This window comes from Notolepis coatsorum (genome assembly GCF_963971535.1).
Source record: "Notolepis coatsorum genome assembly, chromosome: 5".
NCBI lineage: Eukaryota > Metazoa > Chordata > Actinopteri > Aulopiformes > Paralepididae > Notolepis > Notolepis coatsorum.
The window spans coordinates 10683717-10972074 of NC_140169.1; the positions used below are offsets into that span (position 1 = coordinate 10683717).

At 46.2% G+C, this 288358-nt stretch overlaps 1 protein-coding gene across 1 annotated transcript; it reads right to left on the minus strand.

Moving 5' to 3' along the window:
- Positions 1 to 44058: 44058 nt before the first annotated feature.
- LOC311229264 (receptor activity-modifying protein 1-like) lies at positions 44059 to 214461 on the minus strand (the record flags this gene model as incomplete). The annotated part of the gene is made up of 3 exons (XM_084315329.1): positions 44059 to 44314; positions 211393 to 211510; positions 214371 to 214461. 3 exons carry the CDS (start codon positions 214459 to 214461, stop codon positions 44059 to 44061), a joined length of 465 nt encoding a protein of 154 aa, XP_084171455.1.
- Between the last annotated feature and the right edge of the window lie 73897 nt (positions 214462 to 288358).

Below are 288358 nucleotides of genomic sequence, written 5' to 3' on the forward strand. Positions count from 1 at the left end.
ACCCTGCCTGTTGATATACGCCGCTGCCGTCATACTGTCCGTTCTGACCAGAACGTGCTCGCCTACCACCAGGTGGTTGAACCGTTTGAGGACCAGGAGGACCGCCCTCAATTCCAACACATTGATGTGCAGGGTAGACGGAGCAGCATGGACCGTCCAGCTGCCCCCCACTGCGTTGGTCCGACACGTCCCTCCCCAACCCGTGACGTGTGAGCGCCTGCTGCCCATGGGGACCCCAATGGTGAGGATACCCAGCCTCCTCCAATGGGCGAGATCTCCCCATATCGATAAAGGAACCGTCAACCGTTTCCATTTTTTCCCTCACCGGATCTATTCCCATACTGAAGAACCACCTCTGTATCCTCCTCATGAAGAGGAGGCCAAGAGGAACCACCGTGTGAGCAGATGCCATCATACCGAGCAGGCACATCACTTGCAGCGCCGTGACCGTCCCTCCCAGATGGAAACCCACGAGCGCGTGTAGGATAGACACCCTCCGTTGCTCCAAGAGGGTTACAATCATGGGCCTTGACCTCAACGTCAAGCCCAAGTACTCCACCTGTTGACTGGGAAGAGGCGTACTCTTCTTCCAGTTTACAGCAAAACCCAGCCTGGTGAGGAATTCCACCACCAGCCTGGTATGAGACCTGGCAACCTCCTCCGACCGGCTTTTTTCGTGTGCCCTTAATTGAAATCGGCTCTATGGATTGGGATTGTCTTATATACTGTGCCAAAGGTTCTAGAGATAGAGCAAACAGTCCGGGACTAAGAGGACAACCCTGTCTGGACGAACGCGACACAGGGAAGTTTGGGGAGGTGAATTTCCCTGTTATAATCATGGCCGACGGATCTGTGTATAGTACTTTGATCATATTAATGAATCCGTCTCCTAACCCCATCCTTCCAAGTACTGCCCATAAATAAGACCATTCCAACCTATCAAAGGCCTTCATCGCATCCAAGGATAATACAGCTACAGGAGGTACAGCCTCCTTGCTGGCGTCTATCACATGCAGTAACCGTCTAATATTATCCGTGATCAGGCGGCCTCTTATGAAGCCTGTCTGATCAGGATGAACTAAAGATGTCATATGCTTTTGGAGTCTGATGGCTAGTACCTTAGTGTACAGCTTAATATCGGTTCCGAGGAGGCTTAAGGGTCTATAACTACCACATTCGGTGGGGTCTTTGTCTTTTTTACAGTTCTGGTGGGATACCATCCCATCCAGGGGCCTTACCACTTTGCAATTCAGATATAGCCTCCCTAAGTTCCTCTAGTGTAATAAGTGCATCTAACTGTTTAGCGTCTTCCTCTGAAAGTTTAGGTAGGTTAATTTGATCAAGAAATGTATCCAGTTTATTATGATCGAATACCACTTCTGACTTGTACAGGTTAGAGTAAAACGCACTAAAAGTCTTGTTGATTTTCTTGGAGTCTGTAACAAGTCCCTGTTGGTCCTTAATAGCGGGTATATCAGCAAATTGTGCATTGGATCGTATCTTCATAGCTAGTAGGTGACTCGGTTTAGAGCCATGAAAGTAATAATGTTGTCTTGTACTGCGTATTTGAAATTCAGATTGTTGTCTTAAAATGGAGTTAATCTCTTTTTTTAACACTTTAATTTGAGACTCCAATCGACATGAGTAGTTGCGTTATAAAGAGGAGAACAACGACGAGTGAAGCGTTTCCAGTTCTACCAATTTGGATTGACGTTTCTTGCGTAGGTTGGAGGCAAAGACAGTAGTGTTTTCCTTAATAAAACCCTTTACCGATCTCCATAACATTCTGGGGTCTTGTACCGAACCCGCATTAATCTGCAGTGTTGGAGCCAAATGTATGATTTTGTTTACTTTGTAAATAATTGTATAGGTCTATAGTCTATATTTCATACATAGCCTATAGAAGCACTTAAAATGCCATAATCTATATAATCACTGTTAGTGCCAAATGTATGGTTTTGAAATTATTATTATTATTATTATTATTATTATTATTATTATTGTTATCGGTATGAATGAAGTCATGACTTATATAAATAATGGGTTTTGTGATCATGTATTGTTGTAATTATTATATTTTTGATAAGCTAATTATGAGATGCCAATGAGATGCATGTGGCTAATTTGGGGAAACAGGCATCAGGTGTTTAAAATGTGTTCCAAGAATGTTTGGTATGTGGCGACATGTTTTTTATACCGCTGCAGAGCAGCCTATGTTTTGATTGTTTTGATTCTACAATATGATTTCGCCGTCAAACGGTAAGATAAACATTTCCTATGGTTCATTGTGGGGATTATTGGAATCCGAAGATCTACATGGAAAATATGAAAGGAAAATAAATGTCATACAAAATCCGATCTCCCGAGTGCTGCTATCTGAGCGCGTCAACCAAGCGCATACCAGTAGAACCAGAAGGTGCATTTACGTTGTATAAGGATTGCATCTTTATGCAGGAAATCATTTCGTTTAATGTTGAATTGTAAATTTAATTCAGTGTTTTTCAACAGTGTCAAGTTAAAACGCCATCTTGGGGCTCGGGATGTCATTACTAAATGAGCCCTTTAGGAGTAAATAGCTGTGATCTGATAGTGCACTGGCTCCCAATTCCACGTCAAAGCTATCAAATAGTCTAGGGGAAGCAAAAACATAATCTATTCTAGAAAATGTCTTGTGTCTTGCTGAGAAAAAAAGAGTACTCTCGGGCCGTTGGGTTGAGTAATCGCCACAGATCATTTACACCTGTATCCTTGGCCCAAGCCTGTAATGCATTAGAGGCCTGTTTCTGATCATTGGAAGTGGTGAGATTAGATTTATCAATCAAGGGATCCCAGATGGCATTAAAATCCGCACCAGTTATAAATTAATACTCAGGGAGATCCAACATTGCTCTAGTGAGTGTAGCGTAGAAGTTAGCGTCGTAAAGATTAGGGGCATAAGCCGCTACCAAAGCGATTTTCCTGTTACTGTCTTAGCAATGGTTACTCGGCCGTCTGCATCAGACCATACGTCCAATAATTTAATATTCAACTTTCGTTTCACGACTATAGCTACACCACGAGATCTAGTTCCAAAAGATGAGTAGCTTATGTTTTGATATATTTTATCCGCCAGCTTTACATTGTCAGCCAATAAAAGGTGCGTTTCGCTTAAAAGAGCCACATCAACCTGTTTGCTTTTCATCAATGTAAGCACGCTTTTGCGTTTATGTTGCATGTTTAGACCCCCAGTATTCCAAATCATAAATCAATATATTCAAACTAGCCATAATCTAAACATGTTGCAGTATTCCTGTGTGTAATTCGTCTGGAGTAGCGATTCATAATAGATATATATCCAACTATTGAGGTCCTGTTGAGAGCCGCGCTTGAGCATGATAACAAACATATAGAAAACACATACATATAATCCCCTATTCCCATTTCCCTCCCTCCCTTTAAAGTACACGACCAGTCAGCCCAAAACGAGCAATTCACTTATACCTTATACGAACTTGTGTAAGTTAAAACACACCGAAGAATAAAAGAGAGGTATTGGACTAAATTAGAGAAACCTCAAGTAGAGAACATTTACTTAAATCTTAAAAGAACTTTGCTAAGTTTAAACACCTAGATGAAATAAAATGGAAAAGTAGTGGAGCTATTGCAAAATAATAAAAAGAAGGTTTTAAATACGTATATGCAGTTCGTCCCCCAAGCCGGGGGTGGGCGATGTTCCGCTGTGAAGACTGTTGTTCTTCCGGAGGTGATCTAATCCGTGTGTATAGCCACAGAGTGTTGTTAAAGTTCCAGAACATTCAATATGTCACAGAACGTTATTAAAGTTCCAGAATATTCCAATATGTCACAGAATGTTGTTAGAGTTCCAGAATATTCCAATATGTCAACAACAGGAAAGTGTACCCACACGGGGAAAACCTCAGGCCCCACACAATGACTTGCATAAAACTCATAGATCTAGCCGGCCCAGATATAGCGAACCATTAAAATAATACGATATCCAGCGTCACATATTAACCAGGGGCGGAGCTAGGGGGTGGCTACCTGGGCTCAAGCCCCGGATGTATTCTGAAAAGCCCCGAATCTATTAAAAAAAAAAAAAAAAAAAAAAAAAAAAATTTATACAATTCATCATTGTTACATGAAAATATGTTTGCACCAGATTTAGCAGAAGCTAATTTCCATCTGTGGTCTATCCAGCTGCTAACTGTATTTGAGTGAGTTAAGTCTTGGTGTTATGGTAGACTCAGACCTAAGCTTTAAATCACAATCAACAAGTTGACAAAAACGTAATTCTTCCACCTTAGAAACATAGCTAAAGTACGGCCATTTATAAATCAAAAGGACGCTGAAAACCAGATCCATGCCTTTATCTCAAGCCAACTCGACTACTGTAATGCACTCCTTACTGGCCTCCCGATTAAATACGATGATAACTATTTTATTGCAATGCACTATTGCATTATTTTATTCTATTTTACTAAATATTTTATTGCACTGCACTATTTTACTTTGTATCAGTGAATCATAGACGCCTGGCCATAAGAGCATTCGGAGCATCTCTGCTCTCCCACTATTGAACTTGGGGGAGCAAAGGTATAATCTTGCTCCACCACTTTTTGATTATATGGAAAATATGATATATCCCCCCCCAATATATAAATCTAACCATAACTACGTTATGGTTAACTGAGTTTTATAGTGAAAAGAGCAGCTTTATTGGTCAAGATTGAAGGCTCTATATTGCAGGAAATTGCACGTACAGGTTCATTAAATTCAAAAAAAATCTGTCGTGGAGGGGGTCGTGCCTGAGCCCCTCCAAACCACCCATTGCCTGCCAAATTTTTTTTTAAAGAAAATTAAAAAAAAAAAAAAAAAAAAAAAAAAAAAGGGGGGGGCCCATCTGGGCTAAGCCCCGGATCTCCTACAATCCTAAATCCGCCCCTGATATTAACCTATTTATAAATCAAGGTTACAAAATTAATTTGACGCCGTTTGGTGTTTAAGCCATAACGAAGTGATCAGAAAAAAAGAAAGACTGTATATAGCCTATCCTCCACGTAGTGGGTTCTCCATGTAGTCCTCGGCGTCTTCAGGCGAGGAGAGATGGACCCTATGTCCTTTTTTATCAGTGATGGAAAGCTTTGCAGGATACCACAGTGTGGGCTTGAGACCTTTCCCATAAAGTAGAGCCATCACTGACTTGTAACGGGCTCGTAGAATCACAACTTCACGGCTGTAATCCTCGTAAAAATAAACTGGTTCCCCATTGTATTTCAGAATACCCTTCTTCTTCCGTGCCTCCCGAATAATCATATCTTTTATTCCAATTTGACGTAGGCTAGCAATCACCACCCTAGGTTTGTTGTTGCTGTTATTTCGGGATCCAATTCTGTAGCACTGGTCCACTTCAGGTAACATAGAGAGGATACCCGGTCCCAGAATTTGAAGTAACACTGCCGCAAACGAGACATTGGGTTGTACACAGCTCACTGACTCATCCAGACCCACTATACGAATATTCAATCTGCAGGATTGGTACTCGAGTTTGAGTATCTTAGCCGTTAGCTTATCGTTGTTTTCCTCTATCTTAGCCGTTAGCTTCTCGTTGAATTCCTCTATGGCTCTTTCGATCACCTCGAATCTCTGCTTGTGTTCGTCCAAGCAGGCTTCCACTGCTTCAGTACGTTCGATATGTTCACCCGCCGCTGCCCTTAACTCTTCGATTTTGGATTCGATAGATTCTTTGATAGCGTCAATCTTATCGGATAAGGCGTCAACTTTATCGGTTAAGGTCTTCTCCACCCCTTTTATTAGCTTAGCGAGATATTCTGTATCGTCGGAGGCGGCGGTGGCGGTGGAGGTGGCAGTCTCATCTTTTTTTGTCTCGATATCTCCTGCTCTGCTACGCACGAAACCCGGATCCAGATGCAGGTCTGCAAGTGATTTAGCACCCGGTTCTTTTTTCTTTGGTGGCATCTTGATTCTTTCAGTCAATATAGTTAGTTGAAAATCTCAGTTGATATAACGTTGGTGGTGTAAAAAGAGGCTTTTAAAAGCAAAATAAAAATAACAGGAGGAGCTGATTACCACAGCGACCTACTCCATTCTCGAGCTAAACCGGAAGTCAAAAGCATTTTTTGTTGAAATAAAATTATACGTAATTATTTTACGATTAATTGCATGTTGCAAGCCATTCTGAAGAAGGTGTGTTCACCGAAACGTCATGATTACAGGCTGCCAATAAATTTGGAAAAACCTGGAGTGCGTGCCTGGACATTGTTTCCCTATTTTTATATAATTAAGGGCACACAGCATCATATCAGTTTATATGCGGACGATGTAATAATGTTCATGCAAAACCCTACCACCTCACTACCTCATCTTCTCAAGGTAATAGATGATTTTAGCAATCTATCAGGATTTAAGATAAACTGGCCAAAATCGGCCTTCCTTCCACTTAATGTGACTGCGAAGGCTAGCTCACTCCCAGTCAGGCCACGTGAGCGGATCGGCGCGGCAGAGAAATCCGCTCTTCGCTCTTTAAAGCTTGGTCCGCTCCGCTAATCGCTCATGTTGACCCCGCCCCCAAGTCGCTCTCCGCTCGCTCCCCGCTCACCTTGAATCGAGCGCTCCCCGCTCCCCGCGCCAGATCGCTCGGCAGATTTTATTTTCTTTTTTTTTGGAGCATGGTGTAAATTAGCTCAAACTACAACAGTCTACACCCCCTGGGCCCCTTAACAATTGTTTGTATTGAGCCGCATTGTAATTGTACCCATTCTGCAATGTTAAATAACGTTGTTTATCCATTCACTAGCTCTATTAAGCGATGATAGGCTAGCCGAGCCACAATGCTATGGTCGCTGCCATTAACGTTAGCATGTAAGCTAACGACAACAACAATGGCGTCGATACTTTTTCTAACAGGAGTGAGTGACAAAGCCTGAACAGGATATCACATGTTCACCCTTCTCATTGGTTGAAAATGGCCTTCATGTTTGTACATCGCCATCTGTTGCTTTGGCATTGTACTGCATGTATATATTACATCAACAGTGTTAAACCACTGTGAGCGGCCTGGAGTGGATTGGAGCGGAGGAGAACTCTCGCTCCGGACGTCGCGCCGACTCATTTTAAAACCCACTCCTCGCTCACGTCAAAACCGCCCGCTCCGCGCCGCTCACGCGCCGCTCACGCGCCGCTCACGCGCCGCGCCGCTCACATGGCCTGCTCCCAGTAAATATACCAATGGTAGAACACTTTAGATGTCTTGGAGTTGAAATATTCCATTATGCCAAACGGTGAAGTATAATTATACCGGATTCCTAGATAGGATCACAAACGACTTCGGCAGGTGGTCAAAACAAAAAAACTCAGTGCAGGCCCGAGCATCAATAGTTAAGATGGATGTTTTACCTAGAATCAACTTTTTCAGCTCAATGTTGCCGTTACCCCCCCCCCCCCCTGTTGGTTACTGGCAAAAATTACACTCCGCCGCATATACATTTATTTGGAACAACAAACTTCCATGAATAAAAAGATCCAATGCACAGAGAAATAAAGCCGACGGGGGTTTAGCATTTCCAGACTTCAGCTACTATTTTAAAGCGTTTTCTTTAAGACCACTGATCACCTGGTTTGATTCTCAAGGATCTGTATCATGGAGACCATTAGAGGAGAACATAGTGGCACCACATAGACTGCAGGATATAGTATACACCAACTTATCAATTAAGCAATGCAACTTGAAATTTGGCCCTCTTATTACACATGTGATCCGGACATGGCGTGACAAACAGAAACAATTTACTAACTCATTCTCCCCTATTTAATAACAATTCACTTCTTATTGCACAACAACCTATTAGATTTACCAAATGGGAAAAGAAGGGCATACATACATTGGGGGATGTCTTCAACGACCGGGGTTTTTGCAGCTATAAAGATATATCTAACAAATTTAACCTCACCAACTCCACTTATTATTTCTATCTACAATTAAGAGCAGCTTTAAGGGCTCATGGAGTCCCATTAAAGGTGCCACTTGAGCACCACAGATATCACAAATTATTTTATGAAAAGGAGACATTGAGAGGCTTCGTCTATGACTTTTATCGTCACTTACTTACGTCCTCATATGATGTCCTTCCTCTAGACTTAATCTGGAGGAAGGATATACCAAACTTGGAAGTAGATTTTGATTGGGATGAAGTTTGGGAAAACGTACGGCTGTCATCACGCAACCCGGATCATCAACAGATTAATCTTAATTTTATTCATAGGATTTACCTGACTCCTAGACGTTTGCACCTAATGGGGCTCAGACAAGACCCTTGATGCTCCTTATGTTTAAACGGTGATCTTGGTACATTTATGCATATGTATTGGGATTGCCCTCCTGTTAAGATATTCTGGGAAGAAGTAACCACGTAATTATCAGAATTTTTATTTCGGACCATACCTGTACTGCCTTCTGTATTGTTGTTGAATGATGTTTCTCAGTTAGCAGCCTCTATACAGGTAAAGAGACTAATTTTGTCCGGTCTTACGGCTGCCAAAAAGCTGATAGCATCACGCTGGATTCAACCGGATAAAATGTGCCGGAAGGTATGGGTTCTTACCTATCTCGATGTGATTTATCTAGAGATATCTACCGCACACATTTTTGGTGTTAATGAAGCCAGCATAGCAACCTGGTTAGATGTGGTGGAGAGGATAAAGGATAGCATATGAATTTGTAATTCCTGGTGTTAAACGGAATAATGGATGGATTGTCCAAAAGGGGGTCCTGAGGGGGGAGGGGGGAAGAGCAAGCAAGAGCATATGTATTGTATTGTATTTATTATGTGTATATCTTTTAATCTACATTTATTTTGATTTAAGTAGGCCTACTGGACTGTCATTATTGTTATTATTATGTCGGTCATAGTCCTGTGATTTATTGTGGATTTCTACTGTTAATGTATTGTGTGTCTAGTTTTATGTTAAAAAAGGGTAAATAAAAAACATTTGTTAAAAAAAATTAAATAAAGAATGCTTAAACTATAATGTTAGTGATAGAAGGGAACTAATTTTGTGCAAAATGGAAAGCTTGCGAATGTTCATGAGGCAGAATTGTTACAATAGCCAATAATACATTTTCCCAATGAAAAATATTCGTATAAAGTTTATTATTATCAGACCAGAGCAACATCCGTCGGACGTGATGTTTAACCTGTGTGTTCGCGTTTGTGTTACTCACCCAGTGTCCACGGGTGTGGTGGACCCACAACACTGTTGGGATTTTAAAACAATAGAGCCATAAGAATTCATGTAAAAAATACTTAACATTATGATAACTTTATCTCAATTACAAGCAATCTAGACAACATACTATATGGTTAATGTTTCCCATTTACATTCATCAATAAAAGTGCTATTAATTTTTTGTGATAAAATGTGATATTTGTAAAAAAAGAAAATCTTTCATCAAATCAAATCAAATGTGTGGGTTGTTTTGGGGGGACTGACTGTTCCGGGGGGGTTCACATGCCTTCGAGCGACATTGTACTATTGTACTTATTTTATGCCATTATTAAGTCTGCACGTTTACATTGCACTACTTTTATTGTCTTTTATACCTATTCTTATGTCTGCAATTTAGGCATTGTTTTTTTTTATTCTGTCAATCTGTGTGCTGATTTATGCCTATGTTCATTTTATACTATATAGATAGTTATTCATTTATTGTTATATTGTAGAAATCTATGCATTGAAATGTCGGTAAAGTCTTGACGACATTGAAAATGAGGGTGACCTCTGTTGTCTTTTCGAGAATAAATAAAGGTTGATGATGATTCCCGCAGCGCCTGACCGAGCTCATTTGACATGAAACATTTTACATTATGCCCCTTGAGTCCAGCACGCATGCCCTGGATTTTCCATGCCTTCCATGAATAGGTTTCACCATAAATAAATAAATAATTTACTATTTAAATTAGGCCTCACACAACCACAAGAAAAAGACACTCAACTCAGGAAAATACAACTGGATCTTAAATCATTTCATCAAGGATCATAATATAAATTGTATATTTAAAAGAAAAATTCTCCCACACTGGTTATAGGATGGTTATAGGATGCTGGTTGAGCCGCCAAGCTGAGGCAGTGCCAGACACACAGGCACATGAAGCTTTTGTTGTAAACCTATTCACTGCACCTTATTGTTATTGTTGTGGGCCAATGCAGTCAGACCCTTTTCCGAGTCTGCTGGGAATAAAATATTGTCAATTAATGTTTTGTTGCAGTGAGTGACCTTTTGTACTTTTTTGTAATTCTGCTTAATTGATCTGCTCTGATTTTGACGACCTTGAGTGCATGGAGACAGTTGGCTCAGCATGTAGTGTTTTGAGAGAGAGAGAGAGAGAGAGAGAGAGAGAGAGAGAGAGAGAGAGAGAGAGAGAGAGAGAGAGAGAGAGAGAGAGAGAGAGAGCTGTGTTCTGTCTGTGTCTCTCCATAGATCCTGTCACACAGCCACTTAACCACTGTGTTGTGTTCAAGTCAGTGGGCCCCGTTTTCAATGTTTACTAAAAGTGAAATGATAACAATGAATTACTTACACATTTATTTTACATACGTGGCGTTCTGGTCAGTGTGAGAATTGTAGGTAAAAACAAGTACATATTGTAAAATGTGATATTTGTAAAAAAAGAAAATCCATTATAATCAAGACATGAATGGAATAAATCAAGTTTATCTTAAAACATACAAATTAAACAAAGTGGAGGCAGACAGGGAAGGTACATATATTTACAATATGTACTTGTTTTTACCTACAATTCTCACACTGACCAGAACGCCACGTATGTAAAATAAATGTGTAAGTAATTCATTGTTATCATTTCACTTTTAGTAAACATTGAAAACGGGGCCCACTGACTTGAACACAACACAGTGGTTAAGTGGCTGTGTGACAGGATCTATGGAGAGACACAGACAGAACACAGCTCTCTCTCTCTCTCTCTCTCTCTCTCTCTCTCTCTCTCTCTCTCTCTCTCTCTCTCTCTCTCTCTCTCTCTCTCAAAACACTACATGCTGAGCCAACTGTCTCCATGCACTCAAGGTCGTCAAAATCAGAGCAGATCAATTAAGCAGAATTACAAAAAAGTACAAAAGGTCACTCACTGCAACAAAACATTAATTGACAATATTTTATTCCCAGCAGACTCGGAAAAGGGTCTGACTGCATTGGCCCACAACAATAACAATAAGGTGCAGTGAATAGGTTTACAACAAAAGCTTCATGTGCCTGTGTGTCTGGCACTGCCTCAGCTTGGCGGCTCAACCAGCATCCTATAACCATCCTATAACCAGTGTGGGAGAATTTTTCTTTTAAATATACAATTTATATTATGATCCTTGATGAAATGATTTAAGATCCAGTTGTATTTTCCTGAGTTGAGTGTCTTTTTCTTGTGGTTGTGTGAGGCCTAATTTAAATAGTAAATTATTTATTTATTTATGGTGAAACCTATTCATGGAAGGCATGGAAAATCCAGGGCATGCGTGCTGGACTCAAGGGGCATAATGTAAAATGTTTCATGTCAAATGAGCTCGGTCAGGCGCTGCGGGAATCATCATCAACCTTTATTTATTCTCGAAAAGACAACAGAGGTCACCCTCATTTTCAATGTCGTCAAGACTTTACCGACATTTCAATGCATAGATTTCTACAATATAACAATAAATGAATAACTATCTATATAGTATAAAATGAACATAGGCATAAATCAGCACACAGATTGACAGAATAAAAAAAAACAATGCCTAAATTGCAGACATAAGAATAGGTATAAAAGACAATAAAAGTAGTGCAATGTAAACGTGCAGACTTAATAATGGCATAAAATAAGTACAATAGTACAATGTCGCTCGAAGGCATGTGAACCCCCCCGGAACAGTCAGTCCCCCCAAAACAACCCACACATTTGATTTGATTTGATGAAAGCTCACCATGGTGGTGGAGACAGTGGGAGAGAACGAGCCTGAACTTCCCCCTGCACTGGTGTCGGCCAGAGGGAGAGAGGCACTTGTGTCATAATGTTCCCAGGAAGAATACTAATAGAAATGTCATCCTGATGGAACACGCTGCACAAAGACGCCGCTGTCAGCATCAGGCCAGGAAGGAGGTAGGGCTGAGCCCAAACATTCGAACGTTCGCACCTTCGTTCGTTACGTTGGCATTCGAATTCTAAATCAACATTTGAATTTTAAATCGACATTTTTTTATTATTTTTTTTTACCAATGGGGTTTTTCTTCACAGTTGCAGATAAAGATTAGGCTACACTAATATTACTAACAGAAGCCCCATATCATCCAGAACTACAACAGCAACAAAGGAGGCGTTGACTGCCTTGATAAGATCATGTGTAACTATAAGATCATGTGTAACACGCACGCACGCACACACACACACACACACACACACACACACACACACACACACACACACACACACACACACACACACACACACACACACACACACACACACACACACACACACACACACACACACACTCTGCGTACGATTGTCCGAATGCAACCGTGGGTAAGAGTTAGTGGTGTCTCAGCCAGTAAGCCAGAATTCCACCAAACGATTGCCTCTGTGAATTAAATCAACACAAAGCAGACACTGAGAGGCGATGAAGGCTGATAACGATCAACGATGAAGGCTAAAACACTATAATCTAACAAACTTGACAACAATGTTTTTGCCAATCTAGAAGAATACCATTCTTTGTCAGAATAGTTTCCTGAATTTCCCCAAGGGGATGAATAAAGGAACATCGTATCTTATCTTGTCTTAATACATAGCAAAAGAATATTAATAAATAAAAGACCAGGAGGCTGGTGCTGCATACCGTTCTTGTGCCGTAGCTATTGTCTACTCTTCGGTTCACTGCTCATCTGACTCATGGAAGTAATGTAATTTCCAATGCCCAAAGTGAACTATAGCTTTAAATTAGATCAGTGGCCGCTCTGTGTTTTCCCATTCTTCCTATACAGAGGGAGTCCCAGTGAGCCTGCACTCTAGCCAGCAAAACAGACTCCATAATGTCATCTACAGATGTCTACCACTCTGACATTAATGCATTTTATGTGTAGTTCTGTGCAACACAATCCAATGTCTCCCCTGTTGGTTCCCATGTGGCTCTAGTATATTTCCGTTAATCTTCAGAATCTCCCAAGAGAACCTCTGTTGTAGCTTCCCTTTGCAAACACTAGTTAACTTGGCCTGGGAGATACGTGAGGAAAGTAATGTCAAACAAATGAGTGGCCAGAACATACTGTAGTCAGAGAAGGCGTGGGGGTCTCAGGCCTAGCAGGGTTAGGGTGAGGCATGATGAGTTCACTGGCCTTCCCCTTACTGCAGGCCTCATGCTTACCCCTAACCCATGTGACACACACACACACACACACACACACACACACACACACACACACACACACACACACACACACACACACACACACACACACACACACACACACACACACACACACACACACACACACACACACACACAGTGTTTGATTGATTTATTGATTGATTGTGTACAGTATGTTGTTCTATGTGATATCTTCCTTGAGGTATGTTGTTCTATGTGTTCCTTTGTGGCGTCATACCTCCGTGTTCCTGTTCCTGTCTTATCACTGCTGTCGTCTTCCTTGCCCTGCTGTTTGTTGAGTCTAGTAGTATTCCGTTTTTGTGCATCTTTGTTTTTTCGTGTAACAGTTCGTGTTTTTCCTCTAGTGCCAGCTCGGCTGTGCCTTTGCTTTTGTTTTGTTCTTGTTAAATATACTTGCATTGCTCCTGTGTTCTTACCATTAAAAGACACACGTTTGAGAAGAGCAACCACCGTCTCCGTTCCTCCTGTCATTCTGCAGTTTGGGGTCTCCTCCGTCAGTCCGCATATTGGGTTCTACTTTCCCCCCAATCCTAACAGAATGGAGGAACGGAGACGGTGGTTGCTCTTCTCAAACATGTGTCTTTTAAAAAACAAAAAACGAAAAAACAAAAATGCACAAAAACGGAATACTAATATAACTTACTAGACTCAACAAACAGCAGGGCAGAAACTTCCGGTTTAGCTGCAATATGTAGCACACGCATTTGGTTATAGCTCCGCTCCCGTTAACGTTAATTTTGTTTAAAAACCTTATTTGGACAATACCAAAAGAGATTAAACCACATCGTATGTATTGATAAGACCTTCTACTAACTATATCAAAAGACAACATGGATAAGGATAAGAAAAAGGGTGGAAAGAAACAAGAAACAGCAATTCCAACGGCGCCGATTGAAACACGTTCAAGAAAAATAACAGGCGACGCTGCGGCAGATCCGTCGGTGACAAGCCCCGACGTGGGGAATATAGAGGAGAATACACCGGGACCAAGGACTACTGGCCCCGAGAGGGAGACAATAGATGACAACATAACAAGAACGACAGGAAAAAGTACCGTGAAGGATAAAGCAGGTGATTTTGAGAAGATAATAGCAAACATATCCATCGGATCCCTCACTGCACCCATAACATCAACTGACACAAGCAGTGCAATTACACAACCCGACTTCAACTCTCTGACTATCCTGATGAAAGAACAGATGGTCGCTTTCAAATTACACGTTGCACACATCGATACTAAATTCGAAGAGGTTATGAGAGCGGTCGCTGTACAGTCCAATGCGAATCACGACAGTGGAGAATACGGTGACAGAAATTACACGGGCAGTCAAGGCGAACGAAGGTGGCATGACAGAGATGGAAAAAGAGATAGAAAGTGTGAAAGAAGAATACCGGAGGGAAATACAAGTGGTTAAAAACGAAGCGACGGAGAGGCTACTAGAATCCCAACGCTACCACAGGCGGAATAACATCCGCATTGTAGGGCTTGATGAAGCAGTAAACTGCGAAGATGCCAACTTTCCAACAGTGCTATCAACGATTTTGGGTAACAACGATCCAAACACAGTGCCAGAAGTGGACCATGTTTACAGAATCGGTTCTCGGGGGCAAAGAAACATCGGGCCAAGAGTCATCATTGTTACTCTGCGGAAGACTACAACAAGGGATGACATCATCAAATTTGCTCGCATCCAACGTGGGAATCTGAATTATGGTGATAAATCAATATTTATCTACGAAGATTTGAGCAAAGAAGCCATCATTCGACGTCTACCATACAAGGAGGTGATGCAAAAGCTGTTCAAATCTGGTCACAAGCCAAGGTTATCATACCCGGCGCTGTTATCATTCGTGGGCAGTGACGGCCACAGGTCTGGTGTATACACACCTAAAGAAGCTGAGGATTTTCTGAAGCGAAATGGAGCAAATAACCCAAGGCAGGACGACAATGCCGGAAACAGATAAGCCTCTTTCTCAATGTATACCAGTGTTAGAATGACTTTATTGTGTTCATCAAGGTAGCAGACGATATGCAAGCCGTCTATAACAATGTGTACTGTGTATAATACGATTCGTAATACATTATAATTTCAGACTCTGGTCTCTGGGGAGACAAATACATATCATTGCAAAAAGATCTATCTGGAATATTCTGGGTTTATCGCTCAAATGCCCTGGGTCTCTTAGATCATTCTGGAACATAAAAATAGTCTATTGCACTAGTATACTCTACAACCTTCTAGAATATAAGGCACCATGACAACGAAGGCCTACAACTCTAACAATAAACATCCGGTGTGTATACACATAGCAGATAATCAATTGAATGAAGTTCAATCAGTCCTTAATAATACTTTAAAAATTAACCACACCTAAACGTATGAACACTACAAGGTTATTCTAACAATTTAAGTAATCACTCCATTGATGGTGACTGGCACATTGAAGCTCTAAAAGGCTCTGCTTTTCTATCTTATCTAATCTGTTAATTCGGTTCTAGTGGCTTCTCCACGTTGATAATTATTCTATCTCTCATTCCTTATCTATATCTTTCCTTTAATTTTTATTTTATTTAATTTTTTCTTCTCATTACTCTATTTTTTATATATATTTTAACTTACATTGTTCTTTTCCACTGTTCTTCACATTAAGGTGTCAATATTGCTCTACAATCTTTTCCTTTTTTCCTTTTTTCCCACACGTTAGTAGAGGGTTCAAATGAATATGTCGATGAAAGTTTGTTCTCTTTTTTTATTTTTTATTTTTTTGTCATTTATCACAATACTTCATTACAGTAAGGGAAGGTGCAAGACCAAAAGCGACATTCTATTGCAATAGAATGGAAATGTTAGATCCTATGGCAATTAGCATAGGAAGATTAAGATTACAATGCTCAGTTTGGGCAATCCGGTGGACTATGGGAGAAAGTCAATCGCGGAGGATGTGTTTTTGGAACACAGGCCTGTACGACTTTCTGGGTGAGGGGAAAATAGGGGATTTTTATTTGTATATATATATGTTTTTAAGCTCAGCTCTCAACGGGACCTCATTAATTGGATGTACATCTATTGTAGCTTCGCACTCCAGAAGCATTACCAAAAACTACACAAAAACATGCATAGATTATGGCTAGTTTGAATATAATGGTATGGAACACCGGTGGGATAAACAAACAACACAAACGCAAAAGCGTGCTCACACTGATGAAAAAAGAACATGTGGACGTGGCTCTATTAAGCGAAACGCACATTTTAGAGGAAGACATAAATACGTTAGCGGATAACATATACCATAATATTAGTCACTCTTCTTTTGTTACGAGAACTAGAGGGGTAGCCATAGTCGTCAGACGCAAATTAAATATCGAATTGAAAGGGGTATGGTCGGATGCTGAGGGGCGCATAACTATAGCTAGGATTATACACAATAACAGGAAAATTGCGTTGGCAGCGGTATATGCCCCAAATTTGTACGAAGTGGGTTTCTTCACTTCACTAACCGGAGAAATGTTAAACCATCCCGAGTACTCATATATAATAGGTGCGGATTTTAATGCCATTTGGAACCCAAGGATGGACAAAACTTACCTTACCTTTTCCAGCGAACAAAAAAATTCATCTAAAGCATTAAAAGATTGGTCAAAATCAACAGGGGTAATTGATTTATGGCGTTCACTAAATCCCATGACCCGCAAGTACTCCTGTCGTTCGGCGAGACACAACACACTATCCAGAATTGATTACGTCTTTGCATCCCCGAGAATATTTGATAAATATGAAGTGGAAATGACACCCAATGCGCTATCAGGTCACTGCTACTTAATCCTGAAAGCAACATTTGGTACACTATCTTCCCGGGCCCCAAGATGGCGTTTTAATTCTATGCTGCTTAACAACAAGGAATTCATTACACAAATTAAAGAAGCTCTCACAGTATTCCTACGGGATAATGCAAACTCGGTGCAAGATCCCAGAATATTATGGATGTCGGTAAAGAGTATGATCAAGGATTTCACGGATAGATTTTCCTCCATATTGCGCAAAAATCAAAGCACAAAACTGTCTGAAATGGAAACGCTTTACTCAACGCTTTTTAATTCTTTAAAATACAACAACTCTACTAGACTAGAAAACCAAGTTAACATTCTAAAGACAGAGATCAAAGCAATATACAGACAAAAATCGGAATTGCTAATACGCAGCACAAGACAACAGCAGTACTTCCAAGGATCTAAACCTAGTCACCTATTAGCCATGCGACTAAGAATTAATGCAAAATTTGCAGATATAACTGCCATTAGGAAACAACAAGCTCTAGTAACAGAACCCAAAATAATAAACGATACATTCAAAGAATTCTACTCCGATTTGTATAATTCAGAAACGACCTTTGATCAAGACAAATTAGACACATATCTTAATCAAATTACTCTCCCTAAACTTTCGGAGGACGACGCTAAACAGTTAGAAGCACCGATCACATTAGAAGAACTCAAGAAGGCCATATCCGGAATGAAAAACGGCAAGGCTCCGGGAATTGACGGTATCCCATCAGAAATGTACATTTCTTGCTGGGACATATTTGGACCCTTATTACTAAATATGATCTTATACTCAGTCAAAGAGGGAAGCTTCCATAAACACCAAAATATCGCACTCATTTCAGTTCTTCACAAAAAAGACAAAGACCCCACTGAGTGCGGTAGTTACCGACCTTTAAGCCTCCTTGGAACCGATGTCAAACTGTACTCTAAGATATTAGCCATCAGATTGCAAAAGCATATGACGTCTTTAGTTCATCCGGACCAAACAGGCTTCATAAAAGGTCGCCTGATCAATGATAACATAAGGTGAATACTGCACGTACTAGATGCAGACAAAGAGGACACCACACCTAAGGCGATGCTATCCCTGGATGCTATGAAAGCATTTGACAGGTTGGAATGGTCGTTTCTATGGGCAGTATTAGAAAGGATGGGGTTAGGAAAAGGATTCATTGATATGATTAAAGTACTATACAAGGACCCATCGGCCAGGATTACAACAGGCACATTCATCTCCGATATCTTTCCGGTATCACGCTCAGCCAGACAGGGTTGCCCTATTAGTCCCGGACTATTCGATCTATCATTAGAACCTTTAGCACAATTTATAAGACAATCCCAACACATAGAACCAATAGTAATCAAGGGCACACAACATAAAATTAGTTTATATGCGGACGACATAATATTGTTCATGCAAAACCCCAACAACACATTGCCGCATATACTCAAGTTGATAGAGAACTTTGGTGATTTATCGGGATTTAAAATAAATTGGCCTAAGTCGGCTTTTCTTCCTCTTAACATCAGTGCAAAAAAAGACACAACCCTCCCAGGTGCGATACCCATGGTCAAACATTTTAGATGCTTGGGTGTGGAAATATTTCCCACCATAAGACAAACGGTGAAGCACAATTACACAAAAATACAGAACAAAATCAAAGACGACCTGGACAGGTGGGCAAAACTTAAAAACTCAGTACAGGCAAGGGTATCAATAGTTAAGATGGATGTATTACCAAGAATCAATTTCTTCAGCTCAATGCTTCCGTTACCTCCTCCAGAGGGCTACTGGAAACGATTACAAACCTCCACATACAAATTTATTTGGAATAACAAACCACCTCGCATAAAAAGATCCACCGCACAGAGAAATAAAGCAGACGGTGGCATGGCAGTTCCAGATTTTTTACAATATTTTAAGGCCTTCACATTAAGACCATTGAAGATATGGTTTGACCCCCAGGCTTTGGTATCTTGGAGAGAATTAGAAGAAAACATAGTAGCCCCACAGAGACTGAAAGACATAGCACACACTAAACTTTCAATCAAGCATTGTGAGCGAGAATTTGGCCCAATAATTACCCATGCAATCAGAACATGGCGGGAAACACAAAAGAAATATCCTAACCCTCAAGAATGGCATAATCACACTCCCATATTCAATAACAATGCACTCTTAATGGGAAAACGCCCTATAAGATTCCCTATATGGGAAGAGCAAGGCATACACTCATTAGGGGATATTTTTAATAACCAGGGCCTCTGTAGTTATGTCGAAATATGCACAAAGTTTAACCTCACCGAGTCCACATGGCTTTTTTACATACAGTTACGACTTTGTCTGAGGTCTCACGGTGTTCCATTACTCATACCAATTGAACACCACAGATACCACAAATTTTTCTATGAAAGAGAAACATTGGGAGGTTTTGTATCAGGTTTTTATTATCAATTACTAACGTCCTCGTATGAAACCCTTCAACTAGACACTGTCTGGAGGAGGGATATACCAGACCTGGAAAATGACTTTGATTGGCAAGGAGCCTGGGCAAATGTCCGACTTACATCAAGGAACCCGGATCATCAACAAATCAATCTGAACTATATTCACAGGACATACTTGACTCCTATAAGGCTGTGCAAAATGGGGCTTAAACAAGACTCCAAATGCTCCCAATGTACAAATGGGGACGAAGGAACATTTATGCACATGTATTGGGACTGCCCACCAGTTAAGGCATTCTGGAAAGATGTGTCCCAACAATTATCAATACTCGTATCTTGGAATATACCTGTACACCCCTCGGTATTACTATTGAATGATGTTTTTGAGTTTGCAGTGAATCCACAACTAAAGAGATTGGTTTTATCGGGTATCACAGTAGCTAAAAAACTGATCGCATCACGTTGGTTTCAACCGGAAAAAATGTGCCGAAAAGTGTGGTTTCTTACATATCTCGATGTGATATATCAAGAAATATCTACAGCAAGAATTCTGGGTCTCAATGAATCCAAAATGTCAATGTGGTTAGAAGTGGTGGAGAGAATAAAAGCTAGCTTATAATGGTAGTGTCTGGTTAGGAGTGAGGGATAATGGAGGTCCGGGAGGGGGGGGTTCGAGCTGGAGCATATGTGTGTAGGGTTTTAGAAAATAGGTATTAGGGGTATATTATATACTAACATTTATATAATTGTAATTTCGCTGGATATACACTGTATACGGTTAAAATGTTATTATAGACTATTTTTGTTTTATCTTGTTTCTGTACTTGCATATATTTTAACCACCTTTACTGAAAGTTTCATTATGCATTGTGTGTTGAGTACTGACTTTTAATAATTTTTGTTTTGCAATAATAAAAAAAACATAAAAAAAAACAGCAGGGCAAGGAAGACGACAGCAGTGATAAGACAGGAACGGGAACACGGAGGTATGACGCCACAAAGGAAGTGAGGACAGAACACACTAATATACACAGACTAATTACAATTGGCCAGGCCAGTCCAAAACACAGAACAATCAAACACCAAACTAGACACAAAAGCAATATCACAACAACAACAACAACCAAGGCAATATCACAAACAACAACCAGACAGGAGGACGACATTTAAACAAGGGAAGGAAAAGCCCAGGACAACATACATGAGGAAATCAACTCAATTACTTGTATCTATGGATGTCCCGATCCGATCACGTGATCGGGATCGGGGCCGATCACGTGATTTTCCGAAGATCGGGATCGACCAAAAAAAAAATATCTGGAATTTTTTTTATTTTTTTATTTTTTTATTCAATACACATGACCATGTGCACGTCTTAAACTCATACTGAGGCCTTAGTTTTGGTTTTAAATTGCATATCATCATTAATTTATTTATTGTCACACAGAGCAGAAGAATTTTGCCAAAACAAACCAATAGTATCCAGCTGCAGAACGGCAGACCAGCCACACTCCCAGACCCAAATAATTATATATTTTTTTTAATCCCAATTTCTCACATTACATTCACCCTGAATGTTGACGTTATCCAGGTGAAAAGTTAACTTCATTCAAGCGAGGCATTGCAATCCTTGACATGATGTATAATTAAATCAAAGGAAATGCGTTTGGGTCTGAGAGTGTGGCTGGTCTGCTGTTCTGCAGCTGGATACTATTGGTTTGTTTTGGCAAAATTCTTCTGCTCTGTGTAAATAAATGAATGATGATATGCAATTTAAAACTAAGGCCTCAGTATGAGTTTAAGACGTGAACATGGTCATGTTTGTTGAATAAAAAAATAAAAATAAAAAATTTTTTTTACTTTTTTTCTGATCGGATCGGGAAAGATCGGTATCGGTAGATACTCAAAATCACATGATCGGGATTGGATCGGGAGCAAAAAAACATGATCGGGACATCCCTACGTTGTATCCAACACAAAATGGTGGCCTGCACCATCTGGCGGTGCCCGCTAGATGGCGCCATGAGACCACTAGAGGGAGGTAGGAGACCAATGTTCACATTGTCCTGTCTGGAACCGTTACAATGTGATATCCTCCTTGAGGTATGTTGTTTTCTGGGCCCACTGGGAGTTGGGATTGTGTACCAATGATTTAAAGTCACAAAGAATTATATAAATTATTTTCTATATTTAGTTTCATTCATTCATTCATAACTTTTGAACAATAGATTATATTTCTAATCTGTCAACTGTTCTATATTGCCCACAATATTGGCTAAATATCATACATCTAATTTCAAAATGTTCTTATCCCAAGTAAGGAAAGTGCTTGAAAATTCATTTTTATCTTCAAGTTAAATTTCAACAAGTTCAAGTTCCACTACATATGAAGAATAATAACAATAATAATGATGATAATCATACACATATTGTATATCATTGGAAAGCCCTAGTTGTTAGCTTCAAAATGGTATGAGGTACTTTGAAATACCCACTAACAAATAATCCATCACAAACCCATGAAGGTCAAGTTCAGGAAGGTTCAGATTTGGGACAATAGGTTTAAAAGAGTTAAGAGGTTTGCACTTTACTGTTAGATTTGCACTCTGGTTAGATGCCAACTTATTTTCTTTGTATTGTACTGTATGTGTGCTCTACAATAACAATACATTTAATCTATCTAATTAAATTGTAAGATGACAATACATTTGAATCTATTCCAAAATGCAGCATCTCTAAGCCTTGACCCTCACTGAGAACACAAGGATCGATGAATATGCAAATCGGCAACAAGCACCCATTGATAATTACCAGGAATTCTAAGTCAGCAGCTTATCTTCTTTCAAGACATGTCAATACCTACTCCGATGTCTGTGTAGCTGAAGCTGAAGGTGTCAAGTTACCACATATTGAACCACGAGAGGCTCCGTTCACACTGCAAGCTGTAGTGCTCAATTCTGATTTGTTGCTTTTTTGTTTGGCTGTTCACATAATCTTTCAAATGTGGCCAATATCAGATTCCAGTGTGAACTGGTCACAGTTTATGGTTTAATTTACATTGATTGCTTGATTTTTTTTTATTGATATCTTTTATTTTTGTGTCTTACAGATGTACCATAGGGCTTACAAGACACATAAACAATAAGTATATAGACCAAGATGGCCACAAAAAAAGAAAACAAAAGAAAACATAACAAGCTGTAAACAATGTACTTCAAAGAAACAAGAGGAATTCATATACAATTATATAGGATATAATGTGTTTTGTCTCAAGTGCCATGCTTTCTCCCAAAAATCCTGCAAAGGTGAAAATCTCCTCCACAAAAAAACACTCTTAGACTGCCAAAACAAATCAAACAAATTGAACTTTCTCAAATAAAACCCTCATTAAATCAGTGTACAAGGGGCAGTGAAAAACAAACTTAAATTCATCCTCCACCACTCCCAGATCACAGAGAACACAGAACCGCTCCTCCTCAGGTGTACACACAGAGACCCCCGTCTTCTCTTTAAATGTAACATTACATAAGGTTCAGTAAAAAAAATCACCTTAATTTCAAGTTTATGTTTTACAAGTTGAATGCAGTGGAGTCCAGCTAATTAAAACAAATCAGACCTGTATCTGATTTAGGACCACATTATGATGATTTGGGACACTTTTGCCTGCAATCTGAAGGTAGCATTAGGGACATCACACACACACACACCTCAGATTTCAGGGAAGTAGACAGAGCAGCTCTCCCTCTCCACGGGAAGAATAGGGGGGGGGGGGGGGGTAATAAGTTAACCATAACAAAAGAAAAAGGAAAAAAAAATTGAGCGGAGATGATCTTTAATCACACGTTCACATATCAGTTGAAATGTACATGCTTTTCAAAGTGTTCAGTTTATCCTATGCTGTATTGAAACATTATATAAGTCAATGTCATGTTTCATCATTTTGAAAATAGTTAAGTGAAATAAGTATCAATCAAAAGTCAATCCAAAAGCAAATTATATTTTTCACATCAAACCATGACTTAAAATTTAGCTTTTCACATCAGGCAAAAGTTAGGTCATTGTGAGCTGTGTTTGTGTGTGTGTCCATGTGTGTCCGTGTGTGTCTGTGTGTGTGTGTAGAAGGTGGTGTATATCAGGCAGAAACCTTGTACTGTATATTCATTCAGGAATGTTTGTGTCTTTGCTCTAATTAAAAGTTTACATTGTTCTCTATGTGAGCAGGTTTCATGAGCCTATAACCCTGCATGGAGATCACTGAAAACACAATGTATTAACACACACACACACACACACACACACACACACACACACACACACACACACACACACACACACACACACACACACACACACACACACACACACACACACACACACACACACACACACACACACACACACACACACACACACACACACACACACAAACCCACACACACACAATATAGGCTACTTACAGGCTATTTTTTTTTATCCACTTTTTCTCCCCATTTTCTATTTTTTCTCCCATCCCAATTTCGTATTTCCAATTCTTCCCTCCCCTGTCTTGAACGTTGCTAGACTATGCCTCCCACTGGTCGGCTGTAGTGAGGATAGAAGCCTTGCATCACGTGTCCCCTCCGGTACACAAGGAGGCAGCCTGTCGCATCTTTTCACCGCAGCAGCTCGAACTCTCAGTGGCGAGGAGTAACACGTGGGAGGCTCACGTTGCCCCCGATACTTCCTGTTTCTGCTGTACAGGCGCACCAACCGACCTGTAGGAGTCGCTGTCCACAACATCCAATCCCCACCCACCGGCTTTCCCACCCTCTAACACTGCCAATTGTGTTAGTATGAACGACCAGCCAAGCCGGTAGCAACGGCGAGAGCTGGGCTCGATACCAGCATATCCTGCGTTAGTGGCGAGCGCCTTGCCCACTGCGCCACTTAGCCGCCCTATTTTTCATGAATTCCTGAAAATCGAATGCTAAAACTCTCTTGGAATTGAGGTTTTCGCTCGACAGCAGTGAAATAACCATGGTGATTTTTGTCAGCCCAATTACACTGGCTCAAAACATTTACATTGGCTCAAAACATTTACACTCGCTCAAAACATTTACATTGGCTCAAAACATTTACATTGGCTCAAAACATTTACACTCGCTCAAAACATTTACATTGGCTCAAAACATTTACAGCGGCTTAAAACGATGCTGCAAGTGTATTGTGGCCTCAACAGCCTTTTGGTCACATACACAAGTGGAACCGGTGGATTCTCTGGACAGTTGCTCGTATCGTTACCTTGGCGACGGCAAGAGGGAAGAAGATACAAGCTAAACGCTGTATCATTACACATCAATGAGGAAATGTTTCCCAGTCACACAGAATCCAGGCGTGTGACCCTCAGGGATCGTTCTCACGGGACAGAGATGGTCTTCAGCTGAGAGATGGATCAGCAGTCAGAAAGTAATCAATATGTGGATAACAACGCGTTTTAAAGGACCAGTCTATTTAATAATAACTGGACTTTGAAGAAGTCTTGAGTCGGCATGCAGGCAGACACACATGCGATGGGCGGCACACACACACATGCAATTAGTTGGGTCGCCGATGCGATTGAGTCTCTGCACTTGACCCATCCCGTCGTCCTTCCCCCCAAGGGCAGCCGGGAGCAGATAGGGGCGTCGGCGTGGGGCCGTCTTCGTCAGGGACACGACAGCGTTAGCGATCTGTTGTTGTGCATGTTTTTCCATTGGGTTTCTCTTATCGGGGGGGAACCCTTGCGAGCACGGGGAGAACATGCAGAAAGGCCTGGGAGATACCCCACCTGGGTACCGGCAATGCAGAAACCTGGTCCCCAAGCGCGAATCGAACCCTGGACCTTCTAGCTGTGAGGCGACAGTGTTAACCACTACACCACCGTGCCGCCTAATTTGATATGTGGGTTCCATGTCATTCTTTTTTTTTTATCCACTTTTTCTCCTCCCATTTTTCTTGTATTTTCCTCCCATCCCAATTTAGTCGTTATGCCAATTCCCCCCTCCCCTTCCTGGTCGTTGCGCGCATTTGCCCCCTACTTGCCGGTCTAGGGAGCCCTGAAGTCTATCACATGCTTCCTCCGATACATATGAGACAGCCAGCAGCCTCTTTTCACCTGGCAGCGAGGACTCTCATTGGGTGAGTGTAACGTGTGGGAGGGCACACTACCTCACCCAGATCCCTTCCTCGCTGTGCGCCCTGACCGACCTGTAGGAGTCACTGTTTACAACGACCAGATTACCACCCACCGGCTTCCCTCCCGCTGACTCTGCCAATTGTGTCAGTATGACGACCGGCCAAGCCGGAGGCACCGCTGACAGCTGGATTCGATACCAGTGTCTCTGCGGTGGTAGACAGACGCTTAGTCCGCTGCGCTACCCGGCCGCCCGGTTCCATGTCATTCTTGACTTGATACAAAAATCAAGGCGCTCTTCCTTTTTTCACGATCTTTCACCGTTACTGAAACATTTGGTAGTTCTTTTCTGCCTTTTCAGGAAAATAAATGCACCTCAGATGGTATTTTAATCAGATGTTAGCATGGTGTTTTAGTCCGATCTGGTGACTTGGGCCACTTTTAGGTTTATGTGGTGTTAAAGACACCTATGACATTCAACTCTCGCTAGTTGAATGATCTTCAAGTCTTTAAAAATCTATACAAAAAAATCAACCCATGGACAGTTTAGAAACATGATTACAAATCTTTCTATTTCAGTTTGTGACTGTTTTTAATTTAGTTTTTCATTGCATCTGTGTTTCTATTTATTCAACATCCAATGTATCTAAGCTGTTTACTGTTTTCTTATGTTTATTTTGTGTTTTTATGTGTTTAAAATATGCCTGTAGAAATTATCTACATCGAGGCGGTCGGGTGGCGTAGCGGAGATTGCGCTCGTCACTGGGGCGACAGTGGCCCAGGAGGTAGAGCAGTCGTCTGGCAATCCGGAGGTTCCCAGTTCGATTCCCGCTCCTCCCGGGCAGCGTGTCGATGTGTCCTTGAGCAAGACACTTAACCCCTAATTGCTCCCGATGAGCAGGTTGGCACCTTGCATGGTTGCCTCCGCCGTCGGTGTGTGAATGTGTGAGTGAATGTGTGAGTGAATGGGTAAAAATGTGAGTAACAAATTGTAAAGCGCTTTGCATAAAAGCGCTATTTAAAAAAGCAGCCATTTACCATTTACCAATGCAAGAGGCTGCGGTCTCGACTCCCGGAGTCACATTGCCCTGCAGCTTGGTCCGGTCGTCATACTAACTCGTTTGGCTGAGTTAGCGGGAGGGAAGTCGTGGGTGGTAATCTGGCGTTGTGGACAGCGACGCCTACAGGTCAGGTTTGGGCACCTGCTCAGCGAAAGGCAGGAAATGGTGAAGGCAGCGTGACCTCCCACACGTTACGCTTCACCAATGAGAGTCCTCGCTGCCAGGTGAGAAGAGAGCCACTGGCTGTCTCCACATGTGTCAAAGGAAGCATGTGGTGGACTTCAGGGTTCCCTTGTACCGACCAGTAGGAGGAACATGTGCACAACAACCAGGTAGGGGAGGAGGGGAATTGGCATAACGACTAAATTGGGATGGGGAGAAAAATAGAAAATCAGGCGGAGAAAAAGAGGATAAAAAAAAAAAATTATCTTCTACAGTACATCATTGTAAATAAGAGCTTGCTCTCAATGATCTGTTCAGTGATTAAATAAAGATAAAAATGAATGAATTAACACTAGAACAGCTGGTCTAGCATCCTTCCTTGGAATACTGCAATGTCAAACAACCTGGCAGAATTAAGCCGTTTGCTAAAAATAATGCAAACCTTTTGTCCAAGGGCCACAGAGTGGGCAATCAAGAAACACTGGCTCAGTTGATTTGACACTAACAGCACATCAGTCCTCCTCTGAGTTCTCAGTGAATGAGGGAGAGGAGAGGGCCGGGGGAGAGTTTGTTTAACCGAAAACTAAATATTTGGTGGCAGGTTTTTTAGGAAACACATTTTTAGGAAACATCCAGGAGCGAGCGTGTTGTACTGTATCTGTGTTTAGTTCCACATTATTGGAATTCTAAAATAAAAAAACATGTGACTGACCCAGCTGTTCTAGTGTTAATGACTTATCTAGGAGCAATTATTTTGTATCATGACATTATTTGAACTATGAGTTTAAATTGAGTTTATGAATTATGAAATATGAAAATGAAAACAGATTTTATTGATGATTTGATTGACAAGTCATGGTATGATTTACACTGATTATGGTTATTGTAACTATTCCAATGATTTGAAACAATATGTGTACTTCCCCTTTAACACATTGGGCGCCATGCATTGTGCCAATCATTATGCCCTCTCTGCCACCGCTGTAAGCCTATGGAGATGTTTACCTTCTTTGCAGGGCTATAACTTTTTAAATATTATAGCTATATCTGCATTACTATGGCCCATTCAACATCGGGTATCTATCGTTCCGGATGTGGGAACGTTATATTTTTTCATTCATACATTGTTGTGTTAATACCGTCAAGAATATAAGTATGTTTTTAAGGTTTTCTGCTGTAATTCCAAAAACGCTAGTTATAGGCCCTGAAGCATATGATAGATTATTGATTGGCTTTTCTTTTCTATACACGCTATATTAAAAAATTCAAATGTGGGGTGGCTAGGTGGCGCAGTGGGCAAGGCGCTCGCCACCAACGCAGGAGATGCTGGGTTCGAGCCCAGCTCTCGGCGTTGCTACCAGCTTGGCTGGTCGTTCATACTAATACAATTGGCAGTATTAGGGGGTGGGAAGCTGGTGGGTGGGGATCGGACGTTGTGAACAGCGACTCCTACAGGTCGGTTGGTGCGCCTGCGCAGTAGAATCAGGAAGCGACAAGGGCGGCGTGTCCCTCCCACGCAGACCCTCGCCGCTGAGAGATCGCGCTGTGCAGGTGAAAAGATGCGACGGCTGCCTCCTCGAGTACCGGAAGGGACACGTGATGCAAGGCTTCGTCCACATTACAGCCGGCTTGTGGGAGGCATGGCCTAACAACGTTCGAGACAGGGGAGGGTAGAATTGGACAATACGAAATTGGAGAAGGGAGAAAAATATTCAAATGGGGAGAAAAAGTAGATAAAAAAAATATTCAAATGTATATGATCGGTATACATTATGCTTCATCATGCGTGAAGGAAAGGGGGGGGGGTCGTTTATAATTCCTTGATCGTCAGTAATGGCTTTATTTAGTATGGGTTGATATATTGATCAGACTGATTGCAAACAAAGAAATTAACAATCAAGCTTAAAGTAACGTTAGTGTCCTCTTACCGTTCGCCGATGAGACTGGAGGAAAAAGATCCCAATTATTTGACGTCGATCTGCTAGATCCATTTCCGGTTTGTATGATGCAATAAACGCCGAAATCATATCGATTATTGCGTTTAGAAAGCGATCCAAATGCACTCTAGTGTGTATATTGATCCACGCCACAATATATCTCTGGCGGAGGAATTTCCTCGATGCACCGATCGCCACTTCCGGTTTGGCGTGAGTGTAACTCGCCCGACCATCCACCAGGCGGCGGTATTGAGGCGTTGCAATATCAGAACAGGGTCCGGCTGCGATCCGGAGGGAGGCTGGATGAATTATGAATGCCATGGCGAAAAGAAATTATATTGATCCCAAACACGTGATACGCCGTTGTTGGCGTTCAACGCATGGCGGGCAATAACAATTTACGCCGTTTATGGCGCACAATGTGTTAAGAGACTTACCTGAGCTATTCACCTGTATGGTTTCCCTTGATAAGGGGTTGTGGCTTGGGTGGGACAGGAGGACCGGGAAAGCAAACAGTTTTTCAAACGCACGCACCGATCCAATCCAATCCACTTTTCCACCGCACACAGGTATATGATTTTTTTTTTATCCACTTTTTCTCCCATTTTTCAATTTTTCTCCCATCCCAATTTTTCATATCGTCCAATTCAACGCTCCCCTGTCTAACGAACGTTGTTTCTTGCCTCCCACAAGCCGGCTGCAATGTGGACTAAGTCATACATAGCACGAGTCCCCTCCGGTACTTGAGGTAACAGCCGTCGCATCTTTTCACCTGCGTGGCTCGATCTTTCAGCGTCGAGGGTCTGGGCTTTGGAGGGGCCACGCCCCCGTCGCTTCTTGATTCTACTGCGCAGGCGCACCAACCGACCTGTAGGAGTCGCTGTCCACAACGCCCGATCCCCACCCTTCAGTTTCCCTCCCCGTAATACGGCCAATGTGTATTACTGTGGACGACCAGCTAAACTGAAGGCAATGTGGAGAGCGGGGCTCGAACAGGAGGCATCCTGTTCGAGCCTAGTCTCCAGCATTCGTTGCGAGCGCCTTGCCCACTGCGCCACGTAGCCGCCCTCACAGGTATATGATTATGAGAGTTTTGTTTGTTATGCAGATCGGAAATAAATGATTCATTCATTGTATACAGCCAAACTGATGGATCAAACTCTTTATTATGTGCGCATAGACTAGGCCAGTGGTTCTCAAACTTTTTATACCAAGTACCACCTGAGAACGTAGCTGGCTCTCCAAGTACCACCATATGGCCGACGTTAAAATTAAGTCTATTCAGTTATGCACAGTTCACACAGGAGGCAAATGTATTCCTAATACCATTATTCATTGTTAACTTTTGTCAGACACAGCCACAATGTACAAAGGGGTAGCACTAGAACTAGCAAACTCTTCCACACAACTCATACAATGCAAGGGGCATTGAGAACATAATAACTAACATTCTCACATAGCAAGTGAGAAAATTAAGAACAACTGTATTTCAGCAAATGTACTTCATTCTCTCTCTCTCTCTCTCTCTCTCTCTCTCTCTCTCTCTCTCTCTCTCTCTCTCTCTCTCTCTCACACAGCAAGCAATTGTCCTTCATTCTCTCTCTGTCTCTCTCACACACACACACACACACACACACACACACACACACACACACACACACACACACACACACACACACACACACACACACACACACACACACACACACACACACACACACACGCACACACACGCACACAGCATGTTGTTGTCCATTGACAACAACAATAAGCAGGACTGGGGAAATAATTCAGGCTGGGAAATATAGTGTGAAATATAGCCCCAGTCAGGCCACTTGTGGGGGTCCCCCACCAGGAATTATCCTGTTACAAAGACTTAATTTCCTGCATTCTGGTGCAGGATCTTTTTTATTTTTACCCTTTAAATTCCAGTGTTTGTGATGGACATCACAAATCATTGTAAAAAAAATAAATAAAAAAAAACACATATTCAATAAATTTTCGAATTGTAACACTTTAAATGCCAGTTTGTGTGATGGCATCACAAATTATTGTAAAAGAAAAACAACACAAAAAGTAAAATATTTTCAATATATCAAATGCAAAGTACATTTTTCTGTGGGGGATTATTACAGGCTAGGCATGTGTCAATGATTAGCAACAACACAGATTTTGATGGATTCTTTGTAATGTCAGATTTAACAACAACTTTTCAGAAAAGTGGGAGTATTTCATTTTTTATCTGACATTACAAAAATCTAAAAATAAAAATGGTTATGATCAGGGCTGAAGTTGAATAAAAGATTTATGACTGTTTAGACTGCATTACTCTCTGTCACATTGATCTCCTGGTTGTTCCCCACTTAGGTTATCTAACTATCGCGCTGCCGCAACTAGAAACACTGGCCTGGCCTGCTTCTAAATTCAGTGGCCTGACTGCACAAAAATAAAATAAAAAAATTATAATACTTTTTTTCTTTTTTTTATTAAATGTGTTCAAGTACCACCAGCAGTACCACCAAGTACCACTAGTGGTACGCGTACCACATTTTGAGAACCACTGGACTAGGCTATTCCCGGAGTGGAAGTGGCAAGTAAGAAATCCTAAATAGTTTGTAAATTGCCACTATAACTTATATACAATAGAAGCCTATGGCAGAGGTGAATCAGAAGAAAATCACTTGAAAATTCTTCAGTAATCGTAAAAGATTACGATAAAAGAACAGCGCCTTGATTTTTGTATCATGGCAAGGACTTAGGAACCCACACTTAAAATGTTTAAATGTAAAAGAAGTTAATAAATCCTCTTAACACATCATGTGCCAAAAACGTCGTACAACGTGATTCAAGTTCATGCTAATTCTGCCATTCCACGGCGTACAACGTTATTGAGATCATATTTCATTTTTTCGCCATGTTATTCATAATTCCCTCACAGAGCCTGGTCTGATGCAGTGGGACTCGGCACAACTCTGCAATGCTTCAATACTGCCCCCTGGTGGATGATCGGCGAGTTGCCAAACCGGAAATGGACGAGTCGACCTCGGTGCATCTCCGAAATGCGTCCGGCACTCGCATATTGTTGCGGGACTCTAGCCACACACCGTGTATATGGATCGCTGCCATAACTCAATAATCGACATGATTTGGGCGTGTATTATTATTATACAAACTGGAAATGGATCGACTCGATCAGCATCAAATAAGTGGGATCTTTTTGCTCCAGTCTTACCGGCCAACGGTAAGAGGACGCTGACGTAATTTTCAGCGCGTTTGTTTATTATTATCCATGCAAACTGCTCAGATCAATATATCACACATACTACATAAAGCATTTACCGACGATCACGGAATTATAAACGACCCCCCTCCCCGTTCACCTGCGCATGATCAGTCATAACGTTTAGGATCATGTACAGTTGAAATTTGGCGTGTAACGCCAACAAACGGCATTTGATCATCTATATATGCGTTTATGCCTATATCTCACGTTCTAGGAATTACTGCAGAAAACGATAAAAACATATTTATATTCTAGACGGTATTTTCGTATGAACCTGTGAATGAAAAAGTAAAACGTTCCTACATCCTGAACGATAGATAATCGATGTTGAATGGGCCATAGTAATGTCAATTTAGCAATACAATTTAAAAAGTTATAGCCCTGCAAAGAAGGTAAACATCTCCATAGGCTTAGACTGGTGGCAGTGATCAAACATTGATGGATATAAGCGTGGCAGGGAATGTGTTAACCTGTGCCCCCAAAAGTGGCCATTTTAGTTTTCATTTTATAGGACTGCATACTTTTTCTGCAAACCAAAACAACATACTTTAGACTTATAGCACATGCATGAGCCTGGTCTCTTTTGAAAGATGACATTCTGAAGTTTCTGATTCCAGAGAGAAAATTCACTTTTAGTGCTAATTAAATAGAGTAACATAGGTCTGAACTTGAGTTGTAGAAAAACTTGTTACTCAAGTTTTTCTGTAGTAGTTAGTAGTCCAGAGGTAGTATTTCCAGAGGTCCAGAGGTAGAGATCCATAGCCTGAAGCCTTATGTAGTACATGTCCAGATTTCATAAAGATCCATTCAGAAATGAGTGATTAGGAGTGATTTTGGTAAACTGTGTACAAAAGAAAAACTCAGTTTTCTCATAGACTTCAATTCATTCTGCTGTTTTTCTCTTCCTGTTTTCGCTCGTTAGTTTTTCACCTAGATCCCTGATTCATACATCCCCAGGTGCGGTATCTTTGGAAAGCCACACTCATTGGCTACAACTCTCCACAATCATTTTCGAAATCGCCAAATGATCGACGGAACTAGAGCCCCAAGAGTCGGGAGTGGTATTTTGCGCAATACTGTGTACTTTGCACAAGCCTCGCAGGGGTGTAAAAAGTACCCATAAATTATACTTAAGTGAAAGTATGGGTACTGTCTCAAAATATGACTCAAGTAAAAGTCAAAGTATCTGGCTAAAAACACACTTGAGTAAAAGTCAAAAAGTCTTACTTTTAAATGTACGATATCGCCGGCGCGATAGAATGACGTCGTTGTTTGACGTGATCTGCCTGGGAAATGTAGTCTATTTCCGGGTTTTTTTCGACGTAGCATTATGACGTGGCCTTGAAACTACACGCTACTTTTTATTTGGTGTTGATAAAACAATAAATAACTGAACCAGGATCATTTCAATTCGATGCTTCAATTCGATGCTAAATAAACCTTTACGCATGCGTAAAATGTGCCAGATTTAATTTGACAGGCGTTACATTTTTATCAATATCTTGGCCATTTGTTGTGCTAGAATCAAGCCGAAAAAAGTGAGAGGAAGTGCTGAAGGAGGCGGAAGTTGACTGCCAGAAAAGAACAGTAGAAGAAGAATGTAAGTGAGCGATCCGTTGTTTACAAGATCATTTCTGCAGAACACACGTTTTTCCAGCCAGCAAAACTTTAGCTTTAGTAGTTCGACTTATAACAGTAGTAGTAGCAGTAGTAGTAGTAGTAGTAGTAGTAGTAGTAGTAGTAGTAGTAGTAGTAGTAGTAGTAGTAGTAGTAGTAGTAGTAGCAGTAGTAGTAGTAGTAGTAGTAGTAGTAGTAGTAGTAGTAGTAGTAGTAGTAGTAGTAGTAGTAGTAGTAGTAGTAGTAGTAGTAGTAGTAGTAGTAGTAGCAGTAGAAGTAGAAGAATCTTCATCTTTTGTAGATGACAACAACACAAGGTAAAGGCACTTATTTTGGAGATTTATTGCTTATGTTTAGTCAGTCACACTCTTACTGTACTTGTTGGGTTTGCAAAGAACACTCTTTGGATTGTAAATATGTGTATATGTGCTGTGCTGTGCTGTATAAGATAAGAGATTCCTTGTTGAATGTTGAAAATAATGTGCTTTTTATTTTCTACAGTGAGGAGCAAGGAGCAGATGACCTGCCTTCAACCAGTTCAGTGCAGGCGAGACATGGAAGGAGGGCTAACCAAGACAGGTGAGAGACTTATTATTATTATTATTATTATTATTATTATTATTATTATTATTATTATTATTATTATTATTATTATTATTATTATTATTATTATTATTATTATTATTATTAGTGCTTTTGTTTAGTTATAACTCTGTTCATAGACAGAAACAGTTTTACTGTGTGGCACAATTGAGCAGTGTCTCTCACACACACACACACACACACACACACACACACACACACACACACACACACACACACACACACACACACACACACACACACACACACACACACACACGTACGTACGTACACATGAGTGTAGTGTATATATTTCTTTTGGATACACCTCAGGCATCCTGCACTCTATATGACTGCACTCTAGTCATATGTGTACTGTATATAATTATTTATATTGAATATCCCACTTTACTTATTTTGTACTTTTTTACTGTAAAACTTTTTTTTTAACTTTTTTTTGTAAAAAAAACGTACTTTTATTGACTTTTTGTAAAAAAAATAGCATGCTGGTGATTGAGAATAAAATTTTCGTCTGTGTTTATTACCTGTGTATGGAGAAAATAATGATTTGTAAATTGAATTCTGTTCTGTTCTCTTTTGTTTATGTAAATATGCTACCTAGTGTGCATTTCCACAGTTGTATATGCTTGATTGAATATGTTTGCATTGGTTCATAGTAAAAATAACACATTTTCTCAATCCGATTTTGTGTTTTGTGTTGTACATTATGCAGTATACAGTATATACAGTATTATACAATATGAAAACTAACTGTCAGGTCATATATGTGAGGCTGTGCTGAAAAAAAGGATACCAAACATACCATGGTAAAACATTTTAAAATGGGAATTATACAATTTGAATCAAAATTAGCTAAAACATTGAAAATATCCACCAACTCCGAAGAGTACTAAAAAGTAAAAGTATTTTTTTTAAAGGGATAGACCAGGGGTCTCAAACTCATTCCATCTTGGGCCAAGTTTTCATTTTAACTATACATTTATACGATTTTTTTTAAGGCAGAGATTTCATGGGATCGGGGGAGGCAAAGGAGACACTTTTATAAGAATCAGTGTTGACTGCGGCCAAAGAGAACAGTTTATGTAGATAGGGCCATGGATGCTCGTCTTGTCCGTCCACGCCATCGCCGACCGTTTCGTCCTCTTCATCACTCATTGTGGCCATCTTATATCGCTTGTCACTCTGACTGTCTATTCTTATGATAGCAAGTGTTTAATCAAAGATCCCAGCTTTCTAGTCTTGCACAAGGACCAATCAGCATGGGTATGGGCGGGTTAATTTTCCATTGATGGGGATTTGATTGGCTGTCTTCAAATAAAGTTTGGATGCAGGATTAATAACGTTAACGTTAGTTCGGCCAGAGAAACAAATATACTAATTAAAATAGTTGGACCTGTGAGATTTGTACTTTGTACTCTGTATGTCTGCATTTTAAATGTAAGGAGTAAAAAGTATGTTTTTTTTCTCTGAAATGTAATGGAGTAAAAGTACAAAGTATACAAACCTAATAATACTCTAGTAAAGTACAAATCCCCCAAAACAGTACTTAAGTATTGTAACGAAGTACAATTACTCAAGTACTTTACACCCCAATACCGGCATGTAACTCGAGAACCGCTGAACGGATTTTGTCACACTATCGACAGGCAACAAACAAGCCTTCAATTCGATATATATATTGTATTACAAAATATGCACACCCGAGCCACTGGTGGTCGCCAAAGTGCCGGTGGGCAAATCGTCCTAAAAAGGGCCCACATGTAGGTCCTTGCATGTTAAGGAACATCAGGTAAAAACCTTGTACTGTAATTTTCATTTCAGGGTAATGTTCATGCCTATGCTCTGATTGAAAGTTGACATGCTTCTCTATGTACATTGTGAGCAGGTTTCATGATATATAGCTCTGCATGAAACATGAATCTCTATTAATGAAAACATGAATGCTTAAATGTATGTACAAAAGAAAAAAAAATATATATATATATAGTTTCCTTGGCAATGTCACGAGGGAGGAAGATACAATCTAAACAATCTAAAGACTACAATCTAAAGACTACAGGCCAGTCGCTCTGACGTCACACGTCATGAAGACGTTTGAGAGACTGGTCATGCAACACCTCAAGCCCCTGGTGCGTGACTCCCTCGACCCCCTGCAGTTTGCATACCAGGCAAACATCGGGGTGGAGGACGCCATCATCTACATGCTCCACAGAGCGTACACGCACCTGGAGAAGCCGCGCAGCTCAGTGAGGATTATGTTCTTTGATTTCTCCAGCGCCTTCAACACCATCCAGCCGTCACTGCTAGCGGAGAAGCTCTCTGCGATGCAGCTGGAGCACGGCTTGGTGGCCTGGATCAAGGACTATCTCACTGAGAGGCCACAGTACGTCAGACTAAAGGACAGTCAGTCTGACGTACTGGTGAGCAACACTGGCGCCCCCCAGGGAACTGTGCTGTCACCCTTCCTCTTCACCCTCTACACCTCAGACTTCTGCCGCAACTCCAGCGGGTGCCACCTGCAGAAGTTCTCAGACGACTCCTCCATCGTAAGCTACATCACCGACGATGATGAGGAGGAGTACAGAGCCCTGGTGGAGAGCTTCGTGGGGTGGAGCGACAGCAACCACCTCCAACTCAACACCAGTAAGACCAAGGAGCTGGTGGTGGACTTCCGGAGGGGCAAGAAGAGGCCCCCCCGATTCCCATCTCCATCCGAGGGGTGGATGTGGAGATGGTGGACTCATACAAGTTCCTTGGGGTACACCTGAACAATAAACTGGACTGGTCGGACAACACAGAGGCCCTCTACAGGAAGGGACAGAGCAGGCTGTTCTTCCTGAGGAGACTCAGGTCCTTCAATGTGTGCAACAAACTGCTGCAGTCTTTTTACCAGTCTGTTGTGGCCAGCATCCTCTTCTATGCTGTGGCATGCTGGGGAGGCTACATCAACTCAAGGGACACCAACAAGCTCAACAAGCTGGTGAGGAAGGCTAGCTCCGTGGTGGGAGTCGAGCTACCTAGACTTGAGGTGATGGTAGAGAGGGGGATGATAAGGAAGCTGGATGCCATCATGGAGAACCCCTACCACCCCCTTTACGACGAGCTAGTCAAGATGAGAAGCTCGTTCAGCCACAGACTCATTCCCCCCCGACACTCAACTAACCGCCTCGGACAGTCCTTCATACCAGCGGCCATCAGGCTCCACAACAGTGGGCAGCGACTAGCAGCCTCCAGGCTCCACAACAGGGGGCAGCGACAGCGACTGCTACCAGACATTGACCTGGGACTTATAGGAACCCAAGGAGGACAACCTACACTACCTTAGGCTTACTGCACCCTATGTGGATACTGTGATACTGTGAATAATGTATATTTCAGTGGATACCGTGATACTGTGAATAATGTATACTCAGTAGATAGTAAATTATAACACTACCTCATGCATACTGCACCTTATGTGACACTGTGAATAATGTGAATATTCCTCAGCTAGTCAGATAGTAAATTATATTGACCATATTGATCAAATTGTTTACACTGCCTGTGTTGTTTTTTACTACCTGTATACTGTGTTGTTTTACTACCTGTACCCCTCCCCCCTCCCCCCATGCTGCTATGATGCCTGAATTTCCCCAAGGGGATCAATAAAGGAATATCTTATCTTATCTTAAACGCTTTCACAGCCAGTCCGAATGGAAAACCCTCACATTGGATGTGACAATGGCCCTGCTGTGATCTGAAAGCCATCATTTCCACTCCTTTACACAGCCCCTGCCCTTTGCACACAGCATGCTGTGTGGAAATGATACAATGAAATTTGTTTCCAACCTGAGACTCAATTGTCTGTGGATGAGAACATAAAAGAACATATTTTCATTGAGTGCACACTGTGTCATTATTTTTGGATACTGAAATTTGAATACATCACTCATCTCGACAGTGGTTCGGGAGGTAGAGCAGTCATCTGGTAATCCAGAGGCTCCCGGTTCGATTCCCGCTCCTCCCGGGCAGCATGTCGAAGTGTCGTTGAGCAAGACACTTAACCCTTAACTGCTCCCGGTGAGCAAGTTGGCACCTTGCATGGTTGCCTCAGCCATCGGTGTGTGAATGTGAGTGAATGGGTAAAATGTGAGGAACAAATTTTGAAGTGCTTTGGATAAGTGCCATTTTACCCATGAACAACGAGATTCTTCTGACTTGAGGGCAGTTTGAAGACAAGATGTTTGTAAATTTGCACTGCTCATACCCTGCCTCCAATTCTAACAGGCTGTGACAATACTGTCATCTCCTACCTGTTCATTGTAGACTGACCATTGATTAAGGATAGACACAGTAAGTCGAAACGTTTTGGACCTTATTATTTTTACTTTTTTACTGTATGAAGCACATTCTCAGGGAGCTCATACAGAACCAAGTACTTTATATATGACAAATAAAACAAAACTTGAATTTGAACTTGGAAGTCACATCCATTTCTGATGTGTATTGTCCAGTCAGTAAGCTGCAGGTTTTGGGCACGTTTATATACTGACTTACACAACCTATATATAGGCTACTTACATGTCAATCTGATCATTCGCTTATTTTAGATTAATTCCTGAAAATAGAATGCTAAAACTCTCTTGGAATAATATAACTTGTACACACATAACTTGAGCCAAGGAAATCCGTTTTAGAACATCAGAGATACATTTTGAAAACTGAAACCAAACACTTTCTCTCTCGTTTAGCATGATACTTTTTTTTCTTTCCAGAAACTCTTCGAATATAATCCAGAGATAGGAATGAATATGATATTAAAGCAGCCACTAGGAACTTTCATTTAGTGTTGATTTTGGTGCCCCCTCTGGACAAAAGCAGTAGTTTCCCCCCGGAATTAAGACTGCCTTTTCCATGAGCACCCCCGCATCCCTCTGCCTTGTGTCATAAAGGTCTTGATCTGGCTAGCGCGTACATTTGTTTTGGAAATGAGTGACTTATTTTGAACACTTATTTTTTAAACACAGCTGTTTGCATGATGCGTAACGATGAGGTAATGTATCTATTCGTGATTATGTAGCAATAATAACTAACACGACGATCGTGAAACATGTGACTAAACATGGTTTTAGTACCGTTCATACACCTAGGTTACGTCTGAGTCTAGTACAAGTAACATTAACAGCTTCGGCCGCTCAGTTAATAGTGACAACATTCCCTAGTAATGTTAAGATATGACGTTATCTCGGTAGCAAGACTAACGTAACATGTTATTTTATTAGCCAGTAAAGTCCACATATTAAGGAGAAAGACGGCCAACTCAGGATCAGTTTTTGAATCTTTTTAATTCCTTAAGTATCTTCATCTGTTGGATGACCGACCAAGGTGTTCTCACCAGAACTACAGTATATAAACATATCACTGTCTCTTTTAGCTTTTCTACGTTCATCTGTCAATTCTTCTCTTTTTTCTCTCTGCTGATCCTGCCCCAGTATCGGCCATAACAACAAAATATAACTAGGGATGTCCGATATTATCGGCCTACCGATATTGGCATTAAAATGTAATATCGGAAATTATCGGTATCGGTTAAAAATGTTTAAATAAAAAATCTTATTTTTTTTCTACATTTCTATAACCTTTATTTACCCAGGCAAGCAAGTAAGAACAAATTCTTATTTTATTTATTGTCAAAAGTATGCATAATGTTGTGTTAATTCCAGGACAAAAGATATGTAATGTTAATTACCTGAAATTATTAAGTCTTTTTGGGGGGGAAACCCCGCATATATCGGTAATTAAGAGTAGGACAATATCGGTATATCAGATATCGGTAAAAAAGCCAATATCGAACATCCCTAAATATAACATAACAAATTTAATCCTAACGTTAGTTACTCACTCAGCAACACTTGGAAAATGTAAACATAGGCTCTCCTGGTCCGCTCGCCGAGAATCATTTCATCCGCTTCGTCGAACCCCGAACACCGGCGTTTAGAATCGCTACGTAGAAATAGCGAATCTTCGCGACATCTGGTCTCATTATTAACATAATACTCTATAGGTCATATAGAGGCATCAGTATTAAATAGAGACGGCTACATAATCGGTTATAAACTCCTTGTAGCTGCTTTAAAATCCAATCTATTGTAGATTAGTTAGTTGTATCTGTACATTAAAAGTCCATTTCCTTTCACGTCTTGCGGTTCATTGTCCTCGTACTGCTCCAAACAGGGATGTTGGACGAGTCACCCCTCTCCCCTGTCTCCGAGAGAAGTGTCACCAAAGACACAACAATTTGGCACGAGAGACTGATGCACGGGCGCCAGGGTTCCCACCCCACCTGTGCCTCGAGTTATTGGTATTTAGACATTGTTCTGTGTTCCAAGTCCTTTCTCCAACTGTATCGAAGTGCTCCTTGGTGGCAACAGACCACCCTGCTGTACTTTAAGCAGCTGTGATCTGCGTGGGAGCTGGAAGGATGGTCGGAGGCCTTACTGTTGGTACGGGACGACAGTGGCTCAGGAGGTAGAGTGCTCGTTTGGGATTCAGCCCAGAACACTCTAGAAGAAACCTGTTTGTCACTGGGAACCTACCTTTTTAGATATCCAGGTGTCACTCACAGGTCCTCTCAGCAAGACTCACCTCTTCCATTCAGCCACTACAGCGCAGATCAGCGGTTCAGGTGTTACAGGAGGGGGAATCAGTAACGTGTTCCATACATAGAGATGTATAGAGTGATGTCATAGAGATGTGATGTCATAGAGATGTATATAGTGATGTCATAGAGATGTATAGAGTGAAGTATAGAGTGATGTCATAGAGATGTATAGGGTGATGTCATATATATGTATAGAGTGATGTCATAGAGATGTGATGTCATAGAGATATGATGTCATAGAGATGTATAGAGTGATGTCATAGATATGTGATGTCATAGAGATGGAGTGATGTCATAGAGATGTATAGAGTGATGTCACAGAGATGTATATAGAGTGATGTCATAGAGATGTGATGTCATATAGATGGAGTGATGTCATAGAGATGTATAGAGTGATGTCATAGAGATGTGATGTCATAGAGATGTATAATTATGTCACAGAGATGTATAGAGTGATGTCATAAAGATGTGATGTCATATAGATGTATAATTATGTCACAGAGATGTATAGTGATGTCATAGAGATGTATAGAGTGATGTCATAGAGATGTATAGAGTGATGTCATAGAGATGTATAGAGTGATGTCATAGAGATGTATATATTGATGTCATAGCGATGTATAGAGTGATGTCATAGAGATGTATAGAGTGAAGTATAGAGTGATGTATGGAGTGATGTCATGGAGATGTATAGAGTGATGTATAGAGTGATCACTCCTGCGTAAGTCATATGATCTTCTACAATGTGTGTCGGGGGAAAGATGTACTTTTCTCGTGTGTATACTGCCACCTAGAGGCTTTGATGTATTTCTGTATAGTGGTTACTGATCCCAATCCCTCTTTCCATTAAGTAGGGGGGACGGGGCAGTGTTCCAAAAACCACTGAATCTCAAATGGCGAGGAGGCAGTGGTGTCTTCGGGGGAGAAAACAGATGGGTTTTTGGAAGTTGCCTCCAATGTTGTGGTAGCAGTGGGAACACTTTGGAAGAGCGACAGCTTTAATCTCTTGGGGTCCATGAATTAATCCATGACTGAATCCACAACTGAATCCTCGACTGAATCCATGACAGGAAATACTCCTGTTTTGTCTTTTGAACCAATCCTTTGGCTTGCAAATGGTCCAAGTTCCAACATTTTCAAACTGTTTGTCAAGGTCAATGGACAGAGGACTGTATTGTGTACAGGAGTAATGATAACCACTCATCTGGAATCTGTTTTGTTTAGGGATGTCCTCTATAGTCTCTTGGGAGATGTTGAGTAATGCTGGACCCAGATCAGTGTGGATGTGAGGACCAACCAACCCCCAGAGGTCTCTCACAGCGACCCCCTCAAAAACTACAAGGTACAGTGTTGTATTGCTCTGACTCTGGTACTTTCTTCTTGTCTGACTGTGGAGAAGACGGTAAGTGCATTTCTCATAATGTTGCTATGTTCCTTTAATATATTATGTAATGTAATGTGTTTCAATGGTGTTTGTATGTGAATCAGTGACATTGTGTGTGTGTGTGTGTGTGTGTGTGTGTGTGTGTGTGTGTGTGTGTGTGTGTGTGTGTGTGTGTGTGTGTGTGTGTGTGTGTGTGTGTGTGTGTTTGTGTGCATGTGTGTTTTCATAGATGATTTTCCTCTTCCTCTCCACTCCTAATAATAATAATAATAATAATAATAATAATAATAATAATAATAATAATAATAATAATAATAATAATAATAAATCAAATTTCTAAAACACCTTTCAGGAAACCCAAGGTCGCTTCACAACCAAGAGGGCTAGGGAAAGGGGGCAATAGGGGGGAAAAGGGGGGGGGGTGAGGGCAGGTAAGGGATAATGAACCTAATCTAATCTAAACTAACTAATGGGGAAAAGCCTTGGTGAAGAGGTGTGTTTTGAGAGCACTTTTGAAGGTGTCCAGGGTTGGGGCGTTGCGGATCTCAGGGGGGAGAGAGTTCCGGAGGGTAGGGGACGCCACGCTGAAGGCTCTGTCACCGAAGGTCCCTCCTCTACTCATACTCTTCTCCTCCTTTCTCTTCTCATCTCCATCCTCCTCTTCTCGTCTCTTCTCCTCTTCTCTATTATTCCTTCTCTTCTCCCCTACTCCCTCTTATCTTCTCCTCTACTCTCTGTCCTCCTCTACTCTCCCTTCTCGTTCTTCTCTTCTCTACTCTCCCTCCTCCTCTTCCCTCCTCCTCTTCTCTTCTCCTCTTCTCTCCTCCTCTACTCTCCATCCTCCTCTTCTCTTCTCCTCTACTCTCCCTTCTCCTCTATTCTCCCTCCCCCTCTTCTCTTCTCCTCTACTCTCCCTCCTCCTCTTCTCTTCTCCTCTACTCCCCCTTCTCCTCTATTCTCCCTCCCCCTCTTCTCTTCTCCTCTACTCTCCCTCCTCCTCTTCTCTTCTCCTCTACTCCCCCTCCTCCTCTTCTCTTCTCCCTCCCCCTCTTCTCTTCTCCTCTTCTCTCCTCATCTACTCTCCTTCTCTTCTCTTCTCCTCTACTCTCCCTTCGTCTCTATTCTCCCTCCCCCTCTTCTCTTTTCCTCCTCTATTCTCCCTCCTCCTCTTCACTTCTCCTCTTCTCTCCTCATCTACTCTCCATCCTCCTCTTCTCTTCTCCTCTCCCTTCTCCTCTATTCTCCCTCCCCCTCTTCTCTTTTCCTCCTCTATTCTCCCTCCTCCTCTTGACTTCTCATCTACTCTCCCCCCTCCTCTTCACCTCTACTCCCCCTCCTCCTCTTCTCTTCTCCTCTCCTCTACTCCCCCTCCTCCTCTTCTCTTCTCCCTCCTCCTCTTCTCTTCTCATCTCCTCCCCCTCCTCCCCCCCACACAGTTTTGACTGCAGGATTCTCTCGTTCTCCTTCTCCTCTCCCACCCCGCCTCGTCCTCCACCGGGGTTAGACGATCCCCTCACTGCGCTTACTCCTCCAGACCACCAGGGCAGTCATGAGCAAGGTGACCAGGACGGGCACCACGATGAAGGGCCCCAGGATGTGGTTGGGTGGGTCCCGGAGCAGGCGTCCCGACAGGGAGCAGCTGTGGAAGTAGTGCCGGTGGATGCGGACGAAGAACTCGTCCACCAGCCGGTTGGGCCAGAAGCAGTCCATCTTCAGTGCCACCAGGAAGGTGCAGTTGGTCAGCTCCCCGTACGGCCTACACACACACACACACACACACACACACACACACACACACACACACACACACACACACACACACACACACACACACACACACACACACACACACACACACACACACACACACACACACACACACACACACACACACACACACACACACACACACACACACACACACGCACACACGCACACACAGAGACAATTGGTTAGATGGATGGATGGATTGAATAAACCAGTGGATGATGATATATAGATAGAGATAGATAGATAGATAGATAGATAGATAGATAGATAGATAGATAGATAGATAGATAGATAGATAGGTAGGTAGGTAGGTAGGTAGGTAGGTAGGTAGGTAGGTAGGTAGGTAGGTAGGTAGGTAGGTAGGTATGTTAGTTGGTAGGTAGGTAGATTGGTAGGTTAGTTGGTAGGTTGGTTGGTAGGTAGGTAGGTTGGTAGGTAAGTAAGTAGGTAAGTAGGTAGGTAGGTTTCATAGATGATTTTCCTCTTCCTCTCCACTCCTAAAAATAATAATAATAAATCAAATTTCTATAACTAGGTTAGTTGGTAGGTTGGTTGGTAGGTAGATAGGTTGGTTGCTAGGTAGGTAGGTAGGTAGGTAGGTAGGTAGGTAGGTAGGTTGGTAGGTAAGTAGGTAGGTAGGTAGGTAGGTAGGTAGGTAGGTAGGTAGGTAGGTAGGTAGGTTGGTAGGTAAGTAGGTAGGTAGGTAGGTAGGTTGGTAGGTAAGTAGGTAGGTAGGTTGGTAGGTAAGTAGGTAGGTAGGTAGGTAGGTAGGTAGGTAGGTAGGTAGGTAGGTTGGTAGGTAGGTAGGTAGGTAGGTAGGTAGGTTGGTAGGTAAGTAGGTAGGTAGGTTGGTAGGTAAGTAGGTAGGTAGGTAGGTTAGTTGGTAGGTTGGTATGTAGGTAGATATATTAGGTAGGTAGGTAGGTAGGTTGGTTGTTGAGAGTAAATTAATTTGAATATGGCCACCAGTGATGTCATTGGGGACATTGGATCCTTGTGTTAATTATAACTCAATGAAATGATAAGGTATCAGTCCCTATAAGACAAGGTATTTCTATTTGGTCATCTACATTATTTCATGGTGTTGTAAGTAACACAATGCAAAGGTTCAATGTCCCAGATGAGGGCTCTACAGTGCGACCATATTGCTTGCATATGCCCCTAGAAATATGTGTGTGCGAACCGGAAAAATCAATTACTTGCACGGTGTGCGAGTGAAGATTACAGCCTAAGGGCTTGTGTCCACAGCGGATGTTTTATGAGTTGTCAGCTCCTTTCTGTCATTCATTTCTATGCTACAGACGCGACAGGCGCGCTCCTTTTCCCAGCGCCGCGCCTCACGTTTTACCGCTCTCTGCGGCAGCGTTTTTGGGCGGAGCGCTCCCAGCGCATAAAGTTGAAACTAGTTCAACTTTTGGAGAGGAGCGCGCTCATCAAGGTAACTTTTTTCGACCGACCAATCAACATCGAGGAAGTGGCTGAGCCGCGGCAGTCGCAAGACTCAGGAAAACGCTCTGAGCTTTTTTTTTTTTTGCTTTTCAAAGCGGTCCGTCTTGAAAAAAACATCCGCTGTGGACACAAGCCCTCAGTCGTGCTTTTTCTTTCTCCGCTAATAAATCGTTAAAAAACTACAAGTCCCACATTGCACTCAAGCCTACGGTCCAATCACAGTAGAGTGACGCGACTGGTTTCAAGGGAAATAAAGGAAATTACCAATCGGAAGCTCTCATTGGCTTTTTTACTTCCTGAAAGTCCGCCATTGCGATATGCGAGACTTTCCCGAGACACAAGTAACATTAAGTTAATGTAACTTATTCTAGTCTTACCAATAGCAATAGATTTTAGAACACCTAGATTTATCGATAGCAATAGTAATATAACGTTAATGCAACCAAACGAATGCCTTGCTTTGTTAATCATAACGTTGATGCAGTAGCGTATGTCGTTGTGTTGGCTGTAACGGACATGACAATAACATAACACTGTAGTGTGTACACATTAAAATTGCGATAATTCACTGGCCCACTGTGTATGTGTGCTAACTTGGCTAGCGTTATCAACAGCAGAGGTGGGTGAAAGCGGTGTGACGTAATTGGCAGAATCAACTGTCAATCAATGGTCTACCTGACAGGCAAACTCATAAACAATGTTTCTGTACTGGAGGTGTACAGTATTTCAATAGGCAACCCTGAAAGGATTATTTTTCTAGAAGAGCAACACTAGCCAAAACATAGGCATTGTATGCATAAAAGGGGCAAAAGCTAAAGTTAAGTGACTGTTACTTTTGTAGCATTGGTTTATTTGATAGGGACAGCACATGTTAATGAACATCCAGTACAAAAATACAAAATGTAAACATGCAGGGTTGTAGCAAGGGCTAATTTACACCAGGAGACAGCAAAACTCTTTCAATAAATAAATAACCTGCTTAGGGTAAAAGCATTGTGACAATCAATGATAAAAACAACAATAAAAACAAGAAACACGTTACATAAACTAAATCAGATAAAAAATTATCACAGTTCTGGTTTGCCTTAAGATGCAGTTTAAGATGGGTCTTGGACATGGAGTATGTGGGGCACTCTCTAATCACAACTGGTAGGCTATTCCAGTAGTTACCACCTTTAACAGAGAACACAGTTTTAGCAAAGGTAGTATACCGAAAAGGTACCTTACAGTCCCCTCTACTGATGGCCCTGGTGGTAATGCCAGTGTCTCCTTTTTGTTTAATGTCACTGCCTTTTTTTATTAGGCCTAGTTGTTGGTTACAACTTTGCCACAGTAGGCATTAATCACTTAATAGTTCAAATGTCTGTGTCCCATTCCCGTTTGCACACGCAGATACACACACACAGTGGGCCAGTGACTTTGGTGGTATGTGCTATTGCACAGATGTGTGTCCCGTTCCCGTTTGCACATGCACGCACAGTACAAATATACATATATATTATACAAATATACATATTTATTTATTTATTTATGTGCTCCTTGGGAAAAAGGTTAGCGTAGAGCCTGATCACTGGTGGCCATATTCAAACACTGTCAAACTAAATCAATATGTGTATTGCTATCGATAAATCAGCATTTGGTGAAGTGCCCCTTTAATAGATTATGTAATGTGCATGTGTTTCAATGGTGTCCATGTTATGTGTTGTATTTGTGAAACTATACAGTATGTGTGTGATTCATAATGTGGATGTGTGTGAGAGGGGGTATGTGAAGTGACTGAGTCTAGTATTACATAGGGGATTAGACTAGTATTACATGGGGATTAGACTAGTATTACAGATGGCTGCTCCATGTGTTTAAACTGTGAGTTTGTGAGATTTTATGTATTTTAAATGTGTTTTTTTTTATGGCTTTTTTATGGCTTTTTTACTACACCTGCTTGATATTGCCTTCAATCAGTTACTGGCTGGACATAGTCTGGCCATCTGGGATTAGACTAGTATTACATGGGGATTAGACTAGTATTACATGGGGATTAGTCTAGTATTACATGGGGATTAGACTAGTATTACATGGGGATTAGTCTAGTATTACATGGGGATTAGACTAGTATTACATGGGGATTAGACTAGTATTACATGGGGATTAGTCTAGTATTACATGGGGATTAGACTAGTATTACATGGGGATTAGACTAGTATTACATGGGGATTAGACTAGTATTACATGGGGTTTAGTCTAGTATTACATGGGGATTAGACTAGTATTACATGGGGATTAGACTAGTATTACATGGGGATTAGTCTAGTATTACATGGGGATTAGACTAGTATTACATGGGGATTAGACTAGTATTACATGGGGATTAGACTAGTATTACATGGGGATTAGTATAGTATTACATGGGGATTAGACTAGTATTACATGGGGATTAGACTAGTATTACATGAGGATTAGTCTAGTATTACATGGGGATTAGACTAGTATTACATGGGGATTAGACTAGTATTACATGGGGATTAGACTAGTATTACGTTTAGTATTACATGGGGATTAGTCTAGTATTACATGGGGATTAGTCTAGTATTACATGGGGATTAGACTAGTATTACATGGGGATTAGACTAGTATTACATGGGGATTAGTCTAGTATTACATGGGGATTAGACTAGTATTACATGGGGATTCGACTAGTATTACATGGGGATTAGTCTAGTATTACATGGGGATTAGACTAGTATTACATGGGGATTAGACTAGTATTACATGGGGATTAGTCTAGTATTACATGGGGATTAGTCTAATATTACATGGGGATTCGACTAGTATTACATGGGGATTAGACTAGTATTACATGGGGATTAGACTAGTATTACATGGGGATTAGTCTAGTATTACATGGGGATTCGTCTAGTATTACATGGGGATTCGACTAGTATTACATGGGGATTCGACTAGTATTACATGGGGATTAGACTAGTATTACATGGGGATTAGACTAGTATTACATGGGGATTAGTCTAGTATTACATGGGGATTAGACTAGTATTACATGGGGATTAGACTAGTATTACATGGGGATTAGACTAGTATTACATGGGGATTCGTCTAGTATTACATGGGGATTAGACTAGTATTACATGGGGATTCGTCTAGTATTACATGGGGATTAGACTAGTGTTACATGGGGATTAGTCTAGTATTACATGGGGATTAGACTAGTATTACATGGGGATTAGACTAGTATTACATGGGGATTAGACTAGTATTCTGATGACAGCAGCAGAGAGGGTAGGATCTTTTAACTGAATAATACTGTGTACATCATTTTGAAGTGTGTGACTAAATTGTGTTGTGGAAATAGTTTGTAATTAGTTTCACCCAGCTGACAGAAACTGGAGGTGTGGCCTTTGTGCATGTGGCTTTTGTAGTTAAGTGGGCACTTGTGACAGTTTTTTTTGGTTAAATACCAGCTTTTTCTCTGTTTGAATCATTCTGATGACAGCAGCAGAGAGGGTAGGATCTTTTAACTGAATAATACTGTGTACATCATTTTGAAGTGTGTGACTAAATTGTGTTGTGGAAATAGTTTGTAATTAGTTTCACCCAGCTGACAGAAACTGGAGGTGTGGCCTTTTGCTGCAGGTGTCACTCATCAGTAATTAGTGATAGTGATTTAAGGACTTGCTGGCGTAGCGTCAGCGAAGCGTCGAGAAACGAAGAGGGACAAAGAGGAGTTTTCCTGGAGTTATTCGCAGAGGGATCCGCCGATCCACCCAGTGCTAAGTACACCATAATCCTATATTTCCCTCCCACTCTGCTATTTCCCTACTATCTCGCTCCCTCCCTACAACCTTCTCCCTGCCACTCTTGACACCACAATGTGCCTCATACCTATATCCACAATCTGCTCCTCCAGAACTGACTCTACCCATCCACGCCAGTTTGCTAGCAACCCGGCAAATCTCTCCTACCCTCCTACAGCCACTAATACACCTGTCACAGTACGGGGAGGCTTATGGAATTGTCAATCAGCAGTCAAGAAAGCTGACTTCATTACTGCCTACGCCCATAGTCTAAATCTGCAGCTCCTGGCTCTAACTGAGACCTGGATAACTCCCAATAACTCATCAACACCTGCAGCATTATCTACAAACTATAACTTCACTCACACACCTCGACCCTCCAGACGGGGTGGAGGCACTGGCCTCATGACATCTCCTTCATGGGCTACAATCTCACCATTGTTACACTCTATCGCCCTCCAGGTCCCCTCGATCACTTCATAGATGAGCTGGACATGCTTCTAAGCTCCTTACCGGAAGATGGTACCCCGCTCCTTCTATTGGGCGACTTCAACCTGCCTGACTCATCTCAGTCGGTCCCAGTGGTCTCCCTCCTACAACAATTTGACCTGACTCCCACTGCCATGCCTCCCACCCACAGAGCAGGCAACTCCTTGGATCTCATATTTTCCCGTAACTCCAGCATCATTAACACCACGGTAACTCCCCTACATGTATCTGACCATTCCTTCATATCCTTCTCACTAACTCTCATGCTTAACCGAAAGGTCTTCACCCCAACTCAAACCGTCTCACTCAGACGTAACCTGGCCTCCCTATCCCCCTCCACCCTCTCCTCTGACATAATATCCGCTCTACCTTTGAGTGACACCTTCTCTGCTCTCCCCACAGAGATGGCAACCTCCACCCTCCTCTCAGCCCTTGCAACCTCCTTTGACAAGCTCTGTCCCCTCGTTGAGAAACCTGCCCGCCGTTCCCCACCCAGTCCATGGCTGACGGATGCAGTGAGAGAACAAAGACAGGTCCTGAGAGCGGCTGAGAGGAAGTATAGAAAGTCACGCCTCACTGCTGACATCGACACATATCACAACCTCTTGTTAACATTCTCCAAAACCATTACTAATGCCAAAGCTTCTTTCTTTCACCATAGGATCGAGGCCTCTGCCAAGAATCTTCGCAAACTGCATGCTACCATGTCCTCCCTCCTCACTCCCCCCCCACCCCCTCCTCCCTCATCTTTTTCTGCCGAAGACTTTGCGATCTTCTTTGAGGAAAAAGTGTAGAACATCCGCAGCTCCTTCTCCCAACCCCCACCCATTCCAAACGCTGAATCGAGAACCTCATCCTTCACTCTGTCATCTTTCTCTCCCATTACAGAAGCCGAGACCCTGACACTGGTAACGTCGAACCGTCCGACTACATGCCAGCTGGACCAGCTACCCTCCCCACTCCTCCAGACCATAGCACCGGACATCCTCCCATTCCTAACTGCAACCATCAACTCCTCACTCAACTCGGGGGTGGTCCCCACCTCCCTAAAACAAGCCAGAGTCACGCCCCTCATAAAAAAAACAATCCTGAACCCCACCGTCATAGCCAACTATCGTCCTGTCTCTCTTCTCTCCTTTCTTTCTAAAACACTTGACGTGCTGTATCCAACCAACTTACTGCTTATCTCTTACAGAATGACCTCCTAGACCCCAATCAGTCTGGCTTCCAGACTGGCCACTCCACAGAAACGGCCCTCATTGCGGTCACAGAGGCACTTCACTTAGCAAAAGCGAAAGGCCTCTCCTCTGTCCTGATTCTCCTAGATCTATCTGCAGCCTTCGACACAGTCAACCATCAGATCCTCCTCGCGGCCCTCGCAGGAATGGGAGTGGCTGGATCTGCGCTGACATGGCTGACATCATACCTCAACGACCGCTCCTACCAAGTGTCATGGAGAGGGACTCTGTCGGCCACCCGCCCCCTCCGGACGGGTGTCCCCCAGGGCTCGGTCCTAGGACCCCTTCTCTTCTCCCTCTACACTAAATCACTGGGTAACATTATCACGTCTCATGGCTTCTCATATCATTGTTATGCCGATGATACTCAACTCTTCCTCTCCTTCCCTCCCTCAGATATCCACGTCTCTGAGCGGATCTCGGCCTGTCTGTCCGACATCTCCGCCTGGATGACGACCAACCACCTCAAACTGAACCTAAGCAAAACAGAATTGCTCCACCTGCCGGCTAAATCCTCCCCCCTGACCGACCTCTCCATCACAGTCGAGAATGCAGCTGTGACCGCGTCCCCGACCGCCAAGAACCTTGGTGTTGTCCTCGACGACCAGTTGAACTTCTCTGCTCACATCGCAGCGACAACCAGAACCTGCAGATTCCTCCTGAGCAACGTCATAAGGATACGCCCCTTCCTGACAAAAGAAGCCACCAGTCATCTCCCGCCTCGACTACTGCAACGCACTGCTAGCTGGCCTCCCGGCCACTGCCACCAAGCCTCTTCAACTCATTCAAAACGCAGCGGCCCGCCTGATCTCAAACCTACCGAAGTCGGCCCATGTCACCCCACTTCTTAGGGACCTGCACTGGCTCCCCATTGCTGCACGTATCCGCTTCAAGGCCCTCGACCTAGCATACCGTGCGGCAAAGGGAACCGCTCCCGCCTACCTCCGGTCAATGGTCTCTAACTACACACCCTCAAGACCCCTACGCTCTGCATCTTCTGGCCGCCTCAGACCTACTCCTATCCAAGCTCCCGGAGGGTCATCAAAGAGAAGCCGCCTATTCTCAGTCCTTGCCCCACAATGGTGGAATGAACTACCCATCCCAGTTAGGACAGCCGAATCCCGTCCAATCTTTCGCCGTCGACTAAAGACTCACTTCTTCAACCATTATCTGAAATGATTTATAAAAAATAAAAAAAATAAAAATAAAATCTAACCCTGACTAACCTTACTGTCATGCACTTGTCCTAATAAACTAACCTACACTGTAACACGCAACACTTGATGAACATTGTTACTCAGCTGATAGAGTTGTACCCTTCTTGCTGTCTTGTCGTACAGAACTTGTAAATCGCTTTGGATAAAAGCGTCAGCTAAATGACTAAATGTAAATGTAAATGTAGTATTACATGGGGATTAGACTAGTATTACATGGGGATTCGTCTAGTATTACATGGGGATTAGACTAGTATTACATGGGGATTAGTCTAGTATTACATGGGGATTCGTCTAGTATTACATGGGGATTAGTCTAGTATTACATGGGGATTAGTCTAGTATTACATGGGGATTAGTCTAGTATTACATGGGGATTATACTAGTATTACATGGGGATTAGTCTAGTATTGCATGGGGATTAGACTAGTATTACATGGGGATTAGTCTAGTATTACATGGGGATTAGACTAGTATTACATGGGGATTAGACTAGTATTACATGGGATCTAGCAGCCATTCAATCTGCATACAAACAGGCTCTGAAGGTTCTGGACCAGAAGCCTATCCGTCACCACCACTGCAATATCCTCGACAAGCATGCCCTCTTGAGCTGGGGGACAACATCATTAAATTAACCGATGCCAGTCTGGTCTTTAAAATCCTCCATGGTCCAGCCCCACCTCCATGGTCCAGCCCCACCTCCATGGTCCAGCCCCACCTCCATGGTCCAGCCCCACCTCCATGGTCTAGCCCCACCTCCATGGTCCTGGTCGAGCCCCACCTCCATGGTCCAGCCCCACCTCCATGGTCCAGCCCCACCTCCATGGTCTAGCCCCACCTCCATGGTCCTGGTCGAGCCCCACCTCCATGGTCCAGCCCCACCTCCATGGTCTAGCCCCACCTCCATGGTCCTGGTCCAGCCCCACCTCCATGGTCCAGCCCCACCTCCATGGTCCAGCCCCACCTCCATGGTCCAGCCCCACCTCCATGGTCTAGCCCCACCTCCATGGTCCAGCCCCACCTCCATGGTCCAGCCCCACCTCCATGGTCTAGCCCCACCCCCATGGTCCAGCCCCACCCCCACTTTCAGATGTCTTCACTATGGGCAGCAGGTTCACCGGAACTGTTGTACCGGGTGATCTGGCTGTTCCACTAAGGAAAAGTACATTTAGCCAATCAGCCCTCTCCGTGAGAGCTGCGAAGACCTGGAACTCCATACCAATTTACATCCGCAATATTAACACACTGATCATTCAAACATGAATGATCGTATTTACCTAATATGTAGTATTATTTTTTGTACATTGTCTGTACATGTCTGCTGTATATATTTAGCATGATGTGTATTTAACCTGTTCTTAATTACCTGTATGCCATATATGTTATGCTTTCTTTTTTTAGCAGCTTTTTAACACCAGGCCCAGGGACAACAGTTAGCTACCGCTAACACTGTCTCACATTTACATTTATGTTCATTAATGTGTGCTGTCCCTGTTCAAATAAAACTGAAACTGAAACTGATTGGAGTAGTATTACACGGGGACTCGTGGTAATAGAAAACTACCCCCAGACCTCTGTGATCTCTAGATGCTCAGTCACACAGGACGCAGGACTTTACCGGGGTTACCGGGGTGATCGTATAATTGAACATTATTGTTTCAAATGGCACTTCAAACTATTTTATAACAACGGCGACATGCACCACCTGATACAAAGATGGAATCATGCAGAGGACTTAAATATTCTTTACCATGATGAATCAAATCTATGACAATCCAGAAGGGGGGGAAATAATGAACTGCACGCAGTTACATTGTGTTCGCCTGCTGTGGATGGAAATATATTTTTCAAGAAGGAACTTGAAGGAACTTGAAGGAAATACTGATCCCCACGCTGAGCTGAAGCCGATTGATTTGACATTTGCACTGAAAATGCATTTTAAACCCTCTTCCTGTATTGATTTCTCTAAAGCCAAAACCAAATGACCTGAAATAATGGAAGGTTATTTGATGGCAGACGACTTCCCCAGAAGTCCCCAGGTAATATCAGTCCAGTGCCAATAGGGTACACTAGAGGAGGGGTTCCCAACCTTTTTTCCCCCAGGGACCCCCAAACATCTCTGATGAAATTCCTGGACCCCCCTCCTAATAAAATACCTAAAATACTTTTTTTTTGTCATTTTAATACTTTTTTTGGCATTTTAATAACAAACTGCTTATACACAGGCATATGCATCATAATTAGACCCACTATGCTTCTTTGACTTGTGCCTTCAATCAACAAATCTCATCTTGCACCATATGTATTTCAGAATGTTGGCCAATATTCAAATCCTGTATTCATCCTCTCAAATCAGGCCCTAATGGTGAACGGTTTGCATTTATGTTGAATGAAGTAAGAATCCACTGCAGTAAAAATATCCTCACATCGAGTGGTGGTAGTAAGGTTGACTGACATGAGAATGTCCTGCTTCAGATCCTCATTTTCGATATACTGCACATAAACAATGAGCACAGCCTCGTCTGCGACAGTTGTAGTTTCATCAAGTTGTATGGCAAATGGACCCTTTCTAAGCTTTTCTGACAGCTGCTGCTCGCAATCACTTGACATCTTATCAATTCGGTCTTTCACTACATTGTTCGAGAGTGGTACTGATTTTAGTTTATCCGCCACCTGTGGGCCGCACAGTTTCTAAACCATTTTGATGCAGGCTGGTTTGATGAGCTGCTCGCCAATATTGTGCGGTTTCTTTGCTTTTGCAATTAAAAGCGAACACTCAAAGGAGACTTCGGTAGCCTTCTGTAAATCACTGCCACCCCTGCTCCACGCTACTCTAACATCAACGGGCTTGTTCGCCTTGAGAGACTGTTCTTTCCTCCGAAAAAAGTCTGGATCCTTCCCAACGGTTTCTGGGTGCTTAGACGCCTGATGTCTTTTCAGCTTGCTGGGCTTCAGGCTCGAGTTTGCCAACTTTTCTCCACAAATCACACACTCAGGTCGTTTGTCTGGTCCCTCAGTGAAGCCCATGGTGATGTAATTTTCGCGATTGCTGTAGGTCCTAACTTTTTTTGCAGATGAGCTGCCGTCATCTCCTTTTCGTTTGTCACACATTTTCGCCTTTGGCGGCTGACTGCAGACGAGCCGAGAAAGTTAACTAGCGTGCTAGGCTAGCTACGGAAAGTGATACAGTCAACTGATTCGCGTTTTAGCGGCTACCCGGTAGCCTACTGTTAACGTTCAAAAATCATGTCTAGATGTTTATTTATTTATCTTTATTTTTTATTGTAGTGGAGAGACTATTCATTCTTCTGATGATAAAAATATGCTAATTAAATATTTATCTAAAAAAAAAAAAAAAAAAAAAAAAAAAAAAACTCAAATCATCTGTGGTCTGGCGGACCCCCTGCGCCCCCTGGCGGACCCCAGGTTGGGAATCACTGCACTAGAGTGTGTGTTTTCAAATGTTTACATCGGCGTGTGTGTGTGTGTGTGTGTGTGTGTGTGTGTGTGTGTGTGTGTGTGTGTGTGTGTGTGTGTGTGTGTGTGTGTGTGTGTGTGTGTGTGTGTGTGTGTGTGTGTGTGTGTGTGTGTGTGTGTGTGTGTGCGTGCGTGCGTGTGTGTGTGTGGATGTGTTCTGCCTGTCAAGTTAAGCAGTGTGTGTGTGTGTGTGTGTGTGTGTGTGTGTGTGTGTGTGTGTGTGTGTGTGTGTGTGTGTGTGTGTGTGTTACATGTTAACAAGTCATGCATCCTAAAATTATCAAGGATAGCACAAAAAAGTCACAGACTTATTTCCATTGTGGTCCTTGGTCTCAGCAGCACATGGTATTTACATAAACATGTATTACACATTATTATCAGCCAACAGTATATTGCTCAAAATATAATTAAAAAGTAAAATACAACATTTATTAATAAAATATGTACAAAATGTACAGACACAATAAAACTACACTACATTTCCTAACCTTCACCTTGAAACTATACAGGTTCAAGATCTGTTTGATGGTCAAAGGCAACTCATTCCACTCCTGTGCTCCTGTGTGAGCAAATGAGCACTGCCCCATCTTTGTTCTACACCTTGGAGGATGCAGGTTTGCTAAGCTAGATCTCGTTCTGTGGCTGTGTGATTCACTAACACTAGGAAAATAGTTGATACAATATTTGGGGGCCCTATTACTTATTATTTTGTGTACCATGTTGAGCCTAAGTTTCAAGTTTCAAGTTTCTTTATAAGTTGTCATACAAAAATACAGAATACTTTTATATGAAATGCTTTTTCCCGTTTGCTCCTGATAGTGTGCTAGATAAAATAGAGTAAAATAAAATAGTATAAAATAGAAAGTCAAAAGTACGTAAACAAGTGTAAACAAAGGTGTTCAATATACATATATACAATATACAATACAGAGTAGAAAAAATTTGTAACTGAGTTGCAATACATGGGATGAGGTACAACTTACGGTAAGGTGCAATGAGGTATGAGTTATGAGTTATGAGGTATGAGTTAGTGCAAATCTCTTTACCAATAAATATAAAGTGTGTTAAAGTGTCTGAAGTGGGTAAAGTGGGTGCTACAGTGAGTTGTTTATTTAAAGTGAGTGTGTACGTGTGGATGTGTGTGCTGTGAGTGTATTTGATGGTTTGTTACATAGTGTTATTGTCGTTGAGCATCCTGATGGCCTGGGGATAGAAGCTCCTTCTGAGTCTCTCTGTGCTTGCCATGAGACTCCGGTATCGCTTGCCTGACCGCAGCAGTTCAAAGAGGCAGTTGTTTGGGTGGCTAGAGTCTTTGATTATTCTCTTAGCCTTACCCCTGCAACGCTTGTTGTAAATGTCTTGGCGAGTGGGAAGCCCACCTCCTACATTGGTCGTCTGATTAGTTGATTTTGGACGTCTGTCCGTTTCTTACCCGGACTGCTATTCTGATACGCTGCTATTTGGAACACAGACTTTTATTTGTTTGATTTCTACTGGTGTACTTGCTAGAGTGGTCTAGTTAGCTTGTTAGCCTGCTGTGGAGGTATCATGTGTTACCAAAGTCTGTCTCTTACGTGGAATTTAACATGATAGCATTAATCTGGGACACTGGAAAGCAGATTGTGAGATGAATCCTTTGGTCTTTCTGAAAGAGGCTACAGAGAGCTTAGGTACAGACAGCAGGGCAGGTTGAGGACTGAAGCAGTTTGTGTGTGTCGGTATCAACCAAGTCAAAGTAATACTGAAATATAATATTGAAATAAGCCTTTTAGAAATAATGAAAATGAATTAAAATGAAATAAATTATAATTGTACTTTATAAAGACATTATTTTCTATTTATTTTTGCCAAGACAGTGGACACAATGGCGTTCTATGGAAATATAACTACCCCCGGCTTATCCTTTATTAATGTGATGTGATTTTACATTGAGTAACATCATTTACTGCATTTTGAGCAGGGCCCTAGTCTATTCAGCATCTTAATTCAGGACTTTAAGACTGCAAGTACAATGGTTGCACATGCAACCTTTCTTTTGCAAAACTGTGTTCATATTTTACTTGGTGGCATTGATGCGCATGGGCAAGGCCAGATTAAGAATTCAGAGGCCTCTGGGCCAGACTCTTGTGGAGGCCCCCACACACACATACACGTGCACGCACGCACAGTGGTGTTTTTATATGTAAAACATTGGTGGGGCAGCCACTAACCAAGGCTACATACCAGGCAAACTACAGTAATCAAAATGACAGTAATCGTTGTTTGCAAATTTCGCACCACATATCAGGCATAGGCTACAGGTAAGCCTGCATTGTTAGTCGTGAAAGCAAATTAATCTGTCCACGCTGAATTAAACCCTCTATTTTCCTCAGACTTTCCTTTTTTTTGGATTGATCCATCGTTAGCTTACTGGGGGGTCAGAAACTCAAGATTAGCCACTTGCAGACGGCAGGGAGAGGCACGGGGTGTGACGTACTGTATATTTTTGTTGATGAAATATTTTTTCATTTCAGTGTCACAGTATGACATCGATCTCCAAAAAAAATAAAAAAAATTTGAGGCCCCTCGTCACTAGAGGCCCACAGGCCGCGGCCCAAACGGCCCGATCGTTAATCCGGCCCTGCGCATGGGGGATAAATTGGCCGGTGACGTCACATCAGGTCTAATTTTTCCAGCACTCTTTTAGTGCCGCAGGCCGCTGTGCTATACTTGGACATCCAGTATACCGAGGAGTGATTCACACAGTTCAAGCGTACTTCAGGAAGGAGGCACTTCATTATGCTGAAAGACAGCAGCTCATTACAGAATGGCTACAGAACGTACTGTCACAATTCATTTGACATTGAGCTTGGGAGGCTGACGTCACGCCACCTTCCATTTGCCATCTGTGGGGCGTCATTCTGGTTGACTGTGTGTGTTAAACAGATGTTGAGTAATCAACCATCATGGGAGAAAATGCTGCCCTGCTGTATCTCCCTCCCTTTCTCCATTTTTGTATGTTTTTAGCAATTTCTTCTATGCTAATTGCTAGAAGATGATGACCTTCGTATGTTCGCCTTATTCACTTGGCTGCCATATTGGTCATGTTTTATGCAGTGTGTGTTACAATGTGGGGTGGAGCGTGTGGGAGTGTTGGACCCAAGCGCAGGACATAAAGTGAGTAGAGAGACGAGGCAGAAGGCGGCGGTGACAATAAACAAGCTTTACTTCAAGTTTCTTTAATAGTTGTCATACAGAAGTACAGAATACTTTTATACAAAATGCTTCTTACTGTTACGCTCCAGAGACTGTGCTAGACAAGATAAGTATGAAATAAAATAGTATAGCATGTAATAGAAGTAAAAAAAAAGTCACAGTGTTCAGTACAGACATATGTACAATGTTCGATGCAGAATAGAAGTAACTGAGTTACCATACAATATACAATATACTATGCAATGTACTAATATACAATACTATATAGTGCAAAGCAGAAATGGGATGAGGTACAATTTAGGTACAATTTACAGTAAGGTGTACGAGTTGTAGTGCAAATCCTTTACCAATAAATATAAAGTGTGTTTAGGTGATCTAAAGTGTGGAGAGTGGGTGCTGCAGTGTGTTGTTTGTTTAAAGTGAGTGTGCGCGTGTGGATGTGTGTGCTGTGTGCATTTGATGGTTGTTGCATAGTGTTTATTGTTCGTTGAGCAGCCTGATGGCCTGGGGATAGAAGCTTCTTCTGAGTCTTTCTGTGCTCGCCATGAGACTCCGGTATCGCTTGCCTGACCGCAGCAGTTCAAAGAGGCAGTTGTTTGGGTGGCTGGAGTCCTTGATGATTCTCTTAGCCTTACCCCTGCACCGCTTGTTGTAAATGTTCTGGAGGGTGGGAAGCCCCCCTCCAATTGTGCATTCGGCTGAACGTGCCACTCTCTGTAGTCTGCTACGGTCTTGTGCGGTGCTATTCCCAAACCAGGAGGTGATATTGCCAGTCAGGATGCTCTCTATTGTACATGAGTAGAAGTTCTTAAGGATCTTCTGACTGACTTGGAACTTCCTTAGGCGCCTGAGGAAATGATCTCTAAATGATCTCAACTCCTTCTATGCAAGGTTTGAGGCTGTGAATAACAACACCAGCCTACAAACCACGGCAATGGGGAAGGGGGGGTCTGCTGATGGAGACTCAGTGTTCAGGGTAACAGAGCATGAGGTGAGACGGATCTTTAAAAAAGTGGATATCAGGAAGGCAGCAGGACCGGACGGCATCCCCGGCCGCGTCCTAAAAGTCTGTGCCGACCAACTGGCCCCGGTATTCACTGACATCTTCAACCTGTCCTTGGAACAGGCCGTCATCCCCACCTGTCTGAAGAAGTCCACCATCATCCCTGTACCCAAAAAATCTACGCCCGCTTGCCTCAACGACTACCGCCCTGTAGCCCTCACCTCCATAGCCATGAAGTGCTTTGAGAAGCTAGTGAAGGGCTACATCTGTTCCTCCCTCCCCATCAACCTGGACCCTCTGCAATTTGCATATCGCCCCAACAGGTCCACGGAGGACGCCATAGCCCATGTGCTGCACACAGCAGCATCACATCTGGACAAGAGGCAGGGGAACTATGTGAGAATGCTGTTCATCGACTACAGCTCAGCATTCAATACCATAGTCCCCTCCAAACTCATAGCCAAGCTCAGGGACCTGGGCTTGAACTATGACCTGTGCCAGTGGGTCCTGGACTTCCTGACGGGCAGACCCCAGGTGGTAAGAGCCGGCAACTGCACCTCCTCATCCATCACGCTCAACATAGGGGCCCCCCAGGGCTGTGTTCTGAGCCCCCTCCTCTATTCCCTGTACACACATGACTGCGTAGCACAGCGGAACAACAACACCATCATCAAATTTGCTGATGACACAGTAGTGGTGGGCCTGATCTCTGCCAACGACGAAAGGGCCTACCTGGAAGAGGTAGAGAACCTGTCACAGTGGTGTCAGGAGAACTGCCTCTCCCTGAACGTCAGCAAAACAAAAGAGATGATTGTGGACTTCAGGAGGTCGGGGGTCAAGGACTACAGCCCCCTCAGCATCGACGGGGCACCAGTTGAGAGAGTGAACAGTTTCAAGTACCTCGGAGCCCACATATCCGAGGACTTGACATGGACCACACACATTGACAGTGTTGTGAAGAAGGCACGACAACGCCTCTACTTCCTCAGGCGCCTAAGGAAGTTCCAAGTCAGTCAGAAGATCCTTAGGAACTTCTACTCATGTACAATAGAGAGCATCCTGACCGGCAACATCACCTCCTGGTTTGGGAATAGCACTGCACAAGACCGTAGCAGACTACAAAGAGTGACACGTTCAGCCGAACGCACAATTAGAGGGGGGCTTCCCACCCTCCAGAACATTTACAACAAGCGGTGCAAGGGGAAGGCTAAGAGAATTATTAAGGACTCGAGCCACCCGAACAACTGCCTCTTTGAACTGCTGCCGTCAGGCAAGCGATACCGGAGTCTTATGGCGAGCACAGAAAGACTCAGAAGGAGCTTCTATCCCCAGGCCATCAGGCTGCTAAACGAAAATAATCGCTAAACGAACAATAATCACTATGCAACAACCATCAAATGCACACAGCACACACACCCACACGCACACACTCACTCAAACAAACAACACACTGCAGCACCCACTCTCCACACTTTAGATCACACAAACACACTTACACTTTATATTTATTGATAAAGGATTTGCACTACAACTCGTACACCTACTGTGAATTGTACCTAAACTGCACCTCGTCCATTTATGCCTTGCACTATATAGTATTGTATATTAGTACACTGCACAGTATTGTATATTGTATGGTAACTACGTCTACGAACATTGTACATATGTCTAAACTGAACACTGTGACCTCTTTTTTACTTCTAATTTTTACTATGTTTTTATTTCATACTTATCTTGTCATGCACAGTCTCTGGAGCGCAACAGTAAGAAGCATTTTGTACAAAAGTATTCTGTACTTCTGTATGACAACTATTAAAGAAACTTGAAACTTGAAACTTGAGGAAGTAGAGGCGTTGTCGTGCCTTCTTCACAACACTGTCAATGTGTGTGGTCCATGTCAAGTCCTCGGAAATGTGGACTCCGAGGTACTTAAAACTGTTCACTCTCTCAACCGGTGCCCCGTCGATGCTGAGGGGGCTGTAGTCCCTGACCCCCGACCTCCTAAAGTCCACAATCATCTCTTTTGTTTTGCTGACGTTCAGGGAGAGTCTGTTCTGGAACCATCCCGCCAGGACCTTGACCTCTTCCAGGTAGGCCCTCTCGTCGTTTGCAGAGATCAGGCCCACCACTACTGTGTCGTCAGCAAATTTGATGATTGTGTTGTTGTTCCACTGAGCCACACAGTCATGTGTGTACAGGGAGTAGAGGAGGGGACTCAGAACACAGCCCTGCGGGGCCCCTATGTTGAGGGTGATGGATGAGGAGGTGCAGTTGCCTGCTCTCACCACCTGGGGTCTGCCCGTCAGGAAGTCCAAGACCCACTGGCAGAGGTCATAGTTCAATCCCAGGTCCCTGAGCTTGGCTATGAGTTTGGAGGGGACTATGGTATTGAATGCTGAGCTGTAGTCGATGAATAGCATTCTCACATAGTTCCCCTGCCTCTTGTCCAGGTGTGATGCTGCTGTGTGCAGCACATGGGCTATGGCGTCCTCCGTGGACCTGTTGGGGCAGTATGCAAATTGCAGGGGGTCCAGGTTGATGGGGAGGGAGGAACAGATGTAGCCCTTCACTAGCTTCTCAAATCACTTCATGGCTATGGAGGTGAGAGCTACAGGGCGGTAGTCGTTGAGGCAAGTGGGCGTAGATTTTTTGGGTACAGGAATGATGGTGGACTTCTTCAAACAGGTGGGGATGACAGCCTGTTCTAAGGACAGGTTAAATATGTCAGTGAATACCGGGGCCAGTTGGTCGGCACAGACTTTTAGGACGCGGCCGGCCGCCGGAGATGCCGTCCGGTCCTGCTGCCTTCCTGATATTCACTTTCTTAAAGGTCCTCCTCACCTCATGTTCTGTTATTCTGAACACTGAATCTCCATCAGCAGCGCCCCCCCCTCCATTGCAGTGGTTTGTAGGCTGGTGTTGTTATTCACCGCCTCAAACCTCGCATAGAAGGTATTGAGATCATTTGCTAAGGAGGCGCTGCTCCGACCGGCCGCCGTTCTGTTAGCTCCGTCGAGACTGTGCTTACTTTTGTTAATTTTTATAGTTTTAAGAGTTTTATTTGCACCAACTGTTGGTGCATTAAATGTGTATGACCGTCAGTCACTCATTGACATTGGATTAAGAAAAACGTACCGACTGGATTGCTCTCTGGATCGGATTGCTGAACAACAACAGTGGCCAGCGGAGATCCTTTGTTGCGGCCGACGCAAGGAAAAGGCGCGACGACGAGAAAGAAGAAGAGCTGGCGACACAGAACCACATTGCCCAGCATATTGTTGACCAATGTGCAATCGATAGGAAGCAAACTGGACGACATCAGAGCACGGATCCAATTCAGTCCAGAGGGATATTCGGGACTGCAACGTCCTTTGTTTCACCGAGACTTGGTTGACTCCGGACGTCCCAAACCATGCAATAGAACCGGCAGATCACTTCTTCGTTCTCCGTAAGGACCGAACGGCAGAAGAATCACTAAAGACAAGAGGAGGCGGCATAGCTTTCATGGTAAACAAGGAGTGGTGTGATATAGGCAACGCAAAGGAATTGTCTAACCACTGCTCCCCAGACCTGGAGTTTATCACCATCAAATGCCAACCCTTATTTCTCCCGAGGGAGTTAACGTCCATCATCATGATCAGAGTGTACATCCCACCACAAGCAAGCACTGGGGCCGCACTCTCGAAGCTACATGACGAGGTAAACAAACAACAGACAGCTAACGTTGACGCTGCTATTTTGGTTCTGCGCGATTTCAACAGCGCGCGTCTTAAAAAGGTGTTGCCGAATTTCTATCAGCATGTGACCTGTCCCACCAGAGGCGAGAACATATTAGACCATTGTTGAATGCCCACGCTCGCTCTTAGGTCAGATCGATAACTTCATAACTCATTGGTCTGCCTATCTACACCTCAAACAGCGTCCTGTGAAGTGGTTGACACGCAGAACCAACCGAGTCTACAAAATGTTGTTGTTACCACTGACCGACAAGAGACAGCGAATGCACCGTTCCGACCCCCGTCAGTCATCGACCTTAGGTCGAGTGATTGAAGTTGCGGAATATTTTATTTTATTTGCACTGGGACGGGCTCTCTTTAATTAGATGAGGTCCATTTCCCTAATCCGTTACACGTATTTATCACTGTATGGATTTACTTGATAATCCCATTATACAGAATTCACCTTTAGTCCTTAATGCATAATCATAAGTCTCCTTTTACTCCGTAGGGATAAAGCCTATAGTTATAGTTATATCCCCATTATAGCTAGGGATAAAGCCACTTACACATATTATCACTATATGGCATTACTTGATAAAACCAGGTTTATCAGAATCCACCTTTAGTCCTTAATGCATAATCATAAGTCTCCTTTTACTCCGTAGGGATAAAGCCTATTATTATAGTTATATCCCCATTATAGCTAGGGATAAAGCCACTTACACATATTATCACTATATGGCATTACTTGATAAAACCAGGTTTATCAGAATCCACCTTTAGTCCTTAATGCATAATCATAAGTCTCCTTTTACTCCGTAGGGATAAAGCCTATTATTATAGTTATATCCCCATTATAGCTAGGGATAAAGCCACTTACACATATTATCACTATATGGCATTACTTGATAAAACCAGGTTTATCAGAATCCACCTTTAGTCTTTAATGCATAATCATAAGTCTCCTTTTACTCCGTAGGGATAAAGCCTATTATTATATTTTACCTCATTAATCAAAAATGCATGGGGTGAAGTTACAATGCAAAACACATTTCATGCTTACCCGGTCGTCCGGTCGTCTGGTCAGAAGAAAGGATACAAATCATATTTATAAAGAGGTAATTTTAATTAGAAAAAGCTAGTTACAAAAAGATACTGAAGTGGAAAGCACCCAATTCAGTTTAAAATAAGCACAGAACAAAACATCTCATCATGCACGGCTTGTGCCCAGTGTCGAGCACCATTCTTCTCATCTCTCAAAAAAGTCTGATCTGGCACGGCTTGTGCCCAGTGTCGAGCACCATTCTTCTCATCTCTCAAAAAAGTCTGATCTGGCACGGCTTGTGCCTCTTCCTATCTCTCCAGCTCAGTGTAAAAATCTGGCTCTTGAAAGGGCAACCGTCCCTTTTATATCCATCTTACAATATTTCCGATTGGTCTAAACACAGTGAAGTCACAGGCTGTCATTTTTGTTTAGCAAACCAGAGTACAATACGTAATTCGTATGAGCTCCTCCTTCTTGGTACTAACGTTACTTCTCGTTACCTAGTGTTTTTTTAAGTAACCGAAAGTCCCTTATTCCTTCAGAACAGACAACGGCTTTGTCTATGGTGACCACGTGATATCGTACCATGTACGAGGCCTCTCCAGTATCTCTTAAGGATCCCTCCAGACAAACAGTTTTTACACATTATTCTGTTAGTATTATTCTCTACTGACACTCAATTTATAAGCATGCGATTTTGAAAACTTTTACTGTACACATCAAACATTTAATTGTTATATAGTTTCTTTTTTAAGATCTCCCTCTATAGATTCAAGACTTCAACCAGCAACCCTTAATCCCCTGTTCGTCTGAAAGGGTTAAGCTCTTACAGCTCTCTCTCCCCTCTGCAGAGGCCCACATTCCCCAGGGTTCCTCCCTTTTCACAGACACCAGGCACCTTGTCTGCAGATATTAAAGGCTCATTTCCATTTTTTATAAGTAGAGCCAGCTATCCTCCAGAGTTCAGTTTAAAGATTATACTGGTCACATAAGAACGACTCAGGATGTCATTGTCCAAAAGTGTCGCTTGTTTTGTGACACTTCACACCCACTCTGCCATCCTGTGAGGTCTTTGTCCATCGTTAATTGAATAATTGAAAAATAAAGCATATGATTACATGTGAAAAATAGGTATATAGGGCTGTATTGGAACGACTCAGGATGTCATTGTCCAAAAGTGTCGCTTGTTTTGTGACACTTTACAACCATGTATACTCGCAATTTAAGAATGGGTACAAGTCACAGGCTCTTAGTCCATTCGGCAAATCGGACCACGCCGCCATATTTCTTTTGCCAAAGTATAAACAGAGTCTTAAGCGCGCGCCGGTAGTATCGCGAGAGGTTAAGCGTTGGACTGTGACGTCAGAGACACTACAGGCTGCGCTGGAATGCACAGACTGGAATGTGTTTTGTGATAACACAGCCAACCTTAACGAATACACTGAAACAGTGCTTGACTTTGTCTGTACTTTGGTAGAAGAAACAATCCCCTCTACCACAATTAGAATTTACCCAAATCAAAAGCCTTGGGTTGATAAATCCGTCCGTGAGGCTCTGAAAGTGCGCACCTCAGCATACAACGCCGGGCTTGTGACACGCAACATGGATGAACACAAGACTGCAAGATACAACGTCAGGAGAGCAGTAATAGAGGCAAAACGGCATTATAGGGACAAAGTTGAACTTCAGTTTGAACAGGCTGACTCTAGAGGCATGTGGCAGGGCCTCAGAACGATGACAGATTACAAAGGCACCTCCCTCAAGCTGAACAGTGAACAGTGAACAGTGACATCTCCACTTGCGGCAGCAACAAATGTACATTACAAAAGGCACAACGTAAAAGGCGCAGCCGAGCTGGTACGGGGAAGGGGCACAAACTGACTACAAATTAAACCTGACCACAAACGAACTGAGACACGAAAACAAGGAGAGCAACAAAACAGGGAACACTAGAATACACTTACTATCAGACTGCGAACAAAGGGCGTTAAGTGGTAGGAAGGCCGACTTTGGCCAATTTATCCTAAATCCCGATAGATTGCCAAAGTCATCAATCAACTTGAGAAGATGAGGCATTGAGGTGGTAGGGTTTCCCATGAACAATATTACGTCGTCCGCATATAAACTAATATGATGTTGTGTGCCCTTGATTGAGATTGGTTCTATGGATTGGGATTGTCTTATATACTGTGCTAAAGGCTCTAATGATAAAGCGAATAGTCCGGGACTAAGAGGGCAACCCTGTCTGGCAGAGCGCGATACCGGAAAAATTCCGGAGGTAATTATACCTGTTGTGATCATGGCCGATGGGTCTTTGTATACTACTTTTATCATATCAATGAATCTGTTTCCTAACCCCATCCTTTCTAGTACTGCCCATAAGTAAGACCATTCCAACCTATCAAAGGCTTTCATCGCATCCAGGGACAGCATTGCTATAGGTGGGTTGGCATCCTTGCTGGCATCTAGCACATCGCTGCTGTCGGGACAAAACCTCATAACTCCATTTTTTGAATTTTTTTTTATTATATAAATCAACTCCGTAGATCATCCTCCATATGTGTGTGTGGGTTTTACAAAGTTTAAACAATGGGAAAGCATTAAACCGATCATCTGTCTAAAACTCCTAACTCTATTCACCCTCAAATCTGTGTTCGTTTTTTTCATCTGCTGAAAAGTTGGGTTTTTGGAGTTATGAGGTTTTGTCCCGACAGCAGCGACATGTAGTAACCGTCTTATATTATCCGTGATCAAGCGGCCTCTTATGAAGCCAGTCTGATCCGGATGAACTAAAGTTGTCATATGCTTTTGAAGTCTGATGGCTAATACCTTGGAATAAAGCTTGATATCGGTTCCGAGGAGACTCAAGGGTCTATAACTACCGCAATCGGTGGAGTCTTTGTCTTTTTTTAGGAGGACAGTTATAAGTGCAATATTGTCATTCTTATTGAAATTCCTCTCCTTGAATGAGTATAAAATCATATTAAGTAATGGGGGTCCAATTACATCCCAGCATGAGAGGTACAATTCTGGTGGGATACCGTCCCTTCCAGGAGCCTTACCAATTTTCATTTCTGATATAGCCTCCCTAAGTTCCTCTAGTGTGATGGGTGTTTCTAATTGTTTAGCGTCTTCCTCTGATAGTTTAGGTAGGTTAATTTTATTAAGATATATATCCATTTTGTTTTGATTGAAGGTCATTTCTGATTTGTATAAGTTGGAGTAAAACTTTTTGAATGTCTCGTTGATTTTATTGGGGTCTGTAACAAGTCCTTTAGAACCATGAAAGTAATACTGTTGTCTAGTTATTTCCATTGTTGTTATTGTTATTGTTGTTACTATGTCCTGTGAAGTCCTATTTATTGTTGTTATTACTGTCTTTGTGTTGTCTTGTTTCATGTAAAAACAAAATTAAATAAAAAATAAAAATAAACGTATCACAAACAAATAAAGATTACCGGTATGTTAGAGATGGCATGGCGTCTGTACTATCGTTGTTTTTCTACTTCGGGCAGTGAGTCCACTGAGATTACACTGAGTTCAAGATGTGGTTTCGTGGAGGTCAGTGTGTGTCCATGCAGGAGGTTGTCATTTGGCTTAGATGGAACAGAGATTGGGGCTTGATTCTGTCCACTTAGAGAGCGTGTGACTGATGTTTGCTGTTAGTAGTCTAGAACCTCTATGATTTGGGTGAAGTCCATCAGCTGCTAAGCCGTCTGCACAATTCCAGAAAATGTTGAAATTGTCAATGAATCTCAGTTTGTGTGAATGACAGACAGATGCCAGACAGGAGTCGACTGAATGCCTCTTTTCCTCTACAATAGCAAGCAATTGGTACATCCTGATGTTCGGTTATTGTATTCAGTAGCTTGATGAAATGTTTTTTAAGTGTCTCAGTGCCAGTTCTTTTGTGCAGGATATCTCGGTGTGGTTTGGTTTTTCTTTGAGGATTTCTGGTATCACTGATGACCAGTGATGCCAGTAACGCGTTACTAAGTAACACGTTATTGTAATCTGATTACTTTTCCCCGAAAATAGTAATCTAACGCGTTAATCTTTAAAAGCCAGTAATCTGATTGCAGTTACTTGTCCAAGTGGCTGTGCGTTACTATTTCGTTACTATCTCATCATAAATTCATAATGCAGGCGGAATGCAGTATTTTATTTCGTTTTCGACAGTCAAAAATACATTTTGAGCTGTTTTTCTTATTTGGGAGTGACGTCGTGTGGCAGTGAAACGGTTAAATACACAATGTGTCCCGCGGCGTGACTGGACCCTCTGTCTGTGAGTGACTCTGCTTTGGTCCAATCACATTCCCCATCCACAGTCTGCGAATCAGAGGCAGAGTAGGGCGGGTCTTCACAGCACGTCATGTGACATATGCGCCAATCGTGTGACAGCAGGGCTCCGTCGTTACAGCATCGTCTGCACGGAGAATTCCACCCCAAAACGCTCGTCAGTCACTACTTCACGTTTGTGTCAGCTAAGCCGGGTGAAAAAAACATTCATATGCGGAGGAAACAAAATACTGTCTACCGCTAAAAACAGCACATCCAATTGCATTGAAAGCATCTGGAATCACAACACTAGCCGACGCTTCGACTAGGTACAGGAGGACTCGGAGGCCAGCCAAACAGCAAAAGAGAGAGATTGTTTCTTTCCCTTTTGATTAATGTATATTTGATGGTGGCAGAGCAAAAGCTCTTATTTGCCAGATTTACAGTTAATTTACATGTTCAGGGCTGTACACTGCGAGCATCTCGTCGCAAATTGCCCCCTAATCTGGCCGGTGCGAGTGGAAAATATCATCTGGGGGCAAGCTTGCGAGTAGTGATTGCAACCCTTCATTCGCATTTCACTCCATACAAATTGGATAAAACATTAGCCTACAACCAGGACATAATGTTGCGGTTGTAATTTCATTAGACAGACCAGCGCGGACCTTTAATAACATGCAATTTGATTGACACGAGCAATGGGCTAACGTTAGCTGCTATCCACGGTATCCATTAGGATTATGCTAAGCTAACTAGCGTTAGCTGCTGCTAACCCTGGACACCAGTCAAAGCGGACTCCACAACACTAGTTCCATTCGGGAGGAAAGGGGGTGTGTTATATTGACAACGCTTGACAACAGAAGTTTAAACATAACTTCATATTTATTGGTTATTCGTTTCTGTTACTGTATATCATCCACTTTCCATCTCCGTCTGTTAAACGCTTCCTGTTTACATTCGAGTGTGACGTCATCACCTACGGCAGCTTAGACGATCAAAACGTGAAGCTAGAACAAAACCCGGGCGGGGGGGGGCTGGCTCTCTCATTCGTTCTCGCCCCCTCTCTCTCTCTCTCTCTCTCTCTCTCTCTCTCTCTCTCTCTCGCTCTGATTGATTGAAAACTTTATTAACAGATTGCAGAATGGGTACAATACAGTACAGCTCTCTCTACATTCAATGATTTAAAGTAGCCAAACGTTACAGACAGTATAAATACTAACTGGATAGTTGATGATATAAACATTTAATTTCATTATCTGAAATATTCTAAAATCATTAAGTCTGCTATAAGCCATTATCCCTTTGTGTGTGTGATTATTATTTTCTCACAGTAGTGTGTGTGTATATATATTAGAGGTGGGCATAGATTCATTTTTTTAATCTAGATTAATCTATCTGCAATCCTGGATTTAATCTAGATTAATCTAGATTAAAATGGCTAAAAAAAAAAAAAAAAACTGCCGAAGGCATTCAAAATATGTGTGTTCTACCCAAATAATGACCAGAAGTAAGTCCTTACTTTTTCTTTCCTCCTTATTGTAGCAGGGTGGATTATCCCTGCTTCGTGGGAACGGTGAGGTGCGGTCAATAGGTAGCGAGACGCAGTAGCACTCTGGCCAGCTGCACCTCCGTCTTTGGGGTCCGGAGTGTCAACTGGAGGCTGGCAGTGGGGATGGATGAGGCCCAGGGTTTACAAACCTGGTCCGGTACTCTGGTCTTCCTCCCTCTCTCTGGAGCAGTCAGCCGTACTCCCCAACACACCCTCACTCTCCACAGTTGCCCCTTTTGCCCTCCCACACCCAATGACCGGATGGTAGCGAACTAACTTGGTTCCCCCCGCAAGCAGTACCCTCCCTTAGTGAACCCAGAACCCTTACAATGGAAATGGAAAAGGTAGAATAGCAAGGGGTTACGATTACATATATTACCCGTAGCCAAGGGTTAGGGTTAGGGTTAGAAATAATGAAATACACACACACCGTGCTCCCGTTCTGGATGACTGTATTGTAACTCAGCCTAGTTACAACAATGCTACGTCTGGTGATTACTGCACCATGGGTATCCATACAATAATTACTGGCATGAATCAATGGCATGAATCAATAGCATAAGTCAATTATAGTATTACACACAGGCACCAAGTGCTCTCAGGTACCCAGACTAAACGCTGCCCACGTCTGGGCGGAACACAGTATTTACCTTCTCTAAGGAATTACACTCTTACTGTCCCCGGTTGAGAATATGGGGAAGGAAGGGGGAAGCATAAGGAAGAGAATAAAGGGATTCACAGAACGGGAATTATTTAGGAAATACACGCCTTATCACGCTCAAAGAAAAGGAATAAAATAAAAGAGTGAGCCCACAAAATACCTTGCAAAAGTCCTATGCTAATACCGGTATATATTGTCTGGGGATCCCCTTATGCACTGTGGTTAACAACGTTAACTTCGCCCACGGGCAGCACCACACTGTATACTGTATATGGAATCGGGAGCATCACTGCTCGTTTGTACTCATCCGAAATGGCCGCCTCGCCACTCCACTGTTGTCCGTGAGGCAAGATGGCGTCGAACGCTCTCGCGAGGATGTCAGCAGGCGGAGCTGTAGCAGAGGGGCAGCGCTGGCTGAGCTGGTGCTGGCGATGACGACCTCTGCTGGTGGTAAAGAACTCCCCGTGTCCTGGAGGCAGCCTGGAGCAGGTGTGCTGCAGCTCTCCGGTGCAAACAGCTGTTGACGCCCGGGCAGACTGCTTGGAGGTCCCGCACGTCTCTGGCACACAGACTATACCGTCACTGTAACTAAGTATAACACGAGCAATACTACTGTGATCCTTAGCCGCACGCTACCTATACCGCTCACTGTAACTAGGTATAACTCGACTGTTAGTGCCTGACTCTGCACTTATTGTTCATATCATACCACTGGTACTGCTAGGATATCGTATCCACTAGCCAGTACTTCCTATCACCCGTTGTCCTCTCCCGGGGCACTCCGGCATAAACGTCAGCAACGGGGCTGTCCAGAGCTCCCGTTAGCTGTGTCCTCTCGTTGTCAAGTTCACGGCCAAAGAGAACGACTTCCGCTGGGCTCCTCCCTTTATCATCTCTCAGCTCTCTCCGCCACTCTCTGCCTGCTACTGCCCCCTGCTGGTCCCGCCTGCCAGTCACAAGGGGAGACGCACTGTAGAATATGAATCAATACTGTCATTTATAATCCGTATTCCAATGCTCTTTGGACGGGGACGTTTGTGTCATTGTTCGTGTGAATCAATGACACTAGTTAGAATGTCTTTGTGTACAAAAAGGGATATAAACACAGTCAGCAGTTCTGAATAATATACCATATTTTCCAGACTGCTACATTTCCCCCCACTTTGAACTTGCTAAGTCCTCTGCAAGTTAACAACAAAACCATGCATGTATGACAACGGTCCTGAGACCAACAGTTTCACACATCGGTTGACAATTACACATTATGCCAACAGTTTTACACATCGGTTGACAATTACACATTATGCCAACAGTTTTACACACTCCCTCAGGAGTTGGACACACTGTTCCGCGAACACACTCTTGAGCACGTAGTCCTGGCGATACCGAGCGGGTAGCCGACCTCTGGTGCTCCTCTGGGGCCGAGCGGCCTCCACTCTGGGGGGTTCCACCTCCCCCGCCTCCGACTCCGTGTCGGATTCCTCAGTGTCCGTCGGCGGGTCATGGACCACGGCCTCACCCTCCGGGGCCATCGATGGACCGCCCGCGGCCTCCTCTTCGACTCCGTCTCCGCCGCCTTCCCCCTCCTCTCCTGAAGGGGTCGACTCCACCTCTGACTCGGCGCTTACGGCCTCCTCAGGGGCGTCCCGCAGGGGACCGGGGTGGTTACACGCCCTAGGATGCGGTTCCCGCCGGTGCCCGAAAGCACCTCCGATGTCTGATTCGGATGAGCTCCGCGGTGCCACCGGGATCTGTCGAGGGGCCCTCCCCCGCACTTCCGGGTCAGAAGCCGGGAAGGGACAGGTCTTGAGCTGGTCTCGATGCACGGTCCTTTCTGGACCCCCTGCTTCAGGCCTGACCGTGAACACGGGCGTCCCTTCGTGGCTCTGCTTAACCACCACATATGACGTAGGCTCCCACTTGTCTTGTATCTTATTACGGCCCCGGATTCGGTGGTCGCGTATCAGGACCCGGTCTCCGGCCCGCAGGAGTGCACCTCTGCTCTTCCTGTCATAAATTCTCTTGCGTCGATGGGACGCCTGCTTCGCCGTGGCCTCAGCGGCCTCCGTGGCGGCCTTTAGTCGCTCATGGTGACTCTGCACCCACTCGTCTAGGTCCGCCGCTCCCTCCTCAATGACGTCTCTGCCCCCCAGGACATCTCGGGGCATCCTAGCGTCCCTCCCGAAGAGCAGGTAGAAGGGAGAGTATCCAGTGGAGGAGTGCTCGTGGCAGTTGTACGTAAGTACCAACTCGGGTAGGTGCTCCTTCCAGTCCCGCTTCTTCTCTGCGGGCAGACTACGCAGCATGTCGTGCATTGTCCGATTGAACCTCTCGCACTGCCCATTCCCCTGGGGATGGTAGGGCGTGGTGCGGCTCTTTGAAATCCCGTACAGTCGGCAGAGCTCCTTGATGACGCTCGACTCGAAATTTCGCCCTTGATCGGCATGGAGTCGGGCAGGGCAACCGTAGTACACGAACCAGTACTTGATGATGGCAGCGGCGGTGGTCTTCGCAGTCTGGTCTTTGGTCGGTACGGCAATAGTGAATCTGGTGAACATATCGGTCAGCACCAGTACGTTCTCGTAGCCACCCACCGACCTCTCCAACACGGTGAAGTCCATGGCCAGGACCTCCATGGGTGCCGTCACGTTAGTGCAGGTCATCTGGGCCTGGGCTTTAGGGAACACGTTGCGGGCTAATGCACATCGCTTGCATTGCTTCACCCATTGCTTCACCTCCTCTGCCATTCCGATCCAGTAGTAACCTCGCCTCATCAGGACCACCGTCCCTTGTCCCCCGTAGTGTCCCGCGTCTTCGTGCTGGGTCTCGTAGATCCTCCTTCGCAGGGCTGTGGGCACCACCAGCTGGAGAACCTCCTCTCCATCCCGGGGATCGCTTACGCGCCGAAACAGCACTTGCTGGTGCAGACGGAATCGTTCCCACTGCCCGTATAACTTGCGGAGTTTCGGGTCTCCTTCCTTCAGCTGTACTTTAGTGGGGGGGACCCCCTGTGTCACCGCCCGCCACACCGGACCCAACTCGGGGTCGTCTGCCTGGAGCTGCCGCATTTCCACCCAGTCATATCCGCTGTTCCCTTTCGGTGCCGCTACCCGTCGTGTGCCGACACTCGAGACCTCCCGCATCTCTGTCGGTCTCCCAGGGCACAGCAAGGCCCGTACTCCCTCCGCTGGGATCCTGACGTAGCCCTCGCGGGCGACTGGGGCGGGGACGGACAATGGAGCGGCCCGTTCCTGGAGACCCTGACGGGTGTGGGTCCGGCCGCGGCTATCATTAGGAAGTCTTTCTCAGTGTCTTCCACTTCGGGTTCTGATCGCATCGGCATGCGAGACAGAGCGTCTGCGTTCTGGTTGAGTCGACCAGGTTTGTAGTGCACCACGAAGTCGTACTCCGCGAGCTGAGCGTTCCACCGCTGCTCCACCGCTCCCAGGTTGGCCGTGCCGAGGTGTCTCAACGGGTTGTGGTCGGTGATCACGGTGAACTGGGCGTACATCAAGAGGTCTCTGAACTTCTCAGTGACCGCCCACTTCAGGGCGAGGAGTTCCAGCTTGAACGCACTATAATTTTGGTCATTCCTTTCGGACCCACGCAGGCCTCGGCTCGCAAAGGCGATGACTCGCTCCACGCCCTCCTGTTCCTGACTTAGTACCGCTCCCAGGCCCAAGTAACTCCCGTCGGTGGTCACTATGAAGGGGAGCTGGAGGTTGGGGTAGGCCAGCACCGGGGGTGTCAAGAGGCACTGCCGCAGATGATCGAAGGCCGTCTGACACTGCGGCGTCCACTTGAAGGCCTCGGGCCGGCCCTTGGCGAACCCCTTTTTTTCTTTCCCCATCAGGGCGTGCAGTGGCTGGGCCACCTGGGCGAAGTGGGGCACGAACCGCCGATAATAGGACAGGAACCCGATCACCTGCCTCACTTCCTTCGCTGAGCGTGGCGCCGGCCAGTCCTCCAACGCCTTCACTTTGTCGGTGTCGACCTGTATGCCGGCCGCGGAGACGACGTGTCCCAGGAACTTGACTTCGGTCTTCAGAAGGAAGCACTTCCGGGGCTTGAGTTTGAGCCCATGCTCCCGAAGCCGTCCAAACACCAGGTCCAGCTTCTGGCAGTGGCTCTCGAAGTCGCTGGCGAACACCAAGACGTCGTCTAGGTAGACGAGTAGGACGTCGAAGGCCAGGTCCCCCAGCACGGCGGTCATCAACCGCTGGAACGTCGCTGGTGCGTTACACAGTCCGAAGGGCATACGAGTCCACTGGTAGAGGCCGAAGGGCGTCGTGACGGCCGTCTTCTCTTGGTCTTCCTCTTTCACCGCCACCTGGAAGTAGCCGGCGGTGAGATCGAGCGAGGAGAAGATCTTGGCCTGTCCCAAGGTGTCTAGGGACTCCTCGATGCGCGGTAGGGGGTACGCGTCCCGGTGGGTCACGTTATTTAGGTGGCGGTAATCGCAGCAGAACCGCACGGAGCCGTCCTTCTTTATGACGATCACGGCTGGTGACGCCCACGGACTGCAGCTCTCCACCAGGACACCCAGGTTCACCAGATCTTGCACGTGTCTCTTTACTTCTTGGAACACGTGGGGCGGTATTCGGCGGTGCCGTTGCTTGACCGGGTGTGCGTCACCAGTGGGAACGTAGTGTGTGACCGTGGTGGTGTAACCATAGTCCCCGTCGTCAACGGAGAACACCGCCTTGTGTTTCTCCAACACTTGATTTAGCCAGCTCACTTGGGCCGGTGGGAGATCCTGCAGGTTGGCCTGCACGTCCACGGCGAGCCCGCGGGTCTTCCCGTCCGGCTCCGCCTCTGGCGGGCTGGCTCGAGTCTCAATCGCCGTCACTCGGACGCCTCCGTCTACTTCCTCTACGGTCACCCTCTCCTGGGGCCGTACCTGACGGGGGCAGTGAATCTCTGCCAGTCTGGACCGGGGTCGGAACACAATCTCGACGTCGGTCGGGTTCAACACCCGCACAGGCACTCTCCCCTGTCGGACGTAGGTCACCACGTTCGCCACCAATAGTCCGGGAGGCAGGTTGGCACTCTGCGTATTCTCTAGCATCACGGGACGCCACATCCCCGCCGTCGTTGCGCAACGGCCCGAGACGACCATTTCGCTGTGCGGGGGAATGACCACAGACTCTCTGCCGGCCACCTTGACGTACCCCATCTTTCCCGGGGCGGTACACTCTCGGCCTTCTTGGGCCAGGACGGCGACCACACAGCGGATGGCGATGCTTCTAGCTTCGACACGTCTTCGGTTCACCGGCCGCATCCCCTTGATCCCTGCGAACAGGCCGTCTACCCCGCCGAGCACGTTCATGCCCAGCAGTCCCTGGACGGCGTCTCCTAGGTCCCCTCGGCCTGGGTCGTCTTTTAGTATGAATATGCATTTCCCCGTGAATGTCATATCTAGGCACTTCACTTCGGCGTAGAGACACCCCACCACTGGGATCTCCAACCCGTTGGCGGCGATGAGAGTGATCCAGTTGGCGGGGGTCAACTTCGACTTCGGGAAGTGTCTTCGAAAGTGGCTCTCGTACATGGTGGTGACTTCGGCGCCGGTGTCGAAGAGGCAGCGGGTCTCGACCCCGTCGATCTGGACGTCTAGTGTGAGGCATTCCCCTTGCGCGTCTTGCGTCTCGGTGCCCTCCGCGGCCGAGCCGGCGACTCCTGTTACGACGGCGTCGACTGTCCTTCGTGCTCCGGGTCGGTACCCTGACGAGCCCGGAGCTTCGGGGTTGGGAGTAGAGGCGGGGCGTGGCTCGCCGGCCGAGCGGGGGCAATCTCTGCTGATGTGGCCCGGCTGATTGCAGGCATAGCAGATCAGCCGGCCGTCTTCGTCTCGGCGGGGTTCTCGCGTCGCGTCGTCTCGGCGTCGCCGTCCGGTGGCGCCTCTCCGGGGCGCGTCCCGCTCCCGTGAGAAGGTCTGAGCCAGTTGTTCCTGGCGCGCGCCTAGTTGCTCCATTCCCGCCTGGATCTGCAGAATAGTCTCCCGCAGTGAGTCAACGCTCGGCGGGGTCTCCCGTCCTTCTCCAGCCGCGGCGTGGACTAAACCCCGGGGGGGACCCTTGTCGGCGGGGTGGACCAGCTCGTCCTCCGTCCAATCGATCGCCGCCTGCAGTACCTGGGGAAATGGCCGCGTCCCGTCCTCCCTCATGTACTTCCGCATTTCTCTCCTCAGGGCATCGTCCCTGAGGCCCACCACAAACCGCTCCTGCAGCAGGGCGGTGGCGTCGGCGACCAGCGCGGGCGCCCGACGTCGTAGGCGACGGATCCTCTCCTGCAGGTCGTAGGCGAACTGGCGTACGGTCTCTCCGGCGGCCTGTCTTCGGTCGAAGAACTCCCCCAGGCGGACGCTGACCGGGACCTTGTCCCCATAGGTTTCTTCGAGTATCTTGAACAAGGCTTCCGTGTCGGGGACGGTTCCCTCCGTCAGGAAGCGTACGGTCTGCTTCGCCTCGCCTTTGAGGTGGAGCTGTACGACCTCCGCTTGTTCCTCCGCGGGCACTCGACTGGCACGGAGATGGGCCCTCATTGCCTGGATCCAGTCCTCTACAGGCAGTTCCCCCCTCTCCTGTTCACCTCCAAATTCGCTGCACTTCCGCTCTCGTTGGACGTACACCACCGGGAGGGGCGCTGGGGGAAGCTGTTGGATCATGGCCTGGGCCAAGGCAAGCGACTCTCGGTGCCTGGCCTGCTCCAGGTGTTCGTGTTGGTGGTCTAGGGCTTCCGCCTGGTCTTGGAGTTGACCCTTTAGGAACTCCACTTCGGCGTCAAGGTCAGCACCGTCTCGGCTTCCCTCCCTTCCTCTTTGAGCGGGGGCGGCGAGTCCCCTCCTTGCTTCACCCGGGACGGCCCGGCTTTGGCCCCCCGCTTCGGGGTGTCGTCGTCTGACATTTCAGGTCTCTGGGTCGTCACTTACAAGGGAGTGGAGTAGGATGTTGATCCTGTTCGTGACGCCAAATGTAGCAGGGTGGATTATCCCTGCTTCGTGGGAACGGTGAGGTGCGGTCAATAGGTAGCGAGACGCAGTAGCACTCTGGCCAGCTGCACCTCCGTCTTTGGGGTCCGGAGTGTCAACTGGAGGCTGGCAGTGGGGATGGATGAGGCCCAGGGTTTACAAACCTGGTCCGGTACTCTGGTCTTCCTCCTTCTCTCTGGAGCAGTCAGCCGTACTCCCCAACACACCCTCACTCTCCACAGTTGCCCCTTTTGCCCTCCCACACCCAATGACCGGATGGTAGCGAACTAACTTGGTTCCCCCCGCAAGCAGTACCCTCCCTTAGTGAACCCAGAACCCTTACAATGGAAATGGAAAAGGTAGAATAGCAAGGGGTTACGATTACATATATTACCCGTAGCCAAGGGTTAGGGTTAGGGTTAGAAATAATGAAATACACACACACCGTGCTCCCGTTCTGGATGACTGTATTGTAACTCAGCCTAGTTACAACAATGCTACGTCTGGTGATTACTGCACCATGGGTATCCATACAATAATTACTGGCATGAATCAATGGCATGAATCAATAGCATAAGTCAATTATAGTATTACACACAGGCACCAAGTGCTCTCAGGTACCCAGACTAAACGCTGCCCACGTCTGGGCGGAACACAGTATTTACCTTCTCTAAGGAATTACACTCTTACTGTCCCCGGTTGAGAATATGGGGAAGGAAGGGGGAAGCATAAGGAAGAGAATAAAGGGATTCACAGAACGGGAATTATTTAGGAAATACACGCCTTATCACGCTCAAAGAAAAGGAATAAAATAAAAGAGTGAGCCCACAAAATACCTTGCAAAAGTCCTATGCTAATACCGGTATATATTGTCTGGGGATCTCCTTATGCACTGTGGTTAACAACGTTAACTTCGCCCGCGGGCAGCACCACACTGTATACTGTATATGGAATCGGGAGCATCACTGCTCGTTTGTACTCATCCGAAATGGCCGCCTCGCCACTCCACTGTTGTCCGTGAGGCAAGATGGCGTTGAACGCTCTCGCGAGGATGTCAGCAGGCGGAGCTGTAGCAGAGGGGCAGCGCTGGCTGAGCTGGTGCTGGCGATGACGACCTCTGCTGGTGGTAAAGAACTCCCCGTGTCCTGGAGGCAGCCTGGAGCAGGTGTGCTGCAGCTCTCCGGTGCAAACAGCTGTTGACGCCCGGGCAGACTGCTTGGAGGTCCCGCACGTCTCTGGCACGCAGACTATACCGTCACTGTAACTAAGTATAACACGAGCAATACTACTGTGATCCTTAGCCGCACGCTACCTATACCGCTCACTGTAACTAGGTATAACTCGACTGTTAGTGCCTGACTCTGCACTTATTGTTCATATCATACCACTGGTACTGCTAGGATATCGTATCCACTAGCCAGTACTTCCTATCACCCGTTGTCCTCTCCCGGGGCACTCCGGCATAAACGTCAGCAACGGGGCTGTCCAGAGCTCCCGTTAGCTGTGTCCTCTCGTTGTCAAGTTCACGGCCGAAGAGAACGACTTCCGCTGGGCTCCTCCCTTTATCATCTCTCAGCTCTCTCCGCCACTCTCTGCCTGCTACTGCCCCCTGCTGGTCCCGCCTGCCAGTCACAAGGGGAGACGCACTGTAGAATATGAATCAATACTGTCATTTATTATCCGTATTCCAATGCTCTTTGGACGGGGACGTTTGTGTCATTGTTCGTGTGAATCAATGACACTAGTTAGAATGTCTTTGTGTACAAAAAGGGATATAAACACAGTCAGCAGTTCTGAATAATATACCATATTTTCCAGACTGCTACATTATGTTTCTCAGGCCAGGTGGCCCATTACACCATGAGCCCATCTCCTGTTTCCAAAATGCAATACAGACTGTTTGAAAAAGCTGGTTTGCTATGATAATTGGTAATGACATATCAAAATAATGTTCAATAAGATGTACTTGTGTTTAATAAGTTGTTTTATTCAGAAGTTAACACAAATAAATAATATTACCAGTACAGTACAGTATCTAGCACACTCTCAGGAGCAAAACAGAAAGAATCATTTCAAACTTGAACTATGTGACATGGCTTGAATCAACTGCTCCAGTGGAGTTGCTCAGTGGCCAATTGTGTCAACTGTGGTTGTACTGGGCAGCTCCCAGGTGTGAATGGAACTGTGTGAATGTGAAGCAGGGCGTTCCTGAAAAAGAGCATCTGTGCTCAGCGAACCTACCCTGGGTATGGGTAAATAAAGGTAAAAAAAAAAAAAATGTAATTTATGTGTGTGTGTGTTTGGCTAAAGTGGATAGAAAACACAGTACTGTGCAAAAAAAAGGCACCCAAACGTTTTTATATAAATGGTCTTAGATGTAAATAATTTTTTTATTAGTGTGTCAGTAGACTACTCTTAGTACATTTTCATTCAATTATTTTTTAAAGCATCTTCATGGTTTAATAATGCAAACATATGTTGCAGGGACTTATTATAATCATCATATTGGCGTGACTGTATGCATCAAAGGGTTAAATCAAGCATTTTTAAGTGCTTTAGAGGAAATGTCAAAATATTGCGATATATATCGTGTATCGTGATATGGCCAAAAAATATTGCGATATCATTTAGAGGCCATATCGCCCAGCCCTACTATAATGGTAAAATAGTTATTTAAAAATGTGCCCCTAAAAAATATTCTTTGCCCCTAAATTTCTCATTTAGGGGCAAGTGTGCCCCTAGTGAAAAAGCTTAGCGTACAGCCCTGATGTTGAGACTGATTGTATGTTTATAGAGAGACATTTATAAAAACAATTTAATAGTTACAGTTGATATAATTGAATAGTTCAGCCTGCATTTGTTAGATGTGATACACTGGTTTTGTAAAACCACTGGCTGGCTGCTCTAATGCTGTGAGCATCATAGACTGTTGCTTTACCATACTTGATGGTACAGAAGCTGAAGCACTAGTTTAACAATTTACGTTATGTGCAGAGAAACAAGTTAAAAACAATTTATGCACTTTCAATAAAGCGTTTAAAGAAAACTGTTGGGGGAACGACGACGACGTCGTAACCTAGTTACTTTCAAAGTAACTAAGTTACTCTGATAATCAAGTAATCAGTAAAGTAACTTAGATTACTTTTTAAAGGAGTAATCAGTAATCAGTAATCAGATTACTTTTACAAGTAATCTGTGGCATCACTGCTGATGACAGGTCCTCGACATATGTGTTGCTCAGACAGATATTCTCTGCTTTTGCAAGTTTCACATGCTTTGTCATGGCATCTCCAATCAAGATAATATCCGTAGTGTTGTCCTTGCATTCCCTTATGTCACTTTTTAGGCCGCCTGCTTTATCAGTGTTGTTTGGGTTAGCAGTTAGCCTTGAGCTTTCATTGCTGGTGTTAGCTTTGTGTGCAATGTCCCGGTTAGCCTCTGAGATAGCGCTAGCCTTATTTCTCTGGTCTCTTCAGGCTAAACTAGGTTAAACTGAAGCTAGGCACAGCTGGGGATGGTGGGCCTTGTTGTCTTTCAGTGGTCGCTTCACAACCGGGGTCTAGGGTACTGTCTCCTTATGAAATATCCTCGCCTTCAGCAGTGCAATCCTCTCTCCAGGTGCCGACAGTCCTTTGTGTTTAGCTGACAATACGGAAACTCCCTTAGGCTCCCTTCGTCTCCCTTCGTCTCCCTTCGTCTCCGACGGAGAGATCCTGCTATGCTAGTCATTTCGACGATGCACTGTGGTCATAAATCGGAGTAATATACCGGTAGATAAAAGGTTCTAGAGAAGTACCATAGAATAGAATAGAATAGAAATACTTTAATCATCCCGAGGGAAATTTGACACTACAAATCGTACAATCATAGGAACTGGAAGTTAACGTACTGAGTATTTAGAATTGAAGGGTTATAAATCATTAATTATAACGTTAAGGTAGCGATAGGGCAGAGCGACAGAAAAAAGCGGCCGACAGCAAGAAATTTGCAAGATTGGGGGCGAAATCCCATTTTATAATTCAACCCTTCAGACGAAAGACATGCATAAATCCATTTTATAAAAATCTGTGAACTGCCAATAATATGCTTACAGTACAGTTAGGTAGGCATCCTCTGACATTCAATTCCAAAGCACACCGCCTCTCCTGTTACACAACACTGCACCTTACAATCTGAATAATGAAAGCATTGCTCATCTGCAAACCAGCAGCTCCTCCTCATTCAGATAACATTCTTCTCCATTATCTCAGAGAGGTTCGGCTGCGACGGCAACGCTTCCACTTAATACGTTCCTGAATTATAATCACTGTCCTTGCTGACCCCTGCTGAGCACCAATTTGTACGATTAATCGCTATCATTTCAACCATTTTCAGCTCTACTTCAGCCCAGGGAGGTGTGCCGAGAACAGTACCTGCTGTACCACAGAGATTATAGCTAGTAATTCAGTCTTCAGAACAGCTATTAAATCGAAATTCGCACATGTGATGGTTAAATGACCATTTCCAGTGGTATTTGAGCCCAGTAGGCAGGCATGCAGAGACCAGGACCTGCAGTAACTGTTAGGATTCTAATGGTCCAACTCCAGTCTATTGAGACATGAGTCAACCTGCCTCAAGTTCAAGTTCAAGTTCTTTAATAGTTGTCATACAGAAGTACAGAATACTTTCATACAAAATGCTTCTTACTGTTACGCTCCAGAGACTGTGCTAGACAAGATAGTATCAAATAACATAATAACATAATATAGCATGAATTTAGAAGAAGAAAATGAGGTCACAGTGTTCGGTATAGACATATGTACAATGTTCTGAGTTACCATATAATATACAATACACAATACTATGCAGTGTACTAATGTACAGTACTATCTAGTGCAAAGCAGAAATGGGATGAGGTACAATTTTAGGTACAATTTACAGTAAGGTGTACGAGTTGTAGTGCAATCCTTCATCCATAAATATAAAGTGTGGGGAGTGGGTGCTACAGTGTGTTTGTTTAAAGTGGGTGTGTGCTATAAGTGTGTGGAGTGGGTGCTACAGTGTGTTTGTTTAAAGTGAGTGTGTGCGTGTGGATGTGTGTGCTATGTGCGTTTGGTGGTTGTTGTTGTGTAGTGTTCATTCATTGTTCGTTTAGCAGCCTGATGGCCTGGGGATAGAAGCTTCTTCTGAGTCTTTCTGTGCTCGCCTTGAGACTCCTGTATCGCTTGCCTGACCGCAGCAGTTCAAAGAGCCAGTTGCCTGGCTAAATAGGAGTTATAACTACATGTAAAATCTGACTAAAACCATTTAAAAGTTATGTAGAGAGTCCAGGACAATCAATGCTGGTGGGATTATAGGAAATTCAGTGCAACTTGCCTGGATAAATACGATTTAAATTTAAACAAGATAATTAAAGGGGCATTTGGTCGACTTTTAACATGAATCTTACTTCTCTGTTGTGAGGAGGACATGTGATAATCAGACATAAAACATATGTTCTTTGTCTCGAGTGTTCAGCCCTCCCTGATAAAATCCTCTGGGTGATGTCAGCACGCTTCTGCTTAACATACCCCTTTAACTATGTCCAGCTCTATTAAGGCGAGGCACTACCATTAAAGATGATGATTTTGGCTGGATAGGAAAACTGGAATATCACATTTAGCCTCTACTGTAGTTTCATAAAATATATAAAGCAATCATCAAAAGCAACTATACTGTAAATGTGTGTTTCTTTATGAGCTGCCCTGTCTCTTATTTTGGACGCCCAGAAATATTAGTAATATTAGTAACAAATGTTCCCATTTTTTATTGTACAATAAACACTTCTGGTATAAACCATCTTCTTCTATCATCTTCTATCCGAATACAGATACAGACAGTTTTGTTAAACAAATACTGATAATGACATCTCTGCACACCCCAAGTAAAGATATGATTTAATTTAATATCAAACCTTTATTTCAACTCATAAGACACTGAGGTTACCCTCATTTACAACATCTTACAAAATGTACGGTTATGTATATAACCATAGTTATATGAGTATAGTGACGCTCAGCGTCATAGTGGCAATACTCTTCACTTCAGTACTTGCACTGAATAAATTTCCACATGTACCTTTACATACCGTCATCTGTCTGGCCACACCCCCATCCGCTACCTACATAAGCAGGGGTGTGGCCATACCCTCATCTCCTTCCCAATCTTTTACCACAAGGCAAGATCAAGGGGTCCTCAGTGAGTCCTGACGCTGAGCGTCACTATACTCATATAACTATGGTTATATACATAACCGTACGTTATATCTCGTATAGCTCTGCTCAGCGTCATAGTGGCAACTCAGGAGCTGAGCAGAGCTGAGCTCGACAAATGTACCCGCTGAGGCCCCCCACAACCATCAGAACCGGGGAGGACCCAAGCCCCCCCGAACCTCCCTAGCGGAGGACGGGAGGGAGACGGATCCGACTGCGCAAAGAGGAGACTTCAGCAACTCAACGCACAGGGTGAGCAGACCGTGGGGCGTACCCACGACTACACAAACGCACAACCCGCATGCCACTAGGGAACGAAAGGAAGGAACAAACACCCGTTACCACCCCTAATATCACAGGGTCAAGAGCAAAGCCCAACCCCGTGGCAAGGCCGTAGTAGTGGAGCGTGAAGGAGGACCCAGACCCAGAAGGGACTGGACCCCCCCGGAAAAAGGGGGCCTGGAGAGGCCAACGATGCCACAGCATCGAGACCTCACCAGGCGGTCACTAGTGACACCGCCCCCCACATCGCCAGCGTATTTGGACAGGGCCCATCCAAGAGCAGGCCCTTCCCCCCTATAGCATGCCGCCTGGCTCACTGATCCTGGTATACTCAGGCAGTCACCCATCCAAGCACAACCCAGGCCTGAACCTATACCGCCTCCGAAACCGAACGAGATCGGGCGTGTTCAGGTTGGCATGGCTGTAACTCGAAGCACTCAAGAGGCTACACCCACAGCGGGAGCAGGCAGCGCACCGGGGAGACGACCTCCAGAAGAAGTTGATCCCTCAATCCAGGCAACAGGCACTTGACCTGAACCTGGAGCACTGCGGACTAGACAGGTGCCAAAGGGGTCTGCTGAAACAGCACCCCGGCGGAAGGGGCGTATGCTGGCATTGTTGTGCACCACATCACAGCCTCCACAAAAAAAACCCGACTCTCTAGAGGGGTCGAGGCAGAGAAGGCTGACACGATTGGCAGACGTTATGAAACGTGCAGGGGCACACTCAACCGGCCTAACCCGAGAGTTGACTCCGCTACCAACACACCAGGGAACCAACCACCCCCTTGGTTCAAACATGAGGTGATTGTTCCTATAACCCCTCAAGAAAAAAACCCAAAACATAACTGCGGGTATACACTGGCTATACCGCAGTACAAGTGTTTCAGTTTCCAAAAAAGGGGTTATCCCAGGCCTACGGGTCGACGAAAACAATTTCGGACTGGGCCCGGCGGACCGGGACGTACACAGGGATGCCAGAGGAGTTCCATAAGAACCACCTCAACAGCCCCCTCCCAGCTATGCTTAATCAGGAGAAGAGAGGGGTGAACAAAATGGAGAAGGACCAGGCCCCCTTAGCGCAGTGCAAGGTACAACACAACATGGACCAAGCAACAGTGAGGGGTAATACGCAGTAACATAACCACGAACATCTCCATAACGTCAAACCCTGCAACACCCGGGCCGACCCGGCATTTTTCCCCCCGAAAAAAAACACAAGTCCCTCAGGGTACCAGAACAGCAGATCCGCGTCCCCAGCGGACAATGGGTTAACTGACCTGGACCGGCGCGACCAGAACCAGTCCTGTGTCCTAATCACGCCGACATCCCCAACACTAGGAGGGGGGTAGGTACGTGTGTCAATCCAAAACATTATAGAGGGCGCCACCCAGATGGCCCCTTTCGTACCGTGCTCGGTGGCCCACCCCAAGGGCGTGAGACCCCTCTACCTATGCTTTGATCTATTCCGTTAACATCCCCCAGATATGAACGAGAATTAATCGAGACAAAACCTAGTAAACTGGCGCTCGGAAGAGACAAACTCCATCCCAGTTGCCCCATAAAAACGCAGTTTTAATGATGAGCAACCAAGGCGCGCAAGCCCCTGCGTGATTCCTATCAGAAGCACCCAGGGCCCGCACTATGTACACGTCGAGACCCAAAACACATCAATGGATAGTCTAACAAGACACCAGACATCGTTCCTCCAAGCCGCCTGGGAGAACGACAAGAAGCCGCTTTTTTATTATTTCTTTCCTAAGAAAAGAGAAAAAAATACGGACATGGGTCCCATGCGACGCGGCTGAGGGTAAAAAACAATACCCCGTCAACCTACACCATAAGTAGGGGACGGGAACCCCCAGAGAGACTTCCCACGTGAGCAACATTGAGCCACGTGACCAAAAGGCTCAAGTTACATATATATCGAGCGTAGCCGAACTCTTAAGTTCCTAAGCCCCGCAACACCAACTTGACAATAACAGAGAACCACACATGGGGCCTGTAAAGAACTCACGGAAGTCAGCGACCAATAGAAACGTGCCCAGTGACGTATTCTATGTCGGGGGGAATCCCACGACTCAACCGACCATGATAGGTGAGGAGTCAGGGAATTCCCTACCCCCCCCCCCTCCATGCCACACTGACCAATCAGTGCAGCAGGACCGAATGAAAGAGGGCCAAACCCCCTGACCAATCAGAAAAGAGGGAAGGAGGGGTTTATCCGGTTACCCCCTCGCGAACCCAACCCTCGTATACGATAATAATAAACAGCCATGGTGATACCTTATGTAGCCAGCATGCTAATGAACAGCGTATATCCTAACAGGATAAGCTAACCCAACGCACGCTAGCCACAGATGACAATGTCCGCGAACAGGGTTTATAACAAGGCCAAGGTTTTTTTTGTTTGTATTTTATTTTTTTATTATTTTTTAAACAAACACATAAACAAACATGACAACACACAATAGGATATACAAATACACATATGCTCCAGCTCGTACCCCCCTCTCCCGGACCCCCCATTGGATAATCCAACCATTATAATTTGTTCCTAACCAGACACTACCATTATATGCTGGCTTTTATTCTCTCCACCACTTCTAACCACATTGCCATTTTGGATTCATTGAGACCCAAAATTCTAGCTGTTGATATTTCTTGATAAATCACATCGTCACATCGAGATATGTAAGAATCCAGACCTTACGGCACATTTTTTCCGGTTGAAACCATTGTGATGCTATCAGCTTTTTAGCCACTGTGCTACCGGATAAAACCAATCTCTTTAGCTGTGGAGGTACTGCATGCTCAAAGACATCATTCAGCAGTAATAGAGAGGGGTGTACAGGTATATCCAGAGTAAGATTTGACAATTGCTGGGTCACTTCTTTCCAAAATATCTTAACTGGTGGGCAGTCCCAGTACATGTGCATAAATGTCCCTTCGTCCCCATTTGTACATAAGGAGCATTTGGAGTCTTGTTTAAGACCCATTTTGTTCAGTCTTATAGGAGTTAAGTATGTCCTGTGAATATAGTTAAGATTGATTTGTTGATGGTCCGGGTTCCTTGATGCAAGGCGTACATTTGCCCAGGCTTCTTGCCAGTCAAAGTCTATCTCCAGGTCTGGTATATCCCTCCTCCAGACTGAGTCTAGATGTAGGGTTTCATACGAGGCCGTTAGTAATTGATGATAAAAATCTGAAACAAAACCTCTCGATGTCTCTCTTTCATAGAAGAATTTGTGGTATCTGTGGTGTACAATTGGTATCCTTAATGGAACACCGTGAGCCTTCAAACATGCCAATAACTGTGCGTAAAAATAATATGAGGACTTGGTGAGATTAAATTTTTTGCATATCTCATCAAAACTACAAAAACCCTGTTTGTTGAAAACGTCTCCTAATGTGTGTATGCCTTGCTTTTCCCATCTAGGGAATCTTATAGGTTGTTTTCCAATCAAGAGTGCATTGTTATTGAATAAGGGAGTATGATTATGCCATTTATGTGGGATAGAGTCTTTTTTTTGTGTTTCACGCCATATCCGGATTGCATGAGTGATTATGGGGCCAAATTTCCGTTCGCATTGCTTAATTGATAATTTGGTGTACACTATGTCCTTCAGCCTATGTGGAGCTACTATATTTTCTTCTAAATTTCTCCAGGATACTGATGCTTGGGGATCAAATCATGTTGTCAGTGGTCTTAAAGTGTAAGTTATTTTCTTCTCAATCTCATATCCATTCCATTTGTTTGTTTGTTTCAATTCATTTATTTAATTTTTCCTTCTTATCTCTCCACCCTCTCTTTCAGGTCAATGTTTGATTCTCTCTCTCTCTCTCTCTCTCTCTCTCTCTCTCTCTCTCTCTCTCTCTCTCTCTCTCTCTCTCTCTCTCTCTCTCTCTCTCTCTCTCTCTCTCTCTCTCTCTCTCTCTCTCTCTCTCTCATATTATTATATTATATTTTCCCTCATCTTTGGCTAGGGAAATGCGGTTAACGTTGGGCTACTCACCCAGACCCTTGGGCTAATGGGTTTGAATGGAGTGGCCTTGGGTTATTGTTTGTATGCTCTGTTAATCATTTTAGCCCATCCATTAGGGATGGGCCATATGTGTTTTATGTGTAACCCGTCTGTGCAAGACGTTAGGGTTATTTTGTTTTATGTACTTCACCCCCTCCCCCCTCCGTTCACCCCCCCTTATTCCAGCCATTTAGAGACCTGCCCACATTAGCCTCAATAGAAGCGTCAAAAAAAAATATTGCATTACCAACAACCAGGGCCGCCTCAGGGGGTGTGCGAGCAGTGCGGTCGCACAGGGCCTCGCGGGAGGGGGGCCTCGCAAAAAAAAAAAAAAAAAAAAAATTATGAATTTTTTTTATTTTTTATTTTTTTATTTTTTTTGCGAGGCCCCCTTCCCGCGAGGCCCTTTTTCATCACAGACCTAAAATCTAGTTTTGCTTATATGCTTATATATTTCACATTAGACACGTTTGTAGAATGTGTCTGACTTGTTCCTGGGTCCTGCAGACATACTCACTATTGGAGCTCAGCTGGGGTTCTGCAGCAGCAGGCAGGTTTCAACGAAGGGAGTGGTTTTACTTATGTCATGTGTAGACAGTAGTACGCCCGCCGGCGCCGCGTGAGTCGAGATGCTTCCAGCGTGAGTCAGCTGCGTTTGACTATTTCATTTTCAGCGTGCAGCTTTTGACTATGCTTAGTCAAAGACGAAGACGAAGAAAGAGGTCGGTCATTATCATCATTATCAGTCGGTCGGTCGGTCACCAAGGAACGTTGACGAAAGGCCTCTCGCTAGCGGGACAAATGGCCGGAGCCATGATGTCGGCTATTAGCTAGCTTAGCTAAATGCTAACTAGCGTTAGCTAACCTATCCAGAGGGGCGAGGCGAGTGGATGTCTTTTCAAAAGAAGGAGAAGATAACTTGTGAGCAGATAAATCTGTTAGGCAGCAATACGCCGAAAGGTGTCCAGTCTGCCGGAAAGTACTCGAAGAAGAAGAAGAAGAAATTACACCGTGGGGCCAAGAAAGTCTCCTTCCACGTTGATACTGCGTTATGGTGAGTGACCGTGAGTCAACCTATGATTATATACCCGCCGTGGATCTGACATCTCTCTTTCTCTCTCTCTCTGGAGCCAAACTGGTCGACTAGCTAATACTACTAGTAGCTAACGCTAACGGTGTGTGCCTGGTGGTGAGAGCACCTGGCTGTATGCATGTATACCATGACAAGGCAGCGAGAGGCCTTTCGTCAACGTGGAGACCTGTGTTGCGGCCTTTCGCCCTGCGCCCTCGTGCAGGTAACTAAGATTAATGAAAATGTCATGACATTACCCCACTCTTCCTTCCTTCCCCTCCTGAATGTTTTGTTAATAACGATGTTTTTTTCCAGGCAAAACATATGCTACTTCACAACATTTGGAGATACGACATGTGCTGTGTGTGAATGGTGTAGCTTGTGTAGCTTGTGTAGCTTGGGTAGCGTTGGGCCATTGGCCAAAGCTGTGTGTGGCCTGGTGTCTCACAGTACCTGGCTAGCCTATTTAGCTGATGTCGGCCATTGGCTCCTTGCTTTGGTTTCTCTGGTATACCCTGCTCTTCTTGTTGGATTTAAGTGTTGATCTTTGTCCTTTTGAATCTGTCATACATGCTCTAGTCTCTCTCTAACACACACACACATGACAAACACACATGTTCTCTCTCTCTCTCTCTCTCTCTCTCTCTCTTTCTAACACACACAGTCTGCCTATGGCGGCCTTTCTCGATGGCTAGGCTGTGCTCAAGGATCTTCAGTCACAGTGCTCAGGTATTCTGCCACTGTGTACTCTCTGTTTAGGGCCAAATAGCATTTCAATTTCTTTCCAATGTGTCTCTCTCTCTCTCTCTCTCTCTCTTTTGATCTTTGTCCTTTTGAATCTGTCATACATGCTCTAGTCTCTCTCTAACACACACACACATGACAAACACATTCTCTCTCTCTCTCTCTCTGTACACTGTATATTGACTGTAGAACGGGAGCTCTCTCTCGCTCTCTCTTTTGCTATATGTTGACTGTATCATGCCCCGCCTCGGGCAGCGCTATTATTTAAGAATATGTTGACTGTATATATAAAAAAAAATAAAAAAAAAATATATATATATATATATATATATATAATTTTTTTTTTTCTTTGGGGGGGGGGGGGGGGGGGGGGGGGCTCGCGTTAAATCTCGCACAGGGCCTCGCATTTCTCCCAGGCGGCCCTGCCAACAACCATATAACAACATGTATAGATTATGGCTAGTTTGAACATAATGATATGGAACACTGGTGGAATAAATAAACAACACAAACGAAAAAGCGTGCTCACACTGATGAAAAAAGAACAGGTGGACATAGCTCTGCTAAGCGAAACGCACATTTTAGAGAAAGACATAGATATGTTAGCGGACAACACATATCATAACATCAGTCACTCTTCCTTTGGAACGAGAACTCGGGGAGTAGCCATAGTCGTTAGACGGAAGTTGAATATTGAATTGAAGGGAGTATGGTCTGATGCAGATGGTCGGATAACTATAGCTAAGATTTTACATAAGAACAGAAAAATAGCGTTGGTAGCGGTATACGCCCCAAATTTATACGAAGTTAGTTTCTTCACTACACTTACCAGAGCAATGTTAGACCTTCCCGAATACTCATTTATAATCGGTGCGGATTTTAATGCCATTTGGAACCCAAGGATGGACAAATCAAACCCCTCCTTTTCCAATGAACAAAAAAATGCATCTAATGCATTAAAGGATTGGTCGAAGATTACAGGTGTAAATGACTTATGGCGTTCACTCAACCCCATGACCCGGAAGTACTCTTGTCGATCTGTGAGACATAATACATTATCCAGAATAGATTACGTTTTCACAACCCCGAGACTATTTGATAACTACGATGTGGAAATGATACCCAATGCATTGTCTGATCACTGTTATTTACTCTTAAAAGGAACATTTGGTATACTAGCATCCCGAGCCCCAAGATGGCGATTTAACACGATGCTGCTTAATAACAAGGAATTCATTACACAAATCAAAGAAGCTCTTACGGTATTCCTACGGATAAATGTGAATTCGGTGCAGGACCCCAGAATATTATGGATGTCGACAAAGGGAATGATCAAGGATTTCACTGATAGCTTTTCCTCCCAAATACGCAAGAATCGATGCTCAAAACTGGCTGAACTGGAAACACTTTACTCAACGTTATTTAATTCTTTGCAATACAACAACTCGGTTCAACTGGAAAATCAAGTCAATATACTAAAAAAAGAGATTAACGCCATATACAGACAACAATCTGAATTGCAAATACGTAGCACAAGACAACAGCAGTACTCCCAAGGTTCCAAACCAAGTCACCTATTAGCTATGCGACTAAGAGTCAACGCAAAATTTGCAGATATAACTACCATTAGAGCACAACAAGGACTTGTTACAGAACCCAAAGAAATAAACACGACATTCAAAGAATTCTACTCCAACTTATACAAATCAGAAACGACCTTCGATCAAAACAAGATGGACACATATCTTAATCAAATTAACCTCCCTAAACTTTCAGAGGATGACGCTAAACAGTTAGAAACACCGATCACACTAGATGAACTTAGGGAGGCCATATCTGAAATGCAAAGTGGAAGGGCCCCTGGAAGAGACGGTATCCCACCAGAAATGTACCTCTCTTGTTGGGACATAATTGGACCCTTATTACTAAATATGATTTTATACTCAGTCAAGGAGGGGAACTTCCATAAGAATGACAATATTGCACTCATAACAGTCCTCCTCAAAAAAGACAAAGACCCCACCGAGTGCGGTAGTTACAGACCTTTGAGCCTCCTCGGAACCGATATCAAACTGTACTCTAAGGTATTAGCCATCAGACTACAAAAGCATATGACGTCTTTAATTCATCCGGACCAAACAGGCTTCATAAGAGGCCGCCTGATCACTGATAACATAAGACGATTACTACACGTACTAGATGCTAACAAGGAAGACAACATGAACAGAACAACAGAACACACAACTAAACCTCTACCTTCATAGGAAGAACATAAGTCTTCAGGACGAGGAAAGAAAAACACTTTTCGACCGAGTGTTAGCTACAGGCCTTGCTAAGCACACATATACATGTAGCCACCAGCCAAGACTAAAAGTCTAGCTCTCCTATCAACCCCACACTAGGCGAAGGATCTACACATCGTATCCCCAACATATGTAGTGAATAAACACACAGTTTGTAACAAAAATACAGTCCCTCCTAGGAGGGACTTTTTATTGTTTTGCAAAATCATATGTGGGCCGGGGAAGGGAGCAGGGGTAACAGGAGGGGAAGTCACATCAGCGGCGCCTGCCACGAGCCGCTTGTGGCTTGCCACCCCGGGGAGCTCTCGCCCCGGAGGGACGGTACTGGGGTGCCTGGACTCGACGATCCCTACCATCACCTCCGGGCATGGGATGGCCGGCTGCAGTAGTCGAGGCGCCCTCTCTCCTCCTGGCCTTCTTTGCCGTAGGGCCAGCAGTGGCGGTGGTAGTGGCGGTGGCGACGGTCGCGGGTCCGCGACAACGAGGCCTCCTTCGAACTCCACCGGCGACATCCGGCGGGGGGAAATGGGGCTGGAGCACCGAACGCTTCTCCTCCATATCCCTGCAGACTGCTTTCATGAGCTGCATCGCCGACCCGAAGAGCCCAGCATCGGAGAGGGGTGCCATAAGCAGGGGAAGCCTCTTCCTGTCCGGCACTCGCGCCTGCTCCAGCCAAAGATGGCGCTGGGACAGAGTGGCCAGGGCGCGTATCTTCCCGGCGGCTATGGCCTGCAGCTGGATCAGATGCAGGATGGCTCCGGCCGCCTGGGCGTGCTGAACATGTTGATGGTCGGTCAGCATCGTACCGCCCGTCATCATCCCGGACATAAACCGCGCTAGCTGCACGATGTTAGATGTCGCAGCTAGGGTTTGGGTTCCGGCGATGAACGACTGGTCACTCCAGTTGGCCAACTGCCTAGCCGATTTCCCTTGGAGAACCGGCTTCCGCAACGGCTCCCACACCACCTCAGGACAAAGGAGAGACGCCATCGGTCTATCAAGCCGAGGCACCCCTTCCTTCATTCCTTCGACCAAACCCGCCACCGCGTGACTTGCACGTAGGCGGGGGTGATTTGATTTGATTTTTATTTAGTACATACAATTTATACAATAGTATAAAAACAAGGGGTACAAGGATAACATGTGAAAGTCTGTCGACTTGTTTCCAACATGGTCCCAAGAAAAATACAATAAATCACAAAGAAAGAGTTAAGATAAAATAGATACAACAAGTAGATAAAATAGACAACACAATTTTCTAAGAGCCTCATTACAGCATGTCATGTCCCTGTTCTTCAAGAGTGGTGGCCAAGCACCCTCTGCAACCTATTGTTGCAGATGTCGCTACCATTTATGTTCACAACCTGGGTCCTCCCAGTCAAGTACGGCCTGAACCATCTCACCGACCCATCGTCCATCCCACAGGCTTTGAGCTTCTCAAGCAGGATCTGATGGTCAACAGTATCAAACGCTTTCTGCAGGTCAATCAGAACCATGCCAGTTCGTTTGCCACAGTCCATCTGGGTTCGAATATGGTCAGTGAGATCAATCAGGCAAGCATCCGTAGAATACCCAGGGCGAAAGCCAGACTGGAATTGATAAAGGAGATCTGTCTGTTTAAGAAAATCTGATATTTGATTAAATATGACCTTCTCAAGAACTTTGGAGATGACGCTGAGAATAGAAACTGGACGATAGTTTCCCTCGTTTGTCCTATCTCCTTTTTTGTGTAGTGAAACCACTCTGGCACATTTTAAGTCATCGGGTACGATACCCTGTTTCAGTGATAGGTTGATGATATGTGTTAGAGGTTCATTAATCTGGTTTGCTCCGTCTTTGATAAACCTCACTGGTAAGCCATCTATTCCAGTAGCTTTATCCTTGCCTAGGGTATTGATCGTTTTTTCTACCAGGGCCATGTCCACTGGTTGTAATTTGAAGGAATCCTGTGCAACCTTATCTGAATAATAATTAAATACATGACTACTACCAAACTGTCCAGTGGGTTCGGGTAACTTCTTCACAAGTGTTGATGCCACTGTAGTGAAAAAATCATTGCATTTTTGTGCCACCCTTGCACTGGCAAAGCAAATTTCATTATCAATATCCAACCCAATCTTTGAAGAAGCTGAACAATTGTTTCTAATGGGAGCCCCCAGATTTTTTAGAGTTTGCCAAAGTTCTTTGGGGGAGTTTTTCACTTCTTGGAATTTTGTTTTGTAGTATTCTATTTTGGCCTTTTTTACCAGGCTGGTTACTCTATTTTGCATGTGTCGATACTCATCGAATAGAGCGCTATCGCCGCATTTTCTAAATGTTGCCAGAGTTTTGTAAAGTATATTATGTACTATCATTACTGCTAATAAATACTTAAATCCAGTTTTGTGTGGAACCGAGTCATTGTGGGAAGTGTTCATCATTAGATACCTGTGTACTGTATGGCCAGTAGGAATGTACATAAGACGGTAGTGGTTTAATGATACCATACTTATCAATACAGTCAGGGAATTGTACCCCTCAGTTACAATTGGTCCTTCGAGCCGGAGGGTAACTAGCGTAATATTAATATAGTGGTATTAATATTGACATGGCCAATGATGAACACTCCACAAACGGTTCTCCTAAAATAGATCGCCCGCAGCGTAGACGGCAGACACCTCAGTACTTAGAGGATTACGTTGCCAGTATACTACCTAGCTTTCTACAGACGGTAAACGCGGAAAAAGTAGATAGTAAAATTATGTCCGACCCTACCGACCAGGCTACCCCGCCAGTAGAGACCCTAGTGGGTTCTAACGTAACTGACCAAGCTCACGGTGGGGACCAGGAGGGACCTGACATGACTTTACCCCCCGCCAAGACCGAAGAAGTAGTCCCCGGAGAGCTCCAGGATAAAGAAAGCCCTCCAGGGATGGAACTCGACCCACTACAAGAAGGGACGAGCACCCCGGAGATGGATCTCCTCGATTCGCCACAGGAGAACGGATCTCCAACGAGTACTACCAGGAGCGGATCACCTCAACCAGCGTCTTCCCCCAGCGAGGCGGACAAGATGCTGGCGCAGGCCTTCCTCGCCAGCCTGGCAGCCTCAACCGAGCGCGATCGACTCCAAGCACAGACGCTTAGTGAGCGCGAACATTCTTCCATGGAAAGAGAACGCCTTCAAGCGCAGCAACGGAGTGACGAAGACCGTATACGTCTAGAGATTAGACGCCTCCAGACGGAAGAGAATATGGGAAGAGACCGCGCCGAAGCCCAGCGCGCCGCCGCCGAAGCCCAGCGCGCCGCTGCCGGTGCCCAAAGAGAAGCAGAGCGCGACCTCGCTCTCACCAAGCGCGAAGCCGAGCGCGACCGATTACAAGCGCAGATAATGGAGCAGCTGATTACCAGGGCAACGCCCCCTCCCTCCGCACGGGGCTCCAGGGCCTTGTCAAGACAAGGGTCAAGGGCACCCTCCCCTACCCGATCAAGCGACCCTGAGCCCGACCACCAGAGAGAGCCTATACCCCTCTCCGAACCCCTTCCCAGACCGGTCCAAGCGAGACCCAGCTACAGGGAAGAACCGGTCTATACCGCGGAGAGGCTAAATAGACGACTACAGGATCTAGATGACCTGCCAGAGGAAGAAGAAGAGGGAGAGGAGGAGAGTCAAGCCCAACAGCATCACAGTACTCCACAGGACCAGGAGGTCCAGTACAGCCCAGACTTTACCCCCGCGGCTCTGCGCTACAGACCCCCGACTCAATTCACGGGTGAGCTTGACGCACGACCAGCCCCGAGGAACAGCACCTGGGTACGCGGGCCTTGGTACCCAGCAGGTACCAGCCCACCACGACACGTAAGAGGAGACTCGCCTAGGAGGCCTCTCCTCCAACGCTCACCGATGTGCCAGCCATCCATGGCATCGTACCTTGGCACACCGACGTTCCCGGACTTCACACACGAGAACAGAGCACAGTACACAGAGCTACGAATGTGCTTAGAGACAATGATGTCCGATGTAGCTGATGAACCGTACAAATATGCTATCCTACTCAAGCACCTCAAGGTGCCCCGAGCGCACAATATAGCGCTGGCATATTCCACCTCTACTACCCCATACACCGCGGCTCTAGCAGCACTCGACCAAAGATATGGACGCATATGGGACTACGTAATACAAGAGATAAGGAATATTGACCGTCTACCCCCAGCCACAGACAATCGCTCACTAGATGACCTGTCTATCAAGGTACAATCCCTGGTAGGGATGCTGGGGGCGCAAAAGGAAAAGGGTATGTACGAACTACACGCAAACTCTAATGTCGAGAGGATTTTAGAGAAGCTTCCGCCCGCCCGACAAGAGCGCTTCAGGCGGCAAAGAGACCACGTGATCCTAACGGTCCCGAGCCATCCCTCCTAGACCTAGCCGACTTCCTGGCGAGAGAAGTCAACAGCCTAAGGTTGGATACGTTCGTGCGGAGCACACCAAGCTCCAGAGAGGGACCTAGGAGAGCAAACGATGGCCGCAGATTGGTGACCGTCATGCACCAAGCAGAATCAGTACCGAGCAACAAGAACCACAGTACCCCCTCGATGAAAGAGAAGTAAGATGGTGTGCCCGTACTGCGAAAAGGAACACTGGCTGTCACACTGTGACACGTTCAAGAAGATGACCGCCGACGAGGTGAGTCAATGGATAAAGTCCAACCGACGCTGTTACCGATGTGCGCGCAGTCACATGGCAGCCGATTGCCGCTTAAAGAAGAGGTGTAGTCGGTGTGACGGAGCCCACTTAGACGTCCTACATGACAGTAACAGAAGAAAGCCTGCACCCTCAAGCAGCACAAAGGCAAGTGTTATGTACATTGACCCCGCCAGCAGCGGGGGCGCCCGGGTGCTCCGCGTAACATTGAGTTACCAAGACAAGGTCATGGACACCTACGCCGTCCTTGACGACGGGTCAGAGAAGACCCTTCTCCTCGCGTCCGCTGCGGCCCAGCTGGGGCTGCGGGGGAGCGAAGACCAGATGACGATTCGGACAATAAGAAGAGACCTAAAGACGATAAAGGGCGAGAATGTCTCCTTCACTATCGCAGCAAGCGGGCAGCCAGAGAGACGGTATAGGATCACTAACGCTTTCACCAGCCAAGACATAGGCCTGTCGCAGTACACCTACCCCATCGCCAAGCTGATGGATAAATATGTGCACCTGCGTCAACTACCTATACCGCTCATAGACGGTGCCACCCCGACCCTGCTGATAGGCTCCGACCATGCAGACCTCATCGTCCCGATGGACCGGGTCCACACCGGGCCCAGAGGCTGTCCTGCAGCAGTCGAGACCCGCCTAGGATGGACACTACAAGGCCCCCTCGCTAGGTCTCTTAACCGAACAGCAGCCACTAGCTGCCTCCACTCCAGAGTGACAGAAGAAGACACCACCCTCCTACAGCATGTCGAGAGGCTATGGACACTAGAGACAATGCCCTTTAAGAACGAAAAGGAAGACATTCGTTCCAAGGAAGACATTTATGCTATAGCCCTCCTCGAGCGGGGGACAAAGAGAGTCAAAGTCAACGGAGTGATGAGATACGCAACTCCACTCCTGAGGCGAGAGGGTATGCCTACCTTCCACGCCCCAAAAGAAGCGACGGAGCGGTATCTATTGAACACAGAGCGGCGCCTAGCCAGAGACCCCGCTCAAGAGACTGTGTACCGCGCTGAGATTGACAAGCTAATCACAGCGGGACACATAAAGAAAATTGACATTAAAGAGGCCGATCAGACGACCGAATCATGGTACGTGCCGCACCACAAAGTCCACCACAACGGCAAGGATCGTATTGTGTTCAACTGCAGCTACCAGATCGGATCACAAAATCTGAATAAAGAGCTCTTGCCCGGCCCAACACTCGGCCCCTCTCTACTAGGCGTGTTACTACGTTTCTGCCAAGACAAGGTGGCCATCAGCGGCGACATCAAAGGGATGTTCCTGCAGGTGCGACTAGTGGAGGAGGACAAGCCCCTGCTGCGGTTCCTATGGAGAGAGAGGATCGGGGACGAGCAACCAACCATCTATCAATGGGAAGTCCTCCCTTTCGGAACCACATGCAGCCCATGCTGTGCTACGTTTGCACTGCAAAAACACGTCGCAGAGGACCCAGCAGCTGATGAAGAGGTCCGACAAAGTGTAGGAAATAATTTCTACGTGGACAACTGTCTGCAAAGCGTCTCGACGCCAGAAGAAGCCGAGGCCCTCCTACTCAAGCTCTGCGCCTCCCTGATCAAAGGCGGCTTTGATCTCAGGCAGTGGGCCAGCAGCGACCCTCAAGTATTGCGCAGCCTCTCCCCAGAGGACAAGGCAGCAAGCAGCGAGACCTGGATGGCGACCATCCCAGGAGAAGCCCAAGAAATGACATTAGGACTAGTCTGGCGCTTCAAAACAGACTCGCTCCATTATAAACACACACCCCTGACCAAGGAGCAGGGAAGGTCGACTGCACTACCGACCACAAGACGGAGTGTATACAGAACACTCGCCAGACAATATGACCCGTTGGGATGTATTCTACCTTACACCACCAGGGCAAAGATGATTGTAAGAGCGTTATGGGACAAGGACCAGGGCTGGGACGACCCCATACCCGAACACCTTGCCTCCACATGGAGAGAGTGGGAGACAGAACTCAGCTCACTCCCAGGTGTCAACATACGCCGCAGCTACTTTCCACCCACAGTGAGGCCGGAGACGTGCCAGATGGACCTGCACGTCTTCAGCGACGCCTCCGAAGTAGCCTACGGTTCGGTGGCCTACTTGCGTGCCCGAGAGGAGGGAGGAGAAATACATACTGCTTTCATCCTGGCTCGCTCAAGAATAGCCCCACGCAAGCAACAATCTATCCCGCGTCTAGAGCTCTGCGCAGCCCTAGCAGGAGCGCAACTCGCCACGTTAATCCAACGTGAACTCACCATCCCGGTGCAAAGAACAATCTTGTGGTCAGACTCCACGACCGTACTCACATGGATCCGGTCTGATTCGTGTAGATACAAGGTCTTCGTGGGAGTCAGAATCACAGAGATCCAAGATTTAACAGAAGCAGCAAGCTGGAGGTATGTGGACACAAAACACAACCCAGCTGACGTCATCACCCGGGGAATGTCCCTGGATGACCTCACCCGTCACAATCTATATAGTGACGGGCCAGAGTTCCTCAAGCTCCCGGAAGAAGAGTGGCCTACACCCACCCCACGGGAGGCGAGTAAAGAGGAGGCAGAGAACAAGAAATCTATGTTCTGTGGGTTGACGCACACACTCGTCCCCACAGACCCCAACATAGATGACTGCCTCACCCTTGAGAGTGCGCAGCTAAAGACATTCCTGTGGCACCACCCAGAGGTTCAGCCCACTACTGACATTACTGCAGCTAACTACGAAGAAGCAGAACTTCTTCTCCTACAGCGAGCCCAGAGAGACTCGTTCCCCGACAAGCTAGACTGTCTACAGGGAGCAAAGCCCGTCCCGTCAGACAGCAGATTGCTCCACCTAGCCCCCGAGAGCGACGCCCATAATCTCATCAGAGTGGGTGGTCGTCTGAGGAGAGCTCCAGACTTACCGGATGACGTCAAGTACCCGATAGTCTTAAACAGCCGACACAAGGTCACAGAGCTTATCATAAAGAAATACGACGAGGACGTGCATCACGCCGGGGCAGAGAGAGTCTTCGCGGAGATAAGACGTCGTTATTGGATACTGCAAGGGAGAGAAGCAGTACGACGTTTCCAGCGGACTTGTCTAGACTGTCGTAAATGGCGAGCACAGCCCAGTATACCCCGGATGGCTGACCTACCCCCCTGTCGCCTCCGACTCGGCGACAAGCCTTTTCACTCCACCGGTATGGACTGTTTCGGCCCGCTGTATGTAAAGAGAGGAAGAGGGACCGAGAAGCGGTGGGGTATTGTATTCAAATGCATGACCACCCGAGCGATGCACATAGAACTCCTTCCAACCATGAGCACAGACTCATTCCTTATGGCCTTCCGAAGATTCACATCGCGGAAAGGGAAACCGTCTATATTATTGTCTGATCACGGGACAAACTTCAAAGGCGGAGAAAGAGAGCTGAGAGAGAGCTTCCAAGCTATGGGCCCAGAACTTAAGACCCACCTCGCTCCATACCAGATTGATTTCCAGTTTAATCCTCCGAATGCACCTCACTTCGGTGGAACTTGGGAACGAGAAGTACGTTCAATAAAGACAGCCCTGTACGCCGTGCTTGGGGCCCAGACCGTGGCGGAAGAAGTCCTAACGACAGTCCTCACGGAGATCGAGGGAGTATTGAACTCAAAGCCCCTCGGTTACGTCTCAAGTGATGTAGCAGATGTCGACCCAGTCACCCCCAACACTCTCTTGATGGGGCGGCTGGACCCCGCGCTACCACAGACAGTGTACAGGCCTGAAGAAGCGAACGGCCGAAGAATGTGGAGGTACAGTCAAGTATTGGCTGACAAGTTTTGGAACAGTTTCCTACTCCACTATCTACCGTCTCTACAGACCCGCCAGAAATGGGTGAAAGAGAGAGACAATTTGACAGAAGGAACAGTCGTCATGATTATCGACCAGTCACTACCCCGAGCTATGTGGCCGGCCGGCCGCGTGAGCAAAGTGATCACCGGTGCCGACGGAAAGGTCAGAGCGGCAGAAGTGCTCGTCCAAGGGCGGATCTACACCCGACCCATGGCGAGGCTAATAGAGTTGCCAAGGCTCCCCGATACTATTGATGACGACCATGACCCCCTGACTTTGTGAACTGCCCTACCCTCCCAACAGACATTGAGTAGTGGACAGTGCAGTTAATCTGTCTCTGCTTATCTAATTAGGCGGGACTAATTAGGAGGCGGCTGTTACGAAGGATCAGATTAAACCGAATATATATATTTATTGATTGATATATATTGCATAATATTTGTATATCGTTTGATATCCCTTGTATATTCCTTGTACATATACACGGAATATCCCTTTAGCCTAGTACAGACCATAATATTTCATTCTCCTATTGGACAGCGGTCCACAGGCGCCATAGCCATACCTCCAAGGTCGGGTTCAAAGTCACCGCCGGGGACTTGCCTGGACATGAACGGTTCTGCGCAAGGATATGAGACAGGAATAAAGCTGGTACTAGTTTGTTCACCTAAACGTATAAATACGGCGCAGGTGAATACAGAAGTAGAGTTACCAATAAGTTGAAGCCTCACCCACGATACAACGTGTGGTGAAGTATGGCCTGTTTGGCCCCAAATAGAGCATTGAGACCGCGTGCGAATTAATAACTGAAGTATCAGAGTTTAACGCTGTACCGTCAAGTTTGACCGATTCTATTAAGTCAGTAATAGTCTATTTGTGTATAGTGTATCGTGCGGCTAAAGTTCTACAGTGACCAGCATCACCAACGTTTCCTCGTATCAGCTAGAGTGCTTATCCAGGCTGGGCTGCTTACCATGGCGCTTTCACCCGAGGGGCCCTAGACGAGGACCGTGTGGATTATGTACACTGGATAACCTACCGACGACTGCATAGCCCTTTTCGGCTGGATTATATTTGCTTTTGGTCCTGTAATTGATGGAGCGGAGAATCGCAGACACCCACAATTGTGTGGGATTTACCCTGTGAGGAGCCACGTCGAGTCCGCCTCTCAGAAGCCTGAGGCCGGCTAGCTTTCTTCCATGCGGAGCTGCATGCTACGGAGAACAGCTGTATTCGTCTGCGGATCAAGATCTTATTGCACCGTCTCCTGTACTTGGAGTCTCCTTATCATCGTTGACCCAGACTCTACTACCGACAAATCCTCTACCCTTGCTGGCTTACAACCGGGGGGACCCTACCAGTATCTCCCGCTATATTACTAGTGTACCATAGATATAATTCCTAAGATTCAGGTTGTATTATTATCTCCTGCGTAATATGAGAATGGACATACGTTATTGATTTGCCTACGCACATTCCTTTGCCTTATAAGCGCATCCAAAGTAAAGTAAAGTATATTATGTACTATCATTACTGCTAATAAATACTTAAATCCAGTTTTGTGTGGAACCGAGTCATTGTGGGAAGTGTTCATCATTAGATACCTGTGTACTGTATGGCCAGTAGGAATGTACATAAGACGGTAGTGGTTTAATGATACCATACTTATCAATACAGTCAGGGAATTGTACCCCTCAGTTACACGGATAGAAATATTTCTTTAAAAATGATCCAAGCTTCCTGAGCTTTGTCGCACTCTGTAACCTGACTCTAGTCTTCAGACTGCAATAGTTGTTGGAAATTTTCCAGGTTGTACTTTTTCATTGACCTGATCCTAACCGTGCTGTGTTTGCCTATCTGGCTGTGACAGATCTTTCTTGTGCAGTATGTGACAAAATGGTCACTGATTCCTAAAGGTAGCACCCCAGATTGACATATTTTTTCTTTGTCAGATGACAAGATCAGGTCAATGATAGATCTGCTAGTCTTAGTAATTCTGGTAAAATCATCAATCAATTGTGTAAAATCAAAAACTGAGCAAAAATTCATAAAATCTGCAAGTAGACCATTGTTTAAATGACTAGTTGGATGGACATTACAGTTAAAATCACCAGTGACAATAACCTCTTGATCTATAAAACGGACTGCATTTGCACAGGACTTCTCGAGAAGATGAAAAAAATTTGAGCATTTCGGGGGTCGATAGCAACAACCGACCAGAATAGGTTGTGATTTTGGTAGCAGTATATCGATCCAGACTGTTTCTAAGTCATCTCTATGTAAATCATGCCTGGGGTTGAATGCAATATCGGCACGTATGTAGAGGCAGACCCCACCTCCTTCCCTATTTCGGTCATTCCTAGTCACAACAAATCCAGGGTGAGGCCAGTGATGTGGGAGACCACCTGTCCCTGACGCACGTAGGCCTCCATTGAGGGGGAAAATGGGCAGACAACGCCCTTCTCCCTCACAGGACGACGTTGCCATAGATGACCTATCAAGTCATCGGGGACAGGGGCAGGCAGTGGCTGCGGCAGCGGCACGCCGTTTGCGACGGCTGCTGCCGCCATGAGCTCCGGGAACAAAGCACGTAATTCCCCATGCAAGCCTTCCTCCACTAAGCTCGCGTCCCTCACATACGAGAGGCTACCACTCATTGCAGAGCCACCATCCGATGTGGCTGATAGCAGGGCATCTCATCGCTGAGTTGGAGGTTCTAACCCAACACCAGAATACGAGGGACCCCAAGGAGACATATCACCCTCTGCCACATCCTGAGGGGGAAAGTGATGCGTCCCCACCGGGGTGTCAAATAAGAGCGCATCTGCTTCCACCATGTAATCCTCCATTTCCATCGGCCACGGAGAATCAGAAGCACCCTCATCTGGCTCCAGCAGCTCACCAAAACCAGGCCGTTCGCCCCTGCAAGCCACCCTCCTACGACGGGAGAGAGCAGAAGCGAAAAGTTTGCGTATCAAATCCTCTGCCACGAGAGGAGCCGTCTGCCCATCGGCGGCGGAGGAACCAGAGCAGGAACCAGGCCATCTCACGGGAGATGCCGCTGGTGCACCAGCTCCTCGGAGAGGCAAGCTACCCATCGGCGCGAGTGACTTCCACGACCGCGGAGTCAATCCTGCCCCAAGATGCACGATGGAGGCGGCAACGGAGAACCGCTGGTGAAGGGTGACGTTGCTAGCGCGACCCCCCGAAGAAAACATTATAACTTAGCTTTTTTCTATTGAAATTATGAGAGAAAGAAAAAAAGATAATATTAACGCTGTCTCAACTTTCTTCAAACGAATCAACCAACTCAAGTGATTGGTATACAGGCACTTCAACATGGTGAAAATTGAAGAAGGAGATGATGGTATGGCCACACCCCTGCTTATGTAGGTAGCGGATGGGGGTGTGGCCAAACAGATGACGGTATGTAAAGGTACATGTGGAAATGTATTCAGTGCAAGTACTGAAGTGAAGAGTATTGCCACTATGATGCTGAGCAGAGCTATACGAGATATAACAAAGACAGTTTATCAGCACAATAAACAATAAACAATAACAATAACAATTGTTATAAACAATAACAATCTAATACAGTTACAAGTCGACACGCAGTGGTCGGAGAAAATACATTTAAATGCAGCAAATGAAGGAAGAGCCTTCAGCTTCAGAGTCAGTCGGAGGGCATTCCAGATGTTGGAAGGATCAAAGGAAAAAGAAAACGTTTTTCCTAATTCAGAGCAAACTGGAGGAACCCTAAGAACCAAGAAGTCATGGGCGGCTATGTGGTGCAGTGGGCAAGGCGCTCACCACGAATACGGGAGACGCTGGGTTTGCCTGTTCGAGCCCAGCGCTCCACATTGCTTTCAGTTTAGCTGGTCGTCCGTACTAATACACATTGGCAGTATTAGGGGGTGGGAAACTGATGGGTGGGGATCGGGCGTTGTGGACAGCGACTCCTACAGGTCGGTTGGTGCGCCTGCGCAGTAGAATCAGGAAGCGATGGGGGTGGCGCCCCTCCAAAGCTCAGACCCCTGACGCTGAAAGATCGCGCCGCGCAGGTGGAAAGATGCGACTGCTGTTACCTCGAGTATCGGAGGGGACTCGTGCTATGTATGACTTAGTCCACATTGCAGCCGGCTTGTGGGAGGCAAGAAACAGCGTTCGAGACAGGGGAGGGTTGAATTGGATGATACGAAATTGGGATGGGAGAAAAATAGAAAATGGGAGAAAAAGTGGATAAAAAAAGAACCAACGTGTAGAATAGGTTCCAAGATTTCATTCCAACGGTGTTGTGATGTAAGAGGGAAGTTGACCAATAAGGGCTTTAAAAATAAACAAATACCAATAATAGTCACGCATTTCAACCAGAGAAGGCCACTGGCCATCCAAATGTTTTCATAAAGGACACAGTGGTGGGTATCATACCTGTCACCAGTAATACATCTGAGGGCAGAATGAGTTTTAAGAGTTGAAGACGCAGCATGCCTATAAATCCCATCACCATAGTCCAAAATGTATAATAAAACAGCTTCAACGATCCTCTTTCTACTAATCAGGGGAAAGCTGGTTGTATTTCTGCACAGGAAGCCAATTTTCTGTCGCAGATTGGAAGCAAGAATTTCTACATTTTCCAAGCCAAGATATACTCAGTGACTCTCGCAATGTTAGAACTGCTTACAGTAGATATATGTACTCAACATTTCTAGTTCTGGAGCACAGCAGACATTTAGTTTTACTACTGTAGCTTTGAGGACTCATTTCAGGTGGATAACGGCTTCCTGAATAGGTCAAAGCTTCAGCAAAGTCAGTATTGTAGAGATGTGATTCAGAATCTTCAGTTGTCATCTATTGAGACATAATGTGTGTTATCCTCCTTCATCTTTACCTCCTCAGGCTGAGTGACAGCTCATACTGCACACATAGAGCTCATACTGTATGTTATGTAACCACAGGGCTATTGTGTGTGTGTGTATGTGTGTGTGTGTGTGTGTGTGTGTGTGTGTGTGTGTGTGTGTGTGTGTGTGTGTGTGTGTGTGTGTGTGTGTGTGTGTGTGTGTGTGTGTGTGTGTGTGTGTGTGTGTGAGTGAGTGTGTGTGTGTGTATATGTGTATATGTGTTCTGCCCAGCAAGTTAAGAGGTGTGTGTGCGTGTGTGTGTGTGTGTGTGTGTGTGCGTGTGTGTGTGTGTGTCCTGCCGATCAAATTTAAGTGGTGTGAGTGTGTGTATGTGTGTGGATGTGTCCTGCAAGTTAAGAGGTGTGTGTGTGTGTGTGTGTGTGTGTGTGTGTGTGTGTGTGTGTGTGTGTGTGTGTGTGTGTGTGTGTGTGTGTGTGTGTGTGTGTGTGTGTGTGTGTGTGTGTGTGTGTGTGGATGAGTGTGTGTGTCTGTGTCCTGCCCAGCAAGTTAAGAGGTATGAGTGTGTGTGTGTGTGTGTGTGTGTGTGTGTGTGTGTGTGTGTGTGTGTGTGTGTGTGTGTGTGTGTGTGGATGTGTGGATGTGTGGATGTGTGTGTGTGTGTGTGTGTGTGTATGGATGTGTGTGTGTGTCCTGCCCAGCAAGTTAAGAGGTATGTGTGTGTGTGTGTGTGTGTGTGTGTGTGTGTGTGTGTGTGTGTGTGTGTGTGTGTGTGTGTGTGTGTGTGTGTGTGTGTGTGTGTGTGTGTGTGTGTGTGTGTGTGTGTGTGTGTGTGTGTGTGTGGATGTGTTCTGCCCAACAAGGTAGATGGCATGAGTGCGTTTGTGTGTTATCCATCATCTTCACCTCCTCAGGCTGACAGCTCATACTGCATAGTGATGTGATGTGATGTAACCACAGGACAATTGTGTTTGTGTGTGTAATGTATGTGTCCTGCCCAGCAATTTAAGTGGTATGAGTGTGTGTACGAAGTCATGTCCCAACTCACTTCCCGAACCTCTACACTTCCCAGTTTTCACATAAACGGTGTTCCACTTAAAACAGTGGACCATTTCACCCACCTCGTCTCCACTTTGTCCTCATGCTGCTCCCTGCTCATACACACACGTATCGATAAAGCCACATCATCCTTTGGACGCCTACGCAGCAGGGTACGCAGCAGGGTTTTTGAAAACCAAAACCTGAAGGTCAGCACCAAGGTTGCCATTTACAACGCAGTATGTATCTCCACTCTGCTCTATGGAGCAGAATCAGACCCCATACCGCCGGCACATCACCAACCTGGATGCCTTCCACATCCGTTGCCTACAAAGGATCCTCGGCCTGACCTGGGAAGATCGAGTCCCCCACACAGACATCCTCAACAACACCAACTCATTCTGTATGGCCACAGCTGTGGCCAAAACACATCTTTGCTGGATAGGGCACACCATGCCTGACCACCGCCTGCCCCGCCAAGTCCTCTATGGCCAACTGAGAGGAGCAAAGCGGGCTGCTGGAGGCCAAAAGAGACGCTTTAAGGACTACACCAGGGACCTCCTAAAGTGTGCAAACATCAACACCACGCAGCTTGAAACTCTGGCACTCGACAGATCAGCCTGGCAAGTCACTTGTGCCACTACAGTTTCCCAAATACACCAAACCACCCAAGACCGAAGATCTGAGAGGCTCACACAACGACTCCAGCGGGCGGCTGGCATCCCCCGGGTATCTGGCTTCCCTTGCGCCATCTGTGGACGGGTGTGCGGCTCAAGGATCGGACTCAACGCCCACGAGAAGTGGCACCAGCGGCAGCGTTGTGTGTGTCAGTGAAAGGGAGACTTACAGAAACAGAGAAGCATAGAATAGAATAGAATAGAATAGAATAGAATAGAATAGAATAGAATAGAATAGAATAGAATAGAATAGAATTTATTCATCCCGACGGAAATTTGGCACTACAGATCGATCACAGTAAACATTTGGATAGACAAAAACAAAAGTCACGAATAAGAATAAAATAAGCCTAAGAATAAAATACGGTCCGGGATATACATTTCCTATGTCACATTCTAATATAAAATATACAGAAATAAATAAGTGTACATTTGTAAATGTAAAAGTCCAGGAAGGTAGTACTGTCACTCTGTGCTGCTCAGTCATGCAGTGAGGCTCAGTGATGCAGTGAGGCACAGTGATGCGTTATAAAGTCTGATGGCTGTCGGAATCAGACAGGAAGGAGCAGGAAGACAATAGAGAGGCAAACTGGGCAGAAGCAAAAAAGCAGTAAGGAGTGCTGTGTAAAATTACATTAAGCTAGTGGAACAGAAATATAATCTGTCCACTTCTCTCTTTATTCTCCTGTGCTCTCTCTCTCTGTCTCTATCTCTCTGTCTGTCTCTCTCTCCCTCCCTCTCCATATATTTTTCCCCCACCTCTTTTGTCTCAGAAGTACCCCTGTGCCCCTGTCTCTTGGAGTCACACTCTCTATCACTCTCTATTTGTCACTCTCTCTCTCTCTCCCCTCGCTCTCTCTCCCCCTCACTCTCTCTCCCCCTCTCTCTCTCTCTCTCTCTCTCTCCCCCTCCCTCTCTCCCCCTCCCTCTCCCCCTCCCCCTCCCCTCTCGTCTCTCTCTCTCTCTCTCTCTCTCTCTCTCTCTCTCTCTCTCTCTCTCTCTCTCTCTCTCTCTCTCTCTCTCTCTCTCTCTCTCTCTCTCCCCTTGCTCTCTCTCCCCTCGCTCTCCTCTCTCTCCCTCTCTCTCTCTCTCTCTCTCTCTCTCTCCCTCGCTCTCTCTGTCTTTCAACCTATTAAAGCTGAAATCCTATCTACCTTTCACAGCCATGACCAATGCTATTGCTACAGATCAGTCATCTTTATTTATTCACTAGAGGAAAGTGGAGAAGCCAGTCATAGTGTGTGTGTGTGTGTGTGTGTGTGTGTGTGTGTGTGTGTGTGTGTGTGTGTGTGTGTGTGTGTGTGTGTGTGTGTGTGTGTGTGTGTGTGTGTGTGTGTGTGTGTGTGTGTGTGTGTGTGTGTGTGTGTTGTGTGTGTGTGTGTGTGTGTGTGTGTGTGTGTGTGGGTGTTCTTGCAAACACTGCTATTTGAAGGCAGACATGTTTTTGTTAGCAAGGTCTTAGCAAAAATGCATGTGTTTGTGAAGTACTGAGCATACAACTTGATACACGAGACTTGGATAATACTACACAAGTTGTGGGAGAGTTTGTAAAAGGATGCTTTGATAGTTTTACTGTTGTTAAACCAAATCTCCATTCACTTGGAGAAATGTGTCTACGTTCACTGTGGCGGTGCCACTTAGCCCCCCCCCATCCACCAGTGCTGCCCCCCGTCAGTGAACACTCCACTGCTCATCTTGCCCAGACAACAGATGTGCTGTCGATTAATCGATTAATTGCGCGGATGTAGGGTGAATAAAGCCATTAAACATGAATTTGATTTACTTGATGTTGTCACTATTATTAGATACAGTTTCACTTCATGGCACCGCTGGTGGACGGGGGGCAGCGCTGGTGGACGGGGGGCAGTGCTGGTGGACGGGGGGCAGCGCTGGTGGACGGGGGGCAGTGCTGGTGGACGGGGGCTGAGGGGCAGCGCTGGTGGACGGGGGCAGTGCTGGTTGATGGGGGTCAGTGCTGGTTGATGGGGGTCAGTGCTGGTAGATGGGGGCACCGCTGGTGGACGGGGGCTGAGGGGCAGCGCTGGTGGACGGGGGGTTGAGGGGCACCGCTGGTGGACGGGGGCTGAGGGGCAGCGCTGGTGGACGGGGGGTTGAGGGGCACCGCTGGTGGACGGGGGCTGAGGGGCAGCGCTGGTGGACGGGGGGTTGAGGGGCACCGCTGGTGGACGGGGGCTGAGGGGCAGCGCTGGTGGACGGGGGCTGAGGGGCAGCGCTGGTGGACGGGGCAGCGCTGGTAGATGGGGGGCAGCCAATTCGCTTAGAGTCAAATGTATTGTCATCATACAGCACAAGTACACCGCTGCCCCCCGTTTACTGTTGATTTGCCCAGGTTTCACTTTTTGTGTTCAGGGGTAACATAGCCGCTTGCTTAGTATGTCTTGAGATACTATGAAATGGGATTCAGGAATGAAGACGAGTACCTCCCCTTGTCATATGTTTACTTTACACTTGATTGGTGTGGAATCAGCTGCTTAGTGGTCAAATGTTAAGGGTATTAATAACTTTGTTATCACATTCCCAAACGTTGCCTTTGAGCTTTAATTAAAACAATATTTGCTGGCTATAACATCTCTGTTTACTTTAGCTAACGGATCAATTTCGGGGCCCCCCAAAGAATGTGCCTGCGTGCGCCTAAGTTCCATCGCCTGGTCAGCCGTCCCCCAGCCTCAGCCTCAAATATACCTGGCAGCCAACTGTGTTCATTTCACAACAAATATCCAACTGCTTTACAGTCTGCTAGCCTGCTGTCAGCATACACTGTAACATTTTTATTTTGTATTTGATTTTACTGTAATTTGACAGTAAGTATTTGGCAACCGTTGCTGCCAGACCCGTTGCGGCCAGACATTTACAGTTTTTTTTTACAGTTTTCTTTTTACAGTGCAGGTGCCAAGTTTCATCCACTGTGGTCTCATAGTTGCCATGATTTGCTCCGGATAAACACGGACAGATGCAACCGATCACATAATCTATAGTGGAGATAAGAAAATAACTGATACGGTGGCTCAGGAGGTAGAGCGGTCGTCTGGTAATCAGAAGGTTCCCGGTTTGATCCTGGCTCCTCCCGGCAGCCCCGTTTGAGGTGTCCTTGAGGCAAGACACTTAACCCCCTAACTGCTCCAGGCGAGTAGTTGGCACCTTGCATGGTTGCCTCCACCCTCGGTGTGTGAGTGAATGTGAGGCATAAGTTGTAAAGCACTTTGGATAAAAGCACGATATAAATGCAATCCATTTACCATCTGAAGCTGAAAAATTACACTAACATTAGAGTATGTTTTTTCCGACTCAATTAACATTATTGTGCTGGCTCCTATAAAGGGAGTATTCACGTAAGTAGAACTTTGCAGCAGTCTCTCTAAGTAAGTGAGTGCATTATCTTATGCAGCCCCAAAGTCCTGGAATGACATTCAATTAAAGTTAAAGTTGGAAGTTCTTCTTAGGGAATTTAAATGATTCGTGTTGTAACTTTTTTTAACTGATTGCACTGCACATTGTTTTGTTGTTTTACCTTGTTGTACACTCAGCAGTTCTGTAAATGAGGTGGCCTCACCTCAGAGCTCACCTGAGTATAAATAAAGGTTTCAATCAATCAATCTACAAGTAAGCTACTGCTAATGCTGTCTACTGCCAGTAGCCTGCTGCTGATAATATGGCATGACATCACAGTGAGGTAGGCTAGGAGGACCTGTACCTTAGCAGTATGGAAGCTGAACAAGAGGTTGGCTGGTTTAAAACAAAAAAGTGTGTGACAAGGCTTCACTGCTATGACATAATAACCTTCATTCTAAGAGAGAGAGAGAGAGAGAGAGAGAGAGAGAGAGAGAGAGAGAGAGAGAGAGAGAGAGAGAGAGAGAGAGAGAGAGAGAGAGAGAGAGAGAGAGAGAGAGAGAGAGAGAAAGATGGTGGTGGTGATATGGTATGAATATGGTTAAGTTGCATCTAATCATTTAGACCTCTTACTTTTCTTTGAATGCCAAGAAAACACTTGTCCAAGCTACTTGTATGTCTGTACTTGATTATGGTGATGTCGTGTACATGCATGCATGCATAACTTGTAAGTCGCTTTGGATAAAAGCGTCAGCTAAATGACAAAATGTAAATGTAAAATGTATCAATAATATATTATATAACTTCTTTTTTAATGTTTTGCTTGACAATCCCATTTAGTGAGGTGAACAAACTGAATATTATCTCATTAGATAAAACAGATGACGTATATATATATATATATATATATATATATATATATATATATATATATATATATATATATATATATATATATATATATATATATATATATATATATATATATACTCTCTCTTTCCTTCTCTCCCTTACTTATTGTTGTCCTTGTATACTATTGCTAGTGTAATTTTGTATTTTATTTACTTGGATGCATGTACATAACCTTGTAACCCCCCCCCCCCCCCCCCCCTCCCCTCAAAAGGCCTTTGCTTTTTGATCAGGCTGCTTTTGTATATAAGAATGTGTTCTTAATTGCTTGCTTGCCTGGGTAAATAAAGGTTAAATAAAATTTAAATACAAATACTGTATATGTATTGCAGATGTTTTCCATTGGGGACATAATTTGCAGTCGAAAAAAGTTAATAAATCGCAATATATTGCAATATCGCCATATTACAATATCGCATATGATTTCCACCCCTATTACTCTGTGTGATGCAACAGCCACATTTCGACAGCACGTCAACTTATAAACCCAACACTCCTGAATATTTAGATCGAGTAAACAGAGGAGACTCATTAAAACCTTGCATCAACCTCTTGCGTCAATTTAGCATCCCTCCGTCGAGAAATCCACTACAGTATCGTGATCCCTAGTACCACACACACACACACACACACACGCACACACACACACACACACGCACACACACACACACACACACACACACACACACACACACACACACACACACACACACACACACACACACACACACACACACACACACACACACACACACACACACACACACACACACACACACACACACACACACACACACACACACACACTCATAATGTGTTACAGATAACTCATAATGTGTTACAGATAACTCATAACATGTTACAGATAACTCATAACGTGTTACAGATAACTCATAACATGTTACAGATAACTCATAACATGTTACAGATAACTCATAATGTGTTACACATAACTCACAATGTGTTACAGATAACTCATAACATGTTACAGATAACTCATAACGTGTTACAGATAACTCATAACATGTTACAGATAACTCATAACATGTTACAGATAACTCATAATGTGTTACACATAACTCACAATGTGTTACAGATAACTCATAACATGTTACAGATAACTCATAATGTGTTACAGATAACTCATAATGTGTTACAGATAACTCATAATGTGTTACAGATAACTCATAATGTTTACAGATAACTCATAACATGTTACAGATAACTCATAATGTGTTACAGATAACTCATAACATGTTACAGATAACTCATAACATGTTACAGATAACTCACAGAGGAACCAGACGGCGTGGGAAGAGAGCTGGGATCCGTAACAGGCTGAGATCCAGACGCCACCGAACACCATTGCCCAGTATATTGCTAGCCAATGTACAATCAATTGACAATAAACTGGATGACATCCGAGCAAGGATTCAATACCAAAGAGACGTTAGGGACTGCAACGTTCTCTGCTTCACCGAAACGTGGCTCACGCCGGAGGTTCCAGACCACGCAATTCAACCAGCCGATCACTTCTTTATCCATCGCAAGGATCGGCCAGCAGAGTCCGGTAAACAACGTGGAGGAGGTATTGCCTTCATGTTTAACAAAAATTGGAGCGATCCAACTAACGTGAAGGAATTATCCAACCACTGCTGCCCAGACCTGGAGTATATAACCATCAAGTGTCGTCCTTTCTTCCTCCCGAGGGAGTTAACGGCGATCATCCTGATCGGAGTGTATATTCCACCGCAAGCCAGCAACAACGCCGCGCTCTCCAGACTCCACAACGAGGTAAATAGAATACAAGCGACGAACGTTAACGCCGCCATTTTGGTGCTGGGAGATTTCAATAGCGCCAATCTGAGAAAGGTATTACCTGACTTCTATCAGCATGTGACTTGCAACACCAGAGGCGGTAACATCCTAGATCACTGTTACACGCAATTTAAAGGTGGCTACAAGGCTCATTCTGATAGTGGCTTTGGTAAATCAGATCACGCGTCAATCTTTCTTTCACCAAAGTACAAACAGAGAATCAAAAGTACTCCTGTAGTCTCGCGAGAGGTGCAGAAATGGGATTTGACGTCAGAGGAGACGCTCCGGTCTGTGTTTCACTGCACAGACTGGAATGTGTTCCGCGACACAGATAACATTAATGTCTACACGGAAACAGTGGACTATGTTTGTACTAGGGTGGAAGAAACAATCCCCACTACCAAAATGAGAGTTTACCCAAATCAAAAACCCTGGGTAGACAAATCCGTCCGTGAAGCTCTGAGAGAGCGCACCAAAGCATACAACGACGGCCTAGTGGCAGGCAACATGAATGACCACAAGGTGGCGCGATACAACGTAAGGAGGACAGTGTCAGAGGCCAAACGGCGCTACAGGGATAAAATTGAACTCCAGTTTGAACAAGCTGACTCTAGAGCTATGTGGCAGGGGCTCAAAACGATGACTACAAAGGCGCCTCCCTCAAACTGAACAGTGACATCTCCTTAGCAAATGACCTCAATACCTTCTATGCGAGGTTTGATGCTGGTAATAACAACACCAGCTCACAAGCCACGGCAATGGGGGGGGGGGGGGGGTCGGCTGCTGATGGAGGCGCAGTGTTCAGGGTAACAGAGCATGAGGTGAGGCGGACCTTTAAAAAAGTGAATATCAGGAAGGCAGCAGGTCCGGACGGCATCCCCGGCCGCGTCCTAAAAGTCTGTGCCGACCAACTGGCCCCAGTATTCACTGACATATTTAACCTGTCCTTAGAACAGGCTGTCATCCCCACCTGCCTGAAGAAGTCCACTATTATCCCTGTACCCAAAAAATCCAAGCCTGCTTGCCTCAACGACTACCGCCCTGTAGCTCTCACCTCCATAGCCATGAAGTGCTTTGAGAAGCTAGTAAAGGGCTACATCTGCTCCTCCCTCCCCATCAACATGGACCCCCTGCAATTTGCATACCGCCCCAACAGGTCCACGGAGGACGCCATAGCCCATGTGCTGCACACAGCAGCATCACACCTGGACAAGAGGCAGGGGAACTATGTGAGAATGCTATTCATCGACTACAGCTCGGCATTCAATACCATAGTCCCCTCCATACTCATAGCCAAGCTCAGGGACCTGGGCTTGAACTATGACCTCTGCCAGTGGGTCTTGGACTTCCTGACTGGCAGACCCCAGGTGGTGAGAGCAGGCAACTGCACCTCCTCATCCATCACCCTCAACATAGGGGCCCCCCAGGGCTGTGTTCTGAGTCCCCTCCTCTACTCCCTGTACACACACGACTGTGTGGCTCAGCGGAGTAGCAATACAATCATCAAATTTGCTGACGACACAGTGGTGGTGGGCCTGATCTCTGCCAACGACGAGAGGGCCTACCTGGAAGAGGTCAAGGTCCTGGCGGGATGGTGCCAGGAAAACAGCCTCTTCCTGAACGTCAGCAAAACAAAGGAGATGATTGTGGACTTCAGGAGGTCGGGGGTCAAGGACTACAGCCCCCTCAGCATCGACGGGGCACCGGTTGAGAGAGTCAACAGCTTTAAGTACCTCGGAGCCTACATATCCGAGGACTTGACATGGACCACACACATTGACAGTGTTGTGAAGAAGGCACGACAACGCCTCTACTTCCTCAGGCGCCTAAGGAAGTTCCAAGTCAGTCAGAAGATCCTTAAGAACTTCTACTCATGTACAATAGAGAGCATCCTGACTGGCAACATCACCTCCTGGTTTGGGAATAGCACTGCACAAGACCGAAGCAGACTACAAAGAGTGACACGTTCAGCCGAACGCACAATTGGAGGGGGGCTCCCCACCCTCCAGAACATTTACAACAAGCGTTGCAAGGGCAAGGCTAAGAGAATCATTAAAGACTCCAGTCACCCGAACAACTGCCTCTTTGAACTGCTGCGGTCAGGCAAGCGATACCGGAGTCTCAAGGCGAGCACAGAAAGACTCAGAAGAAGCTTCTATCCCCAGGCCATCAGGCTGCTAAACGAACAATGAATGAACACTACACAACAACAACCACCAAACGCACATAGCACACACATCCACACGCACACACTCACTTAAACAAACACACTGTAGCACCCACTCCACACACTTTATAGCACACACCCACTTTAAACAAACACACTGTAGCACCCACTCCCCACACTTTATATTTATTGATGAAGGATTGCACTACAACTCGTACACCTTACTGTAAATTGTACCTAAATTGTACCTCATCCCATTTCTGCTTTGCACTAGATAGTACTGTACATTAGTACACTGCATAGTATTGTATATTATATGTTAACTCAGAACATTGTACATATGTCTATACCGAACACTGTGACCTCATTTTCTTCTTCTGAATTACATGCTATACTATGTTATTTGATACTATCTTGTCTAGCACAGTCTCTGGAGCGTAACAGTAAGAAGCATTTTGTATGAAAGTATTCTGTACTTCTGTATGACAACTATTAAAGAAACTTGAAACTTGAAACTCATAATGTGTTACAGATAACTCATAACATGTTACAGATAACTCATAATGTGTTACAGATAACTCATAATGTGTTACAGATAACTCATAATGTTTACAGATAACTCATAATGTGTTACAGATAACTCATAATGTGTTACAGATAACTCATGACATGTTACAGATAACTCATAATGTGTTACAGATAACTCATAACATTTTACAGATAACTCATAATGTTTACAGATAACTCATAACATGTTACAGATAACTCATAATGTGTTACAGATAACTCATAACATGTTACAGATAACTCATAACATGTTACAGATAACTCATAACATGTTACAGATAACTCATAACATGTTACAGATAACTCATAATGTTTACAGATAACTCATCATAACATGTTACAGATAACTCAATGTGTTACAGATAACTCATAACATGTTACAGATAACTCATATGTGTTACAGATAACTCATAATGTGTTACAGATAACTCATAATGTGTTACATATAACTCATAATGTTTACAGATAACTCATAATGTGTTACAGATAACTCATAATGTGTTACAGATAACTCATAATGTTTACAGATAACTCATAACATGTTACAGATAACTCATAACATGTTACAGATAACTCATAACATGTTACATATAACTCATAATGTGTTACAGATAACTCATAACATGTTACAGATAACTCATAATGTGTTACAGATAACTCATAATGTGTTACAGATAACTCATAATGTTTACAGATAACTCATAATGTGTTACAGATAACTCATAACATGTTACAGATAACTCATAACATGTTACAGATAACTCATAACGTGTTACAGATAACTCATAATGTGTTACAGATAACTCATAATGTGTTACAGATAACTCATAATGTTTACAGATAACTCATAACATGTTACAGATAACTCATAATGTGTTACAGATAACTCATAATGTGTTACAGATAACTCATAACGTGTTACAGATAACTCATAACATGTTACAGATAACTCATAACGTGTTACAGATAACTCATAATGTTTACAGATAACTCATAATGTTGTGAAGGGCCAGATTAAACTGAATATATATATGTATCGTTTGATATACCTTGTATATTATTTGTATATATACACGGAATATCCCTTTACCTGCGTACAAACCAGAGTAATATTCGCTCTCCTATTGGACAGCGACCCCAGGCGCCAACGACCAAGCCCCCAACGGCAAGTTCAAAGGCAACTCCGGGCATGTCGGTACATGCCCAGAGTCTGCGTAGTAATACGAGACAAGAACTGAGGTTGGGACTAGATATTCACCTTACGTATAAATACGGCGCAGGTGTAAACAGCAGTAGTTCAAGTTCAATGTCCAAGCCTTCACCACGAGTCAACGTGCAGTGAAGTGAGCAACCTTGCATCTAAATAGAGCATTGAGAACCGCGTGCGAGTGGAATGTTAAAGTGTCAGAGTTTAACGCAGTAACGTTGAGTTCGACTTAATCTAATGTGAAGTAATAGTCGATCATTTATTGTGTATCGTGCGGCTACAGTTCTTCCGTGACCAGCATTACCATCGGTTCGTCGTGTATTTAGCTAGTGCACTTATCCAGGCTGTGCGGCCTAAATCCGTGCCCACACCCGAGGAGTCCTAGGCGAGAACCGTTGGATATGTACACAGGAGAATCTACACCGGTGATTGCAGAACCATTTCTGATTGGATTATATTGCTTTGGGACCGTGACCACCGGAGAAGAGCACCGTTGATTCCACTGTCGTTTGGGATTTAACCTCGTGAGGATCACCACTCGGGCCCGCCTCTTGGAAGGGGCTGGCTAGCTGTCGTCAATGCTATCGAGCATATTGGATTACAACTACTGCTTTTGTCTGCTGATCAAGGGAGTACATGCACCGGCTCCTGTATTTGGAGCCTCTTTATTCCTCGTTGACCCAGACTGGGTACCCGAACATTCCTCTACCCCTCCCGGCCTTACACCCCGGAGGGAACCCAGTGTCTCCAGTTGGTACCGGTGTGGCCCATATAATTGCTATACCACAGGTGGCGTCAGCTTAGACCCATCATAGTATTCCTACTATTCTCATTGACTTATGCTCTTGACCGACTTTACGTATGTTCTTCGCCATACAAGCGCAAGCCTAATTCTCAATCTGTAACCTAACGTTGCTTAATAATAATAAATAACCCTCCAATATAATTTATGTGTCAATGCCGTATTCTTGTGTGGGTGTTCACCATATATATTCATGTACTGTATGGCCAGTAATTAAAGTACATAACTAGTAGTGGTTTGATATATCACAATCTTTAATACAGTCAGGGTTTTGTAACCCCTCAGTTACAATTGGTCCTTCGAGCCGGAGGGTATCAGTGTAATATTTAATATAATATTAATATTAACCATGGCCAGCGGTGAACACTCCCCAAGCGGCTCTCCCAAGCTAGAACGCCCACAGGGCAAACGCCAGCCACCTCCCTATCTGGAGGAATTTGCTGTCGTTCTACCACCTAGCTTATCTAAACAGATGTTAAATACGGATAAAGCGGATAGTCAAGGCATGTCAAATCCTATCGACCAGGCGACCCTGCCAGTAGAGACCCCAGTGGGTTCTAACGAAACTGACTCAGCTCACGGGGGGGACCAGGTGGGACATGACATGACTATACCTCCAGACAACGTCACCGGGATAGTCCCCGGAGAGCTCCAGGATAAAGAAAGCGATCCAGGGACAGAACCCGACACACGACCAGAAGAGAAGCGCGCCCAGGAGATGGACCTCGGGGCGCGCCAGGAGAACAGATCTCCAACGAGCACTGTCAGAAGCCGATCACCTCCGTCAGTGTCATCCCCCAGCGAGGCGGACCAGATACTGGCGCAAGCCTTCATCGCCACCCTGACAGCCTCCACCGAACGCGATCGACTTCAAGCAAAGACGCTTAGTGAGCGCGAACACTCCGCCACGGAAAGAGAGCGCCTCCACGCGCAACTCCAAGCGCAAGCCCTTAGTGAGCGCGAACACTCTGCCGTGGAACGAGAGCGCCTCCGGGCGCAACAATTAAGTGAGCGCGAACACTCTGCAACCGAGCGAGAGCGCTTCCAGGCGCAACAAAGGAGTGAAGACGACCGCATAAGACTGGAGGAGAGACGCCTTCAGACGGAAGAGAATATTGAAAGAGACCGCGCCAATAGGGCGGGCCATACTTTTTTTTTTTGGAAAATCAATCGAGTGGGGTGTCTAAAATATGTGTTTTTTTGTGGGGAATTCAAATATGGGATTAATTTTCTAATCGGATAACTCCTACCTACATTGTTTTGGATTTCAAAATGGCCGATTTGACCATTTTTCACCCCTTGACCATACATGGATGCCAACATGAATCTGAAGGAAATCCTAACATGCAAGGTGTCTAAATGATGTGTTTCTTAATGGGGAATTCAAATATGAGTTCATTTTTGGGATAGGATAACTCTAACCTACATCATTTTGGATTTCAAAATGGCCGATTTTACCATTTTTCACCCCTTGGCCATACATGGATGCCAACATGAATCTGAAGGAAATCCTAACATGCAAGGTGTCTAAATGATGTGTTTCTTAATGGGGAATTCAAATATGAGGTAATCTTTGGGATAGGATAAATATAACCTGCATAATTTTGGATTTCAAAATGGCTGATTTTACCATTTGAACCCATTGGTATTGTATTACAAAATTGCAAAGATAAAAAATATATGGGAAATCATTTATAATGACAAAGCCATCAAATTTATTAACAAGTGAACTGTATATAACTGGATACAACTCCAACGATCAATAATAATAATACTAACAATAATAAATTGTATTTGTAATGCACACAAACACCTAAGTGCTAAATCTCGATCTCCTGACTTCTTGAACTTTGCCAGGTTCCAATATCTTGATTGGACTCATTCTTGGATGGCAAGATCTCCTACTGTACTGCTTTAGCCACCAACCTACAAACACAAACTTAAAGTCAACGTCAGCCATAAATAGGTGAGCTCTTTCCAGAACTACTCAGCAGAAACCTCTGTAACCATTTAAACAAACGTCTCAATGTATTGAGAAAATCCATGGGGCTCCATCAATCCTCTATCTTCTTAAATTTGATCAGGTTGCACAAGTCCTGCTTGGATTCATTCTTGGACATCAGCCTCCTGCTGGTCTCCTGAGCCCTGATCCCTCCATCCCTTTTTTCTTGTGAAAAGTACTTAGCAGAGGCCTCAGTCACCATTTTAACAACCCTCCTGATGCTTTGTGTGTGGCAAGGCCAGTCGAGAACCTCCATGGGGGTGTTGATTAAGTTCTTCACCTCGGAGGTGCTTAGGGAGCAGGTGAGAGGTGGCTCTGACAAATCTTCTGACCAGCTGATTAAGCCACCAATGCTGGAAGCGTCACTATTGATGTGAGGTGTTCTTCTGATCCTGACACAGGAGTCTCCCAGCTGAGTGTCTGGATCCCCCTCTCCCCTGATGGCCAGGATTCTCTCCACCCCCTCAATTCTTTCTTTTTGATCCTCAGAGCACAGCAGTGTTTGGAGGATGGCTTCACTGTGGGCATACCAAGCAGATCTTCTCACAGTTGGCATCACAACATCCAGCACCTCCTTCCTCTGAGACTTGAGGCAGTCTAGCTGAAACAGGATGTGCCTAGGCCCTTCGATCCAGGAGTGCTTGACCTTCATGTTGAACCAACATGGATAATACACTCCAATGATGAATTCCACAATGCATTGTAGATTATTCAGGTTCTTTCTTTTAAGTTGATGCTTTGACACCCAGAGCCTGAGGAGTCTGTTTGCTGTGGTGAGCCAGCGGCTGTGGTTTACCGGTCCAATCTCCAGCAGAGCCAGCCTTGCAGAAAGCACTCCATCCCTGATTGCACAGACCAGCTTATAGCCATAGTGTTGATCAGTTGAGAGATCTTGAATGATCTTCTCAGGCAGCTTGATCAGCGGAGGGCCAAGAAAGATCCTGGTGAAGTTAGGATTGATCTCCAAGTCTGTAACAGAATCAAGGAGCTGTCCTATTGGCCCAGACAATTTGTTGTCTGACAGAGTAGCCCCATCAACTTCAACAATGAGACGGCGCAGTGGAAGTTCACCAGTGTGCAGGTTGCACACCAACCAGACCAGCTTTCTCCCCAGGTGCAGCTCCAGCTTCCACATTACACCTGCCTTCACTCCAGTGCTGACATTGGTCGAGTCTCCTCCAATGGCCCACAAGGTCTTATCAGAACCTCTCTCTTTCAGCCAGGCAAACAGGACCTTAGCAATCTTCTCTGCATGGGACTCCTCTTTAGTTGCTTTCTCTGGTGTAAAGTGGAACAGATAGTTGCTGCCAGGCTCACTAGCAACACTATAGTGTTCTTCCTTGATCTTTGCAGGAAAAGATTGGTCACTGCCCTCAGCTTCCATCATCACATTGGTCATGTCAATCCGCCCATCAAAGAGGATACAGGAGATCCCCCCCTCCTCCCTGCACTTCTCCTCAAACTCTTCCCCCAGCTCTTGCATCAACTTTTCTTGTGCTCTCTTAACCTTGTTCTTATCAATCACTTTACTTGTGTCATCTTCTAAGATGAGTCCTGCATCAATCAGAGCTGCAGTTGCTATAGCTGCAGTTGGCCTTAGACCTATGCCATACCTTACACTAGCAAGGGCGATGTTTGTAATCTCATCATAATTTTTTCGTAGCTTTGCTGAAGCTGCAGGGTCAGTTTCAGGAATGAGCTCAACTTCAGGGACTGTAAGGAAGCTCTAAACATCCTTCCTGGCAACCTTGTCTGCTGCTGCAAAGCTTTCTTCTTTGCCCCTTCTCCTTTTCTCTGCCTTCTTTTCCATCCCCTGCCTTTCCAATGTTTTAAGAAGATAGAGGATTGATGGAGCCCCATGGATTTTCTCAATACATTGAGACGTTTGTTAAAATGGTTACAGAGGTTTCTGCTGAGTAGTTCTGGAAAGAGCTCACCTATTTATGGCTGACGTTGACTTTAAGTTTGTGTTTGTAGGTTGGTGGCTAAAGCAGTACAGTAGGAGATCTTGCCATCCAAGAATGAGTCCAATCAAGATATTGGAACCTGGCAAAGTTCAAGAAGTCAGGAGATCGAGATTTAGCACTTAGGTGTTTGTGTGCATTACAAATACAATTTATTATTGTTAGTATTATTATTATTGATCTTTGGAGTTGTATCCAGTTATATACAGTTCACTTGTTAATACATTTGATGGTTTTGTCATTATAAATGATTTCCCATATATTTATCCTATCCCAAAAATGACCTCATATTTGAATTCCCCATTAAGAAACACATCATTTAGACACCTTGCATGTTAGGATTTCCTTCAGATACATGTTGGCATCCATGTATGGCCAAGGGGTGAAAAATGGTAAAATCGGCCATTTTGAAATCCAAAATGATGTAGGTTAGAGTTATCCTATCCCAAAAATAAACTCATATTTGAATTCCCCATTAAGAAACACATCATTTAGACACCTTGCATGTTAGGATTTCCTTCAGATTCATGTTGGCATCCATGTATGGCCAAGGGGTGAAAAATGGTCAAATCGGCCATTTTGAAATCCAAAACAATGTAGGTAGGAGTTATCCGATTAGAAAAAGAATCCCATATTTGAATTCCCCACAAAAGAACACATATTTTAGACACCCCACTCGATAGATTTTCCAAAAAAAAAAAAGTATGGCCCGCCCTACCGCGCCAATGCACAGCGCGACGCCGCCAATGCACAGCGCGACGCCGCCAATGCCCAGCGCGAAGCAGAGCGCGACGCCGCCCATGCCCAGCGCGAAGCAGAGCGCGACCGGCTGCAGGCGCAGATGATAGAACAATTGATTGCCAGGGCGACACCCCCTCTCTCCGCACGGAGCTCCCGGAGATCATCACGACAAGGGTCTAGGGCACCTTCCCCTACCCGACAAAGCGAACCGGGACCCAGCCAACAGGAGGATCCTGTCTACGTCTCCGAACCACCTCCCCGACCGGTCCATACGAGACCCAGCCACCGGGAAGAACCGAGTCAGTGCCGCAGCACAAGAACCACAGCACCCCCCCGACGAAGGGGAAGTGGAAGATTGTATGCCAGTACTGTGAAAAGGAACATTGGCTGTCTCAATGTGACACTTTCAAGAAGATGACCGCTGACGAGGTGAGTCAGTGGATCAAAGCCAACCGCCGCTGCTTCCGCTGCGCGCGCAGCCATATGGCAGCTGAGTGCCGTTTAAAGAAGAAATGCAGCAAGTGCGACAGCGCCCACTTGGAGGTCCTACATGACAGCAACAAGAAGAAACCCGTACCCCCAAGCAGCTCGAGAGTGAACGTCATGTATATAGACCCTGCGAAGAGCGGGAGCTCCCGAGTGCTCTTGAAAGTGGTCCGAGTGATATTAAGCTACGAGGACAAGGTCATGGACACTTACGCCGTCCTAGACGATGGGTCAGAAAATACTCTTCTCCTCGCATCCGCCGCAGCCCGGCTGGGTCTGCGGGGGAGCGAAGAAACAATGACAATCCGTACCATTAGAAGAGACCTGAAGACCATAAAGGGTGAAAATGTCTCCTTCACGATAGCAGCAGTCGGGCAGCCCGAGAAGCAGTATAGGATTACTAACGCCTTCACCAGCCAAGACATAGGCCTGTCACAGTACACCTACCCCATCCCAAAGCTGATGGAAAAATACGTGCACCTACGTCAACTACCTATACCGCTCATCGACGGCGCCACCCCGACCCTGCTCATAGGATCCGACCACGCACACCTCATCGTCCCAACGGACCGGGTCCACATCGGGCCCAGAGGCGGTCGAGACCCGCCTAGGTTGGACACTACAAGGCCCCCTCTCCGGGTCTTCCAACCGACCAACAGCCACTCGCTGCCTCCACTCAAGAATAAAAGAAGAAGACACCACCCTCTTACAGCACGTCGAGAGGCTATGGACATTAGACGCAATGCCCTTTAAGAATGAAAAGAAACTCGTTCGATCAAAGGAAGACACTTATGCCATAACCCTCCTCGAGCAGAGGACAAAGAGAGTCGAGGTCAATGGAGTGATGAGATACGCAACTCCACTCTTGAGGCGAGAGGGTATGCCCACCCTCCACGCCTCAAAAGAAGCGACAGAGCGATATCTACTGAACACCGAGCGGCGTCTAGCCAAAGACCCCACTCAAGCCACTGTGTACCGCCCTGAGATTGACAAGCTGATCACACGGGACACATAAAGAAAATTGACATTCAAGAGGCCGACCAGACGATCGAATCATGGTACGTGCCCCACCACAAGGTCCACCACAACGGCAAGGATCGCATTGTATTCAACTGCAGCTACCAGATCGGACTACAGAATCTGAATAAAGAACTCTTGCCCGGCCCAACACTCGGCCCCTCTCTACTAGGCGTGTTACTACGCTTCCGCCAAGACAAGGTGGCCATCAGCGGCGACATCAAAGGGATGTTCCTGCAGGTGCGACTAGTGGAAGAGGACAAGCCCTTGCTGCGGTTCCAATGGAGAGAGAGGATCGGGGATGAGCAACCATCCATCTACCAATGGGAGGTCCTCCCCTTCGGAACCACATGCAGCCCATGCTGTGCTACGTTCGCACTGCAAAAACATGTGACAGAAGACCCTGAAGCTGACGAGGAGGTCAGACAAAGTGTAGAGAGGAGTTTCTACGTGGACAACTGTCTGCAAAGCGTCTCGACGCCAGAAGAAGCCGAAGCCCTCCTACTCAAGCTCCGCGCCTCACTGATCAAAGGCGGCTTTGATCTCCGGCAGTGGGCCAGCAGTGACCCTCAAGTACTTCGCAGCCTCTCCCCAGAGACAAAGGCAGCAAGCAGCGAGACCTGGATGGCGACCATCCCAGGTGAAGCACAAGAAATGACATTAGGCCTAGTCTGGCGCTTCAAAACAGACTCGCTCCATTACAGATACACACCCCTGACCACAGAGCAGGGAAGGTCGACCCCTCTACCGACCACCAGACGGAGCGTATACAGAACACTCGCAAGGCAATACGACCCGCTGGGGTGTATCCTACCTTACACCACCAGGGCGAAAATGATTGTACGAGAGCTGTGGGACAAGGAACAGGGCTGGGACGACCCCATACCCGACCACCTCGCTTCCACCTGGAGAGAGTGGGAGATAGAACTCAACTCGCTCCAAAATGTGAACATACGCCGAAGCTACTTCCCACCCACAGTGCGGCTGGAGACGTGCTAGATGGACCTGCACGTCTTCAGCGACGCCTCAGAAGTGGCCTACGGCTCGGTGGCTTACTTGCGGGCCCGAGAGGAGGGAGGAGAAATACACACAGCCTTCATCCTGGCTCGCTCAAGGATAGCCCCCCGCAAGCAACAATCGATCCCGCATCTAGAGCTCTGCGCAGCTCTGGTAGGCGCGCAACTCGCCACGTTAATCCAACGTGAACTCACCATCCCGGTGCAAAGAACAATCTTGTGGTCAGACTCCATGACCGTACTCACATGGATCCAGTCCGATTCGTGTAGATACAAGGTCTTCGTGGGAGTCAGAATCACAGAGATCCAAGATTTAACAGAATCAGCGTGCTGGAGGTACGTGGACACGAAACAGAACCCAGCAGATGTCATCACACGGGGGATGTCCCTAGATGACCTCACACGTCACTATATCTACAGTGACGGTCCTGAGTTCCTCAAGCTCCCGGAAGAAGAGTGGCCTAACCCCACCCCTCGGGAGGCTAGTCAAGAGGAGGCAGAGATCAAGAAATCTATGTTCTGTGGGTTGACGCACACACCAGTCCCCACTGACCCTAACATAGACGACTGCCCCACCTTTGAGAGTGCGCAGTTAAAGACATTCCTGTGGCACCACCCTGAGGTTCCCCCCACTACCGACATTAATGCAGCTAACTACGAAGAAGCAGAACTCCTTCTGCTACAGCGAGCCCAAAGAGACTCGTTCCCCGACGAGCTAGACTGTCTGCAGGGATCAAAGCCAGTCCCGTCAGACAGCAGACTGCTCCACTTGGCCCCCGAGCGCGACACCCATGGCCTCATCAGGGTGGGTGGTCGTCTGAGACGAGCCCCGGACTTAACGGATGACGTCAAGTTTCCTATAGTCCTCAACAGCCGACACAAGGTCACCGAGCTCATCATAAAGAAATACGACGAGGATGTGCACCACGCTGGGGCAGAGAGAGTCTTCGCTGAGATCCGACGTCGCTATTGGATACTGCAAGGAAGAGAAGCAGTACGACGCTTCCAGCGGACCTGTCTAGACTGTCGCAAGTGGCGAGCACAGCCCAGTATACCCATGATGGCAGACCTGCCTCCCTGTCGCCTCCGACTCGGCGATAAGCCCTTTCACTCCACCGGCATGGACTGCTTCGGCCCGCTTTACGTGAAGAAAGGAAGAGGGACGGAGAAGAGGTGGGGCATTGTATTAAAATGCATGACCACCCGAGCAATACACATAGAACTCCTTCCGACCATGAGTACGGACTCATTCCTCATGGCCTTCCGGAGATTCACAGCGCGAAAAGGAAAACCGTCTATATTGTTGTCTGATCACGGGACAAACTTCAAAGGCGGAGAAAGAGAGCTGAGAGAGAGCTTCCAAGCCATGGGCCCAGAACTTAAGACCCACCTCGCTCCCTCTCAGATCGACTTCCAGTTTAACCCCCCGAACGCCCCTCACTTCGGGGGAACCTGGGAAAGAGAAGTACGTTCCATAAAGACAGCTCTGTACGCCGTGCTTGGGGCCCAGACCGTGGCTGAAGAAGTCCTCACGACAGTCCTCACAGAGATCGAGGGAGTATTGAACTCAAAGCCCCTCGGTTACGACTCAAGTGATGTAGCAGATGTCGACCCAGTCACCCCCAACACTCTCTTGATTGGGCGGCTGGACCCCGCGCTCCCACAGACGGTGTACAGACCCGAAGAAGCGAACGGCCGAAGAATGTGGAGGTACAGTCAAGTATTGGCTGACAAGTTTTGGAACAGTTTCCTCCTCCACTACCTACCGTCTCTACAAACCCGCCAGAAATGGGTAAAAGATAGAGACAACTTAAAAGTGGACACAGTCGTTATGATCATAGACCAGTCACTACCCCGAGCTATGTGGCCGGCCGGCCGCGTAAGCAAAGTGATCACTGGTGCCGACGGAAAGGTCAGAGCGGCAGAAGTTATTGCCCAGGGATGGACATACACCCGACCCATGGCGAGGCTGATAGAGTTGCCAAGGCTCCCTGACTCCCTTGATGACGATCATGACCCACTGACTTTGTAGATTGCCCTACTCCCCACAACAGACATTGAGTAGTTGGCAGGACTATTAATCTGTCTTCCTTTTAACTAATTAGGTGCAGACTAATTAGGAGGCAGCTGTTGTGAAGGGCCAGATTAAACTGAATATATATATGTAGCGTTTGATATACCTTGTATATTATTTGTATATATACACGGAAGATCCCTTTACCTGCGTACAAACCAGAGTAATATTCGCTCTCCTATTGGACAGCGACCCCAGGCGCCAACGACCAAGCCCCCAACGGCAAGTTCAAAGGCAACTCCGGGCATGTCGGTACATGCCCAGAGTCTGCGTAGTAATACGAGACAAGAACTGAGGTTGGGACTAGATATTCACCTTACGTATAAATACGGCGCAGGTGTAAACAGCAGTAGTTCAAGTTCAATGTCCAAGCCTTCACCACGAGTCAACGTGCAGTGAAGTGAGCAACCTTGCATCTAAATAGAGCATTGAGAACCGCGTGCGAGTGGAATGTTAAAGTGTCAGAGTTTAACGCAGTAACGTTGAGTTCGACTTAATCTAATGTGAAGTAATAGTCGATCATTTATTGTGTATCGTGCGGCTACAGTTCTTCCGTGACCAGCATTACCATCGGTTCGTCGTGTATTTAGCTAGTGCACTTATCCAGGCTGTGCGGCCTAAATCCGTGCCCACACCCGAGGAGTCCTAGGCGAGAACCGTTGGATATGTACACAGGAGAATCTACACCGGCGATTGCAGAACCATTTCTGGTTGGATTATATTGCTTTGGGACCGTGACCACCGGAGAAGAGCACCGTTGATTCCACTGTCGTTTGGGATTTAACCTCGTGAGGATCACCACTCGGGCCCGCCTCTTGGAAGGGGCTGGCTAGCTGTCGTCAATGCTATCGAGCATATTGGATTACAACTATTGCTTTTGTCTGCTGATCAAGGGAGTACATGGACCGACTCCTGTATTTGGAGCCTCTTTATTCCTCGTTGACCCAGACTGGGTACCCGAACATTCCTCTACCCCTCCCGGCCTTACACCCCGGAGGGAACCCAGTGTCTCCAGTTGGTACCGGTGTGGCCCATATAATTGCTATACCACAGGTGGCGTCAGCTTAGACCCATCATAGTATTCCTACTATTCTCATTGACTTATGCTCTTGACCGACTTTACGTATGTTCTTCGCCATACAAGCGCGAGCCTAATTCTCAATCTGTAACCTAACGTTGCTTAATAATAATAAATAACCCTCCAATATAATTTATGTGTCAATGCCGTATTCTTGTGTGGGTGTTCACCATATATATTCATGTACTGTATGGCCAGTAATTAAAGTACATAACTAGTAGTGGTTTGATATATCACAATCTTTAATACAGTCAGGGTTTTGTAACCCCTCAGTTACACATAATGTGTTACAGATAACTCATAACATGTTACAGATAACTCATAATGTGTTACAGATAAGTCATAATGTTTACAGATAACTCATCATGTTACAGATAACTCATAATGTTACAGATAACTCATAATGTTACAGATAACTCATAATGTGCTACAGATAACTCATAATGTTACAGATAACTCATAATGTTACAGGTAACTCGTAATGTGTTACAGATAACTCATAATGTTACAGATAACTCATAACATGTTACAGATAACTCATAATGTGTTACAGATAACTCATAACATGTTACAGATAACTCATAACATGTTACAGATAACTCATAACATGTTACAGATAACTCATAACATATAACTCATAACATGTTACAGATAACTCATAATGTTACAGATAACTCATAATGTTACAGATAACTCATAACGTGTTACAGATAACTCATAAGGTGTTACAGATAACTCATAACATGTTACAGATAACTCATAACATGTTACAGATAACTCATAACATGTTACAGATAACTCATATGTATTACAGATAACTCATAATGTGTTACAGATAACTCATAATTTGTTACAGATAACTCATAACATGTTACAGATAACTCATAATGTGTTACAGATAACTCATAACATGTTACAGATAACTCATAATGTGTTACAGATAACTCATAATGTGTTACAGATAACTCATAATGTGTTACAGATAACTCATAACATGTTACAGATAACTCATAATGTGTTACAGATAACTCATAATGTGTTACAGATAACTCATAACATGTTACAGCTAACTCATAATGTGTTACAGATAACTCATAATGTGTTACAGATAACTCATAATGTGTTACAGATAACTCATAACATGTTACAGATAACTCATAATGTGTTACAGATAACTCATAATGTATTACAGATAACTCATAATGTGTTACAGATAACTCATAATGTGTTACAGATAACTCATAACATGTTACAGATAACTCATAACATCATAACATGTTACAGATAACTCATAATGTTACAGATAACTCATAACGTGTTACAGATAACTCATAACATGTTACAGATAACTCATAACATGTTACAGATAACTCATGATGTTTACAGATAACTCATAACGTGTTACAGATAACTCATAATGTGTTACAGATAACTCATAATGTGTTACAGATAACTCATAACGTGTTACAGATAACTCATAATGTGTTACAGATAACTCATAATGTGTTACAGATAACTCATAATATGTTACAGATAACTCATAACATGTTACAGATAACTCATAACATGTTACAGATAACTCATAACATGTTACAGATAACTCATAATATTACAGATAACTCATAACATGTTACAGATAACTCATAATGTGTTACAGATCACTCATAACGTGTTACAGATAACTCATAACATGTTACAGATAACTCATAACATGTTACAGATAACTCATAACGTGTTACAGATAACTCATAACATGTTACAGATAACTCATAATGTGTTACAGATAACTCATACATAATGTTTACAGATAACTCATAATGTGTTACAGATAACTCATAATGTTTACAGATAACTCATAACATGTTACAGATAACTCATAATGTGTTACAGATAACTCATAATGTGTTACAGATAACTCATAATGTTTACAGATAACTCATAATGTGTTACAGATAACTCATAACGTGTTACAGATAACTCATAATGTGTTACAGATAACTCATAACATGTTACATATAACTCATAATGTGTTACAGATAACTCATAATGTGTTACAGATAACTCATAATGTTTACAGATAACTCATAATGTGTTACAGATAACTCATAATGTGTACATATAACTCATAATGTGTTACAGATAACTCATAATGTGTACAGATAACTCATAATGTTTACAGATAACTCATAATGTGTTACAGATAACTCATAAAGTGTTACAGATAACTCATAATGTGTTACAGATAACTCTAACTCATAACATGTTACAGATAACTCATAATGTTTACAGATAACTCATAACATGTTACAGATAACTCATAATGTGTTACAGATAACTCATAATGTGTTACAGATAACTCATAATGTGTTTACAGATAACTCATAATGTGTTACAGATAACTCATAACATGTTACAGATAACTCATAACATGTTACAGATAACTCATAACATGTTACAGATAACTCATAATGTTTACAGATAACTCATAATGTGTTACAGATAACTCATAATGTTTACAGATAACTCATAACGTGTTACAGATAACTCATAATGTGTTACAGATAACTCATAACATGTTACAGATAACTCATAATGTGTTACAGATAACTCATAATGTTTACAGATAACTCATAATGTGTTACAGATAACTCATAATGTGTTACAGATAACTCATAATGTGTACAGATAACTCATAATGTGTTACAGATAACTCATAATGTTTACAGATAACTCATAATGTGTTACAGATAACTCATAATGTGTTACAGATAACTCATAATGTGTACAGATAACTCATAATGTGTTACAGATAACTCATAATGTGTTACAGATAACTCATAATGTGTTACAGATAACTCTAACTCATAACATGTTACAGATAACTCATAATGTGTTACAGATAACTCATAATGTGTTTCAGATAACTCATAATGTGTACAGATAACTCATAATGTGTTACAGATAACTCATAACGTGTTACAGAAAACTCATAATGTGTTACAGATAACTCATAATGTGTTACAGATAACTCATAATGTGTTTACAGATAACTCATAACGTGTTACAGATAACGATAGGTTATGACTATAACCAAGTTCTGTTAATAGTGGTGACGCTCGGCGTCACTCATGCACTGTCCTCGCACACGTGCACGCGCACTGAATAAAGACCACAATGTACCTTTATATCCCAATATTTGTCTGACCACACCCCTATCAGCTTACCTACATAAGCAGGGGTGGGGCCACATACTCGCCTCCTTCCCAAGCTTTCACCACAAGGTGAGATCAAGGGCTGCAGCGGCGTCGGACGCGGAGCCACTATTAACAGAACTTGGTTATAGTCATAACCTATCATTCTGTATTCATAGTGGCTCCGCTCGGCGTCACTCATGCACAAGGGAGGCCGAGCGGGAGCCACCGGCCGACAAATACACCCCGCTGAAGGCCCCCCACAACCATCAGAACAGGGAGGGCCGAGCCCCCCCGACCCCCCCTAATGGAGGGCACCCCCCCTATTGGAGGTTTCCCGGGAGGGTGACCGACCCGACCGTGCGAAGAGGCACTCAAGCAACTCAACGCACAGGGTGAGCAGACCGTGGCCTGACCCCACGACTACACACACGCACAACCCGCATGCCACCCGGGAACGAACGGAGGGAACAACCTCGTTACTGCCCCCAGAAGCACGGGGTCAAGGGCAAACCCAACCCCGTGGCAAGGCCGTAGCAGCGGAGCGCGAAGGAAGGCCCAGACCCACCAAAGGGACTGGACCCCCTGGAACGGGGGCCCGGAGAAGTCCATGATGCCAGCAGGTGGGCACTTAGTGACCCCGCCCCCCACATCGCCAGCGTATTCGGACAAAGGCCCCTCAGCCGAGCGGGCCCTGTCCCCCCAATAGTACACCGCCTGGCACACTGACCCTGCAGAACAGGCAGTCAGCATGGCCGTAAGCACACAAAAAGGTTAACCAACGGAAGCAGGCAGCGCACCGGGGAAAACCAGGCAACAGGCTGTAACCTGAGCCTGGAGCACTGCGGATGAGACAGGCGCCAAAGGAGTCAGCTGAAAACAGCCGCCCCGGCGGAAGGGGCGTATGCTGGCGTTGTTGCATGACCAAGCCTCCATTTAAAAAAAACCCACCCAGAGGGGTTGAGGCAGAGAAGGCTGACACGATTGGCAGACGTCATGAACGTGCAGGGGCACCCTCAACCGGGTAACCCGGGAGTTGACACTGCTCCAACACACCAGGGAATCAACCACCTTGGTGTTACCCAATGCGGTGGTTGTTCCTATAACCCCTCAAGAAAAAACTCCAAAACACACCTGCGGGTATACACCGGCTATAATAATAATAATAATAATAATAACTTTATTTGTATAGCACTTTTCATACAGAGGTTGCAGTTCAAAGTGCTTCACAACAGTAAAAAATACAGGCATAAGCGAGCATAAAAAGATAGACAGGTAGAATCACAGTGTTTCACATTAGGATCTAGCATCCCAATAGGCTCTCCGCTTACAGTTTTCAGTAACACAAATAGTAAAAATAGTTTAAAATGATTCAGTTTAAAAATAGTAAAATAAAAATAAAATAAAATAAAATAAAAATTATAAAATAGAACGGACATAAAAAATACAGGCATGAGCGAGCATAGCAAGATATGGCAAGTGACAACAATGCATAAAGTTTACAGACAATCCATGCTGATTGATCTGCCATAAGCAAGTGAAAGTTTACAGACAATCCATGCTGATTGATCTGCCATAAGCTACTACAGCCAGGACACAGTTAACCTGGTTCTACTACTAACAGCCAGGACACAGTTAACCTGGTTCTACTACAGCCAGGTTAACTGTGTCCTGGCTGTTAGTAGTAGAACCAGGTTAACTTGTACTATACCGCAGTACAAGTGTTTCAGTTTTCAAAAAAGGGTTAACCCAGGCCTACGGGTCGACGAAAACATTACTTCGGACCGGGCCCGGCGATACGGGAAGCACAGGGTCACCAGAGGAGGTCAAAGACCACCCCAACAGGCCCCTCTTCGCCATGCGTGAGAGAGGAGCGAAAAGAATGGAGAACCAGCCCCAAGCACACCGTACTTGGTATTCCCAGGCGGTCTCCCAACCAAGTACTAACCAGGACCAACCTGCGTAGCGGCCGAGATCTGACGAGATCGAGCGTGTACAGGTTGGCATGGCCGTAAGCCATTACGACAGTGCAGAGTACAAAATGTACCCAACCAGGGTCTCCATAGCGCTTAACCCTGTGACACCCGGACCGACCTGGCATTTTCCCCCTGAAAAAGCCCAAGTCCCTCAGGGTACCAGAACAGCAGATCTGCATCCCCGGCGGACAACGGGTTTAACTGATCCGGACCAGCGTGACCAGAACCAGTCCCGTGCCCTAACCACGCCGACATGCCTACTCCAGGAGAAGGGGCAGATATGCGTGTTGATCTTAAACATGAAAAGAAGGCTCCACCCAGACGTTCGGTGCGAACCGCGCCCGGTGGCCCACCCCCAGGGCGTGAGACCCCTCTACATAAGTTCAGATCCATTCCGTCATCATCCCCCAGATATGAACGAGAATCCGTCGACAACCAAAACAGGTCGTCGGAAGAGGAAAAACCTCCATCCCAGTTGCTTTATAAAAACGCTGTTTTAACCTCAAGCAACCAAGGCGTGCCAGTCATTCGCCTGATTACAGAACACCCCGAGCTAGCACTATACGTGCGTCGGGACACAACCACATCAATGAACAGGCTATTTAGACCTGTCATTGAATCCCCAAGGCACCCAGGGGAACGACAAGAGGGGTGTGATGCTTCCTAACTCCAACTCTTCTTAATAGAAAAGAAGGAAGCACCAACAGTATGTATCCCAGTCTACACAGCCGGGGGTAATTTTTTTTTCACATTTTTACATCCCACCACCCTCCCATAGGGAGGAGACGGAAATCCCCAGAGAGACTTCCCACGCGAGCTGTACAGATTGAAAAGAATATATTGCACCTTGAGCCATGTAAAAGTTTGGTTTTAGGGCTCTACGGGGAGGAGGCACTGAACCCATACACACTCAATAATCGAATTGAATCGAATACACACACAATAGAGTAGGACTCCTTCTTGAGGTTCCACTCACCTTGACAATCTGAGGAGGAGGCTCTGTACTCTGAGGAGGCTCCCTCACATGGAAGGAGAGTCCCAACTCACAGAAGGCCCGAATAGGAGCTTCGTGAGGAGGAGCCCTGACCACCCCCCGAAACAGATCCATCATATGGACCTGAACAGCACACGGAAGTCCTACCAACAGAGACGCGCACAGTGACGTACTCTATGGCGGGGGAATTTCTGCGGTGCACACGCCCAATATTCCAGGGCGTGGGACCAGGAAACTCCCTCCCCCCCCCCCCACCCTGTAACGTGCCGAACCGCAACGTCACAGGAACCTTGAAGGACAGGTGGGTTTACCCCTGACCAACAGAAAAAAGGGGGAGGAAAGGTTACCAGTTCACCCCTTTACGACCCCACACCCATGATACGATGTAATGACAAAAAGAGTATGACGCAGTCATAGTCAGCCCCATGAAGCGTCTACCAGCTTCACACAGCGCATGTGCCAACCTGCTATCTGATTTTTACTAAGGAAAAAACACAGAACAGAGAGGGCCCTCGCAAGAGCCCCGGTACCAGACTTACACATGTGCTTCTGTGGCCAGCCCAACCCAGTTGTAGGTCACACGACACACACAACCCATTATCACCTACAAAAAATGGCAAAAACACTCTACAGAGGAACGCCGTTTTTCATAATGAGAGAATACGCAATTCTCGATTAGTATCGGCCACAGGCCTTGCTAAGCACACACGAAAAAGTGACCAAACAATATTTTCTGTAGGAAAATAAAGTTTCTCAAGCGGTTAGCACAACCCCAACAACTAAGCTAAGGGTTACATCGTATCCCTACCACACAGTGACACAATATAGTGTAACAACATGTCTGAGAGGAGGATGAAGAAGTCCCCAGGGAACCGGAGGGAAATACAACCCTCCTACTTTACCCTTAATACGGCCAGTTAAACTGGTAAACCTGTTAATATGTGAACACACTGTTCATTGTCATTACAGGCTGAGAAAAGAATCATTCTTTACTCATATGTCACTAAGCATAGCTTAATAGGTTAGTTTAACCCCCTTAGTTGTGAGTACACGGTACATGAACACACAATGTGTCTCAACCAGTGATGCCGGTAACGCGTTACTAAGTAACGCGTTATTGTAATCTGATTACTTTTCCCTGAAAATAGTAATCTAACGCGTTAATCTTTAAAAGCCAGTAATCTGATTGTAGTTACTTGTCCAAGTGGCTGTGCGTTACTATTTCGTTACTATCTCATCATAAATTCATAATGCAGGCGGAATGCAGTATTTTATTTTGTTTTCGACAGTCAAAAATACATTTTGAGCTGTTTTTCTTTGGGAGTGACGTGGTGTGGCAGTGAAAGGGTTACACAAGAATGTGTCCCGCGGCGTGACTGGACTCTCTGTCTGTGAGTGACTCTGCTTTGGCCCAATCACATTCCCCATCCACAGTCTGCGAATCAGAGGCAGAGTAGGGCGGGTCTTCACAGCACGTCATGTGACATATGCGCCAATCGTGTGACAGCAGGGCTCCGTTGTACAGCCTCGTCTGCATTCGTCTGAGAATTCCACCCCAAAACGCTTGTCTAAACAAAGTGAAACCGCAAGAAGACTTTTGCGGTTTCTGTTCAGACTTCCACCCCAAAACGCTCGTCTAACTTTAAACGTAGCCTCAGTCAAAATACTGTCTACCGCTAAAAACAGCACATCCAATTGCATTGAAAGCATCTGGAATCACAACACTAGCCGACGCTTCGACTAGGTACAGGAGGACTCGGAGGCCAGCCAAACAGCAAAAGAGAGAGATTGTTTCTTTCCCTATTGATGAATGTATATTTGATGGTGGCAGAGCAAAAGCTCTTATTTGCCAGATTTACAGTTAATTTACATGTTAAAGAGAGACTGATTGTATGTTTATAGAGAGACATTTATAAAAAAAATTAATAGTTACAGTTGATATAATTGAATAGTTCAGCCTGCATTTGTTAGATGTGAATGGATACACTGGTTTTGTAAAACCACTGGCTGGTTGCTCTAATGCTGTGAGCATCATAGACTGTTGCTTTACCATACTTGATGGTACAGAAGCTGAAGCACTAGTTTAACAATTTACGTTATGTGCAGAGAAACAAGTTAAAAACAATTTATGCACTTTCAATAAAGCGTTTAAAAAAAACTGTTGGGGGAACGACGACGACTTCGTAACCTAGTTACTTTCAAAGTAACTAAGTTACTCTGATAATCAAGTAATCAGTAAAGTAACTTGGATTACTTTTTAAAGGAGTAATCAGTAATCAGTAATCGGATTACTTTTACAAGTAATCTGTGGCATCACTGGTCTCAACACAACAAACCAGATCATTTTCATATCTGTAACAATAACCCGATTTGCATGTAGACCAGTGACAAGACAATTCACACATAACTCGCGTCGTATCCTAAATGTAGTGCAGCAACATTCGTTTTGGAAAACATCGTTATTTACAAAACATTTAGAAGGGAAAGCAAGAAGAAGTGTTCAAGGTCTGGTCAGGACATTGCCTACCGGGAGCGCAGATCAAGCGAATTGCAGTCTCTAACATGGCACCGAAGTAAACACAGCCTCCTGTGTTTGACGACACGGGCAGCTCGCTGCTCCAACCCGCCGCTACGGTGCTCCTTGTTGACGCAGTCCTCGCCGGCCTGGCTCAGGGCAGGTTCAATAAACATCCTCTGTCAAAGATGACGTCGTAGTCAAGAGTGTTTAAAACATGTTATAGTCACAGCACGTTCAACAGTGTAGCATTAAGCTAACGGCCGCTCTCGGCCGATAGCAGCAAGCTAACGTTACCTAGCCTAGTGACACAACAGGCTTGGTAACACAGCGAACTAGCGCCGCAGATAACAGCTGACTGGCTAACACAGTAGGCCACAACTAGCACGCAAGCTAAGCAGCTATCACCCGAACTTGTACACAATGATATAACCAGCCACACTCAGACATGCCGCCGTTCTGAAACCCTCCTCACTGTTTAAGAGAGAAGAGAAACGAGATGTTAACACAGTTTACAACGGTGATTTTACCAACATCCGACGGAGCCAGCACAAGTCCCATCTGGGCCGTAGCTGACTTGAACACGGATCTTCCGATAACGAACAGCCATGCCCATATTTCCTCGTGAGGGTATACTCTCATTTGTATATGAAAGACGGGGCCTACACGGTGACAGAGAAAAATCCACTCTTCCAGAGAACACAGGGAGCACCAGTGTTACTGGTCGTGGCCCACTAGTTGACTATAATGGGCTTCAGACCAAGGTCCTCCGCCGTCGCCTAAGAGGCTGAACAAAGGACCCTAATCTGGGGCCGGTTTTCGTAAACATTGTCAGCTAGCCCCCATAGCACTAACAGACAAGTGAAGCTTGCAAGCAAACATTACTCACCAACCTGGAACCCACCGCTTCTCACAACAGCGGCGCGTCCTACAGTCCAGCTGTATCGCTGGAGGGTTTCACCCCAACCAGCCGCAGCAAGGAAGACTGTAGTTGGGAGGCATGTAGCGGCGTGCTCCCAATACGAAAAACTGGTGGAGGTTTTTAGAATGATCACCATCTTCCAGACACTCCAGTGACGAAGACAATATCGCCGTATTTTCTCGAAAATAGTGAGAGAGAAAATAAAGATATGATGTCAACGTATCTCTTGTTTTCCAACTCTTCTCCTACCATCACATCACGTCAAGTGGGGATCTACCGAGGCACTACCTTGTGGTGAAAGCGAGAAGGAGGCGAGTATGTGGCCCCACCCCTGCTTATGTAGGTAAGCTGATAGGGGTGTGGTCAGACAAATATTGGGATATAAAGGTACATTGTGGTCTTTATTCAGTGCGCGTGCACGTGTGCGAGGACAGTGCATGAGTGACGCCAAGCGGAGCCACTATGAATACAGAACTCATAATGTGTTACAGATAACTCATAATGTGTTACAGATAACTCATAATGTTTACAGATAACTCATAATGTGTTACAGATAACTCATAATGTTACAGATAACTCATAATGTGTTACAGATAACTCATAATGTTTACAGATAACTCATAATGTTTACAGATAACTCATCATGTTACAGATAACTCATAATGTGTTACAGATAACAATAGGTTATGTATATAACCTAGTTATATTAGTATTGGCTGAGCGTCCCTTATCTCCTAGTACCTAATGTACTCCAATACGAACAACTTAATGCACCCCACCTGATCGGGCCCCGCCCCTATGGAGGCGTAGCCTATATAACCATAGCTATGGTCACCAACACACTCTTCCTCGCCAAATCTCGTTCCAGCAAAAGATCCCTCAAAAGGGAACTCAGGGCCGCGTAGAGCGGGACGCTCAGCCAATACTAATATAACTAGGTTATATACATAACCTATCGTTATATATCGTATGGCTATGGCGTCCCGCTCTAGCCTTATGAGATATGGGTTAGAGCGGACGCAAGACCCGACAGATGTACCCCCTGAGGACCCGTAAGCCCACATCAAGGGGTGCGGGGAGCCCTGTCACCCCATCCTTCCTAATGAAGGGGGGGGGGCGCAGTCAACTCCACCTGAATGCGAACAAGAGGGAACTAGAACCCCTTGAACACACCGCACAGGCGAAACCACGTGTGACTCAACACACTGTGGCCCATACCCACACACTCCTGCTACCCTACCAAAGGACAGGAAGCAGGAAGGCCACAGACCCCAGAACCGCCTGGGAGACAGAACCCCCGGTCATGTCCATGAGGTAAAACCTTACAAAGGGGCCCGGGGAGGACCATGAAGCTGCAGCACAGATGTCCTCCACCGAGGCCCCACCCAGGAGAGCGGCAGAGGCAGCCACCCCATGATTGGAGTGCGCCCTGACGCCCCCAGGGGGATCCTGCCCAGCCAACGTGTAGCAGAGGGCAATGCCCTCGCACAACCAATGGGACAGGCGCTGTTCGATAGTGCCTTACCGGCATGAGAACCACCGTGACAGACAAAAAGCTGAACGGTGACCCCGAGGTCCTGAGTACGGCTGAGGCAATTCCCAAAGCACGGACCGGACATGACAGGTGAAGGCTCGCATCTAACTCACCACCGTGAGGAGGCGGATGAAACGCCTGAACCACAATATCCCTGGAGCGGAAGAACTCCGGATATTTACAGGCACGAAGGCAGGATTAGGCCGCAGAGTGGCACCGCAATCGGAACGAAAGACAGGCACTCTGGGCGTACCGAGAGAGCACAAAGCACACCCACGCGTCAGCGGAGGTGACGGCCAGCAAGAACGCGGTCTTGAACGACTGCTCGAGCGGCTCAAACGGGGCCAAGGACAACCGACCGAGGACCAGTTGAAGATCCCAAGTCGGAGCCCAGGAGCGTTGCACCGGCTTAACGCGTCGAGCGCCAAGCAGGAAACGCTTCACAAGAGGGTGGCTGAACAAGACATCCCCTCAAACCCCTCATGATAGGAGGATATAGCTGCTGCATATACCCTCACCGTCGAAGCCGACAGTCTATCAAGGAGAGACTGGAGGTAACTAAGGACAGCATCCAGGGGGCAGGAGACTTAGTCCCGGCCCCCCGCCTTACACCACACTTGGAACATAAGTCATCTGCCCGCGTAAGCGTGACAGTGGAGGGAGCATGCGCATTCCGGATGGTAACACCATCAGGATCAAGAACCTGCGCCCCTCAACGTACCCGTCCCAACAACTGACCTAACAGATGTATGGGGAAGAATCCCTGGTGGCACGGCATCGGTCCCAGACCTGCCTGGCTATGTCCAGACGTAATCCCCACCCGTCAGGATGAGGACCGCCCCGCGACAGTACACCTGCACCCACATTCTCCCTGCCGGGGATGTGGGGAGCCCTCAGGCAGCGCAGATGGAGGACGCCCATAGCCAGCCGCCCACCGCCTGGTGCAGACAGGGGGAGCGTACTCCTCCCTGTCTGTCGATACACGACACTGACGTCGTATCGTCCGTCCTGATCAACACCATTTGTGGACCAGAAGGACCGCTTTCAACACCAACACATTGAACGTAGCACAGACCGGGCAGCATGGTTTGCCAGCTGCCCCCTACTGCGTTGGCCCGACACATCACCAGCGAGGGAGGCGTCGGTGAAAACGCGACGTGAGACAGCGCCGTAACCGTCCTAGGCCTGAACCTCCCGAGCGTGTTGACAACACGCTCTGAGAGGGATGCCCATAGCCCTCCAACCGTTGACTGGGAAGAGGAGTACTCTACATCCAGTCTACAGCAACCCCAGGCTGGTAGAGACCTGCCTGGTACGAGACCTGACGATCCACCTTGACCGCGAAGGACCAGAACGTCGTCAGGGCAGAACACTCCGTAACCCCTGACGACGCAGAGGCCCCAGTGCGGCCTCCACGCACTTGGTGAAGATGCGGGGAGCCAGAGAAAACCGAACGGCAGCCTCTGGTACTCATACGCTAACCCTGCAAAGGAAGCGTAGGTAAGCCCTAGGATGGAAGATCGGAGATGCGCATACGCATCCTACAGGTCTATGGAGGAGAACCAGACCCCCACCTGACAGTGTTCAACAGGCAGGAGACGATCCAAAAAATGCTGAACCTTCCCGTGGGACATGTCCAGCCTGGGACTGACACCCCCCCCTCCCGATTTCTCAGGCAGAGAACACCGGGAGGAGAACGCCACGACGATGGCTTGCTTTGTCCACAGAGATTGGATCTCGTTGACCAGAGCTGTCACTGCTGGAGACCCTGACAATAGGGACTGTACCAAACCTGAAAACGGGTGGGGTTGTGTAAACACAAGTCCCCGCCTCAGCATTCTCTCCATCCACCTCGACATATGGTACTGCCGTAGTCATATGTGATGACACTCCCAATGCACCCGCCGCCATGTGGCGCAGGTCCGCCAGGAACTGTAGATAGTTGGCCCGGTCCCCCCGCTGTGCGTAGCCAACCCTGGAACCGTGCGAGCAGCGCGTTCCGTGTCGGGACATCTGACCCTGACACCACCCACGAGGCAATCGCACCCAAGGGGGGACCCCGACAGAAAGGGCCGGTTTGATACGGGGGGCTTCCTAGGTGAAAAAAGCCCCCCCACTGAACACCCCTCCAGAACATGCTGAGGAGTTGTTCTGCAGCCGGACATGCAAGGTGTAAGGACCCCATGGGTTCCTACACACCGTAGCCCTGCAGTGATATTACTACCACCCCAAATCACGCGTGCCTGCGAGACCACTGCCAATATTTCAGGAGTGGGAGGCACCAACATGATACCTGGCCTGGCGAAGGCGAGGCCGGGGAAGCCCGCACTGTGTGCCTCAAAAGGTTTCGAGCCCCCCTGCTGACAACACTTAAGTTGACATACGTAACACCAGGCTCAACCAACACAGCTTATGGTGTGGGAGCCGCTTGACAGCACAACATTCTCACGGACAGACCCAGGCTCAGCCATCAACTGGGTGTCAGCCCCTGTCCCCATGAGAAGCGAAAGTGGGGCTGCCCGCGCTTCAACGAAGGCACGCGGCCCGTAGCCAAAGGAAACAATCAGAGCCCACTTTTTCCGCTGGTGTTGGGGAGGGGAGTGATCGGAGAGCGGGCTGCTCAAGCGGGCTGCTCAAGCCGAACCCATCCTACATGGCCGATCCCTCTGTCGAGGGCCTGTCGGCCTTGTGGACACCTGTCGAATCAACGCCCAGGATACATCCGGCGGGGGAAAACATGGCCGCCTGTCGAGGGCCTCGTCATCGCCGCTGACGAGGCCGTGCTCTCTCTTCTTCTGGCTGCGTGGTGTGAGGCGGTGTGGGGCCTAGGACAATACCGCCCGCGCTCCAGCAGAAGACCAAAATCCCTTGCGGAGAGGGGAACCCTGAGTGGTTATAGCTTGCGGCTGGGTCAAAGCTAATAACGTCAACAACCTCGCGCGATGTGTCGACGTCGGCTGGCCCTCAAGGCCCCGCCACCAGACACCATTTTTTTAATAGAAAAAAACAGCAATTCTAACACAGTTCTAATCGCTGCCAATTCCATACCGTGGCGGTACAGGCTTTAGCAGCCCACCAGCCACTCGCCAGGCCGACCCACCCATGGCGTCGGCCGGGCAGGGCACTGTTTCAATATGTCAAAAACAAAGAACTGATGTTAACACGGAGCACCAGTGGTGGTTGCAAACAGCAACCTCTACTGTGGTGTGCACCATGAAAGGGTTAAATGAATAAAAGAACTAACCCACAAAATACTGTAGAATGAGCAAACCCATATACACAACGTTAAGGGGAGGCGGACCAGAGCGAACTAGTCCCGCCTTCATTCAAAATATTCACAACAGCACACCAGCCCTAGCTTATCCCATTTACCAAAAAGGTAAACAAAGCCCCCCCCCGCACTACTCCCCCAGTAGACACCGATTGACCGTCAGCATAAATGGTTGAGAGGAGAGAAAGCTGTAGCAAAGACAGACCTTCTCATAGAAGAGTGACAGAACGAAACAGTAGCCCCCTACACAGGGCCGCCTCAGGGGATGGGGGGCCTCGCGTTTAAATCTCGCACAGGGCCTCACATTTCTCCCAGGCGGCCCTGCCCCTACACTACTACAGCCTAGCGTGAGGCGATGTGGGACCCAGATCAACAACCGCCTGCGCACAGACACGCAACATGTTTACCATGTCGGCTGGACCCATAGCCCCACTACCCGACGCCAATGTGGATAGGAACTAGCCAGCTGAGCCATAACCCGCCGTTAAGTCCCATCCTGCAGTAGTATAGCTCTACTGCTACACTGTTCCACAGACCCCGCCGGAACACAAAGGTAACGTATCTGGCTAGGCTACCTAGCCACGGCCTACCCTGTTGTCAACCCATTTACCCGAAAAAAAGGTAAATAGGACTCAGCAAAAACCCCCACAACAGCTACCGACTGACCTTCATTGATGAACCGGGCAAGAGGAGGGAGAAGTGACAACATCTCACGGCGGAGACATTAGAACAACGTAGCAGTTAGCATGTAGCAGTAGTGGTAGCATGTAGCATTAGCGATAGCATGTAGCATAGCATTAGATGTTTAACAGCACGCCCAAGACCGCTTGGAAACCGTTCACTGCAGTGAAACGTTCACCAAACCATCCTGCCCCCGGTGCCAACACACAACATGGTTGTGTAACAAAACAAACCAGCATTACTAACACTAATACCCATGCCTGAAGACACAGGGCCTACCTGGGTACAAGCTGGCCCGACAGCCAATCTTGCACAGCTGAACCTTGGTCTGCTGCCATCAGACGAGGAACATCAACATAGGCCCGTCGTGTCGCTGAAAACATGCTTCGAAGATGCCAGGGGCCAGCAACCTCCGGTAAGCTTCCAACATTATGAATCTTCTCTGATCTTTTCATCCTACTAGTTACATACGGTGCACGCAGCCGTTATGATGGAACGAAAAAAGAGGAAGAGTGTGTTGGTGACCATAGCTATGGTTATATAGGCTACACCTCCATAGGGGCGGGGCCCGATCAGGTGGGGTGCATTAAGTTGTTCGTATTGGAGTACATTAGGTACTAGGAGATAAGGGATATCTCATAAGGCTAGAGCGGGACGCGATAGCCATACGATATATAACTCATAATGTGTTACAGATAACTCACAATGTTACAGATAACTCATAATGTTACAGATAACTCACAATGTTACAGATAACTCATAATGTTACAGATAACACATTCTAGTAATTCTAACTCATCTACTTCTACAAAAAAAGAGATCCGCTCGATATACTAAAATGAGAATAATGAAATTTGCTCATCTTTCTCAAGATCAACTCAGGAGAAACAACTATAGCTGAGTGGGTATTGGTATTACTCTGAGCAAGCTCTCATATACTGTATCTCATAAATATCTAATTTAAATTCTCTCAAATAGGTATAATTTAACTCTCTTTTTTTTTTTTTTTTTTTATTGATCTTTTTCCCCCTCCATTTTCCTCCGATTTTCTCCCATCCCAATGTTAGTCGTATGCCAATTCCCAGTACCTTCCTGGTCGCTGCGCACTTACCCCCCACAGTCAGATCATCTGGGAGAGTGGAGGCTACCACGTGCTTCCTCCGACACACGTCCAGCCAATCACCGCTTCTTTTCACCTGGCAGCGCGGATTCTCATCGAGAGGGCGTAGCGTGTGGGAGGACCACACTATCCCCCTCAAGTCCTATCCGCGCTTAGCAGGCGCCCCGACCGAACTGTAGGAGTCGCTGTTTACAACGACCCGGACCCACCCCGCCAGCTTCTCCCACCCTCTAATACAGCCAATTGTATTAGTGCAGACGGCCAGCCAAGCTGGTGACAACCCCGGAGCTGTGAGCTGGATTCGAACAGGCGAATCCAGCTCACAGCTCCGGGGTTGGTGACGAACGCAATCTCCGCTCGGCCACCTAACCGCCTCCAATTTAACTCTCTTTTAAATATATGAATGAATGAGAACATCTGTTTGAATGTTTTTGTCTCCTAGAATTTTTAAAACAGAGGTCGTTCCTGCAGGTAGTATTACACCGTCTCTCAGAAAGGTGCCCTGAATCTGTCAGATCCATCTTCAATATGAATTTCTCCCAAAACCTAAATCCTTGGCGTGAAACCAGTTGCAAAAGGAGATGGTGCAAACGGCGTTGGCGGTCGTCCAGCGGCGAGAGCTGTAAAAACACTTCTTCTAATCAGACACCATTCAGTCGTTCAAATCTGAGAGGTCCCAGAAAGGGAACTTCAATTAGCTTTCCACACTGCGCCGAGCTCATTTTGGGTTCATCTGGCTGGCGACTTGCAATGAGACCCAGCGGTGAGTTCACCGTCACAAAGTGTCAGTCATCTCTGAATCATGGTGGCTGAGGGCTAATTGCCACGCATGACTGACTGAAATGTCCTCCAATCACAAGGAGATGGAAGTGCTCTGAAAACTCAAGAGCCCGGCCGATGAAGAGCACTGCGACAATACAGAAGCGTAACCCTTTCACTGCCACACACGACAAATGGTTAACCCTTTCAGTCAGAAAAAATAAGTAACGCACATCCTCCGTTCCTTGGTGCTGAGCCAAACTGTAAAAACAGTAGTACATGAAACAAAGCGGGGCTCGCAACTCACTTTTGATGCTCCAAGGTATTTTAATTGTGACAAAAAATAGCAGATACATACACCGTTTCGACCCTTCCGGTCTTTTTCAAGCATGTAACCCTTTCACTACCACACTACATAAGGTTAACCCTTTCACTACCACACTACAGACGGTTAGGGTTAGGGTTAGTGTAGTGTGGTAGTGAAATGGTTAAACTAATGACAGAGTGACTGTGAGAAAAAGTGTACGAGAAAGAGAGATGAGGATTCATTCAAAAGACAAGGGGCATCTGTCTGATGGAATCCTTGGATTGGTCTTCTGCCGTGTGATCGCGTGCTTCTGTTGTGATCCTGTGCTTCTCACTGGTAAATGGCTGCATTTATTTAGCGCTTTTATCCAAAATGCTTTACAATTTGTTCCTCACATTCACCCCGTTCACTCACACATCCACACACCGACGGCGGAGGCAACCGTGCAAGGAGCCAACCTGCTCATCAGGAGCAGTTAGGGGGTTAAGTGTCTCGCTCAAGGACACTTCGACACGCTGCCCGGGAGGAGCGGGAATTGAAAACCTCCAGATTACCAGGCGACTGCTTGTCGCTCCCCCATGTGATCTTGTGTCTCTACCATGTGATCTAGTGCTTCTATAATGTGATCTAGTGCGTCTATTATGGAGGGTTTCTCATTTAGATTCACCTGAATTACTGCTCCTAAAGGCCCATAAGGAGCAACAAATAGCCTAGTTTGAGACCATTTGAGGATGATCTGATAAGCCATCCAGCTCTCAATATTGTCTCCTCTCAATATTGTCTCCTAAAATTCTAGGAGACAAACACATTGAAACAGATGTTCTCATCCATTCATATATTTAAAAGAGAGTTCAATTATACCTATTTGAGAGAATTTAAATATATGAGATCTTTATGAGATACAGTAGGCTATAATGAGAGCTTGCTCAGAGTAATACCAATACCCACTCAGCTATAGTCATTTCTCCTGAGGTGATCTTGAGAAAGATGAGAAAATGTCATTATTCTCATTTTAGTATATCGAGCGGATCTCTTTTTTGTCTAGAAGAAGTAGATGAGATGAGAATTACAGTAGATCCCATCTTGGATCTTGCTTTCCTGTGGGTAGGCTATGCAGCAGTAGTGGTGACCTAAGTGAAACGGTCTGCCATGGTAGGCTGTGTATAGACAGGTGAAGCACCAAGGTCAAGAGAAAAGTATCCTCAAGTATATTTAGAATCACTAGTAGAATCATTAGTATCCCTTGTGGGAGGCATTTGGTTGTAAAACAAGCCTCCAACAGTCTTGCTACTCTTTCACCTTTTCACCCAACTAGCCGCATCATCAGTCATCATGTCCTAAGGCCTCACTGTCTCTTTTCCTCAACTCTCCCTAACCGTGCCTGGGAAGGCGAGACTCTAGAGAGAGAGAGCACGTCTGTCAAATTAGAGAGAGGGGGAGGGGGAGGGGGAGAGAGAGGGAGAGAGAGTGAGAGAGGGGGAGGGAGGGAGAGAGAGGGAGAGATAGTGAGAGAGGGGGAGGGTGGGAGAGAGAGGGAGGGAGAGAGACACGCTCTACCGTGCCTGGGAAGGCGAGACTCTAGAGAGAGAGAGCGCACGTCTGTCAAATTAGAGAGAGGGGGAGGGGGAGAGAGAGGGAGAGAGAGTGAGAGAGGGGGAGGGTGGGAGAGGGAGGGAGGGAGAGAGAGGGAGAGATAGTGAGAGAGGGGGAGGGTGGGAGAGAGAGGGAGGGAGAGAGACACGCTCTACCGTGCCTGGGAAGGCGAGACTCTAGAGAGAGAGAGCGCACGTCTGTCAAATTAGAGAGAGGGGGAGGGGGAGAGAGAGGGAGAGAGAGTGAGAGAGGGGGAGGGTGGGAGAGGGAGGGAGGGAGAGAGAGGGAGAGATAGTGAGAGAGGGGGAGGGTGGGGGAGAGAGGGAGGGAGAGAGAGAAAGGGAGAGAGAGAAAGAGGGAGAGAGAGGGGGGAAGAGCGAGAGAAAGAGAGGGAGGGGGTGGGGGGAGAGAGGAAAAGAAAGAGAAAGAGAGGGAGGGAGAGAGACTGTTTGTCTATGATAACTGGGAGAGTAAGTGATGGCTTGGGGCCAAGTGGATTCAATTCAATTCAAACCTTTATTTATTCTCGACTATTGAGGTCACCCTCATTTTCAATGTCGTCAAGATTTACAGACAATGCATACATCTTTTTTACAATATAATAATAATAATAATAACTCTATCTATATAGCACCTTTCACACATTGACCGCAGCCCAAAGTGCCCCACAGCTAATAGCATCAAATGAACATAGGCATAACATTAGTATACAGTTGACAGAATAAAAACAATGCATAAAGTGCAGACATAAGAATAAGTATACAATAAGTACCCGCAAACTCCACGGAGGAATGACAGGTCACGCGCCCCAGCCACGCCAAAGAGCCACGCAGCAAGGCAGTGACCCCAAACACTCAAGCAGACAGAGACAACAGTGGTCATATCAGAAGACATGCACGGCCACAGGCCATGGAGCACACAACCCGCAACCCCTTGCAGAATCCGAAAGCAAAACATAGAACCCACCGATCCCCCCGCAAAACAGCAAGGTCACCAGGACCAGAGGCAACAAAGTAGCCCACAGAAATGACACCCCCACCACCACGCACAATGACAGGCACGGTGCCACAATGGTGGCTCAACAATCCAAGTACACTCAAACTACCCGCGTCCCCCTCCAACCACGATATCCCTGATGAAGATACAACAAAGACCAATGCATGAAACACCTGAAAGACTATACTGTTTTTGACTAATATAAGTCAAAAACAGCTACAGACTGTTGCAGGCAGGCCTGTAAGTAAGCCTCTAAACTTCCCCTGCGTTATAGGTAGTTTTATCTTCAGCGAGAGCTGAAGAGAGTTCCATGTAGTAGTATAATGAAAGGATGATTTTCCATGTTGGGTCTGTTACAGACCGTCTGTATATGGGGAACCTCCAGTGTAAGCCAATCATTTGAGCGTGTCATAGAGTTCCAAAATAGTAGTGATGTGAGATAAGGAAGGAGGTAATTTCCCGTTAATGGGCTTAAAGGAACAAGCCAACTTTTTGGGAAATTAGCTTATTTGCCATCTACCCTGGAGTTAGACAAGCAGATAAATACCCTTCTCTTCTCTGTGCATGCATTAGGCTTAGGGAACAGCCGCACCGTTAGCCTAGCTTAGCGTCATTCACTGGAAGTAGGTGTGCCAGTGTAGCCTAGTTCCCAACAATCACGAAATACACTCCTGTAGAAATCGTCGGAAAGGAGAGACGCACAATTTCTATCTTGCGACAACACCAAGTAGTGTGTCATTTATTATCTTCTTAGCACAAGTGACAGCTGTCAGATCTATGCCGTGCTAAACTCTGACAGCTCCTCGTCACCAAAACCTTTTATGAATGACATTCCACCAGCGCGTCTTCTCTAAGCCCAACCCCATTAAAGTGACAGTGCCCCATCAATACATCAAAACAATCTAATGGTGAATTATGTCCATAGCACCCACTACATACGTCCCCCCAGAATTCATCATAACAAAAGAAGTCAATGAACAGGAGGGCGGAGAACTCTGCCATAACGGCTCCGCCTGACCCCTGTAGCGGCCGGCGCCACTGTAGGGAAAACCTTAAGGGCCCTGCGGCCACTCGGGCACAGGATAGGTGGTGAGGGGGTCTCGCGGGCCTTACTCGGAAGACAGGGCAAGGTAGGGGGTCGTCCCCGCCGTGGGGGCTGGGCCAGTCCAACAGGTTTGCCCAAGTCCACATGAGCCGGTTTAAGGCAGTCTATGGAAATGTGTTCCAGCTTCCCGCCCATGTCCACAACAAAGTACTTGTCTCCAGCCTACTGGACACAGAACGGACCGTCGTATGGAGGTTTCAAGGGGTCCCGGTGGGCATCGTGACGGATGAAAACATATTCCGCTGACTGCAGACTTGTAGGGACGTGCGACCGGGGAAGGCCGTGCTGTGAGGTGGGGACCGGCGTGAATACCTTAGCCTTCTCCAGAAGTGCTGTCCGCTGCTGGGCTGCACACCAGGGGGCAGTAATGTTAGGGATGAAATCCCCTGGCACCCGCAGAGGCTGAGCGTAAACCAGCTCAGCCGAGGAGGTCTGAAGGTCTTCCTTGGGGGCCGTCCTGAGACCAAGCATGACCCACGGGAGCCGGTCGACCCAGCCGCTGTCAGTAAGGCTGGCCCGAAGTGCTGCTTTCATTGAGCGGTGAAAGCGCTCGCATAACCCATTGGCCTGCGGGTGGTATGACGTAGTCCGGTGTAGCTTCACGCCCAGGCTCTTGGCGACCGTGTTCCAGAGCTCGGACGTGAACTGTGGGCCCCGGTCTGAAGAGAGGTCGGCTGGAGTGCCAAACCGGGCGACCCAGGTTCCAATAAAGGCTCTGGCCACCTCGGCGGACGTCGTGCCTGACAGTGGAACTGCCTCTGGCCAACGGGTAGTCCTGTCTACCATAGTAAAGAGGTAACTGAAGCCGTGTGAGGGGGGCAGGGGGCCCACTAGGTCAACGTTCACGTGGTCGAACCTCCTTTCAGGTACAGGGAAGTGCTGCAGGGGGGCCTTGGTGTGACGGTACACTTTAGCGCGCTGGCACTCCAAATAGGAGTCAGCCCAGTCTCTTACATCTTTTCTAAGCTCAGGCCAGACAAACTTGGCGGACACTAGCCTCTGCGTAGGTTTCTTTCCCGGGTGGGAGAGGCCGTGAACAGCGTCATAAACACGCCGCCTCCATCCTGTGGGAACGATGGGGCGGGCCTGCCCCATAGAGACATCACACAGGAGTGTGGTGCCAGCGCTGTCAAAAACCACATCCTCTAACCGCAGGCTTGAGGTGGCTGACCTGAAATCTTGCACTTCAGGGTCGGTAGCCTGGTCCGCCGCCATACCGGTGTAATCCAGCCCCAAGTGGATGGCGCCCACTACAGCCCGGGAGAGGCAGTCTGCGACAAGATTTGCTTTACCTGCCACATGTTGAATGTCAGTAGTGAACTCTGAGACATATGAGAGCTGTCGCTGTTGACGGGCGGACCATGGCTCAGACACCTTGGCCAGGGCTCGTCAGCGGGCCTCCAGCAGGAAACGAAAATGGCGGATGGCAAGGTAGAGGCCGAGGAGCTCCCGATCGAAGGTGCTATACCTCCGCTCGCTGGGGCTTAACTGGCGGCTGAAAAAAGCGAGCGGCTGGCAAGCCCCGCCTACCCACTGTTCAAACACTGCGCCCACGGCAAAATCTGAGGCGTCGGTGGTGATGGAGATTGGGGCCTTAAAGGAAGGATGTGCCAGCATGGTGGCGTTGGCTAGGGCAGCCTTGGCATCCAGAAAAGCTTTGTCTCTCTCTGTAGACCAGTCGACAGCATGTTTTGGCGCTTTACCCCTAAGGGCCTCATACAACGGCCGCATAATCCGAGCCGCCTGGGGAATAAAGCGGTGATAAAAGTTGATCATTCCGAGAAACTCCTGCAGTGACCTAACCGTGGGCGGCCGGGGAAAATTCATCACCGCTTCCACCTTCATGGGAAGAGGGACCGCTCCCTCTTTAGTGACTCTGTGCCCCAGGAAGTCAATGGTCGACCGCCCAAACTGGCATTTGGCCGGGTTGATTATCAGTCCATGCTCATTTAGCCGCTCAAAAAGCATCCTGAGGTGGGACATGTGCTCAGCCTTAGAGGCGCTGGCTATGAGGATATCATCCAAGTATACAAAAATAAAATCCAAGTCTCGTAGCACAGAGTCCATAAGGCGCTGGAACGTCTGTGCAGCGTTTTTGAGGCCGAATGGCATGCGCAGAAACTCAAATATTCCAAATGGAGTTATGACTGCTGTTTTGGGGACATCCAGCGGTTGGACGGGCACCTGATGATGCACAAGGTCCACCTTGGAAAACATTAATTTCCCTGAAAGGCGGGCAGAAAAGTCCTGAATGTGCGGGACTGGGTACCGGTCCGGCGTCGTAGCATCGTTGAGCCGGCGGTAATCCCCACACGGGCGCCACCCGCCTCCCGGCTTGGGGACAATGTGGAGGGGGGAGGCCCATGGGCTGTCGGAGCGACGGACAATGCCGAGGCGTTCCATGTTCTCGAACTCTGCCTTGGCAATGCTGAGCTTGACCGGGTCGAGGCGCCGAGCCCGGGCATAGACCGGAGGGCCGGTCGTGGCGATATGATGTTCCACTCCATGCTTGGCTGTAGATGATAAGAACGTGGGCCGCGTGAGGCCAGGGAACTCGGCGAGAAGGTGTTGAAACTCATCTGCGGCGGAGAGCATGCTAGAGAGTCTGATGGAGTCTGCACCCCCAAGCGCACCAGCATAAGAGCAGAACGTAATGGCATCAATTAAGCGGCAATTTTTAACATCCACTAACAGTCCATAATCACACAAAAAATCAGCGCCTAGAAGAGGGACGGCTACATTAGCTGTGATAAAGTCCCAGCCAAACCGTTGGCCACTAAAACACATTTCGACATACCTGGTGCCGTATGTGCGGATGGGGGTGCCGTTGGCGGCCTCCATGGGGGGTCCGTGTCCGCCGGATAGGATGTCCACTCTAGAAGCCGGCAAGACGCTCCTCTGCGCGCCCGTGTCGCACATGAAACGCCGCCCGGAGATGGTGTCCTGGACAAACAGTAGCCTGCCAGCCTGACCGACGCTCATGGCCACTAACGAGCGCCGGCCCGGGCATTTCCCGGCCCACTGAAGCTGCACGGCGGGCGGCACTGCTTGGCTTTAGGTCCAAACCGCGCATGATAAAAACACAGCCCCGCGTTTGCGTCACGCTGCTGGCGAGGGGCTGTCGCTGCGGCGGTGAAGTTCCAGTCTCCCGGCGGTGAAACAAAGGCTTGGGTTGGGAAAACTGCCGCTGCACAGTGCTGTTGACCAGCCAAAAAAAACGTATCAGCCTCCTCGGCCAGAGCGCGGCAATCGTCTATAGTGGTGTTGGCCAGATCGGCCCGAACCGGAGAAGGCAGCTGACGCAGGAAAAGTTGCATGAAAAGGAAATCAGGCTTGTGCTCTCCCAATAAATCCAGCATCCTATCCATGAGCTCCGATGGCTTGCTATCACCGAGCCCTTGCAAAGAAAACAACCGGCTGGCCCGCTCGGTATCGGAAAGTTCGAATGTCTTTAACAGATGAGACTTGATCGTGAGATATTTATCTCGAGCCGGAGGGTTCTTGAGGAGGCTCACCACTCTGCTAGCTGTCGAACTTCCCAGGGCTGACACCACATAATAATATCTTGTGGTATCCGAGGTAATCTCACGCAGCTCGAACTGTGCCTCCGTTTGCGCAAACCATGCCGAGGCTGACGACTCCCAGAACTCAGGTAATTTCAGTGAAACTGCGTTCGTAGACATGTTGCCGCGGAAGCGTCTTCAAAACGTATAACAGGGTCACCAATGTAGAAATCGTCGGAAAGGAGAGACGCACAATTTCTATCTTGCGACAACACCAAGTAGTGTGTCATTTATTATCTTCTTAGCACAAGTGACAGCTGTCAGATCTATGCCGTGCTAAACTCTGACAGCTCCTCGTCACCAAAACCTTTTATGAATGACATTCCACCAGCGCGTCTTCTCTAAGCCCAACCCCATTAAAGTGACAGTGCCCCATCAATACATCAAAACAATCTAATGGTGAATTATGTCCATAGCACCCACTACACTCCAATAATTTCTTTTACATTTTCGTTTTCTAAGCAGATATATACTCTGAATTTTTTTGGGTGAACCACTGCTGCCTGGGCTCAGTGATTGCATCACCTCAAAAGCCATGTTGTTTTAAAAAAAAATTGATTTTATTCAACAACAAAAAAAAAAAATCCGTCAAATTCTGGCCAATCAAAGTCGACAATACAAATCCTTAGTCGGGAACAGGCCTACTAGATACCATAGCTTCTAAAATTGAGAAGCTCAGGGCGGGCCGACTAAGTATGGGAAACACTGATAAATGTAACTCTACAAGGACATAACTACCCACAGATTATTGTAATATGGTGTATTCAACATTATGTGTTCACTGGATTGGTGTATTCAATCTCAATGCCCGCCCTCTTTGGGATGACAGTAGCTCAGGAGGTAGAGCGGTCGTCTGGTAATCAGAAGGTTCCCAGTTCGATTCCAGCTCCTCATGGCAGCTTGTTGAAGTGTCCTTGAGCAAGACACTTAAACCCCCCTAACTGCTCCGGGTGAGCAGGTTGGCACCTTGCATGGTCATGGGTGAATGTCATGGGTGAATGTGAAGCATACTGTTTGTTCTAAAGCCCTTTGGATAAAAGCGCTATATAAAATGCAATCCAATTAATTAGAGGTTCCTGAGAGAACCGGGCGGAGAACCGGGCGCCACGCAGTTCTTTGACGTACGGCATCTGGAGAAAGGCGTGACGTTATGTTGAACGTATACCTCACCGCCATTCATTACTTGAACCGTATGGAGTCTAAATCAATCTCTTGTGTTGTTGCTTGTTACGGTGGGTGGGTGGGTGTGTTGAACCCAAGTGCAGGACAGAACGGGTAGACAGGAGGCATGTGTTGATTCTCAAAACAAAAGGCTGTTCATTTATTGTACTGAGATCAAAAGTACGATAACGACGCACAAAGATAATGAGAGAATACTCTCATCTCTACAAACAGGGAACATAAACACGTTATCGCGAAAACACATTAACTGAGCTATACGTCAAAACGGGGAAAGCAAGGGGGAGAAAACACTGTCTCCAAGACGTGGCACAAAATCAAAAGACGTCGGGCGACCGTGCTACATAAGCACATAACAGGATAAACAAACGAGAATGCAAGACACCGTAATAATAACAACGGCAAACTAACTCCAAGACGGGAGCGATAAGTGTTTCTTCACGAAAGTGTACTCACAGTAATGTTCAGTGAACGACTGACAATCTGAATAGTAAACCAGGGGAGCATATGAAGAAAGTCAACTATACACACCAGGTATCAATTAGGGAAATCAGGGCAGGAAGACAGGTAACTAATTACCATTGGGCAACGCCAGGACTTTTGCTCCCAGGTGAGAGCAAAACCCTAAACGTTACAGTTGCTGTCCTGTTCTGTCTGAAATTGCATGATATGAAAAATTAAGCTGTTAAAATGGTAAAATTTTTCACCAAATTGTGCACCAAACCAAAGAGTTGCTGCAACATATACTGTACATACATATACATATTATTATGAGACATAACTGAGCATGGTAATGGCCATCATACACTTCCATCATATTTAAAAATAGTTTTTTATTGATTTTTTAAGGGTCAACAACAACATTATATACATACTCACATACATACATACACTACATGACTACATATAACCACACAATACCTGAAATAAATGAAAAATACAGTAAACGAAAAGAGAAAAAATATTATAATAATAATAAAGAAAATTGCATCGTTCGTATACAGGTTGTCCCTTGCCATACAGAAATTGCCTATCTAATAAATCACCATCCTATGCATAAACATCCTCAGCTGGGAATTTTAGATAAAAATAATCTAAAAATGGCTGCAAAACCTTGAAAAATGTCTGGGTGGAGCCACTGGTGGAATAGTCTCTCAAGTTTTAGGTGTGCCATCACATCTTCGACCCATCGTCGATGTGATGGAGCAATGGCTGACTTCCAGTTAAGCAAGATAATGCTTCTAGCCAACAAAGAGGAGAAGGCCACAGCATCTGATTGAGCGACAGATTTAATACAGAATTTAAATACACTTCCATCATAATGTTTTAAGCCATTATACTTGACACACAGTGCTGAGCTGCATCTCAAATGAATCTTCAATGCCCCAGCTTTCAGATGCTATATACTACTTCTATCTGACATCTACTGTTGACCTGCTATCTCCCCCTAAAGATCACCTGCCCCCCCCCCACCCTCCCCCGACCGACACACACTATTCCCAACCCGATGTTGCTGCACTGCTGAATGAAGAGGGCGTCACGGCCCGCTGGATTGGTTATTTACATATTTTAAGCGGGATCGGGCTGTTCTCTGTGAGTTATCAGGCCAAATCCACCAGGTGTATTACTCTTTGCTTCTGTATAGTGAGGTAATACTGACTCTGACAGCATAATGGTAGACAGACACACACACACACACACACACACACACACACACACACACACACACACACAGACAGACAGACAGACAGACAGACAGACAGACAGACAGACAGACAGACAGGCAGGCAGGCAGGCAGACAGACAGACAGACAGACAGACAGACAGACAGACAGACAGACAGACAGACAGACAGACAGACAGACAGACAGACAGACAGACAGACAGACAGACAGACAGACAGACAGACAGACAGACAGACAGACAGACAGACAGACAGACAGACAGACAGACAGACAGACAGACAGACAGACAGACAGACAGACAGACAGACAGACAGACAGACAGACAGACAGACAGACAGACAGACAGACAGACAGACAGACAGACAGACAGACAGACAGACAGACAGACAGACAGACAGACAGACAGACAGACAGACAGACAGACAGACAGACAGACAGACAGACAGACAGACAGACAGACAGACAGACAGACAGACAGACAGACAGACAGACAGACAGACAGACAGACAGACAGACAGACAGACAGACAGGAAGTAGGTCCGACCATGCATTGTGATTGGTCGAGAGTGTTCTAAACCGTGAGTATATTCATGATACACTCACGGTTAAATCACCATGAATATACCACTGCGCTGGCTTTAGAATGTTGTAGAAAGTTTCAACTGCCATTCATCAAATGGAAACTGTGTCAACATGACCTACTCCACGGACAAACGTTACGTTTGATTTAACGTACCTGTTAACTCTTAGAGGGCGCCAGGACCGTAGGCGGTTATGATAGCCCTATAGTTACATTTTTAAATCATAATATCATAACGCAGAGGCTGAGAGACTCACTTTTGTTGCTGCTGGTAGACCATCGCGTACGAATTCTAACCCTTTCAGAAGCTTTGTGTTCCGGTTCAAGTTCAAGTTCAAGTTTCTTTATTAGTTGTCATACAAAAATACAGAATACCTTTATATGAAATGCTTCTTTCTGTTTAGCTCCTGAGAGTGTGCTAGATAAAATAGATAAGTATAAAATAAGTATAAAATAGAAAGTCAAGTACGTAAACAAGTGTAAACAAAAGTGTTCAATATACATATATACAATATACAATGCAGAGTAGAAAAAGTAACTGAGTTACAATACAATATACAGTACAATGCAGAAATGGGATGAGGTACAATTTAGGGTAAGGTGCAATGAGATATGAGTTGTAGTTAGGGATGTCCCGATCCGATCACGTGATCGGGATCGGGGCCGATCACGTGATTTTCCGAAGATCGGGATCGGCAAAAATAAATAAAAATAAATCGGGATTTTTTTTTTTTTTTTTTTAACTTTTTTTTTTTGGTTCAACAAACATGACCATGTTAACATCTTAAACTCATACTGAGGCCTTAGTTTTGGTTTTAAATTGCATATCATCATTCATTTATTTAGAAGAATTTTGCCAAAACAAACCAATAGTATCCAGCTGCAGAACGGTAGACCAGCCACACTCTCAGACCCAAACGCATTTCCTTTGATTTAATTATACATCAAATGATTTATGTCAAGGATTGCAATGCCTCGCTTGAATGAAGTTAACTTTTCACCTGGATAACGTCAACATTCAGGGTGAATGTAATGTGAGAAATTGGGATAAAAACAAAAATTATTATAATTTTTTTTTTAATATATATATATTTTGATCGGATCGGGAAAGATCGGTATCGGTAGATACTCAAAATCACATGATCGGGATCGGATCGGGAGCAAAATAAATTTATCGGGACATCCCTAGTTGTAGTGCAAATCTCTTTACTAATAGATATAAAGTGTGTTAAAGTGGGTAAAGTGGGTGCTGCAGTGAGTTGTTTATTTAAAGTGAGCGTGTACGTGTGGATGTGTGTGCTGTGAGTGTATTTGATGGTTTGTTACATAGTGTTATTGTCGTTGAGCATCCTGTTGGCCTGGGGATAGACGCTCCTTTTGAGTCTCTCTGTGCTTGCCATGAGACTCCGGTATTGTTTGCCTGACCGCAGCAGTTCAAAGAGGCAGTTGTTTGGGTGGCTAGAGTCTTTGATTATTCTCTTCGCCTTACTCCTGCAACGCTTGTTGTAAATGTGAGTGGGAAGCCCCCCTCCAATTGTGCGTTCGGCTGAACGGGCCACTCTCTGTAGTCTGCTAAGGTCTTGTGCGGTGCTATTCCCAAACCAGGAGGTGATATTGCCAGTCAGGATGCTCTCTATTGTGCATGAGTAGAAGTTCTTAAGGATCTTCTGATTCACGTTGAACTTCCTTAGGCGCCTAAGGAAGTAGAGGCGTTGTCGTGCTTTCTTGACTACACTGTCAATGTGTGTGGTCCATGTCAAGTCCTCGGATATGTGGACTCCAAGGTACTTAAAACTGTTCACTCTCTCGACCGGTGCCCCGTCGATGCTGAGGGGGCTGTAGTCCCTGACCCCCGACCTCCTAAAGTCCACAATCATCTCTTTTGTTTTGCTGACGTTCAGGGAGAGGCTGTTCTCCTGACACCCAGTGTTAATTTTGGCAGCTATTCTCATTTTAGTTTTAGTCTTAGTCATGTGTCAAGTGCTCCTTTTTCGTTTTCATCAGTCATCTGCATTTATTTTTAGTTTAGTCTGAGCATTTTAGTCTTAGTCAGTGTTAGTCTCGATTTTGTCTTTTTTGTTTTTGTCTAGATATAGTCGCAGAAAACTGATGATTTTTGTCTAGTTTTCACTAATGAAAAAAAGGCATTTTTTATTTTTATATTGTTAAGAATGCAATTCTATTTATTAAGTATAGTCTAGCCAAAACCCTATCAGCTGATTCACAATAAGTTCAGTAGAAGACTAGAAGCCCAATAGTAACCAAACATTCCTTGAAATGGTCAATAATTCAGAAATAGTCAGACATGGAATGGAACATATTCTGATTTAAATTGCTTATTAATTTTTTTAACACGTTGAATGCCACTCACAGCTTTTCTCGGGTTTACCCCCCGCGGGTTGAATGCACATCACAAGAATACTCGTTTTATTTTTATTTATTTTTTATTAGCAATCTGAAATCATATTGCATCAAGCGAGCCTACCGTTGGAGATCCAGTCACCCCAGGCGCTCAGATGTGAAAAAGCGCCCCCTATCGTCTCCCAGATGGTAAATCACCCTTTTGGATTGGACTCAATAAAAGTGAATGGGAGAAAGGATTTCTGACTCCACATTTTACTTCTCACTGATGTAACCGGGGTCTACCAGAGTTCATTCTGGAGCCTTGGTGCCGCGGCGAATATGTGTTTTACTGTATACACGATGGATCAATCAAATGAGCGATTTTTTCGAATGGCGATCGGAAATTGGAATAAACCATTTGCATACCATCTGACCTCAGGTAAGGAATCTATGTTATCAGTCTTAGGATAATCAGACTCATTTTCACGGATATATAAGCGTTTCCCCTATATGTGATATAGCTGTTTTGACTGTAAAAGCCATCAGGAAATAAGAGCAGCGATTATCAGCGCGCGGCACGAGCGTGCGTGCGCACACATATACTATCGATCATCTAGCGTTTATTTGAAAACGATTCATAAATAGGCAGACAAATGACAACGTTCTAGAATATTCCAGTAAAAGGCGATTATCATAGAATGGGTTGTTTTTTCCGCGAAAACGAGTGATTTTCAAAATGCTATCAAACGGAAATGAAGCGATAAAAAAACAATCTGCCATGACAATGTTGACTGGAAAATGAGTCTTTGATAAGCGACGGGCAGATTAGACACATGACACAGATTAGACTGCCATAATTTAAAACATAGGTGTCAAACTCACGGCCCGCGGGCCAAATGCGGCCCGCCATGTCATTTGATGTGGCCCCCCAAGAGCTCTGGTAAAAAAAAAATTTTTTTTTTTTTTTTTTTTACATTAATCTTGGGTTAAAAAATAGCGGTGTTAAAATAATTGTGGGTTAATGCGTTAATAAAGCGTTGACAGCCTTAGTTATTACACATTCTTACACATACATGTGTGTTGAACATCTGAGGTATTGATGAAGTAACAAAGGAAAAAAGCCAAAAGCACTTACTCCTCAGACATTCTTTGACACTTTTACAGCCCAAAATACAAAAAAGATCCAGGCGGAATAGGTAACAAAGGGTTGAAGAAATATTGTCTGAACTGTCAGATGCAAGCTGGCTGTGTGACATAACCGAGCATCTCGCTCAATTGAATAAGAAGCTGTAGGGACGCAAACAAGTCCCACCCAAAACTTGACCAATATAGTTGTGAACTGAGACAACCCTTATTTTGTTATTTTTGAGTACAGTTACAGTTGTGTGTTCATGCAGACACATAATAGCAATTTCATTACGAATTGAAAATGGGGGACCCTGATGTAAACAAGTCGAAAGTCTTTCTCTGGTCTGCATCCCCTTAACAATTGTGTGTATTGAGCTGTACTGTACTGTACCCATTCTGCAATCTGTTAATTAAAGTTAATTAAACTATCTTCCATTAGTTGGATGTATGGCCTCTGCAAGGTTGTGTGCAGCCATTTGTTTTTGTAACATCTGCTACATCTGTCCCATGTGTTCTTTGCAGCTCACAGGTGTTAGTTCTGCCCCTCTTGACTGTGACAAAAAGGTTTTGAACAAACTTAATGTCATAGCTTGTATTTGATGATATTCTTCTTTGTTATTTACTTGAATGGTTTGATCATTGATTGATGGAGTAATATGGGGTTCTGATAAACTAAAATAATTTGTTAAAATAACATAAGCTAACATATATTTTTACATCTATGCAAATGCATATGCAATATGTATAACTTGAATAAGTAATAAATACAGAAACAACATGTTTAACAATATGTAAATGAGTAGCTACATTTATTTTACATTACATTAACATTTATACGGTCTTTGGCCCTTTGAGGGCAACCATAATGCTGATGTGGCCCTCTGTGAAAATGAGTTTGACACCCCTGATTTAAAACATAGATTAGGCGATATTAAGTTAACATTGGAGTGGGTTTGGGCATTCAAGGGGGTAAAAAGGAAAACACGGACTGGCTCTCAAAGTGTTAACCAACAAAGGAACATTAGGATAGTGTAAATACACAGTACACACTGATTGCAATTCTCACTGGGACCTACTGTACAAATTTCACACACGTCACACACACATTCCCTTTTGTCCCTCGAGTCGTACCGTAGATCGCTGACGTCACTTTAAACTTAAAATGGCGGCCCCCATCAGAGCATTCAGCTAACAACATTAGCTTAGCGAACCTGCCACCGCACTTCTATGTGCATAAAGTGTGGTAACAAAATATCACAGCCCCTAAGACTGGGAGCGTTCTAACTCTACTGAGCATGTACACAACATTATATGAAAAATAAAAAGTCATTACGATGTTTTAGTGCACTTCAAGCGCTAAAGGGATTCATAAATTATAGCAGGGTCAATCTCAGTGTTAGCACTCGTCTGTTTCTTTTCTTTTCATACCAACATTACCTTTTTAAGTGAACGTGGTCTTGTCCTTGTTGTATCCATGTGTAATGTTGATAGTAGTGGGTGTACACAGATGAAAGAGAGCAAGTTTGTGTCTGGGATATAGGTCCCGACTCCCAGGCTATTAGCCTAGCCATCCTCTCAGCTTCTGTCATCTTAAATGCTATGTTCTTTTGGTAAAACTGTTCGGCTGCCGCAGGAGTGTTGAGAGAGTAGCAGATTCCGTTCATGGTTATTGGTATAAGCTGTAGTAGGGCTGGGCGATATGACCAAAAACGTTATCGCGATAAAATTATAAAATTATTTTCATATAATTCGATATCGATATAATGTCTGTCAAGTTTAATTAACTTCTTATGCTGCTGCGAATGTCTCGAGTCGAGTTGATGTCGTCATCAGTCCGCGCACGTTAGCAGTTAGCCGACAAGCGGAATATCTCATGACGATGTAATAAATATGACACTAAAATACTCTCTTCCGCCACAATATATTGAAACGACGTCCACTGTATACCCCACACTACTATAAACGTGGCCTCAGAATTCACGCCACACACATACTCGGCACGTAAATATATAAAACAGTGCCGTGCAAGCTAGCTATCCTAGCCAGCCTGTTGTTTCTAAGCGAATGTCTCGAGGAGTCGAGTCGAGTTGATGTCGTCATCAGTCCGCGCACGTTAGCAGTTAGCCGACAAGCGGAGTATCTCATGAGACAATGTAATAAATATGACACTAAAATACTCTCTTCCGCCACAATATATTGAAACGACGTCCACTGTATACCCCACACTACTATAAACGTGGCCTCAGAATTCACGCCACACACATACTCGGCACGTAAATATATAATATAGCGCCGTGCAAGCTAGTTATCCTAGCCAGCCTTGTTTACTACTAGAGTCCTACCTCTCTACCCAGAGGTGCACCGCGGGTCTCCTTCACTGTCGGCCATCTCCTTCACTGATTGGTTGTTAGTTCGTGTGCTGATATCCAAGCTTGGAAAATCGATATATCGAAACTTTGCGACCACGTTTCATGTTTATTTCGAGGAAATAATTTATCGCGATAGTTATCGTTATCGTTTTATCGCCCAGCCCTAAGCTGTAGTCACGAGAGACCTGGGACGCGGTTTTTAGACTCACGTATGTAGCTTGGCTTTTAGTGGGCCATAAACGCTGCAGAGCTTAACCCGGAAACGGAAATGGGAAATGCTGAAATAATAACGTCAATTATTCTAAAAGTTATAATTATTTTGACTCATCTTGTTTTAGTCAACATAAATTAAGAGAGAATTCGTCCTTGGTTTTTGTAAACTACATTTTTGTGTCCTCAGTTGTGGTCAACAATATTTAATTAATAATTTAGTGACGTTAGTGTCACATGATCAACATTAACGTGACGTCACGTCTCGTTGTCGTTGCGGGAAAAAGCTTCGTTGACGAAGATCTTTCGTCATCAATTTCGTTGACAAAATTAACACTGCTGACACCATCCCGCCAGAACCTCTACCTCTTGCCTGCTCTCACCACCTGGGGTCTGCCTGTCAGGAAGTCCAAGACCCACTGGCAGAGGTCATACTTCAAGCCCAGGTCCCTGAGCTTGGCTATGAGTTTGGAGGGGACTATGGTATTGAATGCTGAGCTGTAGTCGATGAATAGCATTCTCATATAGTTCCCCTGCCTCTTGTCCAGGTGTGATGCTGCTGTGTGCAGCACATGGGCTATGGCGTCCTCCGTGGACCTGTTGGGGCGATATGCAAATTGCAGGGGGTCCAGGTTGATGGGGAGGGAGGAACAGATGTAGCCCTTCACTAGCTTCTCAAAGCACTTCATGGCTATGGAGGTGAGAGCTACAGGGCAGTAGTCGTTGAGGCAAGCAGGCTTAGATTTTTTGGGTACAGGGATAATGGTGGACTTCTTCAGACAGGTGGGGATGACAGCCTGTTCTAAGGACAGGTTAAATATGTCAGTGAATACCGGGGCCAGTTGGTCGGCACAGACTTTTAGGATGCGGCCGGGGATACCGTCCGGTCCTGCTGCCTTTCTGATATTCACGCTCTTAAAGGTCCTCCTCACCTCATGTTCTGTTATCCTGAACACTGAGGGCTAGATCCACAAAGAATGGATTGCATTCATTATGAATTGAAAATGGGGGACCCTGTGGTAAACAAGACAAAAGTCTTTCTCTGGTCTGCATCCCCTTAACAATTGTGTGTATTGAGCCGTACTGTATTGTACCCATTCCTCAATCTGTTAATAAAATGTCCATTCAATCAATCACCGCGCAGATTGATTGATTGAATGAACATTTTATTAACAGATTGCAGAATGGGTACAATACAGTACAGCTCAATACACACAATTGTTAGGGGGATGCAGACCAGAGAAAGACTTTCGTCTTGTTTACATCAGGGTCCCTAATTTTCAATTCATAATGAATTGAACTTTAGCCCTGAGTCTCCATCGGCAGTGCCCCCCCCCCCCCCCCCCCCCCCCTCCATTGCAGTGGTTTGTAGGCTGGTTTTGTTAGTCACAGCCTCAAACCTCGCATAGAAGGTATTGAGATCATTTGCCAATGAGATGTCACTGTTCAGCTTGAGGGAGGTGCCTTTGTAGTCTGTCATCATTATGAGGCCCTGCCACATACCTCTAGAGTCAGCCTGTTCATATTGAAGTTCAACTTTATCCCTGTAGCACCATTTTGGCTTTATTACTGTCCTCCTTACGTTGTATCTCGCCGCCTTGTGTTCATTCATGTTGCCTGTCACAAGCCCGGCATTGTATGCTGAGGTGCGCGCTTTCAGAGCCTCACGGACGGATTTGTCTACCCAGGGCTTTTGATTTGGGTAAACTCTAATTGTGGTAGAGGGGATTGTTTCTTCTACCAAAGTACAAACAAAGTCTTTACCTTTCTGTGAATGTCTAGGAAAAAACACATCGCAATCCGGTAAAAAATTACGGAGCTATGGACATTATACAAAAGTAACTGTACTTACAGTAGATTTCATTCATGGTCTTTGCTGCCCTGTAACGGGCGCCTGGTGGTACTAAATCCAGATTTAACTCTGCCATTGGAAAGAGGAGATTTGGGCTGATCCATAGATGTATGACTTGGTCATAATACGGTCATTTATAGGCCTGATATTCTATATTCATATTTCAAATTGCATGTGTCCGGATGGCAAAATTCAGTACTGTATCTACAAAGAAAACTGTAAATCATCTGCCCTATTAATTTGCTTATTTGCTTATTATTAATTTGAATATAGAATATTTGTTGACAGCTCTACTTAACAGTAACTGCACTCTACGTCCCCCCCAAGTGGAGCCATGTTTCCCCCACTGTACCGAAATGAACCGTGTTGACTTCAAAACCGAGGTACGTACCGAACTGTGGTTTTTGTGTACTGTTACACCTCTATAAATAATACGTACACATATTACATTTTTGATACAATACATTAAATATATTTGTTATGGCTCTAACATAATTTTCCTGTGGTCGATTAGTACTTTATTTTCATATTTTAAGTGAGATTGGGCTGGTCACGTGCACAGTCAGTGACCTGGGTGGTGTGTGCACGTGCACAGTCAGTGACCTGGGTGTATATTATTGAGGAGGCGGTGACCTTGTGGAGCGACTCTAGTGTCCATGCATACTTTAATGAGAGAGAGAGAGAGAGAGAGAGAGAGAGAGAGAGAGAGAGAGAGAGAGAGAGAGAGAGACCAGGGCGAGGGATGGAGAGAGAGAGAGAGATACCAGGGAGAGGGATGGAGAGAGAGAGAGAGAGACCGGAGAGAGGGGTGGAGAGAGAGACCTGGGGAGAGGGATGGAGAGAGAGAGAGAGAGAGAGAGAGAGAGAGAGAGAGAGAGAGAGAGGTAGGGTTTCTGCAAGTTTCAAAGAAGTTAAATGTAAGACTTTTAGAAAAGTTAAAATAAGATTATAACATAATTGAATACGTATTTCACGGCCATACTCGATACAAATTATAAAGGAAAATGACTATGTATTGTTGGGGGAAACTGATGCTGCAATTAATGTACTCTTTACTTTGCAAATACATTTAAATGAGATACAGAGTAACTTCCTAATCCAATAAATTATAAGACCAAAATCAAAATCAAATCAAGGCCAAAAATATGTTTTAAGACCCCGTGGGAACCCTGAATACCTACATACAGGTAGCGACAGCAATATGTGTTTTTTTTTGGGGGTGAACTCCCCCTTTAAGTTGTCTGATGTATTTTCTTCCATGTGATTCACCTGCATAATGAGTGGTTGTGTTCCTCACCGTGTTGCTGTTTACCGTGTAGCACAGCACCAGCGTCTGGCAAGCGCCAGCGGACTGCTCTGTTACACACGGCAACATATTCAATTTCATGGACATGCCTCTCTGAAAACGGCATGTATTTCAGTGACACAGTGTTATTGTAGCAGCCGCGCGTCGTGCAAAACCACTAAATCACCATCATCATCATCAGTGGCTCGCTCAGGAGGTAGAGAGCAGTCGTCTGGTTCCCGGTTCGATTCCCATTTCTCCCGGGCAGCGTGTCGAAGTGTCCTTGAGCAAGACACTTAACCCCTAATTGCTCCTGATGTGCAGGTTGGCACCTTGCATGGTTGCCTCTGCCGTCGGTGTGTGAATGTGTGAGTGAATGGGTACAAATGTGAGGAACAAATTGTAAAGCGCTTCGGATAAAAGCTGTTATATAAATGCAGCCATTTGCCATTTACCATTTATCAGCAAGGATGGGAATCATGTTTCTACTGGCAAATGTCAAACGCTTGATGTGAAAATATATCATACATATATTAACCTGCCCCAGGTCCCCTGATATTCTTCAAAAGTGTTTTCCCTGTAAAAAGCTATTTCACTATCTTGATTCTCCTGCACTTTAAGGCTATTTGCACAGGCTACAGTTCAATCACATGACTTTACTACCTCATCCAATGCTGGATGGAAGGTGCTATACAAATACAGTTTATTATTATTTAAACTAATATAAATATTACCTCTATAAAAACGAGTGTATTGAATTACATATAAATTATGAATAATTTGTTTGATCTCGTGCTGAGATGCAGAAGAAAGAGAGATAGAGAGAGAGAGAGAGAAGAGAGAGAGAGAGAGAGAGAGAGAGTTTTCAGAGAGTTTCACACAGTTTACCAGTGTTTACTAATGGAGAGTAACATGATAGTTGCCATGCAGGCGTGCTGTATGTTGACACCATGCATTAGTAGACACTAGCAAGCAGTGTGTTGATGTGATGACGAAGAAGAGCAGTGATGAAGAGGAGCAGTGTTAAATCATGTATAAGCATGAGGGGCGGCTACGTGGCGTAGTGGGCAAGGCGCTCGCCACGAAATCTGGAGACGCTGGGCTCGCCTGTTCGAGCCCAGCGCTCCACATTTGCTTTCAGTTTAGCTGGTCGTCCGTACTAATACACATTGGCCATATTAGGGGGTGGGAAACTGATGGGTCGGGATCGGGCGTTGTGGACAGCGACTCCTACAGGTCGGTTGGTACGCCTGCGCAGTAGAATCAGGAAGTGTCGGGGGCAGCGTGAGCCTCCCACGCGTTACTCCTCACCACTGAGAGATCGAGCTGCGCAGGTGAAAAGATGCGACTGCTGTTACCTCAAGTACCGGAGGGGACTTGTGCTATGTATGACTTAGTCCACATTGCAGCCGGCTTGTGGGAGGCAAGAAACAGCGTTTGTGACAGGGGAGGGTTGAATTGGTTGATACGAAATTGGGATGGGAGAAAATATAGAAAATGAAAAAAAAAATGATGATGTCTATACTGAACACTGTGAAATCATGTATAAGCATGGAGGATGGATTTGTTTTCTATTGTGCGTATGTTGACGGAGAGAGAGAGGTAGAGAGATCTGGCTGGCACTGTACCTAAACACATTTCACTGTGTTTATCCTGTACTAATTAGAGGATCAATCAAATAAAAAAATTGGTCTCTGCAAAGCCCACCGGTCTGCCAAACAAGTGGCTAAGACGATTCTGTGCAAATGGAGACGAAATGATTGCTGACATTGTTTGCTTTGTTGTGCGTAGCCAAGAGAATAATTTCTTGTGCTTCACCAAGAGAATCATTTGTTGTGCGTAGCCACTAGCCAGGAGAATAATTTGTTGTGCGTAGCCAGGGAAATAATTTGTTGTGCGTAGCCAGGAGAATAATTTGTTGTGCGTAGCCAGGAGAATAATTTGTTGTGCGTAGCCAGGAGAATAATTTGTTGTGCGTAGCCAGGAGAATCATTTGTTGTGCGTAGCCAGGAGAATCATTTGTTGTGCGTAGCCAGGAGAATCATTGTTGTGCGTAGCCAGGAGAATCATTTGTTGTGCGTAGCCAGGAGAATCATTTGTTGTGCGTAGCCAGGAGAATAATTTGTTGTGCGTAGCCAGGAGAATAATTTCGTCGCTGTCAGAAGAAAACCTTGTAACTCCGTTTACATTTTTTTATTTTATTTTTTAATAAATCAACTCAGTAGATCATCCTCCTCCTCCAGCATTAAACCGATCATCTGTGTTGAGTATGTGTTAACTTAGGGGTCTAAGCTAAAGAGCTTCTCCTCCTCAGAATATTCCCTTTTTTTTTGTTACATAATGTAAAATTACAGATTCATACCTTCAAAATAAGCCATCAATTGTCAAATTTGAGCCAATAGTTTTCAATCAATGTCCTATCAAACATTCTGGTAAAATCCTAACTACATTCCAGGATAGGACTTGGAAAGGATCCAAGTTCATTCAGCTATCTGATGAAAAAACTACACTCCCTAGAATACAATGTGATCAATGTCACTAGAACAATTCACACCTGGAGCAAAGGCCCAGTCGTGCCTTTGTTATTCCAATGAATGGACCCAGCAGGAGGCCTAGCCCTAGAGTGACACACAAGCTAGATAGCATAATTATTATACTAACACAATACCAACATTTTGACTTTGATACAGATAGGAAAGGTAATGGAATATATTATTAGATGACAGGACATGGTAAATTCTTTATACAATTATTTAATTCATTATAATTTAAACGCTATTGAATAATAGTTAATTAACCCTTTATCTGCCAGGGATTATTCTGATCTTAATCCCCTCTCTGCCACCACTGTAAGTCTATGGAGATGTTCCCCTTCTTTGCAGGGCTATAACTTTTTAAATTGTATTGCTAAATTGACATTACTATGGCCCATTCAACGTCAAGTATCTATCGTTTAGGATGTAGCAACGTTCTACTTTTTCATTCACACATTCATACTAAAATACGGTCTAAAGTATAAATATGTTTTTATCGTTTTCTGCAGCATTCTGCAGAACGTGAGTTATAGCCATAAATACATATATTAGATCATCAAATGTAGTTTGATACCGATTCAAGTTCAAGTTCAAGTTCTTTAATAGTTGTCATACAAGTTCAAGTTCAAGTTCTTTAATAGTTGTCATACAGAAGTACAGAATACTTTCATACAAAATGCTTCTTACTGTTACGCTCCAATCTGACGCGATTGACGTCAGATTAAAAATTTAAATTGTACAAGGTCCTAAACGTCATGCCTCATCATCTGCTGGTGACCCGAGGGGGGGGGGGGGGGGGGGGGGGGGTTATAAGTCCGTCGCCGACGTTAAATCATTTATGTAGTATGGGCGATATATAGATCAGAGCAGTTTATATGGATAATAATAATCAAACACGCTGAAACTCACTGCAGCTTCCTCGTAGCGTTGGACGATGCTACTGGAGCAAAAAGATCGTTATTATGGGATGTCGATCTAGTTGGTCCAGTTCCAGGTTGTATAATACTATATACGTCCAAATAACGTTGTTTATTGAGTTAGGGCAACCGATCGATTATCCAGTGTGTCGAGATCGAGCCCCGGGAGCGATAGCGAGTGGCCGGACGAAATATGGGTGAGCACCACTTCCGGCCACTCACTTCCGGTTTTGGCGATTCACAGATCGGCCACCAGATGGCGGTCTTGAACCGTTGGAGAGTTGAGAAGAGATCTGCAGCACCCGTCAAGTCTCCGTGGGTGAAATATGATTTCCATTACAGATTTTTGAAATATTGATCTCAAAGACGCTGTAAAACGTCATTTGGCAGATTACGCATGGTGAGGAATGACGTCTAAACACGTCATTGGCGATTAAAGAGTTAATACAATTATTCTGTTACAGCTACTGAACTATATACACAGTAAATATTGCAAATGTGTGTGTGTGTGTGTGTGTGTGTGTGTGTGTGTCTTGCTCTCTCTCCCTCTCCCTACATCTCTCTCTGAATATGCACTATTGTATCAGTACCACATGGATGGATTCAGAGAAATATCACATTGTGTGCCGCCATAAGCAGGGGTGCAGTCGTAATATGGGCGGAGGCCAAACGGTATCCTATTATTGTGATAAGTGCCTAGACTTTGCATAATAATAGGATGCGCGCACTTCGAAGCCCAACCGCTGTTTGACCGCGGTTGCCCAGCACTGCACCACTGGCCATAAGCCTTCGAGGGCTTCTGCATCATCATGCAAAACTAGGTCCATACAATACCCAACATATGCACAATTGCCATGATTTTCTGTGTTTACAGTATAGTGTATTTTTTTTTTAATTCTTTTAAAAAAAAATTTGCTTTATCTGAACACAGTACTGCAATGTACGAAATTGAGTAGGCCTATTTGCTTTTTTGGTTGTTGTGAAAACGTGCCTAATAAAAACAGTGAAAATCAAAGACTGCAGTGTTTTATATATATATATATATATATATATATATACATACATTGCCAAAGCCAAACAAAACAAAACATACATTGCCAAAGCCAAACAAAACAAAACAATCAAACAGATAAAACAAAAGAAATCAGTACATTACAGAAGGAATTTCTTGTACAGTCTTTATGGTGGTTGTATTCCGTTGGATGTCCTTTTCTTGTCACAGCCGCTCACAAATCTGGCTGCTGTGTTTGCACATTCTTGTATTTCTCCCAGTAGGTATTGGAGTTTTGAGTTATTGTCCATGTTTTCAAAGTCTCTTTGGGTGTTTGCAATTTGTGGGAAGTATATGTCTCTGATGTCTTGGTATAGTGGGCAGGTTGTTAAGAAGTGGAGCTCGGTTTCCACCTCATCTTGTGTGCAGTGGGTGCATAGTCTGTCTTCGCTTGGGAGCCAGGTCTGCCTATGGCGGCCTTTCTCGATGGCTAGGCTGTGCTCGCTGAGTCTGTACCTAGTCCTGTGTTCTGAGCTGTGTGCTGAGCTGTGTTCTGCATGTGTTCTCTGTTCTGAGCTGTGTTCTGAGATGTGTTCTGAGCTGTGTTCTGTGTTCTGAGCTGTGTTCTGTGTTCTGAGCTGTGTTCTGAGCTGTGTGCTGAGCTGTGTTCTGCATGTGTTCTGTGTTCTGAGGTGTCCTGTGTTCTGAGCTGTGTTCTGAGCTGTGTGCTGAGCTGTGTTCTGTGCTGTGTTCTGCATGTGTTCTGTGTTCTGAGCTGTGTTCTGTGCTGTGTTCTGAGATGTGTTCTGTGTTCTGAGCTGTGTTCTGAGCTGTGTTCTGTGCTGTGTTCTGAGATTTGTTCTGTGTTCTGAGCTGTGTTCTAAGCTGTGTTGTGTTCTGAGCTGTGTTCTGAGCTTATATAGTGCTTTTACTAACTATATTATATTTCTCTCTCCTCTGGTCAGGGGCATTGCCGGGTCTGTGCAGCGATAACACTGTATATTGACTGTAGAACGGGAGCTCTCTCTCGCGCTCTCTCTCTCTTGCTATATGTTGACTGTATCATGCCCAGCCTCGGGCAGCGCTATTATTTAAGAATATGTTGACTGTAAAAAAATTAATAATATAATTTTTTTTTTACCTTTAGGGGGGGGGTTAAATCTTGTTTAAATCGTTTAAATCGTTTAGATCTCGCACAGGGTCTCGCATTTCTCCCAGGCGGCCCTGATCATGGGTCATTGTAATTACGAGGATATACTGAAGCTGCAAGCGGTGACAGTAGGCATGCACATTAACGGTGAAAAGCATAGACCTAACAAAGAATGTGATGTGTGTATACATTACATTTACATTACATTTTCATTTTTACATTTAGTCATTTAGCTGACGCTTTTAACAGGAAGGGTACAAAGGGAAAGTTCACTCAAACAAGGAACAGAGGTCCCACGGAAAAAGTTAAGATACCACTTGAGCTAGTTAACACAGATCTAGCCGGTGAGTAAACAATGAGTCCATAGGTGGCTTTAAATATGTACAGTCTTTTACAGATGTGTGTACAGGGGCAGTGTTTGTTTACTTTCTCAAAGCAAAGAGTGACACACTCCAGGCCACAGAAAAATTCCTTGCAGATGTAGCTCCCTGTACACACATGACTGCGTAGCACAGCGGAACAACAACACCATCATCAAATTTGCTGATGACACAGTAGTGGTGGGCCTGATCTCTGCCAACGACGAAAGGGCCTACCTGGAAGAGGTAGAGAACCTGTCACAGTGGTGTCAGGAGAACTGCCTCTCCCTGAACGTCAGCAAAACAAAAGAGATGATTGTGGACTTCAGGAGGTCGGGGGTCAAGGACTACAGCCCCCTCAGCATCGACGGGGCACCGGTTGAGAGAGTGAACAGTTTCAAGTACCTCGGAGCCCACATATCCGAGGATTTGACATGGACCACACACATTGACAGTGTTGTGAAGAAGGCACGACAACGCCTCTACTTCCTCAGGCGCCTAATGAAGTTCCAAGTCAGTCAGAAGATCCTTAGGAACTTCTACTCATGTACAATAGAGAGCATCCTGACTGGCAACATCACCTCCTGGTTTGGGAATAGCACTGCACAAGACCGTAGCAGACTACAAAGAGTGACACGTTCAGCCGAACGCACAATTGGAGGGGGGCTTCCCACCCTCCAGAACATTTACAACAAGCGGTGCAAGGGGAAGGCTAAGAGAATTATTAAGGACTCGAGCCACCCGAACAACTGCCTCTTTGAACTGCTGCGGTCAGGCAAGCGATACCGGAGTCTTAAGGCGAGCACAGAAAGACTCAGAAGAAGCTTCTATCCCCAGGCCAATGGAAATTGGGATGGGAGAAAATATAGAAAATGAAAAAAAAAATTATGATGTCTATACTGAACACTGTGACCTAATTTTTTTACTTCTAATTTACATGCTATACTATGTTATTTTATTTCATACTTATCTTGTCTTGCACAGTCTCTGGAGCGTAACAGTAAGAAGCATTTTGTATAAAAGTATTCTGTACTTCTGTATGACAACTATTAAAGAAACTTGAACTTGAAACTAGCTCCTTATGGCAACATAAAATGCTTAAGGTCCGATAACGGAACCGAGTTCACAAATAGAGAGTTCCAATCACTGTTGAGAAGGAACAAGATAAGACACGAGACGTCCTGTCCTTACTCCCCGCACCAGAACGGGATAGCAGAGAGGGAAAGACGCACTCTTTTCGAAATGGCTAGGTGTAAGCTAATAGATGGTAACTTATCGAAGATTCTATGGCATTATGCGGTACAAGAAGCCGCTTACACCAGAAATTGGTGTTTTAACAAGCACACAGGCACCTAGCCAGGATGCACAAGTTTGGGTCAGTGTGTTATGCTTACCAGCAGGACAGAGGAAAGCTCGAGTCCAGGTGTGAAAAAGGACTATTTGTAGGGCATGACAAGGGCAGCCCCGCTTTTCTAGTCTACTATCCCGGTAAAGGGAAAGTGCAAAAACACAGGCTAGTAAAATTTGTCACAAAGACAACATGTAAGAACAAGACAGGAGCCAGAGCTGGACTCCAGAGTAGGGTGTGAAGAAAGAGAGACACCACAGCCACCACAGTACTGAGCACATACATGCAGACAGGCAGTCAACAACCCCCAGAGGATGATGACGGGAAGCACCCTAGGGTGACGTCACGTGCCTCATGCAGTGGGAGATATCCCTCCCGGGAACATAAACCCCCAAAGTATCTGAAAGACTATGCCCAGAGAGAAAGTAACGAGGATGACAGTACACTTACCAGCATAGATTACTGCTACAGAGTAGTGAGTGGTGTACCTCAGACCTTTAAAGAGGCCATGGTGTCCCCTGAGTCAAGAAAATGGGAGAGAGCAATGGATGAGGAGATGAGGTCCCTAGAGGACAATCATACTTTTACTCTAACCAAGTTACCAGAGGGTAGACAGACAGTGGGAGGAAAATGGGTATACTCAATCAAGGATGGTATTGAAGGCCACAACAAGTACAAGGCCAGGTTTGTAGCTAAAGGCTACAGTTAGAGGGAAGGTATAGACTACGGTGAGACATTCTCACCCACAGCCAATCTGACCAGTGTACGGGTAGTGATGCAGAAAGCAGCTGAGGACAGTTTGATTTGACACCAGATGGATGTGAAGACAGCCTACCTGCACGCACCCATTGATAGGGAGATATAATATATGGAACAACCTGAAGGCTATGAGAAGAAAGGAGAGAAGCTAGTGTGTAAGCTAGAAAAATCCATTTACAGCCTGAAACAGTCTGGGCGAAATTGGAATGAGATGCTTCATACATGCCTAATTGAAGATCACTTCATACAGAACCCAGTAGACCCCTGTGTTTACACAAAGGAGTCAAAAGAGTCAGGAAAAGTGATAATTGTGATTTGGGTGGATGATTTAATCATCGCAGCAGACAACACTAGAAACCTAGAGCAGTTGAAAAGTATGCTCTCCACCAGATTCAAAATGAAAGACCTAGGTAGGTTAAAACATTTTCTAGGCATGGACTTCGAACAGTCTGCCAGTTGTGTAAAAATATCCCAGAAGAGATATGTGGAAAAGATCCTGAATCGTTTTGACATGCAAGAATGTAGAACCAGGGAAACACCATGTGATCAAAAGCTACACTACCAAGAGGATGCTCAGAAATTGACAGATGTAAAAATGTACAGAGAAGCTGTAGGTAGCCTCATTTATTTGACAACATGTACTCGCCCTGACCTATGTTTTGTAGTGAGTAAATTACCACAGCATTTTGCTGATCCCACAGAAGAGCACTGGATTAGAGCAAAACATGTTTTTCGCTATCTCAAAGGCACAGCAGATAAACAGCTTTGTTTCAGAAAGAGCAGCAAGGGCTTAGGGCTTCAAGCATATAGTGATGCAGATTGGGCGGCAGACGCCACAGACAGAAGAAGTACCACCGGGTATTGTGTGAGTTTGGGTACAGACAGCTCACTGGTTTCATGGAAAACAAAGAAACAGCCCACAGTGGCACTATCAACTTGTGAAGCCGAATACATGGCTCTAGCTATGACAATACAGGAATGTATTTATCTAGAACAACTGCTCGAAGGAATGGATACCTATGTATATAAGAAAACTGTTGTTTATGAAGACAACCAGGGAACCATTGCACTCGCTAGAAACCCTGTGTGCCAACAGAGGTGTAAACATGTGGATATAAAATATCACTTCCTCAGATCTGTCATCAGAGAAGAAAGAATGACACTTGTTTACTGTCCTACAGACAACATGGTTGCAGATGCTATGACCAAGCCTGTCTCCAAACTGAAATTGAGAAGATTTGCAGAGGTCATGTTTGGTGTGTAAAATATTGCCTGTTATGTAATATTGACTGCCATATTCTTTTGATGTTTTGAACTGTATTTTTTCCTTGAAAAAAAAGTAGTTTTTGGAAAAGTTATGGAAGTAGACTGAAATCTCCACCACAACTGAATACCTATAGAAGTACAATGGGCCTCATTCACCAATACTCTCTTATTATTTTTCTTATATTTTTTCTTAACCGCATTACTTCTTAACACATCCACCGCCGGAAACGCTTTAAAGCGTTATTGCCCGCCATGCTTTGACCACCAGACCTCGCTGTACAGTGTTATTGAGATCAATATTTCATTTTTTCGCCATGGCATTCATAATTCATACAGCCGCAACGCTGCAGCTGGACCCTAAAGGTGAAGGCAACGACGGCTCAATACCGCCGCCTGGTGGATGGTTGGGCGAGTTACACTGGCAAACAGGATATGGCTGATGTGCGGCGATTAAATTCATCCGGCCGTCACATATCGTTGCAAGGCTCCCGACAGACACAATGTACATAATGGATCGCTTTCTAAACTTAATAATCTATATGATTTCGGCGTTTATTGCGACATACAAACCGGAAATGGACCTAGGCGATCGACGTCCTATACTTGGGATCTTTCACCGCCAGTCTCTTTGACGCACGGTAAGGGGACACTAACGTTATTTTCAGCCCAATTGTAAATTTCTTTATTTTTAATATAGCGTGTCTAGGGAAGAAACGGCAATCGATAATCTATATATGTCTTTAGGCCTATAACTCACGTTCTAGGAATTACTGCAGAAAACGATAAAAACATACTTATATTCTAGACAGTATTTTTGTATGAATGTATGATTGAAAAAGTATAACGTTCCCACATCCAGAACGATAGATAATCGATGTTGAATGGGCCATAGTAACAGTAGCGGCTCGTGGATGCTTCGCCACTAGGGGCGCTATACCAAACATTTTGCAAACATGTACAAGGCACGCATTGGCGAATATTATCACCATTGCCATCGATCAATATCACAGTCAGTCAAATGCAACCACGTTTCCAATAGCCCAACACAAACACGCACATCTCTCTCTCTCTCTCTCGCTCTCTCGCTCTCTCGCTCTCTCTCTCTCTCTCTCTCTCTCTCAGATGATGTCAGATCCATTCAATAATAATCACATTTGTATATCTCGTCATTTTAAACAAGTTACCATTCATTGTCTGAGTGGTTATGCCCCACACGCGGCGAAATTAGAGAGAGAGAGAGAGAGAGAGAGAGAGAGAGAGAGAGCGAGAGAGAGAGCGAGAGAGAGAGAGAGAGAGAGCGAGAGCGAGAGAGAGACCACGGCGGGTGCAGCATAACAGGAGAGAGAGAGAGAGAGAGAGAGAGAGAGAGAGAGAGAGAGAGAGAGAGAGAGTGTTAGTTAAGCATTAGCTGAGTGGCTAACAGCAGCTAAAGTTAGCTGAGTTGGCTAAGAGAGAGAGAGAGAGAGAATTAACTCACTTTGTTTAATTGAAACGTGGTCCAAAAAGTGTATGTCCACTGACTGTCCCCCAGACTGTTGTCGATGTATATCCATTCCACTCACTGCCCACTGTCCAGACTCCAGACTGAATCACAAGTTCACAACACACAGCTTCGAACATGTTGCAAACTGTGGCTAAGGAAAAAACTGGCATCGCCGCGTCGGCCAATCAGAGAGCGTCTCCGCGAAATGCGGCTATGGAAATTCTAGACGGAAATTCTAAACGCTTGACTAGACCGCTTCGAATCGCGCCCGGATTCCAACATAATAGTCATATTTCAACGCACAACGCGTTACGCACTGATTGGCTGTGACGGATACAGCGATCGAACAGTGACGCGCACTCAGAGCGCTATCGCGTCTAGCCCGGGCCGAGAAATACAAACAAATAAAAAAATTAAAAAGTGAGTCACTTCCTGTTCCTGAAAACGAGTATTTTTTTATTTTATATAGTAACGTTATATTGTGCATTGGAAACACAAACATACTTAAAATGAGTAAATATTATTCATTTTAAACATGTTTATATTATTTATAGGGCTATAAAACAAAAAACAAAAAGATACTTTTTCTTGTTCTACTCTCATCCTGAAGGGGGGGCGGCGCCCGTGCGCCCCTAGTGGCAGAGCCGCCACTGCATAGTAATGTCAATATTGTTAGGGATTGTGTTGGCAGAGGACCCAAACACAAACAGAGACGAGGGAGAGGTAGATGTAGATAGTCAAATATGAGCACTGCTCCTTTAATTCGAGACACTTGGAGCCAGGGGTGAAGTGTAACAAAAATAGCTCTACTTCAAAAAGGAGCAGTAGCAACAAACAAAGGATTCTCCAAAAGACAAAAACAAACTCAGCAAGGCTGGCCAGAAATGTATTGCAAAACCTAAATACAAAATAAACACTAACCAAAAAACCGAACTGTAAATGCACAAACAAGGAAGGTAACAAAACAAACACTAACACTGGGAACACTTACTATGAGGCAAAAACTGGATCACGGGAGACAGGGTGAGACAGAGAGCAAAGCAACATCAAAAGCAAACAGGAATCTCAAAACAATGAACCGACACTGGAGGGTAGGGAACACACACCAGATATAGTGGGAACAATTAACACGAGAGACAGCAGGGCAATTAGCAAAACGAGAAACACATGGGGACAGAAAACAGACTGAACACACAAGGCTAAAACACATTGGAGACAACACTAAAGCCAAGAATAAACATCTAACAAAAGCACGGGAGCACACAGGGTAACAGACACAGCGGAAGGGTTAACACTAAGGGGAGAAAACACATAAATACAGATAACCTGATGAAGTGCAAGTGAAGGAGGAGTAGTGACAACAAAGATCCAGCAGGGGCTGGTACAGAATGAGGGAAAAGTCTGTGCAAAGGTGGGGGCTGTTGAGGAGTAGTGGAAAGTCTGTGCAAGGGTGGGGGCTGTTGAGGAGGATGGAAAGGGGAGAAAGGTTCAGGGACAGGTGGACCCTTACAAATATAGCAATAAAACTTAAAAAGTTAGAGCCCTGCAAAGAAGGTGAGCCACTCCATAGACTTATAGCGCTGGCAGAGAGGGGCATTAGATGGGTACAATGCTCGGCAGGCAATGTGTTAATGTGTGTTCGCGCTCAATTCATTTGCATACAGACACGCCCTGCCTGCTCCTTATAAGGCGAATGAGGCGTGTGCAAAACATAGTCTGCATGAGCTGATCCCTGTAAGTGCTGGAGCACTTTACGACGTATCAAAATGAGATCAGATTCAAATGTATTGTCATGAATGAATGAATGAATGAATGAATGAAAACTTTATTTAACAGATTGCAGAATGGGTACAATACAGTACGGCTCAATACATACAATTGTTAAGGGGATGCAGACCTGAAAAAGACGTTTGTCTTGTTTCCATCAGGGTCCCCCATTTTCAATTCATATAGACATTTATGACATACACAACATACATGACATTTATGGCATAGGGACATATAGGTATTTAGTACTGATACATTTGTGACATAAACGGTATTCAAATATACAGTACTGTTACCCCTAGATCCTGACAGAGTATATACATATGATGGGGAGGGGACTGTACATTAGGAGGGGGTGGGTGGGTGGGAGAGAAATATCCATACGGCGGGGAGGGAATTATGTACATGCGGTGGGGAGGAGACTGTCTATTAGGAGGTGGTGGGGGTTTTGGGCATTTATGGTGGCCCGTAGGTGCTCTTTAAGAGCAGTTTTGAATGTGGGTAGGGATTCATCATACAGCACATATAGCTATATAGTGGAATAGACAGTATTAATATTCCATATTTATACCATCTAGTTGCATGCTCCTGGCCACCTGCCGCAGCGCGTGCGCACACATACACACACACACACACACACACACACACACACACACACACACACACACACACACACACACACACACACACACACACACACACACACACACACACACACACACACACACATGAAAAAATGCAAAATAAGAGGAAATCTGTTCTTATATCGCTTCGTGAATGAGGCTCAATGAAAACTCCACTGCAACTATACCATATGGAAGTACGCTGAAAGCTGAACCAGTTTAAAAAGAGCTATAAGGACATGATTCTCACCAGGTACAAACATGAACCAGTTTAAAAAGAGCTATGAGGACAGGATTCTCACCAGGTACAAACATGAACCAGTTTAAAAAGAGCTATGAGGACATGATTCTCACCAAGTACAAACATGAACCAGTTTAAAAAGAGCTATGAGGACATGATTCTCACCAGGTACAAGCTAAAAGCTCAGTCATAGATATATAGATGGAGGGTGTTGTGAAGGGCCAGATTAAAGCTGAGAATCTACGTTTTATTGTTTTATATAACTTGTATATTATTTATATATATAAGCTATATCCCTTTAAGCCTGCGTTTGAATCCTAGTAATATTCACTTTCCTCATTGGATAATGCCCTTGACGTTATCGGCGCCAGGCACCGCGCCCCTGAAGTCAGGTTCAAAGGCGAGTCTGGGCATGTTGGGACATGCCTGGTGCCGGCGCATTGATTCCAGACGAGAGCTGAGGCTTGGCACTAGAAAGCCACTTAAGTATATATATCGTGGAAGGCGCGAACAGTAGCAGTTCGGTGAAACAGTGTTAGTGCAAGCAGTTCGTCTAAACAGAGTGTTGTGAACCTAACGTGAATAAGTAAAAGTGTCAGAGCTAATGCAGTAACGTCAAGTTCGACTTAGCTTAATGTGAAGTAAAGAGTCGTCATTTAGTGTGAATCGTGTTATAGCAGTTCGTTCGGTGTGTAGCATTACCAGCAGTTCGTTCGTTTAGTAACTAGTGTAAAACCTTAGCAAGTGTGCGTGGACTTAGTAATTAGTGCCAGTACACGAGGAGGGCCTAGTCGTGGAACTACTGGACATGTGCATATTGGAACCTACTGCGGCGATTGCAGAACCAGTATTGGTTGGATTATAGTGATTGTGGAACGTACTACCGTGGAGAAGAGCCTCGTTGATACCCACTGTCGTTTGGATTTAACCACCTTGAAGATCTTACCTCGGGCTAGCTTCGAGGACCGAAGCTAGCTGGCTATCGCCATTGCTATCGAGCAATTGGATTACAGCTATTGCTTTGCTGCTGAGCATTTGGATTATAAGGACTGGATCTATACGAGAACCCCCTTTTCTTCAAGTGAACAGACTGAGTATACGAACATTCTTCCTTCCTCCAGAGCTTACATCTCTGGGAGGACACCCCCTGTCTCCAGCGGTACCATCGTTTGCCCACTATAGTGCCATCCTACGCCAGGCGGCGTTTAGTCTAGTATCCCAGCTTAGGAATTATTCATTCCAACTGACTTTGCTACTGACTGACTTTATTCATATTCTTCGCCATACAAGCGCGACCCTTAATTCCCATTCTGTACAATTACTGCATAATAATAAATACTATAAATGATATTTCTTTGTCACTGTGCCGTCTTATTCTGAGTGTGTGCCATATTATAACTGTACTGTCTGGCAAGTAATAATAATAATTAGCAGTGGTTTAATCTATCACAATCTTTAATACAGTCAGGGTTTTGTAACCCCTCAGTTACAATTGGTCCTTCGAGCCGGAGGTATCAGTAATCTTAATATCATATTAATAGTGATATGGCCAGCGGCGGACACTCTCCAAACGGCTCTCCTAAACTAGAGCGCCCTAGGCGCCAACGTCAGCCCCCTCCACACTTGGAGGACTACGCTGTCATTCTACCTCCTAGCTTATCTAAAAAGACGTTAAGCGCGGATAAAACTAATAGTTTAAGCATGCCCAATCCTATCGACTTGTCGGCCCCACTAGTAGAGACCCCAGCGGGTTCAAACAAAACTGACTTAGCTCACGGGGGGGGACAAGCGGGACATGACGTGACTATGCCCAAAGACCACAGCGCCACCGAGATGGACTTCGGAGCGCCAGAGGATAAAGACAGCGCCACCGAGATGGACCTCGGAGCGCAAGAGGATAAAGAGCGCGCACCCGAGATGGACCTCGGAGCGCATAAAGAGAACAGGTCAACGCCAAGTCCTGTCAACTCCAAGTTTCAAGTTTCTTTAATAGTTGTCATACAGAAGTACAGAATACTTTTGTACAAAATGCTTCTTACTGTTGCGCTCCAGAGACTGTGCAAGACAAGATAAGTATGAAATAAAAACATAGTAAAATTAGAAGTAAAAAAAAGAGGTCACAGTGTTCAGTTTAGACATATGTACAATGTTCGATGCAGAATAGACGTAGTTACCATACAATATACAATACTGTGCAGTGTACTAATATACAATACTATATAGTGCAAGGCAGAAATGGAGAAATGGGACGAGGTGCAATTTAGGTACAATTCACAGTAGGTGTACGAGTTGTAGTGCAAATCCTTTATCAATAAATATAAAGTGTAAGTGTGTTTGTGTGATCTAAAGTGTGGAGAGTGGGTGCTGCAGTGTGTTGTTTGTTTGAGTGAGTGTGTGCGTGTGGGTGTGTGTGCTGTGTGCATTTGATGGTTGTTGCATAATGATTATTGTTCGTTTAGCGATTATTGTTCGTTTAGCAGCCTGGTGGCCTGGGGATAGAAGCTTCTTCTGAGTCTTTCTGTGCTCGCCTTAAGACTCCGGTATCGCTTGCCTGACCGCAGCAGTTCAAAGAGGCAGTTGTTCGGGTGGCTCGAGTCCTTAATAATACTCTTAGCCTTCCCCTTGCACCGCTTGTTGTAAATGTTCTGGAGGGTGGGAAGCCCCCCTCCAATTGTGCGTTCGGCTGAACGTGTCACTCTTTGTAGTCTGCTACGGTCTTGTGCAGTGCTATTCCCAAACCAGGAGGTGATGTTGCCGGTCAGGATGCTCTCTATTGTACATGAGTAGAAGTTCCTAAGGATCTTCTGACTGACTTGGAACTTCCTTAGGCGCCTGAGGAAGTAGAGGCGTTGTCGTGCCTTCTTCACAACACTGTCAATGTGTGTGGTCCATGTCAAGTCCTCGGATATGTGGGCTCCGAGGTACTTGAAACTGTTCACTCTCTCAACCGGTGCCCCGTCGATGCTGAGGGGGCTGTAGTCCTTGACCCCCGACCTCCTGAAGTCCACAATCATCTCTTTTGTTTTGCTGACGTTCAGGGAGAGGCAGTTCTCCTGACACCACTGTGACAGGTTCTCTACCTCTTCCAGGTAGGCCCTTTCGTCGTTGGCAGAGATCAGGCCCACCACTACTGTGTCATCAGCAAATTTGATGATGGTGTTGTTGTTCCGCTGTGCTACGCAGTCATGTGTGTACAGGGAGTAGAGGAGGGGGCTCAGAACACAGCCCTGGGGGGCCCCTATGTTGAGCGTGATGGATGAGGAGGTGCAGTTGCCGGCTCTTACCACCTGGGGTCTGCCCGTCAGGAAGTCCAAGACCCACTGGCACAGGTCATAGTTCAAGCCCAGGTCCCTGAGCTTGGCTATGAGTTTGGAGGGGACTATGGTATTGAATGCTGAGCTGTAGTCGATGAACAGCATTCTCACATAGTTCCCCTGCCTCTTGTCCAGGTGTGATGCTGCTGTGTGCAGCACATGGGCTATGGCGTCCTCCGTGGACCTGTTGGGGCGATATGCAAATTGCAGAGGGTCCAGGTTGATGGGGAGGGAGGAACAGATGTAGCCCTTCACTAGCTTCTCAAAGCACTTCATGGCTATGGAGGTGAGGGCTACAGGGCGGTAGTCGTTGAGGCAAGCGGGCGTAGATTTTTTGGGTACAGGGATGATGGTGGACTTCTTCAGACAGGTGGGGATGACAGCCTGTTCCAAGGACAGGTTGAAGATGTCAGTGAATACCGGGGCCAGTTGGTCGGCACAGACTTTTAGGACGCGGCCGGGGATGCCGTCCGGTCCTGCTGCCTTCCTGATATTCACTTTTTTAAAGATCCGTCTCACCTCATGCTCTGTTACCCTGAACACTGAGTCTCCATCAGCAGACCCCCCCCCCCCCATTGCCGTGGTTTGTAGGCTGGTGTTGTTATTCACAGCCTCAAACCTCGCATAGAAGGAATTGAGATCATTTGCTAAGGAGATGTCACTGTTCAGTTTGAGGGGGGTGCCTTTGTAGTCTGTCATTGTTCTGAGGCCCTGCCACATGCCTCTAGAGTCAGCCTGTTCAAACTGAAGTTCAACTTTATCCCTGTAACGCCAGATCACCCTCATCAGCGTCATCCCCAAGCGAGGCCGACCAGAGACTAGCGCAAGCCCTGATCGCCACGCTGACAGCTTCAACCGAAAGAGACCGCATCCAGGGTGAGCGCGACCGTCTCCAAGCGCAACAACAGAGTGAGCGCGAACATTCTGCAGTGGAAAGAGAACGTCTCCAAGCGCAACAACAGAGTGAGCGCGAACATTCTGCAGTGGAAAGAGAACGTCTCCAAGCGCAACAACAGAGCGAGCGCGACCACATCCGACTGGAAGAGAGGCGCCTCCAGGCTGAAGAAAACATGCAGCGAGACGCCGCAAACGCGCAACGCGATGCACAGCGCGACGCCGCCAATGCACAGCGCGACGCCGCCAATGCACAGCGCGAGATGGAAAGAGACCGGCTGCAGGCGCAGATGATGGAGCAATTGCTCCAGAGGGCGACTCCCCACTCCTCCACCCGGAGCTCCCGGAGATCATCACGGCACGGGTCGAAGGCACATACCCCTCCCCGACAAATCTATACGGGACCCAGCCAACGGGAAGATCCCGCCTACGTTGCAGAGAAACTGACTAAGAAACTTCAAGGCCTAGCGGAGGACGAGGGAGAACCTCAAGCCCCCCAGCACGAACCTATTTCGGACCAGGAGGCACAGTACAGCCCCGACCTCAGCCCCGAGACGCTGCGTTACGAACCCCCGACCCAAACCAGGGGTGAGTTTAATCAACAGTCAGCACCGAGGAGCAGTACCTGGGGGCCCGGCCTCTGGTTCCCACCCAGCACTAACCCACGACCCCCCGTACGGGGAGACTCGCCAAGGAGGCCTCTCCCCCTATGCGCATCGGCGTCCCAGCCATCCATGGCATCTTACATTGGGACACCCACATTCCCAGACTTTACGCGTGAGGACAGAGCACAGTATACTGAACTACGCATGTGTTTAGAGACTATTATGTCCGAGGTACATGACGAGTCCTATAAATATGCCATCCTCCTCAAGTACCTTAAAGTACCCAGAGCGCATAACATAGCGCTGGCATATTCGAGCTCAAGAACCCCCTATTCTGATGCCCTGGTGGCCCTCGACGCGCGCTATGGACGCGTATGGGACTATGTAATTCAAGAAATACGGGAGATCGACCGCCTCCCTCCAGCTAAAGACAATAGAGCCCTAGATGACCTATCTATACAAGTACAATCCCTGGTAGGGATGCTCGGGTCACAAGGAGAGAAGGGGATACACGAGCTATACGCCAACTCCAACGTGGAGCGGATACTGGAGAAGCTCCCCCCAGCCCGTCAAGAGCGTTTTCGGCGGCAGAGAGACCACCGTGACCCCCACGGCCCAGAACCATCCCTCCTAGACCTTGCTGACTTCCTAGCCAGGGAGGTCAGCAGTCTACGAATAGACACGTTCACGTGGGGTGGCTCTAACCCTAAAGATGGACCGAGAAGGTTCAACGACAACCGCCGGTCCGTCACCGTGATGCACCAGGCCGAGGCGGTGTCACGGCAGACGAGCCCTAACCCCCACGCCAAGGACAAATGGAAGGCTGCCTGTCAGTACTGCGACAGTGAACACTGGCTGTCACAATGCGACGCCTTCAAAGGACTGACTACAGCCAAAATAAGTCAGTGGCTTAAGGATAACCGCCGCTGCTTCCGCTGCGCGTGCGGCCACATGGCAGCAGAATGCCGCCTTAAGAAGCGGTGTGGCAAGTGTGACGGCGCCCACCTGGAAGTACTGCACGAGAGCAATAAACGCCCACCAGGAAACCAAAGTAGGCCCATCACGGTGATGTACCAGGCTGAGTCGGTGTCACCACAGACCAGTCTTGACCCACCCCCCTGGTGTACCGACTGCCGCAGCGGACACTGGGAGTCACGGTGCTACGCGTACCAGGCCGAGTCGGTGTCACCACAGACGACTCACAACGCCCCCGCCACAGAGGAATGTAATATCTATCTGACACAGAAGAGTCACAACCCCCCCGCCAAAGAGGAATGGAAGATCGCATGTTATTACTGCCACAGAGGACACTGGCTGGCACAGTGCGACGCGTTCCAGGGACTGACCATCGCCGAAATGGATCAGTGGATTGAGGCTGACCCCCCAGACGCCACTTACCGCGAATAACTGTGCGAGGCCCCCTTGCGGAGATTAGCCCTACAAGGCAACTCACCAACAGAAGTGCTCTACATCGACCCCACGTATAATGGGAGCCCCCGAGTACTCATCAAGGTGGTCAGAGTGCTCCTGAGCTACGAGGACAAGGTCCTGGACACTTACGCCGTCCTCGACGACGGGTCAGAAAAGACTCTCCTCCTCGCTTCCGCCGCAGCCCAGTTGGGCCTGCGGGGTACCGAAGAAACAATGACAATCCGTACTATTCGGCAAGACCTAAAGACCATAAAGGGCGAAAACGTCTCATTCACAATAGCAGCGGTCGAGCAGCGCGAGAAGCGGTACAGCATCACTAATGCATTTACAAGCCATGACATAGGTCTGTCAAGCTACGACTACCCCATCCCACAGCTGATGGAGAAGTACGCGCACCTACGCAGACTGCCTATACCGCTCATCGACGGCGCCACCCCGACCCTGCTCATAGGCTCCGACCACGCGGACCTCATTGTCCCAATCGAGGCGGCCCACATCGGACCCAAAGGATGCCCAGCCGCGGTTAAGTCCCGACTGGGGCGGACGCTCCAGGGCCCCCTCTACGGACCTGCCAGCCAACCAACGTCCACACGCTGCCTTTACACAAAGGTGAGCGACACAGGCCACTCTCTCGTACAGCCCGTTGAGAGGCTATGGACATTAGACGCGATGCCTGTGAGAGAACCGTGGGCTCAAGAAGAGGGAGTTCCGAACTCCACCCCCCTCAGCTACTCTCCAAGCGACGTAGCTGACCTCGAACCCAGCACCCCAAACTACCTCTTGATGGGGCGGCCGGACCCGGCCCCTCCTCAGACGGTGTACAGACAGGACGACAGGAACGGACGGAGGATGTGGAGACACAACCAAGCACAGATCGACCAGTCTTGGGCCCGCTTCCTCCTACGCTACCTACCATCCCTTCCCGCCCGTCAGAAGTGGGTAAAGGACAGGGACAACCTGAAGGTGGACACAGTCGTCATGATAATAGACCAGTCACTACCCCGAGCTACGTGGCCGGCCGGCCGCGTGAGCAGAGTGATTACTGGTGCCGATGGGAAGGTCAGAGCGGCAGAAGTCATAGTCCAAGGGCGGACTTACACCCGACCTGTGGCGAAGCTGATAGAGTTGCCGGAGATCCCTGACTCCCCTGATGACAACCATGACCCACTGACTTTGTAGATTGACCTACTCCTCACAACAAGTATGGAGCAATTAATCTGTCTCCCCTTACTAATTAGGTGCGGACTAATTAGGAGGCGGCTGTTGTGAAGGGCCAGATTAAAGCTGAGAATCTACGTTTTATTGTTTTATATAACTTGTATATTATTTATATATATAAGCTATATCCCTTTAAGCCTGCGTTTGAATCCTAGTAATATTCACTTTCCTCATTGGATAATGCCCTTGACGTTATCGGCGCCAGGCACCGCGCCCCTGAAGTCAGGTTCAAAGGCGAGTCTGGGCATGTTGGGACATGCCTGGTGCCGGCGCATTGATTCCAGACGAGAGCTGAGGCTTGGCACTAGAAAGCCACTTAAGTATATATATCGTGGAAGGCGCGAACAGTAGCAGTTCGGTGAAACAGTGTTAGTGCAAGCAGTTCGTCTAAACAGAGTGTTGTGAACCTAACGTGAATAAGTAAAAGTGTCAGAGCTAATGCAGTAACGTCAAGTTCGACTTAGCTTAATGTGAAGTAAAGAGTCGTCATTTAGTGTGAATCGTGTTATAGCAGTTCGTTCGGTGTGTAGCATTACCAGCAGTTCGTTCGTTTAGTAACTAGTGTAAAACCTTAGCAAGTGTGCGTGGACTTAATAATTAGTGCCAGTACACGAGGAGGGCCTAGTCGTGGAACTACTGGACATGTGCATATTGGAACCTACTGCGGCGATTGCAGAACCAGTATTGGTTGGATTATAGTGATTGTGGAACGTAGTACCGTTGAGAAGAGCCTCGTTAATACCCACTGTCGTTTGGATTTAACCACCTTGAAGATCTTACCTCGGGCTAGCTTCGAGGACCGAAGCTAGCTGGCTATCGTCATTGCTATCAAGCAATTGGATTACAGCTATTGCTTTGCTGCTGAGCATTTGGATTATAAGGACTGGATCTATACGAGAACCCCCTTTTCTTCAAGTGAACAGACTGAGTATCCGAACATTCTTCCTTCCTCCAGAGCTTACATCTCTGGGAGGACACCCCCTGTCTCCAGCGGTACCATCGTTTGCCCACTATAGTGCCATCCTACGCCAGGCGGCGTTTAGTCTAGTATCCCAGCTTAGGAATTATTCATTCCAACTGACTTTGCACTGACTGACTGTATTCATATTCTTCGCCATACAAGCGCGACCCTTAAGTCCCATTCTGTACAATTACTGCATAATAATAAATACTATAAATGATATTTCTTTGTCACCGTGCCGTCTTATTCTGAGTGTGTGCCATATTATAACTGTACTGTCTGGCAAGTAATAATAATAATTAGCAGTGGTTTAATCTATCACAATCTTTAATACAGTCAGGGTTTTGTAACCCCTCAGTTACAATTGGTCCTTCGAGCCGGAGGTATCAGTAATCTTAATATCATATTAATAGTGATATGGCCAGCGGCGGACACTCTCCAAACGGCTCTCCTAATCTAGAGCGCCCTAGGCGCCAACGTCAGCCCCCTCCACACTTGGAGGACTACGCTGTCATTCTACCTCCTAGCTTATCTAAAAAGACGTTAAGCGCGGATGTCAACTCCAGATCACCCTCATCAGCGTCATCCCCAAGCGAGGCCGACCAGAGACTAGCGCAAGCCCTGATCGCCACGCTGACAGCTTCAACCGAAAGAGACCGCATCCAGGGTGAGCGCGACCGTCTCCAAGCGCAACAACAGAGTGAGCGCGAACATTCTGCAGTGGAAAGAGAACGTCTCCAAGCGCAACAACAGAGTGAGCGCGAACATTCTGCAGTGGAAAGAGAACGTCTCCAAGCGCAACAACAGAGCGAGCGCGACCACATCCGACTGGAAGAGAGGCGCCTCCAGGCTGAAGAAAACATGCAGCGAGACGCCGCAAACGCGCAACGCGATGCACAGCGCGACGCCGCCAATGCACAGCGCGACGCCGCCAATGCACAGCGCGAGATGGAAAGAGACCGGCTGCAGGCGCAGATGATGGAGCAATTGCTCCAGAGGGCGACTCCCCACTCCTCCACCCGGAGCTCCCGGAGATCATCACGGCACGGGTCGAGGGCACATACCCCTCCCCGACAAATCTATACGGGACCCAGCCAATGGGAAGATCCCGCCTACGTCGCCGAGAAACTGACTAAGAAACTTCAAGGCCTAGCGGAGGACGAGGGAGAACCTCAAGCCCCCCAGCACGAACCTATTTCGGACCAGGAGGCACAGTACAGCCCCGACCTCAGCCCCGAGACGCTGCGTTACGAACCCCCGACCCAAACCAGGGGTGAGTTTAATCAACAGTCAGCACCGAGGAGCAGTACCTGGGGGCCCGGCCTCTGGTTCCCACCCAGCACTAACCCACGACCCCCCGTACGGGGAGACTCGCCAAGGAGGCCTCTCCCCCTATGCGCATCGGCGTCCCAGCCATCCATGGCATCTTACATTGGGACACCCACATTCCCAGACTTTACGCGTGAGGACAGAACACAGTATACTGAACTACGCATGTGTTTAGAGACTATTATGTCCGAGGTACATGACGAGTCCTATAAATATGCCATCCTCCTCAAGCACCTTAAAGTACCCAGAGCGCATAACATAGCGCTGGCATATTCGAGCTCAAGAACCCCCTATTCTGATGCCCTGGTGGCCCTCGACGCGCGCTATGGACGCGTATGGGACTATGTAATTCAAGAAATACGGGAGATCGACCGCCTCCCTCCAGCTAAAGACAATAGAGCCCTAGATGACCTATCTATACAAGTACAATCCCTGGTAGGGATGCTCGGGTCACAAGGAGAGAAGGGGATACACGAGCTATACGCCAACTCCAACGTGGAGCGGATACTGGAGAAGCTCCCCCCAGCCCGTCAAGAGCGTTTTCGGCGGCAGAGAGACCACCGTGACCCCCATGGCCCAGAACCATCCCTCCTAGACCTTGCTGACTTCCTAGCCAGGGAGGTCAGCAGTCTACGAATAGACACGTTCACGTGGGGTGGCTCTAACCCTAAAGATGGACCGAGAAGGTTCAACGACAACCGCCGGTCCGTCACCGTGATGCACCAGGCCGAGGCGGTGTCACGGCAGACGAGCCCTAACCCCCACGCCAAGGACAAATGGAAGGCTGCCTGTCAGTACTGCGACAGTGAACACTGGCTGTCACAATGCGACGCCTTCAAAGGACTGACTACAGCCAAAATAAGTCAGTGGCTTAAGGATAACCGCCGCTGCGCGCGCGGCCACATGGCAGCAGAATGCCGCCTTAAGAAGCGGTGTGGCAAGTGTGACGGCGCCCACCTGGAAGTACTGCACGAGAGCAATAAACGCCCACCAGGAAACCAAAGTAGGCCCATCACGGTGATGTACCAGGCTGAGTCGGTGTCACCACAGACCAGTCTTGACCCACCCCCCTGGTGTACCGACTGCCGCAGCGGACACTGGGAGTCACGGTGCTACGCGTACCAGGCCGAGTCGGTGTCACCACAGACGACTCACAACGCCCCCGCCACAGAGGAATGTAATATCTATCTGACACAGAAGAGTCACAACCCCCCCGCCAAAGAGGAATGGAAGATCGCATGTTATTACTGCCACAGAGGACACTGGCTGGCACAGTGCGACGCGTTCCAGGGACTGACCATCGCCGAAATGGATCAGTGGATTGAGGCTGACCCCCCAGACGCCACTTACCGCGAATAACTGTGCGAGGCCCCCAAGCGGAGATTAGCCCTACAAGGCAACTCACCAACAGAAGTGCTCTACATCGACCCCACGTATAATGGGAGCCCCCGAGTACTCATCAAGGTGGTCAGAGTGCTCCTGAGCTACGAGGACAAGGTCCTGGACACTTACGCCGTCCTCGACGACGGGTCAGAAAAGACTCTCCTCCTCGCTTCCGCCGCAGCCCAGTTGGGCCTGCGGGGTACCGAAGAAACAATGACAATCCGTACTATTCGGCAAGACCTAAAGACCATAAAGGGCGAAAACGTCTCATTCACAATAGCAGCGGTCGAGCAGCGCGAGAAGCGGTACAGCATCACTAATGCATTTACAAGCCATGACATAGGTCTGTCAAGCTACGACTACCCCATCCCACAGCTGATGGAGAAGTACGCGCACCTACGCAGACTGCCTATACCGCTCATCGACGGCGCCACCCCGACCCTGCTCATAGGCTCCGACCACGCGGACCTCATTGTCCCAATCGAGGCGGCCCACATCGGACCCAAAGGATGCCCAGCCGCGGTTAAGACCCGACTGGGGCGGACGCTCCAGGGCCCCCTCTACGGACCTGCCAGCCAACCAACGTCCACACGCTGCCTTTACACAAAGGTGAGCGACACAGGCCACTCTCTCGTACAGCCCGTTGAGAGGCTATGGACATTAGACGCGATGCCTGTGAGAGAACCGTGGGCTCAAGAAGAGGGAGTTCCGAACTCCACCCCCCTCAGCTACGCTCCAAGCGACGTAGCTGACCTCGAACCCAGCACCCCAAACTACCTCTTGATGGGGCGGCCGGACCCGGCCCCTCCTCAGACGGTGTACAGACAGGACGACAGGAACGGACGGAGGATGTGGAGACACAACCAAGCACAGATCGACCAGTCTTGGGCCCGCTTCCTCCTACGCTACCTACCATCCCTTCCCGCCCGTCAGAAGTGGGTAAAGGACAGGGACAACCTGAATGTGGACACAGTCATCATGATAATAGACCAGTCACTACCCCGAGCTACGTGGCCGGCCGGCCGCGTGAGCAGAGTGATTACTGGTGCCGATGGGAAGGTCAGAGCGGCAGAAGTCATAGTCCAAGGGCGGACTTACACCCGACCTGTGGCGAAGCTGATAGAGTTGCCGGAGATCCCTGACTCCCCTGATGACAACCATGACCCACTGACTTTGTAGATTGACCTACTCCTCACAACAAGTATGGAGCAATTAATCTGTCTCCCCTTACTAATTAGGTGCGGACTAATTAGGAGGCGGCTGTTGTGAAGGGCCAGATTAAAGCTGAGAATCTACGTTTTATTGTTTTATATAACTTGTATATTATTTATATATATAAGCTATATCCCTTTAAGCCTGCGTTTGAATCCTAGTAATATTCACTTTCCTCATTGGATAATGCCCTTGACGTTATCGGCGCCAGGCACCGCGCCCCTGAAGTCAGGTTCAAAGGCGAGTCTGGGCATGTTGGGACATGCCTGGTGCCGGCGCATTGATTCCAGACGAGAGCTGAGGCTTGGCACTAGAAAGCCACTTAAGTATATATATCGTGGAAGGCGCGAACAGTAGCAGTTCGGTGAAACAGTGTTAGTGCAAGCAGTTCGTCTAAACAGAGTGTTGTGTACCTAACGTGAATAAGTAAAAGTGTCAGAGCTAATGCAGTAACGTCAAGTTCGACTTAGCTTAATGTGAAGTAAAGAGTCGTCATTTAGTGTGAATCGTGTTATAGCAGTTCGTTCGGTGTGTAGCATTACCAGCAGTTCGTTCGTTTAGTAACTAGTGTAAAACCTTAGCAAGTGTGCGTGGACTTAGTAATTAGTGCCAGTACACGAGGAGGGCCTAGTCGTGGAACTACTGGACATGTGCATATTGGAACCTACTGCGGCGATTGCAGAACCAGTATTGGTTGGATTATAGTGATTGTGGAACGTACTACCGTGGAGAAGAGCCTCGTTAATACCCACTGTCGTTTGGATTTAACCACCTTGAAGATCTTACCTCGGGCTAGCTTCGAGGACCGAAGCTAGCTGGCTATCGTCATTGCTATCAAGCAATTGGATTACAGCTATTGCTTTGCTGCTGAGCATTTGGATTATAAGGACTGGATCTATACGAGAACCCCCTTTTCTTCAAGTGAACAGACTGAGTATCCGAACATTCTTCCTTCCTCCAGAGCTTACATCTCTGGGAGGACACCCCCTATCTCCAGCGGTACCATCGTTTGCCCACTATAGTGCCATCCTACGCCAGGCGGCGTTTAGTCTAGTATCCCAGCTTAGGAATTATTCATTCCAACTGACTTTGCTACTGACTGACTTTATTCATATTCTTCGCCATACAAGCGCGACCCTTAATTCCCATTCTGTACAATTACTGCATAATAATAAATACTATAAATGATATTTCTTTGTCACCGTGCCGTCTTATTCTGAGTGTGTGCCATATTATAACTGTACTGTCTGGCAAGTAATAATAATAATTAGCAGTGGTTTAATCTATCACAATCTTTAATACAGCCAGGGTTTTGTAACCCCTCAGTTACAATTGGTCCTTCGAGCCGGAGGTATCAGTAATCTTAATATCATATTAATAGTGATATGGCCAGCGGCGGACACTCTCCAAACGGCTCTCCTAAACTAGAGCGCCCTAGGCGCCAACGCCAGCCCCCTCCACACTTGGAGGACTACGCTGTCATTCTACCTCCTAGCTTATCTAAAAAGACGTTAAGCGCGGATAAAACTAATAGTTTAAGCATGCCCAATCCTATCGACTTGTCGGCCCCACTAGTAGAGACCCCAGCGGGTTCAAACGAAACTGACTTAGCTCACGGGGGGGACAAGCGGGACATGACGTGACTATGCCCAAAGACCACAGCACCACCGAGATGGACTTCGGAGCGCCAGAGGATAAAGACAGCGCCACCAAGATGGACCTCGGAGCGCAAGAGGATAAAGAGCGCGCACCCGAGATGGACCTCGGAGCGCATAAAGAGAACAGGTCAACGCCAAGTCCTGTCAACTCCAGATCACCCTCATCAGCGTCATCCCCAAGCGAGGCCGACCAGAGACTAGCGCAAGCCCTGATCGCCACGCTGACAGCTTCAACCGAAAGAGACCGCATCCAGGGTGAGCGCGACCGTCTCCAAGCGCAACAACAGAGTGAGCGCGAACATTCTGCAGTGGAAAGAGAACGTCTCCAAGCGCAACAACAGAGTGAGCGCGAACATTCTGCAGTGGAAAGAGAACGTCTCCAAGCGCAACAACAGAGCGAGCGCGACCACATCCGACTGGAAGAGAAGCGCCTCCAGGCTGAAGAAAACATGCAGCGAGACGCCGCAAACGCACAACGCGATGCACAGCGCGACGCCGCCAATGCACAGCGCGACGCCGCCAATGCACAGCGCGAGATGGAAAGAGGCCGGCTGCAGGCGCAGATGATGGAGCAATTGCTCCAGAGGGCGACTCCCCACTCCTCCACCCGGAGCTCCCGGAGATCATCACGGCACGGGTCGAGGGCACATACCCCTCCCCGACAAATCTATACGGGACCCAGCCAACGGGAAGATCCCGCCTACGTCGCCGAGAAACTGACTAAGAAACTTCAAGGCCTAGCGGAGGACGAGGGAGAACCTCAAGCCCCCCAGCACGAACCTATTTCGGACCAGGAGGCACAGTACAGCCCCGACCTCAGCCCCGAGACGCTGCGTTACGAACCCCCGACCCAAACCAGGGGTGAGTTTAATCAACAGTCAGCACCGAGGAGCAGTACCTGGGGGCCCGGCCTCTGGTTCCCACCCAGCACTAACCCACGACCCCCCGTACGGGGAGACTCGCCAAGGAGGCCTCTCCCCCTATGCGCATCGGCGTCCCAGCCATCCATGGCATCTTACATTGGGACACCCACATTCCCAGACTTTACGCGTGAGGACAGAGCACAGTATACTGAACTACGCATGTGTTTAGAGACTATTATGTCCGAGGTACATGACGAGTCCTATAAATATGCCATCCTCCTCAAGCACCTTAAAGTACCCAGAGCGCATAACATAGCGCTGGCATATTCGAGCTCAAGAACCCCCTATTCTGATGCCCTGGTGGCCCTCGACGCGCGCTATGGACGCGTATGGGACTATGTAATTCAAGAAATACGGGAGATCGACCGCCTCCCTCCAGCTAAAGACAATAGAGCCCTAGATGACCTATCTATACAAGTACAATCCCTGGTAGGGATGCTCGGGTCACAAGGAGAGAAGGGGATACACGAGCTATACGCCAACTCCAACGTGGAGCGGATACTGGAGAAGCTCCTCCCAGCCCGTCAAGAGCGTTTTCGGCGGCAGAGAGACCACCGTGACCCCCACGGCCCAGAACCATCCCTCCTAGACCTTGCTGACTTCCTAGCCAGGGAGGTCAGCAGTCTACGAATAGACACGTTCACGTGGGGTGGCTCTAACCCTAAAGATGGACCGAGAAGGTTCAACGACAACCGCCGGTCCGTCACCGTGATGCACCAGGCCGAGGCGGTGTCACGGCAGACGAGCCCTAACCCCCACGCCAAGGACAAATGGAAGGCTGCCTGTCAGTACTGCGACAGTGAACACTGGCTGTCACAATGCGACGCCTTCAAAGGACTGACTACAGCCGAAATAAGTCAGTGGCTTAAGGATAACCGCCGCTGCTTCCGCTGCGCGCGCGGCCACATGGCAGCAGAATGCCGCCTTAAGAAGCGGTGTGGCAAGTGTGACGGCGCCCACCTGGAAGTACTGCACGAGAGCAATAAACGCCCACCAGGAAACCAAAGTAGGCCCATCACGGTGATGTACCAGGCTGAGTCGGTGTCACCACAGACCAGTCTTGACCCACCCCCCTGGTGTACCGACTGCCGCAGCGGACACTGGGAGTCACGGTGCTACGCGTACCAGGCCGAGTCGGTGTCACCACAGACGACTCACAACGCCCCCGCCACAGAGGAATGTAATATCTATCTGACACAGAAGAGTCACAACCCCCCCGCCAAAGAGGAATGGAAGATCGCATGTTATTACTGCCACAGAGGACACTGGCTGGCACAGTGCGACGCGTTCCAGGGACTGACCATCGCCGAAATGGATCAGTGGATTGAGGCTGACCCCCCAGACGCCACTTACCGCGAATAACTGTGCGAGGCCCCCAAGCGGAGATTAGCCCTACAAGGCAACTCACCAACAGAAGTGCTCTACATCGACCCCACGTATAATGGGAGCCCCCGAGTACTCATCAAGGTGGTCAGAGTGCTCCTGAGCTACGAGGACAAGGTCCTGGACACTTACGCCGTCCTCGACGACGGGTCAGAAAAGACTCTCCTCCTCGCTTCCGCCGCAGCCCAGTTGGGCCTGCGGGGTACCGAAGAAACAATGACAATCCGTACTATTCGGCAAGACCTAAAGACCATAAAGGGCGAAAACGTCTCATTCACAATAGCAGCGGTCGAGCAGCCCGAGAAGCGGTACAGCATCACTAATGCATTTACAAGCCATGACATAGGTCTGTCAAGCTACGACTACCCCATCCCACAGCTGATGGAGAAGTACGCGCACCTACGCAGACTGCCTATACCGCTCATCGACGGCGCCACCCCGACCCTGCTCATAGGCTCCGACCACGCGGACCTCATTGTCCCAATCGAGGCGGCCCACATCGGACCCAAAGGATGCCCAGCCGCGGTTAAGACCCGACTGGGGCGGACGCTCCAGGGCCCCCTCTACGGACCTGCCAGCCAACCAACGTCCACACGCTGCCTTTACACAAAGGTGAGCGACACAGGCCACTCTCTCGTACAGCCCGTTGAGAGGCTATGGACATTAGACGCGATGCCTGTGAGAGAACCGTGGGCTCAAGAAGAGGGAGTTCCGAACTCCACCCCCCTCAGCTACGCTCCAAGCGACGTAGCTGACCTCGAACCCAGCACCCCAAACTACCTCTTGATGGGGCGGCCGGACCCGGCCCCTCCTCAGACGGTGTACAGACAGGACGACAGGAACGGACGCTACCTACCATCCCTTCCCGCCCGTCAGAAGTGGGTAAAGGACAGGGACAACCTGAAGGTGGACACAGTCGTCATGATAATAGACCAGTCACTACCCCGAGCTACGTGGCCGGCCGGCCGCGTGAGCAGAGTGATTACTGGTGCCGATGGGAAGGTCAGAGCGGCAGAAGTCATAGTCCAAGGGCGGACTTACACCCGACCTGTGGCGAAGCTGATAGAGTTGCCGGAGATCCCTGACTCCCCTGATGACAACCATGACCCACTGACTTTGTAGATTGACCTACTCCTCACAACAAGTATGGAGCAATTAATCTGTCTCCCCTTACTAATTAGGTGCGGACTAATTAGGAGGCGGCTGTTGTGAAGGGCCAGATTAAAGCTGAGAATCTACGTTTTATTGTTTTATATAACTTGTATATTATTTATATATATAAGCTATATCCCTTTAAGCCTGCGTTTGAATCCTAGTAATATTCACTTTCCTCATTGGATAATGCCCTTGACGTTATCGGCGCCAGGCACCGCGCCCCTGAAGTCAGGTTCAAAGGCGAGTCTGGGCATGTTGGGACATGCCTGGTGCCGGCGCATTGATTCCAGACGAGAGCTGAGGCTTGGCACTAGAAAGCCACTTAAGTATATATATCGTGGAAGGCGCGAACAGTAGCAGTTCGGTGAAACAGTGTTAGTGCAAGCAGTTCGTCTAAACAGAGTGTTGTGAACCTAACGTGAATAAGTAAAAGTGTCAGAGCTAATGCAGTAACGTCAAGTTCGACTTAGCTTAATGTGAAGTAAAGAGTCGTCATTTAGTGTGAATCGTGTTATAGCAGTTCGTTCGGTGTGTAGCATTACCAGCAGTTCGTTCGTTTAGTAACTAGTGTAAAACCTTAGCAAGTGTGCGTGGACTTAGTAATTAGTGCCAGTACACGAGGAGGGCCTAGTCGTGGAACTACTGGACATGTGCATATTGGAACCTACTGCGGCGATTGCAGAACCAGTATTGGTTGGATTATAGTGATTGTGGAACGTACTACCGTGGAGAAGAGCCTTGTTAATACCCACTGTCGTTTGGATTTAACCACCTTGAAGATCTTACCTCGGGCTAGCTTCGAGGACCGAAGCTAGCTGGCTATCGTCATTGCTATCGAGCAATTGGATTACAGCTATTGCTTTGCTGCTGAGCATTTGGATTATAAGGACTGGATCTATACGAGAACCCCCTTTTCTTCAAGTGAACAGACTGAGTATCCGAACATTCTTCCTTCCTCCAGAGCTTACATCTCTGGGAGGACACCCCCTGTCTCCAGCGGTACCATCGTTTGCCCACTATAGTGCCATCCTACGCCAGGCGGCGTTTAGTCTAGTATCCCAGCTTAGGAATTATTCATTCCAACTGACTTTGCTACTGACTGACTTTATTCATATTCTTCGCCATACAAGCGCGACCCTTAATTCCCATTCTGTACAATTACTGCATAATAATAAATACTATAAATGATATTTCTTTGTCACCGTGCCGTCTTATTCTGAGTGTTACAAAGGGTCAGATTAAACCGAATATATATATTTATTACTTGAGATATATTGTATAGTATTTGTATATCGTCTGATATCCCTTGTATATTCTTTGTACATATACACGGAATATCCCTTTACCTAGTACAGGCCAGACCATAATATTCGTTCTCCTATTGGACAGCGACCCCCTAGGCGCCACGGCCATACCCCCAATGTCTAGTTCAAAGTCACCGCTAAGACATGTCTCAACATGCCCAGATTTGCGCAGTAATACGAGACAGAAATGAGGCTGGTACTAGATTATTCACCTTACGTATAAATACGTTGCAGGTGGATACAGCAGTTAGTTACCCCAATAAGTTGAAGCCTTCACCACGATACAACGTGCTGTGAAGTGGGCCGTTTTGCCCTGAAATAGAGCCTTGAGACCGCGTGCGAATTGATAGCTGAAGTGTCAGAGTTTAACGCTGTATCGTCGAGTTCGACCTATTCTATTATTAAGTAATAGTCTATTATGTATAGTGTATCGTGCGGCTACCGTTCTACAGTGACCAGCATTACCAACGTTTCATCGTACCGAGCTAGTGTGCTTATCCAGGCTGGGCGGCCTAACCTTGTGCCGGCATCCGAGGAGCCCTAGACGAGAACCGTGTGGATATGTACACTGGATAACCTACACCGACGACTACATAGCCCTTTTCGGCTGGATTATATTGCTTTGGTCCTGTGGCTGCTGGAGCAGAGAATCGTCTACCCCCACTACCGTGTGGGATTTACCCTGTGAGGAGCACCGTCGAGCCCGCCTCTAGGAATCTGAGGCTGGCTAGCTTTCATCCATGCTGCACTGCATACCGGAGAATAGCTGTTGCTTTGTCTACGGATCAAGGGATTATTGCACCGTCTCCTGTACCTGGAGTCTCCTTATTCCTCGTTGATCCAGACTTTTGCTACCGACAAATCCTCTCCCCTGCTGGCTTACAACTGGAGGGAACCCCCCTAGTATCTCCAGCTGAACTACGAGTGTACCTTATATAATTCTTATGCTACAGGTGGTATTAATTATCCCCTTCGTAATATGCTCATGGACTTACGCTCTTGACCTATTCATGCACATTCTTCGCCTTACAAGCGCAACTCTCATTCTTAATAAATGTAAGATAATCTTGGTGCTCTTCTAATAAATATTACAAACAGTACTTTCTTTGTTAAGCCGTGTTATTGTGTGGGTGTTCATCTCATATACATGTGTACTGTATGGCCAGTAGTAATGTACATAACTCAGTAGTGGTTTAATGATACCATACTTATTCAATACAGTCAGGGAATTGTACCCCTCAGTTACAATTGGTCCTTCGAGCCGGATGGTAATTAGCGTAATATTAATATAATATTAATATTGACATGGCCAACGATGAACACTCCACAAACGGTTCTCCTAAGCTAGATCGCCCGCAGCGCAGATGGCAGCCACCTCCTTACCTAGAGGACTACGCTGCCAGTCTACTACCTAGCTTTATACAGACGTTAAACGCGGAAAAAGTGGATAGTAAAAGTATGTCAAACCCTACCGACCAGGCGACCCTGCCAGTAGAGACCCTAGTGGGTTCTAACGTAACTGACCAAGCTCACGGGGGGGACCAGGAAGGACATGACATGACTTTACCCCCCGACAACGTCAACGGGATAGTCCCCGGAGAGCTCCAGGATAAAGAAAGCGCCCCAGGGACGGAACCCGACCCACCACCAGAAGAGACGCGCACCCAGGAGATGGACCTCCTCGGAGTGCGACAGGAGAACGGATCTCCAACGAGCACTGCCAGAAGCCGATCACCTCCATCAGTGTCTTCCCCCAGCGAGGCGGACAAGATGCTGGCGCAGGCATTTATCGCCACCCTGGCAGCCTCCACTGAACCCGATCGACTCCAAGCACAGACGCTTAGCGAGCGCGAACATTTTTCCATGGAACAAGAGCGCCTCCGCGTGCAACACCAAAGTGAGCGCGAACACTCTACCATGGAAAGAGACCGCCTGCAGGCTCAACAACTGAGTGAGCGCGAACAATCTGCAGACCAAAGAGAACGCTTCCACGCGCAACTCCAAGCGCAAGCCCTTAGTGAACGCGAACACTCTGCGACCCAGCGAGAGCGCTTCCAGGCGCAGCAAAGGAGTGAAGACGACCGCATACGCCTGGAGACCAGACGCCTCCAGACGGAAGAGAATATTGAAAGGGACCGCGCCGAAGCCCAGCGCGCCGCCGCCGATGCACAGCGCGAAGCCGCCAATGCACAGCGCGAAGCAGAGCGCGACCTCGCTCACATCAAGCGCGAAGCCGAGCGCGACCGATTACAAGCGCAGATAATGGAGCAACTGATTGCCAGGGCGACCCCCCCTCCCTCCGCACGGAGCTCCAGGGCCTCGTCAAAACAAGGGTCTAGGGCACCCTCCCCTACCCGATCAAGCGACCCGGAGCCCGGCCAACAGAAAGAGCCTATACACGTCTCCGAACCCCCTCCCCGACCGGTCCATGCGAGACCCAGCAACAGGGAAGAACCGGCCTACGCCGCTGAGAGACTAAATAGACGATTACAGGATCTAGAAGACCTAGCAGAGGAAGAAGAAGAGGAAGAGGAGAAAAGTCAAGCCCACCAGCAGCATCGTACTCCACAGGACCAGGAGGTCCAGTACAGCCCAGACTTTACCCCCGAGGCCCTGCGTTACAGACCCCCGACTCAACTCAAGGGTGAGTTTGACGCACGACCAGCCCCGAGGAACAGCACCTGGGTACCCGGGCCTTGGTACCCACCAGGTACCAGCCCACAATGACACGTAAGGGGAGATTCGCCTAGGAGGCCTCTCCCCCAACGCTTACCGATGTGCCAGCCATCCATGGCATCGTACCTTGGCACACCGACGTTCCCGGATTTCACACACGAGGACAGAGCACAGTACACAGAGCTACGAATGTGCTTAGAGACAATGATGTCCGATGTCCCCGATGAAACGTACAAGTATGCTATCCTACTCAAGCACCTGAAGGTGCCCAGAGCGCATAATATAGCGCTGGCATATTCCAACTCAAGTACCCCATACATCGCGGCTCTAGTAGCCCTCGACCAACGTTATGGACGCATATGGGACTACGTAATACAAGAGATAAGGAATATTGACCGTCTACCCCCAGCCACAGACAATCGCTCATTGGATGACCTCTCTATCAAGGTACAATCCCTGGTAGGGATGCTGGGGGCACAAAAGGAAAAGGGTAGGCACGAACTGTACGCAAACTCTAATGTTGAAAGAATATTAGAGAAGCTTCCGCCCGCCCGACAAGAGCGCTTCAGGCGGCAAAGAGACCACCGTGATCCCAACGGTCCCGAGCCATCCCTCCTAGACCTGGCCGACTTCCTGGCGAGAGAAGTCAGCAGCCTACGACTGGATACGTTCGTGCGGAGTGTACCAAGCTCCAGAGAGGGACCTAGGAGATCAAACGATAACCGCAGGCTGGTGACCGTCATGCACCAAGCCGAATCAGTACCGCGTAACAAGAACCACAGCACCCCCTCGACGAAAGAGAAGTGGAAGATTGTATGCCAGTACTGCGAAAAGGAACACTGGCTGTCACACTGTGACACGTTCAAGAAGATGACCGCCGACGAGGTGAGTCAATGGATAAAGTCCAACCGCCGCTGTTACCGCTGTGCGCGCAGTCACATGGCAGCCGAGTGCCGCTTAAAGAAGAGGTGTAGTCGGTGTGACGGAGCCCACTTGGACGTCTTACATGACAGTAACAGAAGAAAACCCGCACCCTCAAGCAGCACCAAAGCAAGCGTCATGTACATTGAACCCCGCCAGCAGCGGGGGCGCCCGGGTGCTCTTGAAGGTGGTCCGCGTAACATTGAGCTACGAGGACAAGGTCATGGACACCTACGCCGTCCTTGACGACGGGTCAGAAAAGACCCTCCTCCTCGCATCCGCTGCGGCCCAGCTAGGGCTGCGGGGGAGCGAAGAAACGATGACGATTCGGACTATAAGGAGAGACCTGAAGACGATCAAGGGTGAGAACGTCTCCTTCACTATCGCAGCAAGCGGGCAGCCAGAGAGACGTATAGGATCACTAACGCTTTCACCAGCCAAGACATAGGCCTGTCGCGGTACACCTACCCCATCGCCAAGCTGATGGACAAATACGTGCACCTGCGTCAACTACCTATACCGCTCATAGACGGCGCCACCCCGACCCTGCTCATAGGATCCGACCACGCACACCTCATCGTCCCGATGGACCGGGTCCACACTGGGCCCAGAGGCTGTCCAGCAGCAGTCGAGACCCGCCTAGGATGGACACTACAAGGCCCCCTCTCCAGGTCTCCCAACCGAACAGCAGCCACTCGCTGCCTCCACTCCAGAGTGACAGAAGAAGACACCGCCCTCTTACAGCACGTCGAGAGGCTATGGACACTAGAGACAATGCCCTTTAAGAACGAAAAGAAACACATTCGTTCCAAGGAAGACATTTACGCCATAGCCCTCCTCGAGCAGGGGACAAAGAGAGTCAAAGTCAACGGAGTGATGAGATACGCAACTCCACTCCTGAGGCGAGAGGGTATGCCTACCTTCCACGCCCCAAAAGAAGCGACGGAGCGGTATCTACTGAACACAGAGCGGCGCCTAACCAGAGACCCCGCTCAAGCTACTGTGTACCGCCCTGAGATTGACAAGCTAATCACAGCGGGACACATAAAGAGAATTGACATTAAAGAGGCCGATCAGACGACCGAATCATGGTACGTGCCCCACCACAAGGTCCACCACAACGGCAAGGATCGTATTGTGTTTAACTGCAGCTACCAGATCGGATCACAAAATCTGAATAAAGAGCTCTTGCCCGGCCCAACACTCGGCCCCTCTCTACTAGGCGTGTTGCTACGTTTCCGCCAGAACAAGGTGGCCATCAGCGGCGACATCAAAGGGATGTTCCTGCAGGTGTGACTAGTGGAAGAGGACAAGCCCCTGCTGCGGTTCTTATGGAGAGAGAGGATCGGGGATGAGCAACCATCCATCTATCAATGGGAAGTCCTCCCTTTCGGAACCACATGCAGCCCATGCTGTGCTACGTTCGCACTGCAAAAACATGTCGCAGAGGACCCAGCAGCTGATGAGGAGGTCCGACAAAGTGTAGAAAAGAGTTTCTACGTGGACAACTGTCTGCAAAGCGTCTCGACGCCAGAAGAAGCCGAGGCCCTCCTACTCAAGCTCTGCGCCTCCCTGATCAAAGGCGGCTTTGATCTCCGGCAGTGGGCCAGCAGCGACCCTCAAGTATTGCGCAGCCTCTCCCCAGAGGACAAGGCAGCAAGCAGCGAGACCTGGATGGCGACCATCCCAGGTGAAGCCCAAGAAATGACATTGGGACTAGTCTGGCGTTTCAAAACAGACTCGCTCCATTATAGACACACACCCCTGACCAAGGAGCAGGGAAGGTCGATTTCACTACCGACCACAAGACGGAGTGTATACAGAACACTCGCTAGACAATATGACCCGTTGGGATGTATTCTACCTTACACCACCAGGGCAAAGATGATTGTACGAGCGCTATGGGACAAGGACCAGGGCTGGGACAACCCCATACCCGACCACCTTGCCTCCACATGGAGAGAGTGGGAGACAGAACTCAGCTCGCTCCCAGGTGTCAACATACGCCGCAGCTACTTCCCACCCACAGTGCGGCTGGAGACGTGTCAGATGGACCTGCACGTCTTCAGCGATGCCTCCGAAGTAGCCTACGGTTCGGTGGCCTACCTGCGGGCCCGAGAGGAGGGAGGAGAAATACATACTGCCTTCATCCTGGCTCGCTCAAGAATAGCCCCCCGCAAGCAACAATCTATCCCGCGTCTAGAGCTCTGCGCAGCCCTAGTAGGAGCGCAACTCGCCACGTTAATCCAACGTGAACTCACCATCCCGGTGAAAAGAACAATCCTGTGGTCAGACTCCATGACCGTACTCACATGGATCCAGTCCGATTCGTGTAGATACAAGGTCTTCGTGGGAGTCAGAATCACAGAGATCCAAGAGTTAACAGAAGCAGCATGCTGGAGGTATGTGGACACAAAACAGAACCCAGCAGACGTCATCACACAGGGAATGTCCCTGGATGACCTCACACGTCACAATCTCTATAGTGACGGTCCCGAGTTCCTCAAGCTCCCGGAAGAAGAGTGGCCTACACCCACCCCACGGGAGGCTAGTAAAGAGGAGGCAGAGATGAAGAAATCTATGTTCTGTGGGTTGACACACACACTAGTCCCCACAGATCCCAACATAGATGACTGCCCTACCCTTGAGAGTGCGCAGTTAAAGACATTCCTGTGGCACCACGCTGAGGTTCCCTCCACTACTGACATTAATGCAGCTAACTACGAAGAAGCAGAACTCCTTCTACTACAGCGAGCCCAAAGAGACTCGTTCCCCGACGAGCTAGACTGTCTGCAGGGATCAAAGCCAGTCCCGTCAGACAGCAGACTGCTCCACTTGGCCCCTGAGAGCGACGCCCATAATCTCATCAGAGTGGGTGGTCGTCTGAGGAGGGCCCCAGACTTAACGGATGACGTCAAGTTCCCGATAGTCTTAAACAGCCGACACAAGGTCACAGAGCTCATCATAAAGAAATACGACGAGGACGTGCACCACGCCGGGGCAGAGAGAGTCTTTGCGGAGATCAGACGTCGCTATTGGATACTGCAAGGAAGAGAAGCAGTACGACGCTTCCAGCGGACCTGTCTAGACTGTCGCAAGTGGCGAGCACAGCCCAGTATACCCAGGATGGCTGACCTACCCCCCTGTCGCCTCCGACTCGGCGACAAGCCCTTTCACTCCACCGGTATGGACTGTTTCGGCCCGCTGTATGTGAAGAAAGGAAGAGGGACGGAGAAGCGGTGGGGTATTGTAGTCAAATGCATGACCACCCGAGCGATACACATAGAACTCCTTCCAACCATGAGTACGGACTCATTCCTTATGGCCTTCCGGAGATTCACAGCGCGGAAAGGAAAACCGTCTATATTATTGTCTGATCACGGGACAAACTTCAAAGGCGGAGAAAGAGAGCTGAGAGAGAGCTTCCAAGCTATGGGCACAGAACTCAAGACCCACCTCGCTCCCTCTCAGATTGATTTCCAGTTTAACCCCCCGAATGCACCTCACTTCGGGGGAACTTGGGAACGAGAAGTACGTTCAATAAAGACAGCCCTGTACGCCGTGCTTGGGGCCCAGACCGTGGCGGAAGAAGTCCTCACGACAGTCCTCACGGAGATCGAGGGAGTATTGAACTCAAAGCCCCTCGGTTACGTCTCAAGTGATGTAGCAGATGTCGACCCAGTCACCCCCAACACTCTCTTGATGGGGCGGCTGGACCCCGTGCTCCCACAGACAGTGTACAGGCCTGAAGAAGCGAACGGCCGAAGAATGTGGAGGTACAGTCAAGTATTGGCTGACAAGTTTTGGAACAGTTTCCTCCTCCACTATCTACCGTCTCTACAGACCCGCCAGAAATGGGTAAAAGAAAGAGACAATTTGACGGAGGGCACAGTCGTCATGATTATCGACCAGTCACTACCCCGAGCTATGTGGCCGGCCGGCCGCGTAAGCAAAGTGATCACTGGTGCCGACGGAAAGGTCAGAGCGGCAGAAGTGCTCGTCCAGGGGCGGACATACACCCGACCCGTGGCGAGGCTGATAGAGTTGCCAAGGCTCCCCGACTCTCTTAATGACGACCATGACCCCCTGACTTTGTGAATGGCCCTACTCCTCACAACGGACATTGAGTAGTGGACAGTGCGGTTAATCTGTCTCTGCTTATCTAATTAGGTGCGGACTAATTAGGAGGCGGCTGTTACAAAGGGTCAGATTAAACCGAATATATATATTTATTACTTGAGATATATTGTATAGTATTTGTATATCGTCTGATATCCCTTGTATATTCTTTGTACATATACACGGAATATCCCTTTACCTAGTACAGGCCAGACCATAATATTCGTTCTCCTATTGGACAGCGACCCCCTAGGCGCCACGGCCATACCCCCAATGTCTAGTTCAAAGTCACCGCTAAGACATGTCTCAACATGCCCAGATTTGCGCAGTAATACGAGACAGAAATGAGGCTGGTACTAGATTATTCACCTTACGTATAAATACGTTGCAGGTGGATACAGCAGTTAGTTACCCCAATAAGTTGAAGCCTTCACCACGATACAACGTGCTGTGAAGTGGGCCCGTTTTGCCCCGAAATAGAGCCTTGAGACCGCGTGCGAATTGATAGCTGAAGTGTCAGAGTTTAACGCTGTATCGTCGAGTTCGACCTATTCTATTATTAAGTAATAGTCTATTATGTATAGTGTATCGTGCGGCTACCGTTCTACAGTGACCAGCATTACCAACGTTTCATCGTACCGAGCTAGTGTGCTTATCCAGGCTGGGCGGCCTAACCTTGTGCCGTCATCCGAGGAGCCCTAGACGAGAACCGTGTGGATATGTACACTGGATAACCTACACCGACGACTACAGAGCCCTTTTCGGCTGGATTATATTGCTTTGGTCCTGTGGCTGCTGGAGCAGAGAATCGTCTACCCCCACTACCGTGTGGGATTTACCCTGTGAGGAGCACCGTCGAGCCCGCCTCTAGGACTCTGAGGCTGGCTAGCTTTCATCCATGCTGCACTGCATACCGGAGAATAGCTGTTGCTTTGTCTACGGATCAAGGGATTATTGCACCGTCTCCTGTACCTGGAGTCTCCTTATTCCTCATTGATCCAGACTTTTGCTACCGACAAATCCTCTCCCCAGCTGACCTACGAGTGTACCTTATATAATTCTTATGCTACAGGTGGTATTAATTATCCCCTTCGTAATATGCTCATGGACTTACGCTCTTGACCTATTCATGCACATTCTTCGCCTTACAAGCGCAACTCTCATTCTTAATAAATGTAAGATAATCTTGGTGCTCTTCTAATAAATATTACAAACAGTACTTTCTTTGTTAAGCCGTGTTATTGTGTGGGTGTTCATCTCATATACATGTGTACTGTATGGCCAGTAGTAATGTACATAACTCAGTAGTGGTTTAATGATACCATACTTATTCAATACAGTCAGGGAATTGTACCCCTCAGTTACACTGAGTGTCTGCCATATTGTAACTGTACTGTCTGGCAAGTAATAATAATAATAATTAGCAGTGGTTTAATCTATCACAATCTTTAATACAGTCAGGGTTTTGTAACCCCTCAGTTACAGAGGGGATTTACAAGTCCGAATGAGGAAGATAGAAAAATACCTATAGATGTTTCAAGATTCTAGCTAATTCTATAGGCTGTACATCTATGTACTGCCAGGTAGCCTGTGCAGTCTTTATCATAAACGCTTCCAGAGGGATGTAATGATTTGCATGTCTAGTGCCGCGTGGGCGTTCCACTCCAGGGTTAAAGAGGGTCTCTTGTGGTACATGATAACAAAATGGACCGAATTACCAACCTCTCAAACGTGTAGGCTGTGTGTATGTGGATGACCTCAGTGTGTTTGTGTGTGTATCTTCATACTGTACATGTCCTCCCTATTGTCTGCCCTGTGTGTGTGTGTGTGTGTGTCCTCTTATGTATGTGTACTGTATATATATATGTGTCTGTGTGTGTGTGTGTGTGTGTGTGTGTGTGTGTGTGTGTGTGTGTGTGTGTGTGTGTGTGTGTGTGTGTGTGTGTGTGTGTATATATATGTGCGTGTGTGTGTGTATTTGTGTGTGTGTTTGTGTGAAGGTGTGTGTGTGTGTGTGTGTGTGTGTGTGTGTGTGTGTGTGTGTGTGTGTGTGTGTGTGTGTGTGTGTGTGTGTGTGTGTGTGTGTGTGTGTGTGTGTGTGTGTGTGTCTTCATATGTTTGTGGACAATTTTACAACTCTGTCGGACAGAAAGGAGCTCTTTGCCGCGGACGGCCTGCATCCAAACAGGACTGGCTCTCTCTGCCTTGCAAGGAGCATGATCTTTGCCATGGAGTCCTGTCTGTCTTGTCCATGAGATGGGGTGAGTCCGATCCGTGTTGACTCGTATAACATTGATAATAATAATGATGTTTCAAATATACATGTCATTATAAATAATAGACCTACAAGCCATAACTTAGAGATATAGTCACAAATCATCAGAGTAGCCCAGTAACGGTGCAGACTACAATTCGTAATGCTACTATCTCTAACTTAGGCACAGTCCCCATAAAACCTTCTAAATTGCCAATTATTTCACCTGAACTCACAGTCTGAATCCACTTACTTAAAAAAATAAAAATAAATGGCCTGGGTTTTATACATTTAAATGTGAGAAGTTGCAACATAAAAGATCTGACAACTTAAAGATCCTAATCTCGCAAACAGATCCAGATGTCATAGTAATAACAGAATCATGGTTAAAAAATCTGATGATGACTCCTCCATTGCACTAAGCCATTATAATGTATTTAGAATAGATAGAGTTGGAAGGGGGAGTGGGGTAGCAGGGCTGTACACTGCGATGATATCGTCGCGAATTGCCCCTTTAATTGGCCGTTGCGATTGGTAAATATTATCTGGGGGCGGGCTTGCGAGTAGTGCTTTCAAGCCTTGGATTCGCATTTCACTCCTAAATTATCCAAGGCGTGTGATGACGCGATGACGTCACTCACGCGAGCTGAGCAGTGAGCACTCAGCAGGTATGATCAGCGGGAACAATCGACTGAGCACTCACTCTGATAGACTGGCTGACTGTCTGATTTAGCTATGAAGAAAAGTAAAGTTAGTATTGCTTCGCGTTCGACCTCCTATAGTGAGCCGAACTGAACTGAACTCAGACACACGGAGAGAGCTGCGGCGTCTGCTCCTCCTCCAGCCCTCTCGCACCCGTGGCTGTTGTAAACACTGGGACCTCGGTGAGCCTGCCAGCCGGCTAGCTACTGATAGCTATCAACAAATGCTCCAGTAAGTCTAGTAGTGCATGATAGCTTGCGTTAGCTTACTGTTCAAAACGAAACGTCCCATTAAACTAAATAGTTCAGATAGCTCCGTCCTGATATCAATGTCTCATAACACTGAGTGGATGCGTATTCGAGCTGAGGGCACGCTGAATATAGTCAATAGGGACCAGCTGCAGCGCCGGAGAATCCTGGCCGTAGCTGGAGGCTACAGTATAGGGCCCAGCTGCAGCTCCGGAGAATCCTGGCCGTAGCTGGAGGCTACTCAGTACACACAGACAGTGGAGCTGGTTGCATATAGCGAGCATTTAGACTTGTTGCGTGGTGGCGATGTCTCGCAGATAATACAACTACAAGTATGATTATATAATATATATATTTTATTAAAAAAAAATTATATAAAATAATTTTTTTTTTAATCAAAAACAATCGATATAAATAATGGTAAATTGTTATTTAAAAATTTGCCCCTAAAAAAATTTTTTTGTCCCTAAATTTCTCATTTAGGGGCAAGTGTGCCCCTAGTGAAAAAGCTTAGCGTACAGCCCTGGGTAGTCATGTATGTGAAAACTTGTTTTTCTGTTACCATTCTACATGCAATCACTATTGCCAAATGTTGTGAAATGCTTGTTTATATAATAATAATAAATAATTCACTAATTGTCATTGGAGTGTATAGACTGCCATCGGCTGATGCTAGCTCTGTTGGTAAAATAGCAAATGTTTTATCTCTGTATCCTGATACTAACCCAATTAGTTACTGAACCAACTAGGCCAAACTCAAAAATGCACTCAAAATCTACTTTAATTTATTACATTTTTCTAATAGATTAGACAGAATCATTGCTAGTGGTGTTTTTTTTTATTTAGGAATCAGTGACCATTGCCCAATAGCCTGCATCAGGAATACTAAGCTAAAGAAAACAAAATCACACAATACTATACAAATAAATCTAAAACATTTCAGTGATCAAGCTTTCCTATTTGATCTACTCAACAGTGACATCTCATACCAGTAAAACCAAGGAGCTGGTGGTGGCAATTAGAGCCCCCCCCCCCCCCCCCCCCCCATATCATATAAGTCATATAAGTTCCTTGGGGTACACCTGCACAATAAACTGTACATGTACTGTATATACACACATACATGTACTGTATATACACACATACATGTACTGTATATACACACATACTGTATATACACACATATATATATATATATATATATATACTGTATATAAACACATACATGTACTGTATATACACACACATGTACTGTATATACACACATACATACTGTATATACACACATATACTGTATATACACACATACATATACTGTATATATACACACACATGTACTTAGGGTGACCAGGTGTCCCCCTTTTGGTTGTACTGTCCCACCATTTGAGACTGCGTCCCACATATTGAGAGGATGTCCCTCTTTTTGAAGCAAAAAAAAATTATCAAACACAAGACATTCCTGTCAAGTGATAAAGTTTGAATATTTAAAACAGATGTTAGGTGGTAACAAGCCGGCTGCCAGTGCCAAGATGAATGTGGAGAGATATAATTCTTTATTTAATTTGTATTTATTTTGATTGAACCTTTATCTATTTGGTGAAGACGAGTTATTCTAATAAAATAAATTTACATTATCTATCTGTCCCACTTTGTCCCACCAAAATCTTACTGTTGTCCTGCTTTTGGACTTTTTGCATCTGGTCACCCTACATGTACTGTATATACACACACACACACGGGTCCACAGTACTCACTGCAGGGTGTCCTCCCAGCTGCACCACTGTCTTTCAGCCAGCTCCTCCATGTCCAGACGGAACCGGGCCAGACAGAACTCCTCGATGGCATACTCATAGTGTCCACTACACCCCAGTACTGACGATGCACCCTGACACACTGCTGGGGAGAGAGAGAGAGAGAGAGAGAGAGAGAGAGAGAGAGAGAGAGAGAGAGAGAGAGAGAGAGAGAGGAGAGAGAGAGAGAGAGAGAGAGAGAGAGGGGGGAGAAGAAAGGGGAGAGAGATAGTGAGAGAGAGAGAGAGAGAGAGAGAGAGAGATTTGATTTTATAAAAAAATGTATTCTTTACTAAAACTACACAAGATCAAAAATAAAAATACTCTACAACTCAAAACCAAAAAAACAAAACAAACAAAAAACAACAAAACACAAAACAAAACAAAACACACAAAAACAGAACAAACAAACAAAAATCAATTAGGGACAATGATGCTGAACCTGAACCAAATTGTCACTTGAAATTTTCCCCCACAGGGAAAAAAGAAACCTAAACGATCCAAAGTTCTGGGCGTATCAGAGAGAGAGACACCGGAGAGGCACTGTAGAAACCGTTGTCCTGAGAAGAGCGTCTCTATCTTCACCTTTCCCCGCGTGGTACAACACATCAGGCCTTTGTGCGTGTCCGACAGACTCCAGTCAAAACTTATCCCGTGGATAAACAGGGCCGCCCTTTCAGCTGACCATCCTCCTTCAGCCTCATCACATTTGCTCCACCGTCCACCAGTCTTATATCACATGGCATCGATGATGTCGGGGGTTGAAAACAGAGCATGGGGATCGAGATGCACTCTGGACTGACATCCTCATCAGACAGTATGTCACCCTTGCCTCCCCGTCCGAGGCCGCCTTTTCCTCCCTGGTTCAGATGCCGCTCCAACATCAGCTCCCACTCCCCCGTGCGGAGACTGGCAGCCCTCAGTGACTTCCCATCGAGCAGCCTGATTCGAGAGCTCAACGCCCTAATGAAACCCATTCCGAACATCGGGTAGAAAATAACCAGCAAAGTCCGCTTTACCATCACCCTCCAAGGCTGAATCAGGAAACCGTTTATTTCGGCGTAAACCGTGATGAGCCCCACAGTCATACCTTCCAACCCTTGAACAAGGTACCGGTACCGGTAACATAAAAAGACGGCTGAGAAAACGACCTATAAGATTCCCTATATGGGAAGAGCAAGGCATACACTCATTAGGGGATGTTTTTAACAAACAGGGTTTTTGTAGTGATAAAGAAATACGCAAAAAATTTAATCTCACCAAGTCCACATGGCTTTTTCACAAACAGTTAGAGCTATGTTTGAAGTCTCACGGTGTTCCATTAGACAGACCAATTGAACACCACAGATACCACAAATTCTTCTACTCAAGAGAGACATCGAGAGGTTTTGTTTCAGAATTTTATCATCAATTACTAACGTCCTCGTATGAAACCCTCCAACTTGACTCTGTCTGGAGGAGGGATATACCAGACCTGGAAAATGACTTTGATTGGCAAGGAGCCTGGGCAAATGTCCGACTTACATCAAGGAACCCGGATCATCAACAAATCAATCTTAACTATATTCACAGGACATACTTGACTCCTATAAGACTGTGCCGAATGGGGCTCAAACAAGATTCCAAATGCACCCAATGTACAAATGGGGAAGAAGGGACATTTATGCACATGTATTGGGACTGCTCACCAGTTAAGGCATTCTGGAAAGATGTGACCCAACAAATATCAAAACTCGTATCTTGGAATATACCTGTACACCCCTCGGTATTGCTGTTGAATGATGTTTTTGAGTTTGCAGTAAATCCACAGCTAAAGAGATTGGTTTTATCGGGTATCACAGTAGCCAAAAAGCTGATCGCATCACGCTGGTTTCAACCGGAAAAAATTTGCCGTAAAGTTTGGTTTCTTACATATCTCGATGTAATTTACCATGAAATATCTACAGCAAGAATTCTGGGTCTCAATGAATCCAAAATGTCAATGTGGTTAGAAGTGGTGGAGAGAATAAAAGCTAGCTTATAATGGTAGTGTCTGGTTAGGTGCGAGGGATAGTGGAGGTACTTCTCAAGGTGGGGTCCGGGAGGGGGGGGTTCGAGCTGAGCATATGTGTGTAGGGTTTTTTTTTTAGATAACAGGTATTATGGGTATATCTTATATAAAACAACTAACCAAAAGGTGATCTCATTGGATGTGCCCTGACAATTAATGCTTGTATATCTTATCGTGTGTTGTCATGTTTGTTTATATGTTTGTTTAAAAAAGAATAAAAAAAAAAAAAAAAAAAAAAAAACGGCAGAGACAACATCCCCCATGACGACTCTGATGAAAAGTCTGCCGAAGGAGTAATGCGTGGCCTCCCCATCGGGCATGAAAACGATACGCCCCGCCCCTGTCTCTGAATCCTCCATAGCCCCAGTCTTTATAAAATTCCACAAAAGTATAAGAGTATATGAGATGAACAAAAAAAGTCTCAGCCTCCTTTCCCCGGTATCGGGACACCTTGAAAAGTCTAGCCCTAAGTGACACCACACCAGTCCCTTCAATAAAAAAACTCTCATTTCAGAAATAAAAAAAAGTAAAACAACAAAAACAAATAAAACAAAACAAAACTACACCGATTCCACTCCAGCCTCCACCACACTGGGGCCCTGTAGCACCTTCTGCACAATCTTTCTCATCCTGTATACATCTGTGTCAACAAAACGACCATCTCCTTTAAACCTCATATGTTCCTTTGCTGCTACAACAAACAAATCTTTATCCGGAAAAAAATCTTTCACCTCTACACTCTTCCTGTTCTTTGTCAACTTTAAAAACAGTTTCATTGCATCTAGTGAATAGGAAAAACCATCGCTCTCAAAGTCATCATCACTATCAACAACCATATCTGCCCATGAACCCCCCTGTGTACTCTGCGTACTGCTAAGTTCTTCCGTCACACCTGTCTTCTTAGCTTGAGAGCTCGACACCCCAACTACCTCAATCTTCCTCTTCTGCCTAGCAACCCCCACCCCGCCGTCCCCCTCCCCCATTTCAATATCCTCTACTTCCTCCACCCTGACCCCCTCAACATCTACAGCTACCCCAGGTACACTCCCCACATCTGTAACCCTTCCCGCCACGACCCCCACCCTGACCCCCTCAACTGAGTCCTCTGACCCTGTTCCCTCAATAGCTACAACCACCCCAGGCACACTCCCCTCATCCGAAAACCTCCCTGCCACCACCCCCCCCCCCCCTCATCCTCATCCCCTTTTCCAGTCCCTTGTGTCTCAACAGATCCACCCTCCACCTCCGTAATCCTTCCTGCCACGCCCCCCCCCCCCCCCCCCTCATTTTCATCCCCAGCAACTGTCCTCAGTATATCAACAGGTTGCTTCGTACCTGCTACACCGGTTCTGTGACCCTGCAGCTGGATACCATCCGCTGTGCTACTGACGGTCTGCACAAGGACACTATTTACATTTAAATTTACATTTACACCTGCACTACGCGCAGCTTCGACTGAGATCACCGTCCCCGCTGCACTATGCGCATCTGTGACTGGGATCACCGTCCCCGCTGCACTGCGCGCAGGCTGAGACTGTGCGCCTCTCCCCTCTTCCCTCACACAGTCTCGGATTAAATGTCCCTCTTCCCCGCAACGGAAACATTTTGAGCTTCCAGAGTTCACAAAAACGACGTAATCAAAATCATCAACTCTTAATTTCAAAACCAAATCAATCTCTTCTCTGTTGTTCTCGAGAATCATTAAAACTTGGCGTCTATGTGACACAACATGTTTTAACAACGGAGATTTGCATCCAGATGACAGTTTTCTTATCGGGGAAATTATCCTCCCATACCTTGCAAGTTGAGTTATCAGTACTTCGTCACTTATGAACGGCGGGATGTTATTTATATTAATCCTTCTGCCTGGTGTGGAGAGAGGCTCCACTGTAATAAACACATCCTCGATATTGATTCCTGATTCAACAACCGAGCGCACTTTCTCAAGGCAGTCCAAGAAAATAACAATACTACCGCTCATCTTCGCGGCTGATTTCACACTTTTATGTCCAACGACTTTACCTATTGCCAAGCTGCAATCCTCTACGGACACATTATAAGCATTAATCTTTATACCATGCTTCCTGCTCATTTTGGCAAACTCCATACTGGCGTCTGACGTCAGCCAGCAAACCAGCCTGGCCGATGCGACTGCCAAACAAACAAAACACTCCCACTTAACTCTATACACACCAAAAACACACAGCAACCCAACACAACACTACAATACAATATCCCATAAACAAATTAACAAAATAGACAGATAAAGATAGAAAAAAACTCACTACACCTTCAAACTCCAACCTCTCCAATCTCCCCAATCTCATTCCCAGCATGCACTGAGAGAGAGAGAGAGAGAGAGAGAGAGAGAGAGAGAGAGAGAGAGAGAGAGAGAGAGAGAGAGAGAGAGAGAGAGAGAGAGAGAGAGAGAGAGAGAGAGAGAGGGGGGGAGTAGGGAAAGAAGAAAGGGAGAGAGAGAGAGAGAGAGAGAGAGAGAGAGAGAGAGAGAGAGAGAGAGAGAGAGAGAGAGAGAGCGAGAGAGAGAGAACAGAGAGGGGTGGGAGGAGGGGCAAATGGGTGTGGAAGGAGGGAGGGGAGGAGATATAAAAAGAGAGAGAGGATGGGAGGGAGAGGGTTAGATTTGAGAGACATGCAGTACATACATGTAGTCTAGCAGTTGATGTAAAAGCCTTGTACTCATGGCGGATGCTGTGGCCTCACACTACCACCCACTGAGGTTATGGAGGTGAGAGGTCATGAGACACTGTGTGGTTGAGAGGACTAGGGACCAAGGATGAAGAAAGAAAAAGCATCCGTTCTTCGTCCTCCATTCCTCCGAGGATTTGTACGAAATTGTTCAATAAACGACTGAGAATGTGTCTTAGCAGCATCTCTATACCTTTACCCTCAGTGAATATGCAAATTGCCACAAGCCTGCATTGATATTTACCAGGAATTCCAAGTCCACATATGCTTTCAAGACATGTCAATACCTACTTCCTGTGTACGCTGAAGCTAAAGATTGGACCACGACAGGTGCGACCTACTAGTGACATCACACATGATGCAACTCAGAGGCTGTTTCCACCTGGCATTAAGATCTGATCTGGGTGAGACAGCTCTAAAGGCTCATCATCATCATCATCATCATCATCATCATCATCATCATCATCATCATCATCATCATCATCATCATCATCAGTGTTTCCCATTAATTACCTAGACTGTGGCGTCCCACCACAGTTTTATAATGAACCGAACATTTAAAAAATGTAATAAAAAAAAAAAAAAAAAAAATGTATATAAAGTTTGCCAATACGGATGTAACTGTAGTAATGGCAGTGGTAGTAATCCAGTATATTTTTTTATTTTCAAAAAAATAAACCAGTTCAACACAGTAACCACTTTTGCTTCATTTCAATTCTTTGATGGCTCAAATGTATGCTCTAGTCTAGTCGATTTTGTGTTTTGAGCACAAAGTTCTAACCTCTTTATTTTGCTTTCAAAGTGCACCAGATTGATGCATTTAACAAAGGGGACATGCATTATAAATGGCTTTTTTCTGTGTTTAGCATGGTTTTATAGTAATAGGGGTTAGTATCAATGGGTCTGTGTCTCTAATTACCATATTGACTCATCAGTCTAGTCTCGAGTTCACAAGATCTTCCCTCACTCAACAAAGCTGTTCTGATTTGCAGTGATGGGAATAACGGCGTTATAAATAACGGCGTTACTAACGGCGCTAGTTTTTTCAGTAACGAGTGTGGTAAACATTGACTGTATTTCATAACTAATATGTGTGAATAATTAGAGAATCATAATGTAAAAGCCAGGCTCAGCCAAAGGTGATATTATTGGTGTTACAAGAGACAGACATTCCAAACCCCCCACTCTAACAGATGTAATCAGTGGAGAACAAAGACTGTATGTAAATATAAGTCACACCCAGCATCTAACAGAATACAGGCAGAGAAACACAGACCAAACTTGCTTTTGCTAAGAGTTCATGGAAACTAATTCACAAACAAGTTATCTATTAATCAACTGTTTAGTATCAAAATGTAAGCCAAGAGTAAAACTGTGATAATATTAGAAGTGTGTAAATTTATATACACGGGAGATACATCTTGTAAAATGTTTATTGGAACATGCCTCTGTGCTCATCAAGAAGCCACAGCCGACGGGGGACATGGGCCCCCCCGCTGATGCAGGAACAGGCCGACACCCACGCAGGAGATCGATTAGGGACAGCCCCCACAGAAGACCACCGGATTGGACCAAAACGTACTACTAGACTGTTATGATTGGGGGAAAATGATAGTATTTAAGATCGAACACAGTGTTAATTCAGGAGCCCAGACACCCCAGGTCTGCCGCTCCCGCTTCCATCCAGAGAATGCTGTCTGCTGATTTTTCATGTGAGTAAGCTGGATGGCCCCATGGTTAGTTAGAATAACATGTAAAGATACTTATCTTAAAAACCAGGCTTACTCATGTGTTAAATGTTTACAGTAGACTCTATTTTCATTGATGTTAACATGACTGTTGTATGTAATCCTTTGTACAGACATATGTTAATGTGCTCTGAATAATCCTTGTATGAGAAAGCAAACTTCTAATTCACTCTGAGCCGCCGCGGCAAATAAATGAGTTTGAACCATAGTTCCTCTTTTGTCTGGCTGCACAAGCTTATTTCTCATCTGACTAAGTCAGATGAGGAGATCATTTGAATCATTGATGACCTTCTTTCCTCCTGCCAGATAGCAATCGCATTGTACTGTAAAATCACCTTAGATATTGAGTAAGAATATACCACAGATATGGTGCCGTTTTAAGACCCGTTCTGATTTGTTCACATATGAGCAAGCAGTCAAAAAGGGCCGGGGGTTGCGGATTTACAGTGCAGGGTGGTGACTGTCTGGGAGGAGAGGAATGGAGCAGCCACCAGTTGGGGCCAGAGCGTGGATGTTGTTTAGCGTACAGGGGGGTGGGACGGTAAAGCAGGGATGAGTTCTATTGCGTATTAAGTCTAAACCGCGGCTCTCAGGATGAGATGTATTGTGTTGGCGAGGACCAGGGGAGTCGGAGATCACAATGATCGGCTCTGGCCTCGGCTGTACAGGCTGATTCTGAATGAGGGCGCAGAATAGGACATAGGGTGCTTGGTTAATTTAATCTAGGTATTGGTAGCATCATTGAAGTGTGGATTAGTGGTATAGAATCGCACTAATAAGTGAGCGGTTGCATGGCGTTTGATATCTCGTCGTTGAGTTTACGTCGTTAGTCATACGTGGATGTGATGGGAGCATTTTGAAGTAACTAAGCAGGGCGGTGTTAAAAAATGTTAGGTTTGCTGGAAGGTCTGCAATTGTGCAGGGCTACTAGCAAATCATAGGTGTGTTGGATCATTTCGAACCTCTGTCTACGGATCAGAAACGAATGGCTGTCGCGTTAATAGAAGGGGCTTGCTTGGATATATCCTGGAAATCTATCTTTAGCCGTGCTCAAGGCGAGTAAGAGAGATGGTGGATGTAGGAAGCAAGTATTAAACCTTTTGTTGGGCGATGGACAGTATATACTAGGGAGAGTGGGGTGCCGAGGGGCGCGATTCTAGTTTTAATCAAGTAGCCGCTGCGCTCACGAATAACGGGGAAGTATGAAATGTTATGTGGTCAATAAGTGTGTTTTGAGGATTGTAGCCCGACACCGAAAGCAGACCGTGTGGTGCAACTTTCGACTCTGGCTCGCCCCTTGTGTTCGAGCCAGGGGAGGGGATGGACGTTTTTGGCTCCCTGTGAGCAACAGGGGGTTTTAAAAAAAGAATGACTTCCACAATATCCTACAGAAGGGCCTGCTATATTGAGGCGTTTTATTCCGTTATTGTGAGTCGCGTTGGGAAATAGTACTTAAATGGCCGGCCAGCTAAGAGGAGTAAAAAGGAGGAAATGTTGTTGTTGCTGTTGGACGTTTGGAGGAGGAAGGTGAGCACTTATGAATGGGAGATTGTGTGTAAACATGTTAGCTGGGGTTTAGTACTTATGAATGACTGCGTGTATGTATGATTTTACAAGCGTACTGTTATATAGTTCTCATGGGGGATGCGCGTGTAATTTGTATCCGTCCGGGTTGAACTGAGTGGATGCGCGGATCTTGAACGTCGCATAACGCGTGGCTCCCGCGAGCGCATGGAACCTCACATCAGGCTGGCTAGCTACTTAGCTGGTATGAGCGTTTAGGGGGATAACGCCGTGATAAAGGCTTGTGCAATGTTTTGATTAGAAGCGGTGTGGTGACGGGGAATTATGGGATATAGGTGAGTGGCGCAATTGTTTAATGACAACGTGGATTGAGAGTTGTTTGCACAAGTAGGACGCTTCGGTTGTAATATTGTATGGCTCTGGGCAAGGGCACCGCAGTGCACCCTTGTGAAAACGGAGAGGTGGCTATCAGAGCTAAGCTAAGCTACCTGTGCTAAGCTAAGCTAACGGGGCTATTGAGCTAAACTGTGCTACCAATGCTGAGGGGCAGGGTACGGATGATTCTTTTCATGTTGTATGAACATACATTATTATATTTTGTACTGCGTGTGACGTAGGATTGCGTTGTACTGGAGACAGTTGACATTGTTTTGTGTAGAGTCTGTAGCATTATGCAACTTGTGACCGCCAGCGGCGGGATAGCAGAGCACGACTTCCATATTAACAGGAAGCGTCGTAGAGGCCATTTTGGACAGGAAGTGCCGTAGCGGCCATTGTTGGACACGTGACCGGATTTTTTACAGGAAGCCCCGTAGCGGCCATTTTAGTTGTAGTTTTTTATCGTCTTGTTCCGTTGTCTAATGGCGGAGGGAGATAAATGTGTGCAGCTCTGGTTAAACGAGATTGGTAAGTGGTTTGTATTTTTGCTTTGTGTTGTAAACAATGATCTGGAAGTGGGTCCGTATGTGTTTGTGTTTACTATAGGTTGTATTTTTGTGTAAACAAGGGGAAGAGATGTAACATATATGATGATTAGATTATGGGGTTTATACTGCACACAATGCAGTGAGTGTATCAGTAAAGAATGGATACATTGCCTGTAATAAGTTAGAATTCACAAGTTAGCAATTATGGGTAAATGTATGATTTAATAAGGGGAACAATATATATCACATAACACATGTGTACAGAGTATCATTCGGGGCAGACCTGGCTTAAGCACATTTGAAACCACTTCTGGGTATGTTGTTTTATTTCTTGAATGAGTGGCCTTTGATGAAATGTTGTGTTTATAATATTACTTGAAAGATGTGTTAAAATGTGTTGTTGAAATCTGTTTAGGTTGTGCATGTGTTTAGAGAAGTAATGTGGTGTTTATGCTTGTGTAATTTGTTAAATCTTTAATAACACTGTTGATTTGCATAAGCTAATGTTTTATATTGGAATTTGATACAAGCCCAGTCATGAAGCAGGATAATTTAGTGACGGGGGACTTGTTTATATGTTGTTTTGATGACTGAATGATTGTGTTTACAAATAATTGTAATAATGTGCTATTCAGTCCGGAGTTTCTCTCTGTTTGGCTGTTGAGAGAACAGGCAAATATGTGTTAACACTTTAATCGCAGATGACGTGTTTAGACGTCATTCCTAGCCATGCTCATTCTGCCGAAGAAGCCGTAACTCGTCTTTGATATCAATAATTCAAAAATCTGTGATCGAAATCATATAAGCTCCACTCAACTGTCTAACGGTTCAAGAGCGCCATCCGGTGGCCGATCGGCAGATCGGCCAAGAGGGAGGGGCGCGCCAAACAGGAAGTGCTCATCCATAATCCGTCCGGGCACTCGCGATCGGTAGCCGGACCCCATCTCAACACACTGGATAATCAATTGCTCGCCCTAACTCAATAAACAACGTTATTTGGACGTATATAGTATTATACAACCTGGAAATGGTTCATCAGGATCAACATCCCATAATCGAAAACTGTCTACTCCACGCTCATCCCCCAACGGCGCGAGGAACATATGGTAAGATCCAGCGTTATTTTCTAACGTATTCCATATAAACTGCTCTGATGACCATATGACCCACACTAGACGAATGGTATAACGTTGCCCACGGAATTATAAACGCCCCCTCGCCCATCCGGTCAATATCAGATGATACGTAGTAACTTCTAGAACCACGTCCAGTTGAAATTTTTCATCTGGCAACGATCGCTACCAAACTGTATTTGATCATCAATATAATGCATTTGGAGCTATAAATCAAGTTCTGGAGAAAGCTGCAGAAAACGATAAAAACATACTTATACTTTAGACCATATTTTAGTATGAATATGTGAATGAAAAAGTATATCGTTGCTACACCCTGAACAATGGATATAGGACATTGAATGGGCCATAATAATGGCAATTTAGCAATAGAATTTAAAAAGTTTTAGCCCTGCAAAGAAGGGGAACTTCTCCATAGACAAATAGAGCTGGCTAGGGATGGTAAATTATGAATTTGAACCATGGCGATCAAAGTTTTAATTAACCTCTGGGGGAGGGGAGATTAGCCTTCTCCCTAGAAGTGTGGAATGTGTGATTAATTCAAAACCTAAGGGCGGCTTGCCTTTGGGGGATGGACGGTGTGTGATTAACCTTTTGATGATTTACAGGGGGCCTATATTCACGGAGAGAGTAGATAGGGTCTTTGTGTCAAGGGCCTTTATGCTCAGGGGAGACTGTATGCATAGATCACAAAGGGGGTTTATGCTGAGTGAAGACGGTATGCAGAGAAGCAGAGAGTAGAATGGGTTTTATGCCAGGGGGGATGGTGACGCCTGTTGTGTATGATCACTGTTACAGGTCACAGGTGACGATAGGAGGGAACAGTCAAAGTGAGATAACAGATGGACTTATTTTTACAACTGGGAAAGGGGTTGTATGGGGACAATACAGGATCAAAGGCAGCATGAGGGAGATAGGAAGTGACAGGAAGTGGAGAAAGGGGGGCTAATACAGAAAGCAGCTGGGTGAGTGAGTGAGAAAATCAATGAGGTAATCATTCAATTGGTTTATGACTTTTGAATGGTGACTATTTGGTGAGGGAATAATTTGAAACTGTCTGTGCACTGGAAGGCATGGATAGGTTTGAATTAAAGATGGATTCCAGTCCATCTTGGAAGTGAGGGTAGGAGTGCCGATGTAAGTGTAGATTGTATTTAGCCTGACGAAAGCTGAGAGCAGGAAGGAAGGGAAACTAACAAAATTGTCTGTGGACCTGAGTGATGATTAATGAGTTATGTGTTGTTGTGGTTGTGCGTTATGTTGAATGAGAGTTTTGATGCATGAGTGAAACAAGCATGAATGGCTTTGTCTTCGAGTGTTTACCTAGAAATGTGAGGATGAGTTGAGTGGGGTGTGAGTGCGTGTCTGTGTGTTTTTTGATTTCAGTGAGTGATTGAGGCTGTTGATGGCAGGTCATAACATGATTCTGTTATCTGGTTAAAGCCTAACAATAGCATACCTAGCTCACTACAGGATGTTAGGTCTTGTGTCAGGATCATGAACCAGCAGACCACTTTTAGTATAAACCATATCTAGTTATAGTTAAACAATAAGAACGCTAATAAGTAGTAAGGCTGTTATCTTGTCAATCTGAATAGAAAATCAGAAAACTTGGTTTATATTACAACTGGAATTATAATTATTTGATTCAGTATATACAACGGGCTGAAAACATTACGCCAACACTATGACATAATTTCTAAAGATGCTGTTATAGTCCAACTACTTACACAAGAGTATTTTAATCAATCAAGGACAAAATGTGACCAGAACACTTACATTAACTTAAAGGTTTCCTACTTTAAAGGGGGTGTGGTAATTTAGATTTTATTTCTTTTATTTGATTTTATTTCTTTTGAATCACTGCCTGAGAACTCAATATACGTATGAATGATATTGAATTAGAATGTTTGATTTATTTTTATTTCCTTTCTAAAAACTTAAATTTTCAGGACTGAATGTATTGTATGACAGTGATGAAAGGGACAAGTATAGAGACTGCTGGAATCAGAGGTGTCAGATTAGGGCATGACTGATTTGTTCCATGTGTGTGTGTGAGGGAATGTGTGTGTGTGAGAGTCGCCACAGGAGTAATAGAGCAGAGTGGATGGTTTTGAAGCTTGTTATTTTTATTCCTTTGATGTTTTTAAATATGCGTGGATATTTCATGTGTATGGATGCCGCAACAGAGTGGTGTGTGTTTATTGGCGTGTATGACTTTGTTTAATTTTTTTTGTGTTTAAATCTATTTTTTCGTGATCTGGTGGGAGAGAACTGGTGAAAGCTGAAGGACGTTAGAACTGGATGTCATATGAGATAAGTAGTTTGATCACATTGTATGGATTATCAATGGCTCCTGTTACAAGTATGCTGATATATTGTGTAAAAGAAGTTGTATTGTGCTTTGTCTCTTCACAGCTCAGTCGAGGGGGGGAATGCAGATCAACTCAGAGGACGCATGGAATACATTACATTAGAATATACGACTCGGTAACGTAGAACTTCATCTTCCCTGTTTCTCTTAAAGTCCAATGGTGGTCAATTACCAAATTGTGGTGAGAGAATTCTTGTACACGGAGACCCCCATCTCTACAGAACCCCATACAGGGGGGGGGGGGGGGCAGGTTGTAATAACTGAACAGATGTGGTTTGGAAAAATGTCCAGGCTAAAAGACTCGTCTGACGACAGGTTGTCATGTGATAATAGATGACTAGACCTGGGGCATACCTGGCGTGAGGGTGCGGAGCCGGTCTGAGGGCTGAGCTGAAAAATGTGTGGACAAGATTCTCTGAGGAATTATGAAGTTTTGGTTGGACTGTAGGGGACAGGGACATGACTGAACAGGTACTGATGGTCTTTGTTTTGTGCACATGTGATTTGATAGGAGGCACAGACAAAGGGCGGATAGATTAACACAACGCAGGGTAAGAACATACACATAGGGTCAAAGTGAGGAGAGATAGTGGAATTTTTTTTGGGTGTCTGCTTCCCCGTCTGAACTGAAGCTGTGGAGACCAAGGTGGTGAGATTATGACCATTATAGGGGGAGGATAGATGGGAGAGCCAATTGATGAATTATGCAAGATGTGATGGTACTATTTTAAGAAATAATTAGCAGGAAGAAAATATGAATGAAAAATGAATATTGTGATACTAATGTATGTTTTCTCTCAACCAGATCATCTAAAAGAGTCTGGGAACAAACTTTCCTATAGATTAAGAAAATTGGGTTTTAAATTTGTGATTTATTATATTTTAATTTGTGATTTTTAGATACAAAATTGTTTTAATTGTTTTCAACAAATCCAAAGTTGTTGTTTAAAAGGTGGGCCTCTGGCTATGAGCCTTGAGGAGCAAAAGCTCATGGATGATATATACCAAAGAATAATGAGAACATTGAGAAAAAAGAAAATTGGAAAAAAGAATTAAATTTTTAATTTTCTTTTTTAATGAAAAAATATTGTATGGTTAGTATGTATAGAAATCAAGTCAATGTACTGTTTATGACAATGTGAATTGTCAGAGTGAGGAATGTGGTAACATTGACTGTATTTCATAACTAATATGTGTGAATAATTAGAGAAACCATATGCAATACACTGGGGTGCTCTAAGGAACTGTTTTGAACCCAGATGAAATCCCAGCGGTTGTTGAAACTGTACTTAGATAAGCCATTCTCAACCCCCACTCAAGCAAATGCGGTCAACCGCTAGAAACAAAGGAACTCGAAAGTCACACCCCACAGATGGAACGGTCACTCACCCTACTAAAGAGATCAGATTTCAGAGACCAGATAACCAGCTCTGATAAAATTTTAAGACTGTATGTAAATATAAGTCACACCCAGCGCCTAACAGAATACAGGCAGAGAAACACAGACCTAACTTGTTCTTGCTAAGAGTTCATGGAAACTAATTCACAAACAAGTTATCTATTAATCAACTGTTTAGTATCAAAATGTATACAAAAGAGTAAAAACTGTGATAATACTGGACGAGAGAAATTCATAATACACTAGAGACTTGGTAAAATGTTTAAGTGGAATACCCCCTGGACTGAGGAGACCTGAGCCGCAAAGGAGGGTGTCAAAAGCAGACCCCTCTGTTTACTGAAGGAAGACACCGACAAGGAGATCGAGGAGGGGGGGGCAGCCAACCCCCACAGAGGAAACCAGGGGGAGGGGGGACCGCCCCCAGAAGACCACCGGATTGGACCAAAACGTACTACTAGACTGTTATAATTGGTGGGAAATTATAGTATTTAAGAGCAAAACAGTGTTAATTCAGGAGCCCAGACACCCCAGGTCCAGGCACGTGCACACATAGAGGCCAAGGGGTGCCTGAGCACCTGCCTTTTTGAGCCTCATCAAAAAAGTGCCCTTTTTGAAAAAAAGATTTTTTTTTTATCGTTACGCATATAGACTGCCCTTCTAACTGAAAAATGTCAGGATAGAATCAAAATATTAGGGACAGAGAGAGATGCCCCATATTCCATTGCAGTTTGCACGGCCTCCTCCGCGGACCTATATATTTTATGCATAGCGTGGGTGGTGATGATGATGATGATAGAAACCGCTGTGGCGCATACAGTTGAATGCTGGTATTACACTCATTGAGGGACACGAAGAAGTCAAGTCCGATGGGATTTGGGAATCTCAAATACAAATCGGGATTGGAATAAAAAATGCATTTATATTAAACAATACAGAATATATAGCACTTCTTGGGGTCTGTAGGGTAAGCACTTATTCCCTCCCCCCTGAACATTTATGGAGATGTATGGGCCTTTTAAGTCAGTGATAAACGTGTCTTTCAAGGATAAGTGAGCTCCTGCACTGAATATTATAGTTCAATATTCAATATTTGATCACCAAAACTCCCCAAAAAGCATAGAAAGGGGGCCCCCCGCCCGAAAAGGGCCCTTAAAAATCATGCTCGTGCGCTATGCGTGCTCGGTTAATATATACACACAAGTGTAGTGCCCTTTTCAGCCTTTGAGCACCTGCCCCTCTAAAGTCCTGTGCACGTCCCTGCCCAGGTCTGCCGCTCCCGCTTCCATCCAGAGAATGCTGTCTGCTGATTTTTCATGTGAGTAAGCTGGATGGCCCCATGGTTGGTTAGAATAACATGTACTTATCTTAAAAACCAGGCTTACGCATGTGTAAAATGCTTACAGTAGATTCTCTATTTTCATTGAGGTTAACATGACTGTGTATGTACATGTGGGGTTTGATGTGCAAACCTTATTAATCCTTTGTACAAACATGTGTTTAATGTCCTCTGATAATCCTTGTATGTGAAAAGCAACTTTCTAATTCACTCTGAGCCCAGAGGCCAATAAATGAGTTTGAACTATAGTTCTTCTTTTGCCTGGCCTAAACAGTTATTTTCTCTATCAGTAGAGAAAGACCATTTGAATCATTGATGACCTTCTTTCCTCCTTCCAGATAACAACCTCATTGTACTGTAAATAACCCTTAGGAGTCACGCTGGAGCTTTGAACCCGTCGGCGGACAACAAAAGAAATTCGAATCCCTCTTAAATACTCAAAAAGGACATCTTTTCAGAAATCGATAAAAATAGAAAAATTGCCATTTCTAGTGCTTTGACATGTAAGGTATAAGTCCCCCAACTTGCTAAACCTAATACGACTTGTAAATACATTTAATTCTTGCTAGATGGTATGCTTGTAATAATCTCCATTTGCGATAAAAACTACATCTCGCGTCACATCCATGGACGCGTGCACACACCAAGGTGTTAATCACTGAGTGATCTAATATGCATATTCTTCAGCGCGAGAGGGGGGGTTGTGTTTCTCACTGTCTGTGATAATATAATCTGGTCCTGCAGTTCATTCAAGCGCGCATCACGGTTATTATTATTATTATCATTCTCTCTCGAGAATACACGGGACCCGACATTTAAAAGTAGTCTTATTATGCTTTTCATCCTCGCCCGTGTATATACCCACGTCGCGCTAAAACAACATAAACTACTGTATGGCAGGCAGAGTGCGTGTGTGTACAGTTCATTCAAGCGCGCATCACGGTGATGACAGCTCTCTAGTCTAGAGTAGAGAGGTGGCCTGTTACTGTTCCGTGATTTTCATTCGGCGCTTCAGCTCACCTGGCAGAGCAGCGGTCCTGCGGTCCTCCGGTCCGTTGTTGACGAGTTCGAATCCCATCAATTTTTTTTTTTTAACGTGATTTTTTTTTTAACGTGTATTCTACTTTCGCCGGTTAAGGTTAGGCATGGTTAAGGTTAAGGTTCTAGAATGTTCGATTATGATATCATACTGTGACATACTCCTCCTGTAGTGTGAAAAAACATGCATTCTCATAAATATTACGATCAAATCTATTTTGTACTTGATGATACATTTGAAATTGGTTTGGTTATGATCATGTTATTAGTGTGTGTGTGTGTGTGTGTGTGTGTGTGTGTGTGTGTGTGTGTGTGTGTGTGTGTGTGTGTGTAAAAAACGAATTAATAATATAATTATTATAAATGTCTCTCTCTGTATATATCTCTGTATCTCTTTCTTTCTTTCTTTCTCTCTCTCTCTCTCTCTCTCTCTCTCTCTCTCTCTCTCTCTCTCTCTCTCTCTCTCTCTCTCTCTCTATTACTATACTATTATATATCTATATATATATCTAAATGTCTAAACCTCTGTCTATCTAGTGTGTGTATACACCAGTATCACTGACTACCACGGCAAGCCTATAGAAAATGATTCTATTTAATAATAATAATAATTATTATTATTATAAATGTCTCTCTCTCTGTATCTTTCTTTCTTTCTTTCTTTCTTTCTTTCTTTCTTTCTTTCTTTCTTTCTTTCTTTCTTTCTTTCTTTCTTTCTTTCTTTCTTTCTTTCTTTCATTCTCTTTCTTTCTTTCTTTCTTTCTTTCTTTCTTTCTTTCTTTCTTTCTTTCTTTCTTTCTTTCTTTCTTTCTTTCTTTCTTTCTGTCTTTCTGTCTTTCTTTCTTTCTTTCTTTCTTTCTTTCTTTCTTTCTTTCTTTCTTTCTTTCTTTCTTTCTTTCTTTCTTTCTTTCTATTATATTACTATTATATATCTATCTAAATATCTAAACCTCTGTCTATCTAGTGTGTGTATATGCATGGCATCAAATCAAAGTGTGTGTTGCCTGTATTGATCAGTCACACTATACCCCCATTCAGCTGTAATTGTTCCCTGCTGGGCCTTTGTTTCATGGTGTGAATTAGTCATTGAAATTAACATTGACATCACATTGAATTCTGGGAAGGAGTGTAGTTCCCTTATCATTAGCTGAATTCACTGAATTCTCTTCAGAGGCTCCTGCTGCAAATTGGTAATGACTGTACCAGAATGTTTGATAGGACATTGATTGAAAACTATCGTCTCAAATTTGACAATTGATGGCTTATTTTGAAGGTATGAATCTGTAATTTTATATTATGTAACAAAAAAAAGGGGGAAATTCTCAGGAGGAGGAGCTATTTAGGTTAGACTCCTAAGGGTTAAGGTAATATACCACACGAGTAATCTAACAGACAGATTACTCTTCCAATCTTAATAACGCTGTTACCGTTACTGCCAAAAAATGCGGCGCGTTACTATGATTGAAGCTGTTTTTTTCATCAGACAGATCTCTGCGCCGAGAGGCAATATGTTCTTCCTTGGTTAAAGTGGGCAGCGCGCGATACAAGCGCATACATGCTGACGATTGGCTGAGGTTGAGTAAAATGTCATGGTAAGCCAATCAGAGGTAGAGGTGGGCGTGTTCCAAAGCATCCAGAGTCTGACACACAGCGACAACACAAGCGACTCAGTCAACGACAGACAGACCGCGTACGTTTTGATAGTTTGTTTGGCAAGCCCAAATAATCCAAAACGAATCCAACGAACAACACAAGTGAGCAGTCAACGACAGACTGCGGGTCCATGAGCGTTTTTTGTTCACTCTTGTGTTAGTTGTGTTGCAGCGCAGGGCACTACAGTAGTGGAGGCTCTAGTCTACTGCTGACAGCCTTATCAACATAGTGCTATACTTCCTGGTTTAATAGCACAGTCTTCAGGTGCTCAGAGTCAGAGATATATATATATCTGTATGTCATGCATGTCTTAAATGTCATGATTAGATTAGTTTAGATGATTAGATTAGATTCTTATATCTGTATGTTGTGTATAAATGTCATAAATGTCATGAATTGAAAATGGGGGACCCTGATGTAAACAAGACGAATGCCCAGCACCACTTCAATGTTAACGGTAATATCGCCTAATCTATGTTTTAAATTATGGCTATGTGTCTAATCTGCCCGTCGCATTATCAATGACCCATTTCCAGTCAACATTGTCGAAACGGATTGTTTTTTTATAGGTTCATTTCCGTTTTATATCATTTTGAAAAGCCCTCGTTTTCACGGAAAAAATAAGAGATTCCATGATAATCGCCCTGTACTGGAATATTCTAGAACGTTGTCATTTTTCTGCCTATTTATGAATCATTTTCAAATAAACGCTAGATTATCGATAGTATATGTGTACGTGTGCATGCTGGTGCCGCGCGCTGAAAATCGATTCTCTCAGTTCCTGATCGCTTTTACAGTCAAACAGCCATATCACATTATAGGGGGAAAGCTTATATCTCCGTGAAAACGGGTCTGATTATCCTAATACTGGTAAAATAGATTCCTTACCTGAGATCAGATGGTATCCAAATGGATTATTCCAATTCCTGATCGCCATTCCGAAAATCGATCCTTTTATTGATCCACCGCGTATACTGTAAAACACATAATCCCCGCTGCTCTGAGGGTCCAGAATGAAGCTGATCGACTGCGGTCACATGCGTGAGAAGTAAAATGTGGAGTCCGGGTTTTTTTTTCTCATGCCTTTTCATTGAGTCCAATCCAAAAGGGTGAATTACCATCTGGGAGACAATAGGGGGCGCTTTTTTCACATCTGAGCGCCCGGAGTGGCTGATTTACCAACGGTAGACTCGGTTGATGAAATATGAATTCAGATCGCTAATAAAAAATTAAAAAGAGAAAAAAATAATATTCTTGTTATGGGCATTCAACCCGCGGGGCGTAAACCCGAGAAAACTCGGGTTGGGCAATCAAAGTGTTAACAATTGTGTGTATTGAGCTGTACTGTACTGTACCCATTCTGCAATCTGTTAATTAAAATGTTCAATCAATCAGTATATATTTGTTATTTATTTTTGGTATAGTGCTTAACACTTTGATCGCCATGGTTAAATTCATAATTTACCATCCCTAGCCAGCTCTATTTGTCTATGGAGAAGTTCCCCTTCTTTGCAGGGCTATAACTTTTTAAATTCTATTGCTAAATTGACATTATTATGGCCCATTCAATGTCCTATATCCATTGTTCAGGGTGTAGCAACGTTATACTTTTTCATTCACATATTCATACTAAAATATGGTCTAAAGTATAAGTATGTTTTTATCGTTTTCTGCAGCTTTCTCCAGAACTTGATTTATAGCCCCAAATGCATTATATTGATGATCAAATACAGTTTGGTAGCGATCGGTGCCAGATAAAAAATTTCAACTGGAGGTACTTCTAGAAGTTACTACGTATGATCTGATGATGACCGGATGGGCGGGGGGTCGTTTATAATTCCGTGGGCAACGTTATATCATTCACCTAGTGTGGGTCATATGATCATCAGAGCAGTTTATATGGAACACGTTAGAAAATAACGCTGGATCTTACCGTATCTTCCTCGCGCCGTTGGACGATCAGCTTGGAGTAGACAGTTTTCGATTATGGGATGTTGATCTAGATGAACCATTTCCAGGTTGTATAATACTATATACGTCCAAATAACGTTGTTTATTGAGTTAGGGCGAGCGATTGATTATCCAGTGTGTCGAGATGGAGTCCGGCTAACGATCGCGAGTGCCCGGACGAAATATGGATGAGCACTTCCTGTTTGGCGCGTCACTTCCTGTTGGCCGATCTGCCGATCGGCCACCAGATGGCGCTCTTGAACCGTTAGAGAGTTGAGTGGAGATCAGCAGTATATCTCAGGTCCCCGGAGGAGAAATATGATTTCGATCACAGATTTTTGAAATATTGATATCAAAGACGTGTTACGGCGTCTTCGGCAGAATGAGCATGGCGGGCAATGACGAGTTACGGCGTTTCCGGCGATTAAAGTGTTAACAAGCATAATTTAATGTTGCCCAGTTGTGGCATGTTGAGGGGCAATACATATCAAAAGTTCCAAAACATCTATTGTGTTTGTATTTGTATGATCCACTATATAAACATAGTAATTATAATATCTACATACATGGCATTTGATTGGAGGCTAGTCTCACTTTGTCCCACAGCAACATTAAAATAGTTTAGATTTGTGTATGTTGTTTATGTAAAATATTTACTTGAAAGTAACGCATTAGTTACTTTCTGAAGTAACTAGTTACTGTACTTTTATAATTTGTAACTGAGTAAGTAATGTAGTTACTTTTTGGAAGAAATAACTAGTAACTGTAACTAGTTACTTTTTAAAAGTAACTTGCCCAATACTGCTGACTTGACAGTTTTGCTGACATTAATATAGCACTGATTTGCATAACTAACGCCCCCTCTATTGTTGACAGCGACAGCAGAGCGAGTGGAAAATCTTCACTTCCTCAAACAGAGCGAGGCAGATAGTGTAACCCGACACTTCCTCAAACGAGAAAGTGCTCGACTGCGACTCTGCGAGGGAGAGAGACAGATAGAGAGGGAGAGAGGGAGAGATAGAGAGGGGGACCAGTCTTCTCTCACACACGCAGCGTTCGTTTACACAGTGCTCCGTGTGTCTCTCCCTCTCTCCCTCTCTATCTCTCTCTCTCCCTCGCAGTCGAGCACCAGCATATCACTGTAATATCTTTGCGCATGCTCCCACGCGCACGCCCGTATTCCGATCCGTACAATAATAATCACAGGGGTATATATTGTCATTTGAAACAAGTTACCAATGCATTGTCCCGTGGGATTATGCCCCCCTGCGGCGAAATTAATTAGTATCCCCCTCAGTCTCTCTCTATCTCTCTCTGTGCCAGTCGCAGACTGTGTGGATGACTGTCACTCAAAGTGCTTATGGGCGGAGCCAGGCCAACACAGCCTGAAATCCAAAGTGAAAAATGTTTGGCTTTTGAGTATATGATTAGAAATATAAAACAATGCATTTCTTTTAATAAAAGCTTACAGATGTGTTCAATAGACTCACAGGAATTGTGTAAAGTTGCCCAAATAGTGCTTTGAATTGTGTTGATGTTTTCATTTCTGCAAAATAAGTATGTACATTTAGTTTGGTTTGGTAAACATTTCACTATGAACACAGTCTATCAGTGTACTGTGTGTGTGTAGGGGCAGGTACAATATGAGTTTACTTCTTCCTGTTCCTTTCGGCCATGGAATTCAGTGAATCATATTAAGTGAACTATATGTACTGTTGGACTTTAACAATTCCATGTACGCATAAATAAATGATGATGATGATGATGATGATGATGATGATGATGATGATGATGATGATGATGATGATGATGATGATGCAGTGTTTCCCACAGGATTTTGTGAGACTGTGGTGGGTGAACCTCTGGAGAAGCACAATGTGACTGTTCTAGACATCATGGATATGATATATGACTCTATCTAACTAGACATCATGGATATGATATATGACACCATCTAACTAGACATCATGGATATGATATATGACTCTATCTAACTAGACATCGTGGATATGATATATGACTCTATCTAACTAGACATCATGGATATGATATATGTGTGAGGATTCGCCTGTTCCCTGAGCTTTTCCCTGTCTACTCTCTTCACCAGCCCCCACCCTTGTGAGAACTTTTGCCTGCCTCCTACTCTTCACCAGCCCCCACCCTTGGACATTCTGTTCCTCTACCCTCACGCACCTGTTGGGAGTTTGCAATCTGCTGGAGAGTACTTAGGTTGCAGACTCCCCTGTCGGGTCGTTCTGTGTTCTGGATTCTGTGTTCTGGACTCTGTATCTGTATCTGTGTTCAGTGTTCATGGAGTTCTGGACGTTACCATTCTGTACGTCACCATCACCTGCCGCGTCTCCGGCGTGAGACGACGTGCCAGCCATCACCACCTGTCGCCGTTTGCCTGGAGTGGGACACCGTCTTCGCTCTCTAATTCTCTACGGGAGGTTTTCCAGTGTTCCCACTCCAGACGTCAAGGCGGCACGCCATCGCTCCCGATTCCACGGGAGGAAGGCGTCTCTTCGTGATCCTCGTTCCTGGGGTGAGGCTCGTCGTCGCTCCCTAGTATTCCACGGGAGGACGGCGTGTTCCCATCCCGGTCCCCTGGGACCCCCTTTGTTCTGCGCTGCCCGTCTGCAGCATCCGAAGAGGAGGAGGAGGATCTCTGTGCCAGGCCCCGCTGTCGGGCCCCTGTTCCCGTGCCAGGCCCCGCTGTCGGGCCACTGTTCCCGTGCCAGGCCCCGCCGTCGGGCCCCTGTTCCCGTGCCAGGCCTCCGCCGTCGGGCCCCTGTCCCCGTGCCAGGCCTCCGCCGTCGGAACCCTGTCCTCATCCCTGTAAGCAGCTCTGGCCCTCGCCCTGTCCAAGGCCTTAACCCTGTTCTCTGTCCCTGTCTCCAGCCCGCCTCTCCGGGCCTCTGTCCCTGTCCCCCTCTCCAGTGCCCCTGTTCCTGGCCCTGACACTTAGCCCTGGTCCTTAGCCCTGGCCCTTAGCCTTAGTCCCTTAGCCTGTTCGCCTCTTAAAGGCACAGTGCCGCATTTTCCAGATTTCCTTGACTCTAGTGTTTTTGTGTTTTCCCTTAAAGGGACTGTGCCGCTTTTTGTTCTAGAATAAATATTTGCCCTGTTTTGGCTTACTCTCATACCTGTCTTGTGTTGTGCGATTGGGGTCGGTTACAAACCATAACAATATGACTCTATCTAACTAGACATCATGGACATGATATATGACACTTCTATCAGCATGTGACTTGTAACACCAGAGGCGGTAACATTTTAGATCACTGTTACTCGCAATTCAAGGGTGGCTACAAGGCTCATTCTGCTAGTGGCTTTGGGAAGTCTGATCATGCGGCCATATTTCTTTCTCCAAAGTACAAACAAAGAATCAAGAGCACACCTGTAGTCTCGCGAGAGGTGCAGAAATGGGATGTGGAGTCGGAGGGGACGCTCCAGGCTGCGTTTGAGTGCACAGACTGGAGCGTGTTCCACGACACAGATAACATTAATGTCTACACGGAGACAGTGCTGGACTATGTTCGTACTTTGGTGGAAGAAACAATCCCCACTACCACAATTAGAGTTTACCCAAATCAAAAACCCTGGGTAGACAAATCCGTCCGTGAAGCTCTGAAAGCGCGCACCAAAGCATACAACGACGGCCTGGTGGCAGGCAACATGAATGACCACAAGGTGGCGCGATACAACGTAAGGAGGACAGTGACAGAGGCCAAACGGCGCTACAGAGATAAAATTGAACTCCAGTTTGAACAGGCTGACTCCAGAGCTATGTGGCAGGGGCTCAAAACGATGACAGACTACAAAGGCACCTCCCTCAAACTGAACAGTGACATCTCCTTAGCAAATGACCTCAATACCTTCTATGCGAGGTTTGATGCTGGTAATAACAACACCAGCCCACAAGCCACGGCAATGGGGCGGGGGGGGGGGTCTGCTGCTGATGGAGACTCAGTGTTCAGGGTAACAGAGCATGAGGTGAGGCGGACCTTTAAAAAAGTGAATATCAGGAAGGCAGCAGGACCGGACGGCATCCCCGGCCGCGTCCTAAAAGTCTGTGCCGACCAACTGGCCCCGGTATTCACTGACATATTTAACCTGTCCTTAGAACAGGCTGTCATCCCCACCTACCTGAAGAAGTCCACTATTATCCCTGTACCCAAAAAATCCAAGCCTGCTTGCCTCAACGACTACCGCCCTGTAGCTCTCACCTCCATAGCCATGAAGTGCTTTGAGAAGCTAGTAAAGGTGTTATGGTTTGACACCGACCCCAAACGCAACAACACAAGAGAGTAGGATTCAGAGTTGCCAACAACAAGGGCTTGTTTGTTAAGACTAAATAAACAGCACAGACTTGGAAGAGTTCAAACAAAGACTGGAATACAAGCAAGGATGAATGTTGCTGCTCTGCAGCTTCTCCCGGGATGGTAGTCAGGGGAAGCAGACGCTGACGTCAGAGCCGCTCTGCAGACTTCTCTCGGCAGAATCTCCGAGGTGGTTGCGGGACCGAGAGAGAGAGAGGGAGCGAGTTAACTCAGAGTGCAGGTGGAACAGAGCAGGTGAACAGGAGAGGTGACTTGTACCCGAAAACAGAGTTATCCAAGTGACTGAATCTTCGGTGTAAATACACACTGTGAGTAACGTTCCAAACACAATCCCAAGTGATAGATATCTTCGGTGCAAAATAAACACAGTGAGCGAAGTCCCAAAATACAAATCCAATGTGATAATATCTTCGGTGTGTAAACACACAGTGGGAGAAGTTAGGCCAAAATATTATCCCAATGAAACAATCCAAAAAAGGCTAAACGCTGGGTGAGTGACTGTCTTGATAAAAAGCTGGAAATCTTCAGTGTTATATAAACACACGAAAAACGGAATTGGATCAAAGACAGTCATAACAAAACTCACCCAGGCGTTGTGCGTAAAGAGCGTTGGAACAGAATGGAGCGAGCGCGTCGCCTCGGGGAAAGGGTGTCCAAGAGGAATGCTTCTTGAATATCCTGGAGGCAAAGCAAAGGGAAACAACAGCAGGCAGCAGGAACGGCGAATGCAACTGAAATATCAAAACGATCCAACAAAACTTGAATGGGGAAACGGGGTATAAATAATCAGGGAATGCTTAATTGACAAGCAGTGACAGCTGAGGGATGTGATTGACAAGCGTGTGGTTGGGGGAGCACCAATCAACGACGTCTATGGGAAGAAGCGTGTGAATAGGGGAATGCAATGATTAACAGAAAACAAAAGGAAAAGAGCGAGTAGGCTTAAGCAGCAGACCAATCATCACAGTACTTTAAGAAGCCCGTGGTGGGGAAAGAACCAAACCTTACAAAAGGGCTACATCTGCTCCTCCCTCCCCATCAACATGGACCCCCTGCAATTTGCATACCGCCCCAAAAGGTCCACGGAGGACGCCATAGCCCATGTGCTGCACACAGCAGCATCACACCTGGACAAGAGGAAGGGGAACTATGTGAGAATGCTATTCATCGACTACAGCTCGGCATTCAATACCATAGTCCCCTCCAAACTCATAGCCAAGCTCAGGGACCTGGGCTTGAACTATGACCTCTGCCAGTGGGTCTTGGACTTCCTGACGGGCAGACCCCAGGTGGTGAGAGCAGGCAACTGCACCTCCTCATCCATCACCCTCAACATAGGGGCCCCCCAGGGCTGTGTTCTGAGTCCCCTCCTCTACTCCCTGTACACACACGACTGTGTGGCTCAGCGGAGTAGCAACACAATCATCAAATTTGCCGACGACACAGTGGTTGTGGGCCTGATCTCTGCCAACGACGAGAGGGCCTACCTGGAAGAGGTCAAGGTCCTGGCGGGATGGTGCCAGGAAAACAGCCTCTCCCTGAACGTCAGCAAAACAAAGGAGATGATTGTGGACTTCAGGAGGTCGGGGGTCAAGGACTACAGCCCCCTCAGCATCGACGGGGCACCGGTTGAGAGAGTCAACAGCTTTAAGTACCTCGGAGCCTACATATCCGAGGACTTGACATGGACCACACACATTGACAGTGTTGTGAAGAAGGCACGACAATGCCTCTACTTCCTCAGGCGCCTAAGGAAGTTCCAAGTCAGTCAGACGATCCTTAAGAACTTCTACTCATGTACAATAGAGAGCATCCTGACTGGCAACATCACCTCCTGGTTTGGGAATAGCACTGCACAAGACCGAAGCAGACTACAAAGAGTGACACGTTCAGCCGAACGCACAATCGGAGGGGGGCTCCCCACCCTCCAGAACATTTACAACAAGCGGTGCAGGGGGAAGGCTAAGAGAATTATTAAGGACTCGAGCCACCCGAACAACTGCCTCTTTGAACTGCTGCGGTCAGGCAAGCGATACCGGAGTCTCAAGGCGAGCACAGAAAGACTCAGAAGAAGCTTCTATCCCCAGGCCATCAGGCTGCTTAACGAACAATGAACACTACACAACAACAACCATCAAACGCACATAGCACACACATCCACACGCACACACTCACTTTAAACAAACACACTGTAGCACCCACTCCCCACACTTTATAGCACACACTCACTTTAAACAAACACACTGTAGCACCCACTCCCCACACTTTATATTTATTGATGAAGGATTGCACTACAACTCGTACACCTTACTGTAAATTGTACCTAAATTGTACCTCATCCCATTTCTGCATTTCTGCTTTGCACTATATAATATTGTACATTAGTACACTGCATAGTATTGTATATTATATGGTAACTCAGTTACGTCTATTCTGCATCGAACATTGTACATATGTCTATACTGAACACTGTGACCTCATTTTCTACTTCTAATTTACATGCTATACTATGTTATTTGATACTATCTTGTCTAGCACAGTCTCTGGAGCGTAACAGTAAGAAGCATTTTGTATGAAAGTATTCTGTACTTCTGTATGACAACTATTTAAGAAACTTGATCTAACTAGACATCATGGATATGATATATGACTATCTAACTAGACATCATGAATATGATATATGACTCTATCTAACTAGACATCATGGATATGATATATTATGAGACTATCTAACTAGACATCATGGATATGATATATTATGAGACTATCTAACTAGACATCATGGATATGATATATGACTCTATCTAACTAGACATCATGGATATGATATATTATGAGACTATCTAACTAGACATCATGGATATGATATATTATGAGACTATCTAACTAGACATCATGGATATGATATATTATGAGACTATCTAACTAGACATCATGGATATGATATATTATGAGACTATCTAACTAGACATCATGGATATGATATATGACTCTATCTAACTAGACATCATGGATATGATATATTATGAGACTATCTAACTAGACATCATGGATATGATATTGTAAAGGCCGAATGAGTGTTTTTTGTTATTGATTATTATTATTATTAGTATTATTATTATCATTATTATTATTATTACCAACCAATAGAAGGTTACTATTTATGGGAATGTTATGATTTATCTGTATAGCAATTGAATGTTCTCAGTTGTATTGTGGTGGTTCACGTGACAGGTGAATCGCCACGGCACAGCTGATGGCATAAAGGGGTGATAGGAATCAGCTGTGGGTTGGTAGCCGACGGGGAAGGCATATGATTTTCTTACCGCTTCAGCGCTTCAGGACGCTTCGGGAACGTTTTTAGATTAGTCTTATTTAGGAAACACTTTAAGCAATTAGACCAGGTTATATGACGCTTAGGATCGCTTTGATCACCTCTCCCATGTAACCCACCTTTTCTAATTAAATCGGATCACCACATCGGTGTCTGATAACGGAGCTTAATGTGTGGAAGACTATTTCTTTGGACGTTGAGCGCGTATGGATTCACTCCCCGTCTACACCAGGAAGCGGCACCGGCATGTTGCCGCTACATTAAGTAAGAAAATCGCTTTTATTGAAGTCACAGGGGCTTCAATAAAGTGAAAGAGGACTCGCGCAGATATTGATGCGACCCAAGGCAGAGGCGCGCGTCAATAAGGACAACTGACGAGGAGGACTCGCAAGAGGACTGACAAGGATCCGGCATTGTTGAGAGAGACAATCACCGATCATCGATCAGCAGGAAGGAATCGATCAACCACCACCACACAGTGAATGATCACAGCCCGAGGACATCGCTGCCTGTGATCAGCAGGAAAGATCGATCAACGAAAGCATCACAGCCAAGAGGGGAGGAGCCACCCTCCCGGCTCGAGGACATCAAATGGAACGTGCGTGAGTAGAATGTATGAATGGAATAGACACTACTGCGTACGTGGCGCGCGCAAACGGCGCTGAGGAATATAAAATAATTATCCAACTGTCTTAAACATTGGTGGATAAATATAAACAAGATGTCAGCTATTGAAACGGATAACATGGATTTGGCACAAGCGGAAATGGAGGCTGAATTTAGTCTAAAGAGAGCTGCATTAGAGGCTGAATTAAGTCTAAACAGAGCTGCATTAGAGGCCACTGCACTTTCCGCCAGAGCTGCATTAAAGGCAGAGAGGGAGAAATTGGAAATTGATACAGACATCTCTGTATCCAAAGCCAAAATCAAAGTAATGGAACATTATGAATTAGAGGATAGATTAAGGCTGCAGGAGGCTAATTTAAAGGCTGAATTAAAGGCTAAATTAAGGCTGCAGGAGGCTAAATTAAAGGTTACATTACAGACTGAGACGGTCTCAGAAGGTCCACAGACATTTCCGCCACCCTCACAGCAGCTCCAGCTAATTAGCCACCAGCAACAGCAACAGGAGGCCAGACCGGCTGACAAGAAACAGTTTTACTCTGACTCTGTCAACCCAAGTGACATGCCTGCCTGCAAAGAGCAGCTGAGAAGAGAGGAGAGAGAGAGCGGAAGTACAAGCGTAGACGGATTGAGGATCAGCGACAACTTCTGCGGCTGCAGAGACAGCTTCAACAGGAGAGGGCCTACCTCGTGTCTCTACAGCAGCAACAACGACAACAACAACAACAACAGCAGCAACAGCAGCAACAACAAGAGCAACAACAGCAGCAAGAGCAGCAACAGCAGCAACAGCAGCAAGAGCAGCAACAACAGCAGCAACAACAGCAGCAAGAGCAGCAACAGCAACAACAACAGCAGCAACAGCAGCAACAACAGCAGCAAGAGCAGCAACAGCAACAACAGCAGCAACAGCAGCAACAACAGCAGCAACAACAGCAACAGCAGCAACAACAGCAACAGCAGCAACAACAGCAGCAACAGCAGCAACAGCAGCAAGAGCAGCAACAACAGCAGCAACAGCAGCAACAGCAGCAACAACAGCAGCAACAGCAGCAACAGCAGCAAGAGCAGCAACAACAGCAGCAAGAGCAGCAACAACAGCAGCAACAGCAACAACAGCAGCAAGAGCCGCAACTACAGCAGCAACAACAGCAGCAACAGCAGCAACAGCAGCAAGAGCAGCAACAACAGCAGCAAGAGCAGCAACAACAGCAGCAACAGCAACAACAGCAGCAAGAGCCGCAACTACAGCAGCAACAGCAGCAGCAACAGCAGCAGCAGCAGCAACAACACCAACAGCAACAACAACAGAAGCTAGCCCAGAGCCTGGTCCTCCAGGCTCAGCAGAACCAGCAACAGAACCAAGTCCAGATGGCACCAACCCCGAAGTCTGGAGCCAGCCAGGCTCAGCTGAAGAAGAAGCCAGAGGAGAAAGTGAAGTTCCTTGACGGCAAACAAAGACAACAGCTGAAACGGCAGCAGACAGCCGCCACCAAGCCACAGGTGGCTCAGGTTTCCACGCACCTGCAAAATAAGCTCATGAAGGATGCAGAGCGCAAAGATGATGGCACGGATAAACGGAAGGACAAGGACAAGTACAAGAACAAGAGAAAGAAGGAGAAAGTGAAGTCACCAGACAGCCAGATTAGGAAGGAAGAGAACAGTTCTGTATTGGAAGAGAACAGTTCACGTAAGAATATGAAGTCTGAGCATGAAGAGGACCCCTACCACTCTCCTAAACACCAGAAGTCTCTGAAGAGGGAGCGAGATGACGTGACAGGAATCGACTTCAAACCTAAGAAAATCAAGACTAAAAATAAGGTCAAGAAAAGTAAACGGGATGAAGAAGAGGACATCAAGCCCAAGAAGACTAAGAACAAGAGAGGAGTAGTGGTGGAGAGAAAAGACAAGTCTGGAAGATCTTAGAGCAGAGACAACTCTGGAGGATCTAAGAGAAAAAACAAGTCTGGAAGATCTCAGAGCAGAGACAACTCTAGGAGCAAAGAAAAGACTAAAAGATCTAAGTGCAAAGAGAAGACTGGCATATCTAACAGCACAGAGAATGTACCTCTTCAAGAGCTAAACAAAGAAGATAGACATGTCTGGTACAAGGTGTATCATAAAAGAAGAAAGAGAAGACGACATGAGTGGTGCTTGATTCACATCATCATTCCAAGGCACCACCATGGCAAACTCTGGAGTGAGGTGGATTGTGGACTCTCAAGCCCCCCCCCCCTTTCAGCCCACTTTGGTAGGGTAAAGGGGAGGCTGACCAAGGTCCTGACAAGGTCTTGACTTTGAGAAAAGGAAACACAAACACAAGAATGTGAACATGATGCATTGGTGTATTGATCACACGACAATAATACCCAATTAAGACCAAGGAATATGCATCATTAAGACATTTAAGTTTATTATGGACTATTTTTAAGTTATGAATTAATCATCGCTATGAAGATTTATTATTTTGTAACATGGAATGTCCAGAAGACCAGAATATGGACTCGGAATGAACATTATCATATCCATTATGGTGGACTACATGAGCCATGACAGAGCTGCCCCAAGCCCTCAAGACGGCAGCCTCTGGATGGCAAACACGAGCAGGAGCATCAGCCACACCGGTTAAAGAGAGAAAGGTGAGGCTTGGTGAAGATAATGGGGCCGGTAAGGACTGTGCCTTAGCCATTATAGTGGACTACACAGCGCCCAGGAACCCTGGCCGCTCGGACGGATCCAGGAAACCTTTCCAAATGACAAAGGTTCAGCCAGTGCCTACTACTGGAGCCAAAAGGAGGATTGCCAGCCGTAAATGAACACTCACCTGGCCATGTTATTTATTTTGTAATTGTGTAAACACAATTAGGGGCCGGTGTAAAGGCCGAATGAGTGTTTTTTGTTATTGATTATTATTATTATTATTATTATTATTAGTATTATTATTATCATTATTATTATTATTACCAACCAATAGAAGGTTACTATTTATGGGAATGTTATGATTTATCTGTATAGCAATTGAATGTTCTCAGTTGTATTGTGGTGGTTCACGTGACAGGTGAATCGCCACGGCACAGCTGATGGCATAAAGGGGTGATAGGAATCAGCTGTGGGTTGGTAGCCGACGGGGAAGGCATATGATTTTCTTACCGCTTCAGCGCTTCAGGACGCTTCGGGAACGTTTTTAGATTAGTCTTATTTAGGAAACACTTTAAGCAATTAGACCAGGTTATATGACGCTTAGGATCGCTTTGATCACCTCTCCCATGTAACCCACCTTTTCTAATAAAATCGGATCACCACATCGGTGTCTGATAACGGAGCTTAATGTGTGGAAGACTATTTCTTTGGACGTTGAGCGCGTATGGATTCACTCCCCGTCTACACCAGGAAGCGGCACCGGCATGTTGCCGCTACAGATATATTATGAGACTATCTAACTAGACATCATGGATATGATATATTATGAGACTATCTAACTAGACATCATGGATATGATATATGACACTATCTAACTAGACATCATGGATATGATATATGACACCATCTAACTAGACATCATGGATATGATATATGACACTATCTAACTAGACATCATGGATATGATATATGACTCTATCTAACTAGACATCATGGACATGATATATGACACCATCTAACTAGACATCATGGATATGATATATGACACTATCTAACTAGACATCATGGATATGATATATGACACCATCTAACTAGACATCATGGATATGATATATGACACCATCTAACTAGACATCATGGATACGATATATTATGACACTATCTAACTAGACATCATGGATATGATATATGACACCATCTAACTAGACATCATGGATATTATATATTATGACACTATCTAACTAAACATCATGGATATGATATATTATGACACCATCTAACTAGACATCATGGATATGATATATGAGACTATCTAACTAGACATCATGGATATGATATATTATGACACTATCTAACTAAACATCATGGATATGATATATTATGACACCATCTAACTAGACATCATGGATATGATATATGACACTATCTAACTAGACATCATGGATATGATATATGACACCATCTAACTAGACATCATGGATATGATATATGACACCATCTAACTAGACATCATGGATATGATATATGACACCATCTAACTAGACATCATGGATATTATATATGACACTATCTAACTAGACATCATGGATATGATATATGACACTATCTAACTAGACATCATGGATATGATATATGACAATATCTAACTAGACATCGTGGATATGATATTTGACACTATCTAACTAGACATCATGGATATGATGAATGAATGAATGAAAACAGTACGGCTCAATACACACAATTGTTAAGGGGATGCAGACCAGAGAAAGATGTTTGTCTTGTTTACATCAGGGTCCCCCATTTTCAATTCATATTGACATTTATGACATACTCAACATACATGACATTTATGGCATAGGGACACACAGGTATTTAGTACTGATACATTTGTGACATATACGGTATTCAAATATACAGTACTGTTACCCATAGATCCTGACAGAGTATATACATATGATGGGGAGGGGACTGTACATTAGGAGGGGGTGGGTGGGTGGGAGAGAAATATACATACGGTGGGGAGGAGACTGTACATTTGGAGGGGGTGGGTGGGTGGGTGGGAGAGAAATATACATACGGCGGGGAGAGAATATATACATGTGGTGGGGAGGAGACTGTCTATTAGGGGGGGGTGGGGGTTTTGGACATTTACGGTGGCCAGTTTCGAATTGCAGCCTCCCGTAGGTGCTCTTTAAGAGCGGTTTTGGATGTGGGTAGTGATTCACATTCCTTTACAGCTTTGGGTAGGGCATTCCACATTGATGTGGCATAATTGCTAAACGTGTTTAGTCCCTTGTTTGAGCCGAATCTGGGTTTAACATGATTTGTTGAGCTCCCTCTGGTGTTGTGGTCGTGGTATTCACTGACCTTTGGGAAGTATTTTGACATGTACATGGGTACCTTAGTCGTATAGTGTATCTTGTAGACCAGGCCCATTGCAAGTTGCTGTACTCTGTCGTCTACTCTAAGTCATCCTAGGTTGTCAAAGTGGGCAGGGGTGAGGTGGGTTCTAGGGGTAAGGTCAAGTAGTAGTCTGACCAGTTTGTTTTGTGATGTTTGTAATCTTGTTTTTAGCGCCTTTGAGGTGCTTTGGTACCATGAAGTGCAAGCATAGTCGTAGTACCCTTGAATGAGTGCTCCTGCCAGAGTCTTCAGGGTATTCTTGTTTACCAGAGAGTGATATATGACACTATCTAACTAGACATCATGGATATTATATTTGACACTACCTAACAAAACATCATGGATATTATATATGACACTATCTAACTAGACTGAAGAGGACATCATGGATATGATATATGACACCATCTAACTAGACATCATGGATATGATATTTGACACCATCTAACTAGACATCATGGATATGATATATGACACCATCTAACTAGACATCATGGATATGATATATGACACCATCTAACTAGACATCATGGATATGATACTTGACATGCCAGCACCGTACACCTTCATCCCCATCATGCTATCTCCACCACCAAGACAGCCCCGTCCTCAGTACACGTCACATCAAGGGCTCGCCACCTCACACCTCCAAAAGACAACGACATCGATTTGACACACATGCTGACAAATCATCATGGGATGGGAGAAAAATAGAAAATAAGGAGAAAAAGTGGATACAAAAAAGAGAAGATATCCCTTTATTGATCCTCTTGGGTAAATTCAGGCATCATAGCAGCATGTGGGAGGGGAGGTACAGGCATGGGCATGGTTAGATAGGCTCAGCCTAGTCCTGTGGACAGTTGTCCCCCTATTGTCATCTCTACTGAAGAGGTTCGTCAGGAGTTTAAGCGCATAAAGGTAAACAAGGGCCCTGGGCCTGATGGTATTTATCCACGCACCCTCAAGGTCTGTGCTGACCAGTTGTGCCATGTTTTTCATTATCTTTTTTCTCTATCTCTGTCTTCATCCTCTCTTCCTGTAATGTGGTTAACATCATGTCTTGTCCCTATTCCTAAAAAGAACAATGTGCGTAATAGCCTCACTGACCTGAGACCTATTGCTCCGACATGCCACATCATGAAGTGTTTTGAAAGGGTTGTGCTGGGCCACCTCAGGGAGCAGGTGGCACCTTATTTAGACCCCTTGCAATTTGCATACAGGAAGAGTGTAGGAGTCGACGATGCACTGATTTTTATGTTGACCCAAATGTATAGCCACCTTGAATCGCCTGCCAGCTCTGTTAGGGAAATGTTCTTTGATTTTTCTAGCGCCTTCAATACAATTCAGCCACATATCCTAGCAAACAAAATGATCCAGTTTAAACTGCACAACTCAACCATCTCTCGGTGCACGAAATATCTTGTTCCTCGACCTCAGTTTGTCAGGCTGGATGACATAGTATCGGATGTCATCTGGACAAAAACTGGAGCCCCCCAGCAGGGCTCTACGCTAACCTTTTTCACTAGGGGCACAGGTGCTCCTAAATGAAAAAATTTAGGAGCACACAAAGAAATTTAGGAGCACCCAAAAATATTTAGGAGCACAGTGAAAATATTTCAAGTAACAAGAGTTTTTTTTTTTTTTTTATAAATGTATATTTGTACTGTGCGTGCATGTGCAAATGGGAACGGGACACACATCTGTGCAATAGCACATACCACCAAAGTCACTGGCCCACTGTGTGCGTGTGTGTGTATCATCTGCGTGTGCAAACGGGAATGGGACACAGACATTTGAACTATTAATTAAGTGATTAATGCCTACTGTGGCAAAGTTGTAGCCAACAACTAGGCCTAATAAGAAAGGCAGTGACATTGAACAAAAAGGAGACACTGGCTTTACAACCAGGGCCATCAGTAGAGGGGGGAGCTAGTGTTGCTCTTCTAGAAAAATAATCCTTTCAGGGTTGCCTATTGAAATACTGTACACCTCCAGTACAGAAACATTGTTTATGAGTTTGCGTGTCAGGTAGACCATTGATTGACAGTCGATTCTGCCAATTACGACGTCACACCGCTTGCACTCTGGCCGTCCGGCGCTGCAGCTAGACCCTATTGCCACACCGCTTGCACTTTGGCCGTCCGGCGCTGCAGCTGGACCCTGTTGCCCACCACTGCGGTTGATAACGCTAGCCAAGTTAGCTGTACACACATACACAGTGGGCCAGTTGTAGGGGTGTAACAATGCATCGATCCTACTTTGCAATATTTACAAAACATGACATTGTTTTCGAACTCTAGCCATGGGAAAATGTTTAGCCAATTCACGTTAAATTTGTATGTCTTCCCTCCGGCTCCAGTGGGTGTAGCTTCGCTAGCTACAGTGGCTACATTGGGTGCTTGGCCAACTTCACTAGCATGCTGGCTAGCGTCAGTATCTTGGTTAACGTTAATGTTAACTATCACCTCTGTAACATGAGCTGCCTCGCCTGATTTCTCATTCTCCGGTATCTTTCGCGCAAAATAAAAATGAATGGGCTTCGACATGGCTGTATTGTCTGACTCAGACAGTGACGCTGATCAGTTTCCAGTCACGTGACCACAGGAAACTCTACTGTGATTGGAACGTTTATGCGGCTGTGAACTGTGGGACTTGTAGTTTTGTAACGATTCTCGCAGCGGAGAAAAAAAAGAACGAATGAGGCTGTAATCTGCACTGAGTCGCACGCCGTGCGAGTAATTGATTTTTCAGGTTCGCACACACATATTTTTAGGGGCATATGCGAGCAATATGGTCGCACTGTAGAGCCCTGCCCAGGGAACAGTTCTGGCTCCCTTCCTCTTTGTTCTTCATACTGCAGACTGCAGACACAGCAAGGCCATGTGCCATATGCAAAAATATTCTGATGATACTGCTCTTATCAGTCTCATCAACAAAGGTGATGACCGGGCCTATAAAAAGGAGATAGACTCATCTGTCCATTGGTGCGATGCCAATTTTTTGGAACTAAACATAGAAAAAACCAAGGAGTTGGTCATCAACTTCAGTAGGAAGAAGGTGAATGTTTCTCCTGTCATCATCAGGGGGCAGGAGGTTGAAATAATCCAGTCCTATAGATATCTTGGCGTTCACCTGGACGGTAAGCTGGACTGGAAGCAGAACACAGATTCTGTGTTCAAAAAAGCCCAGTCTCTGCTTTTTCATTTGAGGAAGCTTAGATCCTTTGATATCAGCAGGTCACTTCTCTATGTCTTCTATCAAGGTATCCTGGCTAGTGTCCTGTTTAATGCTGTGCTCTGCTGGGGGGGGGGCAGCATCACGGTTTCTGACAAAAAAACGTATAAATAAAATCATTAAAAAGGCTGGCTCCCTCCTGATTCCCTGGAGATCATCATAGCCAAGCAAACTAGAACTAAACTGAACACCATTTTATTCTTTGAAGGCCACCCACTGTTCAGTATATTTGATGCTCAGTGATAGATTGTTGATGCCTCAATGCTCTACTGAGCGATTGAGAAGGTCCTTTGTTCCTGCTTTTTAACGAACACCGTTAGCACTGTGTTGAGAGGCTCTCCTACTGTGTTGTGTGTCCTGTATTGTATCATATAACTGTTTCTTTCATGTTTGTATATTTGTATTCGCTCTGGTGGCAAACCATGTTTCCCCTCAGGGATTAAGAAATAAACCAAACCACCATACCAATAGTAGAATACATAAATATAGGGAATAAGATTATAGTAAAGATAAAAAATAAGCAATAAGCAGAGAGGGAATAAGCAATGTATGCCTCATCAGTTATATTATTATACGTTACAATAAATATGGAAATCCAGGCTGGATTACTGTAGCGCACTTCTCAAAGGGATTCCTAGCAAGAGCCTCCAGAGGCGCCAATACATCCAGAACAGCGCTGCTAGGATCCTGATGAGAGTGTGTGAGTACGACCACATCACACCCATCCTCCACTCACTTCACTGGCTCCCCATCACCGCCCGGACTGAATACACAATATCCCTTCTGACCCATCAGTGCATCCATGGAAATGCCCCCCCCCCCCCTCCCCCCCTACCTCATAGATCTCCTCACCCCAGAACCCTCCTCTCGTTACCTTCACTCTGCCAACACCAACCGTCTCCGTCCCCGCAGGACCAAGCTCCGCACCATGAGGCCTTCTGCTCGGCTGCTCCTTGCCTGTGGAATGCCCTCCCTGACTACCTGAGAGCACCACAGTCAGACCACCGATTATTTTATACATGCCTTGTGTGTTTTATCCCATTTAAAAAATATATGTTTTTATGCCTTGTTTTTTAATTGCCTATGTTTTTAAAGCTTGTGTTTTTACCCTGTAGCACTTTGAGATTTGGTTCCAAATGTAAAGTGCACTACACATTAAATGTATTATTATTATTATTATTATTATTATTATTATTATTATTATTATTATTATTATTATTATTATTATTATTATTATTATTATTATTATTATTATTATTATTATTATTATTATTATTATTATTATTATTATTATTATTATTATTACAATAAAGTGCACTACAAATTAAATGCATTATTGTTATTAGTATTAGTATTATTATTATTATTATTACAATAAAGTGCACTACAAATTAAATGTATTATTATTATTATTATTACAATAAAGTGCACTACAAATTAAATGTATTATTATTATTTATTATTATTATTATTATTATTATTATTATTATTATTATTATTACAATAAACATTTTGAAATATATACTATGAGTCAATAGTATAGTAAGTATACAGTAAAGTATACACAGGTGCAGTATACATGTGCTAACTGTCATGATAAACATCATACACTATGTGTTGTAGTCCGTGCAGTTTAGGTGGTAAACATCAGACACACTTAGTGATCAGACATTCCTAGTATGGTTCTCGAGAACATGATAAATGGCTGAAAACAAGTATTATTTTAATTCTGGTGAAAACCTGGGACAATTTGTTAGTGAATGTTGAAAACTGGGACATTTTAGTGTTTTACAGATATTTATCGGGACTCTGGCACAAAGCTTGAAAGCGGGACAAACTAAACATCTGGTCACCCTAGTATACATACCGTGATACAAGGAAGAACGGAGAACTTAGAGAACAATAGTAATTTCTTTAATTCCCTCTGTGAAGAAGACCTGTGGACCTTACGCCTCACACCACCACGCCCGCTCAACCCTTCCTTTATCCTTTCTCTATTGCTCTTTCTTTCTTTCACCGATTCCTCTCTTCTCCCTCCTACTCACTTGCTCTCACTCTCTATTTTAGCATTGCCACACACACACACACACACACACACACACACACACACACACACACACACGCACACACACACACACACCTCTCTCTCTCTCTCTCTCTCTCTCTCTCTCTCTCTCTCTCTCTCTCTCTCTCTCTCTCTCTCTCTCTCTCTCTCTCTCTCTCTCTATTTTTCACTCAATCAACTCAATTGTGAGTGCATGTGTCTAAAAGATGTGCCACATTTGTATAACAGACTATACTGCATTGTGTTGTGTTGCCCAGCGACGACAGACCCAAGGATGAAGCTGGAGGAATTTATTCCATTCTGACAGAAAGAACAAAAACAAAGAAAACATCCTCCAAATCATGTTGACATAACCAGCTCCTCTACAAGGTACTGACTGGAGAGGTCCAGTAACCAGCTCCTCTACAAGGTACTGACTGCAGAGAACCAGTAACCAGCTCATCCACAAGGTACTGACTGTAGAGGTCCAGTAACCAGCTCCTCTACAAGGTACTGACTGTAGAGACCCAGTAACCAGCTCCTCTACAAGGTACTGACTGTAGAGGTCCAGTAACCAGCTCCTCTACAAGTTACTGACTGTAGAGGTCCAGTAACCAGCTCCTCTACAATGTACTGACTGCAGAGGTCCAGTAACCAGCTCCTCTACAAGGTACTGACTGTAGAGACCCAGTAACCAGCTCCTCTACAAGGTACTGACTGTAGAGGTCCAGTAACCAGCTCCTCCACAAGGTACTGACTGGAGAGACCCAGTAACCAGCTCCTCCACAAGGTACTGACTGCAGAGACCCAGTGACCAGCTCCTCCACAAGGTACTGACTGTAGAGGTCCAGTAACCAGCTCCTCTACAAGGTACTGACTGCAGAGACCCAGTAACCAGCTCATCCACAAGGTACTGACTGGAGAGACCCAGTAACCAGCTCCTCCACAAGGTACTGACTGGAGAGACCCAGTAACCAGCTCCTCTACAAGGTACTGACTGCAGAGACCCAGTAACCAGCCCCTCTACAAGGTACTGACTGCAGAGACCCAGTAACCAGCTCCTCTACAAGGTACTGACTGTAGAGGTCCAGTAACCAGCTCCTCTACAAGGTACTGACTGCAGAGACCCAGTAACCAGCTCCTCTACAAGGTACTGACTGTAGAGGTCCAGTAACCAGCTCCTCTACAAGGTACTGACTGTAGAGGTCCAGTAACCAGCTCCTAGACAAGGTACTGACTGCAGAGACCCAGTAACCAGCTCCTCCACAAGGTACTGACTGTAGAGGTCCAGTAACCAGCTCCTAGACAAGGTACTGACTGTAGAGGTCCAGTAACCAGCTCCTCTACAAGGTACTGACTGCAGAGACCCAGTAACCAGCTCCTCTAAAAGGTACTGACTGCAGAGGTCCAGTAACCAGCTCCTCCACAAGGTACTGACTGTAGAGGTCCAGTAACCAGCTCCTCTACAAGGTACTGACTGCAGAGGTCCAGTAACCAGCTCCTCTACAAGGTACTGACTGCAGAGACCCAGTAACCAGCTCCTCTACAAGGTACTGACTGTAGAGGTCCAGTAACCAGCTCCTATACAAGGTACTGACTGCAGATACTGAGTAACCAGCTTATCCACAAGGTACTGGCTGTAGAGGTCCAGTAACCAGCTCCTAGACAAGGTACTGACTGCAGAACCAGCTCCTCTACAAGGTACTGACTGCAGAGGTCCAGTAACCAGCTCCTAGACAAGGTACTGACTGCAGAGACCCAGTAACCAGCTCCTCTACAAGGTACTGACTGGAGAGGTCCAGTAACCAGCTCCTCTACAAGGTACTGACTGTAGAGGTCCAGTAACCAGTTCCTAGACAAGGTACTGACTGTAGAGGTCCAGTAACCAGTTCCTAGACAAGGTACTGACTGTAGAGGTCCAGTAACCAGCTCATCTACAAGGTACTGACTGCAGAGACCCAGTAACCAGCTCCTCCACAAGGTACTGACTGGAGAGACCCAGTAACCAGCTCATCCACAAGGTACTGACTGTAGAGGTCCAGTAACCAGTTCCTAGACAAGGTACTGACTGTAGAGACCCAGTAACCAGCTCCTAGACAAGGTACTGACTGCAGAGACCCAGTAACCAGCTCCTCTACAAGGTACTGACTGCAGAGACCCAGTAACCAGCTCCTCCACAAGGTACTGACTGTAGAGGTCCAGTAACCAGCTCCTCTACAAGGTACTGACTGCAGAGACCCAGTAACCAGCTCATCCACAAGGTACTGACTGTAGAGGTCCAGTAACCAGCTCCTAGACAAGGTACTGACTGCAGAGACCCAGTAACCAGCTCCTCTACAAGGTACTGACTGCAGAGACCCAGTAACCAGCTCCTCCACAAGGTACTGACTGGAGAGGTCCAGTAACCAGCTCCTAGACAAGGTACTGACTGTAGAGACCCAGTAACCAGCTCCTCCACAAGGTACTGACTGTAGAGACCCAGTAACCAGCTCCTCCACAAGGTACTGACTGTAGAGACCCAGTAACCAGCTCCTCCACAAGGTACTGACTGTAGAGACCCAGTAACCAGCTCCTCCACAAGGTACTGACTGCAGAGACCCAGTAACCAGCTCCTCCACAAGGTACTGACTGTAGAGACCCAGTAACCAGCTCCTCCACAAGGTACTGACTGCAGAGACCCAGTAACCAGCTCCTCCACAAGGTACTGACTGCAGAGACCCAGTAACCAGCTCATCCACAAGGTACTGACTGCAGAGGTCCAGTAACCAGCTCCTCTACAAGGTACTGACTGCAGAGACCCAGTAACCAGCTCATCCACAAGGTACTGACTGGAGAGACCCAGTAACCAGCTCCTCCACAAGGTACTGACTGCAGAGACCCAGTAACCAGCTCATCCACAAGGTACTGACTGTAGAGGTCCAGTAACCAGCTCCTCTACAAGGTACTGACTGCAGATACCCAGTAACCAGCTCCTCCACAAGGTACTGACTGCAGAGACCCAGTAACCAGCTCATCCACAAGGTACTGACTGTAGAGGTCCAGTAACCAGCTCCTCTACAAGGTACTGACTGCAGAGACCCAGTAACCAGCTCATCCACAAGGTACTGACTGGAGAGACCCAGTAACCAGCTCCTCCACAAGGTACTGACTGGAGAGACCCAGTAACCAGCTCATCTACAAGGTACTGACTGCAGAGACCCAGTAACCAGCCCCTCTACAAGGTACTGACTGCAGAGACCCAGTAACCAGCTCCTCTACAAGGTACTGAATGTAGAGGTCCAGTAACCAGCTCCTCTACAAGGTACTGACTGCAGAGACCCAGTAACCAGCTCCTCTACAAGGTACTGACTGTAGAGGTCCAGTAACCAGCTCCTCTACAAGGTACTGACTGTAGAAGTCCAGTAACCAGCCCCTCTACAAGGTACTGACTGTAATAATAATAATAATAATAATAATAATAATAATAATAATAATAATAATGCAGGACCTGTTGCGGAGGTCTTTATTCGGCATGCAACGACACTCAATGTTTTAGCGGTACACACAGTGGTTAGTTTTTTTAGCACACACACCGGAACACACACGCATGCATTGTCTCTTTAGAATCGCCGATGCGATTCGTCTCTGCGATTAACCCATCCCGTCGTCCTTCCCCCCCAAGGGCAGCCGGGAGCAGACAGGCGTCAACGTGAGCTGCGCCAGGGGACCAATCCAAGTGCTCCTGTCCGTCTTCGTCAAGGACGCCACAGCGTTAGCGATCTGTTGTTGTGCATGTTTTTCCATTGGGTTTATCTTATCGGGGGGGAAACCCTTGCGAGCACGGGGAGAACATGCAAACTCCACACAGAAAGGCCTGGGAGATACCCCACCTGGGTACCTGGCATCATGGAAACCTGGTCCCCAAGCGGGAATCGAACCCTGGACCTTCTTGCTGTGAGGCGACAGTGTTAACCACTACACCACCGTGCCAGAGGTCCAGTAACCAGCTCCTCTACAAGGTACTGACTGTAGAGGTCCAGTAACCAGCTCCTCTACAAGGTACTGACTGCAGAGACCCAGTAACCAGCTCATCCACAAGGTACTGACTGGAGAGACCCAGTAACCAGCTCCTCCACAAGGTACTGACTGGAGAGACCCAGTAACCAGCTCCTCTACAAGGTACTGACTGCAGAGACCCAGTAACCAGCCCCTCTACAAGGTACTGACTGCAGAGACCCAGTAACCAGCTCCTCTACAAGGTACTGAATGTAGAGGTCCAGTAACCAGCTCCTCTACAAGGTACTGACTGCAGAGACCCAGTAACCAGCTCCTCTACAAGGTACTGACTGTAGAGGTCCAGTAACCAGCTCCTCTACAAGGTACTGACTGTAGAAGTCCAGTAACCAGCCCCTCTACAAGGTACTGACTGTAGAGGTCCAGTAACCAGCTCCTCTACAAGGTACTGACTGTAGAAGTCCAGTAACCAGCTCCTAGACAAGGTACTGACTGCAGAGACCCAGTAACCAGCTCCTCCACAAGGTACTGACTGTAGAGACCCAGTAACCAGCTCCTCCACAAGGTACTGACTGCAGAGACCCAGTAACCAGCTCCTCCACAAGGTACTGACTGCAGAGACCCAGTAACCAGCTCATCCACAAGGTACTGACTGCAGAGGTCCAGTAACCAGCTCCTCTACAAGGTACTGACTGCAGAGACCCAGTAACCAGCTCATCCACAAGGTACTGACTGCAGAGGTCCAGTAACCAGCTCATCCACAAGGTACTGACTGTAGAGGTCCAGTAACCAGCTCCTAGACAAGGTACTGACTGCAGAGACCCAGTAACCAGCTCCTCTACAAGGTATTGACTGCAGAGGTCCAGTAACCAGCTCCTAGACAAGGTACTGACTGCAGAGACCCAGTAACCAGCTCCTCTACAAGGTACTGACTGGAGAGGCCCAGTAACCAGCTCCTCTACAAGGTACTGACTGTAGAGGTCCAGTAACCAGTTCCTAGACAAGGTACTGACTGTAGAGGTCCAGTAACAAGTTCCTAGACAAGGTACTGACTGTAGAGGTCCAGTAACCAGCTCCTCTACAAGGTACTGACTGCAGAGACCCAGTAACCAGCTCCTCCACAAGGTACTGACTGGAGAGACCCAGTAACCAGCTCATCCACAAGGTACTGACTGTAGAGGTCCAGTAACCAGTTCCTAGACAAGGTACTGACTGTAGAGACCCAGTAACCAGCTCCTAGACAAGGTACTGACTGTAGAGGTCCAGTAACCAGTTCCTAGACAAGGTACTGACTGCAGAGACCCAGTAACCAGCTCCTCTACAAGGTACTGACTGCAGAGACCCAGTAACCAGCTCCTCCACAAGGTACTGACTGTAGAGGTCCAGTAACCAGCTCCTCTACAAGGTACTGACTGCAGAGACCCAGTAACCAGCTCATCCACAAGGTACTGACTGTAGAGGTCCAGTAACCAGCTCCTAGACAAGGTACTGACTGCAGAGACCCAGTAACCAGCTCCTCTACAAGGTACTGACTGCAGAGACCCAGAAACCAGCTCCTCCACAAGGTACTGACTGGAGAGGTCCAGTAACCAGCTCCTAGACAAGGTACTGACTGTAGAGACCCAGTAACCAGCTCCTCCACAAGGTACTGACTGTAGAGACCCAGTAACCAGCTCCTCCACAAGGTACTGACTGTAGAGACCCAGTAACCAGCTCCTCCACAAGGTACTGACTGTAGAGACCCAGTAACCAGCTCCTCCACAAGGTACTGACTGCAGAGACCCAGTAACCAGCTCCTCCACAAGGTACTGACTGTAGAGACCCAGTAACCAGCTCCTCCACAAGGTACTGACTGCAGAGACCCAGTAACCAGCTCCTCCACAAGGTACTGACTGCAGAGACCCAGTAACCAGCTCATCCACAAGGTACTGACTGCAGAGGTCCAGTAACCAGCTCCTCTACAAGGTACTGACTGCAGAGACCCAGTAACCAGCTCATCCACAAGGTACTGACTGGAGAGACCCAGTAACCAGCTCCTCCACAAGGTACTGACTGCAGAGACCCAGTAACCAGCTCATCCACAAGGTACTGACTGTAGAGGTCCAGTAACCAGCTCCTCTACAAGGTACTGACTGCAGATACCCAGTAACCAGCTCCTCCACAAGGTACTGACTGCAGAGACCCAGTAACCAGCTCATCCACAAGGTACTGACTGTAGAGGTCCAGTAACCAGCTCCTCCACAAGGTACTGACTGGAGAGACCCAGTAACCAGCTCATCTACAAGGTACTGACTGCAGAGACCCAGTAACCAGCCCCTCTACAAGGTACTGACTGCAGAGACCCAGTAACCAGCTCCTCTACAAGGTACTGAATGTAGAGGTCCAGTAACCAGCTCCTCTACAAGGTACTGACTGCAGAGACCCAGTAACCAGCTCCTCTACAAGGTACTGACTGTAGAGGTCCAGTAACCAGCTCCTCTACAAGGTACTGACTGTAGAAGTCCAGTAACCAGCCCCTCTACAAGGTACTGACTGTAATAATAATAATAATAATAATAATAATAATATTAATAATGCAGGACCTGTTGCGGAGGTCTTTATTCGGCATGCAACGACACTCAATGTTTTAGCGGTACACACAGTGGTTAGTTTTTTTAGCACACACACCGGAACACACACGCATGCATTGTCTCTTTAGAATCGCCGATGCGATTCGTCTCTGCGATTAACCCATCCCGTCGTCCTTCCCCCCCAAGGGCAGCCGGGAGCAGACAGGCGTCAACATGAGCTGCGCCAGGGGACCAATCCAAGTGCTCCTGTCCATCTTCGTCAAGGACGCCACAGCGTTAGCGATCTGTTGTTGTGCATGTTTTTCCATTGGGTTTATCTTATCGGGGGGGAAACCCTTGCGAGCACGGGGAGAACATGCAAACTCCACACAGAAAGGCCTGGGAGATACCCCACCTGGGTACCTGGCATCATGTAAATCTGGTCCCCAAGCGGGAATCGAACCCTGGACCTTCTTGCTGTGAGGCGACAGTGTTAACCACTACACCACCGTGCCAGAGGTCCATTAACCAGCTCCTCTACAAGGTACTGACTGTAGAGGTCCAGTAACCAGCCCCTCTACAAGGTACTGACTGCAGAGACCCAGTAACCAGCTCATCCACAAGGTACTGACTGGAGAGACCCAGTAACCAGCTCCTCCACAAGGTACTGACTGGAGAGACCCAGTAACCAGCTCCTCTACAAGGTACTGACTGCAGAGACCCAGTAACCAGCCCCTCTACAAGGTACTGACTGCAGAGACCCAGTAACCAGCTCCTCTACAAGGTACTGAATGTAGAGGTCCAGTAACCAGCTCCTCTACAAGGTACTGACTGCAGAGACCCAGTAACCAGCTCCTCTACAAGGTACTGACTGTAGAGGTCCAGTAACCAGCTCCTCTACAAGGTACTGACTGTAGAAGTCCAGTAACCAGCCCCTCTACAAGGTACTGACTGTAGAGGTCCAGTAACCAGCTCCTCTACAAGGTACTGACTGTAGAAGTCCAGTAACCAGCTCCTAGACAAGGTACTGACTGCAGAGACCCAGTAACCAGCTCCTCCACAAGGTACTGACTGTAGATGTCCATTAACCAGCTCCTAGACAAGGTACTGACTGTAGAGGTCCAGTAACCAGCTCCTCTACAAGGCACTGACTGCAGAGACCCAGTAACCAGCTCATCTACAAGGTACTGACTGCAGAGGTCCAGTAACCAGCTCCTCCACAAGGTACTGACTGTAGAGGTCCAGTAACCAGCTCCTCTACAAGGTACTGACTGCAGAGGTCCAGTAACCAGCTCCTCTACAAGGTACTGACTGCAGAGACCCAGTAACCAGCTCCTCTACAAGGTACTGACTGTAGAGATCCAGTAACCAGCTCCTCTACAACGTACTGACTGCAGAGGTCCAGTAACCAGCTCATCCACAAGGTACTGACTGTAGAGGTCCAGTAACCAGCTCCTAGACAAGGTACTGACTGCAGAGACCCAGTAACCAGCTCCTCTACAAGGTATTGACTGCAGAGGTCCAGTAACCAGCTCCTAGACAAGGTACTGACTGCAGAGACCCAGTAACCAGCTCCTCTACAAGGTACTGACTGGAGAGGCCCAGTAACCAGCTCCTCTACAAGGTACTGACTGTAGAGGTCCAGTAACCAGTTCCTAGACAAGGTACTGCCTGTAGAGGTCCAGTAACAAGTTCCTAGACAAGGTACTGACTGTAGAGGTCCAGTAACCAGCTCCTCTACAAGGTACTGACTGCAGAGACCCAGTAACCAGCTCCTCCACAAGGTACTGACTGGAGAGACCCAGTAACCAGCTCATCCACAAGGTACTGACTGTAGAGGTCCAGTAACCAGCTCCTAGACAAGGTACTGACTGCAGAGACCCAGTAACCAGCTCCTCCACAAGGTACTGACTGCAGAGACCCAGTAACCAGCTCCTCCACAAGGTACTGACTGTAGAGACCCAGTAACCAGCTCCTCTACAAGGTACTGACTGCAGAGACCCAGTAACCAGCTCCTCCACAAGGTACTGACTGTAGAGACCCAGTAACCAGCTCCTCTACAAGGTACTGACTGCAGAGACCCAGTAACCAGCTCCTCCACAAGGTACTGACTGCAGAGACCCAGTAACCAGCTCCTCTACAAGGTACTGACTGCAGAGACCCAGTAACCAGCTCCTCTACAAGGTACTGACTGCAGAGACCCAGTAACCAGCTCCTCCACAAGGTACTGACTGCAGAGACCCAGTAACCAGCTCCTCCACAAGGTACTGACTGCAGAGACCCAGTAACCAGCTCCTCCACAAGGTACTGACTGGAGAGACCCAGTAACCAGCTCATCCACAAGGTACTGACTGTAGAGGTCCAGTAACCAGTTCCTAGACAAGGTACTGACTGTAGAGACCCAGTAACCAGCTCCTAGACAAGGTACTGACTGCAGATACCTAGTAACCAGCTCCTCTACAAGGTACTGACTGCAGAGACCCAGTAACCAGCTCCTCCACAAGGTACTGACTGTAGAGGTCCAGTAACCAGCTCCTCTACAAGGTACTGACTGCAGAGACCCAGTAACCAGCTCATCCACAAGGTACTGACTGTAGAGGTCCAGTAACCAGCTCCTAGACAAGGTACTGACTGCAGAGACCCAGTAACCAGCTCCTCTACAAGGTACTGACTGCAGAGACCCAGTAACCAGCTCCTCCACAAGGTACTGACTGGAGAGGTCCAGTAACCAGCTCCTAGACAAGGTACTGACTGTAGAGACCCAGTAACCAGCTCCTCCACAAGGTACTGACTGTAGAGACCCAGTAACCAGCTTCTCCACAAGGTACTGACTGTAGAGACCCAGTAACCAGCTCCTCCACAAGGTACTGACTGTAGAGACCCAGTAACCAGCTCCTCCACAAGGTACTGACTGCAGAGACCCAGTAACCAGCTCCTCCACAAGGTACTGACTGTAGAGACCCAGTAACCAGCTCCTCCACAAGGTACTGACTGCAGAGACCCAGTAACCAGCTCTTCCACAAGGTACTGACTGCAGAGACCCAGTAACCAGCTCATCCACAAGGTACTGACTGCAGAGGTCCAGTAACCAGCTCCTCCACAAGGTACTGACTGCAGAGACCCAGTAACCAGCTCATCCACAAGGTACTGACTGGAGAGACCCAGTAACCAGCTCCTCCACAAGGTACTGACTGCAGAGACCCAGTAACCAGCTCATCCACAAGGTACTGACTGTAGAGGTCCAGTAACCAGCTCCTCTACAAGGTACTGACTGCAGACACCCAGTAACCAGCTCCTCCACAAGGTACTGACTGCAGAGACCCAGTAACCAGCTCATCCACAAGGTACTGACTGTAGAGGTCCAGTAACCAGCTCCTCTACAAGGTACTGACTGCAGAGACCCAGTAACCAGCTCATCCACAAGGTACTGACTGGAGAGACCCAGTAACCAGCTCCTCCACAAGGTACTGACTGGAGAGACCCAGTAACCAGCTCCTCTACAAGGTACTGACTGCAGAGGTCCAGTAACCAGCTCCTCTACAAGGTACTGACTGTAGAGGTCCAGTAACCAGCTCCTCTACAAGGTACTGACTGCAGAGACCCAGTAACCAGCTCCTCTACAAGGTACTGAATGTAGAGGTCCAGTAACCAGCTCCTCTACAAGGTACTGACTGCAGAGACCCAGTAACCAGCTCCTCTACAAGGTACTGACTGTAGAGGTCCAGTAACCAGCTCCTCTACAAGGTACTGACTGTAGAAGTCCAGTAACCAGCCCCTCTACAAGGTACTGACTGTAGAGGTCCAGTAACCAGCTCCTCTACAAGGTACTGACTGTAGAAGTCCAGTAACCAGCTCCTAGACAAGGTACTGACTGCAGAGACCCAGTAACCAGCTCCTCCACAAGGTACTGACTGTAGATGTCCAGTAACCAGCTCCTAGACAAGGTACTGACTGTAGAGGTCCAGTAACCAGCTCCTCTACAAGGCACTGACAGCAGAGACCCAGTAACCAGCTCCTCTACAAGGTGCTGACTGCAGAGGTCCAGTAACCAGCTCCTCCACAAGGTACTGACTGTAGAGGTCCAGTAACCAATTCCTCTACAAGGTACTGACTGCAGAGGTCCAGTAACCAGCTCCTCTACAAGGTACTGACTGCAGATACCCAGTAACCAGCTCCTCTACAAGGTACTGACTGTAGAGATCCATTAACCAGCTCCTCTACAAGGTACTGACTGCAGAGGTCCAGTAACCAGCTCATCCACAAGGTACTGACTGTAGAGGTCCAGTAACCAGCTCCTAGACAAGGTACTGACTGCAGAGACCCAGTAACCAGCTCCTCTACAAGGTACTGACTGCAGAGGTCCAGTAACCAGCTCCTAGACAAGGTACTGACTGCAGAGACCCAGTAACCAGCTCCTCTACAAGGTACTGACTGGAGAGGCCCAGTAACCAGCTCCTCTACAAGGTACTGACTGTAGACGTCCAGTAACCAGTTCCTAGACAAGGTACTGACTGTAGAGGTCCAGTAACCAGTTCCTAGACAAGGTACTGACTGTAGAGGTCCAGTAACCAGCTCCTCTACAAGGTACTGACTGCAGAGACCCAGTAACCAGCTCCTCCACAAGGTACTGACTGGAGAGACCCAGTAACCAGCTCATCCACAAGGTACTGACTGTAGAGGTCCAGTAACCAGCTCCTAGACAAGGTACTGACTGCAGAGACCCAGTAACCAGCTCCTCCACAAGGTACTGACTGCAGAGACCCAGTAACCAGCTCCTCCACAAGGTACTGACTGTAGAGACACAGTAACCAGCTCCTCTACAAGGTACTGACTGCAGAGACCCAGTAACCAGCTCCTCCACAAGGTACTGACTGTAGAGACCCAGTAACCAGCTCCTCTACAAGGTACTGACTGCAGAGACCCAGTAACCAGCTCCTCTACAAGGTACTGACTGCAGAGACCCAGTAACCAGCTCCTCTACAAGGTACTGACTGCAGAGACCCAGTAACCAGCTCCTCCACAAGGTACTGACTGCAGAGACCCAGTAACCAGCTCCTCCACAAGGTACTGACTGCAGAGACCCAGTAACCAGCTCCTCTACAAGGTACTGACTGCAGAGACCCAGTTACCAGCTCCTCCACAAGGTACTGACTGCAGAGACCCAGTAACCAGCTCCTCTACAAGGTACTGACTGTAGAGGTCCAGTAACCAGTTCCTAGACAAGGTACTGACTGTAGAGGTCCAGTAACCAGTTCCTAGACAAGGTACTGACTGTAGAGACCCAGTAACCAGCTCCTCTACAAGGTACTGACTGCAGAGACCCAGTAACCAGCTCCTCCACAAGGTACTGACTGTAGAGACCCAGTAACCAGCTCCTCTACAAGGTACTGACTGCAGAGACCCAGTAACCAGCTCCTCCACAAGGTACTGACTGCAGAGACCCAGTAACCAGCTCCTCTACAAGGTACTGACTGCAGAGACCCAGTAACCAGCTCCTCTACAAGGTACTGACTGCAGAGACCCAGTAACCAGCTCCTCCACAAGGTACTGACTGCAGAGACCCAGTAACCAGCTCCTCCACAAGGTACTGACTGCAGAGACCCAGTAACCAGCTCATCCACAAGGTACTGACTGTAGAGGTCCAGTAACCAGCTCCTAGACAAGGTACTGACTGCAGAGACCCAGTAACCAGCTCCTCTACAAGGTACTGACTGCAGAGACCCAGTAACCAGCTCCTCCACAAGGTACTGACTGGAGAGGTCCAGTAACCAGCTCCTAGACAAGGTACTGACTGTAGAGACCCAGTAACCAGCTCCTCCACAAGGTACTGACTGTAGAGACCCAGTAACCAGCTTCTCCACAAGGTACTGACTGTAGAGACCCAGTAACCAGCTCCTCCACAAGGTACTGACTGTAGAGACCCAGTAACCAGCTCCTCCACAAGGTACTGACTGCAGAGACCCAGTAACCAGCTCCTCCACAAGGTACTGACTGTAGAGACCCAGTAACCAGCTCCTCCACAAGGTACTGACTGCAGAGACCCAGTAACCAGCTCTTCCACAAGGTACTGACTGCAGAGACCCAGTAACCAGCTCATCCACAAGGTACTGACTGCAGAGGTCCAGTAACCAGCTCCTCCACAAGGTACTGACTGCAGAGACCCAGTAACCAGCTCATCCACAAGGTACTGACTGGAGAGACCCAGTAACCAGCTCCTCCACAAGGTACTGACTGCAGAGACCCAGTAACCAGCTCATCCACAAGGTACTGACTGTAGAGGTCCAGTAACCAGCTCCTCTACAAGGTACTGACTGCAGACACCCAGTAACCAGCTCCTCCACAAGGTACTGACTGCAGAGACCCAGTAACCAGCTCATCCACAAGGTACTGACTGTAGAGGTCCAGTAACCAGCTCCTCTACAAGGTACTGACTGCAGAGACCCAGTAACCAGCTCATCCACAAGGTACTGACTGGAGAGACCCAGTAACCAGCTCCTCCACAAGGTACTGACTGGAGAGACCCAGTAACCAGCTCCTCTACAAGGTACTGACTGCAGAGGTCCAGTAACCAGCTCCTCTACAAGGTACTGACTGTAGAGGTCCAGTAACCAGCTCCTCTACAAGGTACTGACTGCAGAGACCCAGTAACCAGCTCCTCTACAAGGTACTGAATGTAGAGGTCCAGTAACCAGCTCCTCTACAAGGTACTGACTGCAGAGACCCAGTAACCAGCTCCTCTACAAGGTACTGACTGTAGAGGTCCAGTAACCAGCTCCTCTACAAGGTACTGACTGTAGAAGTCCAGTAACCAGCCCCTCTACAAGGTACTGACTGTAGAGGTCCAGTAACCAGCTCCTCTACAAGGTACTGACTGTAGAAGTCCAGTAACCAGCTCCTAGACAAGGTACTGACTGCAGAGACCCAGTAACCAGCTCCTCCACAAGGTACTGACTGTAGATGTCCAGTAACCAGCTCCTAGACAAGGTACTGACTGTAGAGGTCCAGTAACCAGCTCCTCTACAAGGCACTGACAGCAGAGACCCAGTAACCAGCTCCTCTACAAGGTGCTGACTGCAGAGGTCCAGTAACCAGCTCCTCCACAAGGTACTGACTGTAGAGGTCCAGTAACCAATTCCTCTACAAGGTACTGACTGCAGAGGTCCAGTAACCAGCTCCTCTACAAGGTACTGACTGCAGATACCCAGTAACCAGCTCCTCTACAAGGTACTGACTGTAGAGATCCATTAACCAGCTCCTCTACAAGGTACTGACTGCAGAGGTCCAGTAACCAGCTCATCCACAAGGTACTGACTGTAGAGGTCCAGTAACCAGCTCCTAGACAAGGTACTGACTGCAGAGACCCAGTAACCAGCTCCTCTACAAGGTACTGACTGCAGAGGTCCAGTAACCAGCTCCTAGACAAGGTACTGACTGCAGAGACCCAGTAACCAGCTCCTCTACAAGGTACTGACTGGAGAGGCCCAGTAACCAGCTCCTCTACAAGGTACTGACTGTAGACGTCCAGTAACCAGTTCCTAGACAAGGTACTGACTGTAGAGGTCCAGTAACCAGTTCCTAGACAAGGTACTGACTGTAGAGGTCCAGTAACCAGCTCCTCTACAAGGTACTGACTGCAGAGACCCAGTAACCAGCTCCTCCACAAGGTACTGACTGGAGAGACCCAGTAACCAGCTCATCCACAAGGTACTGACTGTAGAGGTCCAGTAACCAGCTCCTAGACAAGGTACTGACTGCAGAGACCCAGTAACCAGCTCCTCCACAAGGTACTGACTGCAGAGACCCAGTAACCAGCTCCTCCACAAGGTACTGACTGTAGAGACACAGTAACCAGCTCCTCTACAAGGTACTGACTGCAGAGACCCAGTAACCAGCTCCTCCACAAGGTACTGACTGTAGAGACCCAGTAACCAGCTCCTCTACAAGGTACTGACTGCAGAGACCCAGTAACCAGCTCCTCTACAAGGTACTGACTGCAGAGACCCAGTAACCAGCTCCTCTACAAGGTACTGACTGCAGAGACCCAGTAACCAGCTCCTCCACAAGGTACTGACTGCAGAGACCCAGTAACCAGCTCCTCCACAAGGTACTGACTGCAGAGACCCAGTAACCAGCTCCTCTACAAGGTACTGACTGCAGAGACCCAGTTACCAGCTCCTCCACAAGGTACTGACTGCAGAGACCCAGTAACCAGCTCCTCTACAAGGTACTGACTGTAGAGGTCCAGTAACCAGTTCCTAGACAAGGTACTGACTGTAGAGGTCCAGTAACCAGTTCCTAGACAAGGTACTGACTGTAGAGACCCAGTAACCAGCTCCTCTACAAGGTACTGACTGCAGAGACCCAGTAACCAGCTCCTCCACAAGGTACTGACTGTAGAGACCCAGTAACCAGCTCCTCTACAAGGTACTGACTGCAGAGACCCAGTAACCAGCTCCTCCACAAGGTACTGACTGCAGAGACCCAGTAACCAGCTCCTCTACAAGGTACTGACTGCAGAGACCCAGTAACCAGCTCCTCTACAAGGTACTGACTGCAGAGACCCAGTAACCAGCTCCTCCACAAGGTACTGACTGCAGAGACCCAGTAACCAGCTCCTCCACAAGGTACTGACTGCAGAGACCCAGTAACCAGCTCCTCCACAAGGTACTGACTGGAGAGACCCAGTAACCAGCTCATCCACAAGGTACTGACTGTAGAGGTCCAGTAACCAGCTCCTAGACAAGGTACTGACTGCAGAGGTCCAGTAACCAGCTCATCCACAAGGTACTGACTGTAGAGGTCCAGTAACCAGCTCCTCCACAAGGTACTGACTGCAGAGACCCAGTAACCAGCTCATCCACAAGGTACTGACTGGAGAGACCCAGTAACCAGCTCCTCTACAAGGTACTGACTGCAGAGGTCCAGTAACCAGCTCCTCTACAAGGTACTGACTGTAGAGGTCCAGTAACCAGCTCCTCTACAAGGTACTGACTGTAGAGATCCAGTAACCAGCTCCTCCACAAGGTACTGACTGGAGAGACCCAGTAACCAGCTCATCCACAAGGTACTGACTGTAGAGGTCCAGTAACCAGCTCCTAGACAAGGTACTGACTGCAGAGGTCCAGTAACCAGCTCATCCACAAGGTACTGACTGTAGAGGTCCAGTAACCAGCTCCTCCACAAGGTACTGACTGCAGAGACCCAGTAACCAGCTCATCCACAAGGTACTGACTGGAGAGACCCAGTAACCAGCACCTCTACAAGGTACTGACTGCAGAGGTCCAGTAACCAGCTCCTCTACAAGGTACTGACTGTAGAGGTCCAGTAACCAGCTCCTCTACAAGGTACTGACTGTAGAGACCCAGTAACCAGCTCCTCTACAAGGTACTGACTGCAGAGACCCAGTAACCAGCTCCTCTACAAGGTACTGACTGCAGAGACCCAGTAACCAGCTCCTCTACAAGGTACTGACTGGAGAGACCCAGTAACCAGCTCCTCTACAAGGTACTGACTGTAGAGGTCCAGTAACCAGCTCCTCCACAAGGTACTGACTGTAGAGGTCCAGTAACCAGCTCCTCTACAGGTACTGACTGTAGAGACCCAGTAACCAGCTCCTTCACAAGGTACTGACTGCAGAGACCCAGTAACCAGCTCCTCCACAAGGTACTGACTGCAGAGACCCAGTAACCAGCTCCTAGACAAGGTACTGACTGTAGAGACCCAGTAACCAGCTCCTCTACAAGGTACTGACTGTAGAGACCCAGTAACCAGCTCCTCTACAAGGTACTGACTGTAGAGGTCCAGTAACCAGCTCCTCTACATGGTACTGACTGTAGAGGTCCAGTAACCAGCTCCTCTACAAGGTACTGACTGTAGAGGTCCAGTAACCAGCTCCTCTACAAGGTACTGACTGTAGAGGTCCAGTAACCAGCTCCTCCACAAGGTACTGACTGTAGAGGTCCAGTAACCAGCTCCTCCACAAGGTACTGACTGCAGAGACCCAGTAACCAGCTCCTCTACAAGGTACTGACTGGAGAGACCCAGTAACCAGCTCCTCCACAAGGTACTGACTGTAGAGGTCCAGTAACCAGCTCCTCTACAAGGTACTGACTGCAGAGACCCAGTAACCAGCTCCTCTACAATGTACTGACTGCAGAGGTCCAGTAACCAGCTCATCCACAAGGTACTGACTGTAGAGGTCCAGTAACCAGCTCCTCTACAAGGTACTGACTGCAGAGACCCAGTAACCAGCTCCTCTACAATGTACTGACTGTAGAGGTCCAGTAACCAGCTCCTCCACAAGGTACTGACTGTAGAGGTCCAGTAACCAGCTCCTCTACAAGGTACTGACTGCAGAGGTCCAGTAACCAGCTCCTCCACAAGGTACTGACTGTAGAGGTCCAGTAACCAGCTCCTCTACAAGGTACTGACTGCAGAGGTCCAGTAACCAGCTCCTCTACAAGGTACTGACTGCAGAGACCCAGTAACCAGCTCCTCTACAAGGTACTGACTGTAGAGATCCAGTAACCAGCTCCTCTACAAGGTACTGACTGCAGAGGTCCAGTAACCAGCTCATCCACAAGGTACTGACTGTAGAGGTCCAGTAACCAGCTCGTAGACAAGGTACTGACTGCAGAGACCCAGTAACCAGCTCCTCTACAAGGTACTGACTGCAGAGGTCCAGTAACCAGCTCCTAGACAAGGTACTGACTGCAGAGATCCAGTAACCAGCTCCTCTACAAGGTACTGACTGGAGAGGTCCAGTAACCAGCTCCTAGACAAGGTACTGACTGCAGAGACCCAGTAACCAGCTCCTCCACAAGGTACTGACTGCAGAGACCCAGTAACCAGCTCCTCCACAAGGTACTGACTGCAGAGACCCAGTAACCAGCTCCTCCACAAGGTACTGACTGCAGAGACCCAGTAACCAGCTCCTCCACAAGGTACTGACTGCAGAGACCCAGTAACCAGCTCCTCCACAAGGTACTGACTGTAGAGGTCCAGTAACCAGCTCCTCTACAAGGTACTGACTGCAGAGACCCAGTAACCAGCTCCTCCACAAGGTACTGACTGCAGAGACCCAGTAACCAGCTCCTCTACAAGGTACTGACTGCAGAGACCCAGTAACCAGCTCCTCTACAAGGTACTGACTGTAGAGGTCCAGTAACCAGCTCCTCTACAAGGTACTGACTGCAGATACCCAGTAACCAGCTCCTAGACAAGGTACTGACTGTAGAGGTCCAGTAACCAGCTCATCCACAAGGTACTGACTGTAGAGGTCCAGTAACCAGCTCCTCCACAAGGTACTGACTGCAGAGACCCAGTAACCAGCTCATCCACAAGGTACTGACTGGAGAGACCCAGTAACCAGCTCCTCTACAAGGTACTGACTGCAGAGGTCCAGTAACCAGCTCCTCTACAAGGTACTGACTGTAGAGATCCAGTAACCAGCTCCTCTACAAGGTACTGACTGCAGAGACCCAGTAACCAGCTCCGCTACAAGGTACTGACTGTAGATGTCCAGTAACCAGCTCCTCTACAAGGTACTGACTGCAGAGACCCAGTAACCAGCTCCTCTACAAGGTACTGACTGCAGAGACCCAGTAACCAGCTCCTCTACAAGGTACTGACTGCAGAGACCCAGTAACCAGCTCCTCCACAAGGTACTGACTGTAGAGGTCCAGTAACCAGCTCCTCCACAAGGTACTGACTGTAGAGTTCCAGTAACCAGCTCCTAGACAAGGTACTGACTGCAGAGACCCAGTAACCAGCTCCTCCACAAGGTACTGACTGCAGAGACCCAGTAACCAGCTCCTCCACAAGGTACTGACTGTAGAGGTCCAGTAACCAGCTCATCCACAAGGTACTGACTGTAGAGGTCCAGTAACCAGCTCCACCACAAGGTACTGACTGCAGAGACCCAGTAACCAGCTCATCCACAAGGTACTGACTGGAGAGACCCAGTAACCAGCTCCTCTACAATGTACTGACTGTAGAGACCCAGTAACCAGCTCCTCTACAAGGTACTGACTGCAGAGACCCTGTAACCAGCTCCTCTACAAGGTACTGACTGTAGAGACCCAGTAACCAGCTCCTCTACAAGGTACTGACTGTAGAGACCCAGTAACCAGCTCCTCTACAAGGTACTGACTGCAGAGACCCAGTAACCAGCTCCTCTACAAGGTACTGACTGTAGAGGTCCAGTAACCAGCTCCTCTACAAGGTACTGACTGTAGAGGTCCAGTAACGAGCTCCTCTACAAGGTACTGACTGTAGAGGTCCAGTAACCAGCTCCTCTACAAGGTACTGACTGCAGAGACCCAGTAACCAGCTCCTCCACAAGGTACTGACTGCAGAGGTCCAGTAACCAGCTCATCCACAAGGTACTGACTGTAGAGGTCCAGTAACCAGCTCCTCCACAAGGTACTGACTGCAGAGACCCAGTAACCAGCTCATCCACAAGGTACTGACTGGAGAGACCCAGTAACCAGCTCCTCTACAAGGTACTGACTGCAGAGGTCCAGTAACCAGCTCCTCTACAAGGTACTGACTGTAGAGGTCCAGTAACCAGCTCCTCTACAAGGTACTGACTGTAGAGGTCCAGTAACCAGCTCCTCTACAAGGTACTGACTGCAGAGACCCAGTAACCAGCTCCTCCACAAGGTACTGACTGCAGAGGTCCAGTAACCAGCTCATCCACAAGGTACTGACTGTAGAGGTCCAGTAACCAGCTCCTCCACAAGGTACTGACTGCAGAGACCCAGTAACCAGCTCATCCACAAGGTACTGACTGGAGAGACCCAGTAACCAGCTCCTCTACAAGGTACTGACTGCAGAGGTCCAGTAACCAGCTCCTCTACAAGGTACTGACTGTAGAGACCCAGTAACCAGCTCCTCTACAAGGTACTGACTGCAGAGACCCAGTAACCAGCTCCTCTACAAGGTACTGACTGTAGAGGTCCAGTAACCAGCTCCTCTACAAGGTACTGACTGTAGAGGTCCAGTAACGAGCTCCTCTACAAGGTACTGACTGTAGAGGTCCAGTAACCAGCTCCTCTACAAGGTACTGACTGCAGAGACCCAGTAACCAGCTCCTCCACAAGGTACTGACTGCAGAGGTCCAGTAACCAGCTCATCCACAAGGTACTGACTGTAGAGGTCCAGTAACCAGCTCCTCCACAATGTACTGACTGCAGAGACCCAGTAACCAGCTCATCCACAAGGTACTGACTGGAGAGACCCAGTAACCAGCTCCTCTACAAGGTACTGACTGCAGAGGTCCAGTAACCAGCTCCTCTACAAGGTACTGACTGTAGAGGTCCAGTAACCAGCTCCTCTACAAGGTACTGACTGCAGATACCCAGTAACCAGCTCCTAGACAAGGTACTGACTGTAGAGGTCCAGTAACCAGCTCATCCACAAGGTACTGACTGTAGAGGTCCAGTAACCAGCTCCTCCACAAGGTACTGACTGCAGAGACCCAGTAACCAGCTCCTCCACAAGGTACTGACTGCAGAGACCCAGTAACCAGCTCCTCCACAAGGTACTGACTGCAGAGACCCAGTAACCAGCTCATCCACAAGGTACTGACTGGAGAGACCCAGTAACCAGCTCCTCTACAAGGTACTGACTGCAGAGGTCCAGTAACCAGCTCCTCTACAAGGTACTGACTGTAGAGATCCAGTAACCAGCTCCTCTACAAGGTACTGACTGCAGAGACCCAGTAACCAGCTCCGCTACAAGTTACTGACTGTAGATGTCCAGTAACCAGCTCATCTACAAGGTACTGACTGCAGAGACCCAGTAACCAGCTCCTCTACAAGGTACTGACTGCAGAGACCCAGTAACCAGCTCCTCTACAAGGTACTGACTGCAGAGACCCAGTAACCAGCTCCTCCACAAGGTACTGACTGTAGAGGTCCAGTAACCAGCTCCTCCACAAGGTACTGACTGTAGAGGTCCAGTAACCAGCTCCTAGACAAGGTACTGACTGCAGAGACCCAGTAACCAGCTCCTCCACAAGGTACTGACTGCAGAGGTCCAGTAACCAGCTCATCCACAAGGTACTGACTGCAGAGACCCTGTAACCAGCTCCTCTACAAGGTACTGACTGTAGAGACCCAGTAACCAGCTCCTCTACAAGGTACTGACTGTAGAGGTCCAGTAACCAGCTCCTCTACAAGGTACTGACTGTAGAGGTCCAGTAACGAGCTCCTCTACAAGGTACTGACTGTAGAGGTCCAGTAACCAGCTCCTCTACAAGGTACTGACTGGAGAGACCCAGTAACCAGCTCCTCTACAAGGTACTGACTGGAGAGGCCCAGTAACCAGCTCCTCTACAAGGTACTGACTGTAGAGGTCCAGTAACCAGCTCCTCTACAAGGTACTGACTGCAGAGACCCAGTAACCAGCTCCTCCACAAGGTACTGACTGCAGAGATCCAGTAACCAGTTCCTAGACAAGGTACTGACTGTAGAGGTCCAGTAACCAGCTCCTCCACAAGGTACTGACTGCAGAGGTCCAGTAACCAGCTCATCTACAAGGTACTGACTGTAGAGGCCCAGTAACCAGCTCCTCTACAAGGTACTGACTGTAGAGGTCCAGTAACCAGTTCCTAGACAAGGTACTGACTGTAGAGGTCCAGTAACCAGTTCCTAGACAAGGTACTGACTGCAGAGACCCAGTAACCAGCTCCTCCACAAGGTACTGACTGGAGAGGTCCAGTAACCAGCTCCTAGACAAGGTACTGACTGCAGAGACCCAGTAACCAGCTCCTCCACAAGGTACTGACTGCAGAGACCCAGTAACCAGCTCCTCCACAAGGTACTGACTGTAGAGGTCCAGTAACCAGCTCCTCTACAAGGTACTGACTGCAGAGGTCCAGTAACCAGCTCCTCTACAAGGTACTGACTGCAGAGACCCAGTAACCAGCTCCTCTACAAGGTACTGACTGTAGAGATCCAGTAACCAGCTCCTCTACAAGGTACTGACTGCAGAGGTCCAGTAACCAGCTCATCCACAAGGTACTGACTGTAGAGGTCCAGTAACCAGCTCGTAGACAAGGTACTGACTGCAGAGACCCAGTAACCAGCTCCTCTACAAGGTACTGACTGCAGAGGTCCAGTAACCAGCTCCTAGACAAGGTACTGACTGCAGAGATCCAGTAACCAGCTCCTCTACAAGGTACTGACTGGAGAGGTCCAGTAACCAGCTCCTAGACAAGGTACTGACTGCAGAGACCCAGTAACCAGCTCCTCCACAAGGTACTGACTGCAGAGACCCAGTAACCAGCTCCTCCACAAGGTACTGACTGCAGAGACCCAGTAACCAGCTCCTCCACAAGGTACTGACTGCAGAGACCCAGTAACCAGCTCCTCCACAAGGTACTGACTGCAGAGACCCAGTAACCAGCTCCTCCACAAGGTACTGACTGTAGAGGTCCAGTAACCAGCTCCTCTACAAGGTACTGACTGCAGAGACCCAGTAACCAGCTCCTCCACAAGGTACTGACTGCAGAGACCCAGTAACCAGCTCCTCTACAAGGTACTGACTGCAGAGACCCAGTAACCAGCTCCTCTACAAGGTACTGACTGTAGAGGTCCAGTAACCAGCTCCTCTACAAGGTACTGACTGCAGATACCCAGTAACCAGCTCCTAGACAAGGTACTGACTGTAGAGGTCCAGTAACCAGCTCATCCACAAGGTACTGACTGTAGAGGTCCAGTAACCAGCTCCTCCACAAGGTACTGACTGCAGAGACCCAGTAACCAGCTCATCCACAAGGTACTGACTGGAGAGACCCAGTAACCAGCTCCTCTACAAGGTACTGACTGCAGAGGTCCAGTAACCAGCTCCTCTACAAGGTACTGACTGTAGAGATCCAGTAACCAGCTCCTCTACAAGGTACTGACTGCAGAGACCCAGTAACCAGCTCCGCTACAAGGTACTGACTGTAGATGTCCAGTAACCAGCTCCTCTACAAGGTACTGACTGCAGAGACCCAGTAACCAGCTCCTCTACAAGGTACTGACTGCAGAGACCCAGTAACCAGCTCCTCTACAAGGTACTGACTGCAGAGACCCAGTAACCAGCTCCTCCACAAGGTACTGACTGTAGAGGTCCAGTAACCAGCTCCTCCACAAGGTACTGACTGTAGAGTTCCAGTAACCAGCTCCTAGACAAGGTACTGACTGCAGAGACCCAGTAACCAGCTCCTCCACAAGGTACTGACTGCAGAGACCCAGTAACCAGCTCCTCCACAAGGTACTGACTGTAGAGGTCCAGTAACCAGCTCATCCACAAGGTACTGACTGTAGAGGTCCAGTAACCAGCTCCACCACAAGGTACTGACTGCAGAGACCCAGTAACCAGCTCATCCACAAGGTACTGACTGGAGAGACCCAGTAACCAGCTCCTCTACAATGTACTGACTGTAGAGACCCAGTAACCAGCTCCTCTACAAGGTACTGACTGCAGAGACCCTGTAACCAGCTCCTCTACAAGGTACTGACTGTAGAGACCCAGTAACCAGCTCCTCTACAAGGTACTGACTGTAGAGACCCAGTAACCAGCTCCTCTACAAGGTACTGACTGCAGAGACCCAGTAACCAGCTCCTCTACAAGGTACTGACTGTAGAGGTCCAGTAACCAGCTCCTCTACAAGGTACTGACTGTAGAGGTCCAGTAACGAGCTCCTCTACAAGGTACTGACTGTAGAGGTCCAGTAACCAGCTCCTCTACAAGGTACTGACTGCAGAGACCCAGTAACCAGCTCCTCCACAAGGTACTGACTGCAGAGGTCCAGTAACCAGCTCATCCACAAGGTACTGACTGTAGAGGTCCAGTAACCAGCTCCTCCACAAGGTACTGACTGCAGAGACCCAGTAACCAGCTCATCCACAAGGTACTGACTGGAGAGACCCAGTAACCAGCTCCTCTACAAGGTACTGACTGCAGAGGTCCAGTAACCAGCTCCTCTACAAGGTACTGACTGTAGAGGTCCAGTAACCAGCTCCTCTACAAGGTACTGACTGTAGAGGTCCAGTAACCAGCTCCTCTACAAGGTACTGACTGCAGAGACCCAGTAACCAGCTCCTCCACAAGGTACTGACTGCAGAGGTCCAGTAACCAGCTCATCCACAAGGTACTGACTGTAGAGGTCCAGTAACCAGCTCCTCCACAAGGTACTGACTGCAGAGACCCAGTAACCAGCTCATCCACAAGGTACTGACTGGAGAGACCCAGTAACCAGCTCCTCTACAAGGTACTGACTGCAGAGGTCCAGTAACCAGCTCCTCTACAAGGTACTGACTGTAGAGACCCAGTAACCAGCTCCTCTACAAGGTACTGACTGCAGAGACCCAGTAACCAGCTCCTCTACAAGGTACTGACTGTAGAGGTCCAGTAACCAGCTCCTCTACAAGGTACTGACTGTAGAGGTCCAGTAACGAGCTCCTCTACAAGGTACTGACTGTAGAGGTCCAGTAACCAGCTCCTCTACAAGGTACTGACTGCAGAGACCCAGTAACCAGCTCCTCCACAAGGTACTGACTGCAGAGGTCCAGTAACCAGCTCATCCACAAGGTACTGACTGTAGAGGTCCAGTAACCAGCTCCTCCACAAGGTACTGACTGCAGAGACCCAGTAACCAGCTCATCCACAAGGTACTGACTGGAGAGACCCAGTAACCAGCTCCTCTACAAGGTACTGACTGCAGAGGTCCAGTAACCAGCTCCTCTACAAGGTACTGACTGTAGAGGTCCAGTAACCAGCTCCTCTACAAGGTACTGACTGCAGATACCCAGTAACCAGCTCCTAGACAAGGTACTGACTGTAGAGGTCCAGTAACCAGCTCATCCACAAGGTACTGACTGTAGAGGTCCAGTAACCAGCTCCTCCACAAGGTACTGACTGCAGAGACCCAGTAACCAGCTCCTCCACAAGGTACTGACTGCAGAGACCCAGTAACCAGCTCCTCCACAAGGTACTGACTGCAGAGACCCAGTAACCAGCTCATCCACAAGGTACTGACTGGAGAGACCCAGTAACCAGCTCCTCTACAAGGTACTGACTGCAGAGGTCCAGTAACCAGCTCCTCTACAAGGTACTGACTGTAGAGATCCAGTAACCAGCTCCTCTACAAGGTACTGACTGCAGAGACCCAGTAACCAGCTCCGCTACAAGTTACTGACTGTAGATGTCCAGTAACCAGCTCCTCTACAAGGTACTGACTGCAGAGACCCAGTAACCAGCTCCTCTACAAGGTACTGACTGCAGAGACCCAGTAACCAGCTCCTCTACAAGGTACTGACTGCAGAGACCCAGTAACCAGCTCCTCCACAAGGTACTGACTGTAGAGGTCCAGTAACCAGCTCCTCCACAAGGTACTGACTGTAGAGGTCCAGTAACCAGCTCCTAGACAAGGTACTGACTGCAGAGACCCAGTAACCAGCTCCTCCACAAGGTACTGACTGCAGAGGTCCAGTAACCAGCTCATCCACAAGGTACTGACTGCAGAGACCCTGTAACCAGCTCCTCTACAAGGTACTGACTGTAGAGACCCAGTAACCAGCTCCTCTACAAGGTACTGACTGTAGAGGTCCAGTAACCAGCTCCTCTACAAGGTACTGACTGTAGAGGTCCAGTAACGAGCTCCTCTACAAGGTACTGACTGTAGAGGTCCAGTAACCAGCTCCTCTACAAGGTACTGACTGGAGAGACCCAGTAACCAGCTCCTCTACAAGGTACTGACTGGAGAGGCCCAGTAACCAGCTCCTCTACAAGGTACTGACTGTAGAGGTCCAGTAACCAGCTCCTCTACAAGGTACTGACTGCAGAGACCCAGTAACCAGCTCCTCCACAAGGTACTGACTGCAGAGATCCAGTAACCAGTTCCTAGACAAGGTACTGACTGTAGAGGTCCAGTAACCAGCTCCTCCACAAGGTACTGACTGCAGAGGTCCAGTAACCAGCTCATCTACAAGGTACTGACTGTAGAGGCCCAGTAACCAGCTCCTCTACAAGGTACTGACTGTAGAGGTCCAGTAACCAGTTCCTAGACAAGGTACTGACTGTAGAGGTCCAGTAACCAGTTCCTAGACAAGGTACTGACTGCAGAGACCCAGTAACCAGCTCCTCCACAAGGTACTGACTGGAGAGGTCCAGTAACCAGCTCCTAGACAAGGTACTGACTGCAGAGACCCAGTAACCAGCTCCTCCACAAGGTACTGACTGCAGAGACCCAGTAACCAGCTCCTCCACAAGGTACTGACTGCAGAGACCCAGTAACCAGCTCCTCCACAAGGTACTGACTGCAGAGACCCAGTAACCAGCTCCTCCACAAGGTACTGACTGCAGAGACCCAGTAACCAGCTCCTCCACAAGGTACTGACTGCAGAGACCCAGTAACCAGCTCCTCCACAAGGTACTGACTGCAGAGACCCAGTAACCAGTACCTCTACAAGGTACTGACTGTAGAGGTCCAGTAACCAGCTCCTCTACAAGGTACTGACTGCAGATACCCAGTAACCAGCTCCTAGACAAGGTACTGACTGTAGAGGTCCAGTAACCAGCTCATCCACAAGGTACTGACTGTAGAGGTCCAGTAACCAGCTCCTCCACAAGGTACTGACTGCAGAGACCCAGTAACCAGCTCATCCACAAGGTACTGACTGGAGAGACCCAGTAACCAGCCCCTCTACAAGGTACTGACTGCAGAGGTCCAGTAACCAGCTCCTCTACAAGGTACTGACTGCAGAGACCCAGTAACCAGCTCCTCTACAAGGTACTGACTGCAGAGACCCAGTAACCAGCTCCTCTACAAGGTACTGACTGCAGAGACCCAGTAACCAGCTCCTCCACAAGGTACTGACTGTAGAGGTCCAGTAACCAGCTCCTCCACAAGGTACTGACTGTAGAGGTCCAGTAACCAGCTCCTAGACAAGGTACTGACTGCAGAGACCCAGTAACCAGCTCCTCCACAAGGTACTGACTGCAGAGACCCAGTAACCAGCTCCTCCACAAGGTACTGACTGTAGAGGTCCAGTAACCAGCTCATCCACAAGGTACTGACTGTAGAGGTCCAGTAACCAGCTCCACCACAAGGTACTGACTGCAGAGACCCAGTAACCAGCTCATCCACAAGGTACTGACTGGAGAGACCCAGTAACCAGCTCCTCTACAATGTACTGACTGTAGAGACCCAGTAACCAGCTCCTCTACAAGGTACTGACTGCAGAGACCCTGTAACCAGCTCCTCTACAAGGTACTGACTGTAGAGGTCCAGTAACCAGCTCCACCACAAGGTACTGACTGCAGAGACCCAGTAACCAGCTCATCCACAAGGTACTGACTGGAGAGACCCAGTAACCAGCTCCTCTACAAGGTACTGACTGCAGAGACCCTGTAACCAGCTCCTCTACAAGGTACTGACTGTAGAGACCCAGTAACCAGCTCCTCTACAAGGTACTGACTGTAGAGACCCAGTAACCAGCTCCTCTACAAGGTACTGACTGCAGAGACCCAGTAACCAGCTCCTAGACAAGGTACTGACTGTAGAGGTCCAGTAACCAGCTCCTCTACAAGGTACTGACTGCAGAGACCCAGTAACCAGCTCCTCCACAAGGTACTGACTGCAGAGGTCCAGTAACCAGCTCATCCACAAGGTACTGACTGTAGAGGTCCAGTAACCATCTCCTCTACAAGGTACTGACTGCAGAGACCCAGTAACCAGCTCCTCCACAAGGTACTGACTGCAGAGACCCAGTAACCAGCTCATCCACAAGGTACTGACTGGAGAGACCCAGTAACCAGCTCCTCTACAAGGTACTGACTGCAGAGGTCCAGTAACCAGCTCCTCTACAAGGTACTGACTGTAGAGGTCCAGTAACCAGCTCCTCTACAAGGTACTGACTGTAGAGGTCCAGTAACCAGCTCCTCTACAAGGTACTGACTGCAGAGACCCAGTAACCAGCTCCTCCACAAGGTACTGACTGTAGAGGTCCAGTAACCAGCTCCTCTACAAGGTACTGACTGCAGAGGTCCAGTAACCAGCTCATCCACAAGGTACTGACTGTAGAGGTCCAGTAACCAGCTCCTCCACAAGGTACTGACTGCAGAGACCCAGTAACCAGCTCATCCACAAGGTACTGACTGGAGAGACCCAGTAACCAGCTCCTCTACAAGGTACTGACTGCAGAGACCCAGTAACCAGCTCCTCTACAAGGTACTGACTGCAGAGACCCAGTAACCAGCTCCTCTACAAGGTACTGACTGTAGAGGTCCAGTAACCAGCTCCTCTACAAGGTACTGACTGCAGAGACCCAGTAACCAGCTTCTACAAGGTACTGACTGTAGAGGTCCAGTAACCAGCTCCTCCACAAGGTACTGACTGCAGAGACCCAGTAACCAGCTTCTACAAGGTACTGACTGCAGAGGTCCAGTAACCAGCGCCTCTACAAGGTACTGACTGTAGAGGTCCAGTAACCAGCTCCTCTACAAGGTACTGACTGTAGAGGTCCAGTAACCAGCTCCTCTACAAGGTACTGACTGCAGAGGTCCAGTAACCAGCTCCTCTACAAGGTACTGACTGGAGAGACCCAGTAACCAGCTCCTCCACAAGGTACTGACTGTAGAGGTCCAGTAACCAGCTCCTCTACAAGGTACTGACTGCAGAGACCCAGTAACCAGCTCCTCTACAAGGTACTGACTGCAGAGACCCAGTAACCAGCTCCTCTACAAGGTACTGACTGTAGAGGTCCAGTAACCAGCTCCTCTACAAGGTACTGACTGTAGAGGTCAGTACAATATGTTCTCTAAAGGGACAATATGTGACAGTATGACATGTGTGTTGCAATTTAATTGCATCATGTATGGGTAAAATAAACTATTTAAATGACAACTAACTACAAGATGGATTATGGTGTAAAATGAGGGGGAAATTACACCCACCTCTTCCCAAGGGGATTCTATCAAAAGAGAAGAGGTCAAGCGGGAGAGGGGTTTTATAGGGGGCTAGGAGAAGGAGGGTTAAAGGTCAAGAGGGAGAAGGGGTTTATGGGGGCTAAGAGAAGGAGGGTTAGGGTTAAAGGTCAAGAGGGAGAGGGGGTTTATGGGGGGCTAGGAGAAGGAGGGTTAGGGTTAAAGGTCAAGAGGGAGAAGGGGTTTATGGGGGGCTAGGAGAAGGAGGGTTAGGGTTAAAGGCAGAGAGGAAGAGGGGGTTTATAGGGGGCTAGGAGAAGGAGGGTTAGGGTTAAAGGTCAAGAGGGAGAGGGGGTTTATGGGGGGCTAGGAGAAGGAGGGTTAGCGTTAAAGGTCAAGAGGGAGAGGGGGTTTATGGGGGGCTAGGAGAAGGAGGGTTAGGGTTAAAGGTCAAGAGGGAGTGAAGGTTTACAGGGGGCTAGGAGAAGCAGGGTTATAGGAGGTGTAGCTCTTACTGTACACACTACACATTACAATGTTCTCAGTGGAGGCTATACTAGAACTAGTCAGGTAATACATAATGTAATAACATTCTATGTAATTATACATTAATAACTGTTACACTGGTGGAGCTGTAACAAATAATGAGGTAAAGAGATACAATTAAATAAAAAGAAAAGAACAATAAATAGAAAACAAGAAAAAACACTCATCTATGTTCCCCAGCCGCCTCCATGCTGCCATGACAGCGGATGAAGACGCTTATCTTATCTTATCCAACTCAGAGATCAAAGACTACGATTAGACATCACAATGTCCACGTGAATGGACGTGGAAACGGACCACTAGCCTAGCTTAAATCTCTGGGAGAGGTGTTTGAGGCTAGCTGGTCTGGTCTGTATTTGCTTCCATTCATTTGTGCTAAGCTAGGCTAGCTTGTAGGCGGATAGCTTTTGACTGAACACAGGAAATTGGTATCAATCGTCTTGTCTGACTTTCGAGAAGATGATAAGTGCATTTCCCATAATGTTGTATCGTTTATGATAAAAGTAGATTGGGAAAGAGGAAAGACGTCCACAGAGCTTGTTTTTGTGTCACTGTGCACCACCAGGGGGCATAGCATTATCACGAGCTGGCTCTAACCAGAGCCAGACCCTCTTTGGGGGTGAAACTGCCGTTCGAGGCAACACAAGTTCGTGAAAGAGTGACACCTGCAACACGTACAAGTAAAAATCTGATCTGGTTTACATAGTCTAATATTCTCCTATGGAATGGATTGTTAAAGGGTTAAACTGTCTCTTTGATATTACTTAATATACTCTTTATATGAACCATTTCACTACCACACTACCAAAGCGTCTGTAGTGAAAGGGTTAACCTTCTGTAGTGTGGCTGCTGCTTTTGCTATTTTTTTTTCTTTTCGCTTTTATCCATTTACTCACACATTCACACACCGACGGCGGAGGCAACCATGCAAAGTGCCAACCTGCTCATCGGGAGCAATTAGGGGTTAAGTGTCTTGCTCACGCTGCCCAGGAGGAGTGGGAATTGAACCGGGAATCTCCGGATTGCCAGACGACTGCTCTACCTCCTGAGCCCCTGTCGCCACAGGGTTAAATAGTGTTATGTGGATTTGAAAGGGACCCTATAAAGTAGCGAGACTAAAAAAGAGAGGAAGGGTAGTGAAGACAGAAGAAATAAACTCATCTATGTTCCCCAGCCGCCTCCATGCTGCCATGACAGCGGATGAATACGCTTATCTTATCTTATCCAACTCAGAGATCAAAGACTACGATTAGACATCACAAGTCTGTGTGTGTGTGTGTGTGTGCGTGTGCGTGTGCGTGTGCGTGTGTGTGTGTGTGTGTGTGTGTGTGTGTGTGTGTGTGTGTGTGTGTGAGAGAGAGGGAGGAAGGAAGGAAGGGGTGGGGAGTGAGGAAGAAAGGGGGAGAATGAGAGACAGAGAGCAAGAGACATACTAGGAGAGAGAGAGATTAGTGGAAACTGTCAAAATGATCAACAGGTGTTGACTGTAAGAATCTGTAAAGGCATTAATGGGAGCAATATATATATATATTTTTAAGTAACTAAATAGTTACTTTTCACAGTAACGCATTACTTTTGGGTGTAAGTAACTAGTAAAGTAACTGAGTTACTTTTGAAATGAAGTAACTAGTAAAGTAACTGAGTTACTATTTTTCAGTAACTAGCACAACACTGCTTATGATTAATTTTGAGGTAATTTTTGCCCCAAGCCTCCGTGAATTTCGAACTAAGGATGTCAGTTTATCACGTTAATTTGATTAATTAATTATGTGGTGTTATGTTAATGTGTGTGCGCTATACGCGAAGGTACAGGCCACCGTACTGGGGGTCAGGGAGAGGTCGAGAGGAACCTAGTATGACACCCGTGTAACGTAGCGAGGCTAAGCTAATAAAACATACTTACAACCAAAGCAGAGGACTCACGTATTTGTTACCGTGCAAAGTAACACGACATGGTGTCAGAAGTCCTGCTAGAGTTGTGTATGAGTTCGGTCGGACATTAAAGTGCCATTTGAGACTCGTTTATGACGAAGAAGAGCAGAAGGAGAAAGAAAAAGATGGTGGATAACGCTAATAACGCTGTAGCTCCGGTAGCGGCAGCGGTTTCAAGTGCTACGTTTAGCATCCAGCCTCCTGAGTCCTTCGACTTCTCAAAGCCGCAAGAGTGGGCCAAGTGGATACGCAGGTTCGAAAGATTTCGCCTGGCAAGTAACCTAATGCTAGCTCTGAAGAGAATCAAGTCAACACGCTAATATATTGTATGGGCGATGAGGCGGACGATATTTTACGTGGACTGAATCTGGCTGTTGATCTACGACGTACGTACCAAGGGGTGCGGGATGGATTGCAAGGTTTCTTCGTGGTCAAGAAGAACGTGATATATGAACGAGCCAAGTTTAACATGCGCAAACAGGGAGAAGGTGAAACAGTCGATTCCTTTGTGACGTCATTGTATGCGCTGGCGGAGTATTGTACATACGGAGTGTTGCATAATGAACTTATACGTGACAGGCTTGTCGTCGGTCTGATGGATAAGCGGCTGTCAGAACGCATGCAGCTGGACCCAGACTTAACCTTGGAGAGGGCATTGAACATGGCGAGGCAGAGTGAGGAGGTGAAACGACAGCAATCCTCTCTGCGAGGGGATGCCAGGACAGAGGCAAGTGACATTAAATCGGTGAACAGGGTGTTTAAGAGCAGTAGCAAGAACTATGCTAAGAACAGCCCCCAACAGGCTAACAGCTACACAGCCAAACCACTCAGTACCCAGTACCCGAGGGGGAGAAGTGTCCAGTGTCATAAATGTGGCAGTTCTCAGCTCCACCCACAGCGCGATTGCCCTGCTAACGAGGTGAAGTGCCATTCATGTGGGAAGATGGGCCATTATAAACGTGTGTGTAAATCTTCCAAAAATGTACATGAGGTCGAGGAAGACTATTCCTGCTCCTGTGATGGGGAGGAGGAGCACATGTTCTTGGGCAGCATCACAACGGATGGGGAGCCATGGATGGTCGACATAGACATCAATGGCAGACGTGTGCCATTCAAAATAGACACTGGCGCTGATGTTACTGTGATGCCTCACACTGTATTCAGAGAGATATACAAACACAAGGATCCACCTACCCTGCAGAAAGCAACAAAGCCACTGATGGGACCTGGGAGGAGTCCACTAGATGTTGTGGGCGTCGCCAAGCTGTTGCTGAGGAGAGGAGAGAGAGAGGTGTTGGAGGATGTGTACGTCGCTCGACACCTACACTCAGCGTTGCTGGGGAGACCTGCTATCAGCAAGATGGAGCTTGTGGCACGTCTAGACAGTATAACGATGGAGACGCTCAAGACGACCTACCCAAAGATATGCAGTGGTCTCGGGGAGATGAAACAGCCGTATGCAATCAGGCTGAAACCGGGGGCTCAACCATTCTCACTGAAGACACCCAGAAGGATCCCATTGCCACTGATGGACAAAGTCAAGCAAGAACTGTCCCGCATGGAAAGCCTCGGAGTGATCAGCCGGATCGAAGAGCCAACCGACTGGTGCGCTGGCATGGTAGTAGTCCCTAAGAAGAAGACAGAGGAGGTACGCATATGTGTCGATCTCACAAACCTCAATGAGTCAGTGTGCCGGGAGAAATACACCCTGCCAACAGTCGAGGAAACACTGGAAATGCTGGCCGGAGCCAGGATATTCAGCAAGTTAGACGCGAACATGGGATTTTGGCAAATACCCCTGACTGAGGAGTCGTCAAAGTATACAACTTTCATCACGCCGTTTGGTCGTTACCACTTCAATCGCCTACCTTTCGGCATCGCCTCCGCCCCAGAACACTTCCAAAACAGAATGGTGACTGAGGTCACAGAGGGGCTGGAGGGTGTCGTCTGCCACATGGATGATGTGCTGGTGTGGGGCCGATCACAGGAGGAGCATGACGCTCGTCTGCATGTCGTGCTGGGGAGGATCGAGAAAGCAGGAATCACCCTGAACACAGGCAAGTGCGACCTGTCAAAGGAAGAGGTGACCTTTCTAGGCCATGTGATCTCCAGCAGTGGCATTAACCCCGACCCGAGTAAGACGGATGCCGTGAGGAGGATGGAGGAGCCGACAAATGTCAGTGAGCTGAGAAGCTTTCTCGGCATGGTAAACCAGTTGGGGAAGTTTATCCCGCGGCTGGCGGAGAGAGACAAGGCCCTGCGAGACCTTCTGTCAAAGAAGAACTGCTGGCTGTGGGGCATCGAGCAGGCCAAAGCCTTTCAAGATTTAAAAGATGCACTAATATCTCCACCAGTGTTGGCCATGTACGATAACCACAGGGAGTGCAAGGTCTCAGCGGACGCGTCGTCGTACGGCTTGGGGAGTGTGCTTCTCCAAAAATGGGATGGAGTGTGGAGACCAGTAGCCTATGTGTCGCGGTCTCTCACACAGACTGAGCAGAGATACGCACAGGTTGAGAAGGAGGCCCTGGGCTTGACCTGGGCTTGTGAGAGGTTTAGAAATTTTCTCATCGGCAGACACTTCCAGCTGGAGACGGACCACAAGCCTCTCCTGAGTCTCCTGGGGTCTCAGGCGTTGGATGATCTCCCTCCACGGATTCTGCGCTTCCGGATGCGCCTGATGCGCTATTCCTATTCCATTGCCCATGTGCCAGGGAAGAGCCTGTGGACTGCTGATACGCTCTCACGTGCTCCTGTGAAGAGGAGAGAGACACCAGAGGAGGAGGAGTTATTTGAGAATACGAATATCTATGTGGACATGGTAATGGAGAACCTGCCAGCGAGCACTGCCTACCTGGACGAGCTGAGAGAGCAGTTGGAGGGGGACAGTGTGTGCGCACAGGTGAAGCAGCGGTGTGCAGAGGGATGGCCACCACACAACAGTGAACCGGCTCTCAGGCTGTACTGGGCGGAACAGGCGTCACTCACAGTAGAGGATGGACTGTTGCTGAGGGGAAGCAGGCTTGTAATCCCTTCAACAATGAGAAACGACGTGCTTGCCAGGCTGCATGAAGGCCACCAGGGGGTGGTAAAGTGCAGGGAGCGAGCACGGCAGTCTGTATGGTGGCCCGGACTCAGCCAGCAGCTGAATGAGCTGGTCCTCAACTGCCGGACATGCTGCAAAGAGAGAGAGAACCAAAGGGAGCCCCTGATGCCATCTCAGTACCCGGGGCGACCGTGGCAGAAGTTGGGAGCAGACCTGTTCATGCTGGAGAGCAAGACTTACCTGCTGGTCGTGGATTATGCATCAAGGTACGTGGAGATCGCTCTGCTGACTCCCACAAAATCAACAGACGTCATCCACCACTTGAAGTCAATCTTCGCACGCCATGGTATCCCGGAGGAACTGGTGACGGATAACGGGCCGCAATTCTCCGGAATGGCCTTTGCGGCGTTTGCGACATCATATGGGTTTCGCCATGTCACAAGCAGCCCGAGATATCCCCAGAGTAATGGGGAGGCAGAACGTGCTGTCAAGACAATAAAAGGCCTACTGAAGAAGGCTGCCGACCCATACCGTGCTCTGCTGGCATACAGAGCCACCCCGTTGCATAACGGGTACAGTCCAGCCCAGCTTCTTATGGGGAGGAGACTCCGCACGACGGTGCCAACGCTTCCTGCTCTACTGGTCCCTACTCTTCCTGACAGTAAGACAGTGGTTCAGAAGGAGGAGGAGAGGAGAATGAGAGATGCACAAAGCTACAACCGGCGTCATCGTACGCGAAGTCTCGACAGGCTCACTCCAGGGAAGGAGGTGTGGGTCACAGATCAAAGTGCAACTGGAGTTGTGGTCAGCAGTCACTCCACTCCACGTTCGTACATCATAGATGGACCCCATGGAACATTAAGGCGAAACCGTGGCCATCTCGTCCCCATGGAGCCCTCACCGGAGCAGAGTGCAGCAGAACCTACGGAGCAGGAGGTCCTGGAACCACCAGCTACTCCCAGAACCAGGTCTGGGAGATGTGTGGTGAAACCAACTAGGTTGGACTTGTAAGAGACAGTAGAGAGAGAGAGAGTAAAGAAAAGTGACATTCATGCGATAGAAGGATAGAGGTTTATGTTAAGATAAGACATTGTTTCATGTATATATATATATATATTATTCGTTTAGATATACATTTCGAAAGAAAGCAATTGCTATGTTTAATAGAACCCATGGTTTATATGGTGTTAAAGAAATTGTTTAGATCAGTTCAGATGAACAGACCTTTTAGATATAGAGGCAGAATAATCCTCTAAGGTCTGGGGAATCAATGGCAGTCTACCCATTGATTCTAGAAAGGGAGATGTGGTGTTATGTTAATGTGTGTGCGCTATACGCGAAGGTACAGGCCACCGTACTGGGGGTCAGGGAGAGGTCGAGAGGAACCTAGTATGACACCCGTGTAACGTAGCGAGGCTAAGCTAATAAAACATACTTACAACCAAAGCAGAGGACTCACGTATTTGTTACCGTGCAAAGTAACACGACAAATTACACAGCAAATTATCGTGTTATGAAAATGAACTCAAAATTAATTACCATTTTTTTTCTTTCTTTTTTTAGTAATTTTTTTTTGTATCTCATTCATTCCATAATAATGTAGAATACACATTTACAGATATTTTTTTTAATATTGTCCATTTGCATGTTCTTGGTATCTGATTCTAGGGACATCTATGAATCTCAGGGAATGTATTCCCAGTGTCAGAAATACTGTGGGCTAGATCCACAAAGAATGGATTGCACGGTGCAAGTTGCACCCTTACTTACAATTCCTTATGAATTGAAAATGGGGGACCCTGATGTAAACAAGACGAAAGTCTTTCTCTGGTCTGCATCCCCTTAACAATTGTGTGTATTGAGCCGTACTGTATTGTACCCATTCTGCAATCTGTTAATAACATTTTCATCCAATCAATCAATCTGCGCAGTGATTGATTGAATGAAAATGTTATTTTGAGTAAATTGTAATAAACCCAATGAGATTATCAATAATTTTTTTTTATCTTTGACTGTGAATAACACCATGCTCAAATTGACCAGACCTGAAAAATCTAAGCAAATTAATAGATGGAAGATGATTAAACAGAAGGTTTTGTAGATACAGTACTGAATTCTGCCATCCGGACAATGCAATTTGAAATATGATTATAGAATATAGAATATCAGGCATAAAATGGTTAATGGTTATGCGATTAAAATGTGATTAATTAGATTAATTAATTACAAATCCTGTAATTAATTAGATAAAAATGTTAATCGCCTGACAGCACTATTTCGAACCCTACCATTTAAACCCAAGCCGGAAACAGTCCACCTGGGTATATGTAGTTGTTATTGCTGTGTAATTGTCAGAGAATGTGTTGTGAGTAAGTGCTTTTCAATATCTGTTATTGTTTGTATGTTTTGAGTGTGTATCAAACTGTTATTAGACAAGAAAAACTAAAATCAGAATAGGATTTTTACAGGTTTTAATGAAGTAGACACTGCAATTGAACATCAATTAAACTTTTCACATTGGAATTTTTAACTTGGAACTATTATTCAACTGCAATAAAGTTTGTGAATCCTGGCCTTTTAGATTTATTCTTCTTAGGCTCCTTTTTACTCACTTTTTTCTAGGCGGGATTTTTACCTTGGTGGTTGACCTTGAAGCAGGTAGAATTCTACTTGTGTTTACAGAGGTTTAAGGTCCTCACAACGGTAGGAAAACAAGGCCACACAAACACACACACACCTTTAACAATATATTGATTTGGATGGCTAGAGATAGAGCCCCTCGACCGTTCCTCTCCACAGCACAAAATGAACTAAGGCACTTTTATTGATTATAGTGGATTTGTAGCCATAGGGAAATGTTGTGGCTTTTTGGAGGCAATTGTTTCAATCTCCAGAGAAATAAGAGACCTTTTCATTTATTGACATTCTTCACTCTGGTCCACTTCACCCTCAACCTGTTTATTTCGAAAGAGTGGACATTCCGCCCCCCACACCGCCCTGCGTCTGTCCTGCATTTATGTGAATGGAATATCTGATTACGCCATAGAGTACAGGATGAGGCAATAGTTGGAGCACGAGGACAGAAGTCAGTACTTGTAATGTGTGTTTGTGTTTTTTTTAGTGCTGTCAATAGATGATTTTTTTTTACTAATTAATCTCACAATTTTCTGTAATTAATCTAGATTAATTTTTCAAAAAGGTGCATGAGTCGATGCAAAAGAAGAACAAGCTAATATACTGCTGAAAGTTCAGAACGTTGAAGATTGGTGGCTAGGTGGCGCAGTGGGCAAGGCGCTCGCCACTAACGCAGGAGATGCTGGATTCGAGCCCAGCTCTCTGCGTTGCTACCAGCTTGGGTGGTCGTTCATACTAATACAATTGGCAGTATTAGGGGGTGGGAAGCTGGTGGGTGGGGATTGGACGTTGTGGACAGCGACTCCTACAGGTCGGTTGGTGCGCCTGTACAGCAGAATCAGGAAGCATCGGGGGCAGCGTGAGCCTCCCACGCAGACCCCCGACGCTGAGAGATCGCACTGTGCAGGTGAAAAGATGCGACGGCTGCCTCCTCGTGTACTGGAGGGGACACGTGATGCAAGGCTTCGTCCACATTGCAGCCGACCAGTGGGAGGCATGGCCTAACAGCGTTCGAGACAGGGGAGGGTAGAATTGGACAATACGAAATTGGGGATGGGAGAAAAAATAGAAAAATGGGGAGAAAAAGTAGATTGTTGAACGTTGAAGATTTTTCACTCCATAGATTAATCTAGATAGTCGAAGGTAGAGTAGGTAAACAACGGTTTATTCGTCTTTCTTTTATGATCTCTGTCTCCTAGACAGTACTGTATAGCTGTATGTCATCATGTATGTCATAAATGTCCTGATGAATTGAAAATGGGGGACCCTGATGTAAACACGACGAAAGTCTTTCTCTGGTCTGCAATTGTGTGTATTGAGCCGTACTGTATTGTACCCATTCTGCAATCTGTTAATAAAGTTTTGCAAATTTGATGAAGCAACCATTTGCGTTGATTGTGTCAGGTTCAGTTATTATTAGTGGCACTCAGTGTGAGCAAGACCCATAGTTGGTCATGGTCAGTGAGAACTGTGAGAACAAAAGTGATGCTGTTCACAAGTGAAACTCAAACGACTAATGTTACAGGAATTTGACCTAGCTGGCAGAAATACCACAGGCCAGAAAACGTGATGTAAAGATTTGTATTGTATTACTTTGTTATTACACTCTTGGTTGCAATATTTACTCAATCTCTGGAAAGTGCAATGTTTATAATCTTCCTCAAACTGAGCTACGTTATCTGACACGTGATTGTATTTACAGGTGACATGACAAGGATAGGGTTCATCTGGGTTTCCCTAATTTAAGTTACCTGTAGGAATGCTCTACCCACAGGCAGCCGTAAAATAATGTGAATCCCATTCCCTACCCTCCTTCAAAACCGCTCTCAAAGAGCACCTGCAATTCGAAACTG